Genomic DNA, 246921 nt, shown 5'->3' with positions numbered 1-246921 from the left:
TGTTTCAAAGTATTTTGCTGCTGTTGTACTTGTTCGAGTCTGACCGGCGGGTTCATGCTTCAGGGACCGACTGGGCCACGTGTTCAAGGAGAAGCTCTGGCAGCACCTGATTCGTGCTCGTTCACTGGAGGGCCACTAGGGGTCAGTATAGCATTTTACTTGAAGGGTGCAGTGAGCGTCGGGTGCCTTACCGTCTCTCCGTGCGCCATCTGAAGCATGACCCGCTGTTTAAAGGTGATAATCTGCACTAAATAATGCGTAATGCATGGTGCTATTAGGTGCGGCCCCGTGGCGGCATCAGCAATTGGCAGAGACTTAATGTGTAAGATGGAACATGGGATGCATAAATGGTGCTGGTTGCATGTTTTTCTCTCACTCTGAGGAGAAATCTCTCATCAGGACAGACATTTGGTCATTTTGTATGTTTGTTTGTTAGATTTGCATTTGATTTTATCGCATAGAAAGGTACAGCACTGTGGCCAGTGAGAAAACGATTACGGTCAATTGCACGAAGCACTAGAAAGTGGAAGATTTTAATGCATAACTTGTTTTTTTTTATAACAATTTCAGTCCCTTTAAAATCCAGAATGCAGTTTATGCACTCAAATGTATAAATAAGCGAATGAAACGAATGCAGTAGGCTATCGTGATGGGTTTTCTGTGTTTTTGTTTTTTATAAAGTGTGCATGAGAGGTCGAACCTGTTGAAGAAGGCACACAGTGTTTTATGCCCATCAGAAGTGGTTTAAGTGAGCATTGATACAGCAGCTACTGAAAGTGTTTTTTTTTTTTTTACCTTCCCAAATGAAACGGCTTATCAGTGCTTCAGAGCCTTGGAAGTAAAACCGTCTGTGTGTGTGTATGCCAAACAATTGTCAGTTTCAGAAGCAGTCTTGATGAGGTGTCATGCAATTTTATTTTTGTGTAGTTTTAACTTCAAATATATATATATATATATATATATATATATATATATATATATATATATATATATATATATATATATATATATATATTACTAACCCTTGCCTCTTATTTTGGCAAGAAATGCCTCTTTAAAGGAATAGTTTGGTTAGAAATGATCATGAATTGTCATTTTTACTCACATTTTACTCTCTTCAAAGTTTTTTTAATTTTTTTGCTGCACATGAGAAACTATGCGAGCTGCTGTTTTCCATGCAACAAAATGAACGGATATCTGTGGATATTAAAGTTAAGTTATGGCTTGAAAGCTTGGGATGTAGATTCATTTTGGAGCTTGGTAGTAAAAATCAGTCCATTTTTGTTGCACAAGTCAACAGCTTTTTGCAAAAAACAACACGAGGGTGAGAAAACCATTACGCAATTTTCTTTTTTGGCCCAACGATTCCTTTAAAGCTGCTACTCGTTTTGCCTCAGTACGTTTTAACCGAAGATTGCAAAGAGTGTTTGTCTTGTATTTGCCAGTAACTGTGGTAGCAGATGTTGTAGGTTCGTAGCACACTTATTGAGTTCATTGCCTGACGTGGCTTCCGTTATTCAGAAAGCTAGAAGCGAAAGAGTCTATGTATTTTCTCCTCTCCTCTCCTCTCCTCTCCTCTCGTCTCTTATTTTCAAGCAAATTTACTTCTTCTTTTAGGATCTAAAACGTAACACGAGTTCAAAGTTCATAGAAAGTGCCTTTCCTCATGATGGTGCTGAATAATCTGAGACTAAAGTGAGAAATCAAAGAGCATATTAGTCTTACTCTTACCTTGAAGAAGGTGTTGCACACATGCAAACACAAACGCGTATTTTATCTCGATCGGTAGGCTCGTAACGGTGCCTCTTTGTATATTCAGATATTATAATGACGACGATATATGCCAAGTATACGAGCAAACGGTTGAGATACTGTATTAGGAGTCCGGACCAATGCAATGGAAGCGCTCATATAGGTGAATGTGCTATCTTTAGATGGGGCAGAGCGGACACTCATATGACACGGCCTGACCCTGGACAGGAAAGCCTAGCACAGCACTTTAAAGACTGCCACCCAAACAAGGAAACAAAGTCACAGTGCTTTGCTCACCCCCCCCCCCCCCCCCCCCCCCCCCCCCCAAGCATAAGCCCCTTTTTTCACGTACTCCAGCAAAATACAGTCTCTAGTGCTTGAAATGTTTGCTGAGGGAAGGTTAATCGCGTTTCGAAGGTTTACACGGGGCCCCGGTGACGTCTTTTTTTGGACTTCACTATGGCTGCTTAAAAATAGTTTGTGTTGCATTGGCTGATCGATCCCTCTCAATGTGCAATGGTCCGTAGAAACCCAACCCTGTGGCCTGTATTTGTCACATGGGTGCCCGTTGGTCCAGGAGGATATACCTCGACGAGAGATCTCAAAACACTGCACCTCACTTACCTTGGTATGCTGCATATGTTATTAGAGAAACAAGCTGCAAATGGGTGAATCTCACCAAAGAACGTGTTCACATTTCACACCAACATCACTAGACTCGTTATATTTTGCATAATGAAAATTCAGCAAAAAATTAAGAATTAATTTACTATTTTTGTTGTTTTGCATTGACAATGCAAAAAAAAAAAACGCATTCCCCTCCCCAAATTCCCCCAAAATATTATGTATTAATATTAGTTGCTTTGCTTTTCATTTATGCTCAATTGATAATTTTTATAATACAGTAAATGTAATTCTATCGCCATTGGGAATTACAAAATAGCTTAAAACTAGAAAAATACTGGTTGTTAAACTAGGCTTCATTTTTCTCGTGCAAAATATAATTTCTAGTTGTACTACACTCCAACAAAACGACAGAAATTAGCGATTTATATTTTGCATGAAGAAAATTAAGCCATTTTATGACAATTTAACACATTCCCCCTCTCCAAATTCTTATTATATTGTGAAAAAATGATTCTAATATTAAAATGGATATATATTTATACATCATGATTGTACTGTATTTGTTGCATTGCTTTTGCTTCATGCTTATTAGTCAATATCATTCTATCACCATTGAGAATGATGGGAATTACAAAAAAAGCTGTGCTTAATTGTCATGAAAGTAATGCAAATAATGGAATAATTGTATTGGTTGTTAAAATAGGCTTAATTTTTGTCATGCAAAATGTCATTTCGAGTGTACTACACACCAACAACTCAAGACAGAAATAAGAAATTATATTTTTCATAAACAAATTAAACTAATTTTTGGACCATTATATTCAGGAATTGTAACTGTATTTCTCTAAATTCTCATTATTGTAATGCAAAAACAAAAAAATTAGATTATAACATTAAAAATACAGAAATGCTCAATTTTAGGGAAAATGTGCTTAATTGTTTTGTAAATAATGCCCAAAAAAATATTGGTTAAAACGGGCTTCATTTTCCTGGCATTGTTCTTTTGATTTTGGAGGTGGATATGTTTTCTTGAGATTCGCCCAGATATTACTTTGATTACAGTATAATGCTAGACTAATGCCTGACAACAATATCCTTAACAATTTTAGATTAAGAAGTCTAACTCTAAGAGAGAAAAAAATTGTTTTTACACGTATCTTTTTCTTTTATTGAGCCAACTTTTATTTTGTTGTCCTATTTAAATGTTTTTTTTTTTTTTTTCTTTTAATATATTGGAAATATATATGGGAAATATATAATGGTGTATTTATTGAGGGAGTGCTTACGCGGCTGGAGTCTCCGCAGAGTTACGGGGGCGAGTTTGGGGGTCGAGGGTTGAACGGACGCCCTCGACATCCTCTCTCACCCCCCCACCCCCCCACACACACACACACAAGCACAACCACAGAGTGGGCTGGAGTGTTCAATGACGTCACTTCCTCCTTGACCTTTGACTAGTTGTCTGTCGTGATGGTCCACCTCTCCAGCGAAGAGGCTCGTCGCATCTCATCTCGTTACGGGACGGAGAACCACACTGACTTTATTCCAAAAAGAAGAGATAAAAAGCTGATCGTTTTCATCCAGAGCTGCTAAACTCTTAGCCATACATGTTTTTTCCCTGGAAGGATGTGTCCGGTGCTTTACAAATGGAGTCGAGAAGCAGATCATGGTATTTGTCCTTCATCATTTGCTTGAGTTCAATTGTCTTTGTGCCAGAGAGGGTCCCATTCCACTCAGATATAATATATATATGAGCCTCAGCCTTAACTGTACTCTTGTTTTTGTTTTTTTCAATTCGACTTGAGACGTCTGTCAAAAGGCCTTCGTCGTGCGTAGAGAAGCATACTAACTAACTCCCTGTGCGGCATCTCGGTTCTCTTTTAAACCACTAACTGTCGCGAGACGCTTGGAGATTCGGAGACGAGGCCGCTGTCTGTATTTCAAACGGTCATGTTGTCGTTTTCCAGGACAGAGGCATCGAGCGCCGGACGAAGTTGCACCCAAATCGCCGACCGATTTGAGTCGATTCCTAAAAATGTTTACAAAACGGTTTACTGCAACGCAAAGCTCCAGCATTCCAAAAACGGACTGTGAACCATCCGATGCAAACGTACGGCGAGTCTGTCCATCCTCCGTTTCTGTCGCTCACGTCGGCCGTCTCTTGGTACCAGAGGACGGCGGCTTCCATCGCGCGCTCGTCCATGCTTAACGAAAGAGCCAAAGTTGAGCCATTGCGATCTCCGTGGCTCTGTCCTCCCATCTCTCTCTCCGTGTTCGCAGAGTCTCTCTAATGTACCAAGGGATGTTTCTTTTCCTTTGAAATGTCTTTGTTTAATAATACTCTCTTTGTAGATCAATGGCCTTTTAGTGTTGCTTTGCTTCAGTTTGGAGTGTATCTTTCACTAATACTTGCAATAAAAATCTTTGCTTTTGAAACACAGACCTGGCGTTCATTGGCTCTGTCCGTTTCGTCCGTCGCACTGCCGATTGAATCACGGCATTGATTGTGTGTCATGGTGTGGATGTACGACCTCTTCTACATCTACAGAATGGGCCAAATGAAACCCTTAACAAACATTTATTGATGTCCACTATTAATATTAGACTTAACAGTTTTGCGTTTGTTTCTTAATGTTATTGAGTGTAAAGTGTCTTCACTCTTGGCTGTCTGGTCAAAGAATGGCCGTGTTCAGAACAGAGGACTGCACAGTACACTACATTATTTTATTTTTTCGCAAACTGCAACAAAAGTAAAAAAAAATAAAATCTTTACCTCACTTTGTGCATGTCTAATTCACGAGTGTCGCCCAGTTCTTCTTCATATTCTATCCAATTTTGTGTTCTGACATTTTATCTTTCAGCTGCATCAAATAATGAATCGATAATGATACATTTAAAATAAAACTGTAAGATTGGGGTCAAGTGCATTGCGTAGTGGAATACAGTAAATAAGAATAACCAGTATTCTTTTAATATTTATTTAACTTTTTTAAATGTGTATATATTCTGAATTTTCATTTTAATGTTTCTTTATATATATATTAAAATAAAAACAAAGCTGAATAGAATTTTATATATATATATATATATATATATATATATATATATATATATATATATATATATATATATATATATAAAAATTCTATTCAGCTTTGTTTTTATTTTAATTTTAGTAATTTTAGCACTTTTAAAGTGTTTTGAGTTTGTTGCCTATGCAGCATTTCTGAGTTTGGTTTCTAATTAGAAAAAAAATCCATTCTTTTGCAGCTCTATTTGTAGTATAGAAATGTTTATATTTTTAGTTTTAGTCATTTTAGCACTACATCGTATCGTATTGTATTGGAGTTAGTTGCCAAGCCGCTATTTCAAATTTTTGTTTTTCAAATTTGAATCTATTTCTAATTTATTAAAGATTGATGAGATGAAATGATGCATTCAGTAAATCACACAAGATACTGAGAAATAGTCTGAACTTCAGCAGCAGATATTAAAATGCTGTTGCAGTTATAGATAATATGAGAGAGAAAGAAATGGCTTATTCATTCACTTTTAAGTTTTTGTTTTAGTAATTTTATCACTTCAACACATTGTATAGGAGTTAGATGCCAAAGCAACATTTCTAACAATTTACTCAAAGCCTTTCTATATAATGCATTATGCAAGTATTATGAATTCATTCATTTTGTCTTGTAATGCACCTTATAATGTAAGATATACAATGTATAATATGATCAGATTAGCAGCAGATATTAAAGTCCTGTCACTGATGGATAAAGTGACCCAGACTTCATTTTTTGCCAGTGTCCCTTTAAGTCCTGTGATGAATCGTGATACTCTCGTCTCATCTCACCTGACTTCAGCGCCTCATGAAAGCCACATCAGGCTGAACTTGGGTGATTTCTGTATCCGATTCTATACCGATAATTGGCTGAACGCAAACTTTGGAAGTTCTTTCGTCTCTGGAAGAATATCAAAGCTAGATTAACACTCCTCCGGGACTCTGACATTTTATGCTCTTAATGTTGGCAATAAGCTATTGTGTGCTGAGAAAAGAGCGTGAATGTACTACAGCTTTCTTTCTGAAGAACAATCTATACAGTAGTGACCCGGCAGATACAGGACAAGAACAAGAGATGAGATGAAAGCCGATTATTAAAGAGCAGGAATGAGGGTATGTTAGAGAACACTGATCTAAAATTGCGATTCTTTACACGTCTTACCCATTTGTGAACATGCCGAATTTTGACTTCATAATTATGGAATACAAAAGAGCTCATTATGCTAATGTCATGCTGATGGAGTTTAGACTGATTACTGTCCAGAAGAACTCACACTTGTCATCTGTAAAGAAATAGCAAGGTTAAAAGACTTGTGGCATGAAGTCTAGTCCGCATTACAGGCAACTTAGACCGGAACAGACCGTCTAATTGACACAAAGTGAACAGTCAGTGTTATATGTGCTCTTTAGGGGACGATTTATATTGACATTGACAGTTTTCATTTTATTTTTATGCTTTTCTAATTTTTTAAAAATGCATTTTAATCTAATAGTTATTTTATTTCAGATTTATGATATCTTGGATGAAATTATAAGTGCATTAATTTTTTATTTCAGTTTTTTAGTAATTTTATCACTTCAACTTATTGTACTTGAGTTAGATGCCAAAGCAACATTTCTAACACTTCACTCAAAGCCTTTCTATATAATGCATTAGAAAAGTAATGCTTTTCTAATTTTTCAAAAATGTTTTTATTTAGCCTTAATTTATGTTTGTCTAATTGTTGAGCTCTATAAGGGTGGATTTATCTGAAATGTGTATATTGTTGCATTTATTAATATTGAGTTAGCTTTTTTTTAATATATTTTCAGTTTTAATTTTAATTGAAGTTGTCATTTTTATTTCTGTTTAGTTTTAATTTATTCTTGAATAAAATGATTTTTATTATTGTGGTCAAAACTGGAAATTTGGACGGTCTAATTGACAAAGTGACCAGTCACGTTTACATGAGACATTTAGGGGCGGATTAATCTAAAATGTGGGACAAAATGGGGACAGAAAATTAAGAAATTATTATAATGTGTAGACTCAGTTTTTCTATTTTTACATGGCTTCTTCCCAAATAAAATTAAAGACCTATCAATTTGAGCAGATTATTAAAAACATTAGTCAAATGTCAATTTATTGATATGGGACAATTAGTAGTTTAGTGGCTGTCATATTAATGCCAGAACTGACCAATCAGAATCAAGTATTTCAGAAAGGACTGCATTAACTAAACCTCCTGATGATGCTAGTCTAACTTGGTTAAATAAATATCATTCCAGGAAGCCTAATATCATACCAGAAGTCTGTAATACATTGATCAATAAAGTATAACGGTATGCTGAAAGCTTGAAGCGACTGGCAGCCCATCAGCTCTCGTCAGTGTCCTGAGATCAGCTCACAGAGGCTCTTCAAACGGCTCTCTCAGTCTCTCCCTTCGGTTATATCCACGCCTGTGTTTCCTGCAGTGGACAAAACGGCAAATTTAAGAGAAAAGAGACTAGAATAAATCAAGAAACCAATACATTTGTTTGTGTGATCAAGTGCAAAAAAACGAGTTTAATGTGTAGTTTGATTAATTAATTGCCTGGGAACCATAAACTGCCTGCAGTAAAATGAACTGTTTTACCTGACAGAAGAATTGTTTAATAAATAAATGTAATTATTGGATATTGCATGTATCGTATCGCTGTTGCGTCCATTTGACGTGACTGGAGGTCATGCATTAGTGATTTCACTAGTCATGTTGCGTGATCACGGTAGATTTACTGTAGAGAACTGAACCAGTTCAGACGTCAGTAGCTGGAACGAGACGAGATCTCCACCCATCGTGTGGGTGTGACAGGAATCCTTCAGGTTCAAAACTATTTACATTCCATGCATTGCATAACGTTGATTAGCAAGGGTGTAAAAAGAGATGGTTATTATAGTTAAAACATGGGAACCACAAATTGAAACAAGAAACCTGGTTACACACTTACTGTAATAACACCATGGTTTTTCTGAAGGCATTAGTAGGCTATATTTGTACTTGTGTAGGCATATTCTTTCTTTTTTCTTTTTGTTTTATAGCTGTACTGCCTTAATAGTTTGTTTTGCACTGTTTAATTAAAAAAAAAAAAATATATATATATATATATATATATATATATATACATACATACATATACACACACACACACACATGCTCCAAAGTCCCGATCTGAATCAAACGATTCACAAACCCGCTCTGAAATTCTGATCAAATGATTCACGAGTCATGCTCCGTAGTCCCGATCTGAATAATGTTTCATGAACCATCATTTCAGATTGGGATTTCAGAGCACGGATTGCGAATCATTCAATTCACGAAATTATTAGTGAACCTGCTTCAAAGTCCTAATCTGATTTGTGATACCTGATCCGATTGGAGGGCTTCGAAACAGTGAATCATTTTGAGACGCAATGGTTTATCTGATTCAGAGTTTCGAGAAGCTCCATTTCACTCATCACTATGGGATTTTTAAATCATTACATGCTCTTTTGTTCTTTTTTATATAGTGAATTGCTTTAACTGAATGATCCATGAATGATCGGAGTGGTTCCAGTGTATATGACTCAGTTAATGTTTGCGCTTTTCACATCTTCAGTCATGTTTACACGACACCGTCAGTACTAAGCTTTTTTTACATTAACCGAAATAAGTGAAAAAAGTATGATGTTTAGATAACATTAACACAAATCTAGGAAGATATTCAGGTGAGGTAACCAGTGATGAAAACATTGTGCATTATGATTGAGTTTGTGACTTAATTCACTATATTGTAAATAGTTTGAGCTGCAGTTCAGTTGGTGACAGATAAATAGGAAATCATTGAGAGCTTCCACTCCTCACATTGTACCTCTGAAGTGAGTTCAATTTATCAGAATATATTGTAATCTGATTGTATTAGTCTATATAGATTGATAGTCAAAGAGCAAATGGGAGAAGCAGATGAATAAAACAGCAGAACAACAAAGTTAAAGAGGGCAAACTTTATCATTCAGCTGAACTGCTCGTATGTTTTAAACATTTGGATTAGTTGCCCAGGTTATCTTTGCAGCTGCAATAAAGCATTTACAGTGGAAACAGAACACCAATTTAAATAAAATATTAAAATTTATCCTTGTTTCCGGCAGATACCAAGACTCACCAACACTTCTCATTTTCATTTAGTTTAACATGATGCACTAAAATAACTAAAGTAATAGTTAGCTAAAACTAAAAAACCTCCAGGACTTGAAATAAAATATGGAAAGAAAAAAAAAAACTTTTTTTTACATTTTCATTTAGCTTAAATTGTTTTACTAAAATAAACTAAAACTGAAATTTACAGTAAGGTTCAATTTGTTAACTATAATGCATTTACATTAATACATTTGTTACAGTATTTATTACTCTAGTTAATAAAATACAACTGTTCACTGTTAGTCCATGTTAGCTCAAGTTCATTAACTAATATTAATAGAATCAACATTAACTAAGATTAATAAATGCTTTAGAAGTATTTTTCCTTGTTAGTTTAACAAATTTAGTTAACTAATGTTAACAAATGCAACCTTATTGTAAAGTGTTACCAAGTTAATTAAAACTATATAGACATAAAAAAGGGGGAAAAGATAAAGTGACAAAACAAATCCAAAAAATAAAATGTATAGGGACATATGTTTAAACGCACCTCCACAGTATAAAGGCCAGAGATGCAGCTACGAGCATCAGTATCAGCAGCAGAAACACAACGACAGCAGTCGTGCTCCTGTTTGTGCCTTCACACGCCTCTGAAACACACACACAGTCATCATACTGTCACTGAACATCTCGGCTCATTCATGCCTCATGAAAAGTAATGTTCCTGTCCTTCATGACGCAGTGATGGTGTGACAGATGTACCTGCGGTGTATGTGGCTGAACTGTGTCCCAGTTTATTGCTCACCACGCAGGTGAAGTGTCCGCACAAGGTGCTGGAGACATACAGAGACATCCCATCTGCCGAAACACGACCCACTTTCTCCGTCACGACCACTTTCTCATGCAGCCAAGTGAAGGTGGGTTCAGTTCCCCACGCCTCCATACAGTGAAGAACCGAGTGAGACACATTCACCATCACCGACACATGATGCACCGCCACTGACACACACACACACACACACACACACACACACAGACAGACAGACAGAGAGAGAGAGAGCAATTACTGGAGAAATGCACAAGGACACAATGAAGACAGAAATGGGTCATTGCTATTATGGAGTGCATTTTTCTCACTATACTGAATGTTACTGTAATAAAAAAATCTGTATATTATTTATATGTCTGTATATTATAGATAAATAGATAGAAAAATTAGAGACTATAAATATAAAGCATGCCGTTATAAAAAAAAAAAAAAAGTCTTAACCCTATAATGACTGTGGATGAGTGACTTCTTTTCTATATATTATATATTTTTAAATACCAGGAGGTTGTGTTTCATTATGATAATCTTTCATCGTGTTTTATTTGAAAATATTGATATTAAAACTGACTTAATATAAAGTGGGGGTCTGTTTGAATGCATTTTAAGTTAAAATAATAAGTGTATAAAAGCTAAATAAGCTGGCTGTGTAACAACAAAAGTGAATTTTAAATTATTTCAGTACTTTGGTACACTTAAGTGTTTCACCAATCAAAATGTTTCACATGACATCATCCTCCAGGAAGTGACGTCATTTTGGAGGGAAATCAACAGCATAAACATCAAGTAATAGTTATCCACATCACTATCAGTGAATTATAGTGAAATAATTATCAATTATCCGATGAATTCTGTGATGTTATTTGGTTAGTGTCTCCGTAAGATATTTATCCTGTTTAATTAAATCACACAAATCAGTTCAAAATAATGAACTTATAGATGAAATCATCATGCAAGCTAACTGAAAATGCTTGTGATGCTGTAAGTATTGCTATAAAAGTTTTTAGAAATATTTTTATGATTTTTAAACTTTAATCTTATTTTTTTTAACACTACATCTCAAATGGGTGACAGGTTTGTCCTTTTTGTATGTTTTGCCTGAAATTATCTTTTCAGCTGATGTGTGTTTCTTCAAGATAATTATTTGTTGTCACTTATTGTTTGCAATATTTCACATTAAAATTAAGTTTGTATAAAAAGTGGAGGTTTTCAGGTGAGCATTCTAGGGTTAAACCAAAAATGGCACACCTGAGTGTTTAAATGGAGTAGATGTAAATGAGTTGGTTTCTTCAGCAGATCTGGAGAAATGTAGCATTGCATCAGTGTCTCAGCAATGGATCCTCTGCAGTGAATGGGTGCCGTCAGAATGAGAGTCCAAACAGCTGATAAAAACATCACAATAATCCACACCACTCCAGTCCATCAGTTATTGTTTTGAGAAGCCAAAAGCTGTGTGCATGTAAGAAACAAATCCATCATTAAGATGTTATAGATATTAACGTTTACTCCGGTGGAAAAGTCCATCTCCTGTAGTCTCTCACATCAATATCCATCAACATATTTGTTTAGAGCTGTTTTGGCTCATAAATGGTACTTGATCTCTGCAGATTTTTTTCCTGATTCAGACAACATGAAATTTTCACTGGAGGAAGCATTATTATGGATTGTGGTTTTCTTAACGATGGATTTGTGCAACTTTTTGCTTCATAAGTTATTGATGGACTGGAGTGCTGTGGATTGCTTGTGGATTATTGTGATGTTTTTATCAGCTGTTTGGACTCTCATTCTGACGGCACCCATTCACTGCAGAGCATCCATTGCTGAGCAAGTGATGTAACGCTACATTTCTCCAAATCTGATGAGGAAACAAACTCATCTTTTGGCCTGAGAAAGGCCTGAGGGTGGGTCAGTGTTCAGGAAATTTAAATTTTTGGCTGAACCATTCCTTTAAGTGCAGAAAGTTTTGGACAAGAACAATAGCAGAAAGTTTGAGGAATATCAGTACAGCGCATGTGAAATGAATTCAAGGCTTTAGCTGATCTTACGATACTCTTGAACGGTTCGCTGTGCAGATTGTCTCTGTCCTGACTGGTCTGTAACCGTGACCGTGTAGACGCCGGCGTCTGCTGCTTGATAATTTCTGATCTTCAGTGTGGCTCCCTGTTGTTCCAGTGATATTCTCCCATCTGAGACTTTACGAGGAAACTCAGCCAACGTTGAACTTGTCCCAGACGGCTTTGCAACGTGGTCCCATGTCACTTTAACAACATGTTCACTATCCAGCAGCTCAATTTGAGCTTGTAGGATCAGATCCTGGCCTTTGATTACATACAGCGACTGCTGGCTTATGAAGCGGACGGACAAGCACTGGCCGCTCCAGAGCCCTGCCGTTACAAAATACATCATAAAACATGCAGTCATATCTCTCATCCTGATTGTATGAGCTTGATGCAAAAGCATTTAACTGTTAAATCACAAACACATGGCTTTGAGTTGCTTTTATAAACCTGTCAATGGCAATATAAAACAGCAACATTCAATACAAGTTTTTTAATGTAATAATAATTGAAATACTATAGTTCATTTATCTAACTTCAGACTGTTCATGATGGTAAAGAAATGTAAATTATAAAAAAGGAAATCTTTAATTACTTATTAAAGATAATTATTTAAAACAACAACAAAAACAAGAGACGTGTCTTATCAATGTTGAAAACTGTTGTGAAAGTTGTGCTGCTTCATATTTTGTGGATACTTTGAGGGTTCTATAAATAATAGAATGTACAAAAGAGCAAAATTTATTAGAAATATAAAAAATAAAATAAAGACACCAACATTCAATAAAATGTTACATTTTTATATAATAATTATTTAAATAATATAGCTCGTTAATCTAATTTTAGACTGTTTATTGCTGCCGAGAAATATAAAAAGTATTATTATAAAATTATATATAAAGCTGTACTGTGTATTTATTATGATTATGTTTATTTATTTTTCTTGTGGAAACATATTTTTTTCTGGATTCCTTGATGAATAGTAAGTTCAAAGGACCAAATATTGTTTAAAATATAAAAAACGTAAATTTTCAATACATTTTAAATTTAGTAATTCTATTAATATAAAACAATAATTATATTAAATAATAAAGTTAATTAATCTAATGTAACAGGCTAGACTGTTTATGGTATCCAATAAATGTAAATGTTAAAAAAGAAATGTAGTTATTTATAAATAATACTTCATATAATTAATAGTAATAATAATTTATATTTTTGTGGAAACCATGATTAAATGAATTTATTTGAACTAGAATAAAAAAAAAAAAAAAAGTTTAATAAAAGTTAAATTTTTAATTAAACAATATAGTTAATTCAACTGTAGACTGTTTACGCTTGCCAAGAAATGTAAATGTTAAAAAAAAGAATAATTATTCGACAACTAATTTGTGGCATTAGCCCAATGTAAATTTGTCATTTGCTGTGCAAGAATCATTTCTATTATGAAGCTGTGCTTCTTAATATTTTTGTGGAAGCAGTGATTCTTTGATGAATAGAATGTTCAAAAGAACAGCATTTAACTAAGAAATAAAACTAAAAATACACTTTGGCTGCATTATACTGCAAGTGGCCAATCAGAATCAAGTATTCCAGAGAAACACATTCCACATAATCATACAAAGACATGCAGAATAACTCACAGCAGATGTGCAGAAGCAGGACAGTCCCGACCAATCGCTGTAGTCGTGGTTCCATGTCACCTAGAAAAAACAGCTGCAAGACTGATGCTCTTCATGCATTACATGCGACCAAAGTTCAGACACATTCCCTTTATGAGTGAGATTACTGGACGCTTTTCATAACTCACCTCTCATAACTTCCTGAAAGAGACGCTTGTATCCTGAAACTCCTGTCTCGTAAAAGCACTAGAGCGAAGCGCCCTCAGTAAACATGTTGTTAGTGTCTCTGTAGGACTGGTGTATTCTGTGAACTCGTATGCTCAGTTCACCGAGTTAAAGGTCTTTAGGCGTCACCGTGTTTGCAAACTGAGCCATTTCCTTTTTCCCTTTCCTGTGGAGTAAAGCCACTATTCTCTGTTCAAACAAGCAGATCTTCCACACACACTCCACGCTCAAGAATCTTTTATTCTCTGAACAAACTTGAAACACAAATGCAAAAACCAGCAGGAGCACCAAAAGCAGATTAATAAGAACAAAGGAGGTAGACAGCAAATGAATAACAATGACATTCAAACAAAAGAGCTTATATTTTTCAGATCCATAGTAATCATTTTAACAACATTTTTCAAGTTTAGCCAAATGAACAGAATAAGTCATGCTTTACAATAAACACAAGCAAAACAAGAATCTCAACAAGAATTATCAAATCGGACAGAACAGAAAAACTGCAGAGAAATGACAAAGTTTACCTCGTAAAAATAGTAAACATTTTCCCTGAGAACATTTAAACCTGGAAGCTGAAAACTGTGTGAGAGCTGCTTATATCAAGAGCCACAACACGTGTGAACAATTTTCAAGTAAAGCAGCAGTAAGTAAACAGCCAGTATGACAGTTTCATGGTGATGCATTTCTAATAACAGTTAAAATAAGAGGGTAAAACAATCACAGTGATCTAGTATGAGTAAAATAAATAACCACTAAATTATCAAAATAAAATGGTTTACAGGTATATCAACATGTAAATAAATAAAATCTTCTATGTGGACTTAGTAGGGAGGTTTATGGTGATTTCTGTACATCTTCAGGAAAATTGGCCTGCAAAGGTTATGTGAAAAAGACATTAAGTAAACAGACTAGGGCGATATAGCTAAAAAGATTATCTTGACTATATTTTTCAGCCTTTTAGTGTTATTTGATGTCAATATTTATTTTCATTTATGCAAATACATTTGCAGAAAAAAATGTAATGAATTAAAAAAGATACACGGGGACATTGCATGATTACACATGGGAAACTAAAAGCAGCAGAGTTTCAAAATGATTCACTCTATTATCATTTGTGCTGGAGTCTACAATCTTCCTGAGAAAAGGAAGAATCGTGAAACTAATCTAAATGCATACTCACAGAAAAATAAAAAGCACATTTAAATGATCAGAATATTCATGCATCAATAGTGAATACACAATCCTGCCCTAAAACAGATCTTTAATGAGTCAGTAGAAGAGAGTAGAGGTCTTACCCTGCAACAAGTGCTATTCCTGTTACAACTCCAACTGCAATCAGTCCCATACAACAGGGCTGAGGTCCTGATGAGACGGGACATTAAAAGCAGATGTAAACAAGCTGACTGAGTGCATTCACTTAAATACTTTATTCCACAAAAAAAGAAAAATGAAGAAATTTGACTTGAACAGTAGAACCACGCTTGACTTTATGCCGGGTTATAAACAGATTTAATTCTAATTCACAACTTTTTAAACCAACTTTTCACAAATTGGTACAAGTGAATTTGGCATATTGAGAATCTTTGCCCATCGACATCAAACAATCCATCTGTAAAATTCAAAATGACTGAAAATCTATTGGACAAAACTAGAAGCATCAATGTCATTGTGCATGACCTGAATAAATCAAAGGGAAAACATCATTTAAGTTATAATAAGCTAGAATGTAGGTAAACTTTGAGCTGCTGGTGACACAGGTTTGAGAAAGAGACCACAAATATGGCAGAGAAGATCATCTCCAAAATGTTTATAACGTCAAACCATTCTTCCATCAAAAAAATACTAGCCCTCTATCCATGATATTGACTTTTCCAGTGAAAAAGTGGTCTGGTCTGAATCAGGAGAGACATCTGCACAGATCAAGCACCGTTTACAAGCCAACACAGCTTTACACAAATATGTGGGTTGATTTTGACGTGACAGACCACATGAGATGGACTTTTTTACTGGAAGAAGCATTATTATGGATTATGAACTCATATTTTAATCAGAAGAGAGCGTTTGAAGTAAAAAAAGTCTTGGAAGCTTTTTGCTTCTCAAGATGTCCACTGATGGACTGGAGTGGTGTGGATTATTGTGATGTTTTTATCAGCTGTTTGGACATTTCTCTAAAACTGACGAAGAAACAAACTCATCTACATCTTGGATGGCCTGAGGGTGAGTCAGTGTTCAGCAAATTTTCACTTTTGGGAAAACGGTTCCTTTAACTATAGTTAACTAATGAAATGTTATTGGTAAATGGTATTACCATTTATTTATTTAGATGTTTTTGCATTGTGTGGTGAACATTTTGAAGCCAAAAAATGACCTTTTTTCATGTAAATAATCAAAAATGTGTACGTGGAATTGAACAATACCTTCTGGTATTTGATAATGCGTAGTCACTGTCCCCAGGCTGCTCTTGATGATGCAGGTGTAGTTAACTCCCTTAACCTCAGAGATGTCTAGTCTACTGCCATCTGCTAACAGGGCGGTTTGATTGGTTACTGTAACGCCATCAACTAGCCATGAAAACTGAGGGCTGTCCCACTGCGTCATGCCGTGATTATCCACAACACACTCCAGCACGTGCATAATTGACGCCTTTAGAGGTTCCACTGAAAAGAAAAGAAAAAGTACGTAAGAAAAGAAAAAAACACCCTGTTCAACTACATTTTTGAGCTTTGCATGACATGCTGCCTTAATTTAAATAGCTGTGCATGTGAAGAAACTATTCAAAACAGCTGGAGCATAGGTCAGTTGTAAAACAACATTTGCATAGTTCAAATGTAGCACATTTACCTATTTTTCGCACTTCTATTGAGTCGTGCTGCTGTAATCCATTACTGTCTGTAACGGTGACTTTGTAGACCGCAAAGTCCCCTTCTGCAACATCAGTGACCCGCAGAAGTGCATCTCCCTTCTCCAAAGAAATTCTGTTTCCATGTGAAAGTCTGACATTGTCCCTTCCTCGCTCGCGGTCCCACGTCACCATGTCTATCTTGTCATCTGGATCCTTCTCAAATATGGCTTCCAAAACAAGAGCTTGGCCGAGAGCAACATACAGAGGCCGTCCGGTTTTAAAACGGACTGATATTGCTCCATGAAGACACACAGGCACTGATGACAGTTATTGAAAAGCATTAGTATGTTTTTAGTATCTAAGGGTTGAGTGAGAATCCAGATAGGCATGAGCAAGTTGAACAACTGACTTGTAACTATTTATTTTATGTTTCCACTTTTAATGAAAAATGGATTTGGAGTAGTTTTAGGAGGTAAAACTTAAAGTACTAGCATGGAAACCCCTTATTTATTTTCTGTTGGGCAGATATTTATAATTATCTCAGGATTCTGTCACTCAAAAGGACTGAATATTGGTGAAAAAATATTACGCCTATAGTTTTATGTAAAATATATTTTAGAAAATGCAATATAATACTTAAATAGCATTTTGATTTACATTGTTTTCTGTACTGATATCATTTCCATATTTTAACTTTAATATTTCACTTTATTTTAATCGATATATTGTTTTGTGGACAAGACTAGTGTTCTTTGTGTAAATCTATTGAGGACAAAACAGCAATCATTTTCATGATTATATTATTTTCTAAATAGGGCTTCTGATAGAATGATTTTCAGTGATCTCAGAATTATTAAGTAACTGATTCATAAGTTATTTTTGAAAATGCATTCCAATATTTAAACAGCCTTGTTTATTTATACACTCTCAGAAATAAAGGTACAAAAGCGGTCACTGGGACAGTACCTTTACACATTTGTACCTAAAGGGTCCATTTCGGTGCCTTAAAAGAGTACATATTAGTAAGTAAAGTGTACTTATTAGAACCTACCTTATTTGAAAAGGTACCACCTTAGTGACAGCTTTTGTACCTTTATTTCTGATTCATAATTCCCATGTTTGCTTAAAATTAATACTTTTTTTTTGGCGGATAAAACAAGTTTTCTTCTGCTGCCCAGCAAAATGATGAAAACAGAGCTTCTCGTCTTTGAAGTAATGTTACATGATAACATGTCGAACTGCTCAAGCATCTTTTATAGTTGAACTAGTATTTCTTAACTGCAGACTCACTCAGAGTGACTGTGGTACACAGAATCCAAACCAGCATCCACGACCCCATGACACCTGATAAATTAGACATCATTAAAGAAACTATTTCTGCCGTATTTATGATTAATTGTCTGGATGCACGTTAATAAAATGCCCTTCAGGTCAAAATAAACCATCTTACCTTGACTTTCGAAGCTTAAATCCCGTGTTTGCTCTCTGTCAGGTAGGTAAATAATAACTGTCGGACTTCACCTGAACAATTAACACGCCTACGTGACGTGACGTCTGTGTGATGATAAAGACTTCAAAATATTTTTTAATTTATAATTTCCTGTATCAACGTAGTTTAATTTGATTTTAATGGTGGGTATGCTAGAAAAAAAAAAATATTCTGGTAAGGAAGTGATGAAGTAACAAACAAATAATTCAAAAGTCCATTTTGGAATATTCAAAAGTTAATTTTAGAATATGTTAATTGGATAAACTTTTATAATCTATTTATTTAATATTATTAACAAATTTCTAATAAATATATTTTCTCTGCAGAAGGTATATTTTAAAGTGGGCGTGGTTTACGTGAACATTAGACCTCAGGAGTGATTAGTATTGTAACATTTTGTTGGCTACATCCGTCGGGGTGAAACAGTGATAGTGTATTTCTACATTACTTAATTTTCTACATTAGCAAAAGACATTGTCTCGTTCTTTCTCGGTTGTTGTCGCGGTGAAGTAAGTGAGGTGGGGCATCAGACAGGTAAATCAGGAAGTGAAAGCAATGCTTTGTCATACTGCCGAAACCAAAGTAGGACACAAAAATGAAAACCACAAGAAAACTGCTTAGTAAGTGTATATAACAGCTTTAATTTCTCATTTTAATACAGTCTATAATTAAAACTATTGGAGGCATATATAGGCTAGTTGTTAATATGCACTCCCATACGAGACAGTGATTGATGTCAGTATCTCTTATTATGATTTATATGCTTTAATATGTGATAGAACTAAACATCTGGAAACTAATGAAATGTTTTGCTCAGGCCCTCCAGACTGACATGAACATTCTGCTGCATCCTGTTGTGGTTTTCTCACTAAGTAAGTTTTGCCTCCTCAACCTGTCAAGATTGTCAGATGCGATTCTGTAGAAGACACACACAGGTGACCATTACAGTCGCATGTCTAAATTAGATATAAAAGCAACCATGCTTCATTTGTAGAGCACTTTTGTCACTTAAAATACATTTGAATATGACAGGTTTACCTAAATAAACATTTTGTACCTGATAATTTTAAAAAAAGCAGTTTTATGTGCATTCAAAATGGTAAACATCTTAAACACATTTTCTAAATATATGATCTGACAGGAAATATACAAATCTACAAACCTAAAAAAAAAAAAATACATATTTAAGATGAAAAAGCAAACATCAAATAGACGTCTACATGATGCACATGCTATCAGGATACTTTCTTCCTAAATATAAAATATAAGCCTAAACAAATGCAAACACAATACATGAACAAATAATATGTGTAAACTAGAGGTAGTATTACAAATGCCATTTTCATATAATTTTTTATATAATGAACAACACCTTTTGTTCAAAACGCATGCCAAAGTATATAAAAAAAATAACACAGATAGATGCAAGAAGTAATTTTAATGTTAAGTGCGTAGACAGTAGACACATCGAGTTCTACTTGTTTTACAGCATTCCTGTTTTGTTTGAAGTGCTATTTCAAGCTCCTTTATGTGCCTCATTTGCGTGCCTCTTCATGCTACAGCTTTGTGAATGCAACATTCATTCAGCTGCATTCACATTTAAACTTTCTTTCTTTATGTTTGTATTGTTTGGTTTTCAATTTACTCTGTAAGTCACTGAGCAAATATAATGAAGAAAAGATGCAGTATATTAATAGCATCAAATAGCACTTGCTTTGATATTTTTGTTGCTGTAATCTAATGCAAATAGGATGTAACTAAACGAATCACTTTCACTTTCTTTACATGCGACTCTCCATAGGTTTACCTTTGGTTGTTGTGTGTCTGGATCCCGTTCCAGTTCAGTTCGAGAAGACACCGGTGTTGGTGGCATCAGGGAAAGATGCCATCTTCACAGTACAGACGGTGTCTGATGTGTCCCTCATCAGATGGACCGATAGCGCAGCAGCTACACTGGCCATGTGGGCGAACGGGAGCCCTGTCGTAATATCTGTCCCGCAGTACCAGGGCAGGATGTCTGTCACGGCCACTCAGCTCAAAATCACCAACAGCCAGATCCGTGATTCTGGAAACTACAGCGCCTCGGTCGAACCCTCGCCTACCACTGGACTCGGTGTGAACACCCGTTCAGTGCAGCTCAAGGTGTTTGGTACGATCAAGCGATGCTGCTTATGTCCACTGAGGACAGCTTTTGTGTTGCAGGTCAAATAGACGTGCATTGGTTTCTATGTAGTTTGCCAAAACCACTAAAGATTTATGTAAAAATTTAAAAAGACAGAAACCAATGGGAGGGTCAATTTGACGAAAACATAAAAGTCATAAAACAAAATGTATGCAAGGGTTATTTTAGTATAATTGAAATACAGTTATAGGTTTATTATTATTATTATTAATTATTTTTTTTACTTTAGTTTGTTTTAGTAATTTTGTTGTCATTTATTTTTGTTGTCATTCATATATCATTTTTATTTTTTTTTATGTCTATATTGTTTTCATTGTTTTACATTTCATTATTAGTTTTAGATATTTCAGTAAACTAAAAAAACATTTTTAGGTAAATTAAATTAAATGTTTTCTTGACATCTAACGGCAAATAAAATATCATTTTTTGAAAACATTTCATTTATATTTTATTTCAGTTAAAGTTTATTTTATTTCAAGTAAAAAATGTTTTTGGATTCAGCTTTAATCTTTGTTAGCTATAATATCTCTGATTTGTTCGGCCTTTCCAAAACACATCTACTGCATGTGTCAAAACTTTGCACGGACATTCACAACCCTAAATGTAAATTATTCACAAAATGTCAATAACAAAAAAAAACAAGATTAGCAAGTAGGGATGTCCATTTCGGTTAATTTTCTCGATCGACAACAACAACAATATATATATATATATATATATATATATTACATATTATATACAATATTTTATACTACATATTATTACATATTATATTCAATATTTTCGACAAAACGAAAACACAGTGAATCCTTCTGAAGCTTTGAAGAAACAGTAGTTGTTTTTTGTCAGACTCAGTTCGTCAAATTAAAATAACAGGCCTACCTCAATCCACAAATTGTTTTTATTTAAAAAAAAGTAACATGTCTATGTGCTGAAGTCCCGGGAATGCAGAGATAACGCCTCGCTAGAGTGGCCAGTCTCGGGAAGCGCCGTTCATTCCACCAATCAAGAGAATGAATATCTTAAGAGGGCAGATTGTCTCTCATGTCCACCTCTGCTTCTGGATAATCAGTGGCTTGTTGAGGGGTGCTGTAGTCTTCTCCCAGGAGCAACATCATGGCATTACTCTGGTTTGTGTAGCGCTAACTTGGGCACAAGACACCGCTTTCTCATCTCCTCCCGTAGTGGCCGTTTCCAAAGCAGCACACATTTCAGTAAGTTTTGCGTTTGCAGCTTCTCTCTGCGCTCGTGGGAAAAAAACGGAGATGTTTATGACGAGGGTCCAGGAAAGAAGCAATTAGCGCTGGTTTGGCCATCAACTCATCTGTGTCAACCTGTGGCGAACAATTAATTAATGCATAATAATAATAATAATACCAATATCTACCTCCATGCGGTCACTTAAAGACTGCCAAACCTTCGCCTTGAACTCTGTGCCGTCCTCCTCGGCTCTCATCAGGTGTGTGTTCAGGAGGCTGAAGGTGATGGGGTAAATGTTGGGAAATTGACACATTCTTTTCTGTTGCCATTGTAGTAGTTGCACATTTTAAAGTTTCCAACACCGGCGAAATCTCTGCCATTATCTGCCAGTATTCGTCTCGAGGGTTCTGGCATCTTGGAGCTTTGTTACCATTCGGTCAGATAGAACAGCTGTAACGGCCCACCTTTGTTCAAGAAGTTTTCCGAACACGTCACACACCGAGTTCCATCTGGTTTTACATGATTGATTTAGCTGGTGTTTCGGAAGTTTCATATGTTCTTGTTTTGCTTCCAGTGCTTTGCAAGCAGAGATGCTGTGGTTAAAGTGCCTGACAAGCCGCCCAGCTGCAACAATAACCCGATGCACAAAAACTTTAAATCCATCATTTACAGCGAGCTGTAGTGTATGCGTGAAACAGGGAACCGAGTCCCAGTGCACCCATTCTGGAGAGTTTGCAGCCACAATGTTGCGTGCATTGTCATGAACACATGCACACAATTTCCCATTTAGACCCCAGGTATCCACCGCATCAACTAGTTTAGCTTTGAGGTTCTCAGCTTGGCATGCTCTGTGTTAGTAGGAGAGCTGAATTAACTTTCCAGTCATCATCTATGTAGTGGCACGTTATTGTTATATAGCTTTCCGTTGTGAGTGCTTTCCAGCAGTCAGTCATAAGGGCCAACACTTTGTGCTACTGAGTTGTGTTTTAAGCAATTTTCTTCTCTCCTCAAAACAGGCTTCAATTCTATGGGTAATAGTATATCTTGATGGGATTTTGTAATTGGGCTCTATATAGCCCAGTAGCTCTTGAAAGCCTTCACCACAGATGACACAGAAGGGCAAAATGTCTTTTACTACAATTGAACAGATTCTGAGTTATCTCCTCAGATCGCCGTGCACTGAATCTTCTCCCTGACAAAATAGAGGGCAAAGTTTGCTGTCCTTCATCACACGATGACTGTGGGTGTTTACTTCGCAAGTGATAATGCATTGTACTTATACTATTGCTGTATTTTAATACCGCATTGCATATTTTGCAAGTCACTTCATCTGCCTTTGAAAATATGTGTAGCAATATTCATGCAGAAAATTAAAATAAATAAATACTTGGAAAAAAATAATAAAAAATACTTTAGAAACCGTTTAACTGATAGTATTAATTGGTCAAAAATTATTACTTGCGGTTAATTACTTGAGGCAACAGGTTAATAATACGGTGGCCGAGAGAGCTCAACGTGCTGCAAATAGATAAAACACCTGCAAATAAAGAAAACAACTTCCTCAATTTGACAACACACACGCTGCAAATGCTCACAACAAAACCAAACAAAGAAACGCACTGCAAATAGAAAAAAAGGCCTGCAAATTAAGAAAACAACATTCATTAATTTGACAATAAACACACTGCAAATGCACACAACAAAACCAAAAAAAGAAATAAATAAAATTTATTTGGATGTGTTGTGAGCATTTGCACCACCTGCTGTCAAACTGATGAAGATGTTTTCTTGATTTGCTGGTGCTTTGTCTATTTGCATGTGTTTTCTGAAGTTGCAGCGCGTTGAGCTCTCTCGGCCACCGTATAATAATGAACATTTTCTTTGCATAGTCTGCTCACCCTGTCTTTGTTCTCCTTCTTCAGATGCAGTGAACGGAGTGAATTTGTCTCTGCCGCCTCTGCCACTGGAAGGTGGGAATGTGTCTCTGAGTTGCACCTGGTCTGCAGGTTCAGAGGTCAGTGTGGTTTGGGGTAAAGGAGGCACTGCTCTGTCTTCTGACAGACGCATTACTATCAGCGCTGGGTCTCTGCTCATTAAAAATGCCAGGAGAGATGATGCAGGAGAATACACGTGCACAGTCAGCAACGCCGTCAGCGCTCAAACCACCAAGGCCACCCTCAGCATCTACTGTGAGTCAATAACAATTCATGCCATGTCAGTCGTTGCTGAAGAAACTTGCAGAAACTAGTCACCTTTTGGCAGATTTCTCTAATCTGAGTTCTTGTTTTCAAACTGTTGTTTAAATGAACTATATTTTAAAATACCTGAATTAAATCATTATTAAAAATCCATTATTGCAAAAGTTTCAAGAACTGAATATTTTTCACAGTTCTCACTCTTTATGACCAATGAATTTACACGACTTACACAACAAAGTTGATTTTTCACTCACAAATAGCAATTTCTCTGCAAAAAAAAAATAGGTGAACATAACTAAAAAAAGTATGCAAATTATTGAAAAATCATGTTATTTTTATTTATTTATTTTCATAATAAATAAATCACATCTATCTATCTATCTATCTTTCTATCTATCTATCTATCTATCTATCTATCTATCTATCTATCTATCTATCTATCTATCTATAAAACTATAGACATTAAAAATATATAGACATATTATAAAAAAAGAAATGACAAAAATACTAAACTAAAAATAAAAACAGCAAATAAAGTATTAATAAAAACTATAATAATATTGCAATTATAATAAAATAGCAGGCTTTTCATGACTGTGGAAAAAAAAAAAAAGACATATAAAAAAATTAAGAAATAATAATAATTAATATAATATTATTATATAATAATAATTATTATTATTATATTATTATAATTTTTATTAAGTTTATTTGTAGCTGTTTTAGCTTATTATACTGCTTGCTTTGGTATATTTTAAGTCATTTCAAATTGATATTCTTTGCACGTCAGCCTTGTGTGAACATTTCTTGCAGTTTGTCGAATAAGAGCATGTTTTATGACAGCAGCATGCGTTCAGAGACACATGACATGAAAAAATTACTAAAGAGCTTGTAATGTTCTGGTTTGCTGGACAAACATAACAATAACATACACAACATATTTTGGATTAATTTCTGCTCCACTAGTGACTAATTGCAATCTGTATGAACATGACAACAGTGGCTCAACTAATAGTCCAGCCAGTGGCAGATGGAGGAAACCAAAGAGTGTTTTTCCAATTCTGTTTGGTAATTTAGTTTTATTGTTTTGAGTGTTTTGTTTTGAACTCAAGTGTTTCATAATATGAAGCAATTTTTGCACTGTAAATAAGCATAATTATTTAAATGACTGGATTGTCGAAAATAGACAGTAAGAGGGCACCACTTTCGCCAATCGTGTTCTGTATAATGTAGAAAAACTCATACCTAAATATCTCATTATTTAACATTTTTGTTTTGATAAATATTGCCAATGATTATTATTAGTAGTATTATTATCATTAATAATAATTTTTGTATTATTATTACTGTTAATAATAATTAATATTATTATTTTTATTATTATAATTTTTTTTTACAATTTTTAAATAATTTCATTTAATAATTTTTTTTACAACTTGTTATTATTATTATTACTATTATTATAATAATTGTTAAGACGTTGGTCATACTGACCAACATTACAGTATGACAGGCCTTTTAAGGTTCCTATAAATTGTTATTAAGCTTTTTTATTTGATAATTTTGTTGGTTCCTCAGATGGTCCAGACACCCCGCAGTTGACTAAGTCTTCAAGCGAGTGTGTTGGCGGTGGAGATGCTACGGTCGGACAGACGGTTCGTCTCACCTGTGCGTCTGCCTCTCTACCTCCTGCCTCCTTCTCATGGGAACTTAACGACCAGCCGGTGACCGGCAGCCAATCAGGGAGTGGCGTGCTTAGTCTGCAGATCTTCTCCACCAATCAGAGTGGCCGTTACGCCTGCATTGCACGGAATGACGTCACAGGAGGGACATCGAAGCAGCAGATAGACCTGGCCATTGTGGGTGAGTTAATGGCTCTCTGTGGCACTTTGGTGACAGATGCATCTGTCAGTTCATTCTTCGGCCTGACATTCATTTTCTTGACCAGAGAGGGAGTAATCAACCACAGGATTGATAAATTCACGTGTCACCTCTCTAGAAGGAGTCATAATTTTCATCCGCCTACAATGATTTCCCTTTGCAGGATACTTTCTTCTGTTTGCTGGCTCCATTATTGATGTTTCTGTGATGTGTTTTTTCTTTGGCCTTTATGCCCTGGCTCCATTTCTGTCTGCTGATATTAGTAGCGCTTGTTCATCTAATTCATCAAATGTAAAATATAAAAATCATGTTTACAGGTACTTGTCTCAGCGGAGGCGCCGTTGCAGGGATCGTTGTTGCCTGTGTTGTTGCACTCATCATAATTATCATTGTAATTGTTTTGCTTCTGCGGCAAAGAAATGGTACGTCCCTCCTAAATGCTTCAGTTTATTGTTTTGTTTTATGATGCTAAAAGATCTGACATGATTTTATTGCTCATATTTGTAGTTGATCGGAGACTCAAAGATACTGTAGGACTTCAGAAGACAAACCAGAATGAAGGAATGACAGTAAGATGGCACCACAGAGTAATGCCTCTTAGGGATGGACAATAAAGCTAAAAAAAAATCAAAATATTTTTAAATATATATTTTTTATTTGATTGTAAATATATATTTTTATTTGTAACGATGATGATAATAATGGTAATATTTTTGTAAAAATAAAAACATTAATTATTATTATTATTATTATTGTTAATAGTTTAGTTATCTGTAAAAATAAAGTTGTTTAAAAAAGTATCATTGTTAAAAATAGTAAAACAATAGTCTAAAAATAAAAAGAGAAAAATTAAGCAAATTAAGTTAGATTTTATACATGTTGTATAATGTAGAATAATATCTCTGAAGGCTGGACAATATGGATAAAAATATTTTTTACTACTAATAACAACAACAACAACACCAATAATATTAGTTGTTGTTTAAAAAATATTATTGTTAATATAGTAAAAAAAAGTCTCTCTCTCTCTATATATATATATATATATATATATATATATATATATATATACATACATACATACATACATACATACAGTGGTGTGAAAAAGTGTTGGCCCCCTTCCTTTTTTTTTTTTTTTTTTTTTTTTTTTTGCATGTTTGTCACACTTTAATGTTTCAGATCATCAAACAAATTGAAATATTAATCAAAGATAACACAAGTAAACACAACATGCAGTTTTTGAATGAAGTTTTTTATTATGAAGGGAAAACAAAACCCAAACCCACATGGCCCTGTGTGAAAAAGTGCTTGCCCCCTAAACCTAATAACTGGTTGGGCCACACTTAGCAGTCAGAATTTTGGCCCACTCATCTTGGCAGAATTGTTGTAATTCAGCCACATTGGAGGGTTTTCCAGCATGAACCGCCTTTTTAAGGTCATGCCACAGCATCTCAATAGGATTCAGGTCAGGACTTTGACTAGGCCACTCCAAAGTCTTCATTTTGTTGTTCTTCAGCCATTCAGAGGTGGATTTGCTGGTGTGTTTTGGATCATTGTCCTGCTGCAGAACCCAAGTTCGCTTCAGCTTGAGGTCACGAACAGATGGCCGGACATTGTCCTTCAGGATTTTTTGGTAGACAGCTGAATTCATGGTTCATTTAATCACAGTAAGTCTTCCAGGTCCTGAAGCAGCAAAACAGCCCCAGACCATCACACTACCACCACCATATTTTACTGTTGCTATGATGTTCTTTTTCTGAAATGCTGTGTTACTTTTACGCCAGATATAATGGGACACACACCTTCCAAAAAGTTCAACTTTTGTCTCGTCAGTCCACAGAGTATTTTCCCAAAAGTCTTGGGGATCATCAAGATGTTTTCTGGCAAAACTGAGACGAGCCTTTATGTTCTTTTTGCTCAGCAGCGGTTTTCGTCTTGAAACTCTGCCATGCAGGCCATTTTTGCCCAGTCTCTTTCTTATGGTGGAGTCATGAACACTGACCTTAACTGAGGCAAGTGAGGCCTGCAGTTCTTTAGATGTTGTTGTGGGGTCTTTTGTGACCTCTTGGATGAGTCGTCGCTGCGCTCTTGGGGTAATTTTGGTCGGCCGGCCACTCCTGGAAAGGTTCACCACTGTTCCATGTTTTCGCCATTTGTGGATAATGGTTCAAAGCTTTAGAAATGGCTTTATAACCTTTTCCAGACTGATAGATCTCAATTACTTTCTTTCTCATTTGTTCCTGAATTTGAACTGATAAAAAAACATTTTTCCACACAGGGCCATGTGGGTTTGGATTTTGTTTTCCCTTCATTAAAAAAAACCCTTCATTCAAAAACTGCATGTTGTTTACTTGTGTTATCTTTGATTTAATATTTAAATTAGTTTGATGATCTGAAACATTAAAGTGTAACAAACATGCAATAAAATAAAAAATCAGGAAGGGGGCCAACACTTTTTCACACCACTGTATATTATTATTTTAAATTTTAAATGAAATTTTATTCATATGTTGTAATGTAGAATAATATCTCTGAAGGCTGGACAATATGGCAGAAATATCATTAAAAAAATTTTTTACTACTGCTATTACTTGTACTGATAATAATTTTTGCATTCAAATGTTGTTTGGAAAAATATATTGTGCATTATATAATATATTAAATGTATATTTTTTTCAGTACTATTTTACTGTTTTCAGTACTATTTCATTTTCTTTTGAATGAACCAATATATCAATACAAAGTAATAATTAGCAACATTTGCTTACAATAAACAATGGCACACAGAGATAACATGAACATTTTTACAGATGACGTAAACGAATCAAGTTCTGAATTAATTTGTTAAATGGACAGTTTCTGAATACTTACTGTAAGATGCTATTAAAACATCTTTATATTGACACTCTCATACTCGCTTTTTGCTAGAAAAGAATTAGAAAACCAGTCTAATTGCTTTTAGAAAATGTAATAGCCACATAAAAGTGCCTTGCAATCATTGCAAAGTACATGATGATGCCCAGCCTTAACATCTCTTTCAGTTTACAATAATACATATTTTCACATGTTCCCTCTCTGCAGATTGCAAACAGAGCCTTTGTCAATGGAAACCACCCTGATCCCACATTACACAACTCACAACCACAAAACTTCTCAGCCATTCCCAGTAACAACAACGGGAACATCAACACAATGTCACAAAACATGCTCAACAACTCCAACCCACTCCATCATAATGCCCATTTGAACACTGATGTATTCCAACACAACTTCAGCACGGTCCCAGACAATGGACATCAAAACAATTCATATCCAAACAATGACCCTCAGAGAGCGTTCCCACAGCCTGTCCAACACAATCCCAATATTCTCATACAAACGGGCAATTCTCAGCCTGGTGCGCTTGCACCTACAGTTCATGTAAACCTCAACACCTTGCCACCTAATGACCAGTTTAATAATTCACAACCCATGGTGCATGTCAACTTGAACACATACCCTCCAGAAACAAATCAGATGGTCCAGCAACATGCAGACCATAGAGAAAATCAACATACTAACGCCAACCATCAAAATCAATCTCAGAATGGCTTGCTGAACTCTGACCCTTTGAGTTTGAGTAATCAGACACACACATTACTCAATAATGCTTCAACAAATGGTTCTCGCCAACCCACTGGCCTCATTCAAACTGGATACTCTCACCCTACCAATCAAACCAATGCAAACCGTCAAACTGCCAACTCAAGATCATCAGCAGAAGAGCGAACTCGACATTCAATCCCTGTTCAGAACCACAACCAGTTCAATGACTCCAGAACACACCTCCAACAGATGCCTTGGGACCATTTGCGGGGAACACCGGCATATCCCAACCCTGAAGTCTATAGTTCAGAAAACAGTGGATCTTCAGATTGGCCACAACGAGATGCACTGAGGGATCGTTCTGCTCAGAGATCCCAGGAAACTGAACCTTCGGGAAGGTTGACCCAAGCTGCTGCTCCTCCCCAAAGAAGAGCTCTCCAGAGACCAACTGTGCTCAATCACTCTCAAATGCTCCCAAATGTGCAAAGACAATCAATCCAACAGAACTTAAGCACACAACCGCAAGTCCAATCTCAAATACAGAATGCAATACCTCAAACCAAAACCTCTCAGGGTCAGAATCCAATCCCCATTGGTCTACCAAGGGGAACGACCATACCTCAAACACAAACTGGCACCAGACCAAATCAGACCGTGCCTCAGCCATCTGTTCCTCTTACTGAGGCTGCACTACGCCATCACACCACCCAGGCCGATAACCCTTTCACTAACCGGATCCAGCAGACTCAAGCTGCCTTGCAGAACCCTGGACCTTCTCAACCCATCCAGCAGCTCAACAAAACGGACCAGAAGCCTCCTACTCTACCTCCAGTGCTACGGCCGGACGAGTTCCAGAAACTTCCACTTGAACGCATGAAGCAGCCACAAACCATCCAACCTGTGAATGTGCAACGTACACACAGATCTCCTAACGTGCACAGGCAGACTCGAGCGTTGCATACGAGCCCTCAGCGAATGCCAGGAGTGCATCCCATGAATGCAACCATGCATGCACACCCAACCCATATGCGCCAGGTACGTAACCTAGCACTACTTTAAATGAGTGAAATGCATCCTCCACAACAGATTTGTGGCTGATGAAATTTCAGCTTCATTTTTAAGTTATACACGTTTCAACTAGACAAGATTTTTAAAATGAGTTGAAATGTATTGTGCAGCCAATTTGATTAGATTTAAGAATTGAAAAGAACAGTTCACCTAAAAATGAAAATTTGATGAAAATGTCCTCATCCTCGGGCCATCCAAAGTAGATGAGTTTGTTTCTTCATGATTTGGAGAAGCAATATATCACTTGCTCACCTGTTGATCCTCCGCAGTGAATGGGTGCCGTCAGAATGAGAGCCCAAACAGCTGATTAAAACATCACAATAATCCACACCACTCCAGTCCATCAGTTAACATATTGAAAACATTTTGACGTTTTAACTTTAAACTGTTGCTTCGGACCAAAAAATGTTTCCATAATAATGCTTCCTCCAGACAAAGAGTTAATTCCCTGTTGTCTCTCACATGAGAATCCACCAACATATTTGTTTAGAGCTGTTTTGAACTGTTTTCGTAAACGGTGCTTGATATGTGCAGATTTCTCTCCTGATTCAGACCAGACCACTGTAATATTATGGATATAGGACTTGTATTTTTGCTGGAAGCAATGGTTTGAAGTAAAAAAAAACTCTTTAGTGATATTTTTTTTTCTTAAAAAAACACAGCTTTTGGCTTCACAATATGTTAATTGATGGACGGGAGTAGTTGAGTTGGGTGGAAATTTTTTATAATGCAATATTTATATCCATGCTTTAGTGACGCTTTGTTCCAAAACCCAGTGAACCGCCTTCTTAGTCAGTAGTTTAAGACGTCAAATCTAAGATGTTCACATAAAATTCAATATAGGTGGCCTGAAATGGTTCCTCTATGGCATTACTGTGAAAAAGCCCTTTAGCCTTTATGGTTAAGAGTGTATATTTATGCTTATTAGAATACCGCATTGTCAGCTCAGCAGCAGGCTAATGTAAAATTAACACACGCTATTTGTTTCACCATTTCCAAATCGGTCGATATGCAAATATGTTAAGACTCTTTCATATCTCGCATCAAGACTTCAGCGCTCCGTTTTGACGAGTAGAAAAGAAAAATACAGTTTACAAAGTTTTATTGTCTCTGGATGCTCTTGATGTTTTAAATTGGGTCAGTTGATAACATTAGTTAATATTAGCTGACAATGACTGTTTTTACAGCAGTTATGTTAAAAATAGAGCATTTTTGTTTATATTAGTGCATTAACTAATGTTACCAGATGCAGCTTTTGATTTCAAACATGTTAATGAGTGTTGAGTAATTGGTAAAAACTGTATGATGTACAATAAATGAGACCTTATTGTTTGACTTGACTCTCAAAATGACAGTGTCAAGATACATGGAAAATGCCAAACAAGCAGTATGATGTGAAAGTGTTAAATGTAAAAATAAATATAGGAATATTTATTTAAAGAATTGAAAATAAGGTAAATATAAATGCACAAAATGCATTATGATGCATTCAAGACCTCAGTTAAAACAAATGTAGTTCCTTTATTCTGAATGATTAACTTGAATGCAGAGTTGGACTTGTGCACATGCAGACTTTTTATAATCACTTTTTTTGATAATCACTGGCTTTCAAAATAATTAAAAAAATGTCAGTGAATGGGGTTGAAGTTGAAATTTAATCTGGGCCAACGCTGTGGCAGATGCCAAGTTCAGTTCATTGGGCAACACTGACTCGAGTAATGTGAAAGGGCCTTTAGACATGATTTATATCAAACAAAGCATTTTGTTCTTTCTTTTCTCCTTCTCTCCAGCAGGTCCACAGAGGCAGACCCAGACGTTAAGAAAATGCAGCGCTCGACACCATTCGCACTGCAAAAAACTTTGGTACAAAGCACAATGTCTCTCTGGTGGAAAGAAACAAACGCTCAGCCATTCCTCCGGCCCTCGGCTTATTGTGCCGTACAAATCTTTGTATTTTGTCAGAGAGACAGCATTATTGATAAAAAGACTGATCTTTTTGTTTCTCCTGCACAGCTGTCACGTAGGCATGTGAAAGCCGCGGCTGTTGGACAGGACACAGTGTGAATTTCATCCGTCGGAACAATGCTGCTCTGGGATTTTTCTTGCGCTCAAGTGTCTGAAAATAAAACACAATGCAGTGTTTTTCCACAGACAGGAAGACTTGAACAAAATCCAAATGAATTAGGATGGCAGGCAGAGCTGAACTACTAAATGATAAATAATGGACTGCCGCTGTTTGTCCTCTCACAACTATTTATTCAGCTTTCTGCTCACAGATGCTTCTTGTAGCGCCGCTCAATTAGTGCGATCCGCTACGGTGCTTTTGTGGATGGATTGCGCATTTGAGTATGAAGGAGACCCACCTAACGGACGTATAATTAATTAAGCTTTTTCATTTTTATGTTAATGATGTAGAAAATGCTAATGAGTTTAAGTGAAATAGGTTGTTGACAGGCCTAGCAAAAAATATGATGAAAAGCAAATGTTTGGTCAGCTGGTTTATGTCATGTACTTTCAGAAAACAGGAGGTTTTAACAAATAAATTCTCTCAATTTGCATCGCTTTGTTCTTCATTATATCTTTAATACAAGATTTCTCAAAGTTAGACCGAAATCATTTTGCAACTGAAGTAATGGAGCACTACTGATTTCTCAAGAAAAGGTTCGTGGAAGAAGAAACTTCCCTCTTTGACTTAATTGCAAGCACAGATTAAATTAATATCAGTTCAGTGTGCATGCATTTATACACATGCATTGTACAAAAAAGTATTACTGGCTGTTGGGGAAATAAATTCACTTCCTTCAGTAAATGAAAAATGACTTGCTTCTTTCCTGTTTTGTCATCGTAGGTGCAGTATGTGTCAAAGTGACATAATGAGAAAAGTCTTTAAAGACTCTAGGAGCGTCACATCATCACTTCTGAATCTGTGGTGCGGACTCGTTTATTAAGGTATAAAATATTTTGCTACTACTGTTTAAGATGATTTTTTTTAGATTGTGATGATTTCTTTGAAGGTCTCTAATGCTTTAACAGGTAAACTTTTTCAGGTTTGATCAGAACATTTTCTCTGATCTATAGGCAACAGAGAATTATATATTCCTAACATCTAATATATGAATATGGGTTCTTCATACGAGATAATATGCATTGTAATATTTACAGAAATTATTTTGAGGGCTTATTTTTCATTGCTTGTAAGAATGAAACATTTCTTTATTTAAATGTATTGTAACTAATAATGAAATTGTTCTGAAACATAGATGTTGCTAGTTAACACTTCATGCATATGTATAATATATATATAATTTTTTTCACATTATCACTTGTAACCTACATTTTGCATTGCTGGTATTTCCCTTTAACTAGTGTCATATCTCACATTCATATATACACATATAGACCGTATAGGTGCAGCTGAATTTGTATTCTAGGACATTTATTTTGAGTATTAATATGTTTTTAGTCGCTTGTAGTAATTGTAAGTGCTCTATCAAAAGGATGACTCAGTTGTTGCATAGATATACCCTAACGGTGTGAAAAAAGTATAACCTTATCATGCATTCTGAGCTCTGTATGTGCGTTGCGGTATTATTGTTTTTGTCAGTAATAACACCTGATCATGTGACAAGTTTCCTGAGATGCAATCGCATATATTTAGAATTGATCTAAACCTATTCTAGACATACTGCATTCTTTTGACTTATTCCAAGGATACAGTAGATTTAACACAGTTGTTTTGGTTTAGTCAGTCCAATTAGAAAGCAGTGCCTGAGAGGACAAATACATTAATGAGAATATCTCCTCATCAAACAATATTTCACCAATGCTAAAGACAACAAAACCATTGCTTGCCAGTTTTTAGTATTGACATAATCATCAGCTTTCTGTTGTGTATAAATGATGGTGTGTGTGTGTGTGTTTTAGACAAAACTTCAACATGCATCAGTTTAACACACTATCTAAATGTAACCATGAGACACTTTGAATTCTGAAGTATTGCATGTATTACTTTTGCTTGAGAGCCATCAGATATTGCCTCACATTTAGCTTAGATGAGTAGCATATATCTTTACCAAACATTTGTTTGTAAGGATTGCAATGAGCATTTTGTGTGCCACCACCACATTTAAAATGACCAGACCTGGCAGATAGATATCGGTGCAAAATGATCAGAATTCATCAAAATGTCAAGAATACTCTGAAATCAGTTAACACACCTGTAAGCTGTAAGCTATGGAAGCCCAGAGAAAAAAAAAGTTGTGCTTTGGTAAATCATAATTATTACATAAAAAGTTTAAATTGACCTACTACGTTATATATTGAAATTATGACATTCTCCTCCGGTTTCACAGACATGGCTTAAGGCTAGTCCCAGACTAAAATGCATGTTTGAGCATGTATCTTGCTCTGACATATCATAAAATATGCCAGTTCCATTGTTCTGTCTCAAGATGCATTTTTATAAAAGCTGCTTAAATATCTTAATTTAACTGTGGCCTAGTCCTGGCTTAAGCTAAGCCCTGTCTGTGAAACCGGGCCTCTAAGTATTAATTATTATAGCATGACTAATTACATTTTATCAAACATTTTGACTGTCTTATTATGACAATTTCAGTGTTTTATTTCATGAATTTTGTCATAATTATAACTTCATCTCATAATTGTGACTTGTGTCAGTTTCGACATTATCTCAATTTATCTCAATTTTACATTTGATCTCATAATTGACTTTGTCATAAGAATTTTATTGCAAAATTATGACTTGGTATGTCACCATTCTATGTTTTTCTTCTCATAATTTTGACTTGCTGTAGGATGTCATCATTTCGACTTCTCTCATAATTGACGTCACAATTATGACTTCTTATAATTATAACTTTGTATTTCAGAATTATCTCATATTTGACTTTGTTTTTATGACATTTCTCTGAGCTTTCTATCTCATAATCAATTTTTTTATTTTTTATCTTACAATTGACTTCTTATGTCAAAAGATTTTATCTCATAATTTTGACTTAGTATGTCATTATTTAGACTTTTTCCATCATAATGTATTTTTATTTCATAATTGTGACATTTTAGGTCATAAATTTAACTTTTATCTTAACTATGACTTTTATCTCATAATTACAACTTAGTATGTCAAAAATTTGACTTTTTATCTCATTTGATTTTTTTCACAAATAGATTTTTTGACTTTTTAATCTTATCTCATATTCAAAGCATTTTTTTTATTTGCAGGAAATTGACTTCTTTAGTAAACAGCCTGAAACTTGACATTAAAATACTTTTCTCATTTTCTCTCTTTCCTTACAGAGCGTTCACTGCATCTAGTGACGATGGCGTGGACGGTGGCTATGAGTAACCTGGTGTTAGCGGTCTATGGATTCACACTGATCACAGGCCTTCCCGCCAACATCTTGGCTTTCTACACCTTCTTGCAGAAGATCCGCCAGCGCTCCACCCCGATAGACGTGCTGTTACTTAGTTTAACCATCTCTGACCTGGTCTTCCTCTTTTTCCTGCCGTTTCGCATGGTGGAGGCGGCCAACATGAAATGGACGCTGCCTTACTTCCTCTGCCCGCTGTCGGGATTCATCTTCTACTCGGTCATCGCCAACAGCGTCCTTCACCTGACGGCCATCAGCGTGGAGCGCTACCTCGGTGTGGCTTTCCCCATTAAATACAAGCTCAAACGCAATCCCAGAAGTGCCGTGATAGCCAGCGTCGTATTCTGGGTGGTTTCAATGGCGCACTGCAGTATCGTCTACATCATGCAATACCACAGCTATTTCAACCCCAACATCACTGATCCATCCAAACGTAACACCTGTTATGAAGAATTCACTGATGAACAACTCAAGATCCTCCTGCCGTTTCGACTGGAGCTTTCTGTTGTCTTCTTCTGCATCCCTTTCCTCATCTGTTGCTTCTGCTACATCCAGTGCATCCGCATACTTTCCCGACTATCCAACATCAACGTCAAGAAGCGGTATAGAGCCATCGGGATGGCGTTGGGCACACTTCTGGTCTTCGTTATCTGTTTCATGCCCTTCAACATCTCACACTTGGAGGGATTCCTGAGGGGCTACAGTTCTAAATGGAGACAACCTACTTTACTCACCAGCACGTTGAATGCATGTCTCGACCCTTTCATATTCTACTTCTCTTCTTCCGCACTCAGACAGACTTTCAGGAAGGTGTTGCAGGGGCTGGCGAGGCGTTTCCTCCCTCCTTGCTGCCACTTGGCTCTCTGCTGCCCTTTATTTAACCGTGGGAAACCAGACGAGCGAACGCAGAGCTCTGGTGACAGCATCCGCTAACATTTCAAGCCAGTTTTTGCATTGAATAATCTGCCTGCATATGCATCATCAATGCATATCATAAAGCCAATGAATATAATTCTGATGCACCACCTTGACCCAATGCTTTATGATTAGACAGAAGAAGAGCAGCATTGAAATGGTTCCAGAATAAAAATCAAGCATGATTGCATGACAATTTTACCTCAATCTTAGCAGCAGCCGTTGCTTTCACAATGAAATGAACAGCTCGAGTGAACAAATTACAGTGCAAAAAGCAACTGTACATCTAACATTTGAACTAATACGCAGCATTTACTAACAGCAATGCTATAAATATATATGTAATCAAAACGACTTTGTAAAACAAATTTTCTTTGCTTCTAATATTTTAATAAAAGAAACTTATACAAATGATCCATCCTCACTCTATTCCTCCGTCCTGAACTACTCACCCATTATGCATGAATGCTGTTTATTTTCTACACAGCAGTTGTTCTTAACCTGCCATCTTTTTAGATAGACCAACACAAACCTGTTCCTGTGATGTCACTTCCTGTTCCTGGTACAATGTTTTAGGGGTACAGGTTGGATTTTGAGTCAGTTATTTTATACATTTTATCAGTTCTGTTTAAAATAGCTAATAATTAATCTAATTTATCATATATGTGACCTTGGACCACAAAACCAGTCTTAAGTGTCAATTTTTCGAAATTGAGATGTATACATCATCTGAAAGCTGAATAAATAAGATTTCCATTGATGTATGGTTTGTTAAGATCAGACATAATATTTGGCCGAGATACAACTATTTGAAAATCTGGAATCTGAGGGTGCAAAAAAATCCAAATATTGAGAAAATCGCCTTTAAAGTTGTCCAAATGAAGTTCTTAGCAATGTATAGTACTAGTCAAAAATGAAGTTTTTATATATTACGGAAAGAAATTTACAGAATATCTTCATGGAACATGATCTTTACTTAATATGCTAATGATTTTTGGTATAAAATAAAAATCGATCATTTTGACCCAAACAATGAATTTTTGGCTATTGCTACAAATATACCCCAGCGACTTAAGACTGGTTTCGTGCTCCAGGGTCATATATAATCTGAATACTTGGTCTCACTGTAGCAGATTTTGAACAGTCGCAACATTTCCTAACTCAGTTATCAGAATTTATTGTCTCTCTGTCTATTATTACACTTGAATGTCACAGTTTTGTTATTCACCTGGCAACTACACTGTGTCTGTGTCAACTTTTTTAGTGCAGGTGGGAGGACGGTTGAACTGCATTTACTGCTCAAATGATTGGCTCGTACAGGTATGTTTTTCCAAGAGCAAAGATGGCAGGATGTACGTTGCTTTCTTTAAAGGCTGCATTTGCTAGTCAAGCCACTCCCATTAATATTAATGGAAATGCTAACAAATAGATGTGCATTCTTTAAATAAACAACTTCAAAGATTGTACAGCTTTGCTTAAATGCTTTTTTGTGCATTGCATCGCATGTGCGTTTCGTACAGTTTTGCTTAAATATTTTTTGTGCATTGCATGGGATTTTGCATTCTTCAGAGCATTGCCATCACACCCTGCAAGTTTACTAGATAACGCCCATAAATATCTAACATATTTATTGCTGCTACTGTATTATTCTGAGAAATGTTGTCAACTTTAAACGTGAGTTTGTGGCTTCGCTGCCCTACTTCTGCTTCAGCAAAAGCTGCATCTCTTTTTAGACTTGCGACAGCATCTACAAAGAGCTCATCTATCGAGACGGCAGAGGCATCTGAAACAACACACACATTCCTGTAGCGCGATACAGGGGGAATCCAGGTAAAGTGGGACACTTTCTGATCATTTTTCATTGGCTTTTATAATATGTTCTAGAGGCATAAAAATAAAGATCATTATAAATATTTCCACTGCACAATACAGATAAATAGGCAATATTAAACTTGAATGCTTCCTCAAACACATATCACAAAACTCCAGGAGTGACTGGTAAACTAATACATGCAGTTCATTTAAATGCATTTCAATTTAGATGTAATAAAATGCTAAATTTAACACTTAAATATATTTGATTTCACTGTTCTGTAAAACACAAAGATTTAAAAATGTTTGTTTTAGTCTACACTAAGAAACTCAGTGGGGTCCAGTGTTGTCTGGATGTTGTTCAAATATATTTTGTGTTCCACAGAAGATAGAAGATCATATATGTTTGACATAAAGGCGAGTAAATCTTGACAGCATTTATATTTTTAGGTGAACTATACCTTTAAGAGCAAATTTACATGGTCTTACCTGGTAGGGGACTCATAGTACAGAATTATTCAAAATGAAACAAAAATGTCCTTATAATCAGACACAGCTATACATTTTCATATATAAAGACCCAATACTGTGAAAAATTAATATTAAAAACATTTAAAATATTGTGGAAATATTTTTAATTGTTTCTATAATTGTTTATTTATTGTAATATTTTTATTATATATTTATCAAAATGTGCATTTATTTTTAATCTTATTTTAAAACATTTTTTTTTCTCTTTTTATATTAAACGAGGCCACAAGATGGTGCTATAGATGAGTCACTGTGAAAAAACATGCCTCAAGAAACCTTTAAATTAACCACACAGATCAGATAAAGTTTTGAAAGTCTGCATTCCTGTTTTCAGACCAATAGAGATTTTTCATCAGATTTTAATATTTTGGTTTTTATTTTTTATGTTAAAACCACAAATATGTCTCATGGCAGCAATATACTTGTGAAAACACTATGTGCTCAGCTCTGTTTAAATGCTCAGTGTGTTAAATAAATGAGCTCATTTCAAATTTGATGCCTTCTACAGGTCTCAAAATAGTTGGTACAAGGGCAACAAATTTCTGAAAAAGCAAGAAATTTTGAAAAGATTCAGCTGGGAGAACATCTAGCAACTAATTAAGTTAATTGACATCAGGTCTGTAACATAAAAGGGATGTCTTAGAGAGGCAGAGTCTCTCAGAAGTAAAGATGAGCAGAGGCTCTCCAATCTGTGAAAGAGTGCTTAAAAAGATTGTGGAATACTATAAAAACAACATTCCTCAATGTCAAATTACAAAGGCTTAGCAAATCTCATCATCTACAGTGTATAACATCATCAAAAGATTCACAGAAACTGGAGAAATCTCTGTGCATAAGGGACAAGGCTGAAGACCTTTGCTGGATGCCTGTGGTCTTCGGGCCTTCAGATGACACTGCATCACTCATCAGCATGATTCTGTCATTGACATTACTAAATGGGCCCAGGAATACTTCCAGAAACCACTGTCAGTAAACATAATCTGCTGTGCCATCTGCAGATGCCAGCTAAAGCATCAAATTTGAAATTAGTTAATTTTGTGCATAAATTGTAAAATTTCTCAGTTTGAACATTTATGTTATTTCTATTGTGAATAAAATGTGATTTGAAAGTCTTTTACTTTTCATTTTATTCAAATTTAAAAAGACGTTCCAACATTTCCGGAATTCAGGTTGTAGTTTTAAATTTTTTTTTTAATTAATTTCAAAGAAAAGCAGTTAACACTACAGCTATAAAGATAAAACGATAACCTCAAAGAGGAACGATTCACTGCGAAAACAATCATTGCCGCCATATTGAAGGGTCGTTCCAAACCAAAGTACCCAAAACGGGCCACTTCAAAGGGCCCTTCGGAATGAAGGATTTCGAAGGGTACAACTAATGTGAACAACATCATTCTTTCCATGATGACAACGTCTCCATATGGGGACGGGATGATGACGCAGAAGGGCACTTCAAGAAACGGTTGTTTAGTCCCCTACACCCTTCAACCCTTCTAAGCTCTCACTGTGGAAGTTAAACCCTTTGAAGGGATTAGGGCATAGAGATAAGGCCTTCTGAATGGACTGCAGGGTATGTCTAGCTGATGAACTACAGAAACATTGGCAGCCAATCAGAATCCACCCTGCTTCAAAGCGTGGCAGCATTTAAAGTGGCAGGCGACATACTGGAGCACATACAATATTAAAATAAAACATTATCGTCCTTTATTGTGGCTATTATATAGTCATCGTTCTTGGTGTGAACGTGTCTTCAATTTGAAAGAATTGAAAATGAAACCCCACAAACATGGCAATAATGATAGAGGAATGCTATTGTTGTAATCATTTTAAGATATTTTTTGTCATTTATTTATTCATAAAGGCCTGTTCACACAAAGTACGATATAACGATAAGGGTAATTTTAAAAAAGCGTTCTAATTTTCAAAGAATAGTAGAGCTCACACCACAGCTATGGCGATAACTATACAAAGGAACGATATAGTTTTACTCACTTTCAGATCGATTTTTTCCAACTAATTAACGACATATAAACTATTACAGCCAATCAAAATCCTGAAAGCCTGAAAGCATTCAAAGCGGCAAACGACAAAACTGCAGCATGGGGTTATATTATAATGGACCGTTATCGTTCTTTAGTGTGGATGCTATAGTTATCCTTCTTGGTATGAACGGGCCTAAAATGTGAAAGAATAGCAGATTCAACATGACAAACAACAGCGCATAATAACAATATTATTGTACTCACGATAGAAACACTAACAACCAATCAGAATCCATCCTGCTTTAAAGCGCGCCAGCAATTTGGGAAGTCGTGGCCTAATGGTTAGAGAGTCGGACTCGTAATCCAAAGGTTGTGGGTTCGAGTCTCGGGCTGGCAGGGATTGTAGGTGGGGGGAGTGAATGTCCAGCGCTCTCTCCACCCTCAATACCACGACTGAGGTGCCCTTGAGCAAGGCACCGAACCCCCAACTGCTCCCCGGGCGCCGCAGCATAAATGGCTGCCCACTGCTTCGGGTGTGTGTGTGTTCACGGTTTGTGTGTGTTCACTGCTGTGTGTGTGCACGTTGGATGGGTTAAATACAGAGCACGAATTCCGAGTATGGGTCACTATACTTGGCAGTATGTCACTTCACTTCACTTCAATTAAACTGCCGTGCGCTTAAAACAAACAGTTCATCAGTTAGCGTGGAAGCTAATATAAATATTGTTATAGTTATCGTTCTTGACGTGAACGCACCTTTAGTCTGATTTTTGCAAAGAAATAGCTGATTTTTTCTTTCTTAAGTTGTGCAAAGCGCTTATTTACATCAGTAGGCTAATTCTGCTAATTTGAAACTTTAGCAAACATCACCAAAAATACAGACATGCCTAATGACATGGTGGTCGCTCAGTATTGGTGATGTCCTGATCTTGATGAGATGGTTTTGCTGAAGCACAATTATCGGCTCAATCAGTAGTCCACGCGATGTTCAGGTAAATGGCATTCAGTCGTGTTTTGATAAACATTGTGCTGCCCGTTCACAGACTCTCACATGCAGCAGATTTCCGGGTAATTACAGGGCGAGATGCAGAACAGGGCAGTCTAATTATCACATAGATTCATCTTTCAGCACGTGGGACAGACCGTATCTGCTGAAATGTCAGAGGAGGCGGTGCTGATTACCACAGTCTCTGATTAAACGGCAGGCAGCGATTCATTGTGACATGATGAGTCTGTCACATGTAACTTCCTCTCACCTTCATTTCTGAAGAGGCTCTCAGTGGCTTTTGCTTGTCAGCGTGACATGAAGAGCTTCTGCCATGTGTCTCGTCACAAATTCATACACTGTTAGAGAAGTTCTGTGGGCTTTTGCAAGGTTGGTTCATCCTGTAATGAAAATTTTGACATTTCAAACCTGTAATTTTTTTTCTTTCTTTCTTTCTTCTGTAGAACACAAAAGGAGAAAGTTTGAAGACATCCTCTTTCTCGTGCAATGAACACCTAGTAGGTCAGAGTCTCAGATATTAAGTCTAAGATATTTTTGATATATCTTATATATATCAAAAAATATATCAGATATTTTTATTTCATCAAAAATATCTTAATTTGTGTTCCGAAGATGAGCAAAGGTCTTACAGGTTTGGAACGACATGAGGGTCAGTAATTAATGACATACTTTTTCATTTTTGGGTGAACTATCCCTTTAACCAACAATATTACCTACCAATGAGCATTACATTTCTTACAGAATTGATTAATCTTTGTAAACCTCATAAAAATACAGCAGTTCAATGTTAGTTCATGTTAGCTTCATTAAAGAATATTAACAGGTACAACGTTAATAATGTATTAGTACATTATGAAATTAACATTACAATCAATAAATGCTTTAGAAGTATTTTCATAGTTAGATTTATTGTAAAATAGTTGCAAAAAAAAAGCAAAAAAAAAAAAATTATTAAACATTTTAATTTATAATTTTTTTCAGTTATTGTTTTGGATAACAACAACAACTTTCAATATGTGCATGCATAAATGAGATCAGACGGAAGGAATGATTTTAATTGAATATTAACTTAAATTAAGGTCTGTTCCTTGCATCCAGCTATCATATAAGTTGAATGTAGAGCACGAGTCATATGAGCTAGTTTTATGGTGTTGATTCTCCACAGCTTCGGTCCTCTTTTACTTTCACAGTACGGAGGAGTGTAAACGTTCGGCCTAACTTTGGTTTTACACAGAAGAAGAAACGTTATGTGGGTTTGGAACAACATCAAGGTGAGTAAATGATGACCTGTCAAACTATTTCTTGAACTTGTGCTTGGATTTGCCTTTGGTTAGAGTCATTTCTCTCAGCTGTCAGGCTAAACACAATTAAGCCATAATTTCTAGGAAGTCTAAAAAAAAATGCTTAGTTCTAAACATGAATGTTAACACATTTATCTTAAAACAACATCCAGTTAGAAGCCAGATATATTGAACGTGTGAAATGTGTAATTGTACAGTATTGCACAATCCTGTGTTGCCCTCCATTGTACAATCCTGAGTTTAGGAAAAGAGGAAATGTGCAAAGCAATAGAGTATCCCATCACGTCTCAAACATCAGCTTTGTTTTGACTGAAATAAATTAAATATATAAATATGTATTATTATTATTGTGTGTGTGTGTGTGTGTATGTTTAAAATAAATAAATGCAGCTGAATTAATTTTCAGCTGTTTTGAGAGAAATATATTATTATTATGTATATAAATGTATGAAATAAATACATGTAAGCTGAATTAATATTCAGCTGTGAAATATTTCTAAATTAAAATTAAAATTTTAATATTTTATTATATAAATATATGATATATTTTATTATTATTAATTTGTTTGGACATTTACTATTATACATTATTATAATGTATATCTGTGTGTGTGTTTAATGATTACACTTGGTATAAACGAGGAAGTAAGTATTGCTGCTTTCCTGTTTTGTCACTATAGGGGTGTGTGTGTCACAGTGACCTAATTATAAGAAGCATTATGTTTAAGAAAAAGTGACATTGTCACTTCTGAGTCTGTGGTAGTGGACTGACTTGTTTAAGGTATGAAATCATTCTGCTTCTTTCATTTTGTTTTGTTCATGATTGTAGTGTGTCATTCCTTCACCGGCTTTAAACTGGTACATGATACTTTGGAAGTTTATTTAACAGAAATCATTTTATAAGACTAACACAAGCATTTTTTTGAATGTTCAAAGGTATGTTAACTCATATCTTCAGTAAGAGTTCACAGAGGGGTCTTAAAGGAGCTGAAAACATCCCTAAAAAAGGCCCCTAAGTACCTGACAGATCATAAAAATCACTATGAACTTTAGATTAAAGTGGTCAGGTTAGATTTGGAGAAATCTAGAAATGAGCTTCCATGTTCAAAATCACAGCTTGTGATCAGTTGGGTATATATACAAGAAGACTTGAATTGCTATATTTAGAAATAATTAATCATTCTAGACTGATTTTGATGGGGAGTGCATCTTCAAAAATAATAAGAAAAAAGCTCAAATATAAATTTTTACTCTGAAGACTTTTTCTGAATGCAGAAAACAGAAAAACCTGGAAAATTCACAATATATTCTATAGTATAGAATCTATATCCACAGTATATTCTTCACTAATCAGACCTCTTTCAGCAACCATAAATTAAACAGTTTAATCAAAATCGAAATTTACCAAACATTTTTTTTTTTTCAGATTAATCAGATTTTAGTTATTGTGATTATTATTTGATTAAAATCTAGAAATATGTTGCAATAATTCTAATATTGAAAAATAAAATAAATGTAGTATTCAATAACAAAATTCTATTTGATTAAAATAAACTAATTATTTGTATCATTTTTAGTACAACTGTATGCAATCCCAATTCAGACGTTAAACCAAGATTTATTTTGGCAGGTTTTTTTTCAACATATTATGCAGCCCTAATGTAAATGTTTTAGTTTGAATATGCATATCCAACGAATGACTGTTTGATATTTTTCTGGTTTGAAAAAGTCACCAAAAACTACTATAAACCTAATTTATTGACAGATGATAGCCATAAGAACCACATTCCTCACCTCTCCAAGTGTTTTGCAGAATCATTTATTAGAAACATCTAGCTTGCATGATGCATTTCCTGTGCTGCGTTACCTAGTTAGAATTTGACTCCTCACCCAGACATACTGCATCCTGAATGTGTCACGTAGAACTCTGTGTAGTTTAGTCAGACTCATATATTTTGTGCTGCATTTTTATTGGCATTAATAAATTACCTATTTTTTTAACTGCCCTACAGCTTTTGTTGCTCACACTTACAGGATAGGTAAACAAAAAAATCTTGCTTCTTCAAAAACAATAATTTACCACAATCTAGACTGGTCTTATAAAATTTTCTCCTGCAAGTCCGTGCAAAATGAGGGAAAGCTGTTTATGTTGTCACTTATCAGTCAGCTCGCAAATTGCAACTGTGTATTAATTTGTGTCAGAATGCAATTTTGTGAATTTTAATAGGACATATAATGACACACCAGAATCATTCATAAGTATGGCTATTTTTTTTACTTTGATCTTTCAAAAATAAAGGTTCTTTAGTGGCAGCTATGGTTCCATGAAGAACCTTTAACATCTATGGAACCTTAAAAGGTTCTTTATAACAGTTATGCACAGTTCAAATGCACAGGTTCTCTCAGGTAGTGTTCTTTTGACAATATCAAACCTTTTTCTTTTACAGGTTTGCATCATTGACATCTACATTGACGATGGTGTGGACGGTGCCTCTGAGTAACCTGGTGTTAGCGGTCTATGGATTCACACTGATCACAGGCCTTCCCGCCAACGTCTTGGCTTTCTACACCTTCTTGAAGAAGATCCGCCAGCGCTCCACCCCGATAGACGTGCTGTTACTCAGTTTAACCATCTCTGACCTGGTCTTCCTCTTTTTCCTGCCGTTTCGCATGGTGGAGGCGGCCAACATGAAATGGACGCTGCCTTACTTCCTCTGCCCGCTGTCGGGATTCATCTTCTACTCCACCATCTACAACAGCACCTTCCACCTGACGGCCATCAGCGTGGAGCGCTACCTCGGTGTGGCTTTCCCCATTAAATACAAGCTCAAACGCAAACCCAGAAATGCATTGATAGCCATTGTCATATTCTGGGTGGTTTCAATGGCGCACTGCAGTATCGTCTACATCATGCAGTACCACGATCATTCAAACCCCAACTTCACCGATCCATCCAATCGTAACACCTGTTATGAAGAATTCAGCACCGAACAGCTCAAGATCCTTCTTCCGGTTCGCCTGGAGCTTTTCACGGTGCTCTTTCTCATGCCGTTCCTCATCTGCTGCTTCTGCTACATCAAATTCATCCACATCCTCTCCAATCTGCCCAACATCAACGCCAAGAAGCGGTATAGAGCCATCGGGATGGCATTGGGCACGCTTCTGGTCTTCATTATCTGCTTCATGCCCTACAACATCTCGCACGTGGTTGGATATGTAGGCAACTACAGCCCCGACTGGCGAGTGTATGCGCTGCTCACCAGCACGTTTAACGCGTGCCTCGATCCATTCATATTCTACTTCTCTTCTTCAGCGCTTAGAGGAACTTTCAAGAATGTCTTCCAGGAGCTGTCAAGGCGGCTGCTCATGCTCTGCTGCCGCTCGGCTCTCTATTGTCCTCTGTTGAACTGTTCGAATACAGAGGAGAAAACTCAGACCACGACCGACAGCTCTCTGTAACATCACAAGATGCAACGTAGAGTTTGATTCGATTGACCTGCGAAACATGACATCAGTATTAGAAGAGCACCATGTGGGCCAGTATTTTTCGGTGTTTTCTTCAAACTGCACATGCTGATCAGTACAAAGCAAATGAACGTAATTCTGATGCGCAGCTTAATGGACCTGTATAATGGACCACTATTACTATGGAGGTTCCAGTATTCTTCCCATTCATTTTTCCCATAGGGATTTAAAAAAAGCACTGGAAGCTGTGAATCAAATCAACCAGCTATGAGGGTGATTTAAACAGCATTACAAACTTTAAATCAAATCACCTTTTATTTATATAGCACTTTTAATAATACAGATTGTGTTAAAGCACTTAACAGTATCAAACTGGAGGATAGAGTGTCAGTAATGTATAATAATAAGATTAAACACTCAATTTTCAGTTAAAAGTATTTCACTTTAATTTGAAACAAAATAATTTAAAAATTAGACAAAAAGACAAAGGTACAAGATTTAACGACTTTATAGAGGGAGAACTACCTTGAAGCATTGTGAATTACATAATCGAATTTAACATGATGGAGAAGTATAAAAATATTAATTTAATGTGCATATAAAAAAATATGCATATATGTATGTATGTGTGTGTGTGTGTGTGTGTGTGTGTGTGTGTGTGTGTGTATGTATACACACACACACACACACACACACACATATACATATATACACACACACACACACGCACATTTTATATGTATGCATAATTATTATTTATTATTTTGATAGCATAGTGAGTCTTCATTACCTCATTTGCAGTGTTTCATGGGAGTTGCCGTTCCCTGCAAGTTGTTTTAATGATATTTGCTCACTGTGACTCGCTGATTGGTGGGATTTTCCGTACAGCATCATGGGTACTATAGTTTTTTGCCACAAATTCAGCAGTTAAACAGTTATTTTAAAAATAAGTAAATAGATGGCTTCAACAAAAGCATATAGCATCGATTAACAACCTTGAATCTCGCAGTAGTTCTGTTTATAAAGGTTTTGTTATCATTCAAAATCAGCTTTTCTATGGAGAAAATGAATGAGTTTTTACTTCTGGAACCCAACTGTTGCATGCTATAACTTATATTATAATATTACTTTTGCATCTATTGGGGTACAACATGCCCTCAACTTAGACTTTCTGGTAAAGCTATTTGACCTTGGTCGTCTTCCTGGTGAAGCAGCCTAAAGCAGGTATTGATATCTGATATTGATCCTAATGGAAAATGCTCAAGCTGGTTCATTGAGTGTTTTCTGTCAGGATCCGTATCATTATCAGGTAAATGCACCTTCAGGGAGCTTATGCTGTCTTTGAACTGGGCATTCAATGTGAAGGGTGTCATTTGTGCAGCACTAGCGGCACCAAATAAAATAATGACATTTCACACTTCCTCAAATTCACACCATTGGTTGATCCAATGTTATATCCTGCCCATTTGGGCCACTCAAACAAGCAGATTGCAAACCAACTGAATGTTTTTACATTTTGCTTTATAATCATCATTTTTGTAAATCACTTCTGCTGCTTCGTAAACTTCACTGCATAAATTTAAATTAATTTCATTAACTTTCTCCTGACATACTATATTATTTATGTACTTCTGCTAATATATTGCACTTATATTTAATTTTATTCTTTAAAATGTTATTGATTATTTTTTTCTATGTTTGTACCCTGAATGATATTTTTCCTTTTATTTGCATTCAAATGTGTTCTTTTATTAAATGCGTTTCAAGTGTATATTACAGTCTTTTGGATGTAAATATGTAATCATTAAATTGTTGTGAATTTGATGAAAGAGCAGATAAGATAAGCTTATTTGGAGCCACAGTCTAGGCGTTTTTTTTCTCACGTTTAGAAAACGGCTTGATGTGTCATTTCTACTAAATAAAAACATGCAAAAAATAATATAAACGAGTTTTTTTATTGTACAAATATAATGAATGAGCATTGAGTGTTCTGTATTCACGTAACCCATTTTCTGATGTATTTGAGGGTATGTTAAAGGTGCTATAAGCCAGATTCTGACTTCTGACAGACTTAAACCATCCACATCCTGCCTTCCAAAGACGTGAGCAAACCTGAACATGACTGACAGGCAGAAAGCGCCTCAAAGTCCTGTGATCGGCTAAACAGTAATGTTACATCACTGATATCGATTCGATTTCTGGATGCTCTTCCATAAGAAAATTCGTATAGCATCTTTAACCAAAGCCTCAAGTTTAAAACAGATTCTAACTCTTCTAACTTGGTTGAGCCATATTGTTGAAACATGCATAGGAAGTCTGAGCAGATGTATTGACTCTGAAATCATGTAAATAAACTTTGTTTTAAAAATCCATGCATGCTATGTTTACATCATCCCAGAACGAATCATGGAATTGTTAGACACGCATATGCGTGACCTTAAATCATGCTAAACCTTCAGCAGTATTTATGTCCCTCTTCCTTACTGGAAAATAAATGATGGACTACAAAATCACGTATCTTAATCTATAAATACAAAAGAGACTGTCACTCGGGGGCTCGCTGTATATGTCATTGTCAGCAGATGTATATTAGGTCTGTGCAGGGCCGTTGCTATAATTCACAGAGTCCGTAGGCTTTAGTGGGCCTCCTTCATTATGAAACATTCCTCGACTCTCTCTGATGACAACACTAGTTTACTTAATATGTGATTAACTTGATCTGTGCTGCATGGTGAAATTATCATCCATCTCTCTCTGTTTTTTGGCATGCATTCGATAGGCGAACCACTTTTTCTATGGCGCAGACACGTAGGAACCGATGTGAGAGGGGGCGACAGAGTAAAGCACAAGGAGCTGCTCGGAAAAAGTTGGTCACAATTAATTTTCAATGAGAGGGCCAAGCGGACGGAGAGCAGGCACAGTCCCATGAAACGGCTTCGGATTTTACAAAGGTAAGTTTACAAAATAACAAATCCTTGTTTAGTAAGTCTTTTGACTTTTTAAGATTATCCAGACATTGATTTTTAGCAATTAATGTGTTTGAGGCTTTTGAGGTTTTAATATTTTAATGCTGGATGTTTTGTGGGGAATTCACATAATGTGAAAGACAACATTTATGTGACTAATCAAATGCTTTTGATGACTTTATTGCTTTTTTAGGGATGGGTGAAATTGATGATGATGTTATGCTCATGGTCATCTCTTTTCTATCTATGATCTGACCAGCTGGGATGAGCTATTAGTGTACAAGTTTGCTGACTCAGTTTGGCTCATTTCGTTCCAGTATAGCCAGTAATAAATGAAGGAACTAGTGAGTTTTTTCCGATACAACCCTAGCAGAATCAGTCATTGTTGCACAATCAAAATTTTAGCTTTGAAACACAGCATTGTCATGTGTAGTAAAGTGTATTGCGCGTCATTGTGAAAGGGATGAATTTTCTACTTTTGGGGGGGGGGTTCTGTGCTGAACATCAGGGCTTTTCCGTGATTTTAGCTACTGAATGAAGAATAGACTTGAAAGGCTGTATTACAATCAACCTGGAAAGTCGAGATTTCCAGATTCTGACTTGGAAAAGTGTAAATGCTGATTTGGCCAAGATGGCAAAGCATGACATCATGTAAACAGAGACTGACATAGCGCATGATAGAAGTTCACTTTCAAGCATATAAAATGGACCAATCCATCAAAGCCGGTGATAATAAAAGCGGTTTAGCAAACGTTTGCAGAGGCAGGAGTGTAAAACACTGTAAATGATCCTCAGGTGATAATCGTACACCTGTAGAATACATGTTTGCTAGGAAATGTCTTTGTTGATAATCGGACATCTGCAAAGTTAACACCGCCTCTATTGGTGATTTGAAGCAACATGTATTGTGAAACACGCTGTATACATAACCATTTTTCACATTTTAGTAATCAACACTCTTAAAAACAAAGGTTATTTATTGGCATTGAAGGCTTCTTGAAGGTACTTTAAAATCATGGAAACGTTCCATTGCAACCCCCCCCCCCCTCCCCCCACACACACACACAAAAAACGTTCTTTAGATTATTAAAAACATTGTTCTTTTAAGAACTGTTCACTGAAAGGTTCTTTGAGGAACCAAAAATAGTTCTTCTATGGCAACCTTCTTTTAGAACCTAGAAAAAATATATTTTTTCCACTATAAGAAATGCAAAGATTCTAAAGGTTCTTTGTGGAACCAATAAGGAACCAGTTTTGTAAGTTTTGCCATTCCAACTTTAAAGTCAGAGATTTCAAGCAGGACATCCAAAACATCAAACTCTGAATGAAATACAGCATTATTCCCAGCCTTTTTAAATGAACTTTCAGAGATGTTTTGGGATTGTAAATGCAGTCACATGGTTCGCATTGAGAGGTTATAGCCTTGATGCCGAGTTTTAAAGTAAAGGAAAGACCAGACTGATTCATTGTCCTCCCAGTCACACTCACATATGTAAGCGCACACCCATCATCTTTAAACACATCTCCCACACACCCTGAAGCAGTATAAATCCCGATAAGACGGCATAGACTTGCTCACATCTACACATACAGCTCCAGAGACTGTGCGCGAGGAGCACGCCAGGTTGGATCCGGTCCACATTTATTAATTTTCCCTTATGAGTGTTAAATATTGAAAATGGAAAGCAAACAGTTGGTGCGGAAGTTGTCAGCAGATAGACCCTAGTCTCTATTGAAAACAAGAGAGGTCCAGTGTGCTTTGCGGTGAGTTCACCTTTTTGTCTCAACATTAGAGCAGGGATGGTTTCGAGCGTACTAGAGTTGTAAAAGTTCCCTTATTGCGTTATTGTCACTTTTTGATGCTTGCGTAACTCTCCTTTTCCTTCTTCATAAAGCGTTTAAATACTTCCTTTAGACGTATTCCTGTAATAACGGCTAATTCTGGTCATCATCAGGCCGTTCTGTGCTTAATTTGGATTATAATCGTTAGGACTTCTGCAGAATGCAATGCAATTTAAACAAAGTAAAACATGTTGAACGGAGCCAAGAGTTTTATACTTTTAAATCATCATATTCGCCAAAATATTTATGCAAGGAGTTGGGGATGTGTTGATCTTTGGCAGAGTTTTCTGTGGGTGCAGATTCCAGGCCTGGTCTTAATATACAGTAGTTTTATAGAGTTAAGTTATTGTTTTACAGTTTGTATACCATCACAGTGAGCACTGTTTGATCTACATCAAGGGTGTCCGATCTTGCTCCTATAGGTCCACTGTAATCCTTAATAAACTCTCCTGAACCTGCTAGCCAAGGTCGAGTCATTTATTTGTAGTGCTTTTCACAATACGTGTCAAAGCAGCTTCACAGAAAGTCGTAGTGTGATGTCTATAATTCCTTAGCGCTTTACCATAATGCAAGTTTTAGGGCTGGGTGATAAGACAGTATAAAATGATTAAGTGATCCTCCAGAGTTTAGATCTAGCTATATTGCATTTATAGTGTTGTCTAGCGCATCTGTGCTGCAGTGGTCTGGAACACTTCTGAGCATTCAAAGCCAAATAAGTGATTTAAGGTTGGTCAGTTTTTGATATTTAAATATTAGTTGTTTCATTAAGAGATTTAAATATTGGTCTAATGTGAATTTATTTTCCAAATTTAATCAGAAGTCATTTAATCCAAAAATGTGGAGAAAGCATGGTTTTAATTTTAAATTAGTGACTAAGAATCTTTAGGATTGCTAGAAACTTCCAGGCGAGTGTGTTGGGGATCAAACTCTGCACAACGTCCGGTCCTCTAGGAGCAGGAGTGGACACCCTTGATCTATATTACTGACATTTTTCATGGTTTTAACACTGCATCAAATTTCCAGGACTGAAACGTCCAGCTCTGCTGAGGCCTCCTTCTCCTGTGGACTGTATGGAACCCAGCAACCATGCAAAACTGTGATTATTATCTGTGCCTCACTGTCTACATCGTCACCTTCATCACCGGCTTCCCGGCCAACGTCTTGGCCTTCTACACTCTCAGCCGCAAGGTCTGGAGAAAACCGGCACCCATTGACATCCTCCTCCTTAACCTGATCATCTCAGACTTGCTCTTCCTCATCTTCCTCCCCTTTAAGATGCAAGAAGTGGCCAACAATATGGTGTGGAATATCCACTACTTTCTATGTCCGCTGTCTGGTTTTGTCTTCTACATGACCATCTACAACAGCACCTTCTTCTTGACCGCGGTGAGCGTGGAGCGCTATCTTGGTGTGGCGTTTCCAATCCAGCACTCCCTGTGGAGAAGACCCATCTACGCCGTGTTTGCCAGCATCTTCATTTGGGTGCTTTCCATCCTCCATCTCAGCATCGTCTACATTGTGCCCTACTACGACCCATCCGAGATGGTCCCGCCATCCAGGAACGTCTGCTACGAGGGGTTCACCGACGCTCAACTCCAGATCCTTTTGCCCGTACGCTTGGAGTTATGCATTGTCCTTTTTTGCGTTCCCTTACTTATTTGCAGCTTCTGCTATATAAACTTCATCCGCATCCTTTCGAAGCTGCCAAACATCGGCCGGCGGAGAAGGCTGAGGGCGATTGGATTGGCTTTGGGAACATTGTTGGTGTTTGTGCTCTGTTTTGGACCATACAACGTCTCCCATGTGGTCGGCTTCATAACCAAGTCAAGCCCTGCTTGGAGAGACAAAGCTCTTCTTCTCAGCACGTTCAATGCTTGTTTGGATCCGATTATTTTTTATTTAACTTCTGCGGCTGTTAGAAACACACTTGAGGCGATGATGAGGGGCATTTGGGGTAGATGTTGGTGCCCACAAATCCTATGGAGCTCCAGGAAGGAACCTCCTGAAACTGAGAAAAACATTCTCCCAAAGCCACAGGAGATCATGAACGCACTTTGACCAGGAGTTTTTCATTTAGGCCAGGGATCGACCGTGCAATTATTTTCTGTACACAAATGCAGCATGGTAAACTTTACTCCACTTCCTTGTAAGACGGAGGCGACAAAGAATGCCAAAACAACACAACTCACTGTGTACATAGAGACCGAATGAAGTGCCGGCAAACAAAGGATAAACTCCCTTTTGTATAGTGTGACCTCATCTTTATAGCAAACTTGCCATCATTCACTTTATTGAATATAAACAGACAGCAGTATGAGTACATTGATCACCGGGATAAACGAGCCACAGCTGTCGGCCGTATGAAGGTCAACAGAAGCGCCGCTCTCAAGCACGTCACGTAAATGTTTGAAAGGTTTTCACTTCTAAAGGCCGATGCTTTTCTGGAAACTGACAGTGTGGTTTACTGATGGTTTGTGTACGTGTTTGATGGAGGATGCATGATAGACACGTCTTCATTTCAAGTGTCCTGGAAATGGCAAACCTTGCACCACAGGAATGAATGGTGAAATAAATGAAGAAAATGAGCCCTGTATAGTAATTCCTGATTGATTTAAAGATGAAGTGTGCCGTTAAAATACTTGCTTTCATGTTAAAATAAGTAAGCCAATATATAGATTGATTCCCCTGAAGTGTTAAGACACATGTGGCCTAAATAAATAAATAAAAAATATTATGTCTTTAAATATATTTCAAAATACAAATAAAAAATATATATTTAATTTATATATATATAATTTCTGGCACTTTCACGACATTGTTTCCCTGTGTCTTTGAAAACTTTAACCTTATTTTGGCAGTTCTGTCACTAGTAGCACAAACTCCACCTTTAAATGCATTATTTATATATGTAAATAATGAAAATGTGACTGTATTATTATTGTACATATTGTTCCAAAGAAACTGTACAAAGTGTCATTTACTAAAATATTAACTGTATTATATTACAGTAAGACTGTGCCAAATGATTAAATCATCATGGTTTCTTTTATGTCATAAAATGTTTATGGCATATTTCCTCTTAGTCCGTAATAACTATTAACCACTAGTCTCGTGTCTCTACAAACGCGACAAATATTTGCAAAGGGTTATTGTCTTTGACAGCCGGACAGGAGTGTACATACAGATTCAGGAGTACGTGTGGAGACGGGAAACACTCAAATGTTTGGCTTAGTTTCTCATAGAGCATCATTCAGGAAACATGTTGATGTAAACAGTTATTGCTCCAGTTTGGAGGTGAATTCTGTAATAATGAAGAGCGAGGTGGAAGGATGTTTGACTCGCCACATATACAGAAGTGATCTGGTGTATTTCCTCTCATTTCACTTCAGCTAGTTTCACAAAAGCCAGACGTTTGACTGCTGGCATAAATTCTGGCCCATATTAGAGCTTATTTGGGCCAACTCATTCAGAATATGTCAGTCTCCATGAACAGATGTACATACAAAGAGATGGAAATATGTCTGCACTTCTGTCTGTGGAATAATCAGTACTTATTACATTAAGATGGATATAAATTCTGATCATAGTTTGAGAACAAATTTAGAGCATCAAGTATTTTATGTATTTGAGCCTGGCAAACTTTTTTTTTTTTTTTAATTATTATTAAATCCTTCTATTCATTCATTCGTTCATTTATTTTATTTTTGAATTGAATTCACAAAACTTTCTTAATACAATTCTAATCCGATCCCACTTTTTATTTATTTTATTATTTTCTAACAGAAAAACAAAACAAAACACTGATCTTAAACATCACTACAAATAATGTAAACTTGTCTTAAAGATATTTGAAATATTTTATGCATTTTTTGGGTTGCCTTGAATAATGAATATTAAATGCTACATCTGATATTACATAATTTTATTAAATGAGAATTTCACACACTTTACATTAAATAAATGATTGGCAGGTGGTTGCTAAAACAATTATAATAACTTGACAAATACTGAAGATTTACCAGTGTATTAGACAAGGCAACACCATGAGTAGGATAATAAATGATCAGATATCAAAGGCTGTTATTTCATTCTTACGAAAGAAATGATGTTCTTAAGAAATTTATGAGAACTTTTCAAGAACTGTACAAGAAGTTCATAAGAATTATCTTGTGAATCCAACTCCAGAACATTAATGGGCATGAGTGTGTAAAATGTGCAATTATAAAAAAAAGTCTCATTTCACAGACACATCAAATGTTATCTGTATATGAGCATCTGATTTAACCGAACCTATCTGTGATCTCATTTACACCAGTTCTGTTTAAGACATCTAATATTCTTTAACGTTTCTGCACAGCGTAAGATTCATAATGCTGTCAACTTTATTTCAGGATCTAACCGCTATACATCAAATAAACGATTTCCATTTTCTCACAACTACCATCTCCACCATTACCTGCCCACCTGCAGTAATAAATACACTCAGCCTGGAAATGACTCCAATTTTGAGCATATTCAAGCATCCAGTCACCTCACTGGGGTTTGCTTCTAAAAAAACTCAAGGTCTGAGTGTGTGAAGGACTTTCAGGAGCTGAAGAGATGAAATATAGTAAAAGGTGACTTAATATCCATATGCATATGGAACAATGAGTTTCTATGCGTCATCTCAGGTTAGTCCAGAAATAACTGTAATAAAATACTGTTACATTGAGATGTGACGTAATGTGTTGCTCATCCACCCTAGAGCATGTAAACTAAACTCCTTAAAGGAACAGTTCGGACAAAATTGAAAATTTGTTGAAAATGTACTCACCCTGAAATCATCTGAGATCCAGATGAGTTAGTTTCTTCATCAGATTTGGAGAAATGTAGCATTCCATCACTTGCTCAGCAGTGAATGGGTGCCGTCAGAATGAGAGTCCAAACAGCTGATAAAAACATCACAATAATCCACACCACTCCAGTCCATCAGTTAACATTTTATGAAGTGAAAAATGCATGTTTGTAATCCATAATCCATAATTTTGCTTCCTCCAGTGAAAAAGTCGTCTGGTCTGAATCAGGAGCGAAATATGCACTGTTTACAAGTGAAAACAGTTTAAAATAGCTCTAAACTAATATGTGGCTGGGTTTTGATGTGAGGGAAAACAGGAGATTTTTCACTGGAGCAAGCGTTATTATGGACTCATATTTTAGCCAGAAGCAAGGGTTTAAAGTTAAATATGTCTTAATAATGGATTTGTTTCCTCAAAACAAGTAGCTTTTGTCTTCTCAAGATGTTAACTGATGGACTGGAGTGGTGTGGATTATTGTGATGTTTTTATCAGCTGTTTGGACTCTCATTGTGACGGCACCCATTCACTGCAGAGCATCCATTGCTGAACAAGTGACGTAATGCTACATTTCTCCAAATCTGATGAAGAAACAAACTCATCTACATCTCAGGTGGCCTCAAGGTGAATGCTTTTCAGCAGATTTTCTTTTTCGGGTGAACTGTTGCTTTAAACACATTTCGTGTGACAGTGGCGGTGACATACAGTTGTGTAATTAGGGTCAAACTCTTTCTGTGTGGATCTGGGATCCTGTCCACTGACAGACCTCGGTAAGCAATGAGACGTGCTGCGGAGTCTTTTGTCGGTGGATGACACACAGCAGGCTCCTCTCAGCTGTGTTTGGATTAGTGGGAAACTTTAGGAGAAGATGGGCTCTGGAGGGTCAGCTGGAACAAGCCAAAGATAAACACTAATGCGTTCACAACGGGAAAAACTGCAGAAGCTGAGCATCCTCCGCCGCTTACGTAACTGCTGATTAAATATCGTTGGCTAATTCGATGATGCTTTCAGCTAGTGCAGTGCTTTTGGACCCATTGTACCATATTTAAATTGATTTAGCAGATTTTCCCTCACAATCAAGTCTCCAGGGATGTTGGGAAATCGTAATTACGCCGTGATGTGCGTTCAAGTGATTTTGTTTGGAATAAAATGGACACGTTGGGCAATTTCTTTCACTTCCTGACAAACGCAGGAAGCTTTTAGCACCAGCGCGATATAATGAAGAGCAAAGGATGCGCATTAGGATTGTAATTGATGCTTCATCTGGGTATTTTATCATTCTCCTGCAGCCACAGAGAATGATGGATAAGCGTACAAACCTAGCACAAAAGAAAATGTATTCAACCTTCACTGTCTGTACCAATTTGCTGTAATTTTCTAATTAACAGACCCCCCTCAGCAAGATAAAAAAAACATAATTACAACATTGTTTTAATGAGACAAGTTCACATGAAAATCACTCTGACATGATCAATCAGAATCAAACTTTTGTTCACATCTTTCAAAAGTTTAGGATCACTACGATGTTGTATGCATTAAATCTGAATACATTAATCAAAAATGCATTTATAATGTTACAAAAGTTGTCCATTTCAAATAAATGCTTTCATCAGCATATTAGAATGATTTCTGAAGGATCATGTGATCATGTGATACTCAAGACTGGAGTAATGATGCAGCAAATTCAGCTTTGATCACAGCAATCAATTACATTTGAGCATATATTCAAAAAAACTATTATTTAAAATAGTAATAATATTTCACAATATTTGACTTTTTAATTTATTTAAGCAGCAAAACTGTTTTGGACATTGATAATAATTAGAAATGTTTCTTGAAAATGCAACATTTTTCACAAAAATAAATTACATTTGACAATATATTCAAACAGAAAAGAGTTATTTCAAATCATAATAATATTTCACATATTTTGACTATTCTCTGCTTTGTTGACCATAAGAATGTTCTTCCAAAAGTACAAAATCTGAAAGTCAAACTTCTGAACATCAGTGTAGCTGCAGAATTAACTTGACTTTGAAGAAATTATTCAAATAAATGGAAATGAATTCTTCCTAAAATTTATATTGCAAAACTCAAATACTCAGATGAGTGTTTTGACAATAAAAGAATCAATAAATTGATACTGATCCTCTCTGTTTGAGGGGCTTTTTGCACTAGTGAGATCAGTGGAAAGAGACAAATGAAGGATATGACACAGAACACACACCTACAGCTGGATCATGTCACACACACACACACACACACACACATGTTGGGTTTCCATGTTTTATGGGGACATCCCATAGGCGTAATGGTTTTTATACTGTACAATCTGTACACCAAACCTACACCTAAACTTAGCCCTCACAGGAAACATGCTGCATTTTTAGATTTTCAAAAAACTTTATGTTGTATGATTTATAAGCTTGTTTCCTCATGGGGACCAAAAAATGTCCCCACAAGATTAAGATTTACTGGTATTACTATCCTTGTGGGGACATTTGGTCCCCAGGACGTGATGAATACCAGGTGCACACACACACACTCTCTCTCACTCTCTCTCACTCTCTCTTTCTCTATCTCTCACACACACCTGACAGTAAATGAGTCTTGCGAAAGCGCTGGTGGTTTTGTTGAGTTAGCCGAATGTAGAAATCAGATTAGCATCACGTCCATTCAGAAAGATTCAGTTCAGTATTTTATAGCTGTCGTTTCACTTCTCTTTTTGAGTCAGCCCAGATTATTCCAGGAAGATCTTCAGTTTCTGTCAAAATAGAGAACTAAAACCAAATTAGTGGCTTTTATTTCTGATGGTGGTCTCTTTGAGGTTCAGCCTTCCTGTTTGTTCACAACACATTTACGGTATACTGTCAATACACCCACTACTGGGAAAAAGTATAGCACTGTCACATGAAGACATGAAGATGTCTGGAGATGTTTTAGATCAGGGATTCACGAACAGCTGAACCCCTTTGACCTACAATAATTATATGAATAAACCCTGAATTTTAAAGCACATTTTTCAGTCATTTAACAACACATTTGCATGTCCACGGTTGTCTGATATTGGGTAACTGTCACACGATGGGCCAGTAAACAAATTCATTATTATAATTATTATTATTATTAAATTATTTATTATATGGAATATTAAAGTGTTTTATTTGGATGGATCTTTTTTGTAAATTATTTATTATTAAAATTATTTATTAATTGTAATTACTATATGTACATAATTATTAGTTATATTTTAGATATAATTGATCATATATAAGTAATAAATCCATTATTATATGGATTATTAACAATCCAAATAGGGTGTTTTATTTTGATCTTTTTCTTTTAAACTCATAGTTTATTATTAATATTATTTATTAATTTATTATTATTTATTATTAATTTTAATTATTATAAGTATTTAATTATATATGAATATTAAATTAATTATATATTATTATATGGATTATTAACAATCCAAATAAAGTGTTTTATTAGGATTGCTTTTATTTTCAAATGATTTATTATAATTTATTATTAATTGTATTTTTTTATTTATAGTTTAATTTTAGCTAATTATTGTGTTGATATATAATTACTAAATTAACTATAGATATTAAATGAATTATTATATGGATGATTATCAATTTAAATAAAGTGTTTTATTTGTACTATTTGTATTTTAAAATTATTTATTAAGTTATATTAAATTATTATTATTCGTTATTATAATTTCAAATACTTATTATGTGTATATAATTATTCACTTAAATATAAATATTTTGTATTTTTTTAAAATGCATGTTTTATTTAATTACTTCATCAACTCCTGAACCCCGGTTTGGGAAATTCTGGATTTGCCTTATACTGTATATACATTTTAACGTAAAGTTTTACCTAATTCTTTTTCCGCAGTACATCTTGATGAAAATGTCTTAATTCATCACTAGTCACATGTTCAGCTAAGTTCAGGTGTTCGGCCTTGACGCTTCCTACCTCAGAAAACCACAAACAGCACAACATGTAAAATGTCACAGAATCAGGTCTGTTTTCTTTAATGAGCCAGTCCCCCGATGTTTTAGAAATGCAACTAGAAAATGCCAGCCTCGTTTTCTTCCAACAAACAAAGTGTGGATGTAAATACGAATCATGGCTAGAGAGGCATGATGGATTTTCATGAATTCACAATCATTAAAAGCAAGATGAATTGTGCATTTTTATTTGGCTATTTGACACTGTTGACCCAAATCTAAATTCCTCATGCTTTTGAATAAAGTTGATAAAATGCATTCCACCGAATATTCTGAATTAAATCTTGTGAACATTAAAAGGTGAAAGCTTTTGAACATAATTGGATAATTTCATGCTCATGCAATATTATTCCCCGCGGCGGCTTGCAAAACAAATAAAGATGATATCAAAGGATGTAAAAAATACACTAAAGCCACAGCCCTGCACTTTGAGGAAGAGATAAAAAAAGAAAGGGGAAAATAAAACAGCATAGACCGTGAAAATGATTTGAAATTCTCTTTCGAAGAAAACAGATGAAGTGTCATTATTGGATGCCAAAATACTTTCTCACAACTCTTAAATCTGTCATAGACTGATGGATAGAAGATGCAAACTTCTTGATGCTTTTAAAACACTGATGATCTTGTTGCTGCTATGGTGTGTAAATGACACGTCACATTCAAAGCAATATAGAAATAGTCTTCATTTGTTCCAAACCTGTATGACTTTCTCTCTTCTACACACAGAATGACAGGTTAATCTCTGACATTTGCACACAATGAAAGATGATGAGGCTTCAAAAAAAAAAAGCACCATAAATGATGATTGATCTGTGAATAATGCCTTAAACATTTCAGTCTGCTCCTAACATAAAGCCTGAAATATAGTGCACACTACTTAAAGGTGGTTTTAGGGCATTTGTTGGAGTGGGAAAGTCTTGATTCAATTTTATCATAAAAAATTCCACCAACTTCAGCATAAAAACTTTAGTTCAGTCGCTGCTTTAAATGTTTAAGCATCACACAGGCCTGCATCTTGAGAGAGAAAGTTCTAAAATATCAAGAAAAAATATTTAATGCACTTATCAAAATAAGTTGCAGTGAAATGTTAAAAAAGTTAATTTATCATTTAGCTTACACTGTGCAAAGTAGTGGGAAAATAGACCATTTAATGTCAAAAACTTTTTTTTTACACAAAATTATTCATAACATTTCCCCAAAATTCTGTTTGAATGTATAAAACACCCACAGATGTAGCAGAAAACATTGCAATGCTTGTATTTTCCTCTGTCGCTGACCGGAATTCACACAAATGGCTGTCGAGAGCAATAATGTGACAAAATGCACTTTTTTTTTTTTTAAGTGTGAAGTGCTTGAGCAAAACAGACACTACTTTGGGAATCAGCAGACCAACATTAGTAGGAAGTGTTGTATTTCGTTCAGCAGATTTGAATTAATCTGACTTAAAAAGCAAGATAAAATTGGTTAAAGTAATGGAAATTTATTTTTTAAAATGTATGTTTTAAATTTCTATTTCATTACTTTCATTGTTATTATATAATCATTATTATTTAATTTAATTGATTTATTTTTATTGTATTTGTTGTCTGTCTTCCACAGAAGAAAGTCATGACGGAGTGAGTAAATTCTGAATCTTACTGTGTGTAGTCAACTAGCACGAAGTCCTTGTGAGACGTGCATCTTGTGTGTTGGAGGAAACTACAGCAGCGTCACTCGAAGCCACAGAGACCTTAAAATAACCCAGATCAGCAACACACCAAAGAAAACACAGCGACTCACAGCAGCGTTATGTTAAAAACAAAATTGGCTTTATTTTTCTCCTTCCATTTAAATTCTTGACTTTTTTTCTCCTTTTTGTGGATTAAAAAATTTACACACACCTAAAAACAAAAGACAGGGAGAACTGTAAAACAAATGACGTTCAAAGAAACGGTACATCACAGCACAGAATGCGTCGTTGTGGAAGACAACGCTCTGTTATTTTCCGCTGTTCTTCAGTTGCGTCATTGATTTCTCGAAGACAGTTATAAGGGGGATAAAATCCATTTGTCTGAAACAGAATCACGACCCATCATGCCTGCCGTAAGAAGGCCGGAGAATGTACAGACATACACACACTCACACTCACACACACACACAAACAAATGGCTATATTACAGAGATACTGAGGTGGAGGTCTGGAGGACGCTGGGATCGGGGTGATTTTGGCTGGAAAGGCCACTAAGTCCTTCAGAAAGCAGCCGAAAGTGACGTCCCGATCTGCGCAGAAACAGCACGTGTTGTTGACATTGGGCGAGCGTCGGAATAAAGCGCTTATTGAAATGCGCCGCGGTGGCTCCATCACCCGCTGCTTTCTGAGGAACTGGCCCTCTTATGTCTTCTTAATGCCTGTGCGCTGTTCTGACAACTTAATTAGTCCTAATTATGCACATTAGTAATTAGTGAATTCTTATTCAAACATGTGCAAATGATTGACATAAAACCATCTGTTTCTTGTAAATCCCTCAGATGGATATACTGTGAACACAGGACAACATCTATCTATCTATCTATCTATCTATCTATCTATCTATCTATCTATCTATCTATCTATCTATCTATCTATCTATCTATCTATCTATCTATCTGTCTGTCTGTCTGTCTGTCTGTCTGTCTGTCTGTCTGTCTGTCTGTCTGTCTGTCTGTCTGTCTGTCTGTCTGTCTGTCTATCTATCTATCTATCTATCTATCTATCTATCTGTCTGTCTGTCTGTCTGTCTGTCTATCTGTCTGTCTATCTATAGGCTACTACATGCATCAAATATTGTTATGCATGCATCATAACTGCACTCAAAAAATAGGCTTAAAGTTCATATTTACACATCTGAATTGCATATGAAACTTCCATGCATTTAGATTGCACAGTTTAACATAACGAATTAATTAACTTAATGTGATGCATATTTGTCAGTCATACATAAACGAAACGGGTCAGATTTATTTTTAAAAAGGCATAAAAATGGCATAATTTATTATAAACTATTCCCAGTGGTGCTTTAGTATAATTTAAATATTCATTTTAATTTGTATTAATATTTTGAAATTTTTTTATTTTAATTTTGCTTAACGTTTTAGTAATTTGGTATGTTTATATATATATATATATATTATATATAACACATTTTTAGTACAGTTTTAGTTTTTAGCCTTGGCTATTAGCTGTAAATTTGTTTATATTTTAATTTTACAATTTATTTTTAGTTAATATTTATTTCAAGGAACAAAAATGATTTAAAAATGATTTATTATTAATTATTTGCATATATTTAATTTTATTTAAAGGATCATATTTTCAAAATGCATTCATTCAAGTGGTTTATAATTATGTTTATTGTGAAAATAAATTTATTCAGGTAAAAAGTATGAACATGGTTAAAATATGGCTGTAGCTGTGTAACAAGCAATATTCAATTAGTTCAAATGTATGAAATAAACAAATTAGATTTATTGCTGATAAATATATAAACCAGGTATATGCAATTCAAATACATAAATCTGAAATTTAGGCGTAAATATTTTATGAGTGTATCTTTAGCCTGTTTTTGGCTCCTTTGACTCAAAACCATCTCTATAAGGGCTCTAATGACGCATTTTTAAAAAACGTACATATAGAGTTCAGAATGCACAAAATCGCATAAAATGCTGAAAAACAGCAAGATGCCACAACGGTCAAAGACAGATACGCTGTCTTTAAAATGCAGTGTCTATGGTGCAAGACACAACATGTTCTTTGCTGTCATTTTTCTCTTTCATGGTGAGGCAATATTGTTTAGAAAGTGAAGTAAACTGTTGACGTTTATAGCCAAGTATCTCAACAAAACCTGAAGCAGTTTTAAATTTTCCTGAATTTGTAATGAGAACAATCTTGCGACATTAGTGATACACAGTACCGATAACAAGCTTATATTCTCACAATTTATGTCCTTTTCATACAATTTACAGTATCTGACTACTAATAATTGGACTATCTATCATTCTGCCGTCTACTTCTACATGCAAACTGTCTCGAAATGTTGTCTCCAGATACACAGTATCAATAGAAACTGAGTTTCTATTCAGTTATCAAGGGCTAATGCAACGCAAACAAAAACACATGCAATACTGAAAGCAACTGCGTAAACTGGCCTAAAGTGGCTGTTTCCTCATGTCAGGCTGGTTTTAGACAGGTTATGAGAACTGCTCAGGTTGGTAAACCACCAGGTCAACTAGCTTGGTCAGGTTGGTATACCAAATAAACCAGGTTTAAAACCACTTATTTAACAGGGAAAATGCTAGTCGACATATCTCAACCTAGCATCTTCTGTTCCTAAATAAACAAATTCTATCTTAATATAACAAATATATTAAGTAATATATATATATTAAAGACTAAGGAGAGCTAGCCGTGCAGTTTTTGTGAATTAAATAAATGTACAATGTACATAAAACTACTAAAAGCATCATGCAGAGTGATTTGGCACTGCCATCTAGTGGCCAACTGGATAAAGCAGCTTTACTGTTTTAACTTTTACTGTTAAATAACACTATGACAATTGATAATTAGTCAACACTGTGCAGTACTGACTTCTAATCTGCAATAAATCCACTTTTATATAGGCAGACATGAGCAGCATTTGAAAAATGTTATGATTTTTACTGTTCAGTCACTGAGTTATATAAGATAGTACCTCCAAAGTCAAAGTAAACCGCAAACAAAAGCACTATGACATCTTGTGCAATGATCTAGAACAAACCTGAAGGAATTATAGAGATAATCAAGCAAATATTTGACGATGAACTGTTAAACTACTTCCTTCCATCTCGGTTTAATATGCACAGACAACTATAAGTAAGCCGTTAGTAAACACAGACAAGGCAAGTGTTTGGGAACTGGACAGAAAATGCATTTACAAGCACGGTTTGTTGGGCAGAGTTTTATTTAAGTTTGTGATTTAATTAAAATATTTTTCACAGCTAATTTCCGTGTTAGACAAACACCTAGTTTTTATGTGCCTTGATGCTTTCTACTTTAACTGCTTGTGTTGAGCATTTTCTAGCTTTCAGACACAGCCAAGGTCACAAAATATAAGAGAATGTAAAAGGTAAATGTGTCTTTTAACAGTCTATATATATATATATATTTTTATTTTTTTTAGATATAAAAACACAATTACCTTTATTTTTTAATGGCGGAGAAAAACCTTGTGTGTAATTTTAGAATCGCAAGATATAAACTCAGAATTACAAAATATAAACTTGCAATTGTGAGAAAAAAAATCTGAACTGTGAGATAGAAACTGGCAATACTGAGAAGAAAAGTCTTGAAATGTGAGATATAAATTCAGAATTCTGAGAAAAAAAGTGCGAATCGTGAGATATAAACTTGAAATTCCAAGATGTAAATTTAGAATTTTGAGAAAAAAATTAGAATTGTGAGAAAAAAAAAGGCATATCTCAATTCTGTCATTTTATTACCCCTCAGAATTGCAAGATATAAACTTAGAATTGTGGAATTCTGAGGAAAAAGTCAGAAATGTGAGATATAACTTTGCAATTCTGAGAAGAAAAGTCCAAATTGTAGGATATAAACTCGCAATTACCTTTTATTTTTTAATTTTGAGACATAAATTGAGAATTGCAAGATATAAACTCAGAATTCTGATATATATATATATATATATATACTTGCAATTCTGAAAAAACTGAATTGTGAGATAACTAGCAATATTGAGAAGTCTGAATGAAAATTGAAAATTTTGAGATGCAAACTCGAAAGAAAAACGAAAAATCAGAGCTTATATCTCACAATTCTGAATTTATATCAAGCAAAAGTCAGAATTTTGAGATGAAAAAGTAACAATTGTTTTTTTTTTAATTGGCAGAAACAGGCTTCCTTATTATCCGGCACTGAGAAACCTTTCAATCAGCCCCTGTCCGACCCGTCTTCCACGCCAGACCTCTATCTCAGTCCCCTCTGAATGTGAATCACGAGGGGAAATGATCCCGACACCAGCAGCGCTCCATCACGATAATCACACATCCATAGAAACTCCACTCAAAACAGACATTTACATGCGTTATACCCACACCGAGAATTGCAACGACATTTCATACTTTTTTTTCTTTTGCTTACTTATATTTGAGGAGAATACATGTACACAGAGATGATCGGTGGACCTCGAGGGCAATGCTAACGTGAGTATGATAAGAAAAGCGTGAAGCAGACGAAAGCGGACTGACAGCAGGATAAAAAGTTTAAGAGACGAGAAAAATCGGAAAAATCACCTGCTTTTGTGCTTGAAATCAAACCACATACAGGGACGGAAAAAGTATTTCGACACTTAAAAGTCGTTTAAGTGTCATTTAAGCATCCAAATACTTTTTTGTGCCCACTGTGTAGCCTACTTATACTAAGCAGTATGCAATATCTTTCATCAGTGCACAGAGTACGAAATGCACAGTCTTCAGCATTCATTAATAACAGCATAGTGGCCCCTCAGACTTTAAATTGGACTTTAAATAGGTTTCGGCTTTATTCCGGGGTTATTGCTGGCTGGAATGCAATAATGAAGCACATATTCAGGGAGAACATTATCGTATTAGAGTATATACAGCATTAACATTGCAAACTGAACGGTCAGCGCTCATGCAGGTCATTGCGAACGGTTGCATAAAGCAGCGCAGTGGCCGCAGCGCGTTAAGTCGCGCGCCGCTGCTTTACGTCAAAGCCTCTTCGCCGCGTGCTCTTAAGTGGTGGTTAATTAGCCTGTAGGGGATCGGACTCCACATCGGGCTCGAGACTCAAAGGCACAGCTGTCCTTGAAGAGGATTCTGTCAGCGCCCGGACTGAGCTTGATTTATGAGCTCTGCCGCTCACCAGATGGGGGACGGAGAGAATATGACGCTCCGCTTGCTTAGCGAGTCGCAGTCGCTGGCTAATCACATCTTTATCTCCCGCTAATCTGATTCTGAACGGGAACAAAGAGGCGGCACATAGAATCTAGTAGCCTACTGTGTTCCATTCAGCTCGGACTGTTGGATTTTCCAACTCCCTACTTGGTGCAATCCAACGCAACTCCGAGTCAGACGTGCAATTTGGAAATTTGTGCAGAAATTCAGATACAGATGTACAGGATAAAGAAAATGCACTGTTATGAAAAAAAATCTGGTAGATATTGGGAAAAAAATAAGAAAATTTTGTTCACATGTTTTATTAAATTATGCTGTAAATTACAAATTTATTGCCTCGATTTTATTCAAGTAATTAAACAATATAAGGATTTTTATTCAATTAATTAAAAAATATAAGGACTTAGTAAGACATGGCCACTATTTACTAAAAAAGGGAACAAATAATGTGTCCACTATTTACAAAAAAGGGAACGAATTAGTACACTGTAAAAAAAAAAGAAAAAGTTGAGCCAACTTCAAATTTTAAGGCAACCAGCTTCAGCAGATTTTTGAGTTTTCTCAATTTATTGTTTTGTTTATTCAACAAAAAGTTGAGAATCTCCTACAAAAATAAGTTGAGAGAACTCAAAAACTTGCTGAAGCTGGTTGCCTTAAAATTTTAAATTGGCTCAACTTTTTTCTTTTTATTTTTTTTACAGTGTACAACATGGCCACGATTTACTAAAATGAGAGAACAAATTAGTAGGGCCTACGATGTGGCCATGATTTTCTAAAAAAAGGAACAAACTGGTATGATGTCGCCACTATTTACTAAAACAAGATAACGAATTAGTACTATAGTATAGTACACGTGGCCACAATTTACTAAAATGAGAGAAAGAATTGTGGCCGATGTGGCCATGACTTACTAAATAACTAAAACGAGGGAACAAATTAATTATGATATATGTATTTTTTCTGCAATTCATGAGCAGGGCTCTGTACAAAATGTTGCACATCTACAGAACTAATGCTAGCATTGCATAGCATCGCAATTTTTTTGCGAGAAGACTGCTGACGAAAAAACTGTAAATTGCCATTTTCTTTCCTTGTATGTCATTTTCCAAACATAATACATGCGGTAAATGCATGCATTTTTTGGTTGCAACTAGATATCACAGGAATATCCAACAATCGTCTCTGAATGGAACGCAGCATGGCACTAACACGACCGTAGGGAACCGCAGGATACTGAGGGTTTTGGCTATGTCATCGAGGCAGACATGAGCATTACATCATTACTGCAGAATATATCATACATTACAGTCATCAATAGCATGGAAAAAATACAGTACACATTTGAAATGATATTAGAACGCCTACACGCTAGAGTTTACAATACAAATGCACTGAGCTCAATGGGGATGGTGCATGACAAAGACGGTGGACAAATGCAACGGTTTGAAAATGCAACACTGCACTTTGTACTGTATATTTGTTCAATTTGTGTTTCTACGCCCATTTTCACATGCTCAAAACAGATCCGTCTAGCGTGTAAGCGCCCTAACATTTCACTGATTGCTCTCTTTTATGGACGAGTCGAAATTACTTCTGTTTTAAGACAGTTAATCATGGTAAAACAGAGCACGATACTTCAAAAAGTTTTTTTTTTTCTTTTTGCCGTTCGATGAATTCAGTGATTTTTAGTACAAAATATTTTCACACACATGGCTTGCGATCAGCTCTGACGGTTTTTTTTCTCACATGGAATTACTATCATATTTATTCAAATACTTATTAACATTGTCATCATCATCATTATCATCATCATTATAATCATTATTAACACCAAAAAGGTAATAGCAGTTAACCTTGCAGATTAAAATGTACACAGTGCAGGGGGTTAAAACGGGGGTCGGTGCAGGAAGTGAGGTCACAAGAGGGACATTTTTCTAACCGGTACATGCTATCCACAAGCAACAAGAAGTCAATGAACCGTTTCAGGCCAGGAGATGCCAGAAACTTCTGCTGCCTTCAAGTCTTTGTGGAAAGTTCCTACTTACGAGTTGCAACGACGCTTTTGAATAATACTTAAAAGTTGCACGCTTCTCAGTTACAGTGATGCATTGAAATAATACTGAAAAGTTGCACCCTTACTTATGAGTTGCAATGATGCATTCATATAATTTTGAAAAGTTTAACTCTTTTAATTTACAATGATGCATTTAAATAATTATGAAAAGTTGCACTCTTTTAATTGACAATGATGCATTTAAATAATTATGAAAAGTTGCACTCTTAAGAGTTGCAATGATGCATTCAAATAATACTGAAAAGTTGCACTATTACTAATGACTTGCAATTATGCATTTAAATAATTGGGAAAAGTTGCACTCTTATGAATTCCAATGATCCATTCAAATAATTCGTAAAAGTTTCACTCAAGAGTTGCAATGATGCATTTAAATAATTATGAAAAGTTGTAGTCTTTCTGACTTTTTAAAACTATTTGCACGTTAAAAATGAGTTTTAGCGGATGGGTGATGTCTACAGCTGTAGTTTATTTTATTAACCAACATTCGACAACCAAAAAGTGTCCAAATACTTTAATTTCCAGCACTACATCTATTTTTTATACTTTGCAACTAGTTTGAAAAGTAATTTAAAGCACTTATCTTTTTTAACTTTCCGTCAAACACAGGAAAACAACACTAAATGTGTACAAACTAAAACAATCAATAACAATGATTCTCGGCTAATAATGACAGCTCAGTTGTAAATCTCGTAAATACGATCGTTCCATCGTGACTTAAAGGCAGCAATATCCTCCAAGCTGAAAGGCTGAAACAGAGAGGCTGATGGGAAATGTAGTTTTTGCCGCTGGAATGAGGGGCCTCTACTGCATATATATTTACACTGAGTGTGAAGGACCGACGATCTGAGTGATGGACAGACTGAGGACAATATGAGGGCTGGACGCGGGTCAGACGTTTGCTTTGGGTCGAGAGCCCAAATGAACGCTAACAAGGGGCCGAGATGACACGGCCCTCCTCGCTAGAAAGAAAACATGTGGTTTGACATCATTCATAGTAGCTACGCACGTGAGAATGCATCACCGTTCAGCTCGGATCTCTGCGTCGGGATCCGACGGGCTCACTGGTGAACAGCTTCGAGGGGGTCACCCGAACATCGCAAACGTCATCGTTGACACGTCACTTTACAACCAGCATGTCCAGCACGCACATCAAGAGACACCCAACTGGCATTACACTTGTCGTTCACATCATTTGCATCACATTTCAAGTTTGGACGATAAAAGGTGACCATCGTTGGTGACGGGAGGGAGGAGTGAAGCGGTGATATGCGACCGGGCGTGAATGGGAAGAGGAAGGAATGACCGAGTGATGTAGCGATGGCTCCTGGATTAATGCATAATTTCTTTTTGTTCACAGTGATGGGTTCGTATTTAAAGACTCCTTCCGAAGCGGGAAAGTTTTAGACCTTCATCAGAACAGAGATGGAGAGGCAGAACCACAGACCGACTCCTGATAAACGGCCGTTCAGAGACGCCGCCCCGCCGTACACGGCCCCGGGCCCTAGAAGAGCAGAGAGAAGCAGACGTGAATAGGGTGAATGAGAGATAACCTTTTTTTTCCTTATTTAATTTGCCCCACTTCTAAAGCAAATTTCCTGTTTGGCTGATGTCTTTATTTATTTTTTTTATTGATTTTGTCTTTCACTAGAAAATAAGTCAGATTATGCAAGTTTTCATTTACTTTAACCTAATTTAATAGCATTTTGTAAAGGCTTGATAAATCTGTGTATAGTGCATATAAAACAGAATGCAAATGTATTAACAAATAAATTCAAATAATTTTGACAAGAATTTAAATAAAGTTAAAATTGCTTTTTTAATGATAGATTTTTTTGTTATATTTAAATTGAAAAATAAATTATAAAAATAAAAATAAAACGCAACGAGTAAAATACAGTAAAATGATAAAAAAACTTTAATTTATTTACTGTATCTTTCATGAAAAGTAGCTGGAATAAACAGTACGGTTATATATATGGTATAATGCATATAAAACTTTACATTTATCTTTACTTTAACTTTAAATACATTACATGTATATAAAATAACATGTATATAAATTTTTTTATGATTTTTTTTTATTATAATTAAAACGAAAAATGATTAAAAAAATGCAACAAGTAAAATACAGTAAAATGATAAAATAATGAATTTAAAATGTTTTTAATAGTGTTTAATGTATCTTGCATGAAAGTAGCTAGAATAAACAGTATGGTTAATTAAATGGTGTAATGCATATAAAACACATTACATGTATATAAAATGACAAAAAAATTATATTTTAATAAAATAGCTTTTTAAATTACATATTTTTTACAATTCTTTTTTATTAAAATTCTAAATATTTGCATAAAATAAAATAAAAATTATAAATAAAATGCAAGATGTAATATACAGCAAAAACGTAATACATTTAAAATAATTTACTATATCTTACACAAAGAGTAGCTAGAATAAACAGTACGGTTGTTTATATGGTATATTTTAATAGCACTCCTGAAGGATTGTTATAGTTTATTCACTTTAAAACGGTCATTTCATGACAAATCAAATTTTCTTTTATCTGTCAAACTACAATAAAAGTAATAAAAGTATTTGTGAATACATACACTACTGCAGCCTCAAAAAGTGAAAAAATATAATATATTACATGCAGCAGAAGACGATGATCATGAAAGAATAAATGAAATGAAAGAAATTATAGGAGAAAATAACAGCATAGGGGTTTGGAATGACATGAGAGTGAACAGCAGGATTTCTGTTCCCTGGTGAGCTATCCTAAGCCCGACAGCGGTGGGACAGATGTTTCTTCTCTGAAGGATGAAGATAATGGTCTGATGGAAATGTGAGGCCAGACAATGGCGTGGCAGCGACATGAACAAGAGAAGATGCATGGAAGTGATGGCAGGTGACTCATCACGGGAAAACTGGCCCAGATAATGGGAGACGGAATGAGACGGACGGACTCGCTTACAATGGTAATGTGTGAGGGGAGGAAAAGGCAGGAATCACTCACTGTGGACTGAAATGTGAAGAATGGAGGGAGAGAAGCCACTGATGACTTCCTGGGGTAACAGGACACAACGGAGCGGGAACAAACGAGGGGAGACATAATGGGCCGGAGAAGAGAAAAGACACGAGGAACCGAAAAGATGCAAGAAACTGTTAAATTTCAGACCGGCAGGACAAGAAACAGATGAGATGGATATGGAGCATCGTGACGCAGCTCTATGCCAGTTTTAGTAACACGGGTTGTGCAAAGGCCCTGCTGTTTATTGCTAATGAGCTATAAAAGCATTATGTAAGCGATAATGTACAGCCAGCCACAAACAATTACACCACTCTCTGGAATATTTCATTCTGATTGGTCAATCACAGCATTCTGCAGACAAACATTTTTATATAATGACACTAAACTGTATAATTGTTCACCTGGCTAAACATTTTCCTTCATATTTGTGTTAGTTTAATGTGTCTCATAGCAATCTGCATATATATATATATATATAAATATATAAATACTTAAGAGAAATATTAGCAAAACATTCATTTATATTTATAAAATATAAAACATTATTTGTAAATATTCATAATTGAATAATAAATATTTGAGTCTGTGTATGCCATTTGTCACAAAGATTTGTTTGTCACCAATGATAAATATTTTCTAGATTTAAATACTTTTTTCTTTTAAATAAATGCATACTTAAAAAATACATATTTATAACAATTATTCATAATTATTTGTTTATAAAAATATAAATATAATTTATAAATATTTAAGTCTTTGTGTGCCATTTGTCACAATGGTTTGCCATTAATAATCATAAATATTTACTATATGAAGAGTTCATTTGCAAAAACAGATAACTCATGTTGAAATCATAAGAAATCATGTTTTTTCATTGTGCTTTCCAATTAATCTCAATCAAACTGCAGTTGGGTTATTTTCACTTAAAATAAACTAACACAATAAAACACAAATACAACATGATAACATAATAAAAATGTTTTTTGAAAATATAAAAAAACTGAGTTATCTGTTTTTGCAAATAAACTCTTTATTACTATAAATGCTAAATAAATAAATAAATAAATACATAATTCATTAATATTTGTTTATAAAAATATAATTGTTTATACATATTTATAAATATTTAAGTCAGTGTGCGCCATTTGTCACAAAGGTTTGTTTATCATCACTCATAAATATGTACTATATTTAAATATTTATTTCAATCAATCAATCAATCAAATCAATAAATATTTGTTTATAAAAATATATAAGTCTATGTGCACCATTTGTCACAAAGGTTTGTCATCAATTACAAATATTTAATATATTTAAATATTTAAATACATATTTAAATACTTAAAAATATTTCTAAAGTAATAAAAATACTTAAATAAATAAATACATAAACAATTATTCATAAAAATTACTTATACATCTGTTTTAAAATTATAATTTGATAATATTAAAATTAAATAATAATAATAATAATAATAATAATACAATCAAATAAATTATTTGTGAATATTTATAAATATTCTATAGTTTATGCCATGTGTGCCATTTGTAATGCAAGGAATGTATTATGTATTATCAAAATTTATTTGACTATTCAATGCTATTTTTGTGCATACAAATCTAACCCTTTTAATATTATAACAATTAAAATATATGCAATCAAATATATTTTAATTTTCTTAATTATACCATAAAAATATATGCAATCAAATAAAATATAAAAGATTACAAATAATGACAAATAATTAAAAAATGTATTTTACTTGTTGCAAAAAAAACATTTTAGAGCATAATTTTGATAAATATGAGATATATATTAAATATTTTTTTTTATATATATTTTCTATAGGGCTTTATCACACAGCCCTAGTTTTGAAAGAACAGTGGAGGTTTGAGAGTTTTGTTCATTGAATTATGGCAAAATAAGAAGCATTTGTGCACGGTGTGAAAACTGGAGCAAACGTAAGATGAAAGCCTTGCATAAGCACAAACGCTCTCTGTGTTGTGCAGCTCTATATGCTCAATCACTCAATGTTTGGCTCCTTCCCATAAATCCTGGCTTTTCCGTGACCTGTTCCTCCTCCTCTCTGGGTTTTGCTTGCTAAGATCTTTGCACTGAGCGTTCCAGCAGAAACTTTTCCACCGAGAGCTCTGCCGCCCTCTCACTTAGAGCGGCCCAGAACGCGGTCAGACTCTGAAGTTATGCTGTTACGTACAGCATTTGACTTTGTGCTGCTGCTCTTGTTTTTGTGCTTAACAGCACCTTCATAGGTTACGCTTAGGGTCAGGAAGAGCGTGAACCTCAAATCGAGTGAAGCTGTCTGTTCTCAAGAGGAACCGGAACATAATTTATCACCAGAGACTAGAAATGCAGAAGTTTAAAGGCTTAAAAGCATATGTCAAAGGTTTTTTCAGCAGGAAATGCATCAACAGAATAGAAATCTGCACTTAAATATTTTAATACAGCAATTAAGCAACTTGCTGGCTGACTAGCCGAACTTAAATATATGAATAATATAAAATGAACTGTTTCTGGGAGATTTGTTCGAAATTTGTCCATATATTAATAATATTTATATGACGCTTTTGCTAAATAAATGGTATTTTATGAATAGCAGCCATATATGTCAGCAATATACATTTTCTTTATATATTCAATTTTATTAACACATTATATGTATACATAAAACTATATGTTTTACCATTTCTAATAGGCTTCACATGTTTTTACTTCATATGACAATATATTTAATATTTAAGTATATTTGTGCCATTTGTCAATGATTTGCTTGTTTTGACAATCCTAATATATACACACGTATATACATTTATACATATATATATGTACACACAAACACAAATATATATATATATATATATATATATATATATATATATATATATACATATATTTTAATATTCATAAATATTTGTTTATAAACAACTGTTCATAAATATTTAAGTCTATGCGTGCAATTTGCCAAAAAGATTAGTTTTTGTCATCAATCATAAATATTTACAATATTTAAATATTTATTTTAAATAAACAAATATAAAATAAATATTTCTAAAAAGTATTCAGAAATATGTATTTATAAATAATTATAAATAATTCCGTATATATCATTATAAATAATTGTTTATAAAAAATTTAATGTGCCATTTCTCAAAAATCAATACAGGAAAAACATAACATGATTGAAGTAATAATAATTTTTTTTTTTGCTATGTATTGTTATTTCCGTGCATACAAATCCCATTCTTTTTAAACTATAAAATAATATGAAAATAAATAATGTAATAAAATATAAAATGCAAGTAAAAATGAAAAATATTTTTGAGAAATGTAATGTATGTACATATATTACACGTGCGTATGAACAGAGCACAGTAATTATGGCTGAGCAAATTTAAGGACCTCATAAAGCAGATTCAAGAAACTAATGAGGCATAAGTACAACAAAATATCTGAATGGAAATCAAACAGCACTACGTGAAATACTAATGCTGATCATTTTTGCAATGATTGCAGCGGCAGAACTGACATACTCGCCAGGCTAATTGGCTGTTTATGCTGTGTGTGCTTCATTTGGCTATAGATATACAGTGCAGTTTGATAACATTCATCGTTAAGTATGTAGGAGCAATCAGGATCTAACTGCTACACAAAACGAGTAAACGGCTGTGGTAAATTAGCCTCAGCAGAGCAAGAGGCTTAAATTAATGAAATATTCACAACCGGTTGTTTCATACGTTCATTTGCTAACTAGCAGCAGTTTCCTGTTGCCTGCAGAAAACCTTCCTCTTTCTCTATAACCGCTCGCTTTCCCTGAAGTCATTAGAAACATCATCTCCTGCTGCACAGAACTGCTTAAACCAGACCAATGTGGTCTGCTGGTCTTGTAATTGATAGTTTTCATCAGGTCTGCCTGGAAAACTAGATAAAACGTCCAAGAAAAACAGAAAACCACCTTGGGCTGGTTTACATAGTTTGATTTTCAACATTACGGAGACATTTCTTTTTGGGTGAACTGACAGATTTAAAATACTAAAAACTTTAAAATGGAAATGAAAAATATAAAAATAAAACCTGCTTCAAAATATAATAATATAATATCATATAATTCAAATTACTTAAAATAAAATAAAAATGGACTAAAATAAAATATAAAAACTGTATTTTAGCTAGTTTCACAACATTTCTCATTTTAATTTAGTTTAACTTGATGTACTAAAATAAATAAAACTTAAAATGTAATACACACACACACACACACACACACACACACACACAGTATAAAACTGACAAAAACGCACAAAGCTATTGGAAATACATTTTAAATGTAAAACTTTAAACAATTAATTCAAAAGAAAACAAAAAATATAAAAATAAAAAATGCTTCAAAATATACAACTAATATTAATTAATCTCATCCAAAATAAAAGTTTTTGTTTGCATAATATATGTGTGTACTGTGTATATTTATTATGTATATATAAATACAAACACATGCATGTATATAATTTGAAAATATTTACATGTATATACATTTATATTGTTATATTTTATATATTTAATATATAAACAACATATTTTCTTAAATATATACATGAATGTGTTTGTATTTATATATACAAAATTAATATACACAGTACACACACATATATTATGTAAACAAAAATGTTTATTTTGAATGCGATTAATCGTTTGACAGCACTAATATTAATGCAATATATTAATAACGTAATATAATGTAAATATAATTTTAATAAGAACTATAATATTATTTCAATATTATCCTAAAAATATTGTGGTGAATTATACAAAACCAGTCAAGAATATGATGAAGTCATGCATATTTCACCCCAAAATCGAAAGAAATAATGTTTTTTGTATTATGACATACATTTTTTTACAAGTGCACATTTACACACAAATGGCCAATATCATAATGCTACCATTACTGCAACATGAAGTCATAATAATAATGATGATATTTAGGTGTTAGTACATCGTGGTACTGTCTAAAATGTATGCTCATTTAAACAGAAGAGTCTTTGTACTAGAGTAATGAGAATAATGGGAGTTATAAAGAAAACTCAGAAGACAAGCATTACAGTAACGAGGACTTTGGGGGGAAAACATGCTTAACTGTCATGAACATAATGCATATGCATGATAAAAATCTTATCAGGCTTCATTTTTGATGCACAATATAGTTTCTTATTTCTTTCATTGGATCTTAGGGTGAAATGTTTTCATGAGATTCCTGCGTTATCACTAAAGCAAGCTGCTCCATTAATGCCGCTAGCGCTAGTGCATTAAACAAATAGTCTCTCTGTCTATAAAAAAATAATATAGTAATATATATTATTTAGAAAACAACAGTGAAAAAGCTCAAGTACATGGAAATCTGTACTGATGTGATCTGTTATCGTGTCCTTGTTGTTTCATTCAGCCTAGGATTTTTTGCTATGAGAGATGAACTGTTTTCAGACATTTTACAGTCAGACAATGGAAGCTTTCAGTAAACGCTCAAACACAGAACGTGTTTTATAGGATCCCTCTATTACTTGACATTGATGTTCTGTAGTGGATAAAAGATATCTGCTGTAGAAAAACTTTAATTCAGTTAATAAACACTTTGGGCGCAACAAACTTTAACAAACTCTCATGCAGCCTTCAAGCTGTGCAAGTCTGAACTTAATTCATTTTAAATTGTGAATGTTTGCTTCAGTACACGTTTTGAGTACTGAGGAATAGGCATTTCCCATCATTCTCCATCCCAGCTAACAGGGAATACTCTCACAACTTTGTTCTCTAAAAGTTATGAACAAATATTCTTCTTGTAACATTAATAGAAAGTTGTCTGGGTTTTAATAACAAAAATGTAATTGTTACATTGTCACAGCTGAACATTTTTTCAACGTTGTGACTCAGGATGTTCAGAGAACTGTCAAAAGTAACGTTCCCTTAATGTTTTCTTTAACTTTCACATTAGTGAACACTAGAGAAAACATTAAGGGAACATTCCATTTTATAATTCTGCAAACGTTACGGGAGTGTTACATTTGAATGTTGTCTAAACGTTCTGAAACACGCAGTAATAACATTTAAAAATATGTTCTATGAATGCTTTTCTAATGTTCCCATTAAGTTTTGAAAAGGTTATTTTTTATGGTTTTTAAACATTCAAAAGATCCAGTTTTTAAAATATTTTAAAAAGGTTATTTTTGAATGTTCTCTGAATGGATTTCATAAATTAATGGCAACATTAGCAAAGCGTTCCCAGAATTATAATTTTTTAAATGTTATTGCTTACTACGTTTCAGAACTTTTAGAGAATATTCAATAGTAACATTTCCATAATGTCTGCAAAATAATAAAATGGAAAATTCCCTTTAATATTTTCTCTAATGTTTACATAACCAAAAAAGGTTATTTTTTAATGCTCTCTTTAAAACATTTTCATAACTTAATGGAACGTTAGGAAAACGTTCTTAGAACATATTTTATATGTTTACTACTTGTTTCAGAACTTTCTGAGAATATTCAAAAGTAACATTTCCGTAATGTTTTCATTGAACATTCCCTTAATATTCTTCCATAACCATTCCAGAGAACATGCAAAAATTCACCTTTAAGAACAAAGATGTAAATGTTTTAAAAAAACAACTTAATGGGAAACGTTCTTAGAACATATTTTAAACAATATTACTTACTACTTTTTCAGAACATTCAGAGAACATTTAAAAATAACATTACCATAATGTTTGCAAAATGATCAAATGGAACATTCCTTTAATGTTTTTAAAAATGGAACATTTAGAATGTTTAGAGAACATTCCAAAATAATCTTTTCATAACTTAATGGGAACATTAACAAAACGTTCTCAGAACACATCTTTATTAGCTGGGATGGTAATAAAAGACAGTTAAAATACAAAATAAAGCATGAATTTCACACCTAATGCACATCATTGCTTTTTGTTTTTGATGCATTAGTGGTAAACAAGCTTTATGAAGAAGTCAAAAAGAGAAAAAGAAGTATGAAATTATGTCATTCATTCACAATTTAAATAAATTCAGAAACTTCCGAGCTTACGCATGTGAATTTTCCCAGCAAGGCAGCAGTCGTGTACACATTGTCTATGTGTGTCAAAAGTCACAAACTCTTTCAAACGCTTCACACTGCAATTGAAGTTTGTTCAAGTTATGCATTATTAAAAAGGTTGAAAATGATGCACTTTGCTGAGCATACAGTACTAGACCATTTGCTTTCTAGTACCATCAACGGACACACCGCTATTATCTGTCTACGGTGAAGCTCGACGTGAAAACTAGCCTCGGGGAGCAGGAATTGCACGTTCACTTATTTTGTACAGTGGAAAGTCACTTCCTGCAGGGTGTTTATTTATCCTTGACTTTATGCCTTTGTAGATTTATGAATGTTTCGAGAGCACAAAAGCGAGCGCTGCAGAGTTGGAGTGGAATAAGGTACTCACTGAAGAGTAACATGCTGGCATTGGAAGCCCCGAGGCGGTTGGAGGCGAAACAGGTGTAGTTGCCAAAGTGTTTTTCTGTGACGTTGGTGAAGAGCAGCAGGGAACGTGTTTTCTCGTTTTTAATCTTCAGCGTGTTATCGCTCTCTACCGGCCTGAGAAAGAAGTAATATGACAGATCACATGTTAGGGTGAACCTGGTATGTGCTGTTTCCCATGGTTCACAGCGTCTGTTTCGCTCGCTTTATTAATGCTATAGCTTACCTTCGGTCATCACGGTACCATTCGAAGGACGCGGTGGGCACCGCCATAGCTTCACAGCGCAAGATTGCAGTTTTTCCCAGCTGGGCGGGCATGTTCTTTACGTCTGTGATTACTGGTGGATCTGAAGAAAAAAACAGACAGTGTACTGAAGTTAAAGTATGAGCACTTGTCGTTCAATTAAAGCAATAATTCATTCAAAACTGAGAAAAAAAGCGTCATGTCATTTCAAACCTGGAAGATGTATTAAAAAGCTTTTCTTAATTAATTGCATGATAAAAACAACAAACAAAACGCAGAGGAGATTTTGTCATTAAACTGTGATGCAAAAACTTTGTAAAGTACAGGAGTCCTAACACACTATGCATTATTATTACTATTAGTCTGATTTGATCAATAGATGCTGGTTTTATAGTTGTTTGACACTAGAAAATAGTTAATACGCTGTAAAAAATTAAAAATTGAGAAATCTTAAAAGATTTTTGAGTTTTGTCAACTTGTTGTTTTCAGTTTATACAACAAAAACTTTTAAGTTTTCTCAACTTTTGATTTTTTACAGTGTAGTTATAAAGTTAAATTATTCTATTATTATATTAATCTCATTATGCTAGTATTAAGCATAAGTCCTATAAAATAAGAACACATAATTAGTTAATGGCGTCAAAAAAAGTCAAATAAATTCAAGACATACTGCCTTAATATCTTATGTAATTTTGCTTCTCATGTTAATTTATCTCATTTAATGATATTTAGATATTTTACCAGAAACCAACAAATACTACAGTTCAAATGTTTGAGGTCAGTAAGTATACAAAAGCTCCATTAATTTGATGACAAAATCAAGTAAAACATTAATATTGTGAATTATTATTATTATTACATTTTAAAAAAGTGTTTCGGTGAATTTAAAAATGTAATTTAATCCTGTGATGTAAAACTGAATTTTCAGTCTTGAGCATCCCATGATAATTCAGAAATCATTCTAATATGCTTAATATTTTTGTAAAAAAAAAAAAATCAGGACCTTTTGTTGAATAGAAAGTTCAAAAGAACAATGTATTTATAATAGAAATCTTTTGAAGCATAACTTTAACGTCACTTTTGATTAATTTAATGGGTCGAAAAAAAAAAAACGTCTTATTGACCCCAAACGTTTGAATGGTAGTGTACTGTATGTACTTAGAAAATACAAGAAATACAATATTTTTTTTCTTGTGGAGATGTAATTAAGTTTCTACAGTATTCAAGAACAGGGCAAATTCTCTGAAATAACACTTAAAAATAATAATGAAGTACAATTACTCAAGTTCTTTAAACCCTGTGGAGTCGAGAGGACATGATGAAAAGATAAAGAGTTTAATTCTATATGCGGCTGATCGCAATCCAATTTATATTTCCATTACTCAATCACAGAGTATTCTGAAACACTCCCAACGATCTCATTAGGATGTCACTGTGAGCTGCTGACAGGAGCAGAGCGGCTCGACTTACAGTTGACGGTGACCTTGACGCGGTGCGTGTCTGGCGGCGCCACACCGTTGTTGGTGATGCATTCAAATTCCTCCGCTTGATGCCGCTTGATTTCTGTGATTTCTAGAAACTCGCCTTCGCTCATGAGACCGTCTGTGAAGACAAAAGACGAGAGGGTGATTGAATACCGGCGCCGTGGTGCACAATGTCATACATGAGTGTAATTGGGTTGGTAGGTGTTCCAGAAGGAGCAGCATTGTTCCAGACTGTCATGTTAAACAAAAAAAAGGCCAGAGGACACGGCAGCAGGAACCACGGGAATGACTCTCCTTATTCATCATGTAGCGGACGCTCTTTATCTGAACCGACTTTTGGTCGGCACACCACAAAGGACGGTCCTGCTGGAGTAACCATGTACTGTGACCATGAATGTCTTGCCCTGGAGCGCAATGGTGGCACGGGAATTCAGTGATCTTTAACCACTACACACCTCCTCTAACATGACTAAACCATTTAACCACTTTTAAATTTCACCTAAGTTTATTTCAGCAGTGTTCAAGGTGAAGTTTGTCATTTATAAACCACTAGTTACACTAAATGGAACTGTAATCTCTCTCTCTCTCTATGTACTCATATACAGTGGGGGCATAATTATTAGGCAAGTTGATATTCTGATCATATTTTTTTTTCCATGCATTCCATTTTACCAATTACAAAGCACATCAATCTTAATAACTACTATTCAGTTTGTATTTAATCATTTATAAGTGATATATAGTTGTCCATGAAGGCTGTAAGTGAAAAACTCCTTGCATTCATGAAGAATTAGGTGTGAAACCATCAGGAACCATGATTAAATACAAAAATAATATTAGTTATTAAGATTGATGTGGTTTGGAATTGGTAAAATATGCTTGGAAAAACAATATGATCAGAATATCAACTTGCCTTACTATACATATATAAAATCTGCCCAGCAACCATTGAGAACTCAAAAAACTTTGCAATAGATGACCAAACATTTCTATTTAATATGAACCTTTATATTTACTTTTATTCACATTTAGTAAACACTTTTTCACTTTCTATCTACAGTATATGCTTTACTGCTAAGCAACTCCCAGGCAACTGCTTAGCAACCACTCAAAACACCTTAGCAACAGCCTTGCATCCACTTAGAACACCTTAGCAACAGCCTATAAACCAGTTACAGTTTGACAACTGCCTAGCAACACCCTAGTAACAACTCAGAACCTAGCAACCACTCAAAACACCTTAGCAACAGCCTCGCAACCACTTAGAACTTTATCAAATGCCGAGAAACTTCCTAGCAACAACATCTTAGGAACTACTCAAAACACCTTAGCAACAGCCTACAAACCAGTTAGAACTTCTTAGCAACTGCCTAGCAACTCTAGCAACCACTCAAAACATCTTAGCAACAGCCTATAAACCAGTTAAAACTTCAACAATTGCCATGCAACTGCCTAGCAACTCCCTAGCAACAATTTAGAACCTAACAACATCCAAGCAACCACTCGAAACACCTTAGCAGCAGTCTTGCAACCACTTAAAGAACATTTTAGTGACCACCTAGCAACTCCCTAGCAACATTACTTTAGCAACTATTTAAAACACATTAGCAGCAGATTACATACCAGTTAGAACGTCTTAGTAACTACCTAGCAACTCTCTAACAACAACATTTTAGCAACTATTTAAAACACCTTAGCTACAGCTTACGTACCAGTTAGAACTTCTTAGCAAATGCTTAGCAACTCCCTAGCAACAACTCAGAACCTAGAAATCACTATAAATAAATCAGTCAAAGTGACTTATGAATGAGGAACATAAAGTAGTAACTACCTAGCAACTACTTAGAACATCTTAGCAACCACCTTGCAACTATATAGAACACCTTAGCAACCACCTAGCGATCATGCTGAACAGAAGATTGCCTTTGACTATCTGCATTCTCTTTCTAAGCATTGCCCTAGCAACATCCTATCAAGCAATCAAAACACCTTAGCAACTATTTAGAACCTAGCAAACACTCAGAACATCTTTGCAACAGTCACAGTGAACAATCAAAATCCTTTTGGATAAAATAAGTCACAAAGAGATTTACAAATGAAGAACATCACTTACATCACACCATAGCAACCACCTAGCAACTACTTAGAACACCTTAACAACCACCTAGCAATCAAATTGAACAGAAGACAGTCTTTGTCTATCTACTGCACATGCCTACTCTTTCTAAGCATTGCCCTAGCAACATTCTAGCAACAAACCAAACACCTTAGCAACCACCTAGTGATGTCTTAATCACATTGAATGGAAAGTTGTCTTTCAGTCTATCTATATGTGTTTTCTTTGCAACTGCTTAGCAACAAGTCATAAATCACACAGACTACATTAGCAAATGTGCACCAAACCCTTCAAAATAACCACTACCTGCACACAAAACTACAGCAATCACATATCAATGCAGAGTCTATATAAAGGCTGCTGTCAAACGGCACAGGCCTTATATAACCTTCACACTTCACATCTCTCCTCAAACTACACTTATATAACCTTCAGACTTCAAACTCAAATTCATACGATGAACTTTCCTTTCCTAGTTATGTTTGCAGTTCTGTTTGGTGCTTCCAGTGGAGCAGAAACCACATACTTCACCTTGAATAAAAATTAATTTCAACAGAATAAAATTTATTTATTTAACAAGAGCGGAGGCGAGTGACAAACGGTCCACGGAATAAACTGAAAGGCTTTGATAAGAAACTCAAGTCTGCGTCGCTCTCAGATAAACATCACAGAACGTGTGTTGGGGAATGCGTCAGTGAGCTTTATTTACCAGCCATTGTGAACTACAAAAAGACTGTCTCGCACCTCTAAGGCACTTCTTTCCCTTTAGCGAAAAGGAACAGACAACAACACAAATCTGTAGTAACAAGGACAAGGGTATGGCTCTGTGTGATGAAAGTGGCTGTTATTAGTGCAACAATGATAGCAAGAACAAGCTTTTTTCTGCCACAGAATAAAAAATAAAAAGGGAACTGCGACATTTTATCCCAAAAATCTTCTTTATTGCAATTGCGAGTTTATGCAATTTTGACTTTTTTCTTACAGTTATGAGTTTACATCTCACAATTCTGATATAAATGCAATTCAGAGAATTTAGAATTGCAGTATTTACTTTTTCTTAGAATAGTAAATTTGCATCTCACAATTTTGACGGGTTTTTTTTAGAGAGAAAGATGACAGGAAAGCACTGGGAGGAGAGAGGGGACAGGATCAGCAAAGGACCTTGAGACGGGAATTGAACTCAGGTCACCGTGAGCACGGTTGCACTGTATGTCGATGCACTAACCACAAGGCTATTGGCGCCAACACAATTTTGACTTTATAACAAAAAGCTGACTTTTTCTTCAGATTTGGACTTTATAACTCACAACTGAGTTTATAAATCGCATTGAACTCGCAACTGCAAAAAAAAAGTCAGAATTGGGAGATATAAACTCACAATTGTTGGAAAAAATTCAGAATCACGGGATATAAACTCGCAATTGCGAGAAAAATGTCAGAATTATGAGACAAACTCGATTGTGAGAAAATAAATCAGAATTGCGAAATATACAATTGTGAGAAAAGTCACAACCGTGGGATATAAACTTGCAATTACGATAAAAGTCAAAATGGCAAGTTTACATCTCACAATTCTGACTTCATTTCTCACAATTCCAAGTTTACATCTCGCAATTCTGACTTCATTTCTCACAATTCCAAGTTTACATTTCGCAATTGTAGCATAACTCACAATTCTTTTCTTTTTAGAACTCTGATTTTATACCATAATTCTTTATAACAGAATTGTGAGAAGGTTGGAATTAACTTGTTTTATCCTGTGTTGGAAATGGGCTTCTATAGATTCACGCTAGCTTTCTCGTGCAACCATTTTCATCTCTAACAGTCAGAACAGTTAGGCACACAAAAATCTCAGTGTCACCCAGAATAATCCACTTCTTAGTAGTATCTCTCTGGCTTCAGCCAATGGAGAGATGGAAAACACAAAGGCAACAGCACACCTTTTAATTCACAACCGCCGGGACTTTATTCCACAAATTCGGCACCTTTTCTAATTGAAGATTATTCCGGAGGATTATTAGCACAGCTACTGAACTGGAGAGGATTATTTGCAGCTGCCGATGCCACCGACCGAGCACACGCTAGGGTTTACAGCAATGTTATTCACTCATTCCATTAGCGTAATAAATATCGTTCCCCCGTGACATCTTCGTCAGGCCGTCTGAGCACCCGTCTCAACTCACTAGGGGGGAAAAATCATCTTATCCTGACAAAGAGGGTTTACAGGTAAAGAGACTGGTACGTCTCGCACGCTTCGGGCTGGGATTCTTACTAAGTAGACGCTATTTGTATTTATTTCTCACAGTTGTGACAAGCGCATTCCCATGTGGCCAAACACATTTGTGTTCCGCTGCAGCTGGAAAATTTCACTGACAAAATCAGCTTTAGAAACACATCTAGATAAAAAACCCTATCTATCTATCTATCTATCTATCTATCTATCTATCTATCTATCTATCTATCTATCTATCTATCTATCTATCTATCTATCTATCTATCTATCTATCTATCTATCTATCTATCTATCTATCTATCTATCTATCTATCTATCTATCTATCTATCTATCTATCTATCATCTGACTATTTCTATCTATCTATCTATCTATCTATCTATCTATCTATCTATCTATCTATCTATCTATCTATCTATCTATCTTTGATTTATTATTTAAAAAATTACAGTTATATGAATTTCTTGGAATTTGTTGATTACATTCAAATTCTGCAATTCAACTGGAATTTAACCCTATAAAGCCTGACATATGAATCATTAGACAAAAAAATCTGGTTATTGAACCTATAAACAAATATAATATATTTATGGCTATGATATTCTGGGAATAATTTGGTCAAAAAATGGCCAATATACTGTATATGTCTGAATAAGGTCTATTGCATTTTATATATATATATATATATATATATATATATGGTTTTATGGTGATGATTTACTGGGAATATAGTTAGAAAAAAACATCTTTTATTCAGAGGTCCAAACTGAGCAAAAATATGCACTTTGATGCAGATGCTGATATTTTATATATATATATATATATATATATATATATATAAACAACAGCAACAAAACAATGAAGTCTTCATAAAAGTATAGCAGACCATTTACATGAAATAACATATAATTCAGTTGTCACTCAATACTGCCAATAAGGTTTTTCAGCAACGTTTTATCATGCTGATCATTTAGAGGCCTTAGAAATTTGCATATCAAATCTACAGCAGGCTTTATAGGGTTAAAAGGCATTCTCCTTTCAAATGTGAGTCTCATAATGCAGCTATATTTCAGAAATCACATTAGAGAGGGTTTATGCTGCACAAAGGTACTCAGTGTTCACAGGAATCAACCTTCATCCTGTTAGGATTATATCTACATTCTATGAGATGCGAAAAAATCGGTTGTGAGGCTCAGAAAAAAGCTTCACTAGTCAAATGATCTTCTGCTGTCACCTTGCATGACATTGTAACCAGTTGTCTCTATCCATGTCTGTGGACACTAACATGAGCGTCTTTGTGGGATTTATTTGATATATTATTCATCTAAATGCTCATGTTGCAGCCTGGATCTGCTATTTAACATGTACTGGACAGAATGTGTGTGGGTGGTCGGTCTAATGAATGAAACTGACCCGTCGAACGCATGATTAATGCCGGTTTCGAGCCACATGGACGTGCATGTGAGCCGTAAGCCGGTCGCTCAGCGGCACCGACGGAGTGGGCGTGTCACCTGTCAATGGCACGTCAGGTGTGTGATTGTGATGTCATCGCACCCTGTCTGCTTCCCTACAGTGTGATGTACAGATCCAGATGGCTTTGTCTTTCTTTGTCCGAATCTACAATTTCTCGCCCGGCTGCTGGCAATCAATAGCTCCACTGCAGTGACTCGCAGTGTCTCGATTTACGCCCTCTCTTTATTTCTGCCGTGCCAGTGGGTTATGAGGTGCAAAGGAAGTGCTGAGTGGGGAAACGCGCAGACCAAAAGATCTGCAGACAAGCTATGACTACAATTATATGCAGAGTAGGAGAAATTTTATATCATGATAATGGTATATGTCACAGTGTGGTTATTTTTGCTGAGATTTCAATGGAAAAAAATTATTAATACATGCAATATGATACATTATTTATTTATTCATTTATATTTTACATCTATATATTTAGTTTTTTTTTAAATCTCCTTTAGTTTTTATTTAATGGACAAAAAACCAATAGATCGGATTATTCATAATTAAAACTAAAGACTCAAAGCAGCAAAATCCCTTCGGTTGACACATTCTACACATTTCATAGCAAAGAAATATAACTAGATGACCTTGACCTTGTTCACACCTGGTATTAACATCCATCTCAAATGATATGATCAGTATTAACTAAAAAAGTCCAATATGTTAAATCGCCTGTATTGTAATTGTAAGTTTAAATGCTTACACATCTCAAAATTGCATCCCCATCCACTCATGTGACACATAATCACTGTGCATAAAAATTATTTTTAAACTTTGTTTTTAAAAGAATACCATTCGATTGACAAATTTGGAAAAGGCTGTACATATACATGCAAAAAAATTACATGCAACATTTTTTTATGCAGCATGTCCAAACTTTCATGAAAGCCTGGTCACATTTCACCCCCCAAATTAAAAAAATAAAATATATTAATTATTTATGAATTTAGCATAAATTAAATGTTTAATTTTTTTTTTTAAATAAATTACATATAATACATATATGTAATTACATATAATACACAAAATACACATATATGTATATATACACAGTGTGTATATATACAGTGCCCTCCAAAAGTATTGGAGCAGTAAAGACTAAATTTTCTTGTTGGCTCTGTTGGCTGTGGAGTCAAGACATTTACAAATATGATTAAAAGATGAATATGAGACAAAACTACAGAATGTCACATTTTATTATTGGGTGATTCAACACAGAGATGTTTTACCAGCTAAGAAGTTCAGCACTTTTAGAGTTTGATCCCTCTATCTGATGAGAGCATAAGTATTGGAGCAGTTGCCTCACAGGTCTTTGTAAGTGATCAGCTGTGTCCTGTTGCATTAATTCTTCAGATATTAAAAGCAGGGAATATCTCGTATCTATTTATATCCATTACTTCTGCATTCGATGATTACACACACAAACCAGGATGAAGACGAGGGAGCTGACTTTGAGAGAAAAGCAAACAATTTGGATGCTAAAAGAAAAGAGGAAGTCAATTAGAGCTCTAGCAAAAATAAAGGGCATGGAGAAATCAAGAGTTTGGAAACCACCAGCGACACCAGCAACTAACAACGACCTGATCGGCTGAGAAAACAACAGTAGTTGATGACAGACAAATCATAAAAGCTGTGAAAATGAACCCTAAAAGACGTGTCTGTAAAATCACCAACAACTTCCAGAAAGCTGGGATGATGCTCTGACAATCTACTGTCCTCAGGAGACTTTGACACAGAATTACAGATGCTACACAGCAAGATGCAAACCTCTGACCAGCACCAAAAATAAAAAGGCAAGATTAGAGTTTGCAAAAAAGCACAAAGGTGAGCCAGAAGAGTTTTGGAACTGTGTTTATGGACCGATGAGACAAAGATGAACCTTTATCTAAATGATGGGAAAGCAAAAATGTACAGGAAAAAAGGGAACTGCAATGATCCCAAGCATACAGCCTCATCTGTAAAGCATGGTGGAGGTGGTGCCATGGCATGGGCATGCATGGCTGTCTCTGGAACAGGCCCTCTCAACTTTACTGATGACTTAATGTATGATGACAGTAGCAGAATGAATTTGGAAGGGTACAAAACCATCTTGCCTACCAATATTCAAGAAAATGCCACCAGATTCATTGGGAAGTGCTTCATATTGCATCAGGACAATGACCCAAAACACCCTGCCAGTTCAGTCAAGGAATTTATAAGAGCAAAGAAATGGAAAGTGTTAGATTGCCCAAGTCAATCTCCAGATTTAAATCTGATTGAACATGAATTTCACCAGCTGGAGAGGAGAGTAAAGGCAGAAACTCCCCAAAACAAGCAACAATTGGAATTGGCTGCATTAAAGGCTGGGAAAAGTATTTCAAAGGATGAGAGCAAGAGTCTGGTGATGTCTATGGGTCACAGACTCACTGCTGTGATTGTGTGCAAGGGATCTGCAACTAAATAATAGCTTTTAATCTTTTATATCTGCCTTATGTTCAACTGTCCCAATACTTATGCTCACATCAATGAGTGGGATGAACTCTAAAAGTGCTGTTCTTTTTATTTGGTAAAACATCTATGTGTTGAAACGGCTAATAATAAAATGTGACATTCTGTAGTTTTGTCTTATATTCATATTTTAATCATATTTGCAAATGTCTTGACTCCACAGCCAACAGAGCAATTTTCTCTTTACTGTTCCAATACTTATGGAGGGCACTGTATTATATATACAGTATATATATATAATTGAAATAAATTACATCGAAAAATTATAAATGTAACAATATATAAATATGTAAAATACTGAATACTTTTTTTACATTTATATTTTATTATTTTTTATTATATCTGTTTTTATTGTGAACTTGATGAAAACAAACCAATCTACTTTATTATTCATAACAACTGCCTCAGAGCAGTCAAACATATATTGTATACATACACTGTAACGCCACACCAGCAGAGGGAGCTCTTGCCCTAGTACAGACTGTTACTGCTCCCTCTGCTTCTATGGTTACTTCCTGTTTGGCGGCCATATAAAGAGGGCCATGCCAAACAGGCCTTTGCGAAGTCTTGTTCTGCTGTATTTGGACATTTCTGAGCGTTTTCATTCTTGTTCTTGCCTTGCCTGTGTTTTGGACTCTAGACTGTTCTCCTGGTTTCTGAATGTTTGCCGCCTGCCTTGACCATTGCCTGTGTTTCTGTTTACTCTCTTGCCTTGCCCTGGATATTATTGTTTTCTGGTGATCGACCCTGCCTGCCTTGACCACGATCTGTATAATAAAGCTTGCATTTGGATCTTATCCCTGTTGTCACGTTCCAGTCCACGTTACAGAAGACTTCGCCTACCACAGATCCAGCAGCTTTACTATCAACCATGAATCCTGAGGATTGTCTCGTGCGCCTCCGTCAAGGTGAGCTGCCCATTGAAGATTATGTGGCTAAGTTTTGTGAACTTTCCTACCAGACAGACTTTAAGGAAAGCTTCTTGAAAGACATTTTTCGGTTTGGATTAAGTAAGGAAATATCACGCTTAATGCCACGAAATACCCCTCACTGGACTCTTACTCGTTACATTGACTTTGCTTTGTGTTTGAGTGGCTCTGCACTTACTGTGGGGACTGCTGATGAGGAACCCGGCTATCCTCCAGCATCCTCCGCACCAGAGTATTTGAATGTCATGTCTGGAATTATTCACGTCGTGTCAGAGTCTACACAACCTGCTCATGTCATTCCTGCCAAGCCAAGGCGAGCTCACGTCAAGCCTAAGTCTACTCACGTCACGCTTTCCAAGCCACAGTCCGCTTACGTCACGTCTGCTAAGCCACAGCCTGCAAATGTTGCGTCTGCCAAGCCAGGACTTACTCACGTCACCTCTGTCAAGCCAAAGCCTGCTAACGTCATGCCTGCCATGCCAAAGCCTGCTAACGTCATGCCTGCTAACCCGAAACCTCCCAACATCCCGCCTGCCACGCCACAGCTTGCTAATGTCATGTCTGCTACACCAGGACCTACTCACGTCATGCCAGTTTGACCTGCCTTACCGAGCGTCTATTTACACTTTATGCCTGATTACCTGTTGCCATTTTGCTTTGTTCCTGATTCACGAGTTTTCGGATCTCCCTTTGGATTGTTTGCTAGTTGGACTGATTACACGGTTTGATCCCAGCTCTGTCTCCTCTTTATCGTTATTTGGATTATCCCTTCTGTTTTGGCTGCTCAATCGGACTGTCTTTTTGGATTTGACCTACTGCCTGTTATATCACTCAGCTGCTTGGATCATCTTTATGCTTTGTACGCCTGTTGACTGTCTTTCCGGTATTGACCTTTTGCCTGCTCACTTGTACTCTGCTCTTCTGAATAAACAACCGCACATGGATTCTACTTCTGCCTCAGCGTCCTCGTTACATACACGTACAAAAATATAGAGTAAAAATATAATATAGAAATATTTTTTTCAGAATAAATGAACAGATACAACCATCGTGTATATATTTAAACAAGTTTAAACAAATATTTCTTTTTACATCCTGGTATATTTTGGCATTACAGTAATTAGAATTTATAGGAAAAAAATGTTCTTAATGTTCCTAATTGTGTTTCGAGTCTAATACCAGTTTGCTTAGCAAGAGAGGCCAGCAGCCCCTGTATTGCCTGAGGAAGCTGGCAAAGTTTAATGTGGACAAGACTCTGTTGACCCTTTTCTATAGGTCCTTTGTTGAGTCGGTTGTTACCTTCTCCTTAATCTGCTGGTATGGGTCCAATAGTGTAAAACAAAAAAACTCCCTTTCAAGATGAATTAAGGTGAGCAGCTGCATCACAGGTTCTAAGCAGAAAGGTCTGGAGGAACTTTATCAGAAGCAGATGTTAAGAAGGGTTGAATCTATCCTGTCAGACTCATCTTACAGGCTGAATTTCAGATGTTGCCATCGGGATTACGCTTTAAACTCCCCAAATTTTGAACTAATAGATATAAACACTCTTTCGTACCTGCTGCCATTCTGCTTCTAAATTCAATAAAGAACCATAGATCACTTATTGACTTACTATTATTGATTGTTTATTGGTTTTTATTGTTTTTAGCCATGCCTGTAAGTTAGGCAATCTTTGTATTGTGTGTGTGATTTGTACTATACTACTCGGTTGCACAACGAATTGCCCCATTGGGGACAAATAAAGTAATTTGAACTTGAACTAATTGTGAATTCTGCTTTTACTTTTGTGTTCCTGTAGCTCATGTTGTTAACAGTGCCAAGGTCATACAGTTGTGGTCAGAATTATTGGAACCCTTGGTAAATATGATCAAAGAAGACTGTGAAAATTAACCTGCTTTGTTAATCCTTTTGATCTTTTATTTAAAAAAATCACAAAAAGCTAACCTTTCATTGGATAATAAGAATTTAAAATGGAGGGAAATATCATTATGAAATAAATGTTTTTCTCAAACACACGTTGGACACAATTATTGCCACCTTTTTATTCAATACTTTTTGAAACCTCCATTTGTCAGTTTAACAGCTCTAAATCTTCTCCTATAATGCCTGATGAGGTTAGAGAACACCTGACAAGAGATCAGAGACCATTCCTTCATCCAGAATCACTCCAGATCCTTTAGATTCACAGCTCCACGACGGTGCTTCTTCTCTTCAGTTCACCTCACTCATTTTCTACAGGGTTCAGGTCAGAGGACTGGAATGGCCAGCAGAAGCTTGGTTTTGTGCTCAGTGACCAATTTTTGTGTTGTTTTTGAGGTTTGTGTTTGGATTATTGTACGGTTGGAAGATCCAAACATGGCCCATTATAAGATTTCTAATAGAATCAGTCACTTATTGATTTTTTATCTGTTGGTATTTGATAGAATCCATGATGCCATGTGTCTGAACAAGATGTCCAGGACCTCCAGCAGAAATATAGGCCCACAACATCACAAATACAGCAGTATATTTCATTGTACACATGGGGTACTTTTTATCCCTGTGTTCACCAACCCCATCTTGAGTGTTTGCTGCTAAAAAGCTCATTTTTTAGTTTCATCTGACCATAGAAGCCAGTCCCATTTGAAGTGCCAGTCCTGTCTGATAACTGAATATGCTGGAGTTTGTTTTTGGATGAGCTAGGAGAATTTTTCTTGAAATCCTCCCAAACAACATGTGGTGATGTAGGGGCTGTTTGACAATTTTTTTTAAGGTTTTCTGACCCCGAGACTCAACTATTTTCTGCAATTCTCCAGCTGTGATCCTTGAAGAGTCTTTAGCCACTCAAACTCTCCTTCTCACCGTGCATTAGGACGATATAGACACACGTCCTCTTCCAGGCAGTTTCATTACATTTTCTGTTGATTGGAAATTCTTAATTATTGCCCTGATGGTGGAAATGGGGATTTTCACTGCTCTAGCTCTTTTCTTAAAGCCACTTCACTAATTTGTGAAGCTCAATTATCTTTTGCTGCACATCAGAAATATATTCTTTGTTTTTTCTCATTGTGATGGATGATTAAGGGAATTTGGGCTTTGTTTTCCCTCCTATTTATATTTCTGTGAAACAGGAAGCCATGGCTGGATAATTTCATGTTTATAATCACCCTAGAGTGCTCAAAATTGTGAATATGAATGGGAGTATACTTCAGAGATATTTTACTCTTAAGAATTTCTAGGGGTGCCAATAATTGTGTCCAACGTGTGTTTGAGAAAAACATTTATTTCATAATGATATTTCCCCCCATTTTAAATTCTTATTATCCAATGAAAGGTTAGCTTTTTGTGAATTTTTTAAATAAAAGATCAAAAGGATTAACAAAGCAGGTTAATTTTCACAGTCTTCTTTGATCATATTTACCAAGGGTTCCAATAATTCTGACCACAACTGTAGGTTTGATTCCCAAGAAATGCACCGCCTGATACAATGTGTATCCCAAATGCACTGTCATTTCTGGTATGGCAAATGCATTGCATGTTCTCAACATCAATCATAAGCCTTCATGAAATCAAAGACCCTTCCCTTGATAATTGTAAGTGGTCACTGGACGGATCTGAGATGCATGCGAATATCAGGCGTAAAAGACGATGTGTTCGGCTGACCATTTGTGACCGGATCACTTGAATGTGTACAATAAGCACACAGATATAGTGAGTGTACACTACATGGACACGCTAGAGGTTTAGTATCTGAGCTCAGCTGCTCCATTCATGTGACGCTGGTCCGTTTCCAGGCAGAGGGACTCTTGAGTTGATTTCAAAGGACTAAGGATCAATTGAAAAATAAATGACAGTAAATGATGATCCCCACCGTCCTGTAATCATATCGTGAAAAGATTAAATAAAAATGCCCTCTCCTGTTATGCACTTCATCACGACCACTCGAAATGAATGCAGCTAATATCAACAATAGTGAAAGTTATAAATAGTATGTTAATGATAACGGTGATTATTAATATTGCAGCAGGAACGATAATGGTGACAAAGATGATGATGATGGCACATGTTGACAATTATCACCCTGGTTGTGGCTGTAATTATTTATAATGAAATCTGAGCTGTAAATTACCAAGACTATGTTCATAATTGCATGCTACTCTTACTGTTTCTCCAGTATAATGTGCACAGTATGTACATTTTATACATGAGATAACCGTACAACATATATTGGTCAACATACCAATCAGAGCAACCAGAATATGCTTGGTTTTAAAAGAACTTGTTTGACTGAAAGCATCTGGAAAATGGCATACATATACATGCATGTCAAAACACGATCAAGTAATGTATGTGGGAAAATCTCATGAAATCTCATGAAAACCTGGTCATGTAAAAAAAAAAATTTGAACAAAGTGAAAGAAAAAGTGATGTGGCCAAATCTCATGAAGACTGTTTCGCCACAAATTCAAAAGGAAACAATAAGAAATTCAGTTTAGCGTAAATTAAATATAAAAAACAAATATTTTGTAAAAAAAAAATATATATATATATATAATGAAAACCTGGTCACATTTCATCCAAAAAAATCTAAAATTAAAAAGCAAATAAAAACCTGGTCACATTTCACTACAAAATCAAAAGGCAAAAATTTATTAATTTACATTTTGTATACATAAAATATATACAAAAACTAATATTTTGCATAAATGAAACGTATAAAGAAAACAAAGCATGTTTTAGGACCACTGAGACACACATTTCTACCAAAATAAAAGTTCAGAACACATTAAGGTGTGTAAACAGTATCACAATGCAATGTGTTTAACCTGACCTTCATTTACAGTATAACATAAACAATAATGACTGCAGTAATACTCACATCTGAAGTCCTTCCAGGTGACGGTTGGCTCCGGTCTGCCCACCGCCAGGCAAAAAAGATTCACATCATCGCCTTCATTCACAGATTTATCCTGCGAGATGTTCACTATCCGGGCCGGCACTGCAAAAGAGACGTTTTAATCATGCTTAATAATAACAGAGTGAATATATTGCGTCTTAACTGATGACAAAAATCAAACATAGTTTAGCCGAATAAATTTTCTGGAGACGGGTTGTTTGTTTCAGGGGTTATAAATGATTCCAATCAGCTGTTTTGGCCTAAATTCCCAAAGCAGAGGGCAATGCATAATGCCGGCCGGATAATGAGCTGGCCCTTGAATTTAAATAGCCTATGATCAGAGCTTTAATGAAGATGGCCACAAATTTGGCCTGCGAGGCATTCTCAAGCAGTCCATTTTTCAGCTTTCTAACAGGGCGAAATACTTCCGACGATAAACTTAAGATTGGAACCAAAGCAGATCCATTGCTGTTGGAGGAGTGACTGGGGGGTGTAATTATTTTTGCTCATATCGCACTAAGACTAAAATTGAGGGCACAATGGTATCGAGCAAATATGGTCATCTGTCTGCAAAGCTCCGTGCGGCAGATAAATGCCTGTGTTTGGCGAGATGGTTCTGGCCTGCTGGTTGGCCAACAACGTACTCCAGATGCATTTTGAAAACGCTTCCCCTCCTTTTCATACTTCTTCGATTTGATATTTTCAATTTTGTGCAACAGGAGAATGCACCGTGCAAGGCGCCATATACATAATAATTGACAACTTTCAGCCGGCGGGGTTGGAGTAAAGGGAGGGATGCAGGCAATCCATCAGCGGATCGGTCTGCTGCCAATAAATCACGTCAGGCTGGATCGCAGGACCTCTTACTCATGTTGCTGTTGACATGACAGTCGGCACGGCCTGTGTCCCGCCCCGCACGGCCTTCTGGAAGATTACTGAGCATAACCACCCCTCAGATCCTGATCACATCTGTGTCAGCCCCTCTTGTTTCTTTGGTACCGGCATTCGAGGAAATGTTCATTTGTGCAATTGTTTCGCATGAGTTCCACGGCAGAAAGAAGAACGTCATGGCACATGTTGACAATTATCACCCTGTTGTGAATGTAATTATCAGAGCTGTAAATCACTAAGACTACATTCATAACTGCATGCTACTCCTACTGTTTCTGCAGTATGAAGTACTGTGTACAGTATTAAACGAGACTGCATTGCATTTTTATGCTTTGGTACCACATTGGTAAAAACATTGTGCAGTATACGACCAGAACACATTGTTTTTAAAAGAATATTGTTTGATCAAAAAATAACAACTTGGAAATATATAATGGAATATAGGTGCACAAATTTACATAATGCATCATGTCCAGACAAAAATAAGTGATGTATGGGCAAATCTCATGAAAACCTGGTCACATCTCACCACAAATTCAAAGTAAAAATTAGAAATGATATTTGCATAAAAAATAAAAACAGTAATTGTGACTTTATTATCTGAATTTGGACTTTATTTCTTGCGATTTTGAGTTTATATCTTGGAATTTTGAGTTAACTTTTTTCACAATTCTGATTTTTTCCTCATGGTTGTGAATTTACGCTATCAAGTTTTAAAATAAATTAATATTTTTATTCAGTAAGTATGCATTAGACATTTAGAATGTTACAGAAAATTTATATTTCAAATTATGTAAAAAAAAAAAAAAAAATCTTTCTGTTCTTCAAATAATCCTGAAAAAATGCAGAAAAAATGTGAAATCAGCATATTAGAATTATTTTGAAAGATCATGTGACACTGAAGACTGGAGTAATGATGCTGAAAATTCAGCACTGTGTCACAGAAATAAATTACATTTTACAATATATTCAAATAGAAAACATTTATTTTAAATTGTAATAAAATTTCAAATTTTTACAGTATTTTGATTAAATAAATGCAGCCTTGGTGAGCAGAAAACATTTAAAAAATCTTACTGATGCCAAACTTTTAAATAATAGTTCATATAGAGTATATCACACAATTCTGAGTTTGTCACAATTTTAAGATATAATGTCATATTGTGAGATTTAAATTCACATTACAAGATAAAGTTAAATAAAAATAAACTTAGAGATATAAAGTCGCACAGTGTGATATGAAGTCAGAATGGCAAACCATATACAGTAGTTTAAACTAAACACGCCAGAACTGTAAGATTTAAAGTTGGCAACATTGGCTACTGGCAACTTTTTTTTCTATTTCTACAGGCTTCTATTGAAATGATTATCATGAAATTTAACCCCATTTCTGCCAATTACTTATTTTTCTGGACAACTGAAATGGGAGGAAACCTGTTTTAGAAACCATTCATTTTTTAGGGGCTGTAGCCCCTATTGCATTTGCATGTTTTCTTTAATATTGCAATTATTTTTGTGTTTATTAGTTAGTTTTAAGCAGCAGGCAGATGGACATACCCTGAACAATGAGGTAGACGTGGGCCGTACGGGGCTGGTTTCTGGCCTGGAAGCTGCATGTGTAGGGTCCCTCGTCTGCCACCATCACTTGCTCAATCTTAATGGAGAAGTCGCTGTTGTTGTTGTTCACCAGGGAGACGCGGGAGTCCAGGGACCACTTATCTGTGCCCGTAAATAAGATGTTGGAGCGGTTCAACCACGCCTTGTGAGTGACCTCCTCGTCTATCTTGCATCTAAGAAAGAGAGGAGATTGAAAAGAACAGGTACAATTGACTCGTTTGAGAGCATTTATTCAACTTGATGTGAATAAAAACAAGGTTGTGAAGGGCAGACGTGTGTTAATGTTCATAAATGACATTTCCTCCCCCTATTTCTATCACTCAAAGCCTTGTTTTCGATTGTTTTACATAAAATACTTCTACAGATTAGCTTCCAGAGGCAATTACTGTGATGTTATTGAATGAGCGCTAAAATTAAATGCTGCATGAAACTTTGTGTGAATGTTTCTTTCGTAATAATCGTTAAAACTCGCTCACAAGGTCAAAACGTGCAGTATACAACCAGAACACACTTTGTTTTTAAAAGAGTTATGTTTGATCAAAAACATCTGTTAAATTAAATGCCAGACATAATTTACATGCAGCATGTCCAAATACAAATACAAAAAAGAAATTATATTTTGGATAAATATATAAATAAATCATATATATATATATATATATATATATATATATATTATATATTATATATATATATAAATAAATAAAACAGCTTTTTTTAACAGTGACACCAAAATAAAACGCTGATCACACTTCACCACAAAATCAAAAGAAACATATAAATAAGAATATATAAATAAATAATACGGAATTATATTTTGAATAAATAAAGAAAATAAAAGAAATAGATAAGAAACATAAATATTTTGCATAAATAAAATGTTGCATAAATAAATCAAATATATAAAGAAAACAAATCTGTTTTGTTTTTATGACAAAATAAAATGTCGGTCACATTTCACCACAAAAATCAAAAGAAAAAATAATAAATGACATTTTGCATAAATATTTACAATACACAAAAACAATAAATATTTTGCATGAATAAATAAATCACACAAACATAACAAATCTGCTTTTTTCCATTTTTATGACTTTTATTTTAATGACAAAAAAGTTGGCACCACAAGATAAAAAAATCATATTTTTGCATACAGAAAACAAAGCATATTTTGTAAGTACTTTAATCAGAAATGAGCTTAAAGATTAAGCGTGTCATTTTTTTCAACTCGACAAGAATAAAAAAGGGTTGTAAAGGGGTAGACGTGCGTTAATGTTCACAAATTACATTTCTATCCCTCAAAGCCTTGTTTTCATTTGATTTCAATAAAATATGGCATCTATAGACTAACTTCGACAGGCTATTACTGTGATGTCATTGAATGAGTGCTAGTATGAAACTTTCTGTGTCAATGTTTCTTTGGTAATCGTTACAACACGCTCATAAGATCCTGGTCATTAACTAGCTCATTAAGCTGACTAATCAGACCAGTGGTGATTGCTTTCAAACTACACAGTGCCACAAACATACAGTGACTCAACCGGAAAAGCCCAAATTGCCATCTAAAAAAAGTGGTGTGATGTTTATCAATGCACAAATATTCAATATCCACACATGAATCCTCTACTGTATGTCGCCTCAAATGTATAATTAAGTTTGCAAGCACATAAGATGGCAATAAAATGGTAAATATTGAAGGGACGGCTTTGAATAAACCAATAAAAGCTTTTTCTTTGTCTCTATGTCCTGGCAGGCGTCTTCAAATCTTTATCTGGCACGGTGTGCCATGCGGAGGATGCTGTTTTGCTCTGGAGATCTGCCCTCACAAAAGCTTTTCTCCTTCATCCAAAATATGATTCACATTTGCTGATGAGTAAACCCCATTTTAAAACATTTAGAGTCATATAAAGTATTTGTCATGAAGAATTGCAGAAATCCATGTGTTGCCTTGAAGCAGCATTGTGTGGGAGTGGAACAGATGCAGATGCTATAGAGAATATCATATGTTTTTGTTTATTATTATTTAATTTATTTAAAAAATATATTTTTAAAATCATCCATTTATTCATATTTATTTCTTTCCTCTCAATTCCTAAATATATATTTTATGCATGGAAACTGATTTTTTTTTTTCATAACACATGCAACAATATCATTCTAGGTTAATTTCAATAATTCCCTGAAAAAGTTAATTATTTTTATTAACATATAACACAGCACTACAATGCTTATTACTGTAAAATGTTCAATTTATCAATACAAATGATTTATTTAACTTTTTATATGCATAGAAATGGAATCAAATTTTTTTTTTTCATAATGCACGGAACAGATGGTTAATTTCTAGCCATATTTCACAATTTATGTCAAAAAGTGTATAAAATATCACAGCACTACTGCACTGCTCATTATATTGTCCTTTTTTTTAATTCACTTTACATCTAAAAGTCTTCCCAAATCCCATTTATACATTTTCCTGAAAACAGAATTATTTTTTATAATGCATGCAACAAAGTGTAAAATATTCTAAGCATAGTTCAATAATTTAGTGAAAAAATATCACAGCACTATCACACTGCTTATTCAAATTATTAATTTATCCATATTATTTTTCAGTATTTACTTTACATTTAAAATTCTCCAATATAACTTTTCTTACACATGAAAAATGAATCAAACATTTTTAAAACTAAAAATGATTTTTTCATAATGCATGCGATAGAGAGTTAAATATCATTCTAGGTACATTTCAATAATTAAAAAAAGTTTCAAATATCACAGCACTCATTCACAACCCTTTAAATTACGAGTAACTCTCTCAAATAACAAAATAATAATAACGACAACTAAATAATGTCTGTCATTAGCCTCAGGCTATTAAATGATTAAAAATGCATGGTTGCCACATTCTAGTAATAATTACTAAAGTTCTATCATAAAAAGGCTTGATTGCCTGATGCTCCCTAAAACTTTAGTTGCTATGTTTTCAAATTATATTACACTTAGATCCTAAAAAATAAAAATTGCCAACGTAAGCATATAGGGTTGATTCAGTAACGTGGTCTCTCTCAAATAAATATATCTATTTGCAGGCTACAGTGGGGTCTATAAATACATTGATTTCAGTGGTGCAGAGATCAATGTTCACTGGACAAGAGGCTCTAAACATGTCATTCTGTATCCCGACTGGATGCTGTGCTTCACTGGGAGTCTATGAGAGCATCATGAGCACCATTTGCACCAAATCACCCGATTTGTTTATCGGACGGTGAGGCTTGCTTTGAAGTATTTTCAACCTGAGAAGTCTAAAAGCTTCTCTATACAACCATTGATTGAGTTCCAAAAGGAATCTTGCAAAAACTGGCAGTGATATGGATGACTGACAGTGTTTGAAATTAAAAACACTCCCGAGTCTGGAGATGCAGTTAGTTGAAGTCTGTCTCAACACATTCGGGTCACTGCTCATAATCTTATTTTTTGCCTGCTGGCTTTTGTAAATAAATGCAATTCAGAGCTTGGTCAATTATCTGCATCAAGTATCGCCACCGTTTAGTTTAAGAAGCAGCAACACTGAAGACAGCAAAATAAATAAACGTTGCCCTATAATAACTGATAACTTCACATGCTATTGAATCAGACCACATCGGTCGAGTGATATACAGTAGCCACAGTTGACCTCTAGATGCCACTGTTCTGCTCTGCTCTTAAATGGAGAAGTCGTGACACATTTAAGGCTTAAATATCACTCACATTCATGTCAGCTTTGACTTTCAGCGTATCAAACTGTGATATCACATCAATTCCCATTCCTGGTGCAGTTGTGTGGAATAATAATATGGTGCTTTGGAGAATATGAACCCCTGACAGCAGGTTCAGGAGTTCAATTGCTGGCTGATAGACTGAAACCAAGTCATTTCTGCCTGGAAACTGACTAACAACAAAACTAGAGAGAGTGAAATTAAAATGTTAAAAATGCACTCTCCAGCAAGTGAGCATGACAAGAGCAGTAGGGCTGGGCGATATGACCGTGTATATATATATTTATATTCATATCAGTAGCAGGACTGCCTTGCATTATTTAAATGTGACAGCGATGGAAAAACACAGAATACTGTGAAAATAAAGGGACATGTACCAAACAAGTCAAGACGAGGAAGAAAGCAGTATAAACAGATGATTGTTAGGCACAAGAATTATTATCCCCCTTTATATTTATTTACATACTCTTTTAGTATTTGTTTTTTATATTTTGCAACTTTATTTTTTGTACTGTGTCTTTATGTCTTTATATTTAACACTTTATTTCTCATAATTGTAACCTAATTTGTCACATTATCGCTTAATATTTAACAATGTGTCTTTATCTCAAACACCACTTTATCATAATGACACTATTTCTCATAATTGTGGTGTAATTTACCACAGTTTATTTATTTATTTAATAGGGACCATGCATATTCATGAACATTGTAGTATAAAAATACACCATGTAAATATGCCAGAATTAGTAACAATAATTACTTTTCATCTGCAGTCCCTAGGCAGGTAACATAAAACAGCCAACAATAATACAACATTCATTCATTATAAATGAAAAAATACACATAATGATAGCATATACATTAATAACAAGCAAAACAAAAATACATAATGGAAAAGACATTATTCATCCACCTCTATACTGCATTCAATTTAACAGTGAAAGTGTATATAAATGTGTGACAGTTAAAAATGAATACATCTCTGATTTTCTAGAAGCCACTGTTTTAAGTGAGTTTTAAAGGTGTTGGGAGTAGGACACTCTCTTATTGGGAGAGTTTACCACCTATTATCGACAATACGTTTTGTCCAAAAGTGGTACGTCTAAATGGTATCACACAGTCTCCATTTACAGAGGCCTGTGTACTACCTCTGCTTTCAAGTCTTTGGAAAAAGCCATGCAGCGGAGGGGGAGCAAGATTATGTAACACTTTATATACCAAACAAGCATACTTGAGACGTTTGAAATTGTCAAAGCTTAAAAATTATGTCTCTCTAAGATATCACAATGATGGAATGACAATGGCTTTTTATCAAAAGTTTTTATGGCTTTCTTAAATAAAGATTCAATACTTTTAAGAATAGTTGTGCTAGTTAATGACCAATTTATAAAACAATACTCAATATGTGAAAAGATCATAGTATATAAGAACAACTTGGCAGCTTTGGTGTCAAGAAACGGTCTTACTTGTTTAAAATTCTGTAAATTGAATTTATCTTTATTTGCCACCTTTTTTATATGACGTTTAAATGTTAGGGTGGAGTCATATGTGACTCCTAGATACTTAAATTCATTAACAATATCAAGCTCCTGTCCTCTAAGGAACACATTAGAATGTGTCTCTATATCTCATAATTGAAACTTTGTTTCTCATAATTGTGACTAAATATCTCACAATGTGCATTTATATGTCACAATTGCAACTTTATGTCTCATAATTGTGACTTTATTTCTCATGTTTTCATATCTCAGAATGTCCACTTACCCTGACTTAATTACTCATATTGTGTCTTTATAGTTTACAATTACCACTTTATTTCTCATAATTGTGACCAAATATCTCTTTATATCTCACAACGTGTCTTCTATATCTTATAATTTGTCACTTAATTTCTCATTATGTGTATTTATATCTCATAATTGCCACTTTATTTCTCACAGTTGTGTCTTATCTCACAATGTTTTTATTTCTCACAGCTGTCACTTTATTTATCAAAGTTGACCTAATTTGTCCCAGTGCATCTTTATATCTCACAACGGTCACCATATTTCTCTTTGTGTCTCATAATTGTGATTTATTATCTCACGACGTGTCTTTATACAGGTATGTGAAATCACCTCAAAACGACGCTTTCTCCTTCCAGCACGGTAATGTTGTCGGGCAAGTGTCCGAACTCGGCCGCCTGTGCACCAGTGGGCCCTGCCAAAGAAAACGAGAGAGGAGAGACAGTGAGCATACAGCAGTTATTCCAGCAACAGAAGGTCCACTCCATCCCTGAGTCCCCCGGGCAGCACGACGCCGGGTACTGAGTACCTCATTGATCCTGGTCAAGCAGGATTTGTTTTTGTGGTTTTGCTTAGTTATTTGCAAGGAGAGAATAATAAGACCGCAAAACGACAGCATGGAGCCATCAGCGCTGACCGTCAGTGGGCTTGAATAATGATTGGGCTCTGCCCCGCACGCCGCCTGGCCGTGCACTCGTTGAACAGACCTGATAATGAGCCCGGGGAAGAGGATTCGCACGGAAGCGGTAGAGCGTGAAATGAAGGAACCGCCACTGCAATGGGAATGAACACACATACACACACACACACACACTCTCTCGTGCATGAGCGCTGTCACTTGTGTACAAACACATACACGTGCGTTTTCATATGCACGAATCAAACTACACACTGGGATATGAACAAACCGGGACATCAGAGGGAATGTGAATTTGCTCGGGCTGTTTGCAGGTGGCCCAGACAACGTCAAATTCCTTTTTAGTTTTCAAATGCCATTCTTGTTCTTATCTATTCAGGGTGTGCAAAATACGCTCCAATTTCCTCTGCAAACAGAGATTAGCGTGCTATCGGCACTCTCTCGGCGTGGCTCCATCGCTAGCCACGTCAACGCTGCCAAATGCCAGCGTGGCACCGTCTTCCAATTCTGCTCATAATCCCTGTCCTTAATATCTGCTGGCCAATATTGGGTCGTCCTGCCTTCGAGGTTTAATATACGAGACACTAGTGCAGTCAAGAGTTAAGAAGCACCCAGAAGGTCTTGGTGTTTAATGCGCAATGCGAAGCCAGTGAAGCGACGGCTTGCCAAGTGTGATTGGACAGAAAGGAAGACAAAAGGAGACATGCGGCATGCAATGGCCAAGCACTGGGCTTTTTTCATTTGAGACGGAGCCACGGCGAGGCGCCCCAAATTGCACAGAGTAATGAAAAGAAGCGTGGGCTGCATTGTCACGCGCATCATGGTATCATACACAAATTGCATGAAGCTGCTTTGCATTATCCGCTGAAGTGACCAGCAATGGCATTGCTAAATTAAGTTTTCTTGACTTGGTGGCGCACAAGGAGCTGCTTCCATAAGTCATAGATCCTCTTTTGGCTATTATTAATTCATCACTGTCATTAGGATATGTCCCCAAAACCTTCAAATTGGCTATTATTAAGCCTCTCATTAAAAAAACACAACTTGACCCCAAATATTTAGTTAATTACAGACCGATCTCAAATCTCCCTTTTCTGTCAAAGATACTAGAAAAGGTAGTATCCTCGCAATTATATTCCTTCTTAGAGAAAAATAGTATTTGTGAGGAATTCACAAATCAGGATTTAGACCGTATCATAATAATGAGACTGCTCTCATTAGAGTTACAAATGACCTGCTTCTATCATCTGATCGTGGTTGTATCTCTTTATTAGTTCTATTGGATCTTAGAGCTGCGTTCGACATTATCGACTACAACATTCTTTTAAATAGACTAGAATACTTTGTTGGTATCAGTGAGCATGGTTCAAATCATACTTATCTGAACGCCATCAGCTCGTAGCAGTGAATGAAGAGGTATCATATCGATCACAAGTGCAGTATGGAGTACCTCAAGGCTCAGTACTAGGGCCGTGAACAATTTCACTGTTATGCTGATGATACTCAGCTCTATATTTCTTTGCGGCCCAGTGAAACACACCAAATTGAGAAACTAACGGAATGCATAGTCGATATAAAAAACTGGATGACAAGTAACTTCTTACTGCTAAATTCTGAAAAAACAGAGGTGTTAATTATCAGACCTAAAAACCCCACATGTAATAACCTATCTAACACTTGACGGCTGCTCTGTCAATTCTTCTTCATCAGTTAGGGACCTAGGTGTGCTGTTTGTTAGCAATCTTTCATTTGAAAGCCATGTTTCTAGCATCTATAAAACTGTGTTTTTCCATCTCAAAAACATATCTAAATTGCGACCTATGCTCTCAACGTCAAATGCAGAAATACTAATTCATGCGTTTATGACCTCAAGGTTAGACTATTGTAATGCTTTATTGGGTGGTTGTTCTGCACGCTTGATCAACAAACTACAGTTGGTCCAAAATGCAGCAGCTATAGTCCTTACTAGAACCAGGAAGTACGACCATATTAGCCCGGTTCTGTCAACACTGCACTAGCTCCCCATCAAACATCGTATAGATTTTAAAATCTTGTTAATTACTTATAAAGCCCTGAATGGCTTAGCTCCTCAGTACTTGAGCGAGCTCTTATCACATTATAGTCCTCCACGTCTGCTGCGTTCTCAAAACTCTGGCCATTTGATAATACCTAGAATATCAAAATCGCCTGCGGGCGGCAGATCCTTTTCCTATTTAGCACCCAAACTCTGGAACAATCTACCTAATACTGTTCGGGAGGCAGACACACTCCGTCAGTTTAAATCTAGATTAAAGACACATTTCTTTAACCTGGCTTACACATAACACACTAATACACTTCTATTATTCAAATCCGTTAAAGGATTGTTAGGCTGCATTAATTAGGTCAACCGGAACCGGGAACACTCCCCATAACACATGATGTACTCGTTACATCATAAGAAGAATGGCATCTACGCTAATATTTGTCTGTTTCTATACGGTTTCTTAGTCCGTGTCCGGATCAGATGGTGGATCGGTGCCGGGAGATGATGTATGTGGCCCTGATCGTCGGCGGAGGCTGGACACCTGGATGAGCCCCGGGGATATATCCCCAGTCAACGTAGCCACCCGATCCGGTCCGTATCCAGCCCAGATGGTCACTGCAGTCACCAGATCCAGTCCGTATCCAGATCAGATGGTGGATCAGCACCCAGAGATGACCTCTACAGCCCTGAACGTCAGCGGAGACCAGGACACCGAGATGTGCGCCAGAGACAGATCCCCAGTGAGGACCCCGTCACTTAGACAGCCATCGGGAAAGACCACTGGAACCAGTTGAGCCCTTACAATCTGACTTGCTGCAGTTGGAATTGAACTGCTGGTTCGTTTGGCCAGAGGAGAACTGGCCCCCCGACTGAGCCTGGTTTCTCCCAAGGTTTTTTTCTCCATTCTGTCACCGATGGAGTTTTGGTTCCTTGCCGCTGTCGCCTCTGGCTTGCTTAGTTGGGGACACTTCATTCCCAGCGATATCGTCGACCTGATTGGAAAGACACTATTTAAACTGAACTGAGCTGGATGATGACATCACTGAATTCAATAATGAAATGCCTTTAACTGAAAATCTTTTGTTTAATCTTTTACTTTTACATTATTGACACACTATTTTCCTTTTTTGATATTGTGCAGTTGCTTTGACACAATTTACATTGTTAAAAGCGCTATATAAATAAAGGTGACTTGACTTGACTTGACAAGGGCACGGACTGATTTAAATCAGAGTAATTGCTTAATCATCTTACATTATTTTCATTATTAATCATTCTTTTTTAAAGACAAGTGCTTTAGTTTGGTCTGTGCAGCTAGCATGATTTCTGCAGTATGCAGTATTTAGGCCGTGCACGCAATTTCACTACACACAATCTATTGTGATGTTTTTATCAGCTGTTTGGACTCTCATTCTGACGGCACCCATTCACTGCAGAGCATCCATTGATGAGCAAGTGATGGAATGCTACATTTCCCCAAATCTGTTCTAATCAAGAAACAAACTCATCTACAACTTGAATGGACTGAGGGTGAGTAAATTTTCATGAAATGTTCCCCCAAAATGTTTTTGGGTGAACTATTTGTAAGTTGAGAGCAATGCATCGTGGGATATATTGCATGCAATGCATATGCGTACAGACATTTCAGCATACTGTGCACAATATATATACTACAGTACTCAGAAATATATCGGTATGCATTGCAAACAGCCTACGAGTGGCACTTAAAATAAAATTAATTAACTGAAAAATGTAAAACAAAGTGTTTTTCTTGACTGACAAACATAGCTATATACAAATAAAAATGTTAATTTCATTCAAATATAAAGATATGGTTAGATGCAACAATAAACATTTTTTTGTGTATTGCATTAGCCAATTGATTTTCTATATCTACTTGCCAATCGAGTAAAAAAGCCAGAAAAGATGAATGCTGATGGAGCATTTGGGCCCAAGACACACTTTGCATTAAATTAACCTAAATAAAATGAATCACATATAATATCTCTGGCTCTTATAAATTGAAAAATTGCTAATTTATTCCATCAGAGAACACTACACTGCTGTATCTCACAGCGCAACAAACTAAACATGACCTTCTGTTTCAAGTGCGATGAAGGCTGCTTTTTTAAAATCTTCTTCACAGCCAAAAATGAAGACATTTAAATGCAAAATACCCATATCTATTTCTAAGATGACCAAACACGCTAAAATTAAACATGCAACTCGATGATGTTAGGTAGCAACAAAGTAGCATACCGTATTTTCCACCAAAAAAATAAAATAAACAAAAACAGCATGCAATACATAGTATTCACTGGGCAGGTTGCAATGGCACGCAAGTATTGCATTCTGAACATTTCTAAAATTCTCTGGCCTAAAAGCACATTTAGTTGCTATGCATTTCAGGACGCAGGACACATTTTCCTCCTACTCTCAGAAAAGCCAAGGTTCCTTCTTCTGTTGTGCTTTGTTCTTGATGTATGAAACAACCTTGTAGACGTCCTGACAAATAACAGCACACTTCAATGAAACAAGGATTAAACTTAAAGCATTGAGGGTTATTTTTCTCATTTTACTCATTTCCGTTTCTTCTCTTCACACGCGCACATACACACACTGGAACACTTTGCATCAAACGGATGATGCATGCACAAGGTACAGTCCCAATGCATTATGGGGAAGGTTATAAAACAGAGGGGGTTATTCCCTATTCCCTTTTCAATTCTTATCTTCACAGCTCAATTGGCACCTCAGATTTTAATACCTGGCAGGTTCTGCTCCCCAGCCTGGCATTTTATATCTCTAGCTGGGTCAACACTCACACGCCGCATGCACAAATACGCTTGATTATGAAGTGCTCCATGCTATTTTCGCTCTGTTGTGCAAACCACATCGGTCTTTTCCCAGGGTGTTCCCTGCAGAAATGAGACGACGGACCAGATTTGCTTACTGGGATAAAAGAATATTTGAGGGCAGCGAGGAATCCAACTTATTGGTAATTAAGCCAGTTGGTAAATAAATAAATAACATTTAACAGTTATTTTAACATATGTTTTTTGTTAATTAATATTGAAATAAATAAATTATTTTTGAATGCAACTTTTTGTTTTTGCATTTGCCAGTTGTTTTAAATAATTTGTTAAAGGACACCTATGATGTAAAATCCACTTTTACATGGTGTTTGGACATAAATGTGTGTTGGCAGTGTGTGAACACAACCACCCTACAATGAGAAAAATCCACCCACTCATTTTTTTTATCCCCTTTAAACCAAGTCAGTCTCACTAGGCCTGCCGTTTTGATTTTCATGCAGTGTGACGACATACTGTGTTTGATTGACAGCCCTGCATTGCCATAGTTTCCACCCTCAGCGCTTGTACACTGTCCTTCATTTTCTCCGCGCTCGAGAAGCTGTAATGTCAACCATGTCTTGCAAGCAATCCCGGTGCTCTGTGCTTGGATGTAAGACTGAACATAAGAGTCTTCATTTTCTCCTAACATCCGAGCTGCTGAGGACGCTGTGGATTACTTTCATTTTTCAAGGTAATGCGCCACAAAATCTACCTAAATACGTGTATCACTCCAGACTCCTTTGTGAATGTCATGTCGTTATAGTGCTTAGCGTTTTAACTGTATTTGTGTGCGCAAGTATTTTTAACTGATCAGCGCCACGCTTGTGAGATTAGTTTGCGCCGTTCGTAGCGCGAGATTCTACGGTTGCACGGTTTACAATGAACCGAGATAATGTTTTAATGTTTTGTTTTTTGATTAATAAAGGACGATTTAAAAAAAATATCCAAGTACTGTATTAACATGATCATTTGTGCATAGTGACAATAAAGTGATTTGATTTGAATTTTATGGCAGTACAAAGAAAGAAAGAATTTATGAACAATAGGAAACCGAAACTGAAAGTCACAATACAAAACAAGATAATAAAAAAAATAGCGAAGTGTCAACACTACAGCAAGCGTGGAGCCACAGGAGCCGAAGCAGCATGAAAAGGCAGTTTTCACAGTAGCAGATACTTTCTCCAGATCATTAACACCATGTTGCAGCTCTGGTGTTCATTCAGCAGCACTTACATTTCATCTCTTGGTCCAACAACTCAAAGCTCTCTTTAGCTCTGTCCTTCAAAGTTAAATGTCTTCCTAAAGCGTCCAGAGACACCCTTGGCATCCTTTAACTGTTCACTGGGCCTAAAACAGATGCATCATTTGCTGCGTTCGGAGCTTCGCCTCACGGAGGCTCCGGGGCTTGATTCCCTGAGACCTGTGGGACATTAATTCAAACATGATTTGTATCCCCTTGACTTTTACATGCTCTCGTTTGTAATTGCACTTGCTTCTGGCGCAAAGTTATTAACAAAAGCGAGCTGGAGTTCGACGACGGAGAGCCGCGGCGCCTTTGTACTGCACATCTATTGCTCGCTGCCCTTGATCATCAAATAAACACTGAAACTTTTGAAAGCCAAACCATCACGAATGCTGAGGATTGAGGGAAAATAATAAATGTGTGACAATAACCTGCTGAAAACAGCAGGGGGGAGAAGTAGGAAGAAATTATTGTATTTTTCCCCATGATTGCCAGTTTTAATATTACACGAGGCTGGGGTGGGTGATATAACCAAAATTTTACATTATGGTAATGATTTTGAACACTAAAAGGAAATATCTATGTAATTAATGAACTAAAAGTGAAAATATAAAATTTGTGATTGTACATATGTAATATGTAAAATATGTAATTTATTAAAATATGCAAATAAAGAAATACTGTTACAAATACAAAGCACTTCATTTTTATACATATTAATAAAAAACATGCATCATCCAATAATATGAAAAATATGTAGATTTGTATTAACGTAAATTAATAAATCAATCTATCTATCTATCTATCTATCTATCTATCTATCTATCTATCTATCTATCTATCTATCTATCTATCTATCTATCTATCTATCTATCTATCTATCTATCTATCTATCTATCTATCTATCTATCTATCTATCTATCTATCTATCTGTCAGATGTGGATATATCGGTTTAGAGCATTGTAATATATACAATTTATTTCATTTGGTAATTTTTTGTTTGTTTTCATTTTTATAGATAACAAAAAGATATGTGGACATACCTATTTCTATTTTGTGAATTATCCAAAAGAGAATATATAATGTATATTAAAATATATAAATTAATAAACCTAACAAATAAGAAATTAATTAATCTCATTCGAATACATTCATTTTTGCTTAATTTAACACATAATTAAAAAGACATGGAAATATCTATTTAGCAAATCATCCAATATAAAAAGGGAATATATAAAGTATGTAAATGTATGTTAAAATAAATAATAACTTTAAAAATGAAAGTACATCATCGCATTGATGACATCTTCACTGTTTTTTATTTTTATTTATTTTATTAATATAAAATTGTTAATTTTTGTTAATTGTTAATTCAATGTTTTTTTTGTGATTTTCTGCAGCCACTGAATTGCAATACTACAGTTGACCACTAGTCAATGATGCAGCATGGCAGCTAGTCATATGGACAAAGACTACACACACACACACACACACACACAAAATAAAAAAAACTGCTAAAGGCAAGACAGTGGATGAAGAAGAGAAGTGGGCGGCACACCGCAACCAATTAAATATTTACAGAAGCGCTTCCTTCTGACACCTTGATGATGAAGAGAGGCAGCCCAGAATTATCAGATGGTTGAAGCCGGAGGCTGGAGCGGATTAAACATTAACTGGCAGATAGATCCGTTTTTTCCATGTTTGATCCCATTAACTCTGGCTGGGCCGCGTGAAGCCCCTGTACGCTCTCAGCTGAGTTCAGAGCGCGGCTTCATACCTGCCCTTTGGCCACCTGTCACATCTACAGCACCGCAGTGCACTGACTTCAACCACCTGGTCACTTTTTACTCAAGAACAAGACGCTCAGAATTTCACATGAGAACAGATTTGAGCCTCCTTATTGAAAAGACCAGCATGTTAGCATCATTACCCACTTAAATAGCTGAAAGGAACAGTTCACCCAAAAATGTAGTCTTTATTTACAGCAGAGCAGAAGATTTTCAGTGAAAAATAACTATTTTGTGTCTGTTCCACAAATAAAGCTATCATAAGACTTCAATATGGATGACATTTTAATTTATTTTCTTGTTCAATAAGTGATAAATGGCAGACAGTATAACATATATACAGTATACTGTCTTTTTTAAAAAGAAAATAAAAACACTGAAAATGAATAGTTTGTATGCTAAAAGTGAAATTTAAGCATAACGAAATGATAATGAAAAGTATAACAAAATTCCTAAATCTGATTCGGAAAATACAACATGCTTAATGCTCAAAATATATAAAATATATAAAATATGAGTGAGCTTAATGCTCACTCACCACCAAAGGTCACTCGCTCACCACATTTACTCTCACACCACACAGACTGTTACATATTACCCTGGACTGCATTTCCCATCATCCTTTGTACTGATCACAGCTGTCCCCAATCACACATTACACTGATTACACAGCTGATCCCATCTGACACGCTTTATAAGCCTTGGACTTCCTCGCTGTCATCGCCAAGTATTGTATAGCGTATATCACTCTCTTAGCTACTCTACGGAGCCCATTTAGTTGTCATAATCTTGCCTTGCCTTGTGTGTTTTCTAGTGTTTTGATTCTTGCCTGTGTGTTAATCCTCGTGTACCTGGATTATCTCTCTGCCTTGTCCTGTTGGATATTGTTCGCCGATCGTAGACCCACGTTTGCCCTAGGATTACTCTTTGTCTTGCCTGAGTTGTACCTGTTTGCCATTGCATGAACCTTGCTTGTTTTGTGACCACATCCCTGAATAAAGCCTTGCAAATGGATCCGCACGTCTCGTTCGCCCCGTTACAATAATCTATACTGCTGTCTATATAAAGTAGTGCTAAATGTATCTTAAAATATGCATATAAATATTAATATAAATATCAATATTGGCTCTTATGCTCACCAAGCCTGCATTTATTTGATTAAAAGTACAGCAAAAATACAGTAATATTATGAAATATTATTATAATTTAAAAATGGTTTTCTATGTAAATATATTGTAAAATGTAATTTACTCCTGTGATCAAAACGGCATTTTCAGCATCATTATCCTTCACGATCCTTCAGAAATCATGCTGATTTGCTGATATAATAACATTTATTATTATTATCAGTGTTGTGGCAGCTGTGCTGTTTCATGTTTTTGTGGAAACCATCATACATTTTTATTTTTCAAGTTCATAAAGCATTTATTTGAGAAATATATATAAAAAAATAAAAAGTCCTTACTGTAACTTTTGACCAATATAATGCACCATTGCTGAATAAACCATATTCATTTCTTAAAATAATAATAAAAAAAAATTTAAGTGCTACTGACCCCAAACTTTTGAACAGTTGTATTAAAAAAAAACTACTACTACTACTACTACTAATAATAATAATAATAAAAAACTAATTTGGTTGACCAGCTAGTGACCACCTAAACCAGCACTGCACAGCATGAACCAGCAAAAACAGGAGTACCTGCTGATCTAATGGAACTTGCGGCTGTGTAAAGTATGCAAAAGAGGCTGGAGTGGTTCATGGACTGAATTTGTTTAAACGGATCATTAATTCCACTTAGTTCACATCGCCTATTGACTTAGCTGGTGTCGTGAGATACAGATTTGGCTTCGTTTGCAAACAGATTAAGGGATTTTGTACCTCATTTTACACACGCTTTTGTATTGATTACTCGTGTAGCCTACCAGCCTATAAGGTGGTACCTACAAAACACGTTATGCAGCATAATGCATGCTTCTGTTACCTGACGCTGATGTCTTCAATCTGTTCGTGTAATGTCTGCATACTGCTCAGTTCTGCGGATGTAATTCCCTCTCCACATCTCCATCGATGTACAGCATCGAGGCTGAGAGACAGAAATCAGGTCGATAAACTCCAACGGAGATCTTTACCATCGAACCTTCCAGCTCTGTCCGCGCAGAGGTCCGCATCCCCCAAGACCTGTCAGTTTTACCCCCATTTCTGTCTTGGATAAAAGCCCAAAACCCAAAGCAGTCCGAGATCAATACAGCAGTTAAATTGTTAGCAGCCTCGCAGAAAACCTCACACAAAACTTCACACGCTCCGGCCCAAAGACAAGGCCCCACGGTTCCACGCAAACACATCCACGGCTCGTTTTGACGGATTTGTTGAAAACGGTTTGAGTCTCTTTCAAAACAGCTGGATTAAAAGAACATTAAATACGTCAAGTCGCGTTTAAAATGGTGCGGACGGAACAGAGTTTCTTTTTCTCCAGCCAAAGTGCTGAAAATGCATTGCAAATTGAATTTTTTTGAGCAAATGCGCATTCACGCTGGTGCTGGCATTTAGATCTCATTTGCCTTTTGTTTAATTTTTCTATGCATAAGCGCTGCGGTGTATCACAATGGAACGAGCTTATTAATGACTCCTGAATATAATGCGCTGAACGCTTCCCAATAATTGAATCTCTTTTTTTCCTGCACCACTTGGGGGAAAAACTTGGTGGCTAAAAGTGTAGGAAACTTTAGAAATGGCAACCACTCAGAATGCTGATGCATTTTGTTTATTTTCACTTATAGGTTGATTTATTGTCATGTTATGATCGATAGCATATACTGTAAATGGCTGATGATAAAAATATATACTCCTTTTTACAAAAGAAAACAAAACACATTAGAGTAAAATATGCTGCAAGTGAATTTGGGCATCACTACATGATAAACAGTATGAAAAACAGATTCCTTAGATTCCTGTTGTTTGAATTAAATGCTTAAATGCTGAAAATGGCATGCAAAAATGCTCTTATTGCTATTCTTTTAATCCAAATCTTAAAATATGCACAAACAAGTACAGCTAAATATCAGAAACTTGTTGACTAAAAGTATAGGAAATGTTAGAAGTGGAAGAATGCATTTGCATATACAAATATCATAATTTTGTTTATTATAACATTTCACTTCACAATGCTTATTTATAACAAATAAATAACAATGCACGTGTAATTGATCCTTTATATGTGTATTTCATCATTCATATGCTGCCACAGAATGATTCCACAAGTATATAAACCAGCTAAATAATATTTAGTTGCAGAATTTGGTAAGCTTTAGGATTGCTTATTAATTGAAGATGATGAGGAATAGTGATAAAGCCTTTAAATAAGGCTTTATTTAGATAATGCATTTATTTAGATAATGAATCATGCAGAATAAGAATTGAAAATAACTATTAATTGCGATTAATCGTATCCAAAATAAAACCATTTTTGTGTACGCAATATATGTATGTGTGCTGTGTATATTTATTATGTATATATAAATAAACACACATGCATGTACATATTTAAGAAAAATATGTTATGTTTATATATTAAATATATTTATATATAATATAAATTATTTGAATATAAATATATACATGTAAATATATATTTTCAAAATACTTTGTGTGTGTGTTTATATATACATAATAAATATACACAGCACACACACATATATTATGTACACAAAAACTTTTATTTTGGATGTGATTAATCGCAATTAATTGTTGCCCAGCACTAAAAAATAATAATTCAAAATAAAACAAAAACAAATGAAAATGACATGTTAACTGCTGAAAATACATAAATGTTAATAATAAATGTTCTTAAATTACTAATATTGCAGTCCTTTTCAGTGGAAGATGATAAAAACCAGGAACATGGAACAAGAAAGTAAATAAACATTTTGATTTCATGTCGACTTCAAAGTCCTATGCTATAGTTCCCTCAGCTTTTAGTCATTGCATCAGGCCCCGCATCACTTCCTGTCTCAGCTGAACTAAGCAAACATGCAGGATATACAGTGTACACGTCCCCGTGGGTCTTCAGCAACCATCTTCTCTTTGACATTGATAAATGAAACTTTCTTTCAGAATTATCTACCTGACACTGATGCGGAGCGTGGCACGCTCATTCTGAATGCATGCTGCAGTGTGCATGTCTGGGCCGGTACTCAGTGCCATGTCACAGGGGGAGAGAACGTGGGCGGAAGCGCCCTGCTCTGGGCATCTGGCACGGTCCTTAAGGAGGAGAGACGGGGAAATGCGAACGGGCCGGAGGTTATGCAGGCTGCTACCCAGGAGTCTGCTCTGTCAGTATAATTCGGCACTGGCACTAAGAACAAAACCTGTGCTACCTCGGGGAGAAGAAATCAACGAACACCTGCTTAGGAGAGCAAGAGCTCTAGGGTTTCTGGGAGGGGTGAGGAGCAGCGGCAGCGGCGGCACGCTGTCAGGCCGCGGTAAGAGAGAGAAATGAAGACGCGAGAGAATTAAAAAAAACCAAAGCAGGGAGGTTGTGTTCGGAATAGCATACTAACATACTGCTCTTACTGTTTCTGCACAAACAGGACCAGAGCACGCTGTGTGCAATACAGCATCCCACAATGCAATGCTCTTCACTTGACCTTCCATTTCCAGATTTCCAACCACAGGACAGCATGCAAGCATTCTAGTCTTACTATTTTTACAGTATACAGGCTACATAGTGTGTATATTAAGGATCGCCGTGAATTTGCCAAGTAAGACATGTTCCTAGATCAACATCTTTTTTTGATCCAGGATCAACATTACTGTCCAAAAATATAGACTTAACCCAATCCCTACCCCTAAACCTAACCCTATCCATAATTTATTTCTAAAATCAGTGGGAAATGATAGCTGATTAACAAGGGTGTAGAAGCAACTAGCACGTACGCCTAAAACAGATATTACCTGAAAAGTTATATCTCAGTTATGATTGTTGATTGAGTGGTTGATTGTAATGTTGAAATTGTAACAAGGATGTTGATCCAGGAACATGTTGTACTTGGTGAAATCACGCTCACCACCAGTCATAAGGATTAATACAACATCTGAAAGTTGAATAAATAAGCTCTCCAATGATGTATGGTTTGTTAGGATAGGACAATATTTGACCGAGATGCAACTATTTGAAAATCTGGAATCTGAGGGTGCAAAAAAATTTAAATATTGAGAAAATTGCCTTTAAAGTTGTCCAAATGAAGTTCTTAGCAATGCATATTACTAATCAAAAATTAAGCTTTGTTATATTTACGGTAGGAAATTTACAAAATATCTTCTTGGAATATGATCTTTAATTTAATTTTGACCCATACAATGCATTTTTAGTTATTGCTACAAATATACCCGTGCTACTTATGACTGGTTTTGTGGTCCAGGGTCACACAACACACATGATTTTTAAGCACAGGACAGCATACTATCACTCTACTTTTACTACTTCTGCAGTATGCATACTGAGCAAATTTTCTGTATGCATGAAATCTGTATAAAAAAAAAAAACAGTGCTCAGTGCATGTACTGTATCCCACAATGCAATGTTCTTCACTTAACCTTCCATTTCCAGTATTATGAATGAACCAGAACTCAATGACGTACCTCGATGTGCAGTTTTTGCCTAAATGTCTAGTTAAAAAAGAGCTCATCATACTACCATACTGCTCTTACAATTTCTACAGTATACAGGATGCATAATGTGCATACTAAGAAAATTTTCACTATGCATAAGAACCAAGATGTGCAGCTTTTGTAAAAATGTGCAGTAAAAAAGAGCTCAGTGCATGCAATATTATATTATGTGATATCAGACATGATTTCAACTGCAGGACAGCATACTATCACACCACTACTTTTACTATTTCTGCAGTATATGAGATGCATACTGTGCATAGTAAGCACATTTTCTGTATGAATTAAATGTATATTAAAAAAGTGCCCAGTGCATGCAGTGTATCCCCCAATGCAATGCTCTTCACTTGACCTTCCATTTCCAATATGATGAATGAACCCAACATCAGGACATGATTTTCACCCACAGGACAGCATATTATCACACTACTCTTACTACTTCTGCAGTATGTTGGAGACATATAGTGTATACTAAGCACACTTTCAGCATGCATAAAGTGCCAAGATGTGCAGTTTTTGTCAAAATGTATTTTTTTTTTTAAATAAAAGAGCTCAATGTGTGCAATATTGTATCCCACAATGCAATGGGGTGGACTTCAATTTCCGTTTCCAGGATGACAAATGAACCGGAAGTGATATCAGACATGATTTTCAACCACAGGACAGCATATTATTATACTACTCTAACTATTTCTGCAGTACACAGGATGAAAACTGTGCATACTAAGCAATGTTTGAGTAAAATTTCTGTCAAAATGTGCAGTAAAAAAAATTCTCAATACATGCAACACTGCATCCCAGAATGCAATGCTCCTCACTTGACCTTTCATTTATGACAACTGAACCGGAAGTGACATCAGACATGATTTTCAACTACAGGACAGCATACTATCATACAATTTCTGCAGTACATGGGATGCATACTGTGCATGCTAAGCACATTTCCAGTATGCATAAAGTACGAGGATGTGCTGTTTTTGTCTAAATGTGCAGTAAAAAAAAAAAAATCTCATTGAGTGCAATACTGCATCCTAATGCAATGACCTTCCATTTCCATTATGAAGAATGAACTGGAAGTGATTTGAAACTATTTACAACTGTGTTCACCAAAATCTTTTTCTTGACATATTATTCATGCTGTTAGATTAGATATTTTTACACAACAGTGCAAAATAACAGTTCCGTTTCATATATATTTTTATATTTTCCATATAAAAAAATTGTTCTGCATTCGTGTGCCATATTAAATAAGTAAAAAAAAAAAAATCATTCAAGTACTGTAGCAGGCCATGCATAAAGAAAATGCTCATACTATATACGGTAGAAGTAATATGCTAGTATGCTGTTCAATGTGATTAATTTTCATTCAACAAGAGTGGCTTGTTTTTTTTACTGTTGATCATGTCATAGAGAGCAGAATAAAGCTCTTGAAGCTAATATTTATTCGAACCCTGAACGTTCAACACTGATCTTCAACATAATTCTCTCCATAAAACTTCAAACACAAGCGCTGCCACTCCAGAAGCCTGTCTGCGCTGTGAGAGTTTCCTGGCTGCCTTCCACACGACGTACTTGTGTTGTTGTTGTTTGCTTCTGCCTTCTGCCGGTTTTGTTTTGCATGGATGAGACGAAACACTTGGCGTTGTGACGACGGCTCAGTTACACAAGCGCGCGCTTCCCTCGATGACTGCCTTAGCTGAAGCAGACTTTCTCAGATGAGCTCCACACACCCATTCCGCCAAGTGGCCCTCATAAGACAGCCGTCGAGAGGCATATTTCTGGTTTTTGCTTTCGAGGCGAAGGCGCATTAAAGGGCAGCGATCGATGGAGAGCCATTTAATCTGCTTTCAGAGCCTGGCTTAGAGCGGCTGGGCAATTGGGAGATCACAATTTCTACTACTCCCGTCTTTCGGACAAGAGACGTATCAATGTCTCGCAGCTTGGTCGCGGATTTGCACGCGGGTTATGATGTCATTGCACAGCACGGCCTTACATCAGGCTTATGGGTTGTTAATGAAACACAAAAATATATTAAAATGGAATGGAGAATCAAAATGTATTTGATATTTATGAGAGGATTCTGTTCAATAAAAAACATACTGCAAGATTCAAAACTCAATAGACCCCATTTGAAATATGAATTACTCAAGGAGAACCAAGATGTCACAATTTCCCCTCAACATGCCTTTAAACTAACCTCAAAAAAATAATATACAAAACATGAAACTGCATTTCATCACGACCTGCGATCAGTGTAATATATAAGAGCTCAAGTACAGACATTCTTTGTCGCAAAGTGGTTTAACGGTGTCCTATTATGCTTTTTCACTTTTTAAACTTTAGTCAATGTGAAATGTTACTGTTTGAGAATAAGAAAGATCTGCAAGGTTACAAAGCTCAAAGTCCACTCCAAAGGGAGATATTCTCTGTAACAGAGATCTCTTTTAAAGAACTACAACAAACGGCTCGTTTGAACTACAGCGCTTCTTCCAGATATTGTGACATCATAATGTCACTCATTTAAATAAACCCCGCCCATGGAATACTCAAAAGGGGGCATGGCTTGGTTGAGCTGTGCTAGAGAAGACTAAGAAGGGGCCAGCTAACCAATCAGAGCACATTTCGTGTTTCAGAAGGAGGGGCTTCATCAAAACAGGATGTTTGAAACAACGAAGCCTGAAAACCTATTCTAGAACACCAAAAATCAAATCAAGACTTTCTTAAAAGGGCATAATAGGACCCCTTTAATGCTGTTTATGCATCAATGAACCAAGCCAGTGACTGAATGATAAACTACACACTGCATGAAAACTGTGATTATTTTATATAGCGAAAGCAAAGATCTTCTCTTTATAATCGCTAGAGCATCGCTTTAAGATCAGTGTGAATCAAGCAATAATTTCATTTCAGCATTCCACTGCTCGAGCTACGAGTCTCTTATTTACACTGTGTTTTCATTGTGATAGTTATAAGTTATGAGTTAATCTTTTTGTACCATTGCATCACGTGCTCAGTAGACATGACTGTGTTCACTCTTCACCATTAGTTCATCTTGGTTGGCTGTTATAGTAAAAGTGGAGTAAAAGTTTGAGACAGTTCCACATGTAATCCTCATGTCATATGCAAAGATGCTAGCCAATCGCAGCAGTGGGCGTTTCTATTGAGTCTCACAGCAGACACGCCCCTTGAGCTGTGCTAGAGAAGACTAAAACGACGAGCGGTCTGCCAGTAACAAAGCACTGTGCCAGCTAACCAATCACAGCACGTGTTGTTTCGGAAGCAGAGGCTTCATCGAAACGGCAACTAAACAGGATGTTTAAAACAACCAAGCCTGAAAACCTATTCTAGAACACCAAAAACCAAATCAAGACTTTCTTAAAAAGGCATACCAGGCAGACACGCAGACATGCTCCTTCCAACAGAGCATTCAAATCAGAGGCCATAAATTCAAGGTAGAAAATCACTCACTCATTTCAATCTAAATTACGACTACTTAGATTGTCAGTGCACCCCAGGAAACATCCTAAAATAAATGAGAACTGCTTCTCATGACCTCTTTAAAACACCCAAAAGACTCAACTCAAACAACAAATAATGGATTGTGTGTAATTATGTGCATGGGATTTTGTCCTCAACACTTTATACAATAGCTCACTGCAGGATGGATCTAATGAACAGGAAGCGTGTCCAATTGTCAAGCAGGAGTTGCAATTTAGTTATTGTATTTCATGCATTTCAATTTGTCATTTTTCATGTTTTGCTGAATTGTCGTTGCGGTTATCAATGGAGAAAGTCACATTAGTAAGCACTCTGACACAAGCTCCATGGATTGTTATCCGTTTGGGTGAAATCACAAAATAAAATGCAAACAAATTAGAATCCGTAAAAAACGGATCAAAACTTTATTTCTGGATGGCGGATTTTATCGTTGAAATCAAAGAAATAAATTTGGATAAAAGCATCTGCTAAATGCATAAATGCAAACTTTGTATGTTCAGTACATCACCTTTACTGTTAATTTATTCAATCAGTGATTCATCCGATTAGTATTTTGCAGACCCATTAAAAGTTTAATGAGACAAACACATAAACCACATGAGCTGTATTAACAAGTGTTACATTTATGTGGACATAATATTTAAACTTTACATTTGCATAAAGACCTCAAACTGTTTTGATGACAACTGTCTCTCTCGTAAAAGCGAAGAAACTGTTCCTGTGATTCGTTTACTTTCATCTAGCTCTTGTGATCAATTCCCAGTGTTTTATACACGTTTTATGCCATTTTAATTAAATTTTGTGTAAAATTTATTTTTCTGGCTGTCATATTTAATATTGAGTCAATAAAGTTAAATAAAAAACATATCTGTAATTAATACGGTTCATTTATCACACTGAAAACGGAAGGTCCAGTTGAGTGCATTGCATAGCAGGATATAGTATTCAGTGCGGTTTGATTTATTTTTGGCATATCTAGTAAATGATTGTGATATTCATATAAAAATGTATATACTGTACTACACATATGTAGCTACTACATAGCAGATTTTGTTCTAAACACAACTATATTACGCTCCAGTGCTACTATCAGAGCACGACAAAGCTGCATGATGGTAAATCATAAAACACGCTCTCAAACCCGTTTTGCACACTTTTACTGATTGGCAAAATTACCCAGCCAATTATATCATAAATGCAATGCATGCTGGGTAATGTGCAGAGCTACAGTATGTTATTTTGTATATGGCTATGAATTTCACAGTGTTGTGTTCTGTCAGATCTAAGCATCAGGAAATAAAGTTTTAAAGTAACTAAGATAAAAAAAAACAAAAAAAAAACAAGAAGTGCTAATAAATAATGCATGATTTGTTTCAATCTCAAAGTAGAGGCTGTGAAATATCAGACTAATTTATTTCATCAGTCTGAAATGTGCAATATTAGTGGATGTTTGATGAAGTCCTGCTCTAAAAATGTCAATTCATTTTGTATTGGAGTTGAGCAGGATTGTGGGAACAGCTTGCAACAAGAAATGGCCAACTTCATGCAAAGACGCAAATGAAAATTGTGTTTTTACCAAACTGTTTTGATGGCATGCTCAATCACCTCCCTCAAAAAAGCATGAAAATTAAAACAATTTCTCATTGCAATTGCTAATAAAATGGTGCAGTTATAAATATACTAATATCTGATGCATGCATTTTATTTCTGCTACTTCAGCACTTCTAATCTTGCTCTGATTCTTTACACAACATGTCATGGCAGTCAGTGAATGTCTTGCTTTCTGTCTGCTATGCAGGAGAATCAACACTCAGCATTTGATACCCTGTTTCCTATTATTGTGATTCTTGTAAATACATTTATGCATTACAACACGCTTTTAAAAAAATACAATTTAAAGGTTATTTACTTGGAAACCAGAAAAAAATATGATAAAAGTTTTGGCCATATCACCCAGCTCTAGTGTGAATAAAAGCCTACACTGTAAAAAAAACAAAAAAAAAAAACAAAAAGGTTGAGCCAACTTAAAAGTTTAAGGCAATCAGCTTCAGCAGATTTGTGAGTTTTCTCAACTTATTTTTTAGGAAATTTCTCAACTTTTTGTTGTATAAACTTAAAACAAGAAGTTGAGAAAACTCCAAAATCTCCTGAAGCTGGTTGCCTTAAACTTTTAAGTTTGCCCAATTTATTATTATTATTTTCTTTACAGTGTATGCAATCATGTATCCAATTTATATATATATATATATATATATATATATATATATATATATATATATATATATATATAGGGGCAAGAAAGATAGATTTATATAAATCAAATATATATATGAAAATATATTTTTGCTGTATGGGCATATGAGCAGTTTAAAATGTAATCTAAGTACAAGTAGTTTTGAAATCTGATTATGTAGTCCAGATTACATATAATCAGTACCCACCCAGCAATGGCAGCCATTATCTTTGCAAGTGTTTGGCAAACAATTTCTGGAGGATAAATGCTAAATCACATCTTGATGAGACTTAAATCAGATCTTTGGAAGTCCTACTTAAAATGTTGCTCTTTTGCACTTTTCCAAGTCAGAAGATGGAAATTCTGACTTTCTGAAAGGAATATACCAGCAGGATTCTCCTTTAGTCGAGAGCCTGTTTTATTTCTGGCCTCTCTACTTTTTAATTCTCCATTTTCATGTGTCTAAATGACAATTCCTTGAGACTCCAGCGTGCTTTTAGAAGTGTCAAGTGCCCAGAAACTCCTCAAGCATGTGCCATGCGGTTAAAGTGGGTTTAAAAATAAGTGAACAACAGACGATGTTCTGATTTATTTCAGTGTTGGCTCGAGGCAGAGGAGCTAATGTGACCGTTCTGTCATACATCAGTTGGTCCTTCATCGGAAATATCTCCACAGATTTACGGGAGGTCGGATTAACTTGCCATCTGACAGCTCCAATTAAACTCTGATATTACGAGCCAGAGGGCCGCCTGCGAGCGTTTAATCAATTCTTAAGTCCGACATGACTCTCTCACACCCAAATCTGCTTGACTTCTGCGAGGGCCGTGTTCATATCGCCCTTGTGCTGTGCTGTAGAGTGAGTGTCTGATGTTAATAGCTGCTAGTGAGAGCTGTGAGCAAGAGAGAGAGAGACCGTGTCTGCTCTTCTGATAATGACAAATCAGACTGCTTCTTTAACTCACTATATTCATAATGCGATACAAAACTTAATACTTACTAAATACTGCTCAGCTTACTCTGTAGATTGCAACATAGGTTTAGGAAAAAAATGTGCTTCTAACTAAATTCTACCTACAGTACATACAATTTTTTAAGTTTTTGAAAGAAGACTTCTCTGCTCACCAAGGCTGCATTTATTTGAGCAAAAATACAGTAAAAAGTGTAAAATTGTGAAATATTATTACAATTTCAAAGAAGTGATTTGTATGTCAATATGTTGTAAAATGTAATTTATTGCTGAATTTTCAGCATCATTACTCCAGTCTTCAGTGTGATACTTCAGAAATCATTCTAATATGCTGATTTGCTGCTCAATTATTATTGGTGCACAATTAACCACAATAATGGTTTGTATTATTATCATCAATGCTGAATTTTTTTTTTGCCGTTTAATATTTTGAGAAAACTGGGATACTTAAGCTCCCACCCCCACAGGATTCTTTGATGAATAGAAAGTTCAAAAGAACAGCATTTAAAATATATATATATATATTAATGTCACATTTAATCAATTTAATGCATCCTTGATGATTAAAAGTATTAATTTATTAAATAAAATACATCTTTTGAATTTCTGAAGGATCATGTGACACTGAAAACTAAAGTAATGATGCTGAAAATTCAGCTTTAGTCACAGGAATAAATTACATTTTTACACATAAATAAGCTATTTGAAAACATAAAAATATTTCCAAGTTTTATAGATTTTACTGTATTTTTGATCAAATAAATGCAGCGCTGGTGAGACGAAGAGACTTCTTTCAAAAACTCAAAAAGAAAAGCCTCATAAAATCATAATTATTCCAAACTTTTCACCAATAGTGCACAAATCTTTACATACATTTCACTGCAGTTTCCAGCTGAAAGGAACAGTATTGGCAGTAACACAACAACCACTTTCATTCATTTTCACAAAAATTATAATTACAGGGCAGATTATCGATTAATAACGACTTATTTCCTTGCACAATGCACAATCCTTATTTCTTATGATTTTTACCACAGTGCATGATTTGTAAAGGAACACATTTTGCATCACATAACCAGCAATACATACAACATACTGCTGAAATACTAAAAGCATGCTATTCTGAAAAGTTGTCATCTCATTATTTTGTCATAGCATGTTTTCTGGCGTCGCGGCGTGTCACATTACACGCTCTAATAAAGCCATATGCAGGCACATACTGCTGTTTATCATAGGTTTTTCGATTAAGTTACATTAATTATGGTGCTTATTGTAATTTCATATGTCCCAGTTGAGTTTTTTGCTCCCACCCTGATCAGTGTTCAGGCCATGTAACAGTAATGTGTTCAGTGCTTTGACTGAAAATACCACTGTGACAAATATCGATTTGGTCTCAGACATAATGCCTACATTACAGCTGTGCGCCTAAAGCACATACAGATGTGTCTCATGTGTCTTAAACAACAACTTAAACAAGTATCAACTTCTACAGCAGCAATGTTTAAGCTCATAACAATATAAAGTCAAATGAATTATAAATTCAATCTGCATTCACAACACTCACAGCAAACAACACTAAGTCATTTACATCTCTTTGCAGAAAACTGTTTAGCATTTAATAAAATGCTATTAAATCAAATCCATTTCCGCATTGAAACATGGATATTCAGTGGCAAAAAATATAGGACAAGGCTTTGTTTTATTCACTGGAAATTCATGGGATTATGAAAGTGGTATGTAACTAACTACTGTAAAAATAAGAAAAATTGATGACGTTTAATATATTGAAGAGCACGATCATGCATAAAAAGTTTATGTATTTTAGGAGTTATTCCGATTGCTTAATTATTTTTACGTTTTAGATTTTACTTTTAGTTATTTTCGTAACTCATCTTAAACTAAAGCAGACCGGGTTTGTGAACAAGTGTTATTTTAGTATTATAGTTTATTTATTTATATAGTATTATAATTTTTATATTTTCCATTTTTATTTTAATTTCTTTATTTAAAATTATATGTTTTTAATCGTATGTTTTTTTTAAATAATTTGTTTATTATATTATTTTTTAAATGAAATATGTCTATATAGTTTTTTATTACATTTGTTTGTTTTTAGTTTTACTAACTACACTTTTTTTTGTAAACCAGTGATATTTTAGTATTACAGTTTTGTAATATTTAAAATTAGATTAGATTTTTTTATATTTTCTGATTTGATTTTAATTTTAAATATTCTGATTTCAAAAACTTGTGTTGTTAAAACATTTGTTGTTTATTTGTTTTAATTTATGCTATTCTGTGGCCCAAAAAGTGATGAAATTCTGATAGCTTGTAATGTAAATTAATAAAAAAAATTATCACAGTATATCATATACAGTACTTCCATAAAATTACATAAATTTCAGTTGTCACCCAACTATCCCAACCAATTATCCCCCAATAATATGTCTTAGTATGATATTTAAAACATTTAATGCAATGCAATGCAATAATGATTGAGAGATGAACAAATAAATGCAATCAACATGATTTTTCTAAAAATAATTATCCATGGATAATCAAGTAAACCTACATTGCTTCAGTCAAGTAAGTGTTCATCTTGAAATATGAAAGTTATTCTTATGTTTACTTGATGAAAACTGTAAACAATTCACAGCAAAAAGACACGTAAAGCACGAGCTGAAGGTTGACATTTGTACAATTAAACTAAAAGGTATTTTACTTACTAAAAAAGTATAAATTATCAATCATACGACAGAAGGCACGATGGAATAGATTGTGCAACAGGTTTTCCAGCAAACATTTGATCATATTGATCACTGCGCATCAAATATGATACAGTATTTATAAGGTTTAATGGCATCAGACGGCTTCAGTATAAGTTCAAAAAGCCAGACTTTGTGTGGACTTAAAAACAGAAATGGCTTAAACATGAATTCACAGAAGACTAGAAACAGCATGATCTGAAGGTCTGAAGTGATAAAAAATGTATACCTTGAGTAGTTTCGGATAAAAGCATCTGCCAAATGCATAAATGTCACTGTAAAAGTGACACACATGATCAGACGTGGGTGCTCGCTGAACTCACGCCTGATCTTCTGCTGCTAATTCTCCAGCTTATCTGAGCACAGGAGTTCCCTCAGCGCTTCACAGTTCAGCCCCCCAGAGAGAGAGAGAGAGAGAGAGAGAGAGACAGACCCCCTGGGCCAGAGATAAAGACCGACAGGAACTGTCTGATGGAGATTTTGTAGCGATGTGTCACACGAAGCCAGATCTTTAGTCAGAGTCTGACAGGCTCAAAGACAGCGCTGGAGATCCATCACACAGATCTCACGGTTGCTTTCTCACTGCCTCGTCTTCCTCCTCCATTCCTCCCGTTTCTTTGTCTCTGAGCTTCTCGCCTTCGGGCCGTTAATGAAGTTTGCTAATGAGAAGTTGCACTTAAATGAATGGCTCGCTTGGAAATTTCAGCCCTCGTCGGTAGGAGTTTCTTTCTTCCATGCAACACAAAAGGAGAAGTTTTGAATGCAATTACAATGAAAAAAGGACAAAGGCACTATAAAAGTGGTCCATATGACTCACAGACTGTATATATACAAAATAAAAGACATGCAATGGTTTTATGCAGTGGCGGACTGACCATCTGGAGCACCGGGAATTTTCCTGGTGGGCCGGCCTGTTGCGTAAATATAAAAAATTAATTGTAGTAAATGTACGTATAGGCTATCCTTTCATCGGCCCAGACGAATGGCCTACGTGGCCCACTTGATTAAAAAAATCCACGTGGCCCACTTGATTAAAAAAATTCTAATTAATTTAACATGCTCCGGCTCAGTGCAGTGGCTCAAAATGTTTGAAATAGCCAATCAAAGTGTAGAAGGCGGGATTTCCCTTCACAGATGCTGAGCTGCGCGTGACTTGAATGAGAGCTGAGATAAGACATAAGATATATATATATAAGATATATATAGAGCTGAGATTACGATTAAATTTTTTTTAAAATAATGTTAAACGAAAGACATTAATTTTCAGGAATGCTAATTACTACTGGCCTTTTCAAATTTCTCAGATTTTAATGCCATTTACGTTATTCGTCACAATGTAGCCTACATAATACAGCAGTTTTCAGCAGACATGAGATAAGAGTTAATGTATATCACTATAGGCTTTCTTCCGTGATTTCACGTGTCTAAGAAAATGTTTAAAAATCTATAAAAACCATACTCAGTCTTACTCTAGAACATTGTAAATCTGAAGACTTTTGCTTTCGAGTGCTGTGCATTGGAAAGTGATTCAGCATATTAGAGTGATTTCTGAAGATCATGTGACACTGAAATCTGGAGTAATGATGCTGAAAATGCTGAATTCTGAAAATTCTCTTTCAAACCTCGGGCCAAGCTGTGCACCAAAATCAAATTGACCGTTCTGCAATTCCATTATCCCACACACACCTCCATCTGCTTCTCCCTCCGGACCATTACCTGGCCTTTGTCAGGCCCTCATGCCCATTCTTAGCACTTTATCCTGTTACTCTAGTTAATTGCAAAGTGCTGTACGGCTCTCTGCTGTCTAAAAACAGGCCTCCCAGAGGATGTCCCTCAGTTACAGCAGCCATCAAGAGTTTCTTTTTACACCCTTGCTCTCCACCTCCATTTTTCATATTCATTTCAAAACACATTTCTAAAATTTCATGCCTCTTTGCATCTGCTTCTGGCGTTCAGCGAGCAGAATGAGTCCAGGTGGGAGTCTCCTCCGTCGGCCCACCCATAAACCGCCTGTAGTCCATCTGCACACAAAACTCAAAGGCACTTGGGAAAATTGCAAGCCCTAATCAAATTACCCGACAGCAACGGCACTTCAGGTGGACGTGGTGCACAGGTTATTTTAAAGAAAATTATGCAATAAAATCATGCTTAAAAGATAAAATGAGGAACTAGTGAGGTTTCAAATCTTTATTTATTACTTTATTTAGACTGACAGAAATTCTGAAGTCTACTCACATTTCCAGCATTTTTTTTACTATATTATTAAAAAATATATTATTATAAATGCTATTATAATTATTTAGTATTTTTCTATAGCTGTCTACAGTCAATAATATTTAGGCATAAAAAAAAGAAAATTATGTAATTCAGTTGCATTAAAAAAATAATGCATGGACCATTTTTAACATGAACTAATACACTTTATGTAATGCATATTTGTCAGGCATACTTAAAACAGGTAAGATTTCTGCATTCAGAGTCATTGCATGGTTTATTATCTATTTGCATCTAATTGATTTTATACAGATAATCATATTTTCAAAACATATTTATTCAATTTGCTTAGAAGTTTTAGTTGTTATAGTATTTCAACTTAAACTAAACTGGACTGGTTTTGTGAACCAGTTATTTTAGTATTATAGTTTTTGCATGAAAAATGGGGCCAAAAACAAAAGTGGTGCGTTTATAATTATGCAATATTTTGAACATATATATATATATATATATATATATATATATATATATATATATATATATATATATATATATATATATATATGTGTGTATATATGTGTGTGTGTATATATATATATATATATATATATTCAAAATATTGCAAAATTATAAACGCACCACTTTTGTTTTTGCCCCCATTTTTCATGAGCTGAACTTAAAGATCTAAGATTTTTCTATGTACACAAAAGGCCTATTTCTCTCAAATATTGTTTACACTTTGGAGAGGTGTTCTCTTCACGGATGAATCCCGGTTTTCACTGTACAGGGTAGCTGGCAGACAGCGTGTATGGCGTCGTGTGGGTGAGCGGTTTGCTGATGTCAACGTTGAGGATCGAGTGGCCCATGGTGGCGGTGGGGTTATGGTAAGGGCAGGAATATGTTATGGACAACGAGCACAGGTGCATTTTATTGATGGCATTTTGAATGCACAGAGATACCGTGACGAGATCCTGAGGCCCAATGTTGTGCCATTCATCCAGGACCATCACCTCATGTTGAGACTCAAACCCACAACCTTCGGGTTACAAGTCCGACTCTCTATCCATTAGGCCACGACTGCCCCACAAGTGGCTTAATGTTAAAAACCAATGCCATTATGCATCACAGATGCCAATCTCTATGTAATGCATATGTTCAGATTTTAATATATAACCACCAAAATATCACATGACACACTTGAAATATAATACATGCATTATATAGGATACATATATTGTTTCTCTGAGCTGTTTTGAAGCTTGACAGCAAAAACCGCCATCCACTTATTGTACTACCTCAAAATATCTCCTTGAGTCTTCAACAAAAGAACAACAGTCATTCAGACCCGGAATGACACGAGTTAGTGTGTAAATTATGAAACCATTTTGATATTTGGGTGAACTATGCCTTTAAGGCACTGAGCAACCATCATTGCAGCATTTGTGGGCTTCTTTGCCAATCTGCATGCTTTAAATTATTGATAAGGCCTTGAAAACTGCACACTTTAGTCTCTTTACACTTCTGTTCTCGCCATACTCCACAAATCTTCTCTGTCTCCTCATGCTATATCTATTCTCAGTTCTCAAACACACTTTCTTTTGTCTTGTTCCTTTTAATCCTATTCTAGCTTTCATTTTCGAAAGTCCTCTTCATGTACTATTAGAAGCAGACAGGCTTTATTTTCCACTCGTATTGTCTCCTTCATGTACGGCTGCATATCTTTTTATATTTTTCTTTAAATAACGCTGTACAATACCTTGTCGATACCACTCCACCTGTCTAAGACGCTTGCCGTTTTTTCATGACAACATAATCCCGCCACAGTGTTGTCTGTGATTTATGAAGCTCAGCAAAAAGGGATGCTGCAATGCCTCCCTCCTCTCTCTCCAGAGCAAACACACACACACACACACACACACACACTGATGTGTTTCAGAGACTCTATATGGGGCAAAGGAAGGACCATGTCATCTGAGCCCTTTAGAGATTTCTCCATGGACCCATTGCACCAGAGCACTGCAGTGTCCATTACTCATATATGCACATAAACACACACACACATACTTTCATGCACAGGATTTTTCCTGACGTATGTGTGCATTCATGCACTGCGCTCCCGTAAAATCATTATGAAGCAGTCACCCGTACGCAAAAGTCTGGTTGGTGCATATCATATTAATGTCAAATCTTTAGTTTAAGCCCAGTGTGTTTCTGAACACCTCGTTCTGGATTACTTGGTTTGCATGAATTTAAATTTTTACATTTACATCTTCAGGAGAGGTTTCTGAATCACTAGCATCGCCAAATGCAATTGCAAAAATAATCAAGCAGGTATTCCGATCAGTTCTGCCCAAAATCATGACATTTGTTGAGCCAGTTCTGCATTTCAATCTAAAACTAAAACCATAAATAAACATTTTTTGTTACCTGAAAAACTTAATTGAAATAAAATAAAATCAAATATTAAAAAACCTCATGACTTAAAAAACGTTAATATGTTTCACTTTCATTTTGTTTAACCTAATGTAGTGAAATAACTAAAAGTGATTTTAAAAAATAGAAACAATATAGATATATTTAAAAGAAAAACAAAGCACAAAAATGGTTATAAAAAGACAAAAGCACAAACATTATATAAATCATGCACTCAAAAATAATTATAACATTATCATTTTAATTATAATTATAAAATTATAAAAAGACAAAAGCACAAAAATGATAAAAATAATCCACTCAGTAAATAATTTCCACATATTTACTTCTTGTTGACTTAGAAAGCAAAACTGCATTTGTAATGAAGTCTTGTTTACAGAGAATATATCTTGAAGTTTGTTTTTCGTTTTGCAATGGCAAATAGTTTTTATTCTGTCACATAATTTAATGAGGTTTATACGTGGTACTAAAGCAACAGCAAAAGCCCAAAGGGTAAGGAAAATAATCTGTAAAAACAAGCCTTGGCTTTCACTTCTCAAGTAAAATTTTTCTTGCTTTATGAATATATATTCATTCATTTATTTATTTCAGTGTAATGCTCTTTGCTAACATCAGGTATCATGATTTGCAGTGTCTCTAATACTAACAGCTACTGGCTATTTGAAAAAACAGACATGCCCATTGGATTCAATAGGAAACAAGTCAACAAAGGGAGAGAGAAGTCATATAAGCATAAATTGACTTAAGAATGAATTACATCTTAATGGTAATCGTCACAGAGAATCATAATGCTTAAAATGCTTTACAAACACACTAAAATTTCATCTGTAAATAACGAAAGACTTTTTCGAGAAGGAAAGAGTCAAATTGCCTGCAATTAAATTTTAATAAAGGCGTAATTTCCCTTTCCGAATGCAGTTAAATGGGAGAAGAGAGCTAGACGGAGCGAGTTAATGAGAAGAAGAAAAAGAATAATGCCAATGATGGATTGAAGCTCTAAATCAGGCTGATCGCAAATCAGTGGATCCTATTAAAACTTGATCAATCAATTTATGCTTGATGAAGCCGCAGCGTGTGAAGAGTTAAGAGTTAGTGTGAAGAGCCGGAAAAGAGCGACCTGTACGAGCAAACCTGGAGATCTGGGACGCGTTACTGAAGGCAGTTTCATTTCTCAGTCAATTCTCTGAATCTCAGACAATCATCAGTTCCTCAGCCCATCACTTAAAGGTTAATTATTCATGAAATCTCTTTACTTAAAGCAATAGTTCATCCAAAAATAAAAATGATGTCTTTCTAATTTCTCATTTTGTATTCCACAGAAAAATGAGTAAATAAAGTCACAATGGTCATTTTTGAGTCAGCTACTCCTTTAAAGTAATTTCCCTGATTGTCTGTCTTAGATAAATCACTGTAATATTCATGAAAGTAGTTTCATCAGCATTAAACCATGTAGACACGTCTTGATTCATGCCGGCTGCCCCGTGGGGCGCTTATCTGCAGATATCAGCTGCTCTTTTAATCACTTCTGCGTTCTGGACCAAAACCTAGTAAGCTGCCTACATAGACTGCACTTTAAGACAACATAAGCACGCTACAGACCCTTCATGACCACATTTTAAGAAAGTAGACTACTGAGTTTAAAAGCAGGGATGTGCCAAAATTCAGAACTGATGAATTGGTCACACCACAGGAATTTTAATTAAAACCGATAATGCATTTTTTGGAAATAAAGTGTTTTTCCACCCAGGTGAATTTGGTAAATATGAAGAAATATAATAAACTACAGTACATGCAATAAACATGCATTTAATAAAACTTTAAATTCCAAGGGATTTAACTGAAAGTTTAGTCAAAATAGTTTGGTTTAATTCAAAGTTCAGTGAAAAATGAAAGTTACATGGATTTGAATGGCAGTTTGCAAACTCAATTCAAATTCAGGAATTGAATTGGAATTTACATTTATGAATTTAGCAGACGCTTTTATCCAAAGCGACTTACATTGCATTCAAGTTACAGTTTTTTTTTTACATTTTATCAGGGCTTGCTTTCCCTGGGAATCAAACCCATGACCTTAGCGTTGCTAGTGCCATGCTCTACTATTTGAGCTACAGGAAAGCTACAGCGCATACAGCGCACGCATCCTGGGAGAAAGCAGCAACAGAGCCGTGTTTTCCCGTCTCGCTTGGTCATTACTATTATTACTCCGGGCCCCGGCAGAACGGGAGCACGGTGGCGCGTAAAGCAGAAATGTCATGGAGGACAGCCGTGGGAGTCTTGCTCAGGCCCGAGCTTGTCCTTTCATATGGAGTGTGACACGAGAGGCCGGCGCTCATGAATAAGACATAGGCTGTCTGGGCCGCGGGGACTCGCGCTGTCCATTTGCCATTTGCACGCTTGGCCAAAGCCAAGGAAGAGGTGAAAGGGGGAAGAGAAGTCAATACAGTCCGCCTACAGTGCAGAATTTAGGAGCCGCTTCCGCAGGGAGACGCAGATTCCGAACGGAGGGTTTGATCAAATAGTGCTGAGAATTAACTGGCTTTACGGTCGACGTTTAGTGGGGAGATTTAAAGTTCACTGAGGACTGTTGATACTTGAGAAATGAGAGTTTATGCATGGGTTTTTTTCTCATCAGCATTGCCAGGTCTTTCTAGAAAAATATGCAACCTCTTCTAACAAAAACAAGCACAAGAGAAGCAACAAAAGTGGTCGAAATATGCAACTCTTGATCCCAAAAAATGCAATCCATCCAAGTCGATTATAATAACACTATTCCTCACCTGCCACTCAATATGTCAACCCTGTCAGATACAAAAAATAATGTGCATTATCATGTCAGATATTTATAAATGAATACTGACAAATCTAGCATTCAACTTTGATTAGGATTTATGAATTGAAACTACTCTAAGGTTTCAAAATGACAGTCAGATATCTATTCAAGAATTCATCTATTAAAAATATTATAATATTTGAATAAAATTAAATATAAAATCATGAAATTAATCAAATGATCTAACAATTTATTTTTACAATTTGGTGACAGTACTGGCATCAAAATCTAAACACAAAATATATATACTTAAAAAAAACAACATAAAATAAATTAAAACCTATAACCTCAACATAGCTCCTTGTACAGCAGCCAAAATGTGGAAAGACTCACTATGAAATTGCATAATTTTAAAGATTTTCATAAAGACACTTTAGAGCCTTATAAAAAAGATCACTAGCAGGTTCTCAACACAAATGAACTGTTTTATTCAACTTTACTCTTTATTTTATCAGAGAGAAATTAAATAATCACTCACTTCCTCTAAAATAACCTCTCCTCAGACAATAACGCAATACTTCCAGTAGATTGAAATGTATTATGAAACACAGAAATATTAATATGTATTTTTCTATTTCCTTAAGTGAAATATTACGTGAACTATTGCGTTATGATCTGAGGAATGGTTGTGGAAATGTCTGATTTGTGTTAAAGTCATTCTGTGATTAACTTCAAAGTGGGAAATCTGCTCAGAACTGACGGCAGTCAAGTTGAAGACGTCTAATTGTTTCTAATTTGGCTCATCAATGGATTTGACTCGCCAACAGCAGATGAGGAACAGGAAGAGGCGTTTTTGACTCAGCGTGAGTCGTGTGGCTGCGCCGTCTAGACATTTTCTTTGTGTCGCTCTGCGCTCAGATATTGATGTCCCGCAATGATTGGAAATAATGGGCGATATCTTACAGTCAGAGCATTTATGAATTCAATAGGCAAGTGAAGGAAAAAAAAAACAAAGCAAACGACAGAGAAATTAGCCTGTTGGGCGATCACAGGGGAATATGCAAGGAAAAATGATGAGGAGTGATTTGAGTATTTCTGCAGGAACTGACAGTGTGGAATTGGTTAATGATTGCTGTGAAGAGCGAGTCCGATACCCCTGCGGGAGGTCATGCCGCCATCGATCCGTCTTTCTGTGCTCTTCTGACTTTCTTCTTCTTTTCTGTCAGAAAATGACATGAGGAATCAATGGGAAACAGATAGCGAATAAGTTGTTCTTAAAACGCTGCTGAGAGAACTTTTACTTCAAAGCAACTTCTGAAATGAGTTGGAAGGAAGGGCCGTTTGCTGACGACTTTGATGCTCGGGCTGCAGGACGTGTAGCGTTAGATTGGGGTTATGAGTCAGAGGAGGATTAGAGGTCAAAAAACACTTTTGATACAATGATACAAATGAAGGCTGCTCTGTTTTCTAAAGGCCTTTGTGTTGCGAGAGCCCACCGACTGCCCACTAGAGCGGAACACGGAAAGAAACTCAGCGATTCCAATTCTGAATCCATTTGATCCTTGAATGGTTGCATTAAATTATTATTTTGGTATTGTTTGAAGAAGTGGTGTTTAAAAAGAGAAATTCAGTTCCATTCATTTTAAAAAATATATTGCAAATGTGTTTACACAGACTTTTAAATGACCTTTCAGTCTTTCATAGAGGCATATAAATGATATTCAATAACTGGCCTTTATTTAATATTTAAAAACAATAGACAACACTTATGGTGTTAATAAAATGTTGCAAAAATACTTAGAAGTTAACATTAACAATAAAATTAATGCATAATATTAAAGTAAATCTATTCTAGTAAACTATTTTAGAATAATCTCTGCTTCACATCCAAAATAAAAGTTTTTGTTTACATATTATACTGTATGTGTGTACTATGTAAATTTATTATGCATATATAAATATGTTATATTTATATATTCAATATATTTTATATAATATAAATTATATGAATATAAATATAAACATGTAAATACATGTAAATATTTTCCAAAAATATATACTGTATGTGTGTGTCTTTATATATACAAAATAAATATACACAGTAGACACACATATATTGTGTAAACAAAAACTTTTATTTTGGATGCGATTAATCGTGATTAATCATTTGACAGCACTAATATATATATATATATATATATGTGTGTGTGTGTGTGTGTGTGTGTGTGTGTGTGTCTATTATAATGATATAAATTGTATGTTTAAATCTATTACATAAAATGTACAATTAAAAAGGCATAATAAAAACTTGACTGTGATACAGTACAAATTCACAAGCAAATTAAATGCTTTAAACACACACACACACACACACACACACATTACTCAATCCGAGCAGCTGAGTTGAAGATGAGCAGTCTTCATCTTCAAGAAATGGCTAAAAACACATCTCTTCCATCTTTATTTGACCCTCTAACTCCAGCACTCTCTATTCTAATTCTGTTTTATCTATTTGTCTTATTTGTATCTATCTGACCTCTAACACTAGCTTTCTTTTTTATTCTATCAGCTTGTTTTCTTTAAAAAAAAAAAAAAACTTGCTGCAGCTTGTGGCACTGCTCAGGTGGTATGGAAGCCCAGGTTGCTTTGATAGCGGCCTTCAGGTCATCTGCATTGTTGGGTCTGGTGTCGCTCATCTTCCTCGTGACAATACCCCATAGATTCTTTATGGGGTTCAGGTCAGGCGAGTTTGCTGGCCAATCAAGCACAGTAACACCATGGTCATTGAACCAGCTTTTGGTACCTTTGGCAGTGTGGGCAGGTGCCAAGTCCTGCTGGAAAATTAAATCAGCATCTCCATAAAGCTTGTCAGCAGAAGGAAGCATGAAGTGCTCTAAAATTTCCTGGTAGATGGCTGCGTTGACCGTGGACTTCAGAAAACACAGTGGACCAACACCAGCAGATGACATGGCAGCCCAAATCATCTCTGACTGTGGAAACTTCACACTGGACTTCAAGCAACATGGATTCTGTGCCTCTCCAGTCTTCCTCCAGACTCTGGGACCTTGATTTCCAAATGAAATGCAACATTTACTTTCATCTGAAAAGAGGACTTTGGACCACTGAGCAACAGTCCAGTTCTTTTTCTCCACAGCCCAGGTAAGACGCTTCTGACGTTGTCTCTGATTCAGAAGCGGCTTGGTAGCCCTTTTCCTGAAGACGTCTGAGCGTGGAGACTCTTGATGCACTGACTCCAGCTTCAGTCCACTCCTTGTGAAGCTCTCACAAGTGTTTGAATCAGCTTTGCTTGACAGTATTCTCAAATTCTTCCTTCCAGTCAACTTTGCATTTAATATGCTTTGATACAGCACTCTGTGAACAGCCACACCTTTCAGCAAAGACCCACTGTGACTTACCCTCTTTGTGGAGGGCGTCAATGTTCTTCTGGATCATTGCCAAGTCAGCAGTATTATTGTGGTTTCAGAGAACAAGAGATACCTGGAATTAATACTGTAGGGATGGTCATTAATTGAAACTCAAATGTAAATATTCTAATATTTTGAGATACTGATTTTTGACTTTCATGAGCTGTAAGCTCTAATCATCAAAATTAAAACAAAAAACTTTTGAAATGTTTTATTTTACATGTAATGAATCTAAAATATATGAAAGTTTCACTTTTTTAAATAAGTTACAAGAAAAAATTTACTTTTTCACGAATTATTTGAGATGTAACTGTATAGTACATTTATTTGAATATGTTTGTATGTATTATGTTTAGTATTAGATTAGATTAGATTAGATTAGATAAATGAAACATAAAACAGATAAGCAAGTTAAATGTTACTACATGAAACATAACACTACATAAATCATACCTACAAATCCAGAAGCAAAATTACTGTAAATATTATTGTGGGATCATCTATTCGAGATAAACATATCTTTGACTACCAAAACAAACTGTGACATATCAGTCAGTTGGTGTCTTTTAGTCTAAGTGTTCTTGGTCAGAAAACACTATGATGTGGATCAGACTCAGCCTGTAGTCAAACGTCTGGCTACACAAGTCATTCAGTCTGAACAGTAAGTTAAACTTCACCGCACAATAACTGGGTGAAGCAGACTTCACTCATATCTGCTACATCTCCATGATTGACGTCTCCCGTGCCTCCAAACCCACAGGCGATGAAGCACTTCCAGGGAAGCTTTCAATTAGGAAAGTGGCATAGCAGAGGAAAGAGGAAACGCAATTCTGACCTGCAGGCAACATGCCGCATTTAGCCAGGCAAGAGACCTCGAATTATCCATCAGCACAAAGCCAAACAAACAGGTACAAAGATATAAACAAGTTCACTTGTCCTGGAAGCTAACTGGGGGAAACGAGTCTACAAACTCCTGTCTGACAAAAAACACGGTATAACAATTTGAGTGAAATGTTGCATTTTAAAGAAGTTGTAAAAATGTTTTATAAAGTGAATAACATATCTAATATAATAAATAATAATAAAATAAAAAATTATACAAATAATAATAGCAAAAATAATACAAATAAATGCAACTACTTTTATAATAATCACAAGTTCTTGAGCACTCAAGTACTTGTGCACAACCTAAGAAATGTGTTATCATCATAGTTACTGCCAAATAAAAGTTACATTATAAAGTGCAAAAGACAGTCGCTTGTTGACACTTGTACATTTCCTCCTGGGCAACGTGTCAACATTAAACAGTCCCTGTCTAGTGTGCATCAATCGGCCAGCTGAGATTTCACACTCCTCATTAGTTCAAGAATGAAAATGAATCCGATTCGCTGACAGGATCACTCACAACGGAAACAATGGATGAAAAATAGCTTGAGCACAAATATCCAGCTCAGCTTGCGTTTATTAGCGCCTCTCAAACAGACACAATCATTAGCGTGTCAGTGTATGTGACGCGTGTCGTATGAATGTAGCATAGAAACAAGAGAAGAGTGACAGCGGCTCCAATAACGGCTAAAAGAGCATTTTTTTTATGTAAAATAAATTAAAAGTGAATTACAACTGTAATTTAAGGAAAAAGATTAATAGAACAGAATGATAGATCGAACGATAGATAGAATGATAGATAGAATGACAGAGCGATAGATAGATAGATAGATAGATAGATAGATAGATAGATAGATAGATAGATAGATAGATAGATATAATCATATAATCTTAGAATGATAGAACGATAGAACGATAGAACGATAGATAGATAGATAGATAGATAGATAGATAGATAGATAGATAGATAGATAGATAGATAGATAGATAGATAGATAGATAGATAGATAGATAGATAGATATAATCATATAATCTTAGAATGATAGAACGATAGAACGATAGAACGATAGATAGATAGATAGATAGATAGATAGATAGATAGATAGATAGATAGATAGATAGATAGATAGATAGATAGATAGATAGAACGGCAGAATGATAGATAGATAGATAGATAGATAGATAGATAGATAGATAGATAGATAGATAGATAGATAGATAGATAGATAGATAGATAGATAGATAGATAGATAGATAGATAGATAGATAGAATCTTAGAACAATAGAAAGATAGATAGACAGACAGACAGACAGACAGACAGATAGATAGATAGATAGATAGATAGATAGATAGATAGATAGATAGATAGATAGATAGATAGATAGATAGATAGATAGATAGATAGATAGATAGATAGATATAATCTTAGAATGATAGAACGATAGAAGGATAGAACGATAGATAGATAGATAGATAGATAGATAGATAGATAGATAGATAGATAGATAGATAGATAGATAGATAGATAGATAGATAGATAGATAGATAGATAGATAGATAGATAGATATAATCATATAATCTTAGAATGATAGAACGATAGAACGATAGAACGATAGAACGATAGATAGATAGATAGATAGATAGATAGATAGATAGATAGATAGATAGATAGATAGATAGATAGATAGATAGATAGATAGAACGGCAGAATGATAGATAGATAGATAGATAGATAGATAGATAGATAGATAGATAGATAGATAGATAGATAGATAGATAGATAGATAGATAGATAGATAGATAGATAGATAGATAGATAGATAGATAGATAGATAGATAGATAGATAGATATAATCATATAATCTTAGAATGATAGAACGATAGAACGATAGAACGATAGAACGATAGATAGATAGATAGATAGATAGATAGATAGATAGATAGATAGATAGATAGATAGATAGATAGATAGAACGGCAGAATGATAGATAGATAGATAGATAGATAGATAGATAGATAGATAGATAGATAGATAGATAGATAGATAGATAGATAGATAGATAGATAGATAGATAGATAGAACGGCAGAATGATAGATAGATAGATAGATAGATAGATAGATAGATAGATAGATAGATAGATAGATAGATAGATAGATAGATAGATAGATAGATAGATAGATAGATAGATAGATAGATAGATAGATAGATAGATAGATAGAATCTTAGAACAATAGAAAGATAGATAGACAGGCAGACAGACAGACAGACAGACAGACAGACAGACAGACAGACAGACAGACAGATAGATAGATAGATAGATAGATAGATAGATAGATAGATAGATAGATAGATAGATAGATAGATAGATAGATAGATAGATAGATAGATAGATAGATAGAATCTTAGAACAATAGAAAGATAGATAGACAGACAGACAGACAGACAGACAGACAGACAGACAGACAGACAGATAGATAGATAGATAGATAGATAGATAGATAGATAGATAGATAGATAGATAGATAGATAGATAGATAGAACGGCAGAATGATAGATAGATAGATAGATAGATAGATAGATAGATAGATAGATAGATAGATAGATAGATAGATAGATAGATAGATAGATAGATAGATAGATAGATAGATAGATAGATAGATAGAACGGCAGAATGATAGATAGATAGATAGATAGATAGATAGATAGATAGATAGATAGATAGATAGATAGATAGATAGATAGATAGATAGATAGATAGATAGATAGATAGATAGATAGATAGATAGATAGATAGATAGAACGGCAGAATGATAGATAGATAGATAGATAGATAGATAGATAGATAGATAGATAGATAGATAGATAGATAGATAGATAGATAGATAGATAGATAGATAGATAGATAGATAGATAGATAGATAGATAGATAGATAGATAGATAGATAGATAGATAGAACGGCAGAATGATAGATAGATAGATAGATAGATAGATAGATAGATAGATAGATAGATAGATAGATAGATAGATAGATAGATAGATAGATAGATAGATAGAATCTTAGAACAATAGAAAGATAGATAGACAGACAGACAGACAGACAGACAGACAGACAGACAGACAGACAGACAGACAGACAGACAGACAGACAGACAGATAGATAGATAGATAGATAGATAGATAGATAGATAGATAGATAGATAGATAGATAGATAGATAGATAGAACGGCAGAATGATAGATAGATAGATAGATAGATAGATAGATAGATAGATAGATAGATAGATAGATAGATAGATAGATAGATAGATAGATAGATAGATAGATAGATAGATAGATAGATAGATAGATAGATAGATAGATAGATAGAACGGCAGAATGATAGATAGATAGATAGATAGATAGATAGATAGATAGATAGATAGATAGATAGATAGATAGATAGATAGATAGATAGATAGATAGATAGATAGATAGATAGATAGAATCTTAGAACAATAGAACGATAGATAGACAGACAGACAGACAGACAGACAGACAGACAGATAGATAGATAGATAGATAGATAGATAGATAGATAGATAGATAGATAGATAGATAGATAGATAGATAGATAGATAGATAGATAGATAGATAGATAGATAGAACGGCAGAATGATAGATAGATAGATAGATAGATAGATAGATAGATAGATAGATAGATAGATAGATAGATAGATAGATAGATAGATAGATAGATAGATAGAATCTTAGAACAATAGAACGATAGATAGACAGACAGACAGACAGACAGACAGACAGATAGATAGATAGATAGATAGATAGATAGATAGATAGATAGATAGATAGATAGATAGATAGATAGATAGATAGATAGATAGATAGATCTCTCGCCCGCCGCAGCGCTGGAGAATGCGTGTAAAGGTTGAGCGGAGATGACACAGCTGGGAAGCATCGCTGGACGTCATGCACCCTCTCGCTCGCTGATCTTAAGTACTTCTTAAGACTCCATTAATTGGGAGGGGGTTCCTAGAAATGGCTGACTCCCTGTGTAGTACCGAACTCGAAGAAACCAGTGGAGAGCCGTCTTAATTAAAGCCGAGAACAACGGTTTAGAAACCCTGGAGCGGATACCTGAGGGAATTGAACGTGAGGGAGGGGATGAGGAACATCGGAAAAAAACAAGGCTAGTGTGATAATTTTAATTGTGTTGGGGAACAAAACGAGAAGGGCATGAAGTGTGAGACAGACACGGGAGCGAGACAATCAGCCAGGGCTCTGCGGGGGGCCGGACTGTGGCGGGCTGGGTAATTGGAGGTGATTGCAGCGGGGCTGCTTCGAGTCGAGGGTGTCGGGAAGCGAGAGGAAGGCGGTCTCTGCAGAGTTTGCGGGGGAGGCACCCCAGCGAAGACACCCGGTGCCGTGGCTGGTAATTGGGTGGCAGGCGCCTGGCATCAGGAGGAGAGACAAAATAAGCATCGGATTTGTTCAATTCTGCAGAAAACTCAAGAGAAGCAGAAGTCATTTCTCAGAGGATGCTCTTTCATTGCTCAGGAGAATGAACAGAATTAGAATTTAGTTTTTCCAAAATTCCTTTCGAGAAACAAAAACAGACAAAATAGTGTTCTTATGGTAAGCATATAAAGCTATACAATTAATGTGGATAATATAGCTAAGATAATGATAAGACATGTTTGATTTGAAGGTATTGAGATTATAATGCAGACTTAAGTGTCTGGCAAATATGAGACGCTAACATCTGTTGTGAAACCCAAGACACTGGGGCTGTTTCTTCAGACTTCATCCATTCCTTAAAGGTGCTGTGTGTAATGTTTTGACTGTACTAAAGCATAAAAATACCATAATATGTTTGTACCCTGTTGAAAAAACCCCAGCACATGCTGGTTAGGTATGTTTTGAAGCATGGCAGCTGGTCTGAGCTCAGGACCAGCTTAAACCAGCCCATGACCAACTAAGGACCAGCTTAAACCAGCTCAAACCAGCTACCATGCTTCAAAACATATGCTGGTTTCAGGGCAGCAACAGGGCAGACATTTAAGAAGCAAGCTAATTTACTTGTTTTTCTGATTAACAATGCTACAGTCAGCTATTCTACTTTGAAAAGTGTGTTCTGTGTCAGAATGTCTGTTTTTGTTAGGTTTGTGTGACTCCGCCCACTGCCAGTTTACCCAGTAGGATTTCAACATCCTGGGTTGCCAGTTGGTAGAAAACAATATGCATTGCAGCCATGGAAACCAGCAAAAATGAACTGGGTAAGAGATCACAGATTCTACCCAACCTAAAAAGCCTCAACATCCATCTGAAAAGCTTTATGACCAAAGGAATATTAACGGATAAATCAAATCATCAACTTACAGCGTAAGCACTGTCACCCTCCATTGTTAATTGCGCTTGTTTCTGTTGCATGGCTTCAATCTGGCAACCCACATCAGGTCTGAGGAGGAGGCAGTGGGAGAAATAACTCTCTCCAATATTTTGACCCATTTCAACCATTAATTGGCTGTCAATATTATATACTGCACCTTTAAATAAGGTCACCATTAAGATCTCCATTTAACCTTGTTGGTGTCTTGGAGAACCAGCTGAGATATTAGAGAGATATTGCTCTGCTGTTCATTAGGCAAAGCAATATTTTGACAAATTTTGACAAACAGTAAGAGTATAGAGATGTAAAATAAATAGCATAGCCATCATAATGATGATAAATATTTGAGTTCATATTGAGATTTAGGGGTTTTGATTGAAGCACAATTTTATTGCAATGCACTGCAATAAAATAAAATAAAATAGTTAATTGTCATGTAGAAAACGAATACAAATATGAAGCTAATATGATAGCATTTTGAGTTCATATTGAGATCTTTGACTTCTGTTTGCAGACTTCAGAAGAGATGGATGGGATCTCTTCTGTATCTCTGAGATTACTGTGGTCTAAGAAGCAGAAGACTTTGGCAAAAGTCTCCATTTAATCTCACTGCTATCTAGGAGAAGCAATTGAAAAATTAAAGAGATATCACACACAATTTGCCTCTCCTGCAGGAAGAGGCAAAATCACCTTTCGGATTTTCTCAGTGCTGCAGAATCTCCAGGAAGCAGGACGAGAGATGGAAAAGCTCTGGGATTGAAGCTTTCAAGAGGAACGAGAGACAAATAGATTGAATAAAGGGTGGACGGGGGGCAGAGTGCTCGAGACCGAGAAGAATGATATTGGACTTTAGGAAAAGAGAAGTGGAGAGGATTGGTGGAGGCTGGTAATGAGGCAGAGGAGGGAGAGTGGCAGAGGAGGACAACAGCAAATAGGAAAACACACACGGAGACGGAGAAACACTGACTCATGAGGGATTAGAGAGATGCAGCTGAGGGAAAAAAGGGAAAGCTCAATTAAAAGAACTGGGTCAGAGGAAATATGAGGAGGCTTTTTGAAGTGTTGAGTGCTGCATTTCAAAGCGCCGTGCAGTGGTTCTTATGCAAGACTGAAGATCTGTGACCTTCTGAGGGCAACGTGTCATTGTGGACTTCATCTGAGAAGACTGTCACAAAGAGACTCGAAAGCACTTGACATGTCAGTGAATTAGAGAGAATATCTCAATGTCTCCTTACAAAAGATCTCTTCACAAACCTCACTTCTCATTTTTGCCCGGTGTCTTTGAATCAGCTGGTGTTGTGGTGATTTTTAGTGACTTTATGAAGTCAGTTCCCCTCATGCCAGTGCTTATGTTGTTAACTACAATGAAAACTATTAAAAAGCACTTTCATTCATTGCAATAATTCTGAAACAAAATAAAGGTCAAATCAGATGAAAGTTAAACTTGAAAAACCTTAATTTGAAGTGCAAAAATTACTAAAACAAATAAAAATAAATTAAAGTTAAACAGAAATATAAAAAAACTTATACACATTATAAAAGCACGTAACAAAATGAAAATTAAAATAAAAACCGAAAATATAAAAATAAAAACTAATTTAAAAAGCCAAAATAAAATATTAGTGTTGGAGTACTAAAAACTTTTTAATATTTAGCTTTAACTTATTTTATTTGTATTAGTTTATTTAATTTAATCTAATACAAAAATGACAAAATTACAAAAAAATTACTAAATTACAAAAAAAAAAAAAATGAATGTGAAAACTGAAAATATAAAAATTCTAAATTCAAATCCAATTCAAAATATTATTAAAAACTATAACAGTATATAAATAAAATGGCATTGGCTGTTTTTGCACATCATTCAATCAAAACATTACACAAAATGAAGTTTACTATTAAAATACAAAGTAACAAACAAACAAATTAATTAATTAATTAATTAGTGCTGTCAAACGATTAATCGCATCCAAAATAAACGTTTTTGTTTACAAAACATATGTATGTGTACTGTGTTTATGTATACAAATACACACATTCAGTATATACTTTGAAAATATTTACATTATTATATTATATATAAATATATTTAATACATAAACATAACATATTTTTCATAAATATATACATGCATGTGTTTGTATTTATATATACCTAAATATACACAGTAAACACATATATTATGTAAACAAAAACTTTTATTTGGGATGTGATTAATCAAGATTAATAGTTTGACAGCACTAAAATAAATAAATAAATGTAAAACTAAAATAGGTTGTCAAACTTTGTAATGAATTTCACATGTGTAAACTTGAGGTGACATCATATATCCATTAAAAATGACACCCAGGCTAATTGGGTAATTAAAAATATTGAAAAAGTTGCTCAGAAAATTGACATTCGCTTATTAGTTTGTTTGAAGATGCTACATGGTTTGACATTTAGCACCTAATGCAATAAAATTCATTTTAAAGTGCGACTTAAGTTTCTAAAATGTCCCAATACATTTAGGGGCCATATCTTCAACATTTCAAGTTTATTCTAAAATCCTTTGCATGGTACAGAAAGGGTTAAAGTCTGTCTGTCCAAAACTAAATATTCAGAATCAAACAGTCAAAAACTCACAGAGGCTAAAGTATTTGCAGACAGGAAGATATTTCCTAATCTCTCAACATTTCCTTCCGCTGCCTGTGCCATTGTTGCAATCTCTGCAGCCATCTTGCTCAGGCTCTCGTCCCCTCCTGAACCGTCTGATGAAGAATGTAAACATGCAAATCCATCGGGAGGAGGGAGCAGGAGATGCACTGACACATTAAAGAGTGGCACATTAAAGCTGTGTGTACGTCTTGCTTAAATTCAAAAAGTGTTTTTTACTCAAGTGTTTGGGGACTACCCTTGATATGTCAATCAAGCTGATTTTGAAGTGCGCTGGGGTGTTGGGACGGGGCGGATGGGGAAAAGGTGGAAGACCAAAAAGGAGCGTGAGGTTTGTGATGTCTCTAGCTCATTCGCCGCCTCCTCCTGAGACACGGGAATTGAGAATTAATGGGTCGGAAAGAAGAAAGGATGGAAATTTAGACAAGAATTGCAGGCATTAAAGAGAGAGGAGAAACTCAGAACTTAATTAATTCTTCCAAGACTTTGGACTGAGATAAAGACGAGACAATGTTCAGCGGAGAAGTTTCATCAACATTTAAAGGAATAAAAAAAAAAAAAAGAAAAAAAAAAAAAAAAAAAAAAAAAAAAAACATTTAAAGGAATAATTCAGGCGGCCCGGGAAAATAATAATTCAGCCAAAAACTCACTCGCAAAGTCCTTGCCAAATCTGACTTACTTTCTTCCATGCAACACAAAAAAGTGCCTTTTTGAAGAACTCTTTTCCACACAACAGTTTTAGTTTAGTATAATTGATACACTATTATAGTTTTTTGTGAATACTTTGAGTTAGATTTTATTTTCATATTTGACTGTCTTCACTTAAAGTTTGAGTTAAAGTTTGAGTAATGTTTTTATTTTTTATTATTTGATCAAATTATTATTTGTTTTTTTAACATAAGTGTATTGTATAGTACTTATGTATTACGTTATTTTTTATATTTTATCTATATATAATTTTATAACTTACATATAATTTATTTATTATTTTAATACATTTTTATTGATTTTATTGATTATTTCTCTTGTATTTATTGTTTTTAGTTTATTTAGCTTCAATTATTTTAGTACTTCAACAAAAATGACAAATGTCTAGTATTGTCCAGTGAGTGGCGCTAAAAAGTTAACGCCCTATCGCATTTGAAAATAAGATAACATCTACACTAACCTCCACCCTAAACCTAACTGATAGTGTTAACAAATGCAAACATAAGGTAAAAACAAATTTGCTTAAGCACATTTGCTTCTACAAGTCTCTTTTATGCAAGTGCAGTGCTGTACCGGGTGAGCTTACGAGCAAGTTTACTATGTCACAAACACCATATATATGGAGCTGGTAATGTTTTGCAAATGCCAAGATGTATTAGTTTACAAATCATGTGCGTTGGTAAAAGTGTTTTGAGGACGCACTGTAGTTTTGTGCAAAGAAACTGCATGAAAATAAGTCTTTATTAATCAATAATCTGCCTTTGTAATCATAATTTGTGTGAAAAGGAATAACATTTGTTGGGGTTTTACTGCCACTAGTATTCATTTCAGCTGGAAACTGCAGTGAATTAGGTATGTTTTTGGTGTTTACGAAAATGTAAGTAGAGGCATGTTTTGTGTAATTTTCACCTCAAATCATATATGGTGCATTTTGAATCATTGCATGACTTTGTATTTCAGAATTTTGCCGACTGCGTTCCACAGAAGAAAGTAAGTCCACACCTGAACCCTCTTCCAAAGGTGATCTGGGGTCTGATTCACAATTGAAAATAGAAGCAATCCAGCCTAACATAAGCAAGTGGAACATTATTGTGTATAATTTGCATGTTTGAAATGCTCACCACCACTTAATATATATGCATGTCTCATTGCTGCCTGTGCTGAATAAATTGTAATTTAAGAGTATCTTGCATTCTCTGCAGCAGACAAACACAAGTGTCACTCTGTACATGTTAAGTTCTGGTGTTAAATCCAAAGGGACAAACACTTCAATGACATGTCTTCTTAGTCGTTAATAGCTACATTGTTAAACAGATAATCGCACTAATGATGCACACATACTGCAAATGTGTTTTTGGACAAATTGTGTGTGTAGATGCCCTTAATGCACCTCTCATTGGCCTGTTTTTCATCACATGGATGTTTTCTCTCAGTAAATGCACAGGACTCTCTTCTGGAATAAGATTTCTGTTTTCTCTCTGTGAAGTGACCTTGAGCTTTGGGCACTTAATAAATAAAACTTCATAAAGCTTCACAGCTCAGGATGCGTTTCTGTTCACTCAAATTCTTCTAACATTTCTTAGTAGAATAAAAAATCAAATAAGACTATAGATGACATACAGTTAGAGCATAGAGATGAAAAAAAAATGTACCTGTAGCAGATCAGAGAATGATAATTGCTTGTGCTCAAAATCTCTTGATTTCTTTGCACACATTGTATGGAACTGTGCTCAGATTTGACAAGATATCAGCGTTGAGATCTTTAAAAAAACTTTTTTAGGAGAGAAATGTGAGATATAGGAGCTTTGTCCTTCATTTAATCACATTGAATCATTTTGCTCTTCTGAAATGAAATTTGATAAAAATAGATCCAAATGAGTCAAACGTTGTCATACAGTAAAAATATAGGTCAAAGCCATAAAAAGACAATGAGAAATGTTTGTAAAAGATAATACAAAATTCCTTTTGAAAATTAAAATTCATAAAAATATTTTTAGCAAATTTTAAAAATTACATGAAAAAAATAAAAACATGTAAAAATGTTTACATTTAAGATATTTTAGGATATAACAGAGAAATATTTTATATGACAATGTAAAATAAAACAAAATAAATTAATTTTAAATTAATTAAAAATAAAAATATTAATTCTAGCAAACATAAAAATGCATTGCTAAAGACAAAATAAAAAATAAAAAATGTATAAATAAAAAACAAAATAGTTTATGAAAGTAAATAAAATGCAAAATGAATGATTTTAAAATAAAGGCTAAAGTAAAATAAAATATTGCTAGCAAATGTAAAAATGCTCAAAAAAAAGAAAAACATTTACATTTCAAAAATATCCAAAAATATTTTATATAAAAATGTAAAATGAAAAAATTTAAACAAAATATTTTATATTAAAATTAATAGTTATAAACAGTATATTTACAATATTAACAGTAGATTTTGCATTACATTTATGGTCTACATAAACCACGTAGATACAACAGACCAATGCATTAATCACAATATTGTTGAAACACCTGTAAAAAAAAATCTATATGGGAAATTCCTACATGTTAACGCAGCAAATACAAAAATTCACACCATGCAGGTCTGAAACTCTTGTGATATTATTCGGGTCCTAAGAGAAACATCTGAAAACGAGAAGACTTCAGCAAAAGCTATCTGGGAAAAATATATTAGTGATTTCATGTTTGATTTTTCTTTCTCACAGACAAGCGTCTCTCTGTGGAAGGTGTAGAGCTGTAGGATAGAGTCAACAGGAGCTGGCGTCTGTGTTTGTGTTTGTGAACCCTTGACCCGCGTGGAGCCCGGAGGCCAGCAGATATTTACATAAGGAGTCAATGTTTTGGGAGCAATCAGCACCCCGCAGTAGAACTGTGCAAACACACAGAGGAGGAGGAGGAGAAGGAGGAGGAGGACACCGGTCCACACCCCTCTTATTATCCCCACCGCCCCCCTGAGACGCTCACACTTCCTGTCAGATTCAACTTTTCAAATCCAGAAATCCGGAGCTTGTTGCTATGGCAACAGCCACAGTGGGGAGGAGGGAAAAAATCTGCCGCATTGCTGGACTTGGCATGAGCGGGATGTGTGTGTTTGTATGTAAGCATGTGTGTGTGTATGCATGCATCACACATGAGCTCTCAACACACATTAGCCATGACTGGAGCGCTCTCAGACAGGAAACACACACGCCACCGGCTCATTCGTAGGTGCTCTGGCGGAGGTGTTTAGATACACGCCACATCTTCAAGTACACTGCACTTGTACGAGTACGTGAGCGAGCGCAAAGCGCCCGTGGGCCACTGCATGTCATTGTGAAGTGACGGTCACAAGCCATTTGCTTCCATCATCTGACGTATTTATGAGTAAAACGTTCTTCATTTACTCATTCTCAGGCCGTTCCAAAACCTTACGAAGAACGCCAAAGAAAATATTCTGAAGAACTGTTTTTGTCCATAAATTGATCACATTTTGAGACATTTTTCAAAATACTCTATATTAATGTTCTTCAGTGTTCCACTTGAGAACTGAAAGTGTAAGCATGTGTTGAAATCTATGATGTATGGTTTGTTAGGATAGGACAATATTTGCCTGAGATACAACTATTTGAAAATCTGGAATCTGAGGGTGCAAAAAAATCTAAATATTGAGAAAATCTCCTTTAAAGTTGTTCAAATTAAGTTCTTAGCAATGCATATTACTAATCAAAAATTAAGTTTTGATATATTTACAGTAGGAAATTTACAAAATATCTTCATGGAACATGATCGTTACTTAATATCCTAATGAATTTTGGCATAAAAGAAAAATCAATAATTTTGACCCATACAATGTATTTTTGGCTATTGCTACAAATATACCCCAGCGACTTAAGACTGGTTTTGTGCTCCAGGGCCACATATACATGTATGAAGTGAATTTGGATTCAGAATTACTTTAAATTCCCAGGGACTCAGGTTTGCTGTACAATAGAGGATCACAGCGCTCTACTCTCATCACATCACCTGCAGATCGTGCCAATCACTCCACTTCTGAATGGTTAATTTGCCATCTGCTGGTGAGGGCATATGGACGCTTCCAGATGGACAAAGTTTGGTCTCTGGGTTCCTGGTAGGCTGTATAAGAACATTGGTGAGCCGAGCGCTGGGATATTGTCATTCGGCCGATCCCGTTCTCTATTGATCCCACTCTCTCATCAAGCACGTTTCCTTGAAGATGCAATTTCCAGCACATCAACACCAGGCCAAAGCACTTTGTTCCAGACACGCGACGGAGCGATTGATCTCAGCCTTTCACCATGGCTGCAAAAACACACCTCACACGCTCATCTAATGCCGGAGTTAACCAGCGTGCCAAACGTACACCAATATTACAAAAGTACACTACAGTATGCCCTCTGCACAAATCACAGCAGAAAGGGTGCAATGATGTAACAGCTGGTGAAATCTGCATAAACATGCATGCAAACTAAATCACAGCTTTTACGGATGAAATGCTTGTCGAAAAAACAACAGTTTACCGCCCACGAATCGGTACTGTGATTTTACTGAGTATCTATAGCTGCCAATCTGTCACATTCAGCTTTGACAGTGACCAAACTGTTCATATCATTTTCTCTGAATATTTCAAAGAAACACTGACGTTAAACATTCACAAAACATTCATTTTACTAGGAATTAATTGGGAATTTTCAGGGTGCAATGTCTTGAATTAAAAGATAATACCCGTTTTTGCAATGCACTTTTGATTTTTCAATCTACCTATAATAAAGTGAAAAATAATAATGGCAGTATTTATGTTTTGTTGATGTATAATTTTTTCAATGATGCAAATTATTTTTAATTAAATGCCTGATTACTAATATCCTGAAAATATTATTATTATTATTGCTATTATATTTATGCAAACTTAATTTTTTTCATTTATGCTTTGAGCTACTTTTAACATGCTACACACTTTTGCAAACGAATGTCTGTAAAAAGTAATTTACATAAGAAACTATGTAAATTACTACTGTTATTATTATTGTTATTAATACCATTACATTTATGCAAAATGCTTTAATAAATGAAATTTTAAGTTAATTTTCTTCTTTATTTTGAGCTATGTATAACTTGGAAATGAATGGCTAAAGTTGAAGAATGAAGTGAAGTGAAGTGAAGTGAAGTGAAGTGACATTCAGCCAAGTATGGTGACCCATACTCGGAATTCGTGCTCTGCATTTAACCCATCCAACGTGCACACACACAGCAGTGAACACACACACACCGTGAACACACACCCCGGAGCAGTGGGCAGCCATTTATGCTGCGGCGCCCGGGGAGCAGTTGGGGGTTCGGTGCCTTGCTCAAGGGCACCTCAGTCGTGGTATTGAGAGTGGAGAGAGCGCTGGACATTCACTCCCCCCACCTACAATCCCTGCCGGCCCGAGACTCGAACCCGCAACCTTTGGATTACGAGTCCGACTCTCTAACCATTAGGCCACGACTTAGTAAGTAATTTATGCCCAAAAATAAATTTACCTGTGAATGCTTTATTATTATTATTATTATTATTATTATTATTATTAATGGTATTACAATTATGCAAAACTCTTTTGCAAATAAAATTAAGTTTATTTTCATCTTTGTTTTGAGCTGTTAGAACTTGCGAATAAAATGCTATATACATTTTTGCAAAATAAAAAGTAATTTACACAAAAAAAAAAGGTTACTTTATTCGCAAACACTTTTCTTGGTTAAAACAAAGTTTTGTAATAGTGTTGTAGACTGCAATTCTTTAAAGATCCAGTAAATGTTGGTATTTATCATAGAGATCATATAAAATAAGTTGAATATCTGTAAAATATCAGTCAATTATAAGTCAATTATCGGTCAATTTCTAGCCTTAATGCAGTTATAAGCGTTTAAACCTGCAAAGCATAAAAATTGCTCTTTGACAATTAAATATCGAAAAATAGAGTGTTATCGGCCAATAATTAAAATATGGGTACTAATTATGCAGCACTAACAGTGAGGTCTGAAGTATTTCCAGAGCTGAAGCGAACAGTAAACGGCAGTAATATTGTCAGAGCCCCTCCTCCTTCAGTAATCCGTCTGTTTTCCTCTTTGTAATCTGGTGGCAAACACATTACAGATAGGACTAACACCTTCCTCCAACCATTTCAGCTCGGCTTTCTTCTCGCTCCCCCTCGTCTTCTCTTCTTAATTACCGAGGCAATCATATTTACTGATTCCCCTCTGCCATATCCTCCCCACTGATGTCTGAATGCTCAAATTCTGATGATTTATTTGTCTTCTTTTTTCCATCTTAAATAAAAAGAATAAAGCGCCAGACAGAATTAGTCCAGAATTTAATTGAGTAGGTCAGTGGCTTTGGGAGACATTATTAAGCATGAAACAAACAGCAGAAAGGCAGCATCTGTGGTGCAGTGGAGAGCAGTGGGAATAAAGCCATCGCACGCTTGTCTTTACTCACTACACCCACCATCCTTTCTTCTCCTCGCTGGACATCAGAACTGTCCATCACAAGCCTTTATAGTCAAGCACAGTGTGTCTGTCTACAGTGAATCACGATTAGGCATTTAAATACAGCATATATGTCTTGCAATAGCATTAATTGTACATACAGGCCATATATATATATATATTGTACATATATATATATATATATATATACACACACATACATACATACATATATATACTGGTATACATATATATAAATATACTGGTATTATATTGGCCACCTGTCTCTCATTTAACTATTGAGAAGCTCATATCAGTCAATAGCAAGTTGTGACAAACCAAAACTAAATCAACTCCATTATAATCAATGAAGCTGCTTTGTACACAGTGACTCCAGACACTTTATTCTGCAAGTCTGTCTGAAATTATATATATATATAAAAAAAAAAAAAAAAAAAAAAAAAAAAAATATATATATATATATATATATATATATATAAATTTGAAAAATTTCCAAAAATGTCAATTATGAATAATAATAATAATTATTATTATATGAATATAAATACAGACATGTAAATATTTTCAAAATACATACTACTGTATGTGTGTATTTTTATATATATATATATATATATATATATATATAATAAATATACACAGATCACACACATATATTATGCAAACAAAAACTTTATTTTTTTATTTGTGTGTGTGTGTGTGTTCTCTAATAATACTAATACTGATCATACTAATAATATGTATTATATAGGCTATATATGAAATTTATATTATTTATTTACACTAATAATATACTTATACAGCTGTGTTTAATGCAATGGTTAACAAAATTACAATTTCATCTTTTCATGTTCTCCTGTCCTGTGAGGGGTCAAATTAATAAGATCTGTTATGAATAATTGATCAACAGTAATAACTGATAATAATTGAGCAGCAAATCAGCATATTAGAATGATTTCTGATGGATCGTGTGACATGACTGGAGTAATAATGCTGAAAATTCAGCTTTGATCACAGAAATAAATTACATTTGAAATTATAATCAAATAGAAAACAGTTCTTTGGAATGGTAATAATATTTCACATTATTAACATTTTTACTGTACTTTTGATCAAATAAATGCTGCCTTGGTGACCAGAAGAGGCTTCTTAATCTTACATTTCCAAACTTTTTACTGGGAATTTAATATTATGCTCTTATAATATAATCACTTGCATACTAACCATGACTCAAAAATACAGTAAAATTTCTAATTTAAAATAACTTTTATATTTGAATATATGTGAGCCTCACAGGGCAAAACAACATGAAAACCCATGAGTAAACTGTAATTTTCATATTTCCAGCACATTAGGAGTTTTGCTTTCATTCAAACCTACAGCTGACTGATCTGAAGTCAGTGAGCGCTGAGATGACGAGCAGCTTCGTTTCTTCAGTGTCACAGTATGACTAACGTTAATGTCAGTGTTTATTTTTATGCATGTACAACACTTGACGAGTGATTTGCCGTGAATGAAAGCAAGGAAAAAACAGACAGCGAACACACAAACACACTCAGCCTCTGATGTTCGACTGAAGTTACCTGACGCCATTAAATGAGACGTTCCAGGATTTAAATAGAAAGTCTGCCGAGGGAATTTATGGATATATGGATTTCTGCAGCACCTCGCCACCAATCTTACCAATGTAGACATTCAATTAAAACGGCCTTTAAAGTGCAGGAGTCTTCGGCGATGAAAGGCGAGCAAGCACTACCCAATTGAGACGGTACTGGCTGTACAAATTACTAGATGATCCATCTTGATGATAAATAATATAGCTGTCAATATGATGAACGAGCGTGGTGATGCCGACAGCATTGGGCCTTTTACGTCGAAAATTAAGCATGACGCAGACATAACAAGTCCATCATCCGCAAATATCATCAGTGACAAATTAAATCAGGAAGGTAGAATAAATAAATGTGCCGGGACTCGGAAAGCAGTTTGACTGGTTAGTTATAATGTCATTGTATTTTGCCGTGTTAGTTACAGCGTGACCTTTAAATCTGTGTCGTAATATGAACCCAAAACTAGTAGATTGGATACGTTACGGAACGACTTGAACTCACGAGCACATGACGAGACACCAAGCGCTGTCAGCTAATAACCGCGGCCTACGAGACAAAGGCGCTTTTCCTCGAGGGCCGCTGATGCCTCAGAAAGCCCAATCCTCATGTGGGACGCGTTCAAATCTCATACGCTTTCTGAGGAGACTAAAAGAACAATAGCAGATCCATTCATTCCAAGATTTGTACAAATTAGTTACAAATGAAACTCCTGTAATCTCTCTAAAATGAAAAAGCTCTTTCCGGTAATCACAAACTACTGCCGTCTAGATGTTAATTCACCGGCAGAACAATCACACCGAGAAACGTTAACAGACACTGAGCTGAAAAATTACAGTGAATAGATCAAATTAATTCTATTCCACACATGACCAATCAGAGAGTGCTGGGCTGCTAAGCCCCACCCAGATCATCCTGGTTAATGGTGATTGGCAGACTCTCTTCAAAACATTTACTGGTCATACTGCCCCTCAAAATAATATAAAATATTTTACATGATGACAATTAAGTCTATTTTTTCATTAAAAATAATGTATTTATTTTACTTAAATTTCAGGATGAATTCTCACTACTGTACTGCATTTTTGTCTTGTAATTCTCAAAAGATGAATATCAGTGAATTCTCTTTATTGAAATACATTATTTTTACTGTAATGCAATAAAAACATACTTTTTAAAATCAGAATAAATTATACAACCTTGATATTTTTTTTTTCACTGTTTTTAAATATATACATTTTTAAATAATATAATATAACATAAAATATATTTTATATTATAATATAATATAAAATAGTTAACATTTTGCATTACAATTATGACAATTGAGCAAATGGGCTTAAAGTCAACATGAATTATCATTTGCCACCAATTTTAATTTGTAATTTGATGTATTTCTTGGTTTTAGAAATTAACTGGATCATAAAAGGAGTGAAAGCTAAAACTAAAACAATAGAAAACATTTCTGTTACATGAACTAAAATGACATAAAAAAAACTAAATTTAAACTTATTTTATTTCAGCTAGTTGCCAAGAAAATGTTTCTCATTTTTAATGGAACTGGATTTACTAAAAGAACTACAACTAAAATAAAAATGAATAAAAACTATATAGACATATTAAAAAAAAATAATTCAAACACTAATAAAAATAACAAAAACACAGCAACATTACTAAAACTTTAAAATTAAAAATAATTAGATAAAAAAATAAAAACCCATTCAAAATGTAATACATATATATTTGTATTTATTTATTACATTTAAACCAATTTTATATACAAAATGCAAAAAGTCTGGTGTAAAAAAGTCTTAGTAGACTTCATTTTCTTTAAGAAAGATATATTTTTTTCCGTTTCTCCTTCTGATTTTGGGGTGAAATATGCTCGGGTCACAGTCTTGACAGGTTTTAAGACATTCCCCCAATTACCATTCTACACACTTGTACTCTGTACCTGTTGGGACCGTAAGGAGGATTGTACCACTTCCCGCTCTGTTCGTTCTGTCCTCCACCGCCCTTCTTTTATTTTAATCAGTGAGAGACCGGGATCGGCCGCCTGTCTAAGGTACATCAACATCAGAGGCCATGAACTGTTGCTAATTGAATGCTATCCTCATTGTCATGCATGTATGCGTTCTCTCCTCCTCTCTGCTCTTGTCTTTCCACCTTTTCCAGCTCTCTTCCCCTAATACCAGTCCTCTTGTGGCCCTCAATTGCCTGTTCTCCCACAGATGTAGGAAGAAAACAGGCCTTGTTTGAAGTAGAGGCGAGGGGAGGGTTGGGAAATACAGGCTGCCGTTGTAATGCTGGGCATTTCAATTCATCTCACTCACTTCTTCTGAATCTTTCCCACTGAATCGTTCGAAGTTCACCAAAATGATTTGTTCAGATTCGTTCAGTAACACTTTCTGTCAGATACATCTTTACATATTTATAAATGAGTCGTTAAATTCTTCTTTCAACAGATTCGTCTAAAAACAAAATACAAACAAATGTCTTTATGTAGATGTAGAATATTTAGCTAAATTATGAGAAAACCAAATAACATTATTATTTTTTAAATATTAAAAAATATTAAATAACTTTAAAAAATTGCATAGTTTAAATATAATTTTAATTAATTTTATTGTATTTATTTTTTGTAGTTTTTTCCAAATAAAACTTTATTTTAAATGTTTCTATTTTATATTTTAAAATGTTTTTAATTATTGGCTGTTGCTCTTGACATGTGAAGGACATATATATGAATAATTAAAATTTTAATTTAAAATTAATTAAAATAATTAAAATAAGATTTTTAAATCGTTTTCGAAAAATGACAAAAAAATAAATAAAATCTCGACTTGTGAAGGACATATTCAGCCACTGAAAAGCTCATTATATTAATAATTTTTAATAACATTAAAATTATTTTAATAAGTGAAATATATTTTTAATTAAATTAATTTTTTTGTAATATTGTCATTTGTTATTGGTTTAATTTGTAGTATTGTATTTGTTATATTTTATTTATTTATTTTTAATATTTCAATTTACAATAGACCAATGAATATATGCAGCCATTGAAAGGCTCCTTCAAAGCTCACACTTAAATGCTATTTATTTATGCAGTGTTGTTAATTTCCACCCACTGATGGTGTGTTCACTCAAAAGATTCATTCAAAACCGATTCATTCACAAACAAACAAAACACAGCACTGAAGGTAAGGAGAATGCCACTAGACGAGTAAACAGTTGTGTGAGTCTATTGCTCTTTTAATTCCTTAACAAATTTGCCTCATCTTTGCCCCGAGGTCACAGTTAAAGTGCTCTGAACTACAACTACACTTATTTGCCCTTTCACAAACAGATGTTAGAAATGATCAGCTGTGCTCTGGGATCACAAGAAAGGTCAGCGGAGATAAACCGGGCGTGGGGACGAGACGAGGAAGGTTAACGTGACACGAGACGACAGAAAGAGAAATAATTGAGGATGCATGACAATAGCTGCCCTGCTTGTATTGAAAAAACCCAGAATGCCATCAGTATGAATAATGCAATGCACAAGAGAGTGACATACATAGCCTCCACTTGCATCCACTTACTGCAGACCATTTATCATTTATAGAGCTGCACATGCTTCTAATTAATTCCCGCGCCGTGCCCAACTAATGGGAACACTGAACTCGTCCCTCTGAAAATTACACCTCTGACCCTCCGCTACAAGGTCAGACTCTCAGCATTGCATCTTGGGGACCTTCAAAACAGGCGCCACTTTGTATTAGAAAGAGCTGGGGACAGTGGCGGAGGAAGCTGAGCTCATGAATATTAATTAGGCTTCGCTGAAGTATTTGAATGGTCTTTTATTGTTTTGATAAATAAATGTGAATATAAGATGGATTGACCTAGAGATAAGGTTTGCACTAGATTATTGGATCATTTCCAAATGTCTTGTCTAATAATAATTATAAAAAAAAAAAAAAATAATAATAATAATAAATATTATATATATACAGTTGGGCAAAAAAGTATTTAGTCAGCCACCAATTGTGCAAGTTCTCCCACTTAAAAAGATGCGAGAGGCCTGTAATTTCCATCATAGGTACACTTCAACTATGAGAGACAGAATGGGGGGAAAGAATGCAGGAAATCACATTGTAGGATTTTTAAAGAATTTGCAAATTATGGTGGAAAATAAGTATTTGGTCAATAACAAAAGTTCATCTCAATACTTTGTTATATACCCTTTGTTGGCAATGACAGAGGTCAAACGTTTTCTGTAAGTCTTCACAAGGTTTTCACACACTGTTGCTGGTATTTTGGCCCATTCCTCCATGCAGATCTCCTCTAGAGCAGTGATGTTTTGGGACTTTCAACTCCCTCCAAAGATTTTCTATGGGGTTGAGATCTGGAGACTGGCTAGGCCACTCCAGGACCTTGAAATGCTTCTTACGAAGCCCCTCCTTCGTTGCCCGGACGGTGTGTTTGGGATCATTGTCATGCTGAAAGCTGAAAATTACAGGCCTCTCTCATCTTTTTAAGTGGGAGAACTTGCACAATTGGTGGCTGACTAAATACTTTTTTGCCCAACTGTATATATATATATATATATATTATATTTCCACATTTTAATATTAATACAAATTTCACATTTCCAATGATTTACAAATCCGGTTTGCATTACATTATATTTTTATTATTTATAATTTAAAAAAATAGTAATAGTTTCATAACATTTTTCTATTTTTACTTTACATTTTTATTTAATAAAAATGTTACAACTGTAAATCAAGTTTGCACATCTTCATTTTACATCATACTGTTTCTTGGTTTTACATTTTTCAAAATACTAACAAGGCTTATTATTCTATATAATTATATGAATTAATTATATCTTTAATCTTTTTATAATTAGCCTTTTTGACTCATCTTACAGTTAAAAATCTTTAAAAGCAACACTGCATAAGGCTTTCACAAACTGTATTTTGAATACAAGTATATTTGATTTAATCTACATTTTATTTTAATAAAATTTTTACAATTTTAACTGTGATTCAGGTCTGCACAACATTATTATTATCTAAATGTAAATAATTTATTAATAACATTACAAATAAAATATATTACAAATAGAATATACAAAAACATAATATTACATAATTTTAATCACACATCTGGCCTTTCACCCAACAAACATCTGCATTCATTATGAAATGATTCTTATGCAAATTGCTGCACTTTGCATTGAAGAATGGCTCTACAAACAACTGACACTGTAATCTGCATTTGCAGCTATTTATGCACAAATGGTTTTACAAACAATTTACACAGACATTCATTTTCAGAAATGAGGCCCATGTGCGGCTATTTTTCGACGTGAGACAAAGTTCACAGTGATAAATCGTTCTTTTTGACCGATTCAACTTCCAAAAAATATCATTTGATAGCTTCATCCCTACATCTGCCGTCGTGTCAGAAATGACCTTTTGCTGACCTTTTTCTTTTTCAATACGAGAGATTCAGGGGCTGACAAGCGCAACGATGACTCAGGAAAACATTAAAAAGAACAAATTCTGTGGCAGATCGTGTTTCACCAGCACATGCTAATGAAAAGACTCAAGTTAACACGCATCTGCTCCAGAATTACAGATGCATTAGCAGGTGCGGATCACAGGACTTTGAGGGGTTAGGATCACCTATTTAAAGCTTGAAGCCCAAAAAGGATGACAAATAGTATATTAATAGCATAACAAAAATGAACATGAATATGAGAATGGCTTAATATTCGATTTAACCCAAAATGGTAGAAGCACTAAAGAGCATCTGGTGCTTCCATCTTCATTTTTCATCATATTGTTTCTTTGTTTAGCAGAAAGAAAGAAAGAAAGAAAGCAAGTCTTTTTTTCCCAATTAAAATACCTCCAAGTCCTTAAAACAACAAGTAAAAATACAAAAACAAGTCTCAGTGTCTGCAGTATTGCTTCTTGATTGTTTTAAGGATATATTACTGTATATACATATGTGTGTGTGTGTGTGTGTGTGTGTGTGTGTATATATATATATATGTATTTTTTTTTATATATATACATATTTTAGGTTAAAAAGAAAAAAAAAGTTTTCATTTTAATTCAAATTTTTTTTTTTTTTTTTTTGTTCTCCCATGTAATATTTGTCATAATGCCATATTTCCTTATCTAAAATGACTTATAATTCTATCATTAATTATTTTAGAAAACTAATAACAATAATAATAATTTTTGCATTTAAAGAAAACTTTTACTGTATATTATTATTATTATTTTTAAAGCCAACATATATATTATATTATATTATATTATAGGACAACTATATACTTTTATAATATTATATATTATATACATTTAAAACAAAGACTATTGGAATGTTTTACACGCATATAACCATTTCTTCATTCTTCAATTCTGAATTAAATTAGTTTCTACACTAAATTGTTTATCAGCGTAAAAAAACAAATCCACTGAAGGACATCATATAATTTGCACGCTGCGCATTAGAAACATCCCACCATAAATAACACCAATTCTTGAGTCACAACAAACATGGACGCAACATCCTGCCTACTGCGTCTAACAGCACCACTGTGGTAGAAATTGATTATTTTCTTCTCTTCTTTTGGCCATTTTCACCTGGGTGCTTCACAAAACTGTAATCATTGTCCAGACCCCCTCGGCCCGTCTCAAACACTCAGTGAACCATCTGGAGAAGCCCGGTGAGCCTCATCGCCTCCTGCTCCAGCACACAGCTGCTGAAGAGAGTCAGAGTGGATGAGAAAGCAAACGCAGCGGCCTTGTCCTTTATGGCTCATAAATTGTCTTTCAGAGCGTCAGCGTTGAGCTATTGATCTGAGAAAGACAAACACACCCCTCTGAGCTGAGCGTGGATCCATTCGCTCCCATCCATAACGTGTCCATTCACTGGAGTGCTGAAATGTGGAGGAAAATCCCTTCTGTCATTCCATTAGTTACATGTATATTTTGGATGAATTTTCAACTTCATTACATTCATACACAGTGTTTCTAAAGCCAATGCTGAAGTGGCAATCCTGGGAATAGGATGAGCACTTTGGATAAAGGCATCTTCCAAATGCATGAATTGTCCAGGATAAATGCATACACTTCTTACCTCACATTTGAGAAAATCAGAAGAGAAATGAAATGTGACTTGCCCAATCATAATTCTACAAATAAATAAAATATGAACTAAAATCATGTTCTTTTTTCAGTTAAAAGATCTAAAAAGGCTCATCATTCTATTATTAAATAAAATTATAATTAGTAAAATATGCATTTAATTAGCCCTTTTTTGGCTCATTTCACAGTTAATATAAAAATCATTAAAATGATGTAAATTGAAAATAGATGAAAAATCTTTCAGTAAGTAAAAAATTAAAAAATAAGTCTTTTTTTAAGGATTTTTTTTTTTCAGTTTTTGATCTCATATTATGAAATATGTACTGACTAAATGATTAATTATAACTATCTTATTATTTATTTATATTTTATATACATTGTAAAAATTAATTTTAAATAACACAAAGATTTAGAAGATTTTACACGAAAATGCAGTTAATTTAATGCAACGTCACTTGTCGTTCCTTTGTGATTATTTGTGAAATCTACCTTTTTTTTAGTTCATATATTATATATATGTAATATTTTTTTAACTTGTTTATAATATTTCAGGCTAGTAAGAAAAAGTCTTGATATCTGCAGTGTTGCTTCTCAAGTAAACTGATCTTGTTTTAAGAATCTGTACATACTTCAGCTGCAAAACTTAAAAAGACTTAAAAGTGAAAAAGACTAATATGAATACTTTATATTTAATCATATTCAATGATCCCAGTTTTGAAGTATGAAAGACAGTTGAAGTATGAATTATCAGCTCTTTTCTCTGCATGCTTGCGCGTGCTTCCCGGTCAAGTGAAGGAATGAGGGTTCAGGCTGTGAGAGGCTTCTCTATCTGTGTGTAATGAGATGTCATTGTGTCAGTCATTGGGCTGAAGGAGCGAGGTATCAGTCAGAGTCAACCGAAGCGAATCAGTCGAGGTGTCAGGCAGGTTAAGCGCAACACAGTCCAGTGTATATCTCCCATCAAGTGTCGCAAATCTCCACACATTGACTGAGATTAAATCAAAGCAAGCAGAGCTGTTTATGACTCGCAGATCTGTCTGTTCTGTTGGGCTGGTGATGATTTGCCCTTTAACTTCCCACAGGACCAGCGCAATTCATTCCCCAGCAGAGAGAAGAAGTCAGCCTGAACCGTTTCCAGTCTGTAGGAAACATTCTGCGGTGAATTCATTAAGTTTTGCCAGTCACTATTTGCGCTAGCACTGAAGTGTCACGTTTATGACTGTGAACTGTATGTTTTTTTGTACATTGCACTAATTAACAAAACTCATTTACAAAACTAACATCAAAACAACCTCTAATTTGTAACAAATAGATGTTTATGTACATTTTCTATAGAGATCACAGCAGCAATAAGACTAATAGATGAAAGAGTGTGCAACCAGGAATTTATCTGGACAACAAGTGAATGCAATCACACTTTATGCATTTTAAAAAGCATTTTAAATAACATTTTTATAGATTCCATTCATCCAAAAGATTTGGGTCTGTAAGATTTTTTAAATATTTTTTTAAAAAGTATCTTCTGCTCACTAAGGTTGCATTTATTTAATCAAAAACGCAGTAAAAACAGTAAAATTGTGAAATAATATTACTATTTAAAATAACAGTTTTCTATGTGAATATATTGTAAAATGTGATTTATTTCTGTGATCAAAGCTGTATTTTCAGCATCATTACTCCAGTGTCACATGATCTTCAGAAATCATACTGATTTGCTACTCAAGAAACATTTCTGATTATTATCAATGTTGAAAACAGTTGTGCTGCTAAATATTTTTGTGGAAACTGATATTTTATTTTATTTTTTATTCTTTGATAAATAGAAAGTTCAAAAGAACAGAATTTAGTTGAAATATAAATCTTTTGTAACATTACAAATGCATTTACTGTTTCTTTTGTTCAATTTAATGCACACCTTGCTGAATATAAACATACATTTCTTAAAAAATAACTTTTAATACTTAAAAGACTTTTAGAATACATTTCTCAACACTTTTAAACAAGGCTTTGTCAAGTATGCCTTGATAAATTTTGCATTTCTAGTTAAAAAAACAAACAAAAAACATTTAAGTGGATTTCAGTTGATTTTAATTATACTTCCTTTATTAAAATTCCATTTGCAACTCTGAATGTTTGCAAACTTATTAAAATTCAGGAACTAAATTTCAATTTGAAATGCATTTTCAGTTCAATTCTGAATTTCAATTTTGGTTTTATTTATTCATTTTGCATCACACTAATAAGAATAATTTACATTACAGTAATGAGAGTTGGTATTGTAAAATCAATCAATCAAAGAATTCTTTCTCTAAAATGTCGAACATATTCCTATAAATGTGTATATATGACAATAGATTATCATTTAAAATGTAAATCAGCGGGTGCGTTTCATTGCTAGTGAATTCTCCGCTTCATTTCCTCGTGTGTGTGTGTGTTGTTTGTTTGCTATCTGCACGTGGTTGGTGTAAGTGGTTCCCGGGGAGATGTCTTGATTAGATTATGCCGTTAGCTTTATAAGAAATCTCCAAGAGTGGCTACTCTGTTATTTGGGAGTGTGTTCATAACCGTACTTAACCTGTGTGTAAATTGCTATCCTGATGATTGGACTGCATTCAGTAAGACAGGGCGTCTCCAAACGTTCATCCAAACTCCACTAATTCAGTGCAGGTGTGACCGGCTCCTCCGAGACCCACAGCACTCGTCCCGCCTGACGCTTCCACGCATCTTAATTACTAAATTCAACTTCTTATTCGTATAATCATTCAGAGCAGATGTTTTTTTCTCCATCTAGTCGTAATGAGTTGCTAATTAAACACCACCCAGAGGATCTCACCCCCGGAGGACCAAATGAGCCGATCGCGACCGGCCCTTATCACGGCTCTGAGGCACCGTCATGATTTAATCAGCTGATACAGCCTCAGTCTCGCGTGGGTCTTTGTTCCTCGTCGCTTCCTTTCCAGTGTGTTACTGACAGGAAAGTGAGAAAGAGCAACTGCAGCAACATGTTTCCTAGCTCAAAACAGAGATCAAGTGTTTGCAGATTTTCATCTTTAACATGCATACGACTGCAAAGATAATGTTACCTGTCAAAGTCATAATTCACCCTAAAATCAAAATAGAAAAAAATTTATATATTTGAATTCATGAATATTTTAGGAGCATTAAAGTCTTGTGACAAAATTGTGACGTAATTGTTTTACAGATATTTTAATTATTCTAAATGGTGAATGTGTAATCTTGATGACATTTTGGTTTATTTATTTATTTTGCATCACAATGAAAGTGATTTACATTACAGTAAAGAGAATTGGGAAAGAGCTTAAATGTCACAAAAGAAAAAAAAAAAAAGGTCCAAAAATTGTTTCTGCAAAATATAAAATTAATGAAAATGATTAGTCATAATATATCATAACATTCATATATGATACAATTATATAGGAATTTGAGTAATACAATCATATAATAAAAATATTAAAATAAACAAATAAAATAATAATGAATAATAAATTAATAATTTACAATTTATATAATATATTAGTGTTATTTTAGTATCATTTAGATCATTCATCGAGAATTGTAGTTTTTGTTAATATTTTTAATTAGATTGTATTTTTATACTTGTTCATTTTAAAGTTTTAGAAATTTGTATTGTGTTTTTGTCATTCCTTTGGGTTCTTAAAATGTCTTAAATATGTCTGAATTAAGGCTCTTTATGCTCTTTATATTTTATATTTCAGTAAACATTAATTTATTTAAAGTCACAATTTTTTTTTCAATGGTTTTTATTTTAGTTTTACTTAACTATATTATATATACTTAACTACTTCATTTAATTAACTACTATTATATATATATATATATATATATATATATATACTATATATATATATATATACACATTTCTAATATAATGTCTTGTCACTATACTTGTTTTGTGTATAGTGCTTTGGCAATATTGTATGTAAACTCAATTATGCCAGTAAAGTACTCTTAAACTTAAAACTGATTTAAGAGAGAGAGACAGAGACAGAAAGAGACTCATCATTTCCTCTGGCCTTGGATGCTGCTTTCAGCTACGGACAAGAGCATAATACTCTCATCTCCATTTAACACATTTTATCTCACAATCAGCTTGGAAAATGCAAAAAAAAGTCCAGTTATTGTGTCTAGGCCAAGATAAATGTGACAGGACATGTTTCAGCTTCAGCCGAACACAACAACGTGATCAGAGTAGATTACTGACGCAGAAAGGCCAGAGTCCAGCAGACTGCAGAGACGTCCTGCTTTAACAAGCCCACTGTAGTTTATTAGAAGAACCGCATGAAGATAAAGAGCCACACGGCCCAATTAAGACATTTGTTAACCAGCTCAATTTAAGAGAGAGTGCTGATAAAAATGCTTTATGATTTTACTGACCCTGATTTCTGTGGTTCCAACATTAACATATTGTACTGTAAATAAAACAAACATTATTGGAGTAAGATTTACAAGAAACTTATATTTCAGTCCTTCTACCTCAAAATCTCATGCTTAATTGAGAGTAAAAATAAATAAATAATATTCATATATGATAGAATTATATAAGAATTATTGTTAATACAATCAGATAAATAAATACAACCCGAATTCCAGAAATGTTGGGACGTTTTTTTAAATTTGAATAAAATGGAAACTAAGACTTTCAAGTCACATGAGGCAATATTTTATTCACAATAGAACACAGAGAACATTACATATGTTTAAATTGAGAAATTTTACACGTTTATCCACTAAATGAGCCGATTTCAAATTTAATGCCTGCTACGGGTCTCAACATAGTTGGCACGGGGGCAACAAAGGGCTGAAAAAGCAAGAGATTTTGAAAAGATTCAGCTGGAAGAACATCTAGCAACTAATTAAGTTAATTGACATCCGGTCTATAACATGATTAGCTATAAAAGGGATGTCTTAGAGAGACAGAGTCTCTCAGAAATAAAGAGGAGCAGAGGCTCTCCAATCTGTAAAAGAGTGTGTAAAAAGATTGTGGAATACTTTAAAAACAATGTTCCTCAACGTCAAATTGAAAAGGCTTTACAAATCGTATCATCTACAGTGCATAACATCAAACAATTCAGAGAAACTGGAGAAATCTCTGTGCGTAAGGGACAAGGTCAAAGACCTTTGTTGGATGCCCGTGGTCTTCGGGCCCTCAGACAACACTGCATCACTCATCGGCATGATTGTGTCATTGACATTACTAAATGGGCCCAGGAATACTTCCAGAAACCACTGTCGGTAAATACAATCCGCCGTGCCATCTGCCAACTAAAGGTCTATCATGCAAAAAGGAACCCATATGTGAACGTAGTCCAGAAGCGCCGTCGTGTCCTGTGGGCCAAGGCTCATTTAAAATGGACTATTTCAAAGTGGAAAAGTGTTCTATGGTCAGACGAGTTCAAATTTGATATTCTTGTTGGAAATCACGGACGCCGTATCCTCCGGGCTAAAGAGGAGGAAGACCTTCCAGCGTGTCATCAGCATTCAGCTCAAAAGCCAGCATCTCTGATGGTATGGGGATGCATAAGTGCATACGGTATGGACAGCTTGCATGTTTTGGAAGGCACTATGAATGCTGAAAGGTATATAAAGAGCAACATATGCTCCCCTCTAGACGACGTCTATTTCAGGGAAGGCTTTGTGTATTTCAACAGGACAATGCAAATCCACATACTGCAGCTATTACAACAGCATGGCTTCATAGTAGAAGAGTCCAGGTGCTGAATTGGCCTGCCTGCAGTCCAGATCCTTCACCTATAGAGAACATTTGGCATATCATTAAACAAAAAATACGTAAAAGACGACCACAAACTCTTCAGCAGCCTGAAACCTATATCAGGCAAGAATGGGACCAAATTCCAACACCAAAACTCCAGAAACTCATAACCTCGATGCCCAGATGTCTTCATACTGTTTTGAAAATAAGAGGAGATGCTACACCATGGTAAACATGCCCCCGTCCCAACTATTTTGAGACCTGTAGCAGGCAGATAGATAGATAGATAGATAGATAGATAGATAGATAGATAGATAGATAGATAGATAGATAGATAGATAGATAGATAGATAGATAGATAGATAGATAGATAGATAGATAGATAGATAGATAGATAGATAGATAGATAGATAGATAGATAGATAGATAGATAGATGCTATTTTCATCTTGAAGTGGATCCAAACGAAGGCACTGATGGCACCGTTCAGCATGAGGATTATGATTGAGGCTGGAAAACTGTGAGTAAAAAGGTCCTAGAAAAATATAAGCTGTAAAAACAAATGACACGTCAAACTGTGAGCTGTTCTGTGGTTGAGTCACCCTGTGATGCTAAAAACAGCTTCTCTTGAGCACTGATTCTGCAGTGAGACGCTTTACGCTCCTGTTAGTAGCACCACTTCATTTTCTAATTACAGCGAGTCTTTAGCCACCAGTACGTCCTGTGGAAACACTAGCTCGTCTCTCTAATGAGGGCATGTACCTCATTCGCACCTCATCCGCTGTGTGTCTGTCAGCATTAAATAAACTTTATTATGGCTTTAGATTCATATTGATCTGGACTTGCAGCCTCCCCAGGGGACAGACAGGCATTCTGGGAAACAGAGAGAAGTGTCAACATGAGCTCCAATTAGGATGAAAGAATAGTAATCAACAACAGCACTCAGACGGATGTAAAAATATATCAGATTTGTCAGTGCTATGTAAGACTGGGCGATATCGCTAAAACATCTAAATTAGATCTTTTTCATTTTTGATGTAGTCAAAAGGAAAGAAAAAATCTAGATGTTTTAGCCATATCACCTATGTCATCCATATCTAGGATAAATTACATAAGTATCTATGATAATTTATCTATGATAAATATAAACAAGTCAAAACAAGTCAAGATTTTTTTACATTGTGTGTGCATAATTTGTAAATTATTTATTATAAATTATATGTACATGTATATGTATATATATATATATATATATATATATATATGTGTGTGTGTGTGTGTGTGTGTGTGTGTGTGTATATATATATATATATATATATATACATACATATGATTTATAATAAATAATTTGATAATATAATAAACTTAATTAAATAATGTGTGTGTGTGTATATTATTTATGATTTATAATAAATAATTTACAAATTATTATATATAATATTACTATCAATTACGTATAAATTTAAATGACTAGAATTTAACAAAAAAAATTACAAAAAAAAAATATAGCAAAATCACAAATATCTTCTGAATATTCAATAAATATCACCTAGTCCTCATGCTAACCGTAGACACAGCAACAACAGTACAACATCACGCTAAGCAGGAAGCAGCGGAGAGCTGTGTTTGAGGAGCTGTATACAGCTGCTGGTCAGATGAATGGACAGTGCTTGATGCTGGAGATGGACAATCCCACAGAGACTGTTCATCCGTTTCTCTCAAACACTCACTCGCTCTCTCTGTCTGACTGATTGGATGTGAGAGGAGTCCAGGCCGCTCTCAGAGCCACACATCAGACCTAATTAAAGCCGCTGATCTGTGAAGCAGACCCCGGCGCACACCAGCGGAGGCATACTCAGGCATACAATAGAAAACAGCAAAGCTCTTCTGCACAGCAATGCTTCACAAACTTTTTCAGCTGGTGGAGCAAGAAGTAAAATAAATAAATAAAAACTGTGAACCACCAAACATCACAAACCTGGAGGAAATTACCACCTACTGTACCTACTGTACCTACTGTACCTCACAACAAATATGACTTCTAGAAATCCTAAATCCTCCTAAAATATGAGTACTTAACACACATTTTACTAGGTGGGGTTTCCTTAACATCTTGCCAGACTGAAATGTATTGTTTAACTTTTAAGCGTATTTCTATTTATCCTCCAAAGAAGGTTACATTTTTATAAAAAGTTTAAGTATTACAGTTGTTTTAAAGCTAAAAGGCTAAACTATTCAATGTTTGACTCAAATTGAAAGAATAAAGAGTTTAATATCTATTAAAGTTTATAGGGATTTTAAGATGTAGCCTAATTAGCAATTTGAATAATTAGTTACTTTTCAGACAGAGTAATTAGTAAAGTACAATATTGATGAAGTAATTAGTAAGTGTAATTAATTACTTTTTGAAAGTAACTTACCCAACACTGTATGCATGTATGTATATATATATGTGTGTATGTGTATGTGTATATATATATATATATATATATATGCATATATATTATTTACATACACACACACTCACATGCGCACACACACACACACACACACACATATATATATATATATATGTTATTTTAATATATATGTATGTGTGTGTGTGCATATATAAATATATTGCAATAAATTATATAATTTTATATATTTTACGTAATTTATTATTTTTAAATATGAATATTTTATTGTAAGAGAAATATAAAAAATAATGTATTTATATATTTTTAATCTAATACAAATTTATTTGTTTATTTATTTATTTAAATGCATTTAAATAGAAGGCAGTAATTACCTGATGACAGCGACACAAGGAAAATCTAATGACAAAATGGCAAGAATTATCATCCAGCCAATGTCTATCAGTCTATCGGTCTATCACTAATTTGTTTTGTCACTTGTAAATTTATAACAACACAAGAGGCCTTCAGGATTATTTACTTACTAATTTGTGACCCTCATCGCATTTGGCCATTATATTTCCACTCTCATGCCTTCATTATTTTCCCGCACTGATTTAGAGTTAGCTAGTTTGTTGCTACTCTTATTTCCCCATAGACTCTTTTGGTTTCTCAGAGCCCGTTATATGCCAATAGATTCACAGTCAATTAGATGCAACACGGTGCACAGTGCTGAAGCCAAAGCTAGCATTTTACAGATAATTTGCAACCGTGCCGCTATTTGCAGAAGTTTGTCTCTCAAGATGGCTTATTATTGAGTTATCATTAAAAACAGATCTCCCAGCGCAAGCCAGCAATCTGAATTCTGCTTATATAACAGCCTGCTACTTGTGAAAAACCCAAGCATGTGTGGGTGGGCTTACAGTCAAGTGCAAACATTTCGGCCTTGAGAGGGGCATCTGCCAGTGATGAGGCATTACTGACGCCTCCGCCGTTCCCCGCGCTGGAACGCGTTCCTCCATCTGTCCACCCGGAGCATCTCCCAAATCCCTCATGCAAACCGTCCCGGCACAGCCACCGTCCAGCGCTCAAAAGACCAATCGCTCCAGGCGCGCTGGGAGACGTCCTGGCCAGCGATGTTCGCTTAGTGAACCGCTCAGTCAGACCAGTTTTTGTTAATGAAACAGTCACACTGATTTGTGTATCAGATGTGTGTATGCAAATGTTCTGTATGCATGGATTGCCTGGATGAGCTACACTTTGGCAATGCGTACATCTTTATTTTATCTCAGTGTTTGATTAGATGCTTAAAAGCCAAGACGTTTTACACAAAATGCATTAATTTCCAAAAGAATAACTGTATGGCTCCCACGTGCAATGCAATGTTGTTTACTAAAGCCAAAAAAATTTTTTTAGAAAGTGTAATAAAATTTGTGTAAGAAAATTTTAAATGTTGCCTTGGCAAGTTTAAGTTTAAGTACTAAAGTGACTAAAATAATAATAATAATAATAATAATAATAATAATAAACACTCAACAATTACTAAAATTTAAGCTAAAATTTAAATGAAAACTGAATATATAAAAAAAAGCTAATTCAAAATATGAATAAATACTATAATAGTAGATAAATAATACTAAAATAAAACTGGTGCAATGTTGTTTAATGAATACTATTTAAAAAAATAATAAAAAATAGTAATAAAAATAAGAATAACTTAAAGTAATTTTAATTTATTTTTTAATTAATTAAATAATTGCCAAATAATTACTTAATTAAAACAGAGTATATTTAATAGCAGAATTTAAGTGCATGAATCATATTTAAAGCTTATGACGGTTTGATCGCAGCAAAAAAATATAGTTTAGTTTTAATACATACAGTACATTATCAGGCCCTTCCTGTTTCTCATGAAGTTGCTTATAGCACAAAGTTCATCTAGCAGCTGTTCATTATCAACACCTTTTCTTCAACACAAACTCATGTCAAAATCTTAAAGTCTAAGAATATCTGCCTTTAAATATGCTATTAATCACAATGAGCAACAAACTGAACCGAAGCAACAGAATACACTAAATACACTTCATTAAAATAAAAATCAATATGCACATACATAGAAATGACTTGTAAAAATGTCATGGGACAATGAATTGATTTTCTACCAGGACTTACTACTAAAACGGGTACTAAACATTCTCGCATTCCCTTTATAAGCCACCATCTAGTGCCTTCAGTTCAATAGCAACGTGTCCGGTGTGAACGGACACTAACTCTGGCTGTAAACACAAATCTTTCAGCTATTACATGGCTTCTGTTTGCAGAAAAACTCTGCGTCTTGGCAGGTGAGCGAGGGCAATCTGAGCCAAGCAAAAGTGGATTTAGTCTTTAACCTGATCATGAAGCGTCTTCCCACTTCATCAGAAAGAATAAGTAATTGGCGCGTCCCTTAAAGGAGTGGGATACGCTCCCACCCTCCTTCAATTTACCTTTTCAAGCCTTTCCAAGCCGGAGCTCTAAAAGCCTATCAATCCCGATAAATCTTCTCCTATCATCTTTGTCCCCAGCTACGAGAGGAAGATGGAAGACGGATGAAGACAGAAGGGGAAAAATACAGAAAAACGAGCCCTACGTGCTAAACGAGATGCTAATGCACCGTCCTGGCGTTGACGGGCCAAACAGTTTACTGTTTTCATCATGCTGCTCCACGTAATTGATTAATTACTGTAGTTGAGCTAATTGAAAGTCACCTCTCTCCCGGCGCGGCGGCTGTAAATTGCGGACCGGTTGAGGGTTGCGGTTGATATGCAAACTCACGCGTCGGTGTCTCTATCTGTGCGTTCTTTCTCAACCTTTCCAATCCTGAACATCAGACAAACCGCAGTCGCTGTCAGAGCGATGCCACTAATAAACCAATTAACTTATTAGGAGCTCATTTAAGGCTGTAATTGGCAACATAGCCACTCGTTTGTATGAATAAATGCAGGTTTTAGCGTCCTTTCAAGCACGCCATCTTTTTATTAACCTGAATGGCTAATGGAGGCATGCATTCTCTTTTCATGCAGATCTGGCTGTTTAAAGCACATGATGCAATATTATACCGGAGAAAAGCCCATATTTCCATTGACACTCAAAAGAAGCCTAGAGTAGCTGTGTATTTTTGCAAGCAATGTATAAATCACAAAAATGAAAATAAATAAATAAAAAATTCTATAAAATAAAAACAATAGCAACTGTTGTTACTGTAAACTAGAATTATTAAAGATCATTTTCGGTAATTTATTATTATTATTGTTAACTAAAACTATTAGAAAGCATAACTGATAGCCTTAAAAATATTAGATGAAAAACATAAGCAAATCTAACTACAAATGGTAAAAATATTTATGTAGATATATATTTTAATGACAAAAAAATTCAACCCTTTTTTTTTTTGCAAATGACTAAAATAAAACAAAGAAATGCAAAAAAAAGAAACAATAAAATTAAATATTAAAACACATAAAAAACTAAAAATAAACCAAATGTAAATCAAATAAAACAATAATAAAATCAATTAATTAATATAATAAATAACAGAATAATAAAAATAATAAAATATAAAAATATAATTTAATAACACTACTACTACTACTAAAAATAAAAATAGTAATAAAAAAAATTCCAGTCAATTCAGAGCTCGCAACATCACCATCTTGGAAATGACCTTTCTCATTAAAGTGGGATCGATCAATCTGCCCTGACTTTACAAGTCAGATATCCAACCTCAAGAGTCATTTCTGTAGTCACTGTCAAGTAAGAACATGAAGCAGAGATAGCAGACCATACCACGGACCTCCTTTGCTGAAATACAGAAACATTCATTCATCCTAACGACAGAGAAGATCTGCACCGATCCAATCGGGTACTGTTGAAATGGAGGTTCAGTTCTGTGACATCTTACGAATCCTATACATAAATAGAGATCCTTACATCCTAATGCTCTCCAACAGCAATCCATTCCACCGGCGAGCACTATTAGCCACCTCCAAAACGCAGTAATGAAAATGTTCCATACATTAAAGATGATAAGAGCAGGGATCCATTACTGGCAGATTCTGTGAACTGATATAGTCTGAAAGAGGCGAACAGGATTTTCTGTCACCTCATACCTGCAGCAGAACTCCTAGTTCCTGTCAGAAAAACATGAATGCTAATTTGCTGCCTTGAATTTCCTCTTCTTTAAGCTGCATATGTCTGTCTGTTTGATGATTAATTTATGTTGATAATGGAGAAATACTGAACACTGGTACGAAAAGTGCTCTGAATACAGACTCGGCCTCAGATGGAGGCTGATCTGACCTGAATACACAATCAGCTGAGAGATGACACAGATCGATGCAAACAGAAAACCCCACATATCACACTCATCTAAAGGCTTTTTTTTTTTTTACTCGAAAATGACTAAAAATAAAATTTGCTCACCTGCAAACAAAAACTGCACATATCAGACTCGATTAAAGGGTTTGTTCACTCAAAAATGAATATTCACTTAAATGCAAACATAAAACTGGATGTATCAGATGTATTTAAAGGGTTTGTTCGATCAAAAATTCAAACTAAAATTGCATATATATATATATATATATACACACAATGCACAGCATAAATGAGTACAACCCTTCTAAAACTTAATATATTCTGCAATTACTCTTTACTTAGATGACATTCTCTGGAGATATAATGTTCCAAAAAGCCTGCTTGATCAATTACCAAAGAAGAATATCCAAATTATTCAGCAAAAAAAGTTTTTCTTATCAAAGTGATAAAATGCTGTGTTGCAAAAAATGACTTAAAAAAAAAAAAAAAAAAAAAGTGTATAGGTTTAAGGCTATTTTTGATCAACAGGTAAGTGTATTGAACCAAAACTGTTAAAGACAAGTTACTTCCTGACAATTAAAAGTGTTATATAGCGCACTGAATCATACTCAGACTTAATGCTGGCAGCAGTGGAACCACTTGGGAGAGAACTGCCAGGTGACTTATTTCTTAGCATAAAAGAGGACAATGTTACAAGAGGAATACCAAATTATTGTTTTAACTGTGAAAATATAGCAGAAGTAGCACTGACATTTAAAAACAATGGACTGGTGACAAGGCTCCTGAAATAATCAGGTCTTCACTTTAAGTTTTCATTTAGTGATGAGTGAATTTTTGGTAAGTGTCTCAGAGCCAGCAAAAGCTATGGAAAAAGTGACCCTTTATCTCACAGAGTATGACACAGCCTGCAGAAGTGACATGCATGGTTGTTGTCACCACTAGAATTACCTACTATAGCCAAAGCAAAATAAACTCATTTAACCTCTTCCAAGGCCCATATTTACAAAATAGAGACTTCTGGGAATCCATACTCTGGTCTCAAGAGATCAAGTCAATCATTTCAGATCCAAAATGTTCTGGTGTTGCTAGAGGAGGAGTACAGTGAGAAGTGCCTGGTACCAACAGTGACATTCAGTGGTAGTAAAGCTCTTCTATAGGGATGTATGAGTGCTGAAGGTGTGAGGGAGTTGTGCTTTATCAATGCTGTCATGAATTCACACACCACTGTGTGATGGAATACAAAAACCTGAAACAGAAGATGCTACCCTCCCCTCATTCCCTGCATTATTGGCCATTTTTTCAGCATGACAATGAAGATATTCATTCTCCCAAGGTGAAAATCCTTCAGTGGACATGTATTTTACTCAATATTATGGCTCTTGAGCAGCTGTGGGGGATTCTGTAGAGACGAGCTGAGCAAAACTCCCCATTAAAGACCAGAGCATTCAAGGAGGTCGTCCTCCAGGAGTTAAACAGGACAGATGGGAAAATATGTCATGAACTTGTACACTCAGTGCCAAGAAGGATCAGAGCAGTATACTTAAATTTCTGGAGGACATACTAAGCACTAGCGTTTACTCATGTCTGCAATCCTTCATTTAAACAAAATTGGCTAATATACTTATCTTACAGAAAATATTGGCATATAGTTTGTTGTTTTTATTAAGCATATGTTTAATACATTTCAATTTGACCATCTTTACATGAATAATATTAGCGATCATAAGAAAATACATCTTTTATATATATTTTATATATATTGCTCAAAAGTGAACAATTGTTCATTAACTGCTCATATCAGACTCATTTAAAGGGGTTTATACTCAAAAATGACAATTTGCTCACATGCAAACATAAAAATGCAAATATCAGACTTATTTAAAGGGGTATTTTTAACTCAAAAATTACAATTTGCTCACCTGCAAACATAAACATTGCACATATCAGACTTATTTGAAGGGTTTGTTCAAAAATTTTAATTTGCTCAAGTGCAAACATAAAACTACACATATCAGACTCGTTTACCCCCGGTTTCACAGACAAGGCTTAAGCCTAGTTCTAGACTAAAATGTAAATCTGAGCTGTTTCAAATAAAAGAAACTTGCACTGACTGATCTTAAAATGTTTATAAAAATTACTTAAATGTCCTGATTGAACTATGGCCTAATCCTGGCTTAGGCTAAACTCTGTCTATGAAACCGGGCCATAAAGTGTTGTTGTTTTTTTACTCAAAAATTACAATTTGTCCACCTGCAAACAAAAACTCCACATATCAGACTCAAGGGTTTGTTCACTCAAAAATTTTAATTCACTGACACGCACACATTAAACGGCACATTTTAGACTCGTTTAAAAGGTCTGTTTGCTCAATAAAGAAAATATCAGACTCATTTAATTGGTTAATTTGCTCAAAAATACGAAAATTTGCTAAAATGCAAACATAAACTGTGCATATCAGGTTTGTTCACTTAAAAATGAAAATTTGCTCACCCACATTTGTTAACCCTCATGTCACTCTAAACCTGTATTTCTTCTCTGGAAGTGCACGCTCAGGCCACTGTTTTCCATACAATAAATGTGTTTGTTTGTGCTTTAAGATGTGCATGTTGAGGCTTGACAGTAAAATCCACTCACTTTCACTGAACATCCCCTTGAAACATCCGCTTCTGTGTTCAAAGACAGAAAGAAGGTTATGAAGGTCGAGTGGGTTTTGAACGACATAAGCGTGAGTAAAGCATGACACAATTTTCATGCATCCCTTTAAGCACCCCTACATATATCTGATGAAATGTCTGAGGCAAATCCTGCAGCTTTAGACGGCTCTGTTCTGGGACCAGTGAAAAACCCAGATGAACTTGAGCTTTAATCCACCGCACTCCGCCTGCTGTTCAGACGCTGACGACGACGAGGCTGAGGAGGAACAGAAAATGGGCAGAAAGAGGATGAAAGAAAATTTAAGGCAGATGAAAAAGCCGAAGATGGAGTGTGATGGGAGGACACAGGAAGTGGTTAAAATGGATGGCTACAAGCAAGCGATGCAAAGCAACGGCCGGCTGTTTGGAACAAGAAATGGGAAAAGTCAAAGAAAATGAAGGGGAAGCAGAGAGGAGGTGTGGATAACAGGGTTGTGCGCCATACAGAATTGAATTGAGATGCTTTTTAAATTACAATTCCATTGCTGAATCTGAGCTGAGGTGGCAAATAGATTGCAGATCTCAGATGGACTTAGAGATTTTTGCATCTGAAGTCTTCGTATATATTTTTAATATTTCATATTTTAATATATAAAGTTAATATTTTACATGTTTATATTTATCTATTAATATTTATAGTCTATTCTAAATATATATTTTATATTATTTATTTATTTTATATAATAAAACACACATATTTTATTATTTTTAAGAATATATTATATTTATATATTTTATAAGTTTTGTCATTTTTTTATACACAAAATTTTAAAAGTTTGTTTGTATAATGTTTAAATAATCTATAGATTTATTTGTATAATTTTAAATGTATAGTTTATTTTAAATATATATTTTAACAAATCACATACCTATATATTTTAATATAATATACATTTTAATATATCTAATATATACATGCATATTCCATTAATTATATATTATTTTATATTTTTAATTTATCTTATTAATTTTATTTTATATATATCTACAGATATATATAAAATATAAAATATACAGTTCAATTCACATTCACACTCATGAATTGTATGTGAGCCAATGTTTCAAGTCTGAATTTTGACCAACCCTGGTAGATGAGAAAGGCCTGAAGGCAAAGCAGGAGGGTGAAATACACCAAACTGCATAATTCTGGCCTCATGTTTTTTCCAAACAGAGAAATATTGTGAGGTACAGAGAAAGAGAGGGATGAAGGCTGTTTTTCCTTTGCTCCCTTCATTTATTTGCACACAGTCAGCAGGTTTGGCTTGGGTTTGCAGGGAGCGGATCGATGCCGCTTTCTATAGCCCCAATGCTCTCCTCCATCTCTGACGCCAAGATAGTGTGATGATGGACCAGAGAGAGACTCACACAGCATCACTGATGCATCCCAATGCTACAGTCTCCAGATTAAAGAGAAATCGTAATAACAACAATCATTTTCATTTATTTACATCAGATATATAATTAAATGAGTAAAGAGCTTTGCAAGAATAATCCGCGGCTTTAAATAATGAAGACAACTATAAAGAGTGATAGTTTTGAACACTTTTAAACTAACAGATTCCAACATGATCTCATTAGTATTCATATGCAAGTGTGTTTCTTAGTGCATAAATATTTCTGTATGTTTGGACAGACATATATATGTACAATAGCAACACATGGACAGCTTACAAAATGAAAAGATATTTATGCATGTTGTACAAATGTTTACAAACATTTATAATAAATGTGATTATTTGAATATGTTTAAATGCATCACATTTATTGAACATAGTTAATGCATTTACATAACATGCATTGAAACGGTTTCATTACGAAAAATCTTTTGTGATTTCTAAAATCTGTGACGCACTGAGTGTTAAACCGTAAAATCAACAGTTTCACTTGTATTTCACACTTGTTGAGCACTGATGATTCATCCATAAAAGAGTGCTAATGTTTTTACTGTTAATAGGCCCATCTGGATTTTATTTATAAATAAATCTGCCATTAAAAATGTCTTCATCTGATTTTCCCCCATTATTTCCTGGTAAATGAGAGTCCCACTATGGGTATTAAAATATATATATATGTATGAAGAGTTAATTTGCAAAAAGATAACTCTATTATTTTTAATAATAAAGATAAATAAAAAAGATAACTCTTATTTATTTTTTCATAAATCACGTTTTTTATTATTGCGCATTCCAAGTAATATCAATTAAACTGCATTTGGATTGTTTTGATTAAGTAATAATAACTTAAACAAATAATTTACAAAATTAAAGTTCATTGAAACTATGTTTTTTTTCTTACATATTAAAAGTTAGTTTTATAGCAAAAGCAGATAACTCCACATTTCATGTTTAAGAGTTTAAAAAAACACTCGTTTAATCTTTGTAATCTCCTCAGATTATAATGTAGATAATGTAGACGTTGTTATTGTTGTTTTGAATAAACTGTATAAAACTGTCTGGATGTGATTACATGCAAAACGGCCTGCAGAAGATATCACAGGTTCATCAAGTTTGTCGAAATTATCCATCCTCGATCACTTTTAGTCAGCTTTGACGAAACTCCTCTCAGCTAGCAAGTCTTTTCAAAGTGAAAGTAGTCTTGTCACCTGACCTGAATACAGTGCGCTGATTCGCTAAAATGGACTTCTGTTCAAAAACAACAAGGGCACTTGTCGGCTTCTGCAGTAAAACATGAACTCGCGATGCCTTGAAAGTCGACAATACCGGCTTTTTTGACAAAACATGTTTAAGGTTCAGATCTCGCTATAGGCCTATGTGGAGAATAATGCACGGCAATCAGCTCTTTTTTTTTTTTTAAAGTGCCGTTTATCGTTTTTGCAAATGAACAGTTTAGTTTTGGACTAAAACAGTATTGTTGCAATAAATGGTGTTTAACAACATTTTTATGTATTAGATGCTTAATATTATCAATATAAACATTCAAAAAGAGGTTTCTGTATGAATTCCAAAGACTTAACACTGAAGACTGAAAAGCTTAGAGGAAGTTTCTATCCTGATGACCCTGACATGCAGGTGAGGATCTTTGGCTCTCAAGAGGAATGATATAAAACTTTGTTGTACCTGTGACTTACAGTAATTGAACTCAGTTAATAATGCATGTGCGATTCCAAGAATGCCGAACTTTCAACATACATCTTGTGAAACATTAATATGGTAAATTGCTCAAAAGCCTTTTTGGACCGGCCTCGTCTCAGGCAAGCTGAAAGGTTGCACAAGGAGAGCGGGAGAAAAAAAAGCAGTGAAGGAAATGCCAAAAACTGTGAGAGGAACCTGTAAAACGAGAGTGTCATAGTTGCCCTTGAGCAAGGTCCACATCTCGCTCCACTCAGGCGGGACTAAAGCGCTAATATGCACTGTATGAAAAATGTAAGTGGCGTAAATCGTATTAGATTAGGCGACCCGCTGAGTGAATAAATGACAGAATAAAACAACGGCTCTGGATGGAGGAGGCCAGTGGGGAACGTGGCGATGCTCAGGTCTAAAATAGGCCTCCAGCTGTTCCCATCATCCTTCATCCACAGCCTCGACCAGGTGCGCGCGTTTCACTCTTCTTACCAACTTTCCTGAGTTAAATTAACGCCTCTTATTAGCCTCTTAAAGAGACAGTTGAACCAAAAATGAAAATTTGCTATTAATTTACTCACCCTCAGGCCATCATGATGTAGGTGACTTTTTTTCTTGAGTAGAACAATAAAGAAACCGTCAAGTCAAGTCACCTTTATTTATATATATATGTATAATAATAAAATTAAACACTCAATTTTCAGTTAAAGGCATTTCATTATTGAATTCAGAGATGTCATTGTCTAGCTCAGTTTAGTTTAAATGGTATCTGTGAAATCAAATTGACGATAATCGCTAGAAATCAAGTGTCCCCAACTGAACAAGCCAGAGGCGACAGTGGCAAGGAACCAAAACTCCCTCTGTGACAGAATGGAGAATAAAAACCTTGGGAGAAACCAAGTCGGGGGGCCAGTTCTCCTCTGGCCAGGATGTTATTGTTTATTTATTGTTTAATTATTAAAACCGTGATCCTTGGTGATTCATAAAATCTAATTCAGTGGCTGTACATGTTAAAAAAGCATATCAAAGAACACAAAATGAATCCCTGTGGCTCCTGACGATACATTGAGGTCTTACGAAGCGAAATGATCGGACTGTGCAAGAAACTGAACATTATTTACAACATTATTACCAGTAACCCATATCTCAGCCAAACGGTCTAGAGTAGGGATAGGAAGATTCCCCGATTCACTCGGTGCATCGGCAAAAAAAGTTAACAATGCGATGCATCGGTTTAAAAAGTGTGCATCGGATACAAGTTGCCATTTGTATCATGACACATCGTTTCTAACATATTTGCATCTGTAAAAACTGATTTATTTATATATAACTACTAGTGGATGTGCTACACTTTTATTATTTACAAAGTGACCAATAATCTGACCAATATTTTATAAGTAGATTGATTTCTCTTCTCGAAACTGTTTCTCAAATGCGTTCTCTCATCACCACTGCGCATGAATATGACGAATCACAACAACACTACGGAGACCCGAGGAAAAGCAGGGATTAAAGTCCAAAACCTGACTTGAAATAACCTAAAAAAAAATCTATCAGGGCTAAAGCGGTTATAAACGACAATGTAAGTTCACACAATTTGTGCATGCTTAATCTTAAATAGCCCTTAATGTCGATAATGGATCAAATCGATCCACCATGACAAACAGCGAATATATTTGTGCTGTTTAATGCATTTGAGAAGTTTTCCTCAGTGCATAACTGACATGAGTATATTTTTCATCTGTAAATGTTAGAAAGTCATGCAAATATTTCCATTTTGCTGTCAAGAGTGGGCTTACGCGAGTGGACGAGAGCTGCTGCGCACGTGCGCTAAAATAGGAGAGCAATAATTCTGAGTCAAATCTGCATTTTATGATAGCAGTAACTGTAAAGGGACTATTGTAATGGGTAAATAACATGTAAGCTAATACGATCCTAATTACTAAGCTCAGATGAGTTAATGTGTGTTTCTTATAGCAGTTAAAATGTAGTTTTAATTTAGTGATTTTAACTTTTAGTTTAGTGATTGTTAATGCTTTAAAGAGCAATGTTAGATTGTAATGTTTTAATGCTATCTGTTCTAACTATAAAAGGTACAGCTGTTATAAAACCAGAGAGAAAGGCTGCATGGCTGATAGTATGTGAGAGAGTCAGTGGTAATGTTGTGTTCCTATTGGTCAGTGTTAAAGGAGCTCAACTTAGCCTGACAGTTAGCCTGCCCTGAACCAGGTTAGCTTTCCAGCATAAGTAGTCACAGTGACTGAGGTTGATCTTTGTTAAATTTGCTTTATGGAACAAAATCATTTGACAGTGAGTCAGACTAACTGAAATAAGCCTGGTCGATTTGGTAAACTTGTTTTATGAAACAGGCCTCGAGGCACAAGTTAATTTATGATTTGTTGTCTGTCTGAATAAAGAAATAAAAGCGATCATATTTTCTCCATTGCATAGTATTGCATCGAATCGCATTGTGTTGAATCGAATTGAAATCGAATTGCACTGCATCGTAATAGGGGTGAATCGTATCGTATCGCATCGCATCGCTAGCTGCTTCATATACAGTATATCTTGGGGTGGTGATGGCGCAGTGGATAAGACACATGCCTTTGGTGTGAGAGACCCGGGTTCGAATCCACTGTGAGACACCAATGTGTCCCTGAGCAAGACACTTAACCCCTAGTTGCTCCAGAGGCGTGCGACCTCTGACATATACTGTATAGCAATTGTAAGTCGCTTTGGATAAAAGGGTCAGCTAAATGAATAAATGTAAATGTATATCTTCAATGTATCATATCATTGGCTATGCATCGAGATGCGTATCGCATCAGCCTCAGTTATGGAGATGCACATCCCTGGTCTAAAGTGATGTCTGGTTCACGAACGAATCATTCTTTTGAATCGGTTCTCTTTTGTGAACTAGATGAATCAGTTGACCAAATCGGACTGAAGCGTCTGAAACAGTTCACGGCTTGAGCAGCACAGATAAACAAGTTACAAAATCAAAACTCACTTTTGGATGCCTGACAGTCACTCCGACTCAAAACTGGCAAAAATAACAGCGTATCTGATCCTATGATGAATGAATCATTCAGCGCTCCAGCTCCTCCAACAGTCACTGAACTGTGTCACTTTCTCATTGTTTATGTAAAAAGGTGAGCTGATGAAGACGAGTTTATTCACTTTACACGCTTTAGACATGTAAAACACCATGCTTCACATCATTACTGGGTGCTTTAATAATGTAATTGTGTATATGTTACGTTATAGCGAGATCACATAAACAACTAGTGAATTGAACCAGTTCATTGAAACGAGCTGTCCAAAAGAACCAGTTCATGGAAAAGAGTCAGATTTCCTCATTTGCCTGAGGCTCTGGATTACAGATAATAATGTAAATAATATTCAGTTTCTTGCACAGACCGGTTGTTTCACTTCATTAGACCTCAATATATCATCAGGAGCCACAGGTATTAATTTTGTTCTTATTAATTCTCAAAAATGGGATGCCATCGACTTGCATTATATGAATCACCAACGACCACAGTTTCAGCTAAAAATCCTCTTTACTGTTTTCCTGAAGAAACAACCTACATCTCGGATGGCCTGAGGGTGAGTAAATAAACAGCAAATTTTCATTTCTGGGTGAACCATCCCTTTAACATCTTTTTATTTGGTCAGAAATTTTCCGGAGGGCCACACGAAACTGTGGATCACTGTTCCTGCTCAGCCAGGTGCTGCAACCGTGGCCTATATATCATGCAACGACATGCCCTCGCTATCCCTCCGAGGCTCGTGATCGCCAGCAGAAGCTCATCTGTAAAGGGCCAGCAGAAAGTCATGGGGTACAAAGAGACTGTAGTCGAGACCCGGAGTGAAAATGACACGCGTGTGACTGGGAATATCATGTGGAATTGTTCTGGTGTTGAAAGTGGGGCGAGTTAAGCAGCTTGTGTTCACCTTGAAGCACTTAAAGTTTGCAAACATTCATGGCAGACCCCCTAACGGGAGCCTCGGGCTGTTCGTGAACAACTGAGGGAAGCTGGGAAGCTCACTGATATATTATTCAGTATTCAGTAAGAAATTAGTATTCTTGCAAACAGGATTTAAAACCGAGAACCAGCTTTTATCATTACAACCACTAATAAAATAAGATTATGATTAAAATATAACTACCAGGGTTATTATAGTTAACTAAAACTAAACCATGAAAAAATTAATAAACCATTAAACTATGAAACCATTAAAAAAAATTAATAAATCATTACTTGAACTTCAAATAAATAACGATAACTTTTAAATAATATTAACATATACAATGTTTGATTTTAATAATGTATTAGTAAATATTGAAATGAACATTTAATAAGATTAAAAAATTCTTTAGAACTATTTTCTTTGTTAATTAATGTTAACTAATGTAGATGCCTAACTTTTAAAAACTGTAAAGTGCTACCACAAAAAGTAAAATAGTTTCCTACGTCGCAGCTCAATCTACAAGGCCACAAGAGAAATGATGTTTCAGTTTAAGACAGTAAAATAACACAACACATCTTTCATGCCTTGCTGGCTAGAAAACAAATATACACAGTCCAGTTCGTGTACAAATGACTCATGTGAGCCAGCGACTGGTCACGACTCATGTTTGAATCAGTCTAATGTGCCACTGAGAATCAGCCAGAGTGATTCTTGAATGATTCACTAAACCAAAAGTATATTGTGGTAAGTAGTGTATATATATAAAAAAAAAAAATATATATATATATATATATATACACACCCACACACACACATACAGTATATATTTTGAAAATATTTACATGTATATATTTATATTAATATAAATTATATTATATATAAATCTATTTAATATATAAACATAGCATATTTTTCTGAAATGTATACATATGTGTGGATGCGATTAATCGTGATTATTTATATACTAAAAGAATCATAAATGGAAACTATCATTGGTATTGTCAACTAAAATGATTATTTAAATTATTGAAGGTTTTCATTTTTGAAATAAAGCTGTAAAATAAAATATAAATATTTCAAATTAAAATATTAAGGAAAAATATATAAAAGGTAAACTAAAATTAACATTACAAAACCCCAAAATAAAGCTAAATAGAACAAAATGACAACAAAATGACTAAAAATCTAATTAAAAATAAGAGCTAATTCAAAAAATGAATAAAATCTATAATAGCATTAGCATATACTAATACTAAAACATCACTGATGGCAATTAGAACCAAAACCGCTAACGATACCTGACGGCGAGGACTATGCATGGTTGTGAGGCATTAAGGGATGCCAGGGTGTCCCTGAGCAGTTTCTTCATATGAATTTGATCAAAGCTTTATGAAGGACCATCACTCCTCTTTCATTTGCAGTCCACTCACCGTCTGCCTCCTAATGATGAGTCTCCTATTTGTAGTCATTTCAGGAAATTCAACGACCTACTTGCCGGGGTCACGCGCAAAATGAACTAGACAAGCATCTTTGAAGATTATGATAATAGATTCGAGGGGAGAAATCTGGATTGTCTTGAAATTCACTAGCACGGATCCTCATCTCATTACCCTCTTGCATGGCAGCCCGTATCAAAAGCGTGATAAAAATACACAGCAGATAACATTAGCATTGTATATTTCCACGCATAATATCCTTTGTCCTTTTTTTCCCTGGCTTAAAGATAACATATTGGCCACGTCTTTGAAACGCAGGCTGAATAACACTGAGGGAACGACCTGTTCCAAAGCGCAGAGAATTCGCAAAGAATAACGTCGCCGTGCACACGCTGATGCCTTTGGGTGGAAAATTATAGCTTTTTTGCTGCGTGCAGGCGATCTGAAAGGCCCGACGGCGACTCAACGTACTGCGGAGCGGCTTCGCTTGGGAAAAGCAAATTCATGCAAATGAGTTTATCTAGGAGCCGTCGAGTCGTGCATTCAAAGGTGTGTTTACCGCTAACAAATTGAAACGTGGACTTAATAGTAGTGTTCTCGCTCGTTCCCAGACAGACGCTCGCTTTTCCCAAAGAAAATATGGACAGAAACAGCCAGCTTGTCTGCGAGAAAAAAACTAAACAAGAGCAGTTGTGAATGTTTTATGAGCGGATCTTTGAGCGCCGTTGCTGTATGTAGAAGGAAATAAACACATTCATTATGAAACACACGTTATGGCCTATAAACCGCTGGAAATTATGGCTAAGTGGGAGTTTAGTAGGATACTGGGGCTGGTTTGACTCCATGATAACCTCAACAACACATTTAACCCTATAAAGCCTATTTTTTAAGGTCTTTAAATAACAAAATGATCAAAACGTTGCTGTTAAAACCTGTTACACACAATCTGCAACATGCCGTCTGCGATCTGATTCAAGTAAATGAGAGAAAAACTTTGATATTTCAAGACGAACATTTAATGGACTGAAGCAACTGAAGCTTACTTGATTATCCAGATTATCTTTTTGAGGAGCATTTATTTCTTCATCTCTCAATCATCATTGTATTGCATTGCATTATGTTTTGAACATCAAACTATGCATTTAAATATCATCTCAAGACCTATTATTGGAGATACGGTGATGACAGGATTGCTTACTTTTGTCTATATCTGCACCATATTGCATATTTTTGCTAAAACTGAGATGTTTTTTCCTCCATATTCTCAAAGTGTCATACTACATGAGCCATAAAAGCATGGTGTATCGAATATGATACTCAACAAAAAACCCATATGCAAATTTCTTTTAAATATTGTCTAAAAGTTGCATAAGAAAACGGACTATTATTTCATATGTCAGACCTTATAGGGTTAAAAGTCCCATGACTTATTGATCCATGACACTGCAATCAGCAGGCCACGGAAATCAACTGAAAATGGATAAATTGATCTAAAAATGAACTCTTTGAAAGTAAAAACCGAGGCAACATCAACCAGTCCCCTCAAACACAAAACAAAACACTTCATATTGCTTTAGTCCCATTGTTTCCTACAGAAATGCTGTAATTGCTCTAAACAAATGACTGGATTTTCTGGAATATAAGTTGCTCTGTTTTTATCATTACATCAAGCCCAAAGCGTACGCATGTTTACAAACAAACAGATAAAAAAAAGTAAGAGCGATGACAGTCATTAACTAGTTAATTAGTTTGGAGCATTACTGCAATTAAGCTTTTGAAATGTAGTGGAGTAGTGTTTTAAGTGACCTATTCAAAGTATTTCATCTATACAAATCATTTATAGTGTTTGTAATGTTTCTACTTCTGTTAGTTTCTCATTCTGTTCTCATTTTTGCTGTTTTTGAAAGAAGTCTCTTATGCTCACCATTTATTTGATAGAAAAACGGTAAAAACAGTAAAATTGCTAAATATCTTTACACTTTCAAATAGCTGTTTTCTATTTATTCCTGTGATGCATCATTACTCCAGTCTTCAGTGTCACATGATCTTCAGAAATCATTCTAATATGCTAATTTACTGCTCAAGAAACATTTCTGATTATTATTAATGTTGAAAACAGTTGTGCTGCTTTATGAGGAAACAATGATACATTTTATGTTTTAGGATTTTCTGATGAATAGAAAGTTCAAACGAACAGCATTTATTTAAAAGAGAAATCTTATTTATTAGAAATGTCTTTACAGTCACTTTCCATCAATTTAATGCATGCTTACTGAATTAAAATATTAACTTCTTTAAAAAAAATCGTACTAACTTTAAACTTTTAAATGGTAGTGTCTTTATTTTCCTCTCAACAACGTCATTTTTGGTGCGACTTATTTTCCAGAAAATAACATAATACAATTTTTATAGTGTATTTTAATATTTTAAAGACCATTTACTACAAAATATGAGTTAGTTGTTAATTTAGTACCCACTAAATGGTTGGATTCTGCACAAAATTAATTAGATTTAATTAACAATAGTGATTTAAACCACTATTGTTTGAGTTCAGGAGTCGTTTTGACTGATTCATTAAAAGAACCAGCTCAAAAGAATCATTTGTGTGTGAATCAATCATCACTATTGGTCACTATTCAAATCAGTATTATTGACTTGAACCTCAACAATCAAGTCCATTTTATGTGCATCGTGCTTTTCACAAAGCATATTATTAGTACAAAATAGTGCATTAATGCACCCAAGAAAACAGCCAACAAACACGGTTCAGTCTGGAATACTTTATGAAGCACAAGTCAAACACTGCATATGTAGATCTGCAGCAGAGCCTAATGTTCATTTAGGCTTTTTAGCATCTGGACTGAGCTAGAGCCAAGCCTCCGATGAATAAGGATGTTGACAGAAGCCAGTGTGGGTCCAGCAGGAGTCTGGGTCGCTCACTGCTGAAGGGGCGTAAAGTGGGCAGGTGCTGTGAAGCGTGAGGCTCAAGCACCAGCAGGAGATTAAAGGAGGGCGTAAGAGCCATCGAGCCTCGGCCGGACTCCAGCTCGTGTCCAGGAGCAGCATGCAAGTCGAGCTGTCAGAAAAGATGAGCCAGAACACACTGACGCCGCCTTTGAACACATAACGCCAGCTCAATGTGTCAGTCCAGCAGACGCAGCTATGACAGACCAACGTGATCGCATTAGTACTGTAGCTATTTGTACATAAACTGTTGATGCATGCCTTTAAAAAGACGATAAATACACAACTTCAGAGATACACACGTCCTTTGAGGATCAAAATTCATATTTAATTCCATCTATATAATCATTTTATAGAACTGCAATATTTTAATTAAATTTTTAACTTATAAATATATTTTATATATTTAAATGAGAAATGTTTAACACCATACTGTAACAGTTAATGCATTTACCAACTTAAAATAAATAACAAAATCAAACTGCCATATACATAGAGCCATTGAGTTTTTTATTTATAAATCAATCTTATTTATTCATAACTTATAAAATATAATTTTAATGTTTAATATTAAACGAGTAATGTTTAACACCATAACAGTTAATGTATTTGCCAAAATAAAATAACAATTCCAATGATATTTACCACATCTGTAATGAATTTAGGAATAAATCTGCCATTTAAGTCTATATTTTCTACATAATATTTTTATTAAATATGATTTAATATTTAATAGTAATATTAAATTGTTATTACAACAAAATTATATGATAAAATTGTTATATAATATAAAAGAGTGCCTCTTATCCCATCTGTATTTAATTAATAAATAAATAAATGACAGTCTACCTCTATGATTCACTGTCTATCCAAGCATATGAAAATGCATGTGTGCACTTACATATGAATACGAATGAGCCTGAAAAATCCTCAACTCCTCCAGCAAACTTCAACAGAGAGACTCGAGTGAGAATCATTTAAATAAGAAACGCTGAGCTTCTCCTTCCAGGATACACAGCCCAGATAATGCTAATGATGTCCTCTGGGATACAGCATTACCGGGACATGCATCTCCATCCTTGGGGAACCCCTCTTATAGTCTTTTCTTCTCTGGACAGAGATAACATAAGGCAATCGTGTTCTCATAATGGCATTAATTTTTAGATAAGATGACTAACGTAAGATGACTATCTCAGTGAACAGTTTCATTTTGCCATGATCCAAAAAACCTTTGTACAGAACAAGTGAATTCATTTAACAAATAAACCCTAATAAACTGTAAAAGTACCCCATAGTGGGTGAGAATACAAGAAATGAAAACATTGCACATGACAGCTGCAAACAAAACTGAAAAAGCACTGGAGAAAACTACAAAATCCAATCCAGATTACCTGAATTAATACACAACATCCAGAAGTCAAAGTACAGTGTCCCACCAGGTAACAAAATCAAGCTGGAAAGGTAGCGGGATGATATTATATGAACACTTCTGGGTATTTCTGCCCACTCTTGCTAAATTTAGGCCAGAATGCAAGCAATGTAAATGAAATCTCACAACAGCGATGAGCTGCTTCTCATGTTTATATTAACTGCATTAACATCTTTGTGGTTTCAAATTAAGGATTGTTGTGAGCTGAAATGAAAAGGGAAATTAAACTAGATTTCAATTTAATTAAACTATTTAACCATTTGTAAGAAGTTCTAATACTGACCGTCTGCTTTAGACACAAAAGGGGGAACATTTTGAACAATTTATGGCATAAAATTATAGTTTTTGAACAGGTTCACCGAACAGGATTGGAAAATGTGTCAGATTTCAACACTAAAGGAAACTAGACTTCATATGCACTATTGCAAAAATGCAAAATCTTTATTTAATTACACTATTCATCCATCTGTAAAAAGTTTGAACACTGACTGCCTGCTCTAGACACAAAAGAGTAGATACCTGTGAACAATTTATGCTGTAAAATAATAGTTTTTCAACATGTTCATTGAACAGGATTAGAAAATGGGCAAATGTGTCAGACTTCAACACTACAGGAAGCCAGATTTCATATGCATTAATAATAATAATAATAATAAAAAGCTGCAAAATACCCATTTTTAACTTTTCAAACTGGTGAATTATTCATGGGCTTCTCTCTGATTGTCCATTCTGTTTCGGAAAACCGCCCACTCCCACCTACAGCACGGAAAATAATCTAACCGGGTTCCCGCGGGTTACGCAGACCTCTAATTTGAGAGGCCCAGAGCACATGAAGTACATGAAATTATCTGCAGGTAAAACAGCTTACATGACACTTCAAGCACTGTGAAAATTAAAACAAAAAAAATGACGCAACAAAGAGGAAAGTTTGTGCAGTCAATATTTAATACAGGGCTTCAAATAAAATAGCCATAGAAAGAGTGCAAATGTGTATTCATAAACACATCTGCCATTAAAAAGACTTTATTTATAAATTTTAAAATACTTTATATTATTAAATTAAAATGTTTTCTAAGCTATTTTGTGTGGTAAAGATTTAAAAACATTAAAAAAAGAATACTTTTATTCAGCAGGGATGCATTATGTTGATCAAAAGTGACTGTAAAGACATCTATAATGTTGAAAACATATTCAACATCGATAATAATCAGACATTTGAGCAGCAAATCAGCATATTAGAATGATTTCTGAAGGATGGTGTGACACTGAAAGCTGGAGTAATGATGCTGATAATTCAACTTTGCATCACAGGAATAAATTACATTTTAAAATATATTCAAATTGAAAAGAGTTACTTGAAATTGTAATATTATTTCACAATTTTGCAGTTTTTTCTGTATTTCTGTTCAAATAAATGCAGCCTTGGTGAACAGAAGTGCCTTCTTTCAAAACATAAAAAAATGATGCAAAAGTGTAGAAATATCCGAGAATGCAGTAAAATATTTTCCACAACACTCTCCTGTTGTTTTGACCTTCAGCGAATACCGTAACTAAACCTAAATTTCTCGATGTGCAACCTGCTGCACCTTAATTATGGATTTCGACCTTTCTGCCAAGTTTCTGAGCAAAATAACAATCGGGGGTTTGAGTACTGCTGGCATCACATCTAACATAAAAGCAAAATTAAATCAATAAGGAGAGTCTGATCTCGGAATCACAATGTGCTTCGTGAAGTGAGCATCCAGAGCACACGAGCTTCTGTAACACTCGCATCCAGACACACACTCGCACCTTATCGATCCCAATCAGGACATGAAGCATTAGAGCACTAACCCCATCCTAACAGTGCTCTATACTACAATTAACCCAGAAAAGCCTGCTGTTTTATATTTGATGTGCAAATTTCGAAGGCCTCTAAATGATCAAAACTTGCTGAAAAACCTACTGCATGCATTCTCTCCTCTAGTATTTTAGTATAATTGTACAAACATCCACCTTCAGCTCTTTTCGCTGTGAAATCTTTACTGATTTTATAAAGTAAATGTAAAAATTACTTTTATATTTTAAAATGAACACTTACTGGACTTAAGCAACTTAATTGTACTTGATTATCCATATTTAATTTTTTTAGAAAAATCATGTTCAAATGTGAGTCTCAAATCTAATCGTCAGGTTTTGAGGAACGTTTATTTGTTCATCTCTCAGTCATCATTGTATTGCATCGCATTATATGTTTTGATCTAAAACTAATCATAAAATATATTACTAAGATATATTATTGAAAATATAGAGTGATGACTGATTATTTATATTATTGCACACATTGCACACTGAGTCTGAAATTTTCACATTCATTTTCCGTTTTTTCGTATTCCTCATACTTTCCTATCAAAATGCATGCTATGGATGCGAAAATGCAGAAAATCGAACCTGATCCGATTTTTTTTTTGACAGACGAAACTTTCGGAGGCAGTGTGCAAACGTGATTGACTCAACGCGAGGTCGTATTTATTTTTTAACGTGTGAAAATGTCAGACAAAAATTTGGGACTTTTAGTGTGCAATGACCTTAAGTATCTGCTATACTGTTATATAAGATCTAATTAATTTCCATTGCAAGCATCAGATTTCCATTTTACTTTTTGGTCATTTAAATATCAGCATCTGCACCAAACTGCTATTTTTGCTCAGTCTGGTCCTCCGAAAAAAACTGAGCTTTTTTCTCATTATATCATCCTATATGAGCCATAAAATCCTGATGGATCAAAAACACATATGCAACCTTTTATATTTCATTTCGTATAAAGATTCAATAAACTTAAATAAATAAATACATACATACCTAACACTGGAAATGACCTGCTGTTTTTTTAAGTAATAAAGAAATTAATACTTCCCAATTCAGCAAAGATGCATTAAATTAATCAAAAGTAAAGCTAATGACATTTATAATGTTACAAATAATTACATTTTTCAGATTATTAGTAGATATAGTGCTCTAGTACTACCACTACTTTAAATTATAAGTAAATAAATAAATACTGTAAATTATCTGCTTTTTTTCAACTCATCCATATATACTACCATTCATTTTTTTAAATAAATTAATACTTTTATTCAACAAGGATGCATTTAATTGATCAGAAGTGATGGTAAAGACATTCATAATGTAACAAAATATTAGATTTTTCATATTATACCACATGTCAGGCTTTACAGGGTTAACAATGTTCTACTACCACTGTGTAAACCATGTCTTTTCTTGATAAATTCTTAAGAACACCAGACATAAAATCCGGCACGGCGCCATTCCTTATTCCCTCAGAACCCTGTGAGACAAATAACAACAGATTCGGTAAAGATCTGTGTATCGACTGGTGCTTTGGAGTGCATCCTGGAGTATTACTCCACAGCTGTGCCGAGATCCTCCCTCGCGACGCAAAGCTCCCCAGAGATGGGAAACCCTATTGCTCCGCTGCCTCGTCCAGCATCAGCGCGCCGCACAAACCAGCGGCTTCTCTTTGATAGTAATTGACTGCGGGGTCTGGGTCTTTGTCGGCGCCGTGCACCTTTAGCATCTCATTTGGAGGATGGCAGCGCTGTGTGCTCTGAATGTCACACTCTCCTTGGGATAATCAATGGGGTGATCAGATAGCGGACACCTGAGGGACGGCTCCAGCTGCGTGGCTCTGGCAAGGCCGGGCCAAGGACTGAACCTGCGTTGATTAGTCGTCAGTCGAGGTGCGATCGATAGCTTGCTTTCCATTGCTAAGCATCGCCACCTATGCTTTATAATCCCTTTATTGCAGAAAGATGTATGGGAAAGATAAGTCAGCCTCCTTCAGGTAACGCTTGGCATGTCTAGGAAAGCATTTTGTTTACTTTGAGTTTTAGTAAAGCCCACACCAAATCTGCACCCACTGAAAGCTCTGCTGATGTCCGCGAGACAATTGCAAAGTTACACACGTCCCACACTTCTTGTGTGTTTGTTTATAAAATACTTTGACTAATTTGATTATGATTTCTGCCTGGGTAGAGCAGAATATATAACTGTGAGGTAGTAGAAATGTGTTGCTATATCATTATACCACGGTAAAGGAGTGTAGAAGGTGTTAATGTAAAAATGTTTTGTTTACACTGATGGATAATTGGTGCAAAAACATTTTACATTAACAGTTTATGCTATGAACTGTTCGATAATTTGGTGTGTGTCCATCAAGTTCCAAATAAAAAGTTAAAATAATAAAATATTATTAGTGTCATTTATAAGAATGGCTTCATTTGATTGGATTAGCTAAAATAAATAAATGCCACATAATTATTTGAGATATAAAACTAATTTTAGTTGCTTTGGATGAAAATATTTGGTAAATAAAATGTTCTTTTTTGTTTAATTTCCCAAAAAACCTGATATACACTTCTGTTCAAAAGTGTTAAATCGGTATGTCCTTCTGCTCACCAAAGCTGCATTTATTTGATTAAAAATAAAGAAAAAATGAAATATTATTAAAATTTCAAATATTAAAAAATATGATATTTCAGCATCATTACTCCAGTCTTCAAATCATTCTAATATGCTGATTTGCTGCTCAAGAAACATTTCTTATTAATATTACAAATTGAAATCAGTTGATGCTGGTCGCTTTTAACCAAATGAATGCATAATAAATTCCTTAACGAATCAAGTGTTGCATGCTTAAATTCTGCAGAATTCTGTAGATTTCCCCTCAAATCCTGTCAAAAACAATACAACAGAAGTTTTTTCTTCAAAACATGGCAACAATGCATATCCGCCATGCTTTTATATGCATCTAAAGTGCATTGGTGTGTGTCAGCGAGCCGTGAACACATTAAGCATGGCGTCATTACTGATAATGAACTGATAGGAATATTTCATTGGAATTCTTGTGCGCATTAATAATCAGATCATATTAAAGATTAGTGAAGACTGTGGTCATTATCTCACGCTTTCTATCTGCCATGAATCAGCATATTTCATGCCACAACCCCCCCCAAAAAAAAAAATCGCAGGAAGTACAGACTCATTTTGGATTTTATCTGTCCGTTTCACATAAACAGAAGATCTAATGACCAGAGCTGGTGAACCAGAGCTGTGGGACGCGCCAGTAATCTCTCAAGCCAGATTCATTTGAAAAGGGTGTTGGCTCTGATTTATTCCGCAGCCCTGCCAAGAAGCGACGTGCCGCACCTGCATGTCCTGCGCCAGACGGCGGCTCATCATGCAATAGAAAGGGTCAGAGAGCACATAAAGTCCAGCACATCATCTTTCTGAGCTGCAGCGTGCTGAATTATGAAACGACTTTCTTCATGTGTTGATCGATGACTAAGCCCAAACAGAGAGGAAATTATATTTTTACTGTCTTTTTAAATCATAAATGGAATATTTCATGCTTTTCTCACGTTCTCGGTCTCTTTGTAAAGTGAATATATCTGCAGGCAGCAATTACGGTGCAGAGCGCATGCTGATAGGCCATTGTAAGGTCACAATGTGCAAATGCATTGCAGAGATATGCCTCTATTTAAAGTTTTCATTAAGGTTTCATTAAGATGAATTGCAAAATAATCTATTTAGTTTTGAGTTTTGAGGGGGGTTTTGAATATGATTTGAGGCAATTCAAAGGAATAGTTCACCCAAAAGTGAACAACTGAAAATGGCCATCCAAGTTGTTTCTTCATCAGATTTGGAGAAATGTAGCATTGCATCACTGTCTCAGCAATGGATGCTCTGCAGTGAATGGGTGCCGTCAGAATGAGAGTCCAAACAGCTGATAAAAACAACACAATAATCCGCAAGCAATCAAGTAAGAAACAAATCCATCATTAAGGTGTTTTTAACTTCAAACGTCACTTCCTGTATCCATAATAATGCTTTCTCGATTTAAAAAAGTAATCTGGTCTGAATCAGAAGAGAAATCTGCACAGATCAAGAACTGTTTACAAGAGAAAACAGTCCAAAATTGCAAATATGTATGTGGATTTTGATGTCGGCGATGAACTTTTTCACTGAAGGAAAGGTTATTATTGACTCGTGATTGACTTAATTTGTTTTAACACAGAAGCTGTTTGGACTCTTATTCTGACGGCACCCATTCATTGCAGATGATTTTTTGTTTAATAATTTTTTAGAAACTATTATTCAGCAATGAAGCTGAAGTGACAGTTAACTAAGACAAATAAATAAATAATGTTACAAAAGATTGAAGTTTTCAAATAAATTTTCAATTCATCAAAGAATACTGAAAGATATAATGTATCAGTTTCCACAAAAATATGAAGCAGCACAACTGTTTTTAACATTGATAATAATCAGAAGTGTTTCTTGAGCAGTAAATCAGTATATTAGAATGATTTCTGAAGGATCATGTGACACTGAAGACTAGAGTAATGATGCTGAAAATTCAGCTTTGCAACACGGGGGTTATTTTGAATGCTAGTTTATTTTTCTCCCTCCACTGGCAAATTGTTGTTTTTCTTGTTTGGAGCATAAATCTTTAACAATTCGCCAGCGGGGTCAGAAAAATAAACTTAACTCAAGATAAATCCTCGGAAAACATGTCATAACACTATATTATGCAGTTTTGCTTCTCAAGTAAATGCATCTTATTTTAAGGATATTTAGATCATTTTTCTTTGAAAACAAAACAAAAGCACAGTTTAAGATACAGAAGCACACCTTCTCAGCTCAGTCCCTAAAACACATCTGTTCAGGGAGCACACCAGTGTTTTCTGTCAGTGACCCATTTATTTTGGTGTAGGGCTAGCGTTCATGCTAATGACTGAGGGGGGAAGGTTGGTGACTCATATGTTTAACAGCACTGTCAACATCCTCTCATTTTCAAGCCCCCGCATTCTCCCTCTCTATTCTCTAACGCTCGTCTATCTCTCGCAGTCATTTCTGCCCCCGCTCAATCAATACAGGTCAGCAATAATGCATGAGTCAAGTCAGGCTTCTCCGCTCAACCAATCCTGTCGTTCTCTGTATGACGCTGCTGTAGAACATCATGCTTCTGTTTTGTACCTTCATGCATTTCCCCGAAAACCACCTGAATGTATTTCTAGACATCATATTTATTTCTGCAGCCCGAAGCGCCATGAAAAATCGGGAAATTATTTTCCATCTGTGTTTAACTCAACTCTCCCTTGCTTTCTTCTCAGCTAACAAATGTATTTTCTCCAGACATTTTGCTCCATTTGGGTTGTAGGATTTTAAAATGTCAAGTTTTACTGCTATTCATGCATGTATGACGGAAGGGAAAAACAGCATGAATTTAAGACTTTTTCACAAGCTGCACTATGCTTATGGTGTTCTTGTCATGTTTTTGGAGCTCAACTGCTACTGTATTCATTTACATCAATGGTATAAAAAATACTGGATGGACAAACAATGCCGCGTTCCACCAATAAATAAATAAATACATAAAAGAAAATAATTCAAAGAAAAAAATCATATGGGTTTGTAACAACATGAGAGTTAGTAAATGGCACAATCAGGATTAATACCGTTAACTAAAACTAAAACTGAAAGTAAAAGAAAAAACATTACTTGAAATTAAATAAATGTTAACTGAAATGAGAAATAAAATAAAACTTTATTTCAGCTAGTGCCCAAGGCAACATTTCTCATTTTAATTTAACTAAACTAAAATGACTAAAATTGTACTAAAATGACTAAAATGGAAATAAACAATTAACATTTAACTATATAACTACATAGACATGCATAAAAAATACTAAAAAATATAAAAACACAATAAAATTACTAAAACAGAAAAAATTTAATTAAAAACTGGTTTAAAATATTAATAAAAACTACAATAGTATCACTGATACTAAAATATCACTGGAAGAATCAAAGCTTGATGCAAAATTTATTTGCATAGAAACACAAATGAAGGAAGTGGTTCTCAGCCAATTTGAAGTTTAATTAATTGAGTGTTCTTTCTACACCTGCAAAATTTAAACAAAATGTGCTATGTGCTTTTAATGAATACACTTTTTATGCAAATCTCTCAAATATTTTGGAATCTGAGTACACTGTATTTTTTCGAAGTTCTAAATTGTAGTATGTTTTATAAGAAAGTACTATTTCAGAGTTTCTACTTCAAAATTTCACTTTTAATTCAATGTATGATCAGTAAGTCATGGCAACTTATGTTTTACATTCATTTCAAATTTATTCTCAATTTAATTTGAAATAACTTGTACAACCAAGCTGAACTTTAGTTTTTTAGTTGAAATAGGTGGAAAGTTTTTACAGTGTGCTGTTTCTTTGTAATTGTTTGTGATATTTGCTAGCCATTTTTGAGTGAAAACAACTTCTACACCATATTTTCCCAGTATAAAACATTGTTTAAAATCCTGATCATCACATATTGCTGTTATTAAATATTGTTTTGGACAATGAGGTTGAGAACCACTGCTTTTAGGAAACACTTACTGCAGCCAACTTGGCAATGCTCCCGAGCAGCTATTTTCTGTCTCAGTAATAGTCGTGTTCTTATGGCTCCTATCAAGTTAACTGGGAAAAAAAACTAAAGGTTTTGGGTTCAATAACACATCGGCAATCAAATCTGACAGCAATAATGACAACAGCGGTCTCCTCCTCCCGATACGGTCTCTGGTGTTTTGCTTCTACACAGTACTTGAACATTAGAAGCCATTAATGCAGCACTCAGGACAAACCAGAACATCACTAGCAGCTTAAAGGGACAGTCTACCCAAAACTGAATATACATTTACATTTATGCATTTAGCAGACGCTTTTATCCAAAGCGACTTACATTGCATTCAAGTTACAGTTTTTACATTTTTATCAGCTCTTGCTTTCCCTGTGAATCGAACCCATGACCTTGGCGTTGCTAGTGCCATGCTCTACTATTTGAGCTACTGGAAAGCCTGGAAAGAACTGGAAAGAATATTCATCTTTTCTTCACTCACATGTCTTTCTAAACCAGTATGCAAATCCTTCTTCTGCAGAATAGAAAAACACAAAAAAATAAAACCAAACAACGTTGGGGACCATTGACTTCCATTGACCAAAACAAACCAAATTCAGTTAGTTTTGAAATGACAGAATTGTCCTTTTTTCCCTTTAAAACAATCATGTTTACTAATAATATAAAGGTGATTTTTTTTTATCAACATATTTACCCAAATGATATGTGCTATATTCAAAGTCATCTGAAACCATACAACAGACAAAAATGAAGTTATTTATTAAAGAAATCTTTTATGCTTACTAAGGCAGGATTTATTTGATCAAAAACACAATAAAATTCTAAAATATTATTACAATTTAAAAAAACAATTTTCTATTTGCATATATTGTAAAATGTAATTTATTCCTGAGATCAAAGCTGTATTTTCAGCATCATTACTCCAGTCTTCAGTGTCACATGATCCTTCAGAAATCAGTATAATATACTGATTTACAGATTATTATCAATGTTGAAAACAGTTGTGCTGCCTAATATTTTTGTGGAAACTGTGATGCATTTTATTTTTTCAGGATTCTTTGACAAACAGAAAGTTCAAAAGAACATTTATTTAAAATAGAATATTTTGTAACATTATAAATGTCTTTACTTTGACTTTTGATCAATTTAATGCACACTTGCTGAATTAAAATGATTAATTTCTTAAAAATAAAATGAACAAAAATAAAGTAAAATATAAAACAAAACAATAAAATAAATCCATCTATATTTCTCAGCTCTCCCACTCACCCTATTACACTAATAATATGGCAGGACACTTTCCGAAACAGCAGTGATTCCACATCTTTCTCTGTCTCTGCATGCAGTCAGGGATGGGCACACAGAACGTGCGGCGTCCCACAGGGACAGCTAACATGTCCTTAGAGGGATTACGGTCCTGTTGATGTGCCACACGTGTCTCTTAATTAAAAACAGTGCTAAACGCTGCAAGCGCGGTCCGGAGAGCGGCAGCCCCCCTGCTCTCGGCCGGAGAGGCCGCATCTATTAGCCCATGCCCCGCTGCTTTAAAATGTTGTTGGGTATGAGTATGAATGAGATGCTGTATTGCTACTGAAACAGATTTAATTAAGCATGACGAATGAAGTGATGTAGCACTTCACGCTAAGACAGAGCAAGACGGATTAGGAAGTCATGCTAGAGGGATCACAGGACCCAGACTTCAGACCTTATCCAGTCTCTACAGGCACATTTTTAGCTAAAATTATGCATGAACCTTGTGTGTTGCATATGTAGGAAGCATTTTAAGGCACCATAGGATGCTCATTCTGGTATGATCGTGCTTCCTTCTTTGGCCAAATTTTAAGGAAACACAGCATGCATCTTTCACAATGCAATCGCAGAATGTACTGCAAAGTTCAATGAAAACATCCAACAGCTTTCAAAACGGCAAATAAAGCAAGAGACTTGCAGAATTTCTGAAAAGTGCATTCTATAGCAGAAATAGTAAGTATTAAGTATAGTAAGTAGTATGCTAGTATGCAACTCCAAATTCATGAAGTATGTTTGGAATAAAATATGTATTTATTTATAGATTATTTATGCATTTATTTAACTAATGTTCATCAACAAGGATGCATTAAATCAATCAAAAATAGCACTAAAGATATTTATAATGTAAATAAATAAATATCATTTATTTGAATTAGAAATAATTTGTGACATTATAAATGCTTGTTTTGAGAATGTTAGAATGTTTTAACTTTCTATTTTAAAAACAAATCACAAAAATATTAAGTAGCACAACTGTTTTTATGGAAACGTGTTTCTTCCACAGGATAAAATAAAATGAAAATGAACGAATGAATGAATGACAAAAGGTAACTGTGCTTTTTTAGTAATTTTATACCTTACAATGCAGACTTTCGACTTGAGAGAAAGTCAAAATTGTGAGATAAAAATGTGAAAATTTACCTTTTTTATTGTTTATTTATTCTAAGGTGGGGGAAAAGTCAGAATTGTCATAGTTATAGTTTTCAAAACTGATAATAATAAGAATTTTTTTTCTTGAGCACCACCAATAGACCTACAGGAATACAAGAAAAAGTCAACCAGAATACATTACATTGTGAAACATATTCAATTTTCATATTCAGACTTCTTTCAGAAACATAAAAAAAAAAATCTTACCAACCTCAAACTTATGAACCGTTTAAATGGTTTTAGTATGTAACAAAAAAAGTGGATAAAGTATGTGAATATGTGATGATATAAAAGTTTCAAAAAGTAGCATTTTACATTGTTGTCACTCTTATTTCAGCAGGTTTATAAAAATAAATGTGGTTATTTTGTATATATAGTCTAAATTTGTGTAAATACACACTCAGCAGTCACATTAAATACTTCAGAAAGAGACAGAAGTCGACAAATTTGTTCCAAAACTGGTAACTACTGAGAGTTTGTGAAGTCAGGATGTGTCTATAGGTGATATATAGCAATATAGCTTACTATGATTTGGAACACAGCCAGTGTTTTCCCATTACACATTAGATTTCATTGTGCACCGTAACAGCTGACTGCTTTAGTAGTAACGTGATCAAGATGTGTGGCAAAACACAGTCATTTATAATGGCATGAGTGTTTCATTTAAAGAGACCGTCTGAATCAATAGCACACATCCCATCTTCAGCAACAAACACAGTTATCATTTGATTTACAAAACTAATCTGGTTTGTTGTTTCTCAGGCTGTACTAGACACAAGGTGCACTTCTTGTAACACCAGTGCTTGTAAAATGGTCAAGCCATAAACATTGCACATTATAGAGAATCTCATCACATTAATATTGCATTAGAAATTAGGCGCGGCGCAAGAGAATGGATGTACTTTCAGCGATTGGCTGAAATGCATGTTTTTGCTCACGCTCACTGTCTGGAAACAAGCAACAGAATTCAATCAGCTTCTGAGACCGTCGCAGATATTCAGAGCTCTATTGGAGCCTCGTCCTATAACTAAAGCCAAAATATAAAAAAGAATGAAGGAGAGGGGAAAATACAAGAATACTTGAGCAACAGAGCGTAAACAACAACAGTTTCAATAGCCAAGGCCTGGCCGCCTCCACCACACAATGATTTTGCATAAACAAAAGAAAAATATTCTTGCCTTTCATTATGTGTCACAAAAAAATATTTCTTTCTTTCTTTGAAATGAATAAATAAATAGATAAATGAAAATAGATGTCCTTTTCATTGGAACTAATATATATATAATATTGTTTCTAAAAGTTGATTTAAACATATACACTCACATAATACTTTATATACATATGTATAAATCAATTTATATATAAAGAATTATCAACAGCTGTAATTAAAATTTATCTAAAAAAAAAGAATATTCATATTTTGCATCATTTAAAATCAAGCTGTCATTTTGCAAAAAAAATTGCAAAGTATAAAAATATTTATTTCATTTCAAATACATTATAAAATTTAACTTGACTGTAGTATAACATAAAAAGTAGGCCATTTTATTTTTACAAAATCTTTAAAATCACTAAAATATTTATATTTTGCATAATTTACAATCAGCTGTAATTTTGCACAAAAAAAGTGTAAAAATATTTCAAATACATAAAATACTAGTTATAAAAATTTGACTTGACTGTAGTATAACATAAAAGGTAGGCCATTTTATTTTTACAAAATCTTTAAAATGTCATTCCTACCACAAAATGCTATTAATCATGACTGATGTGTTGTGGAAAAGGCACTGTGGTGAACATTTACATGACATTTCAGTCTTACCTCAGACATTGTTAGTGACTAAATGGCATAAACTAGTGGGAGTGCCGAGGGAGTTTATTTCCTAAGAGTCAACGGTGCCAAAAGCACCGTTGGCTGAGGAAACAGCCATATATAAATCTGTGGACGCACCCGTACTCAGTATTCAGCTCAAGCTGTGCGGCGTTTAGCCTCCTTCCACAGGCCTGCGAAAAAGCATCTTGTTATTGATCCAAGCCATGTTAGCTCTGTATTATCCGTCATCCAATCGGACGGCAGCCGCTCTGTTGCGATAGCGTCAGTCATAGTGCCACATACATTCTTAGGCGTGCTTGTGGCGGAGCTGGATAAATGGATGTGAAATAATACCATGAAAGCCAACATGGCATGGCAGGGAATTTCACTGGGAGCTCATTAGGAAACACGCTTGCTGGAATAGAGACGCGAGCTGATTGCATTTCTCCATCTGAAGCTATGGATGACATTTAATCTGAAGCTGGGTTTTACTGCACTTCACTTTCTCACTCTTTCTCTCTGTTTTGGTGAGAAAAGGGCTGGGCGAAAAAGCTAAAAAAATATACACAATACTATCTCTCGACATATTTCAGCCTTTTAACAATACTCATTATTTCAATCAGGGAAAACATCATTTCAGCCAGTCAGCCATTTGTTGCCAATTAGAGTCAAAATGATTCATGCAAAAAGTAATAAAACAATGAAAATTGGATTGAAAAATAATCAAAGCATGTTTTGCACAATGCTTTTCAGTAAACAAAAATAAGGAAGAATGACATTTCATTATATCCATTTATATTTAGTAATAAATAACATCAATATTTAATTGATGCATGAGCTGTTCACGTTTTGAATCAGTTCACTGAAATGCACAGTAAAAAAAAATCACTTAAGCTCTAAAATTTGAAGAAAGAATTGATTCAAAATTCAAAGTCATTCAATTAAACTGATGATTGGGGGCCAGATTTACTGAACAGGGCATTAGAGCACAATTCCATAAAAGCGCTGATAGGAGAGGAACGTTCAAATCCGTTCAATTAAAAAGATTAATTGAACTGATTCACGTTCCAAGTTTGGAATACATTTTATTGTCAGGGTTTCAATTAATTGATTGAAATAGACAGTTTGAATTGATTCACAAGGTTTGAATCAGTTCGTTGTTCAAGTTTTGAATCAATTTGATAGTCAGCCTTTGAATTCACTGATTGAAATGGACATTTTGAACTGATTCACATAATAAAAATATAAGTTCAAGTTTTGAATTAGTTCACTGACCAAGTTTTGAACGAAATCATTGAAATTGACAGTTTGAAATAAACAAATTTGACAAATTTGAAATGAACTGGAAATGCCAAAATGCAAACACAATGTCCAAAAATGAAATAAATAAATAAAGTTTATTAAAATATTTGCCTAATTTAAAAAATGCCAGTGATACAGTATAGTGTGAACAGTCAATATATAATGCAGCCGTACAGTAGAAGAGAAAGCAAATAAATATATTTTCCACAGCCATGAGCCATGACTCCAGCCTCTTTCCTCAACTGAGAGATGCATTATGTTGGAGTGAGTCTGTGGTCTCTGGGTGATGTTTGGCGGCCGATGCGGGACGTGATGAATGTCGGCGGACGGTGAACAGCGGGTCTCCGGGTGCAGGCGTGACCGCTGGTGCTGCTGAGCTGATGCACATCCGCCGGGATGCCAGCACGGATCTGAGACCTCAGGGGGAGACGAGAGCACTCCTGCTGCAGGACAACATCAGATACACGTGTGTGTGCTGGAGTGACTTGCTATCTCTTCCCGCTCGTGACAGCGAGATGAGTCTCAGACATGAAAAAACAAACCTGCAGCTGCCCGCGGGTTATGTAAATGAACCATGATGGCAGACGGGAGTTTCTGTTTTCCCTCATGTGTTTGTGACCTTGAGGAGGCTACACATATGTATATATTTACACTACGGATGGCAAAAGGCCTAGTACTTCAGTCCGTACTAAAATAATAACCAGTCTGCATGGCGGAAACAGACTCAATTCGCTTCCTTGACTGAGTTTTTTCTCTATTTGGTTTGATTGTTTGGTCAGATATAGAATTTGCTCTCTAAAGTTTTTCAAAGGCAAGCAACAATGAGAAGTAGTCATTATGTTACTATAATATTCATTACCAGTAGGATTAAAATAGGTTGGTAACTTTCATACCAATTGCAGTCTGGAGCTCCCAGAACCGAATCTCAAACCACCTTTTCATCCAGATGTGGGTTTGGTTTAATGCTGTACAGCCAAGAAAAAAAAAACATGTACACCAACCAATAATGCAACAAGGTATAGACTATGGCAGTGATAAAATAAAATAAAAATAAAATGTTTATCTTTGTATACAATTTATAACAATATGCTAAATATACAATTAATAATAACTAGATATAACGTTGCACATTTATGCCAACAAATTAAAATAAATTAATTTAATATAATACATATAATAAGGCTCCAAACTTGTTACAAACTCCGTGGTTTTAAAATGTATATTGAGAATCTGACTGAAAATTGTCAAGACAATCCTAATTTACATTTACCAACATGAACGCCCTTGTTTCATATGTGCGTCCCGCTCTTGTGACCCACGCCTCAGGCTGCCGCCAATTAGCGGCTCATGGAGCTTGAGCACGCTGTAAACTCTGAGCTTACCTATCACAAGCACCGCTGATCCACAATTAACTTATCCAGAACATCTTATCAGAGCTCTCGGCGGACAGCAGATGCTCGGCCAGCACTTGCCCTGAATGCAGCGCGTCTGATGTGTTTCCAAATGGCACAGAGAAGCGGGCAGGGCTTCCTAAACCCGCAGCGTGTCTCAATCAGGTACTATACACAGATGCAAATTAGTAGTATGGATTTTGATTTGCCCTAATCAGTGCTGGGTAGTAACTGATTACGTGTAATCTGGATTATGTAATCAGATTCCAAAAATTAAGTACTCGTAATCAGATTATAGGTGACCCAGGACCACAAAACCAGTCATAAGGGTCAATTTTTCGAAATTGAGATTTATACATCATCTGAAAGCTGAATGCATAAGCTTTCCATTGATGTATGGTTTGTTAGGATATTTGGCCGAGATACAACTATTTGAAAATCTGGAATCTGAGGGTGCAAAAAAATCTAAATATTGAGAAAATCACCTAAATTGTTTCAAAAAGTTGTTTCAACTTAGAAATATTTTATTTTTGTGAAATTTTGCTTGTTTTACTCTGGTTGAGTCTGCGGGCTGCTTGATGACACAATATTTCATAAATAGGCTGTAAGAAGTGATGAGTTTATCTTAAAAAATTGAGGAAACCCGTTGCCTTAAAATTATTAAGTAATTAATAATAATAAAAAGTATAAGTTAAGTGAATTGTCAAGTTCACTTAATTTTTTTTAAATGATTATTTACTTAATAATTTTAAGGCAACGTGTTTCCTCAATTTTTTTAAGTTAAGTCAACATCACTGTTTACAAATGAAGTTCTTAGCAATGCATATTACTAATCAAAAATTATGTTATATTTACGGTAGGAAATTTACTAAATATCTTCATGGAACATGATCTTCACTTAATGTCCTAATGATTTTTGGCATAAAAGAAAAATCTATAATTTTGACCCATTCAATGTATTTTTGGCTATTGCTACAAATATACCCCAGCGACTTAAGACTGCTTTTGTGCTCCAGGGTCACATATTTGAAAATACTTTATTTATTGATTACATATTCACACATTAGCAACCAATTCTAATTAATTCACTTAAAATCACAACCCCCAGTTTGTAAACCCAATGAATGGAATATATTTTCCTTCTCTTTGTATTTTTATTTCAATATGGTACAAGATTATCCTATTTAAAGCAATGTGATAAACATGTCAAAAGTAATCTAAAAGTAATCAGAAAGTAGTCTGATTATATTACCAAAAATGTGTAATGGATTACATGGCAAACTACAATTTTTGTCATGCATTTTGGAATTAGTAACCGATTACATTTTGTAAGTAATCTACCCAGCACTGATCCTAATGAATGCTTCACCTAAATAAATCATTCAGATTTATATAAATCTGCACAACTTGTTTAAGTGAGTGTTAAGCATCCCGTTTTTGTCCAGGAAAGGCACATCTAATATCTTATCCTCTATTTTGTACGCAACAAATGAACTGAGAGTTTCAAAACTGCCCTAGACTCAAACAACTTTGATCAGTCATGTTCGTTTGTTCAGATTTCTCATGTGCAATCAGTTCATTTATGAATACGTCTCATTCAGTGATACTCCGAGGGCAAATTTGTTCAGTAAACTCATCTAATCAATGAAATGTTCCTTTCAAGTCTGCATTGCTCATGCTAAACTCACTTTCTCAGTCTTTGAAGACGGGGAAATAATTTTTTTTTTAATCCACCAAACCGACTTTACATGAACTTCACAAACTGTACGACGTGTCCCTTGAAAGCAAAGACGAACGGTTCTTTCACTTAAAAGGTTTGTCCAAAAACACAGAGGGAGAAAGATTAGCATTATTTGCATGCTATTACTTTAGCACGGCGCACTAAAGGAATTATGCAAATCAGATAATGCCAGAAACACAGCCAAAAAATTGTGCTAAATCTCACAGGCCGGTTGTGACTGATGAGTTGTGGAGGACGCAAATGCAGATCTGGTGATTTTACTGTAAAACTAGAGATGTCTCAATCCTGTTAAATGTGAAATAATAGGTAAAAAATAGAATAAAATGCAGACATAAAAAATTATTTAAAACAACAAATGATTACGAAACTTTATATTAGTGCTAGATTAATATTTGGCCCAATGTTTTTTAAGTTATTAGCTAATAAAATACAATTAAATTAAAAAAAGTATTATTAATTTTTTTAAATCGCAATATATATATATATATATATATATATATATATATATATATATATATATATTAATATATATATATATATATATATTAATATATATATATATATATATTAATATATATATATATATATATATATATTAATATATATATATATATATATATATATATATATATATATATATATATATATATATATATATATATAAATAAATGTTTATTTTTTTAAGTGTTTTAATTTTTTTCCCAATACATTTTTTAATTTAAATGAAATAAACGTATGATTTAACATGCTAAATCAGCATCTATACTGCCTGGTCAAGTTCGACTGCAGGCAGTTAGTGAATACGATTTTTTCTCTTTTTTCTTTTTGCACTAAATACTGTTTTTTTTTTTTTTTTTTTATAAATAAACCGGTTAATGAAACTACCTCACAACCTTTCAACTACTCACAAACTCTAGAAAATAATGTAAAAAATTAAGTAAAAACAATATAATAAATAATAAAGTAAAGTAAAGTAAAATAGTATATTGCCAAGCTCAACTGGTGACTGGTTAGTGAACAGAATGCATATTTTTGCACAAATACTGCATAACTTGTTAGTCACAGCCTGTCATGCCTGAAACTGCTCACAAACTCTATAAAGAAAATGTAAAAAACAAAACAAAAATAAAAATGAATGTATTACTTAACATGCTAAATACCATGTATCAAGTTCAACTATGGGCAGTTATTGAATAGGACACAGGACCTTCCTGTAAAATACAGTACAACTGTTCAGTGCATTTCCCTCACTGTCTCTCTGTAAACACAGACAGCTTTGTGATCCGCATATCTCTCCCTCTCTTTCAGTCTCTCGCTCAGATCTGAACCGCTGCGTGAAGACGGCGAGGGAGGCGGTGGTCTTTGAAGAATGAAGTAGGTCACTTTTTAAAACCACAGTCCTTGAATTAGGAAGGTTGCCAGAGTGTTTGCTCTCCGGCGGTGCCTTAAAGAGCCCAGAAATAACCCAAACACCCTCCACATTTATCAGGATGACACGACGCTGTTGGCTTGTGATTTTGGAGGGTGGACTCAATAAATCTCAGCGGATTGGGCTGTTGGTCCTCAGGGCTCTCGTACGCTTCCTCCCGCGGCTCCTTCCATCCCGCTCCCAAATCATGCCCGTTGCACCTGCAACCCTTGAGCAAGGAGTGATTATACCTTACAACCTGGAAATTGAACTCTAGCGATGAGCACCTGTGCTGGATGAAAGCCCCGCACACACACACGACAGCAAATCTTGAAAGGAGAGAAGTTAAAATCCTCAATTAGGGCCGTGACCCCACATTTACGGCCCAAACAGACTTAAAGGTGAAGTGTGAAATTTCTGCACCACTACAGGCAGAAAACAGAACTGCAGCCTGTTTGTTTGAGGGACTCCAATGACATGGCTTTAACAGTCGATTTACCTTTAATCAGTGTTTTATCCTTCACCTTTACAAATAAACCCGATTTAGGTTTAGAGTGAAGTGGGAGAGGACAGAAAAAACACAAATGAGGTTTTTTTTTGAGATCTCAATAACTTCTTTTAGAGAGAAATGAGATCAAATGGAGATCAAGATATTTGCTTCAGTCTCCTGCTTCTCAAATGAATATATTAATTACTGATCAACTGATGTAGCGTTATAATGCCAGACATTTATATATCTTTTTATATATTTATTTTATAATAATAATAATAATAGATATATATTGTATCTAGGCCTACATTTTTTTTTAAATATTATAGTTTATAGAACTATGATATACATTATTTTATTAACATAATAAATTGTATATATTATATGCAATAAATTATATATAGAAATTAGAATAGAATTTGTATAAATATATTGGACATTTTAGACAGACAGACAGACAGACAGACAGACAGACAGACAGATAGACAGATAGACAGATAGACAGATAGACAGATAGACAGATAGACAGATAGATAGATAGATAGATAGATAGATAGATGTATAATAAAAATAATATATACACACACACACAATAAATAATAGATAGAAATAATAGAAATATTCTAGGACACACATTTTATAAATAATATACTGTATATTATATACAATAAATAATATACAGAATTGATAGAAATTTAATAAAATGTTTTTTATGATAATATATTGATGAAAAATACATACACACAGTCTATTGAGAAGAAAAATAACAAAAACATAAAAATATAGTATATCACTGACATATATATATAATTCATATCCCAATATCCTTAACCAGTCGTTCTCTACTGCCTTGCTGTGTTTTGTATATTGTATTTCTTTTAACGACAATAGAACAACATATGAGCAATAAAATGATCCATTACACATGATCACAAGCATGTGCACATACGTCCTGATCCACATATGCTTTCTATCTCTCTGGAAAAACGTGGGAAACGCACACCAGCGGCTGTAATTTCAGATTCATTGGGGATCCTTGGCTAAATAACAGGTTGTTAGCAGGCCAATTCCAGAGTAGGGCTATATATGTGTTCGCTTGCACAGGATGATGTAAATATGACAGAAACTGACATCTTCGTCTCAGGACAAAGAGAAGGATGGCCGGAGAGAAAAGGACAGAGAAGCGGCGAGAGGGATGGAGGACGACGGGAGAGAGAAAGAGACACAAAGCGACACACTTCCCTGCCTTATTTACACGTAGCTGCAGCTATGACAGGTAATTTGGCCAAATTCTCCACAGAGCTCGCAGCAGACGGTGAGGGGATAGAAAGAGAGAGATGGAAGAGTAAAGGCACAATGGAGGTGAAGGAGGAAATGTGCGGAAGAGGACGTGTGCCGACTGCCTGACGCCGCCTGGCTGGAGGAGAGAAGGAAGAAAGCAAATGGGTTTCCAGATTTCAATCTAGAGCTGTGCTACGTGTGTGTGTGTGTGGGGGGGGTCTTGCTGTTGACGATTCTGACAATTTTATTTATCACTTGCACTGAAGATATAAAACGCATTTTTTTAATTAAATTTCTCTGTTGCCGTTTAGTACGGAAAGATAAGTTGGGTCAAGACCGAAAACTGGGTCATGAATGCTGGGAAAGAACATTACTAATACAAATAACTGGATTATTTGTATACTTATAAACTTATCAACAAACGAAGGAGAAAAAGCTTCCAGTGTCTGGTGTTGATATCAAAGGTCATGTGTGCAATCAAACTACAGTATTTTGGCTCAAATTATTATTTATGCATCTCTTATTCTTTAAGAGACTTCTAAAAAGTCATGATGCTGCAGGACCATTTAAGATTTAAATAAAATGGTGGGAAAAATAAAAGACCTAAAATATTTATCAAAAGTTTAACCTTTTAACATCTTGACACCTTTAAACAATTAATTACACATTTAAAAAAAATTTATTTTCTAATCCTGCCTTTGTCATGTTATATCATTTTTCATAATTGTTAAAGTAACTTAGTTTATGCCACAAAATGTCCACAAAACAACCTTAAAACCAAAAATGAAATGTATCAATATTACCATGACCCATATAGACCCAACTATATGACATATTAAATTAAAATTAAAATGACACTGAAGACGAATAGATGATAAATAAAAAGAATAAAAAATGTAGAACATGTCCAGAGCTGCATGCATAAATAATACTAATAATTGTAATACATTTTAAATAAATAAAATGGTAAAAAAAAACAAAAATAGATAAATACAAAATCACACAATGAAATGTATTAATTATTACCAAGACCCATATACAGTACACCCAACTATATGATTTACCTAATACAGAAAAAAATTTTTTTTTAAAATGAACTTAGATTTCATAAAATGCAGAAATCAACATCTCAGGGCTGTAAAAAAGAGACGCATATCTAATCTAGGTGTTTTTGTTGAAACCTATTTCAAGAGGGCCTATTTTAAGCTTGTTTTGGTATCCTAGCAATGCACAATTTTATGGTTAGCTGAGTTTTATCATTGCATTTAATTAATTAATTACTATGATAACAAATAACAAACAAAATGTTGTCTAGTTCTACCCATATAGCATGTCACACCACAGGAAATCCAGAAACCCAGCTTGAGCACTTAGCTATGTTTTGGAAAATGATAGGTGGTTTCTAGTAGGTCCAAGCTATCTAATGACCAGCTTGAACCAGCAAATGACCATCTTAGACCAGCTAGAAACCATCTCCAATGATACAAAACACAGCTGCCAGTTTACCAGCCACTTGATGTCCAATGTAAAACTGGGTCATGAAACTCAGTTGAGCACCACTGAGATACAGCATGACAATTTATAATAAAACACACACACTGCTGGATGTTGTGGCGTCTGATTTATGCAGCTTTCGGTCCCTTCAGTTGTTTGTATCCGTCTGGCATCCGTCTGCTTTCGGGGGCCAGCGGTCTCCTGCTGGAATGTATTTTTAGCATATTCCTCATCTCATAGAGCCGTCGACTGCCTGTCAGCCCTCGCAGCCAATTAGAATGTACTTGTTAATAGGGCACTGGATGGTTTTCCGTGGAGGCGTGATGGCTTTATTCTCCCGTCTCTGTGGCAGACCACAGACAGAGAGACATGGGAGATGAAGAGACTGGCCCGAGGCGGCTGCCCGTTACTGTGTGTAACTTCTGACTTGTGGCTCGCCTGAACAGGTGGCAGTCCTAAAACGACCTCTGCATCGTCTTCCTCCAACATGACCAGAGGCAGCCCAGGCTCACAATGAAAGTGACACTTTCCTGGCTGTTTTTCACATTATTCTGTCAGAAAGACATGGTACTGAGCCTCGAACATGAAATGCGGCCAAAAATTTGTTTGTTCATTTTATTCATTCGTTCCCTCATTTATTTCAGTTGTGGTCATGTTTTCGTTTAATTAAAACATGGAAACAAATTGGTACAATGTGATTTACTAAAACAAGGGAGTGAATTAGTACAACGTGGCCACAATGTACTAAAATGAGGGAACGGATTAGCACGACACGGCCACGATTTACTAAAACACGGGAATGAATTAGCATGACGTGGCCATGATTTACTAAAACAAGGGAACTAATCAGTACGATATGGCCACGATATACTAAACCGACGGAATTAATTACTATGACGTGGCCATGATTTACTAAAAGAAGTGAACTATTTAGTACAGTTTGGCCATGATATACTAAACCGAGGGAACAAATTAGTACAACATGGTCACAATTTACTAAAACGATGGAATTAATTAGTACGATGTAGCCACGATTTACTAAACCGAGAGAATTAGTTAGTATGATGTAGCCACGATTTACTAAAATGAGGGAACGAATTAGTACAACGTGGTCGCGATTTACTAAAAAGAGGGAACAAATTATTACGACGTGGCCGCAATTTACTAAAATGAATGACCAAATTAGTACGGCGTAGCCATGATTTACTAAGACAAGGGAACTAATAAGTACAGTTTGGCCGAGAGTTACTACACCGAGGGAACAAATTTGTACGACGTGGCCACAATTTATTAAAACGAGTGGACTAATTAGTACAACATGGCCACGCTTTACTAAAACGATGGCGTGAATTAGTACGACATAGCCACAATTTACTAAATCGAGGAAATTATTTAGTATGACGTGGCCACTATTTACTAAAACGAGGGAAAGAATTAGTACAAAGAGACCGTGATTTCCTAAACCGAGGGAACGAATTAGTACGGCATGGCCCCAATTTAAAATCAAACTTCAGATATGCATAGGAAAGTGCATTACAGCATCAGTTTGTGTAAGCATTTCTCTACAGCCTTTTTTACACCACATAAAAATTTTAGTGCATGGTATTGTTTTAAAAAAGGTTCTTGCATAGCTCTGGTTTACCTAATACAATCCATTTTTAAATGCAAAGTGATTTCATAAAATGCACAAGTCAACACCTTGAGGCTGTAAAAAGTGCTTGAGCGCAGCTTACAAAAAGAGACACACAGCTAGTCTAGGTGTTTTTGTTGAACCCTATTCAAAGAGGGCCTATTTTAAGCTTGTTTTGTTAGCCTAGCAATGCATGATTATATGGTTTTATTATTGCATTAAGAATTGTGTTGTTCCCAACAGTACATGAACCCATCAGAGAAGACCCGCGACCCATTTTTGGGAGGCAACCCCCCCAGTTGAGGGCCGCCACTTTCTATCTCACTGATACATATGTGCATGGCTACACTCTTCATTTCATGCATAATACACAAACACACACACACACACAATTTCTGAGCTCTTTCGTCTACCTCTGCATTTGCACTCCAAAAACACCATGCTGTGCAGCGCTGCATGGCCTTCTCTTGGCCTCACCATGGCCAATGTGGCCTGGGAGAAACAGAATGCGAGGAAAAAGATATGTGGGCACAGAATATCTACAGGGTGCAAAAACAGAAAAAAATAGCATAGAAAACAGAGCGATGCAGAGAAGGTGTGGACCGCTGCTCAGAGAGTCTCTCCGGTCCATTCAGCAAAGGGGAAAAGCGATATGGTCGGGGACGACGACAAATGAAAAACAACTGTAATAAAACATAATCAGACACACTGAGAGAAGATCACCTCCCCTGCTTCACTGAAGTATGTAATTGTGCTATAGCATATACTGCTACAAAACACAAAGCAGTCATAAGCCAGCGCAAGCCGTGGCAGGAACTAACAATATGGATTTGTACTTCAACAGTGCAATTATTGGCAGTAAAAGAAGTAGGCAAGAAAAAAATGTTGTTTAATAGCAGAAAGGAGAGCTGTGATTATCAGGACGGCTTTGAGAAAACGGCTGCAATGAATTTCAAACTCTTTAGTCAATATTCTCGCCCAGTTTGATGTCATTGTTTATTGCTATCATGTGTATTTGGAATCATCCATACAACGGAGCCGTTTTGCTTCCAACCGCCTTCGTTCTGTAAGGTTCACATGAACATTGCATTACCGATCCCATGATATTTGGGTAAAACAGCAGTTTTAGGTGTTATTTACTGTTGGAAGCTTATTTTGGTCAGGAAAACACTGTCAGGTTGACATATAAAGTTAATTTTTGTGCCCAATTTAGGGTTGGGTTTGCACAAAATAGACTGCTCTGGAAAAAGTCTTCAAATAATGGCATAAAACACTAACCATTTCACAAATGCATTGAAAAACACCAACAAAACTACATAGAAAACAAATTGCATGTACCAATTTTGGACAACTTGGCAGTATTGTCTGCAATATCATGGCTTCAACAAAAATGAAGCGGCACAAATGTTTTCAACATTGATAATAATCAGAAATGTTTCTTGATCATAAATCAGTATATTAGAATGATTTCTAAAGGATCATGTGACACTGAAATCTGGAGTAATGATGCTGAAAATCCAAATGATGCTTGGCGTCACAGAAATAAATGACATTTTTCAAAATATATTCAAATAGAAAACGTATTTTGATTTGTAATAATATTTCAAAATGTTAACTTCTTTTACTGTATTTTTAATCAAATAAATGTAGCCTTGGTGAGCAGAAGAGACTCATTTTGAAAACATTAAAAAAATATTGCCAACCCCAGACTTTTGAAGGGTAGTGTATGCTTTAGAGTTTTCTTTTTGACTGCCTTTGTCATGGATTTGCATTGTGTAAGGTTAACATGGGCATTGCATCACAAATCCCATGATATTTGGGTTATTGCTGCATGCTTATATGGTAAAACAGCATATAGTATTTGGCCAATAAACGACAGGAAAAGACTGTATGATTGACATATAAAATGAGTTTTTGTGCATAATTAGGAGTGGGTTTTCCCTAAAACAGTTAATAGACTAGTCTGGAAAAAGTCTTCCGATAATGGCATAAAACACTAACTGTTCTGCAATTAATTGCATACAAATCACCAAAGAAACTGCATCAAAACTAGCCAACCAATTTGCATCTACTTCCATTTACATGTATGCATTTGGCAGATGCTTTTACCTAAAGCGACTTAAACTGCATTCAAGGTACTTTTCAGTTTTGATTGTAATATGCATCAGACGGTCAGTCGGCAAACTGTGTTCGTCCATAGATGTGCCTAAGGCTAAGTATAATTACTTCAACTAATTAACTAGTTAAGTCAGTAGCAAGCACATCTCACCTTAATACTATTGCATAAAACCTGCTGATTTTTATTCAAGAGGAATTGTGCTTCCAGGAATAGTACAGTAGTGCCTTGCCACTGGACACAACGTCTTAAACTGTAGGCGGTGAACCCTAGGCGTCATGCATATCAGGTGATTAGCCGTCTTCGCCGCCAACTCGTGCAATAATTGGCCTCACAGTATGAGACAACATTAACCTATGCTATTCTTAATCAAACCCAACAAATGCATGCAAACACAGCCAAGGACGACAAGGAAAGAAAAAACAAACCAAGAAAAATCCATTTTCATGAATATTGGATTTCATTAAAGAAACCCAAGTGATTGCTCTTTAATGACCCAAAATCCACACACATGAATTTTTAAGCAGAGGCTGGTGCTGTGATACGACTGGAGGCGTGCGGAGAGAAAGAGGAAAGGAATCGCAGCCGAGGTCCCGTGGGGGTCTGCGATGCGCTTCTGAAGGGGCGGTACTTTAACCCAGTCCAAAGGATACGAGACCCGACGTGGCTGGTGCTACAGTCACTGATAAACTGCCAAGAATGTGAGTTAAAGGTATAGTTCGTTTCAAAATGAAAATTCAGTTATTATTTTCTCAGCCTCGTGTCTTGTATGCTGATTTGTTTGTTTTTGAAACAAAAAAGGATTTTTTTCAGAATCTTAAATGTTGAAAAATTGTATACAACACCAATAAAAATGTAAAATAAAAATAAAAAAATTAAATAAAAAAAACACCATTAAAGTGGTTTCACTCATTCATAGTTCATGAGACTCATTTGATGGGAAAAACAGCCAAGAATGTGTGTTAAAGCACTGTATACTGATTTATTTTTATTTATTTATTTTTTTGACAGATAAAAGGAATTTTAGAAGAATCTTGAAAAATCATATAAACGCAAATATAAAATATTATAATATAAAAATGTAAATAAAAAATAGTAAAGTAGTCTTTATGACTCATGCAAGTCTTAGTCATAATATTTACACTACTGTTAAAAACAATTGTTGATATATTATTTTTATTCAACAAAGATATATTAAATTGATCAAAAGTGACAGTAAAGACATTTCAAATATATTGCAAAAGATTGATTAAAAAACAAATCCTGTTCTTTTGAACTTTCTCTTCATCAAATAATCCTGAAAAGAAAAATGTATCATGGTTTCCACAGAAATAAAAAGCAGAAAAATATTTTCAACATGAATAATAAGAAGAAATGTTTATTCAGCAGCAAATCAGCATATTAGAATGAGGATCATGTGACAGACAAGTAATGATGCTGACAATTCAGCATTAAATTACAGAAATAAATTTGACAATATATTACTATATAAAACATTTATTTTTAAATTGCAATTATATATCACAATATTTTGTGTATTTTAGATCAAATAAATGCAGCCTTGGTGAGCATAAGGGAATTCATATGTCAGGAACATAATGAAAATTTGTTGTTATTTATCTCAACTGATTCAAAAAGTCTTATCAATGACACCATGTTTGGTTATACACCAAATGAAACATACAAAATGGAGAATGAGATTCGAGAACTGCAGCAGAAGGGATGATTTTCAGCTAACAATGAAGTCAATTTTAGTCTGATCACGGTGCTTTTGTCTTATAAGGAGCCTATTGATTCTGTAATAAAAGGCATTTGGTTTAAAACAACATGAGGGTGAGCAAATGATGAATGAACTGTCATTTATTAGATGAACTAGTCCTTTTAAAAATGTATAGTATCCCAGTATTTTGACTGATTATCCAAGTTGAAGTTCCCCTGATTAATTCCCTTCCGTGTAAGGACTTTAGGGCCTCGACGGTGCTGACTTTGTCAGGAGCAATTTGCAGATGGTGTGTTGACTGAGAGAATCTTAAGTTGGAGAGGAATGGATGTTCATCACGTCTAAGAGGCGACGGTGGATGTCAGTGACCCGACCCGGAGCGTGACCCCGCAGCCTGCCTTCACAAGAGCCGCTCTCATGTCAAACTCAAACACATCTCACAGGCTTAGCAATAATGGTGGTATTAATATTCGTGTCATTCCCATTAACCTCCATGAGAAAGGTGCGTCGCACAGAGACAGACGGGCTCATATTACACGGGGAGATGGAGGATAAGCCGGGTCTCGTCTCCTCCAGAACGTCCCTCCCAAAAGATGACCAGAAAACGGCAGATGGTTTATATTGTGGTGTATTTAAGCCCTAGTTGGACAGGACTGGTTTTCCCTGAGGCTTCAGGTAAATTAGTGTTGCACAGACATACTTTGCAATTTTAATCCTGTCCGAATTGAGCACGTCTGTGTTTTCTCACACAACCCTGGTACAAAAATTATGGTGCAAATTACCTACTGCTTTTTCCACTAACTAGTGGGTCCACAGAGAAATCGAATCGCATCCGTCCTTCCGCTATATTATACATGTCTAGATTTCTCGTCGCGCTGCCTGGTGCTTCTTTATTACAGATTCAGACCTTTTTGCCAACTTTCTGGGTAAAATAACAGTTGGTGGTTCAAGTACTGCTGGCATCACATCCAGCATAAAAAGAAGCACTTTTTCAAACATAAATCTCTGCGTGGGCTGAAAAAAAATCTTGTCGCGCTCTGTGTGTCACCGTGAGCATGACACACACTCTCTAAAACAGCAGTTCCCATCTGGGGGCACTTGGAAAGAAAAAAGAAATTACAAATGAAATTTTTATTAGGGCTGTCAACATATTAAAATGATTATTCATTCTTATTGCCATGATTTCTTCGTAGTTTATGCATTAACCCTTTAGGTCCTTTTTAGGGCAAGAAAGTAAAGCAAACTTTACACACACACACACACACACACACACACACACACACATATATATATATATATATACACACATACACAATATATATAATTTATTTATTAATTGCATTTAATATTAATAAAAATATATTTTAATAAAATTGTATTCTTTATTATTATTTGTATTATTTTATATTTATGTAGACAAAATTGTGTAATTATAATAATATCATATTTCAATATAATATTGCATATATTGCATTTTAATATTGGAATGTTTTTTTAATCAACTCCCTTGACATTAAAAGAATTATCGTTTTCTTAATGCATTTATTCAGCAAGGATTTGTTCAATAATAATAATAATAATAATAATAATAATAATATATATTTTTATTAAAGAGATCATGTGACACTGAAGACTGGAGTAATGATGCTGAAAATTCAGCTTTGCTTCACAGTAACAAATTATATTTTAAAATATATTTAAATAAAAACCAGTTATTTGATCATTAATAATATTTCACAATATTACTGTTTCTATTGTAGCTTTGATCAAATAAATGCAACCTTGGTGAGGAGAAAAGTAAAAAAACATTTAAAAAATTTTACCAACCCAAACTTTTAAATGGTATAAGCCAGAATCATAATACTGATGCAGCCCTAATTTCAAAAATAAAATTTAACAAGTAACTTGTGCTATTTGCTCTTATAAAAGAGTGTTTACATAATAGACAAATTCAGGTGATAATCACTGCAACCTTAGTAAAAAAAAATACAGAGATCACAGTTACACTCAAATCAGTACATGAAATGACAGACTATGATGTAGTTTAAAAAAAAATCACGCCTGAGAAGTCTACATGGACAAAAGGTTTCTTCAACAGTAAGTGTGCTAGAATGCACAGCGAGCGCGGTAAATGCATTTGATTGCATTTGTGCGCTGTTGGAAGCCGTGTGGGTAAGCAGGTGGGAGACAGACAGTCTGCGAAAGCAACCAGAGGCGCCATGTTTACCCGACGAACCACACAAACACACACACACACACATCACCCAACAGAGGACCATCAAAAGAGCTCAGGCCAACTGGTGCAACCTCGCAATTTAATAAACACGCGGCAGCCCCGCAATGAGGCATAACATTAGCACTCCTTGAGTGCATTACACAACACCAGCACTGCTGGAATATGACACTAACTGGGGTGTGAAAGTGCTTTGACTCCGGTGTAATGAGAGAGTCCAGGACTAAACCTCCGATGCCGTCGTGATTAAAGCCGTCACTGCAACAAACAGCCGGCGTAAGCGTGCGCATTAAGAGCGGGAGGGGTTTGACACTAACTCGACTGAGTAACCACCATCATCACTCCTGTGATCCACTTAGAGAGCCCGTTGGTGCTTATCTCACTGCTACTGCCACGGCAATGAAACTAAAGCCGCTTTACTGGACATACGGTGCCAAAGAACCACATGTTCCATTTCAGATACGACTAATACAACACAATTGATCAAATGTAGAACATGATGCATATAAATAGCCTTTAGGTGCCATTAAAGGAGCAGCTTCAGCCTATTCCTCACAAAAAGCTGTAGTGTGGCTTCAGATGACATATGATTGCAATATGTCAAGTATGGACTGCATTTATGGTGGTTTTGCATCTGTTTTTTGAGGCTTGAAACCTCTGGTCTCCATTTATTGTAATTGCATGGGAGGAAAAAAATTGGTTGCTATTCTATGGAAAAAACACCTTTTGTATTCTATAGAAGACAGAAAGTCATGCACGAGTCCACAGGAAACGAATGAGACAGTAATAAGATATCTCAAATAGATAGATATCTCACAATATCTCAAACTGAGTAAAATATCTAAATCTAAAAAAATGCATAGATCAAGTCTTTAAAATGGTGCATATAAATAGTCTTACAGTGTTATTAAAGGAAAGCATCAGTGTGGCTTCAGAAGACTTGCAATATGGAAAGTATGAACTGCATTTATGGTGGTTTTGCATCCGTTTTTTGAGTCTTGAAACCTCTGGTCTCCATGTATTGTAACTGCATGGGAAAATGGCCATTATGGGTTCTACAGAAGAAAGAAAGTCTTGCACAATAGTCCACAGGGCACAAATGAGTAATGAGAATGAATGGAAAGCAAATGAAGACTTCCTGAAGTCACCTACAGCTCCTTCACCTGGACAAAACACCCTAGTTATCTCATATGTGTCTCATCCAGAGTTTCATAGGAGAAATCAACAATATCTCGAACTGTGCTCAGAGTCAAAGATGTCAAACTTATACAATGCAATTGATCAAATGTTTAACACGGCGCATTTAAATAGGCTTTAGGTGCTATTAAAGTAATGGCATCAGTCTGTTCCTCACAAAAAGCTGTAGTGTGGCTTTAGATGACTTGCAGTATGTCAAGTATGGACTGCATTTATGGTGCTTTTGCATCCTTTTTTAGACTTGAAAGCCCTGGTCTACATTCACTGTAATTGCATGGGGAAAAATTACCATTCTGGGTTCTACAGAAGAAAGAAAGTCATGCACAAAGAGTTCACGGAACACAAATGAAACAGTAATGAGATTCAATGAATAGCAAATGAACACTTGCTGTAGTCACTTTCTCAGAAGCTTCCTCTGGACAACTACAGTAATCTCATACTGTATGTGTCTCAAAGAGATCTCAATAATGTCTCAATCTGTGCTGAGAGTCAAAGATCTCAATCTAATACAATCTCAATCATGCTATTAAAGGAATAGTGTCAATCTGTTCCTCACAAAAAGCTATAGTATGGCTTCAGAAGATTTACGCTATCACACGCAGACTGCATTTATGGTGCTTTCATGGTACTTTTGCATCCTTTTTTAAGGCTTGAAAGCTCTGGTCTCCATTCATTGAGATTGCATGGGGAAAATTACCATTTTTGCCTTCTATAGAAGAAAGAAAGTCATGCACAAGAGTTCACAGGACACAAATGAGATAGTAATGAGAATGAATGGAGAGTAAATGAACACTTGTTGAAGTCACCTTCGTCTCTCTGAAGCTTCACCTCGACAAAACACCCAAGAAATATCATATGTGTCTCAACAATACAGAGATCTCAACAATATCTCAAATTGTGAACTTATACATTTGATCAATTGTGTGGTATAGTTTAACACAGTGCATATAAATAGCCTTTAGGTGCTATTGAAAGAAATAGCTTTGGTCTGTTCCTCACAAAAAGCTATAAAATGGCTTCAGATAACTTGCAAGTAAGGACTGCATTTATAGTGCTTTTGCACCCTTTTTGAGGCTTGAAATCTCTGGTCTCCATTCATTGTAACTGCATGGGAAAAATGACCAATTTGGGTTCTACAGAAGAAAGAAATCCATGCACAAGAGTCCACAGGATACAAATGAGACAGTAATGAGAATGAATGGAGAGCAAATGTAGACTTGAAGTCACCCTTAAAGCTTCACCTGGACAGACAAAAAAATAAATAATCTAATCTACAGTAATTTTAACTAATTGAATTTTGCTTGTTCCAATGTGAGCCATATTTTATGCTAATAGTTTTCAACTGATAAAATGCAATTGTTCACAGATTTATGTTCTTAGTTTTTTTATTCTAAGCAATTTGAATAGTGCATTTTGAAAACATGGTCATTAAAAAATATAGGCTGTGCATATACTTAATAATAAGCTATTCAATGATTCATTTATCATCAAATTCTTGGCAAATGACCTGAATTGCTTTCCACATTCATTTCATAGCTCTGTACTCTTATAGTATGACAAAAGTCATCTTAATTGTTTCTATTCTTATTTTTCCTAATGGAAAGACAAAGCTGATACTCAAATATAAATGAAAACACATAAGCTATGAAAGAACAACCTCATTTTCCTCTAGGAGAAGCAATTTTATTATCAAAAATGCATCCATGCCAATAGTTGGCAGTACAAAGTCCAAGATTAAGGTCTTACTGCTTTGTAGAGCTGCTTTTCAGTGCAATTTGTCGTATTTGAAGTTTGCATCATTTATTTAAACAATCTGTATGGTATTAAGTGCCATATAACTTGAGGTGACTGCATTTGACAAATACAAGCCAGTGAAACATGAACAAGGAATGATTTACCATTGTTTTAACTATGGCTCATGCTAGTAATAATTCAAGTAAATGGATATTAACATCCCTATTCCCAAAATGTGAAAAACTCTAAATGCAATCTAACTCATTAATCAAAAATGATTTATGAAAAATTATCGACCATTCCAGGCAGTACAGATAGTCATAAAACAGCGTTCCAAGGAATCGATCCGAGTGCATGTGTACAGATTTAAATCAAACTAAGAGCAAGTCAATGACAAGAACTGTCTGCTTCAACTTTATACATCATGACGACACAATTAATCATCGCTGCACACAGTAACCATGCACAACCTGTTGAGATGCATTTGTTTTGAAGCAGCATCTGAAATCTCAGCCTGGAAGCGAGATTTCTTAGCATTTGTGTGCATGGTTTAAATAAAGCCAGTAAATGCCGCAAATCCATTTTTCTTGACATGTCTGGGTATTAAAGCTAGACACATCCAAAGCTAGTTTTTGGCAGTTTTGAAAAGACTGAAAAGACTTTATTACATTCTTTTATAAGTACTGTGCATGCCATTCTCATGGCTTCATATTAATTGAGAGACTATTTGCACATGAAAAAAAAGAATGATTGTTAAAAATCACCTAGAAAAATGAAGGTGATTAAAATGATTTTTAAAAATCTTAAAATTGCAACCTCACTGATGTTAATTGCATGGGAAAAAAACTGTAAAAATATTTTTCAAAATGTATATATATATTTTTTGTGCTGTACAACCATTTTAAAACTAACACAAATATACAGTTTCCCAAATGCATTCACTTGATGTTAACCTTAAATCTAGATGTTGATTAAAAAAGCATTACACATGAACTACCCATTTAGTTAGGCTTTTATACAGCGATATGAAGTAAGAGCACAATCTATTCACCCATCTGTCAGATTTGACACAGGTTAAACACTCATTGATGGGTATAAACAGCATTTGTTATTCATTATCTGACTGAATCCAAATGATTTTTGCACTTTAAAAATGCATTTGTCACACTGCAGGACCATTAAAAATCAGATAATGAAGATAAAGGCTTTCCTGTAGCTCAAATAGTAGAGCATGGCGCTAGCAACGCCAAGGTCATGGGTTCGATTCCCAGGGAAAGCAAGAGCTGATAAAATGTAAAAACTGTAACTTGAATGCAATGTAAGTCGCTTTGGATAAAAGCGTCTACTAAATGCATAAATGTAGGAAGAAGACTTTTCTGGTTTTTCTTTCCTTATTTGAAATATAAAAGAAGATATTCAATGTTTTTGTCCACACAATGAAAGTCAAAGTATTCAAGTGATGTTTTGGACCCCACTGACTATAAATGCATGATCGGACATGCTCCAAAATATCCTTTTATGTGCATTTCACAGAATAAAACAAGTTATGAAATGATATGAGGATGAGAAAACAATGACAATATTAATTTATGGCTGAACTTTTAAAACCCTACAATGTGCATTCACATAAAAATCTTAAATTTGGTTTTTATAAAGCAACAAAGGCAACCTATTGCAACCTATTCACCCTTCTGTCAGGCTTGACACAGGTTAAACACTCACTGATGGGTACAAATGGAACTTTTTATTCACTATATCTGACTGAATCCAGATGATATCAATAGTTTATGAGCTACACAACTCATTTGAAGTGAATTATCCCTAAGAAATCACTCTATTTTCTGTCTAGATCTACAGCCGAAATGCTGAACACTCATGCGTGGCAAGATGTAGGTTGTGTGAAACAGGCCGGGTTTGTTCAGTCTGAGACGGTATGGATTGAATCTCTATTTTTACTGCACAGAGAGTATCATAATGTCATTTAGTCAATGTTGGCTAAGCGAGATGGATCTTAGCCTCTATCTTTCAGGTCTACTTGATAGAATCGACACATATATCGGTTTCACATCGCCCATGTCTGTATTAAGAGATCTGGGGTAAACAGATCGATATCCATTGAGAGTTCAGATGGACACTGGACATATGGAATAGAAATGGGGAAAAAAAGTTTAGAATAAACCATAAATCTCATGAAAAATAGAATTATCTGTGTGTGGATCTAGAAAAACGCTTCGTATCTGCTGGATCATTGACTTGTCAGCAAAACTCAACTGCATCATGACAGTTTTTCCCAACATTAAGCAGCTAATTGGCCTTTGTGAAGTTCTCATTATTGGCTAATGGATTTGAATGCGTGTGGCCCATGCAAAGGTCATGTGAGAGCGAATGTCACTGCTGGTTATTGTGGCTTTTATACTCTCTATGTTAGTATAATGACCTGTTAAACATCAGGATAGTTTACTTGAGTCAATGTGGGGTAATGAAATATTTCTTCTGACCGATACATCAGTCAGGCCAATAAAGCACCCATTTTTGAGATTATTGTCATCGATAACAATGTCCGCTTGGCTGATTAGCAGTTTCTGTGTCAGTTCTGAAATCTATCAACAGCCTTGTCAATTGAAAATGTAATGCACGCCTCAAAAAGTTGCTGAACTTTGTGCAAACGAGAGGTGAGAAACAGCCAATCTGTGTCAATCGCCTGTCATGGTGGTGCAAACGTTTCTGCTGGATTCAGACTTAAATAGTGTTATTTAATATTATATATTTAAATTATAAACTTAGGAATTGTACATTTAGGAATTCAAATGCAGTTTGCACAGCTTTATAGCATGGCTGTGTCAGGATACACAATGCAAGTATTTGGAAAGTTTTGGACAGTTAAGTCGTATCTAAAAAAAGTCCTTGCATTGAATGGAAATATCAGAGCCAGGGGCATCTGCAAAGAAATGATTCTTCCATGTTTCTCAACTTTCTGAGCCACACATGATTTTTAATCAGCTCAAGGTATTTCATATCATATTTCCTCAGAGAAACCACAGATGGAGGTCATTATGTTGACATATGAGCGTTACACAAAGTCTGACAACCAGAAAGTCAGAGGCTTTTTGTCTGAATTTGAATATGAAAAATAATATATGAAATACTTGATCGTTTGGGGCAGCAAAAATTACTTTTATTCATTAAGGATGCGTTAAACTGATCAAAAGTGACAGTAAAGTCATTTATAATGTTGCAAAATATTTCGATTTCAAATAAATGTTATTGTTTTGAACTTTATATTTTTCAAAGAATCCTGAAAACTAAAATGTATCACATTTTTCACAAAAAAAGCAGCAACTGTTTTCAACATTGATAATAATCAGAAATGTTTCTTGAGCAGCAAATCAGAATATTAGAATGATTTCTGAAGATCATGTGACACTGAAGACTGGAGTAATGATGCTGAAAATTCAGTTTTGATCACAGAAATAAATTACACTTTACAGTATATTTAAATACAAAATGGCTATTTTAAATTATAAAAATATTTCAAAATATAAGTAGTTTTACTATATTTTTACAGCCTCTGTGAGCATTAGAGATGTCTTTCAAAATCATTACAAAATCTTACCGACCACAAACTTGTGAACAGTGATGCATATTGTTCAAAATGAAAATAAAAATGCATTGTCTTATTTAAAAATGCCACTTGGATTGATGCTTTGCATTAAATACAATGCAATGACATCTTTAAGCGTGACTGAAGTGTTTTGCAGCTTCTTTACTATAATCAAAGAGCAACCTATCCACACTGCTATATATTTTACACACACATTCACACAAAGCATGTGTTTTAAGCAGTATTTAATGTCAGTGGAATTCCTTTTATCACCTTATAAATGAGCGTGAGGAATAATGACAAAAAGGACGCTTTACTTCTAATAAATACAGGATTAATACGACTACAATCATTAAATGACCTTATTTGATTATGCAAATGGAAGAAATATAGCGCAAAATTACTAACTAATTGGATGGTGCTATTTAAACAATGAATTCAAGTTTTCTTTGCAGGCAGCTCTCCAAATGCAGCAAAAGCAAAGGCGGAACTACATGAGCGGCTTCATTCGGAAATGAAAGTCAATTTCATTAACCATGAATATCTCGCTCACCCAAACAGGACATAATGCGACGGAATTCATTAAGATATTAATTAAAACGCTCAAAAATTGACTTTTTGGTTAATGATATTCATATTGAAAATGGAGGAAAATTGGTGGCAGGCGGGTGATATGCATTTGCACGGTCGTGCCGCACACAGAGACGGTGAGGGAAACCGGACTGAGGCCGCTCCTAAAGACTCCTTCACATATCCTCGGTTTAAGCTTCAACTTGTCATGTTTAGAAGGAACTTCATCGGCGCCTGTTGATAAAGAACACAAGGCACTGACAGAGAAATATCCCCCTACACCAAATTAGTGGCACATCCTTGGGCGATAACACACTGCCATCTGACTGCGAACCAAATTAGAGTAATACAAGCGCTCAATCACGTCGTGAGATCGCCTCCTTTCTCACAATTAAAGAAATGTCACACCGCCGCCCCCAAACTAATGCCTCTACGTCTCTGCGCTTCCTTAATGGAATATCACACCGGTGCACACGTCGAAATTTGATCCCGATTAGCAAGATTCCCTAATTCACAATAACAAGAGCTGTGTGGTGTTAGCACGACACAGGCCGCATGCCTTTTCACTGCTTTTTCATGTGCAAATCCTCCAAATCTGAGCCTTTAGCATCTGAATGAAACACTACAGGCAAATAGGGTAAAAACTAATAGATAATACCATACTTCCACAGCTGATTAATCACAGTACACTGAGACAACCGATTTGCCTTCTGAAATGTTATGTTTGAACTGATGCATTATCTGAATAAATATGCACTGATTTACACAAAACTGAACACTGAATAAAGCCAGGTTTAAAATTCATTTTGTTGACAAATTAGTGTTAAAGAAAATACCGTCAACAGCCATAAAAAAAGAAATACATTTATTAACAAATATATATGAATAAAAAAAATAAAAAAATAATAAAAATTATATTATATATATATATATATATAAACAATCCCCTCTGTAAACGCCTTCAAAATATTCTAAATTTAAATATACATCAGTAAATCAATATCTCAATGAATATGCACCAGTACACATAAATGTGCAAAATATAATCTGAACACTGAATGAAGCCAAGTTTAAAATTCTCATTTCTTTTTGTTGACAAATGTTGAGTTAAACAAAATAATATCAGCTGTCAACAGAAAATAAGTAAATAAATAAATAAATAAAAACCAATACTATATTAACAAATCCCTATGTAAAACCCCTCAAATCATATCAAATATAAATATATAAAATCTAGAATATAAAACTGGAAAGTATATTGCATTAAAGGAAAGAAAAAAAACATTAACCAAAAAATCAAGAAAGTAATCTTTACTCTACCATATTCTGTTATTTTTACAGTTACAGAAATATTAAATAAAAAAATATAAAACTGAATTGATTTTTTATTTTTTTTGCATTACGATATGCATTAATAATGCACAGAATAGAATGTGAACACTGAATAAATTTTATTATTTCATTTTGTTGACATACGTCTTGGTAAAAACACTCAAATTATAGATATATCAAACGAATATATAAAATAAAGAATATAAAACTGGAAAGTATCTTGTCTTAAAGGAAAAATCATCTTGTCTTAAAGGAAAAAAACATAATTCTGACATGATTTACTCCACCATACGCTGCTATTTGTTTTCTTTACATCAGTTAAAGATGTGTAAAATAAAGAATATAAAATTGGAAAATATACTGCCTTTAAAGAATATTTTACCTTAAAAATAAAATAAAATTATGATGTACTCAACCAAATGCTGCTATTTTTTCTTTACAACAGTTATAGAAATAAAGAATATATGACATGGAAAAACATTACCCCAAAAAACAAGATTCTTTCATCATTTATTCAGCCGCACGCTGCTGTTTTTCCATTACAACAGTTAACATTGACCACATCAATCAGGATCCAAGCAGAATGAAACAATTCCCTTTATGTCCTCAACATTTCCATTTTTGGCTGAGCTATTTCTTTAATATCAGCTTCTGATTGCTGTAAAATCCCATCTGCACCTTCACAGCTGGAATATCTAATAAGTGCCTGACCAAGAAAAAAAAATGGATGGCTAAAAACTGTGGCGAATAGCTCCGTTGGCGAATTATCACACCAGGCACAGTTGCCTTGTTGGAATTTAACAATGCTTGTAGCGGATGGCCGTATATCTGGCTGCAGCCATTTACATGTTTGTTGTCCTCACATATAAGATTCTGATCTCTCAGAATTGAGGGCCGTGTTTTCATTAGCGAGGCATAGCCAAGCTAACAACCACTCATTACTAAGGTAATACGCAGAAGCACCTGCTTATTAGTGGCACGTCTTGCTGGAATGGCGTTTTAACGAGAGAAGCACCGATCCTGACAGCACGCACCGCACAGCCATTCATGCCTATATATACACAAACTACAGAAAAAACACAGTCAGAATGCAGTTACTCTACAATATATGTCAAAACTGAGTTATGAGTCAATCAGGTCTGTTAGATTGTGATCTGTCCTGTCAATCAAGCTGTTTTTCTCAGATACAACAGGCAAGATTACTGCATTTTGCTTTGGTAAGTCAGTATGGTTGCAGTATGGTTATTTTCTAAATTAAGAAAACTGGAAAGCATCTTGTTTTAAATAAATATTTTAACCAAAATAAGGTTTGGTCTAAATTATATACTTGTATATATTTGTATTAGTCTTTTTTTACTTATTTTACAGTATAAAATATCCTTAAAACAATCTACATTTACTTATTTTCATACATGTACATTTCTTGAATAAGTGTATTTTGTCTTACTGTTTGTGCATCTAGTTTTACCTTTAGTTAAATATTTAACTAAACAAACTTTTATTTTATATTTAACCCAAGGGGCAAAATCTGCCAGTGCATTGAGACAAAATACACTTACATTAAACATACATTCCCTAAAAACTATGCACGTTTATATACATAAAAGTTAAGGAATTTTAAATATTTTTAACTGGAAAACAAGTCAAAAACACCTCTTTTTTTGGGATTAATTGTGAAATTACTCATATTGCCATGAAAGATTTTGGTCATGCTGCAACTGAGAAAAAAAGAATGAATCAAACTTCATATTCTCATTCTTATTCTTCATATTCTGGACAGAAGTCCAAATTTACATCAACAAACCATGTTTTCCAGTAAACACATTCTTAAAACAACATTGACTTATATATATTAAGACTTGAGATAAGCTTAGCTCAAGATATGTTTTCTCAAAACAAACTGAATTCAAAGTATTTGCCCTTGATCGTGTTTTAGGGTGTTTAACTGGAAAAAAAATACACTTACATTGAACATACATTCCCTGAAAACTAGCCTGAATATCTTGGGTTTCTTTTAAGTTTCAAGGCTTCTTAAATAAGCTATTTCTAACTGGAAAACGAGTAAAAAAGAAAGCCTTTTTGGCAGTTTATCATGAAATTACTCTTGCTGCCATGCAAGATTTCAGTCATAGGGTAACCAATGCTGCAACTGAGGAAAAGCAATGAACGAATCTTCATATTCTCAGTTTAGCCTTCAACTTGTCATGTTGAATCTTGTCAATCTTGTTAAAAAAACAACAACAACAGAGAAATACCCTTGGAAAATAACAAAAATACGTCTATTTGACAGTGCAATGGTATATATGACAAAACAATTGAAAGAAAACAAAATGCATTGTACGAAACCAGGATGAACTGCATTGAAATGACCATAAAATGCATCTATATAACTCTATGTGGCAAGCTGAACTATAAACAACAAGATCTTCCTTCTCTTAACTCGAATAGGACACTTTCTGCTCTTTACTTACTCCGTGTTTATGAGTATAGCAGAATCTCTATGCATTCTCATGCAGCTCTAATTGTATGTAATTATAGGCTTTCAGATCAATCTATCTTGCGCTTGTTTATTGCTGGTCTTTGCCACTGTTCTGCACCTCCTGTCCCCCCACTCGCCATCTGTCAGTTCTCTAAATCAGTTTTTGTTTACAACGCCGCTGCGATGCGTGTCGAGGAATGGTTTCTATCTGCCCCCGTGTTGTTCATCCCTTTCATTCTCTTTCAGTAACTTTGCACTTTTCCATTTCTTCACAGACACTCGCAGAGAGCAGCTATTGAAATATTTATTGATCTGTGTTTCTTTTCTCTCTCTCTCTGCTTTATTTATTTTCTTCTGTCTCTCTTGCCCTCCTCCAAAGCAAAGGAACAAGGTTCAGCGCTGCCAGCTGTCAGAAATGGAGGAGGGACTCAAATCCTCGACCCAAATCCCTTATTTAGCATGTTCAACTCTCTGGTTTCCCGGCAGAGGGTGAAAGTTGGATGGGGATGCAAGGGTACGAGAGTCTCTGACAGCGGCCCGCGGGTGGAGAGTCCAAGCGCTGCAAAACAATCACTTTCCTAATCAGTTTCTGAACTGTTCTACAGTACAAATATCAAAATACCCTTAAAACTGTGCAACACATTAAGATTTGTTTTCAGAGAATATGTCTTACTGTAACCCAAGTATTTTTAGCTGTATGCATTTGATATCGAAAAATCACTAGGGATGTACTATATGTTGGGATAATGTCTGTTATCTAATGATGTTAATGATTTTTTTAATTTATCATTACCGATAAATTTATAGCTGCTCAATATGCATTAATGGCCAAATTAAAAATGCTTTAGTTGGATACTTAATATTTAACTGAGGACTCGTTTAAGATTACTTTTGCTATCATTCATGATCACTACTGCCAATAACCAACCAATAATCAGTTATCAGCAATAGGCTTTTTTTAAATTTTATGTCATTGCATCCCTAAAAATTACTTAAGACCTGTTCACACCGAGCTGTACATCAACAAAATATGTTTTCCAGAAAAACATCTAAGACAACATTTACTTGTATATTATACTCAATATAATATACATTAGAAGTAGAAAGAGTATATCTAAATGTGACCAAAATAGTTTTAGATTTAAGCTCAAAACAGGAAAAACAAAAAACTGTTTTTCAAAAATAAACTTCAAGATATATTTTCTCAAAATGAGACTGCATTTGCATTTGATCTTTTTTTAGGGAGGTTTAGAAATGTTTATCTGGAAAACAGAACATAAATACTGATTAGTTTTGAAGAAATGATCATTATTGCTTATCACAAAACTGCAACTATTGCTTTACAATCACTAGGGATGCAAAACATATTGGCACCATTCATTTTTCAATATTGACTACAAAATATTCAATATCGGCCAGTATTAACAAATTACAAATGCATTAGTTAGATATTTAATATTTAATTATGGATAGATTCCTTTTGATGTCATGCATCAATATTACAGTGAAGATTTAACTCAAGTTACTCCCGTCTTCTATTACAGAGACTTTCCATTTCAAAATGAATTATCCATTTTTCACAATGTAAAATACATACCTACATTCCCATAAGCATTACTACATTTATTTGACAAAAACTATTGATTTGAGGCTTAGTGTGCTTTATTTTTTATAGGGATTTAGTGTAAATGACCTTTAATTAGTTAAGAGTCCTAAAATAACAAATAATTAAATACATTTCAGACAGAATTTTGACTCTTGCATCTCATTTTCTCATAAAAACATCCATAAAACAACATTTACTTTATGCAGTATTGTTTTCAGAGAATATATCTCCCAGATTCCCACTACGCACCAAAAACAAGAGGTGGAAAAGGCCCATTAAAAACGTTAATTGGGTTCTCCAGCAACATTTGCATTAGATGACACATGCGAACAGCAGTATAAACCACAGAATCAGCAGCCAGAGCAAACACGGTTCAGTCTTCATACCCCGCTGCTCTGAAATCACCATCATTTCACTTTCATTATAGGTCTGCAATGGCGCCATAACTCAACATTAAAAATTACCGCCATTAACTGGAGCACTGAGGGACTGTATGGTCTGCAAACGTGCAAAGAGTCTAACGGCGGCTTTTCCAGGACAAAAACCAACTCGAAGACACACACGCATGAACCTATTACCACATGAGCCCTGTGTTAGTGTCTAAGCCGTCGCCATTGATTCACGGCCGAGCACCTTGTCTGCCATAATGAGGACAGGGAGAGTGCAAGGACCCTCCACGTCCCTCAGGACAAAGAGCCCACTCCAATCTCGGCTCTGTCTCCAACCGCGCTCTCTCTCTGACAGTGCTGACTGCATCTCAAGGACCCCAACCTTATTAGATTCTCTCAGTATGCCAATAGCATTCTCGAAAATAATTACAGAGAGGCAGGAATATGCACATGTTTTCTGTTCTCATCTTTTATTTTCATGTTTGACCAGTTAGCTTTGCTGCAAACGTCTGATTTCGCCGGTGGTGCAAATAAGAGCAAAAGAGCCGGCATGCATGCACGCATACATTCACGCCACGCATGGCCGAGCGTGTGCCGAGAATATTTGCGAGCGTGTCTCTCACCCCACTTATTTCTGCCTCTACATCCACTCCGCCGCCACTCGAATTATCCTCTCTTCTGCTGTGTTAAATAAAACATGGGGCTTTTTTCATTAGTATTAGAGTGAGGCCATTTCTTCATGGACATATTCATGTACGGGGGTTGAGCTGGGGATTGCAGAAGGGCAAGGGAGGAACGAGAGATGATAATTAAACATGCTCGTGAAACCTACCCAACGCCACCAACGACCAGTTTCATTTACATGTCTCTTAGGTTCACTGTAATGAAGACTTCAGGCAATCATCATTATTTATTGCAGTTCATCTGACTGCCTGTAAAGGACAATATTCGGTGGCTTCTACGGTGACTTTAACCCTTTATCCTCACCTCAAGCTCTGAACCGCCGTGTCTGGTCACAGATCTGTCATATTTCATTTGTCAAAGGTGGGTCACTGGGAACTCAAATGTCTTTCCGCTACTGCAGCACTGCAAAAATCATGTTCTTACTCAGTATTTTTGTCTTGTTTCATAGTAGAAATATCTAGAAATGCATTCTACAACCAAGATTTATTTGCTTTAGAAGTCTTACATTTATCAAAATTGAGTTTTTTTGCCTTAAACAAGAAAAAATGTATGCTAATAGGTTAAGAAAACTAATCTTGCTTTCCATTTGGATTAAGTTTATTTTTCTTACCACCATTGGCAGGTATTTTTTCTTGTTTTAGCCAGATCTGTTCATTTTGATACCAATTTTTAGAAAGCAAGTTATTTTGCTTCTTAAGTAAATATCTTGATTTAACCTTTATTCTGTGCTTGTAAATCTCTCATTATGTGACATTATCACCAAATCCTGGATTCCACCTTTTTTGTCAGCTTGTTTTCTTTCAATTAGCACAGGTTTTGTATTTCTTTTTGGAACTGACTAATCATAGACCTCAGTGATTTTAGCTCATGCACCTCCATTTTTGAGTGAATAAAAACCATTATTTGTGGATAATTTTGGCAATTTTCACTCAAAACTGAGAACATTTATAAGCAGTTTTTTTGTAAGCAGATCATTTTTGACTAGGAACACCAGAAGTGTGAGAAAGTGGGGGAAATCCCCCCAAAATAGGGTAAGAATAGGTTAAGCCAATAGGTTAAGAAAAACAATCTTGTCTTCCATTTGAATTACAATAATTTTTCTTACCCCATGGGTATTTTGTCTCATTTTAATCATAAACTCACTTAATTCTGATAGATTTTTCAGAAAACATAATTTGGCTTCAGAGTGCTGAAAAACCTTTATATAATTTGGTGTTCTTGGACAAAAATTTCTCACTATGTGATATTATCACCAAATCCTTGATTCAATCTTTTTATCAGCTCGTTGTCTTTCAATTAGCACAGGTTTTGCGTTTCTTTCTGGAACCGATTGGTCATAAGCCTCATTGATCTGAGCTTATGCACCTCAGTTATTGAGTGAAAAAAAGATTTTGGCAATGTTCACTTAAATATGTTTTGTAAGCCCATTTTGACCAGGAAAACCACAAGTGTAACAAGGCAGGGAAAAAAAGTATAAAAATGATCACAAAAAAAAGTTTAGCTTTCTACCTTGTATGAGGAGCAAAGTAAGTAAGTTTTAGTGCAATCTGATAATATTAACTTGCACTTTTGGGGAAAAGAAAATCCAGGTTGAACTGAATGAAACACAACATGAGAGATAATAATGTTTAGACAACTGCACTGGAAAAAATGTAAAAAATACTGAGTGAGAAAATACATTTTGCAGCGAGGCACCTGAAGCAGCTCTTTAAAATGCTAAAAGTGTGCCCATCAGCGACAGGCATCTGGATATACGCCACTCTTCTCCATCATTTAATGAATTAGCGCTGTCACGATCACTAGAAAATGTACACAAACATCTCTTTTAATGAAATTCAATTGCACTAGGCAAATAGTGCTCCAAATAGTATTTTGTGAATTTATAACAAGTCTCATGTGCAATTTAAATACTCACGGCTCAATGCAAATCCAGCACATTTAGCATTTGTTTTTGCTGGTTTGCATTCAGTTCTTTAATACGACGCAGGGTTTTGCACTGAAATAACACGATGCAATCAAATTCTGTTTCTTTAGAGAGAAAGTTTACGTGATCACAAAAAAAAATAGTGTTGTTTATGTTAAATGAGCAAAGTAAACGGATTTGATTAGCCACATTTGCATAGAAAGGAAGCATATTCCCTGAAAAGAATATTGAATTTGTTTAAACACTCCTGACACAACTATTCATGAATTATAAGAGCTTAGCACTGAATTAACATGCTCAGTTGATGCAAACTTTTGCCCCGTGTTTATTTTATGAAAATGTTTGCACGATCACTAGAAAATGCACACAGACATATATTTTTAATAAAATTCAATTGCACGGGCAATAGTGAAATTATAACAAGCTTCATGTGCAATTTAAATACTAGAAAGTAAAATGTTTAGTAGATGGATTATGGCTGGCTCTTGGAGTTCTGCACTGAATTAATGCTAAAATGGTGCAATTGTATTTCTAAATTGACAAAATCACAAAAAAAGCAATCACAACGTTACGTGAGTAAAGTAAATTTTGCATTCTATAAGCCACATTTGCATAGAAAGGAGGCATGTTTGCCCTGAAAAGAGTCATGACTCCATTTAACAGCTCAATGCTATTCATGAATAAGAAGAGCTTAACGCTGAATTGATGCAAATGTTCACCTTATTGCGTTACTTTTTACATGATCGCTAGAAAATGCATAAACAAAGTACATTTTGCAAACAAAGTGCATTCTGTGAGATTCCTTTGCATAGAGTTATGCATAGAATTAGAATTTTGCTTATTCATTAAAGGTGCGATAGGTGATTGTCTTCAGAAACATTTTTTGTTATGCTGGTTGGAAGTCTCTTCACATCCCGATAGCAATCATTAAGTTAAGTGGTCTAAATGTATTTATCTGTATTATTCTGTGGAAGGCGTAGGACCAAGAAACGTTCTGAGCATTTTGATTTGCAAGCGGTTCGCGCAGATGGGATACGTCAGCATCGACAACCTGATCTTCCTTCCTGGTATTGTTGTACTTTTACTAACTGTGCTATAAAGTTTTCTCACCGGTTAATGACATATGATGAATTGTAGTAATGTTGTCTCTGATCATCTGATCTGTGTGCGTATATGCGTTCAGGGGACATGGCTTTGAACGGCAATTTGCAGGGAGGGAGGGACGTTCGAGTTCAGTGCTATCAGGCTAACGTTAGCATTTTCCAAGATCTCCTACTGTACCTTTAATAAGAGCTTAATGCTGAATTAGCACATAATTGCATTTATTTTTTACATGATCACTAGAAAATGCATACAAATATCTTTCAAATAAAAGCACGCCATTAAATGTGCCAGTTAATTAGCATAGCAATCTATAAGCCATTGCTTAAAAAAAATGAGAAAACATATTTACTAGTGCTGTCAAACGATTAATCGCTATTAATCGCATCCAAAATAAACGTTTTTGTTTACATAATATGTGTGTGTACTGTGTATATTTATTATGTATAAATACACACACATGCATATATTTAAGAAAAATATGCTATGTTTGCATGTGTGTGTATTTGTATATACATAAATATACACAGTACACACACATATGCTATGTAAACAAAAACTTTTATTTTGGATGCGATTAATCATTTGACAGCACTGATATTTATTTGATCACTATATGTACATAAATATACAGTTTTGTTGATCTCCTGCTTTCCAAAGTGATCGCAACATTAAATAATTAAAGTACATTTTTTGTGAACAAAGTGCAATCTATAAGCGACTAGTCTTTGCTTATATATTTTAGACAAAAAAATTCAAATGATTATTATAAGGGTTTTTGTGCAAATTCAAGCATCTAACGGCATTGATTGACGGGTCCACTAGGTGGCGCTCACAGTTGCAGTGTTGCTTTTAAGAACTACTTATGAAGATGACAAAGACTAGAGAAATGTTGAAACAACAAAAAACTGAATAGGCCTACACTCTAAAAAATGCTGGGTTAAATACAACCCAGTGCTGGGTAAATACTGGACAGAACACATGCTGGGTTGTTTTCAACCAACAGTTGGGTTAAATGTTTAACCCAGCCTTCTGGGCAGTAACTCAATCGCTGGGGTCCATATTTTACCCAGCGCTGGGTTGTATTTAACCCAGCATTTTTTAGAGTGTATATGCAGCAAGATCTCAGATTTGAACGTAGTCAGAGTGTGCGTAAATAGCGCTTTTGTAAATAAAACACATTCTATATTTGCATAAAAAGGAGTGCTGAAAAGTATAATGGCTTAAAACAAACACTATTCCAGCACATTTAGCATCTGGTTGAGCTGGACTGCGGGCAGTTTGCGAATAAAATGCAGGGTTTTGCTAAATGGTTTAGTGTCTGTGAGGAAAATGTTTACAAATCCTCTACGGCTTGATTGCCTTAGCGACACGTTTTAAAAAGTCCAGATCGCCAAAAAAAGCACCATCTGTCAGGGCTGTTTCCAACAGGTGTAATAAGCAACCTCAGGCTCGAAGCCCAATGCAATCGAATCAGCCCACCCCGGCAATGCGATTACGTCAACAGCTCCTTCCCACTAGACGCGCAGGCCAGGTCTGATGGACTTAGAGCCGGCAACAACAAAGACAAACAGATCCAGAAATGACACAGAGCCACAGAATCTGAGCAGGGCCAAGCCTGGAGAGCTGCACATGGAAAAAGATAGGAGCCAGTTTCGAAAGACGGGGCATCTGTTTCGGCTGGCAGAGGATGGATTTCATTGCGCTTTCTCTGCCAGCCAACCATCTTGGTCCTGCAATGGGGGAGACAAACGAACACAAACCATCGCATTGACCCACTTGCCCCACCGTGTACCGCATTAACGTGCAGAATTGGTTATGATCTACTGAACATGCCTGCCGTTCACCTGCTCCCAGCTGCCTGCCAACACATGATCTCCGCTTTTCTGCTGAAGTTTGTTTGCAACAGGTGATTTTGGAAAGTTGCATGCTTGGTGATGCTTGGGAGCTGAAATTACTTTTATTCCAAGCACAGATCTGCACCTTAAGGTTGCAAATGTGGATTAGCAATAGAGAAGTTTTATGTTTTTATTTTACAATGTTCCCAAAAAAGTAAAGAAGCCAATTCATTATGGGTGGTCTAAAAATATAAGATTGGAGTTTAAAAAAAACATTTATGCATTTGGCAGATGCTCTAATCCAAAAGCAATTTGGAGTTTATTCAAAGACACGCATACTTTAAGGACAAGTTGCACGCTTTAATGATGCTTGGGAGCGTAAATAAGTTTTATTCCAAGAAAATATCTGTAACTTAAGGTTGCATATGTGGAATGGGAATAAAAGTAGTAGTGAAATTTTGTGTGATGTCCAAAAAAAAAAATAATAATAATATTTTTAAAGAGAAGCAAATTCATTATAGGTGATCTAGAAATATTTCATAAGGTTAATGGTATATACATACATAAAACATTTATGCATTTGCCAGATGCTTTTATCTAAAGCTATTTGGAGGTGTTTCAAAGACAATCTGTATGCTTTGTGATGCTTGGGAGCTTAAATAACGTAAAAAATATCTGTAAGTTAAAAGTGGAAAATGTGGATTAGTAATAAAAGTAGTAGCAAAACTTTATGTGTGATGTTTATTTTTTTTCAGAAGGCAATTCATTATGGGTGATCTAAAATATTTTATATGGTTGGCGGTCAAAAAAGAATTATGCATTTGGCAGATGCTTTTATATAAAGAAACTTAAAGTTTGTTCAAAGACAAACTGCATGCTTTAATGATGCTTGGGAACGTAAACAACTTTTATTCCAAGAAAATGTTTGTACCTTAAGGTTGCAAATGTGGATTAGGAATAAAAGTAGCAGTGACATTTTATGTATGATGTTAAAAAAGTAAATATTTTTAGAGATAAATGCACACACACAAACAGATATTTATGCATTTGACAGATGTTTTATCTAAAGCAATTTGGAGTTTTTCAAAGAGTAGAATGCTTTGGTGATGCTGTAATTTAAGGTTGCAAATGTGGATTAGCAATAAAAGTAAAAGCCTTTAGTGACATTCGTTAGAGCAAATGCACTCACTGTTGATTTGTGGGTCCAAAATGAGTTCCAATTCATGAATACATCAATATCAATACTATCAGCAGCTGTTTATAATTCTAACCAGTTAATGATTTAAGAGAAGATGCCAGTTTCATATGCCATTAATATTTATCCCTGGTTAAATTTAACAGGCACACAATGACATTTCTACAGTACTGTATCTGCATCCCAAGAAATGCAAAGGCAACAAGAAATGCTTCATACTATTATTTGTATAGCGCTTTTAACAATGCAAACAACAGGCGAATTACACATCATTAATACTTGCTTCAGTTCATCCACATGAACTATACAAACCAAACAAACCGGGCTCTGACGTCAAACAGACTTGAGTCTGCAGCAAAAGTTCTCGTGTGAAAGCGCCCTTATACCCTGCAGGGACTTATTGTGTTGCAGTGTGATTAGTATTCACCGTGAAAACAAAATGTCGAAGCAAAATATGCCCTGCAAGACAAACAGAACAAATGCAATCTCTCTCTCTCTCCCCATTTAAAGCAATTAGTCTTAAAAAGACAATTAAAGAGATACCGATTCATGGCTTGTTTTGGAATAATAACAGATGCGGTAGAACTCTCATCTTTGATATTTTGTTAACTTTCCGACTCGTCTAGGTCAGTCAAGGCCACATCATTTTAATTCAATTACATAAAGGCCGTTAAGCAGCCTCTGTCATTTCAGGGCATCTGTGTTGGGTCAAGGGGAAACAGTGATGTATGTTGCACTAAAGTGTAGGTCACATGACCTGCTCAAGGGTACAAAACCAGGGCAGAGAACTAGAAATCTTCCAGCTACTGGTGTGCTGCCCACAATCCCACTGCGACATTGTCGTATAAGGCCCGGTAATGTTGAGGAAAGAATGAGCTAATGGAACTAAACAAGTTTTGAGAACAGAAACCACTCTGCCTTTGATGTAAAGACTAATGAGTCTTTTACATTCTTGAGTCATTTGCATAAAAGTACCATGGTTGGCACCGAGGTACAGGGATGGTATCAGACATGGTACTTCAGCATAATTGATAAACTCCATAAAAGAACCAATTTTGGCTCCTCAAATAAGCTTTCAAGTGAACAGTTCTTAAAAAGAACCTTTTTCAATGGAAAGATTCCATGAATGTTAAAAGTTCTTTATGAAACCATCAATGGCTATAAAGAACTTTTATTTTTAAGAAAGTACACTCAAGATTCTTTTTTGGAATCTATGGTTCCATGAAGACCTTTAAACATCCACGGAATCTTTCCATTCCAAAAAAGGTTCTTTATAGAAGAAAAGGGTTCTTTAGATTATTAAAATGTTCTTCACATTTAGAAAAAAAAAATGTTTCTTTGTGGTACCAACAAATATTTTTATGTGGCATTGCTGTTAAAACCCCCATTTGGTACTTTTATTTTAAAAGCATACCTGAATTTTTTTTTTTTTTTAATAACAAAAGTATTGTATTAGCACCATTTCCAAAAAACTAAGTCATAGTACTTTTTGGTGAGTAAAGTTGTTTTGCTCTACAGAAAAAAAAACTAAAACAATTATTGATAGGTAAATGGAAATACTTGACGTTTATTGTAAAAAAAACTGATATAGGAATTACTTTCAAGCAGTTTCCACTCAAATTTTGCTAGTAAGTAACATTGAATTATATGTGAATTTCAGATGTATACTGAAATAGTATTTTCTTGTTAAACATACTCCAATAATATTTATTTAGAACCCATTTAATTATATAAAAAATGCAGATCTGCAGAGTCTAATTCTGTCACAAAGACAGATGTGACGTGTCAGGACCTATTTCATTGATATCTGTCAGGTAATAGGATGTGTGATATTCAAAAACAAAGTGTTTCAGTATTTTTAAAGAGAAGCCAATTCTTTATGGGTGCTCTAAAAATATTTTATGAGGTTGGAGGTATAAAAATATATATTTATGCATTTGGCAGATGCTTTTTTGGCAGACACTTTGGATTTTATTCAAAAGACAAGTACTTTTTTATGAGTGACCAGCTGACAAAGTTACTCAAGTAAAAATATATTTTGATTAAACAGATTCTGCACTTCAAACTTGGATGGATGGATGGATGGATGGATGGATGGATGGATGGAAAAAGAAAAAAAATTATCAATGTTGGAAAGGCCAGCAACTGTGAGCGAGTGTAAATTATGTGGTCAGTACATATCAAATTATCAGACGCCTGAATCAATTTCCCTTGTGCAGAACTGCTGAATTGTGAGAAAAAAACCATAATGAGTTTCAGACAGATTTTCCCCTGAGCAAACATCATCAGCACTGTTGAGTCTGAGGGAGAACAAACTCTCAGGGTGTCTAGTTTACCCCTCCCACCATCCAAAACACACGCTGACATGAAAATTAAAACACGCTCTTCACTCACACAATGTCGCATGTCCTTCAACATATCCATTTTGCGAGCTTTGCAATGTTAAAGGAGCAGTTCGACCAAAAAGGAAAATTCTGTTATTATATACAGTTCCCACCTGTATTCTGTCATTTTTTCTAAGGAACAGAAGCTTGAAATCTGCATGCATAAAATAAAAACGAAGATTCTTCTAAATAAATAACAACAGAATTTGCATGTTTGCATGGGCTGTTCCTTTAATCTCGCATTGATCTGTGCATAAACAGCGCTGTCGTCAAATAATAAAAATCCATTCTGATTAACAGACGATTTATGCAAGCTCTAATAGGTGGCTTGCATGCACTGATGTGCATTTTTGTGCACGCAAGGGGCACGAGAGACATTTTATACATGGAGTTCTCTATCAGAAATCTGGCACCTGCATGGAGAAAAAACTCCCCCCACAGGGCAAGAATGATTAAATTTGTGTTCATCATGGCAAAGGGCTCAAAAAGTGGAATCAAACATCATTTCAAAGCAAGTATTCATCCATTCACAGCACACAGAGAGCTATTATTCCCTCCCTGATGCCCCATGCGTTCCCTGACAGATCAATAATACAACAATAGTACTCCAAACCCATACGAATCATCCAGCGGTGTCTGGTTTTCTTCATCTTTCTGATATCAAAAATATGAGAGCACAGAGTAGATGTCAAATGCAAATCACACAGCACTTTTTCAACAGTTAGTGTCAAAACTGCAGCAACGCAACATTTGTTTCTGCTATGAGATTATCATGAAGTTCACATACCACCATGTACTGAAAATATATTAAGCAATTTGCATCATCCATTTCAGAGAGAATCAAAGTAATTGCATGTAGATAATCAGCACGAATGATATTCACAAAGAATCGGGTGGAAATGAATATCGGGCCATCTGCTGGACCTCTAAAGAATAGCCACAAACAACAACAATACATGTCTTTTCAACATTAAAATTACAAAATTATAGGCCTAAATATCATTATCAATTACAATGAATCTTCAAATAATATATGCTAATATAATAACTTAATTTGGCAATATTAATATAACCACAACAGCATTAATAAAATAATCATAATGAGTCATTATTCATATTTAATTATTATTATTATTTGCATATTGCACATCAGCCACTTAAAAGCGAAAATAACCATTATCGGTTTCTGAATATCGGTCGTACCGATAATGCCACCTACTGGGTCTAAATCCACCCATTACACCACTGTCTGTTCAACATCAATTAATTAGAAAATTATAAATATATACTTAAAATGTCAATTAATGTTAATATAATATATGCTAACATAATAACCACGACAATGCCAATATAATATACAGCAACAACAACAGCAAGAACCAAAACAGCAATAATAAAATATTCATGATGAGTCACTAGTTTCATGGCTATTTAGTTGTTATTATATGCATATAGGATATCAGACATTTAAAAATGAAAATAACATTATCGGTTTCTGAATACCGGGTCTACCAATAAATGCCACCTGCTGGTTCTCTAAAGAAATACCACCAACATCACTATTACAGCCCTGTCTGTTCAACATTAAAATGATAAAACTATACTTTTAAAATGGCAATTAATATGAAATATAAGCTAATAAAAAAGACTATGACTATGACAACATAATATAACAACAACAGCAATAATACAATATTCACAATCAGTCACCAGTCTAATGGTTATTTAGTTATGATTATATGCATACCAGATATTTAAAAATAAAAATAACCATTATCCATTTATGAATATTGGGGTCTACTGATAAACGCCACCTGCTGGATCTCTAAAATATAGCACCCAAAAAATGGCATTACACCCCTATGCAAAACAACTGTTACCATATAATAATTAAATACATAGAAACAAAAACATTTTATTGATACAATATTATATTATTAATAATTAAATATGCACCTGCCCGTGATAGCCTACATTCTATTAAATTTGAAAAAAATGTAAGTAAATTAATGAACATGAATATATCAACACAATTAACAGTGTATTTGATAATATATATATATATATATATATATATATATATATAATTATGTTAAACAGCTGTTTTGCATATTAGTTATTATCGGACACCTAAAAAAATCGATGTCGGTGATAAAAAAAAAACAATATTGGTGTCAAAATTTGTAAAGGCATCCACTGACTTTTTACACACAGAGATAGAGGAAGATATTTTCCCTCTAAGTGTTGATATGCAGAACTCGTGTGTTGTGGAGCGCACTTGTCTCTATGATTTGATCACACACACACACACACACACACACATGATTCATTGGCAGGTAGACCCCCGGAGCCGCATTAGTATTCCACTCCAGGTCCCAGCAAAGAATGAGGCAAGGAACGAGTGAGGAACATGTTCTCTACAGAAGAATGCTTTAAGAATTGCAACTTACCTTTCCACAGCAACGCCAAGAGCAACGCGAGCGCGTGTCGCAACATTACGCAGCTCATGTTTTGAGTTGATTGTTTGTTATTTCTCTGTCAGTTCTTGCAGCAACAGTCCGTTTTTATCTTCTATGAACGGGAACACGCATAAACCGCAGTTGTCCGTTTGTGTGTCCTATTTCACCAAACGTCCGCAGTCTACAAATCTTCCAAGTGTGTCAGGAGTGCCACAAGACGGGTCGATTTTCCCAAGTGACCCTTTGCAAGGAGACCAAACACAATCTGTTGGCGTTTGGAGTGCCAGAGAATGTATGAATAAATCCTTGCGCCAAAAATGTTGGGTATACCTCCTCAGATTTTTTCCTTCAATACAAGGGCATCCACAGAAAAAGAGAGAAAAGCGACTGTTGAGATGGTTTAGTGGGATGTTGCGTGCTCAGTGAATCAGAATCACTGTGCATCGCTTTCAGAGCGGAGCACGAAAGAAGCGTCTGATTGACAGCTCAAGGAGAATATCCTCCACCAATCAGCGAGCGTCAAGGAAGTGGGCCGGGCACCAAGGAGGAGATTCGGCCAATCGTGCGCACGGAGGGGCGGAGACTCCAAGAGCGCTATGATAATATAAGGTGATTTATAGCACGCTCAGTGCACTGCAGTGCTGGAGGAAAGGTGTTTGCGTGGACATGCACATTAGTGCTTTATGTTCTCTATTGGGAGAGGTGATTTGCGTGGGGAACTTAGCAGAGAAGTGTTTAGAAATAACGCACTTGATTTATCGGCTCATTTCTAAAGTGCGGTACATTTTTGTGCACCCATCTTAATAGCCTAAATAAAATATTAAACTCATAATTTTTTGAAGATCAAAACCATTTCATATCATTTTTCAATCATGTTAATTACAAATGCATTTCACTGCTTTGGTTTGAGTGGATGTTATTATTTTTGCCATGTCCCCAACTTCTAAAATAAAAAGTAGGTTAATTTATTCAGAAATATTCCTAGTAATGCTTCAAATAAAACACTGTACGGAGTGAAAATAAAATTAAATAGGTCACTGGCATTCA

The 246921-nt window shown here is 35.1% G+C and overlaps 7 protein-coding genes across 10 annotated transcripts; 4 read left to right on the top strand and 3 right to left on the bottom strand.

Moving 5' to 3' along the window:
• Positions 1-5926: 5926 nt before the first annotated feature.
• Positions 5927-15046, bottom strand: LOC306887525 (uncharacterized protein). Of its 2 annotated transcripts, none has more exons than XM_079445312.1 (6): positions 14267-15046; positions 14100-14159; positions 12445-12783; positions 10336-10572; positions 10124-10223; positions 5927-7888 (listed from the first exon to the last, which is right to left on the bottom strand). In XM_079445312.1, the coding sequence occupies exons 1-6, from the start codon at positions 14271-14273 to the stop codon at positions 7825-7827; spliced, it is 807 nt and encodes a 268-aa protein (XP_079301438.1). In that variant the 5' UTR covers positions 14274-15046; the 3' UTR covers positions 5927-7824. The 2 variants fall into 2 exon arrangements, with proteins under 2 accessions (XP_079301438.1, XP_079301439.1); XM_079445313.1 differs by having other exon boundaries at positions 14100-14172; positions 14267-14413.
• On the bottom strand, positions 14526-18662 carry LOC306887526 (uncharacterized protein). Its single transcript, XM_079445314.1, has 6 exons — positions 18596-18662; positions 18436-18489; positions 17145-17462; positions 16721-16960; positions 15599-15665; positions 14526-15173 (listed from the first exon to the last, which is right to left on the bottom strand). The coding sequence occupies exons 2-6, from the start codon at positions 18482-18484 to the stop codon at positions 15125-15127; spliced, it is 723 nt and encodes a 240-aa protein (XP_079301440.1). The 5' UTR covers positions 18485-18489; positions 18596-18662; the 3' UTR covers positions 14526-15124.
• A 362-nt stretch (positions 18663-19024) lies between these two features.
• LOC306886821 (uncharacterized protein) lies at positions 19025-33308 on the top strand. Of its 3 annotated transcripts, XM_079444139.1 has the most exons (10): positions 19171-19254; positions 19452-19506; positions 20436-20783; positions 23939-24205; positions 25181-25282; positions 25793-26077; positions 26413-26517; positions 26603-26664; positions 29180-30718; positions 32542-33308. In XM_079444139.1, the coding sequence occupies exons 2-10, from the start codon at positions 19467-19469 to the stop codon at positions 32569-32571; spliced, it is 2778 nt and encodes a 925-aa protein (XP_079300265.1). In that variant the 5' UTR covers positions 19171-19254; positions 19452-19466; the 3' UTR covers positions 32572-33308. The 3 variants fall into 3 exon arrangements, with proteins under 3 accessions (XP_079300267.1, XP_079300266.1, XP_079300265.1); XM_079444141.1 differs by lacking the exon at positions 25181-25282 and having other exon boundaries at positions 19025-19254; positions 32545-33308; XM_079444140.1 differs by lacking the exon at positions 25181-25282 and having other exon boundaries at positions 19026-19254.
• On the top strand, positions 32812-37469 carry LOC306886822 (free fatty acid receptor 3-like). Its single transcript, XM_079444142.1, has 2 exons — positions 32812-33700; positions 36068-37469. Exon 2 carries the CDS (start codon positions 36091-36093, stop codon positions 37072-37074), a length of 984 nt encoding a protein of 327 aa, XP_079300268.1. The 5' UTR covers positions 32812-33700; positions 36068-36090; the 3' UTR covers positions 37075-37469.
• Positions 37470-44423: 6954 nt separating this feature from the next.
• On the top strand, positions 44424-47605 carry LOC306887706 (free fatty acid receptor 3). The gene is made up of 2 exons (XM_079445671.1): positions 44424-44469; positions 46136-47605. The coding sequence occupies exon 2, from the start codon at positions 46164-46166 to the stop codon at positions 47145-47147; it is 984 nt and encodes a 327-aa protein (XP_079301797.1). The 5' UTR covers positions 44424-44469; positions 46136-46163; the 3' UTR covers positions 47148-47605.
• A 5442-nt stretch (positions 47606-53047) lies between these two features.
• Positions 53048-54019, top strand: LOC306887707 (free fatty acid receptor 3; the record flags this gene model as incomplete). Its single annotated transcript, XM_079445672.1, has 1 exon — positions 53048-54019. The coding sequence occupies one exon, from the start codon at positions 53048-53050 to the stop codon at positions 54017-54019; it is 972 nt and encodes a 323-aa protein (XP_079301798.1).
• Positions 54020-69409: 15390 nt separating this feature from the next.
• Positions 69410-246335, bottom strand: iglon5 (IgLON family member 5). Its single transcript, XM_079445670.1, has 8 exons — positions 245866-246335; positions 104661-104742; positions 98723-98955; positions 96257-96376; positions 82112-82243; positions 80624-80744; positions 80363-80514; positions 69410-71326 (listed from the first exon to the last, which is right to left on the bottom strand). The coding sequence occupies exons 1-8, from the start codon at positions 245921-245923 to the stop codon at positions 71226-71228; spliced, it is 999 nt and encodes a 332-aa protein (XP_079301796.1). The 5' UTR covers positions 245924-246335; the 3' UTR covers positions 69410-71225.
• Between the last annotated feature and the right edge of the window lie 586 nt (positions 246336-246921).

Source organism: Barbus barbus (genome assembly GCF_936440315.1).
Source record: "Barbus barbus genome assembly, chromosome: 21".
Classification (NCBI taxonomy): domain Eukaryota; kingdom Metazoa; phylum Chordata; class Actinopteri; order Cypriniformes; family Cyprinidae; genus Barbus; species Barbus barbus.
Note: the sequence above shows the minus strand (reverse complement) of the source record. Positions and strands in the feature narration are given on the sequence as shown.

Bases quoted from the DNA above. Each gene is read 5' to 3' on its own strand.
- LOC306886822 (XM_079444142.1), top strand. From the start codon at position 36,091: ATGGCGTGGACGGTGGCTATGAGTAACCTGGTGTTAGCGGTCTATGGA.
- LOC306887525 (XM_079445312.1), bottom strand. The intron at 12,784-14,099 runs GTGAGTTATTCT...TTGTAACGGCAG, and splicing joins CCTGCTTCTGCACATCTGCT to GGCTCTGGAGCGGCCAGTGC. The intron at 7,889-10,123 runs GTGCGTTTAAAC...TGTCCACTGCAG, and splicing joins CTGGCCTTTATACTGTGGAG to GAAACACAGGCGTGGATATA.
- iglon5 (XM_079445670.1), bottom strand. From the start codon at position 245,923: ATGAGCTGCGTAATGTTGCGACACGCGCTCGCGTTGCTCTTGGCGTTG. The intron at 96,377-98,722 runs GTATGTCCATCT...TCTCTTTTGCAG, and splicing joins CGTCTACCTCATTGTTCAGG to TGCCGGCCCGGATAGTGAAC. The intron at 80,745-82,111 runs GTAAGTCGAGCC...TTTTTTCTTCAG, and splicing joins CGTCAAGGTCACCGTCAACT to ATCCACCAGTAATCACAGAC.
- LOC306886821 (XM_079444139.1), top strand. From the start codon at position 19,467: ATGAACATTCTGCTGCATCCTGTTGTGGTTTTCTCACTAA. The intron at 19,507-20,435 runs GTAAGTTTTGCC...GACTCTCCATAG, and splicing joins TGTTGTGGTTTTCTCACTAA to GTTTACCTTTGGTTGTTGTG. The intron at 30,719-32,541 runs GTACGTAACCTA...CCTTCTCTCCAG, and splicing joins ACCCAACCCATATGCGCCAG to CAGGTCCACAGAGGCAGACC.
- LOC306887526 (XM_079445314.1), bottom strand. From the start codon at position 18,484: ATGGGGTCGTGGATGCTGGTTTGGATTCTGTGTACCACAGTCACTCTG. The intron at 16,961-17,144 runs GTAAATGTGCTA...TTTTCTTTTCAG, and splicing joins AATAGAAGTGCGAAAAATAG to TGGAACCTCTAAAGGCGTCA. The intron at 15,666-16,720 runs GTATTGTTCAAT...CCGTCTCATCAG, and splicing joins GCATTATCAAATACCAGAAG to GACCTCAGCCCTGTTGTATG.
- LOC306887706 (XM_079445671.1), top strand. From the start codon at position 46,164: ATGGTGTGGACGGTGCCTCTGAGTAACCTGGTGTTAGCGGTCTATGGA.